We start from the raw sequence: 288,358 nt of genomic DNA, 5'->3' as shown, positions 1-288,358 counted from the left end.
TGATCAACTCTTATCAGACCCCATTATTCTGCTACAAATAACCAAATCCCTATCAGAATTTTTTACCATCAATAGCACAGAGGGGTCTTCTCCCAAATCTGTTTGGGAGGCCCACAAATGTGTTATGCGTGGCGAACCTATGGCTCTTAAAGCCTCCATTAACAAACAGAGACGCAAACGTGTAACAGATCTAATTTCTTCTATAGACTCCCTAGAAAAACAACACAAACAGAATCCAACTGACCACAACCTTTTATGAAACGTTCAATCCGAAAAGGCCAAACTGGCATCACACTTAAACAAAGAACATAAAAGACAAGCACTTAGACTTCAACAAATGACTTATGAGGGTCAAAACAAACCCGGCAGATCCTTGGCAAGATACCTAAGAATCAAGAAGTACAAAACTTTTATACTAAATATCACTGATAACCATAATAAAACACATCGTTCTACAAAATCCATCTCTAATACCTTCTTGAATTACTTCCATAATTTATACAACTTACAGTCTGCCCCCCACAAGGACCCACCCTCCTCGGAAGATAGGTCGACAGATATAGATAACTACCTAAAATCTCTTAATATGCCGCTTCTAACAATAGACCAAAGAACACAACTAGAAGTTCCCATATCAGTTACGGAAATACAATCAGTGATCAAGGACCTACCCACAGGTAAATCTCCTGGCCCAGATGGTTTTAGTAACCAATACTTTAAGACATTACAAGAAGAACTGCTCCCACACATCACTAAGTTTTTCAACCATATAGATGAGGTTCAACAATTCTCTCCTAACTCCCTAGAAGCCCATATCATCCTTATACCTAAGCCTAAAAATCCCTAAATCACCCCTCTCACTACCATCCGATTTCCTTAATAAATAATGATCTGAAAATTTACGCGAAAGTTCTAGCCAATAGATTAAACACCATCCTCCCAGACATCATTCACCAAGATCAAGTGGGTTTTGTCCCAAAACGAGAGGCAAAAGACAACACGGTCAGGGCCCTTAACCTTATTCAATACATGCAAGATGAAAATATACCTGGTTTACTTTTATCTATTGACGCTGAAAAGGCCTTTGACCGTGTTGGCTGGGACTTCCTACACGCAACCTTACTCTCTTTTGGATTCGGCCCTAAATTACTAAACAGAATATTCGCTTTATACACACACCCCAATGCTAAATTACTGATAAACGGCACATTATCAGACTCTTTTGCCATACGAAACGGCACACGACAAGGATGCCCTCTCTCCCCCCTTCTTTTCGCATGCTTCATAGAATCCCTGGCCACTAAAATTAGACAAAATCCTTCAATCAAGGGTATTCAAATTGGCTCAAATACTTACACCATCTCGCTGTTTGCAGATGATATCTTATTTACTATTACCAAACCAGATACATCTATCCCCGCCTTACTACAAGAATTTAAAATATTCCAAACATTATCAAACTTCTCCATCAACACATCGAAATCGGAAGCTCTAAATATTAACCTGAATCCCCAGACCCTAGCTAGAACCAAAACTCTAATCCCTTTCAACTGGTGTCCTCACTCTTTACACTACTTAGGCATAGATCTATCCCCTTCGATAGAAAATACCTTCAAGTTAAACTATCTTCCCATCCAAAAGACTATTATAAGAGACCTATCTTCTTGGCTCTCTAAAAAAATCTCGTGGCTCGGTAGAATTAATGTTCTGAAAATGAATATCTTCCCCAGACTTCTATATATCATGCAGGCCTTGCCAATCCCACTACCTAATAACTACATTCCCACCATCCAAAAAGCTTTCAGTGATTATGTCTGGCGCAGACGCCCTCCCAGGATTAATAAACACTTTATGCAGACCCCCAAAAAACAAGGTGGTTTGGGAATCCCCAACATAACTAAATATTGGCAAGCTATTTTCCTGCAAAGAGTGGTTGACTGGTGTGTTCATTTCAACCATAAAAGATGGGTCCAACTAGAACACTCTATATCCTGTACCCCTCACCTAGGTAGACTTTGTTGGAACCTGTCTCAACCGACGCACAATATTAGACTCAAATCTCAACTTATAGCAGAAACATACAAAATCTGGAATTTGACCTTAGCAACCCACCCGTACGTTTCCTCTAGACCATCCCCCCTAACATCTATCATCGATAACGACCAATTTACACTAGGCCCTTTTAGCCTAGAAACCATCCCACACTCCTTCTATAGAGATATTCCTATACATTTTATCTCCTCAAACGAAAAAATCCTCCCCCAATCCGCGGTAATAGACAAGGGTTACACCATTTTTCGAAACTGGTTCCTCTACACTCGCGCCCATCATTTTATAACACACCACAAACAAGTCGGGAACATGGTGAGGCCCCTGACAAATTTTGAACTTATATGCGTAAAGTACCCCACCAATAACCCATACCCTCTCAACAATTTACAAAATTCTAACACAAACCCTCCCAGGTCACTTACCCCCTTTTATTGAAAGATGGGAAGAAGAACTAGGTAGAGTAATACTACCACAAACTAGCACCATAATATTCCATAATGTAATTAAATCCTCGATCTCCCTCTCCATGCAGGAAATAAACTTAAAAATCCTCCATAGATGGTACCTTTCCCCAGTCAAATTAAACCGCCTATACAAAAGCGAATCCCAATGTTGCTGGAGATGCGGCCATAGCTTTGGTAACCTAGCGCACATGTGGTGGTGGTGCAATTCAATCCAAAATTTTTGGAGATCCATAATTGGAGAAATGGAGTCCATACTTGGGATTCAATTCTCGTTGGACCCTATAGTGTGGCTCTTGAACAAACCCCCGAAAATTAAAACCAAACACTGCCTTAAATTATTCTACATAATGTCCAATAGCGGGAGATACCTCCTTGCTAGAAATTGGAGGTCTAGAGAGGCCCCTACCTTGCTCATGTGGCAAAACAGAGTTACGGAATTACTTAATATAGAAGAATTCTATTATCTTAAAAATCTCAAAATGGAAGTATTTGCAGAAATGTCCATCTTGTGGGAACAGTACCTTAAGAAATAACGATTCATAGTTTGTTTCTTAATCACTCAACATACGAAGATATGACCCCTAATTTATTATAACCATAGCAGGTGGGATATAGCCTTTGGGCTCAACTACATAGCTTACTAAGTTTTCAATAATTCTTACAATTTTGTCGGCTCCGGTTATCCCAACTCTTCCACTTTATTTTTTTTTTTCCTCCTCATTATTAGACAGTGTAATCATCCCTTCTCCTCCCATTTCTCTCCCTCTCCTTCACTCCTTCCTTTTCTCTCTTACTTTTAACCCATTACAAGCAAATATGATGTAATTGCATTTTTGGTCACATAAATATCGCTTGTATACTAGTATTTCTCTTTATTGTTAATTACAGTTTATCTTGTAAAACTTTGTCGATTTTTGCTTTGGGAAGCTGCGTCTTCCAATTTTGTACTTCTTTTTTTTTGATAATAAAGTCGACATTTAAAAAAAAAAAAAAAAAAGAAAATTAAGAGAGAGACTGAGCCAGCACAGGTCAAATATCAGGTGTAGAAAATTTGGAGGCTCCTCTATCTGCTCCTTTTGTAGAAAAGGGACATCAGGTCAGCCAGTTAAGGTTGCATGTCATTGACCACAAAGGGCCTCAGAGCAATGGAATGGATAGGGAAAAGTTCTTAAAACATAGAGAAATGCAATGGATACACAGATTGGAGACACTTAGACTGACATGCCTTAATAAAGATTATGTTTTAACAGTATTTTGATAAAATGGTTTTGGTTATGGGCCCTAATAGTATATATATATATATATATATATATATATATATATATATATATATATATATATATATACACATGTTTATTTATTTAGAATATATCCTTGTAGCGAATTACCAATATCTGTCTGTATATGTCTATTATATGCATAGTTTTTATTCTTTTTATATGTGTCTTAGAAACAATTTGGCAGATGGCTGTAAAGTAACAAAATAGAAAGTAACAAAATATATATGTTTCAGAGCTATTGCATATAATGTATGTGTAACTGCAGTTACTTGTAGAGTCCAGTAGAGGGTAGTAGATATGTAAAAATCTGGCACCAAAATGCCTTTATAAGTTTGTTGTTTGCACATCATCTATGAGAAAGGGGGAGACCCCGAAACATCACTCATTCGTTTTTATGTCGTTATCAATCAAGTGAATACTTTTATATAAGTGCTGTGGACCATCTACGTGTTTTATAACTTTGGTGTCTAGGTAATGCGTGTAGTCCAATGTGTAATAGAGCCAATTCAGGAGTATTGGGGAGTTAAAGGCCTAGGCTAGATCGGGTCGAGAAGCACATGTTCTAAAGGGCTTTGAGTTTAGTACATTCCCACCAAATATGTTTAAATTCCCAAGTCTGCCCACATCCATGCCAGCCCATTGGGGAGATGCTCTGAGTCATTTTAGCTAGGCGGGTAGGGACATAGTACCAATGGGTGAGTATTTTATAACACGTTTCGAAGAGAGTGACGCAATGACTTGCTTTATTTGTAAGCATAATAGTGTGCTGCCATGTCTTTGGTGTGGGGCTGAAGTCTAGGGTTTTTTCCCATCTTAGTAAGTGGGGAGCTTTATTTTCAGTAGTGGCACCGTCCATCAAGGTATAGTGGAAAGACAGTAGTTTGTATAATTTTCCACCTAGGCTCCATCTGGTTTCCAATGGTGTGAGTGGGCATGAGGGGTCTTAAATCCCCAACTTCTCAGAAAAGATTTTATTTGAATATGTTCGAATGGTAAGTATAGTGGGATATGAGAAGTATTCCGGATCTGGTCGAGTGTGATGAAATGGTCTTGGTAAGAAGGTGTCAACAGGTCGTAAAACTGTGAGACTCCAAGTCGTGTCCACACATTAGGGTGAGTTTCTGGAAGGCCTACGAGGAGACCTGCCATAGAGTGAATAGGGGAGGGGTGTGGGGCTACCATGGGGTTATGTCTGATCTTGTCCCAAGCATAGAGGCATTCTAGTATTATGGGGTTCAAAATGTTGAGGGACCTGCGGCAATGAAGGAGAGTCCATGTCTGGTCTTGGAGCTGTAAATGGAAGGGTAAGGAATTCAATACCCCTCCATCTGCTAGGGTTTTGCTTGGATACCCATTGTGAAATGTGTGTTAACATGGCTGCCTTATAGTATATAATTATGAAAGGAGAGGCGATGCCGCCGTGTTGTCTGTTGTTGGGAGACTCTGGGTTTTGCTTTGCCATATATACTTATATATATATATATATATATATATATATATATATATATATATATGTTACTTTGGGAAGGAAGTTCATTTTTCATTCTATATTACTTTTATTATTGTTTACAATATATTTTATGACACTCCTATTGAAGAAGGAGTTAGAATGTTTAATTTTTACACCATTTGGTTTTCTCTTGTAAGGTGTATCCAGTCCACGGATCATCCATTACTTGTGGGATATTCTCATTCCCAACAGGAAGTTGCAAGAGGACACCCACAGCAGAGCTGTAATATAGCTCCTCCCCTAACTGTCATAGCCAGTCATTCTCTTGCAACTCTCAACAAGCTAGGACGTTGTAGGAGAGAGTGGTTCAATATAGCTAGTTTATTTTCTTCAATCAAAAGTTTGTTATTTTTAAATAGTACCGGAGTTGTGCTATTTTATCTCAGGCAGTAAATAGAAGAAGAATCTGCCTGAGGTTTCTATGATCTTAGCAGGTTGTAACTAAGATCCATTGCTGTTCTCACATATGTCTGAGGGGATTACACAGATGAGGTAAAACTTCAGCGAGAGAATGGCGTGCAGTTTATTCTGCTATCAGGTATGTGCAGTTATAATTTTTTCTAAAGATGGAAAACACTAGAAAATGCTGCTGATACCGGATTAATGTAAGTTAAGCCTGAATACAGTGATTTAATAATGACTGGTATCATGCTTACTCCCAGAGGTAATACCCTTATTATATTGCAATATAAAACGTTTGCTGGCATGTTTAATCGTTTGTATATATGCTTTGGTGATAAAACTTTATTGGGGCCTAGTTTTTTCCACATGGCTGGCTTAAATTTAAACTAGAAACAGTTTCCTGAGGCTTTCCACTGTTGTAGTATAAAAGTTACAGTTGGTGCAGTTAAAATTACAAACTGTGACATCCAGCTTCCCTCAAAGGCCCTCTGAATGCTATAGGACATCTCTAAAGGGCCCAAAGGCTTTCCAAAGTTGTTTATTGGGGAAGGTAGGGCCACAGCTTGCTGTGGCAGTTGGTTGTGACTGTTAAAAAACGTCTATTTTGTTTTTTTGATCCGTTTTTTTAACTAAGGGGTTAATCATCCATTTGCAAGTGGGTGCAATGCTCTGTTAGCCTATTATACACACTGTAAAAATTTCGTTTGATTTACTGCATTTTTTCACTGTTTTTCAAATTCTAACAAAATTTGTTTCTCTTAAAGGCACAGTACCGTTTTTTATATTTGCTTGTTAACTTGATTTAAAGTGTTTTCCAAGCTTGCTAGTCTCATTGCTAGTCTGTATAAACATGTCTGACATAGAAGAAACTCCTTGTTTATTATGTTTAAAAGCCATGGTGGAACCCCCTCTTAGAATGTGTACCAAATGTACTGATTTCATTTTATGCAATAAAGATCATTTTCTGTCTTTAAAAATTTTTATCACCAGAGGAATCTGACGAGGGGGAAGTTATGCCGACTAACTTTCCCCACGTGTCAGACCCTTTGACTCCCGCTTAAGGGACTCACGCTCAAATGGCGCCAAGTATATCTAGGGCGCCCATAGCGTTTACTTTACAAGACATGGCGGCAGTCATGGATAATACACTGTCAGCGGTATTAGCCAGACTACCTGAACTTAAAGGTAAGCGAGATAGCTCTGGGGTGAGACAAAATGCAGAGCATACTGACGCTTTAAGAACCATGTCTGATACTGCCTCACAATATGCAGAAGCTGAGGAAAGAGAGCTTCAGTCAGTGAGTGATGTTAATGACTCAGGAAAGATACCTGATTCTAATATTTCTACATTTAAATTTAAGCTTGAACACCTCCGCGTGTTGCTTAGGGAGGTTTTAGCTGCTCTGAATGACTGTGATACCATTGCAGTGCCAGAGAAATTGTGTAGACTGGATAAATACTTTGCAGTGCCGGTGTGTACTGATGTTTTTCCAAATACCTAAAAGGTTTACAGAAATTATTAATAAGGAATGGGATAGACCAGGTGTGCCGTTCTCTTCCCCTCCTATTTTTAGAAATTTTTTTCCAATAGATGCCACCACACGGGACTTATGGCAGACAGTCCCTAAGGTGGAGGGAGCAGTTTCTACTCTAGTAAAGCGTACTACTTTCCCTGTCGAGGACAGTTGTGCTTTTTTTTTTTTTTTTAGATCCAATGGATAAAAAATTAGAGGTTACCTTAAGAAAATATTTATTCAACAAGGTTTTATCCTACAGCCCCTTGCATGCATTGCCCCTGTCACTGCTGCTGCGGAATACTGGTTTGAGTCTCTGGAAGAGGCTTTACAGGTAGAGACTCCATTGGATGACATACTTGGCAAACTTAGAGCACTTAAGCTAGCCAATTCTTTTATTCTGATGCCATTGTTCATTTGACTAAACTAACGGCTAAGAATTCTGGTTTTGCTATACAGGCGCGCAGAGCGCTATGGCTTAGATCATGGTCAGCTGACGTGACTTCAAAATCTAAGCTACTTAACATTCCCTTCAAGGGGCAGACCCTATTCGGGCCTGGTTTGAAGGAGATTATTGCTGATATCACTGGAGGAAAAGGTCATGCCCTTCCTCAGGACAGGTCCAAATCTAGGGCCAAACAGTCTAATTTTCGTGCCTTTCGAAACTTCAAGGCAGGTGCGGCATCAACTTCCTCTAATGCTAAACAAGAGGGAACTTTTGCTCAATCCAAGACGGTCTGGAGACCAATCCAGACCTGGAAAAAAAGTAAGCAGGCCAAAAAGCCTGCTGCTGCCTCTAAGACAGCATGAAGGAACGGCCCCCTATCCGGTAACGGATCTAGTAGGGGGCAGACTTTCACTCTTCGCCCAGGCATGGGCAAGAGATGTTCAGGATCCCTGGGCGTTGGAAATTATATCCCAGGGATATCTCCTGGACTTCAAAGCTTCCCCCCCAAAAGGGAGATTTCACCTTTCACAATTATCTGCAAACCAGATAAAGAGAGAGGCATTCTTACACTGTGTACGAGACCTCCAAGTTATGGGAGTGATCCATCCAGTTCCAAAGGAGGAACAGGGACAGGGTTTTTACTCAAATCTGTCTGTGGTTCCCAAAAAAGAGGGAACCTTCAGACCAATTTTGGATCTAAAGATCTTAAACAAATTCCTTAAAGTTCCATCATTCAAGATGGAAACTATTCGTACCATCCTACCAATGATCCAGGAGGGTCAATATATGACTACAGTGGATCTAAAGGATGCTTATCTTCACATTCCGATACACAAAGATCATCATCGGTTTCTCAGGTTTGCCTTTCTAGACAGGCATTACCAGTTTGTAGCTCTTCCCTTTGGATTAGCTACAGCCCCAAGAATCTTTACAAAGGTTCTAGGGTCGCTTCTGGCGGTCCTAAGGCCGCTGGGCATAGCAGTAGCCTCTTATTTAGACGACATCCTGATACAGGAGTCAAACTTCCAAATTGCCAAGTCTCATACGGACGTAGTACTGGCATTTCTGAGGTCGCATGGGTGGAAAGTGAACGAGGAAAAGAGTTCTCTATGCCCACTCACAAGAGTTTCCTTTCTAGGGACTCTGATAGATTCTGTAGAAATTAAAATTTACCTGACGGAGTCCAGGTTATCAAAGCTTCTAAATTCCTGCCGGGTTCTTCATTCCATTCCGCGCCCTTCGGTGGCTCAGTGTATGGAAGTAATCGGCTTAATGGTAGCGGCAATGGACATAGTGCACGCTTACATCTCAGACCGCTGCAACTATGCATGCTCAGTCAGTGGAACGGGGATTACACAGATTTGTCCCCTCAACTGAATCTGGACCAAGAGACCAGGGATTCTCTTCTCTGGTAGCTATCTCGGGTTCATCTGTCCAAAGGTATGACCTTTCGCAGGCCAGATTGGACAATTGTAACAACAGATGCCAGCCTTCTAGGTTGGGGTGCAGTCTGGAATTCCCTGAAGGCTCAGGGATCGTGGACTCAGGAGGAGTCTCTCCTTCCAATAAATATTCTGGAACTAAGAGCGATATTCAATGCTCTTCAGGCTTGGCCTCAGTTAGCAACTCTGAGGTACATCAGATTTCAGTCGGACAACATCACGACTGTAGCTTACATCAACCATCAAGGGGGAACAAGAAGTTCCCTAGCGATGTTAGAAGTTTCAAAAATAATTTGCTGGGCAGAGATTCACTCTTGCCACCTATCAGCTATCCATATCCCAGGTGTAGAGAACTGGGAGGCGGATTTTCTAAGTCGTCAGACTTTTCATCCGGGAGAGTGGGAACTCCATCCGGAGGTTTTTGCACAACTGATTTATCGTTGGGGCAAACCAGAACTGGATCTCATGGCATCTCGCCAGAACGCCAAGCTTCCGTGTTATGGATCCAGGTCCAGGGATCCCAAGGCGACACTGATAGATGCTCTAGCAGCATCCTGGTCTTTCAACCTGGCTTATGTGTTTCCACCATTTCCTTTGCTCCCTCGACTGATTGCCAAGATCAAGCAGGAGAGAGCATCAGTGATTCTGATAGCACCTGCGTGGCCATGCAGGACCTGGTATGCAGATCTAGTGGACATGTCATCCTTTCCACCATGGTCTCTGCCTCTGAGACAGGACCTTCTACTTCAGGGTCCTTTCAACCATCCAAATCTAATTTCTCTGAGGCTGACTGCCTGGAGATTGAACGCTTGATTTTATCAAAGCGTGGCTTCTCCGAGTCAGTTATTGATACCTTAATACAGGCACGAAAGCCTGTCACCAGGAAAATTTAACATAGGATATGGCGTAAATATCTTTATTGGTGGGAATCCAAGGGTTACTCATGGAGTAAGGTCAGGATTCCCAGGATATTATCTTTTCTCCAAGAAGGTTTGGAAAAAGGATTGTCAGCTAGTTCCTTAAAGGGACAGATTTCTGCTCTGTCTATTCTTTTGCACAAGCGTCTGGCAGATGTTCCAGACATTCAGGCTTTAGTTAGAATCAAGCCTGTGTTTAAACCTGTTGCTCCACCATGGAGCTTAAATTTGGTTCTTAAGGTTCTTCAAGGAGTTACGTTTGAACCTCTTCATTCCATAGATATCAAACTTTTATCTTGGAAAGTTCTGTTTTTGGTAGATATTTCCTCAGCTTGTAGAGTCTCTGAGCTATCTGCCTTATAATGTGATTCTCCTTATCTGATTTTTCATACGGATAAGGTAGTCCTGCGTACCAAACCTGGGTTCTTACCTAAGGTGGTATCTAACAAGAGTATCAATCAAGAGATTGTTGTTCCATCCTTGTGTCCTAATCCTTCTTTGAAGAAGGAACGTCTATTACACAATCTGGACGTGGTCCGTGCTTTAAAGTTTTACTTACAAGCTACTAAAGATTTTCGTCAAACATCTGCTTTGTTTGTTGTCTATTCTGGACAGAGGAGAGGTCAAAAGGCTTCGGAAACCTCTCTTTCTTTTTGGCTAAGAAGCATAATCCGCTTAGCCTATGAGACTGCTGGACAGCAGCCTCCTGAAAGGATTACAGCTCATTCCACTAGAGCTGTGGCTTTCCACTTGGGCCTTTAAAAATGAGGCTTCTGTTGAACAGATTTGCAAGGCGGCGACTTGGTCTTCATACTTTTTCAAAATTTTACAAATTTGATACTTTTGCTTCTTCGGAGGCTATATTTGGGAGAAAGGTTTTACAGGCAGTGGTTCCTTCCATTTAAGTACCTGCCTTGTCCCTCCCTTCATCCGTGTACTTTAGCTTTGGTATTGGTATCCCACAAGTAATGGATGATCCGTGGACTGGATACACCTTACAAGAGAAAACACAATTTATGCTTACCTGATAAATTTATTTCTCTTGTGGTGTATCCAGTCCATGGCCCGCCCTGTCATTTTAAGGCAGGTAATTTTTAAATTTAAACTACAGTAACCACTGCACCCTATGGTTCCTCCTTTCTCGGCTTGTTTTCGGTCGAATGACTGGCTATGACAGTTAGGGGAGGAGCTATATTACAGCTCTGCTGTGGGTGTCCTCTTGCAACTTCCTGTTGGGAATGAGAATATCCCACAAGTAATGGATGATCCGTGGACTGGATACACCACAAGAGAAATAAATTTATCAGGTAAGCATAAATTGTGTTTTTTTGTACACCAAGAAACATGTTGCATTTCTTTTCTGTCCTCAAGTTATAGATGACAGATTGTTCTTTGTTTTAATTTTAAATACATTATTTTATTAATTTGATTGTGTTCCTGTTTGGTGCTGACCGTTACAGGGGTTTAACCTTCACACTTTGGGACCCTTTATATTGCTAGAGGGATAGAGTGTTGAACTGCTGCAAATTGTTCAGATTGCAACTACTAGCAAATAGACATGCTTTCATTATTGTGAGTATCCCATTTGCTGATGATTATTCTTTGGGCTGTTTGCTGTTTCCTTTTAGGAATTGTTCGTCTGTTGCTTGGGTATGCGTCAAACAAGCTTCCAGTAAGGTAAGAGGGGTTTTTAAGGGCTCTTGGAGTTTTGAGAATCTTTGCCTCTTACTAGTGGTCAAGAGTGGTATTTCTCCAGGAGTAATGGGTTGTGGAGTCTCACCACCAAGAAAAAAATGGATTTATCAGGTAAGCATAAATTATATTTTCAAGGCTTGGCCACAAGAAATACAAGTCGCCAGGCAGTACAACCAATCAGAAGCTGTATAGTTTGTGCTCTTTCTACTGTGCTGCTAATTTTTTTTTTCTTTTTTTTTTAAAGGGTGGGTGGTATGGCTGTTGATTGGTTGTACTGCCCCATGACATTTTTTTCTCTAAACTGATGAAAAGCCAGAGGGGTTATGTAACTGTGCAGTAATAGGGATTACTTTTTAAATAAGAACTTTTTCAATTCATGCCCTTGTTTTCTATGTAGTGAAAAAATAGACATTAACAAAGTTGTATTAAATGTTTATATGTGAATAGCACTCACAAATGAAAGCTAATCTTGCCAAAGGCCAGCTAGTGAGTCAAATGATTGATTTCCAAAAACAATGTTTTACCATCTGTAATGCAGCTCAATAGAGGCTTCATGTACAAATCTTTTCCATATAAAGTCAAAAGCAACCATAGACTGAGGCCATAATGACATTCCAAAAGGACTGTATTTGTGTGCAAGTTCTTTATAAACACTTAAGTTTATAGCTCCCAAATAAATAAGGATTTAAAGTGTCTCAGTATCTGTAAGGCTTACTTAATTTACCTCAATAACATTGTGGTAAATAAAATATATATTCTAAGTAAAAATGTAGACATGTTTATTTAACAGACCACATTCTGTCAAGCAATTAAGGATCTACACAGCTTATTGAGAGTTTGAAAAACTAAAGAAACATAGTGTGCTGCTGTTTTTTATTTTATGTATACTGTAAACTGAGATTAGCCTGCATAAACTGAGCAAAGAGTTCAACTACCTCTAGTTTAATAGGTTAATCATTCATAATTGGACAGTTTTTCTGCTGTACTTTATTGGAAGAGTAAAATAATTACCTTTATAATAGCAACAATTTAAAATAATGTTATTTAACTAAAACAATAACATTATAGATTTCATGTTCATCATTACAGCTTCCTTGTGCAGATCTATTCCACTCAAAGCAATCTTCTATTCATTGAGCTTCTTGGTCCATTAACCCCTTCATGCCGGGAGCAAGTGTTTAACATCGGAATTAAGTATAACTGTAAAAAGCTGGCAGGAAAATATCACCTGAGCATCTCTATGTACAAAAGGAAGATATTTTACCTCACAATTTCCTCAGCTCAGCAGAGTAAGTTCTGTGTAAAAAGTTATACTCAACTGCTGCTCAGCTGCAGGTAAAAAAAATAAAAAATGAAGAAATGAACAGCAGCCAATCAGCATCAACAGTGCTGAGGTCAAGAACTCTTGTACTGTGATCTCATGAGATTTGACTTAACTCTCATAAGATTTCATTGTAAACTTCCTTAAGCTGAATAGGGAAATAAGATGAGAGTGCACGAATGCTCGCTCCTTCCGCTGTCCTGGGACAGACATACTGATTTGCTGCTTAGAAGTCCTTTACAATGGGATGTGGCTACTGAGGAACTTTTGAGGTAAAATAACTTTCTTTTTTACATAGAGATCTTCAGGTGATATTTTCTAGTTAGCTTTTTACAGCTATGCTGCATCACTTTCAAGTGTTTAAACATTAGGGTATTATGGCCCATTAAGGTCTTTTTCTGACATTTTTGCTATGGAATTTTGCAGCACTATACAAATAAATGATGATAATATTGTTATAAAGAGGCATGTTATCTCTGCAGACACAAATTCACTGTTTTTAGAACTGCAAAACCAATAATCTGTGACAATATCTTCTAGATAGAAAGTTACCCAAAGTAATCTCACAGAAACCTATGGGAGAGCATGACATCATTCTAAGGGGATAAATGAATAGTTCTGTTTAGAGGACCATTAAACACAACATAATATAAAAATACAATGCAAAAGCTCTTTGAAAGTTGTAAGAAAAAATCTAATCATTTGAAATTCAAAGTTAGTTCAATTTTACTTCCCCCTGCATCATGTGACAGCCATCAGCTAATCATAAAATGCATATAAGTAAATTCTTACACATGCTCAGCAGAATCTGGTGCCTCAGAAAGTGTACATATAGAAAGATTGTGCACATTTACACAATGGAAGTGGATTAGAAAATTGTTTAAAATCGTTTGATCTGTCTGAATCATGAAAAGTTTATTTTTTCTTTACAGCATTTCATTACCTCTTCATTATGTCCCTTTAAATAGCATATATGTTTCAAAATGGCAAAAGTAATTTATCTGTTTTATCAAATTTCTGTATATTGTATTAGCTGTGTTAACCCCTGTAATGCAAATGGAAAAAAAATAAGATTACTGTAAGATCTTGTGCTCTTTTACTGAGCAAATCACGTGATGTTATCACTAAATGATTCAATATTCTTTTTTTAATATATTTTAACCCTTTTCTGCCAGGACTTATTTGTCTACATCGGAATGTAAACAAATGAGTAAAAATCGAAATCACATGATTTCAATGATGGGATCTGGTCAGGGGGGAGTGCCTATGACGCTAGGCACTCTCCCTCCAGCCCGCAATTCCACTTAGGAAGCCTCTATTGCTTCAGGACAGCCAAACGGCTAGGACATTCCATGCCGTTCTAACGGCGCTAAAGCCCAGCGCAGTTAGGACAGCATGGAACAAACTAAGGGTGGGAAGGGGTTAAATATAATAAGAGAAATTAATAATAGCATGCATTAACAAAAAGGGTAAACTTGAAAATAAGGGGGATGTACAACTAAAAACTCCTGTTTTAATAAACAAATCTTTATTTTATCCCATACAGAGTAGGGGTCCCCTCTTAGAGAAATTCCAAAGAAGAGTGGAAGGTGATCTAACCAAACTCCAATATGTGGTCCAGAGGGGCCAAAACTCCAACATTACACACAAGCAGAGAAGAGCTATGGAAGGTCTAAAGAATAACAAAGACATTGTCATTAGGTCAGCAGATAAGGGCGGAGCCGTTGTGGTCCTCAACAGGAAAGATTTTGTACAGGAAGTATTTAGACAGTTGAGGATAGATCAGGATTATGGCAGTTTGTTGCAGGATCCGACATAAGTGTTCCAGCGACAATTGGTCTCCCTTGTGGATGATGGGATAGAATTGGGTTACATTAACCAGAAAACTAAAGCTTATTTGCTGGTACAGAATCCTGTTATTCCTGTGTTCAATCACCTACCCAAAGTCCATAAGTCAACAGAAAATGTCCAGGGGAGACCAATAGTGAGCGGAATAGGTTCCCTTCTTGAGCACTTGTCAGAATGGCTTGATGGTATTCTGCAGCCCTTAGTGAGTTCTCTCTGGAGTTTTTTATCGGATACAAAACATGTCTTGAACCTTCTCTCGGATGTGGTTTGGCAGAGTGATTTTAAATGGCTCACGGTGGATGTGAGATCTTTGTACTCCACCATACCCCATGCGAAGGGTCTAGAGGCAATAGAATATTTCCTTACTAGAAAATACAACGCTGATCATGAGTTTGTAGAGTATATTCTAAGGGTAACCAATTTTCACCTGACCCATAATTATTTCGTGTTTGAGGGTGAGTTCTTTCTCCAGAGGCGTGGGACAGCAATGGGGGCCAAGTTTGCCCCCTCCTACACCAACCTATTCATGGGTTAGTGGGAGCTCTCCCACGTCTTTGGAGATGGAAACCCCTACAGACAGGAGATAGTGTGGTACAGGCGATTCAAAGTAAAAAAAAAGAGAACTGAATACTGGCAATAAGATCACATTTATAACAGAATATTCACAACAATATACACAGAAGGATGTGAGGTTTTTCACATGGACAATTATAGAGAGGGTACCCCCACAGACAAGGGGGGAAGAACCTGCAAATTAGGGGAATGTGAGGCCTTCTGGATCTTTCGGTTGAAAACCAGAGTTCCAGAGGGCCTCAATTCAGAATTTGACCTTATTAACTTTTGGTAAACCATTGTAGCTTCTGTGAGATGGTGAATACCATCACAATAAGTAGCAGGTCACTGGTTATCATATATAGGGTCCCTGGTCCATAAATGAAGTGATAACATCAGTAATTCCAAATTTTTATAGTTGTTAACATGCATATTTTTTCATATGTACACATTTTTGCCAATTCACATACTTCTACATAGAAAATTTAGCCAATCACTTCTTAAGAGCAAAGTAAGATAACATAGGTATGTAGGGGTTATTTTACTCGTGTTCTCAAATCTTAGCGAGCACTAATGAAGAGGCAGTATAAATAATATTATACCCTATAGAATTATATAGATGATATGTGCAGGGGTAGTTCTAGATTAGCTTAGTATGTTTCTGCAGGCAGATTTTAGCTACCTCATTGAATTAAAACATAGGATTTTCAATCATCGTCCTATCCTGCATTTTTCCCTTTCTGTACACATCAAGTCTATTAAGAACAGTGCAGGTTCTGTTCCTGCATACAACACTTACATACCAGGGATGCTCAGAGGGGCAGGCAGTTCTCCATATATTCTAGGAAATACAGGGTTAACACCTATGGTATAGGTTTAGCCAAGTTAAAGGTAGGGTTTAATCAATGACCATCAGGACGTAATCGTTCACTCTGTTGTCTGACAATAAACAGGAATAAGTGATCTAAACGCTAACATATGTTTGAATAATAACAATGACCGTATACATTTTAAATGTAGATATAGCTTCAAATCAGTCAGAGCACATAGCATTATTTCCCTGGGGCGGGGAGCCCTTTAGTCTATGAAGGGTCACGTAAGGTGTAGCGTCTGATTGGTTGGTATACTCGAGAAGGGACCAATCGGTGGTGCACAACAAAAAGTAAACACTGAACATTGTAACACTTGATTCAGGCTGACTTTAGGCGGTGAACTCTTTAGTTTGTCAGCTGTTTCGTTAATTATAGCATCTGATTGGTTAGTGAAATAGTGAAGGGACCAATCTTAGGTGATGAACCTTAAGTGAACATTAAATACGTAACATTGGATTCTGGTTGTTTACTGGAGGTTGGAATGGGACGTTTTTTAGTCCCAGTGCAGCACAGTATAAATATAAAAAATATTTTTTTTCCAAATCTCAGGCATAACATATTAATGTTTATTTGTAATAATTTGTACTGAACATTTAGCGATTCATTTGGTAACACTTAAGCAGTTTGTAGGATAGGACTGTGTGCAATTAAATAAGCCCGATTGGTTCAGGAGAGGGAGGGGTGTGTATCCCTACATCCAATGGGCCATCAGATGTTTTTAAAACTGGAAGCCAGCATGCAGTTTTAAGCAGGCTAGGAGTAAGGCAGTAGCCGAAACCGGTCAGCCTTTTTTCATCTGATAATTTCTCTGTATTTTACCTAGGTGTAATGATACCCTATTTAACCATAATAAAGCATTTTATTTTTACCCACTACCTTGGTGCTCCTGTAAGTTTCTCAGCAGATTAGAGCATATTTTTGGCCAACAGTGAGCACAAGTTACTGGGTATACCTGTGGAGGATGAGTTTTTACTGCAGATGACTGGTCCTTACCAATGGGATAAAGAGGATGTTGCAGAGCACCTAAAAGCGATACCAGCGAAGGAAAAAAGCAACCCAGGCATCAGTTTGAAGAGGTGAGCATACCTGCAAGGGGACTAAGCTGTACCAACTTGCAAAAAGGAAGTTCTCAACATTTCAAGCACAGAATTCAGGAGTGGTGAGTCATTTTGGACTTTGTTTCTGGCATTGCATATGTGTTAGTGGTATCCCTTGGAAAAGAACAGAGAGGGGGAGAAGGGGAACACTCCCACTGTTCATATTGGACAGTCCATTTGATGCAGTTTCCAGAAGGGATTTTTTCAATATTTGAATAATATTTAAAGTGCACACACCCTACACTTTCCCCAACCATTACTTGATGAACTTCCTTTGTAGGCACACATCTGTGCTAAGCTGGGGTAGGCATAGCAGCCATTAGTTCAGCCTTAGCATTATATATATATATATATATATATATATATATTAATTCAATTTAGAAGCTAGCCCAGTAAAGCCCCTGGGGTCCAAGCTTTGGGACAGTAACCCCTGGCCCACCCTGAGAAATCTGTAATGCAGACGCTTTCTGTTTAGGATTAGTACTATGCTCAGCACACAGTTGAGATAAAGCATACAGACAGAGGCATAACTAGAAACCACAGGGTCCAGGTGCAAGAATCTAAGAAGGGGGCCCTTGGGGGCCCACAATTGCGACCTTTGCATCCCCTGTAGTTTCGCCCCTGCATACAGAGGTGCAGCTCTGCAGAGTGAGCATAGATAAGAGGGGATTATGTGATCAATAGATCTGTCCTCAACCCCAGCTAATGGTCCAGAGACTTGAGCTCACTAGATTGCTCCATAGTAAAGCAAATATAAGGGGATGCAGCAACTATGGAATATAAAAAACCAAGTGTGACTAAACACAAAGGGTGGGAAAAAGAACACAGACATTGATCAACCGATTTTAATTAAGTCTCAAGTTACACACAGCACACCCAAACTGTAAGACATTTAATAAAGAAATGAAAGAAAAAGTTTGGAAATTATTATTATTATATTATTATTATTATTATCAGGTATTTGTAGAGCGACAACAGGTTCCGCAGCGCTATGAACATAGGTGGTATATAAAAATGATTACAGGGATTAAATGGGGAGAGAGGGTCCTGCCGAGAGTTGCACTGTTGTAGTCGGCTCTTATGAAGGTGAACTACAAACAGCTGGGCTCATAGGCTTACATGCTATGGGGTTTTAGGGGATAGCAGTGGAGATAGGAAGGTTAGTGTAGGTTGTAAGCGTCCCTGAGAGTAGAGTCTTCAGGAAGGACTTGAAGCTTTTAAAACTAGGGGAGATTCTTGTGGAGCAAGGCAGAGAGTTCCATAAGATGGGAGCCAATCTGGAGAAATCTTGAAGACGGGAATGGGAGGAGGTAAAAAGAGAGGAGGAGAGTAGGAGATCATTAGCGGAATGAAGGGGACAGGAGGGAGAGTATTTGCAGTCTGGAGACAAGGTCTGAGATGTAGGGGGGAGCAGTGCAATTGAGGGTTTTGTGCGTCAGAGTGAGAATTTTGTGTTTAATCCTGGAGGCAAGAGGAAGTCAGTTAAGGGATTGGCAGAGAGGTGCGGCAGATGAAGAGCGATGTGCAAGGAAGATGAGCCTGGCAGAGGCATTCATTATGGATTGTAAAGGAGATAGGTGGCAGCTAGGGAGACCAGAGAGCATAGAGTTGCAGTAGTCAAAGCGGGAAAGGATGAGACAGTGGATTAAAATCTTTGTTGTGTCTTGTGTAAGGAAATGTCTAATTTTAGAGATGTTTTTAAGGTAGAAGTGGTAGGCTTTAGTCAAGGACTGAATGTGAGGAGTGAAAGAAAGCTCTGAGTCCAGTGTGACCCCAAAACATCAGGCATGTGAAGTTGGGGAAATGATGGAGTTATCAACAGTAGTGCAGGAATGTTCTCCCTACCCACATAATGGCTCATAAAACACAGCTATCAAACAGGTAAGATGGTGCCCACATCAGGAGGAAGCAGTGGAGTCTCCTCCATTTCAGCACTCCCGCACGTGAACACCCAAATAAAAGGGGTAAAAAAGAAAGAAAATAATTTATTTGGATGAATAAATATAATTTCTCCTATTGGAAAAATTATATTTATTCAGCCAAAAAATTTCTAGTCTAGACTGTCAAGTTTTATTTAAAAAAAAACAACCTTTTATATACATCTATGCTCTATTATACTTAGTATAGCCTGCCATACAAATTTGCATATTTTTCCTCTATGCTTGCAGTGCAGCCCATAACTGAGCCTATACCTCTCTTAATCGCATACTATTTAGTGTGCTAATTGGGCTATTTGTATGGGCGGCCAGCAGAGGGAGCACTTTTTTTTATTAAGTTTTCTTTTTTTTTTGCTGGCTCAGTCGCGCCAAAAATTTCAGTGCCCAGGCAGCGCAGTTGGATCACATCTGGAGTCTGGTTTGGCCGGGACTCCCGGGAGAAATGGGCATCTAAATTGTAAGTGTATCTTCTACTTTTAGCCCTGCTGAGGGCTAGCACTGCACCGGACCGGCCAGGGAGGCATTGAAGTCAGAGTGTCAGACAGCAATGTATATTCTCCCCCAGTACACGCCTCTGCTTTGGAATAAGTTTGTGTGTGGTGTCGTGGGTGTCTAAGTTACAGAGTTAGCAAGATGTTGAAACGTATTTGTCTTGGGCTGCAGACACTCTCATTTTATTATTACTTAAAGTAATAAAATGAGTCTGCAGCCCAAGACAAATATGTTTCAACATCTTGCTAACTCTGTAACTTAATAATAATAATAATAATTTTTATTGTGGTTTAGACCCTGTAATTATTGTATGATGTATCTTAGGCACTTATATTTATGATTTTTTGTTGACCATGGCATTTAACACAGCATGCAGTGCACTGTATGTTCTGCACGTTTTAGGTTGCTATGGCAACCTTGGGTGATCTGTGCTGCTCATGTGTAACACTCTTACTGCTTAGAATTTTGTCTTATTTACTGCAGTGTTTTGGTTTATATTAGGTATTCATGTACACCATTTTATTATATCACCTGGTTTGTACATATTTGGGATTTCCACGCTAACTTTATTGTTATATAGGTTGCTATGGCAACCATGTTGCGGTCTGTGCAATCCCTGTGAATAATGATTGGTGCCTACATTATATGTTATAAGACTCTTTATACTGTGCTGTATAACACTGATTAAAGTGATTTTTGCTAAGTCCCTTGGAGTGCGCTTGTCCTATATTTATATTTATATATATATATATATATATATATAAGAGCAATCTGAGGGGCGGGGCTTTATTTCAAGGGGTGTGGTCAGGGGAGGGGCTAAGTGCACCTCCATCTTCATAATTCACCAGCCGCCACTGGGAGGAAGGGAATTATCCATAATGCCACACACTTTTCATACCTTCCTCAAAGAGCTTAAGCCCTTAGTGCTCTGCTGGCAAGACTCTAGGTGAAATCTGGGCATAACAATCCCAGAAAAACGCCAGTAAGTAAAGATGTGCATACTAATGTAAATACCACAATCTCTTTAAGAGACTGTTTTTCTTTAAGGATCAAGATTCGTTAGCCGGGATTCTTTTGTTCTGGTGGACAGGGAAATCAAAAGAATAAACATAAAACAATATGCTCATTTGACCAAACAAAGCTGCAGTTTTCATAGCAAAATTATTCTTATATATGAAGGTTCATAATCATGTAGTTTACAATTTGTGTTTAATGTCCCTTTAAAGTACCTGAAAAATAGCTAAAATGGTGATTGCTCCCCTTAGATCATATGAACACTATGTGTAGATGTTCAGGAAAGAGCTAGTGGGCCATGGAAGAGAAGGTAAATTTTCTTCTTAACCTTCAGCAGCTTCCCTCATGGTAGCTGCATACTGCGTGCAGTAGAAGACCCATCTGAGGAACTGCAAGCACAGATCCAAGGAACTTGAATGAGAATCACACTGTAGACCAGGGTATTGGCAGATAAATCCATATTATACTTTGGGGCCTGTGATATCCCCACACTGGGAGAATGCATCACTGCCTGGTTGACCTCCTGTTGACCCTTCTGCCCAGGAGGCACATTTCAGAGGGACAATAATGGGTTACAGAATGGCACAAAGAAAGAGCACTTCATAGTTTCACCTACTCCATGCTGGAGGCAAAACCAAACTGTGGAAGTCAAGGGAATGCTAGGAGCTGGAGAAGAGCAAAGTTCTGCACTACAGGGGTGTTTTGCCGCCTCCTTTCAACCGGAAATATTTTCTATTTTATGTGATGAATCAAGGTTTCTCACCATCATATGAGAGAAAAGATGTTTTTATATAGCAAACAGAATATATAATGTTGAATGCTGCATATTTGAGACTTACCTATGAGAGTCAGTCCCAGTATACTGGAGACCTTGTAACTGTTCATTTTACTGGGTGTGCATCAATATTGCTACAGGTTTGTGTGACCACTTTATACCAAGCAGAAGAGATTTTGGCCAACATCTACAGAATGTCTTTAGTAAAGTTTTTTTAAAGTAACCTGGATATGCTTGTGCATTAGATGCAGTGAGACATTTGAGCTAAATGGACTCATAAGCATCTTACTTGGCAAATCATTAGCATCAGAGTTTATTTCTCAATAATCATTTTAAGAATGAAATGTTATTTGTCAGAATGGCAGGTACAAAATATTTGTATATGTGGGTGGGTGTGTATCTCTATCTATCTATCTATCTATCTATCTATCTATCTATCTATCTATCTATCTATATATCATCTATCCTCTCTTTTTTTCCTCCCATCTGTTCCCAAGACTTTTCAACCCATGTTTCACTTACCAGTACTGGATTTAATTCACATGTTATAAGCAAACAGTTACCGTTGGATTTCTACTTTACATGAAAATGCACTTGGCTTATTACAAGGTATAGACACATTCACACTGCAGCTATTTTACCAAGATAAGCCTTCTCTAGCATTTGTATGTATTAGAAGGTCACAAAAGACCTTGCATGTGTCAGCAGGAGGACATAATTACAAATGGTTTGTACCTCCAATATGGACATGGAGGACATGTTAAAATGTACTATTTACTTTATTGTTAATGTTTAAGAGACTTGTACCTCCAATAAAGATGTTACAAGTAATTCCTTTTTCCCTATTTGTCCCAATGGGGACTCATTTCTACATGGAGGAAATATTTTGTTAAAATTAAGTTTTAAAATGTTAAATATTGTTTTACTCTACAGCAATGACGTGCAGTGAGGTCAGAGGCTGGTGAAGCACTAGATATGATACGACGGAGAAACACATGTACAAAGGGCCGCAAGTACCCCTAACAGGGCAGGTTTAAATGATAGCTGAACCAGTGCACAGGTGACATAGTCAGGTGATGGGTGAGAGCAAGGTAGTAACCACTGAGTTACTGATCAGCTGATTACTTCACCTGTGCACTGATTCAGCTATAATGAAAACCTGGCCTGTTGGGGGTACTTGAGGACCATTGTTGAGAAACACTGCACTAAAGCACCAGCTCATCGGAAATGTATTGATTACCTGGAGAATAAAGCACACATACTCTGCTCACTGACACCCACACACACTCTGCTCACATACACACAGTGCCAGTTGCTAAGCAATTAGAATGATACACAATCTCTTCTCTACTCACTACTGTATTGTAAAAATAGAGATAATTTACCATACAAATTTTACACAAAGGACAAGTTATCAATACTGCCAACACAGCTGCTGCTGCAATATGGTGTTCAAGAAACGCACGTGCACATCCCACTTAGGTATGCTCTTCAACAAAGGACACCAAAGGATACCAAAAGAATGAAGTACATAATAATAAAAGTAAAATAGAAAGTTTATTTATTTTATTTTTTGTGTGCAATTTCTATCTGAATGATGGAAATGTAATTATGACTTTCATGTTCCTTTCAAAAACTAATTTGATTTGCTGACATGGGGCCAGTAACAGTTGATGCTAATTCTCAAAATATAAATAACTAGAAAAGTCTATTAAAATAGCATGCTCTACCTCAATCATGAAAGTTTCATTTTAAATGTCTCCCTTTGACTATGTGTTTAACCAGTTACTTTACAGTGGCATTATTTCTAAAAACATTTAACTGCAATAATTACATATATTTTTTAAATGACTCATTATCTCCTTTGTATTAATATAAACTTGTATAAACGCAGCTCATATTAAAAACACAATGCAACAGCTTTCAATTGATTTGTGAATTACAAGTTAACAGCAGTCTTTAAATAAATGGAGACACAGAGAAAAATGAAAATAGATACTGCATCCTCTGACTGAACAGACATAACATACATGGAGTTTGTACCTAATTAAATCAAATAACCATGAAAAAGGGAGGCTTAGCAATATTCAATGTCAAAAACTTTAATTTAAATAATGTGGATACTGCACACAACTTCAAACTCTGGGTTTTTAATTAAGGATTTACATTTGAATTGACCCTTTGACTTCCTGTCAGTATTGGGTTATGCTCACTTACTGCCCCCCCCCCCCCCCCCCCCGAGCTGTATCTGAACACAATTTGTGAATCACAAGAGATGTAGAATACTACTTTACTCTTCTGCTTGGTGCTTGGGTTACCTCAGCTTCCAGTTGTGTCACATGACCCTGCTCACTGCATCCTCCTTCTGATTAATCTATATATCCTTCACTTGCTAGGAGGCATCAAGAGGGGTGCCTCCTATTAGTCCCAATTTTTGTTGCTAATATATTGACAGAACACAGGTGGCGCTGCAGCACAGCTTTTCCTTTGACCCATGTACTTCAATGGAGAGAAGCGTTCCTGTACCTGCCTCTCCATAGAATTACATGGGGGGAAAATATTTTTTTTTTTTACTTTTTTTGTTGTTTTAATTAAAATTTAATTAAGCTTTGGCCACATATGGCAGGGTAGGCACTGCCTCCCCTGCCTCTTATGAGTGCACGTCCCTGCTCTACAGAGTATTTGTTATATTTCTTTGTATCTTGAAGCTTACATTGTTCTTTGATTCTCAATGTAACTGACTATAATGTACTGTATGGATATTTACATAACAATAATAAAGATGAGTTAAATGTGAACACACTGCATCATTCTCTTCATATTGACAAGATTCACAAGATCAATGACTTATATTGATTGACAGAAAATATGTGTAGAATATATGGAATAAGATTGCTGTCAAAAAGGCAGGCGTGTGTAATTCAAATCTAAATTTTTAAACACAATTTTTTTTGGGAAATACACATATTTTTAGAATACAAATCTTTAATTACAAATACAATTCTTTTTTGTTCTTTCTTTTTTTTAAGTACAATTTTGTTTTTTTGTAGTACAATCTTTTTTTGGAATTACACTTTTGTTCTTTTGGAAATAAAATACTTTTTTTTTCTTTTAGAAGTACAATTAGTTTTTTTGGAATTACACTTCCAACGTGTCAAAACTATAAAAAAAATGCTAGTTTCCATTTTGCTAAAGACTTATATCACTGTATTCAGTTCAGTATGTGCCTAGGAACTAGCTTCCCTTTGCTTTCAATTAAATGTGGAGAAATGTCTGACAACTCCAGCAAATTAATATCTCATGTAAACTTTTTATCAAGTAAACTACAACATGGCTTAACATACCATAAGTGATTATTCTCATTTGCATCAGACAACACTACAGAGGAATATTGATAGTGATATTTTATATACAGTTTTCATGGTAGCATCAAAAACTTATTGTAGCATGTGGTCTTTTTTCAGAGTGTTTATTTTTTTATGTTTTACCATACAACATGCTTTAACAGTGCTTATTCTGCCTTGTTTTATAATAATAATGTACCAAGGAATATTGATTTTTATAGTTCCCAGGCAAACTTCTGAACTGAATGCTTGACATTTAGCAAAATATGAACTAGAATTTATTTTGACAGTACTTTGACACATGCTAGAAGTGTAATTAAAAAAAACAGAATGTATTTCTTTCTTATAGGTGGCGAATATACATTCCTACAAGAAGGAGGCAAAGTTTCACAATCCTCAAAATCCTTTAAATACTCCGCCCACCTCACACATACCTCAGTTTAAAACTTTGCCTACTTAGGAGGAGGTTGAAGCATTATGATGTGCTTGATGTCTTCAGTGAAAGGTGCTTGTAAGCATATTGGAGCCCAGTTCCCTTCAGAGTACAGTGCTTGTCAGAGGGAAGTGAAGGGAGTACTGCCTCATGTCACCATGTTTTCGCCACATGGGTAAGCCTTTCATGGGGGCTCTGTAAATTCGGTTGCAGGGATTTATCTTCTGCCTCACTTTACTGATCGACTTTATACTCCTATTCCATTACCTCTGCGGAATTGTTTCAGTACTAGTTTGGCTGTCTGCTATCAGTGAACGAGGGTAAAGGGTAAGCATATTTAAAATTACTTTTATTAAGGCACTTGCAGCTATGGATTGGGCACTTTGCAGAAAAGTTCTTCCTGTCACCTAAATTACAAGTTTTGCGCTATAGAGGGCACGAAACAAACACAACAAAAATTGAGTTATTTCACCCGCCATAGACATCAATGGGGAGAGAGTGTTAGAAAAAAAACCTAACACCTGCGATTGCGGAATGAAAAGCTCCGTAACGCAACCCCATTGATGTATATGGGGAAAAAAAGTTAAGTTTAAACCTAACACCCTAACATAAACCCCAAGTCTAAACAGCCCTAATCTGCTGCTCCCGACATCACCAACACCTACATAAACTTATTAACCCCTAATCTGCCGCACCAGACATCGCAGCCACCAAAATAAATGTATTAACCCCTAAACTGGCCCCCACATCGCAAAAAACTAAATTAAACTATTAACCCCTAAACCTAACAACCCCCTAACTTTAAATTAAAATTACAATATCCCTATCTTAAAATAAATAAAAACTTACCTGGGAAATTAAAAAAAAAAAAAACTAAGTTAATTATAAATTAAACTAACTTTACTAATATACTAAAATTAAAATAACTATCAATTAAATAAATTAAATTACTCGTTAAAAAAACCCAACACTACTAAAAAAAATTACAGTAAGTCAAATTAGCCAGTAGAATTTTAGTAGCTCTCATCCTATTGACTGATTTGAACAGCCAATAGGATTTCATTAGCTCTCATCCTATTGGCTGATTTGAATTTCAAAAATCAAATCAGCCAATAGGAATGCAAGGGACACCATTTTGAAAAGGCTCTCTTGCATTGAAGATTCAGTATACGGCTGTGAACCGTATGAAGAGGATGCTCCGCGCCAGATGTCTTCAAGATGGACCTGCTCCGTCCTGCCGGGATGAAGATAGAAGATGCTGTCTGGATGAAGATAGAAGACGCCGCCTGGATGAAGACTTCTCGCTGCCTGGATGTCCAGACTTCAGAAACTGTAAGAGGATCGTTGGAGGTTAGTGTTAGGTTTTTTAAAACTTTTTTGGGGTGTTTTTTTTTAAATTAGATTAGGGTTTGGACTTTTCTTAAAAGAGCTAAATGCCCTTTTCAGGGCAAAAAAAAGAGCTGAATGCCCTTTTAAGGGCAATGCCCATACAAATACCCTTTTCAAGGCAATGGGTATCTTAGGTTTTTGTTAGAGTTAGGTTTTTTATTTTGGGGGGCTGGTTGGTTGGTGGGTTTTACTCTTGGGGGGTCTTTGTATTTTTCTTCAGGGAAAAGAGCTGATTTCTTTAGGCCAATGCCCTACAAAAGGCCCTTTTAAGGGCTATTGGTAGTTTATTGTAGGCTAGGGTTTTTCTTTATTTTGGGGGGGCTTTTTATTTTTATAGGGCTATTAATTAGGTGTAATTGTTATATTTTGGAGTTTAATTTAAAATTAGGGGGTTGTTAGGTTTAGGGGTTAATAGTTTAATTTAGTTTTTTGTGATTTGGGGGGCTGTCGGTTTAGGGGTTAATAGGTTTATTTAGTGGCAGTGATGTGGGAGGCCAAAGGTTTAGGGGTTAATAACTTTATTTAGTGGCAGCAATGTCGGGGAGTGGTGGAATAGGGGTTAATATCTTTATTATAGTGTGGGCGATGTTGGGGTGCAGGGGAATAGGGGTTAATAACTTTATTATAGTGGTGACGATGTCGGGGAGGGGTGGAATAGGGATTAATACATTTTATTAGTGGCAGCGATGTCTGGAGTGGCAGATTAGGGGTTAATAAGTTTAATTTAGTGTTTGCGATGCGGGAGGGCCTCGGTTTAGTGGTTTAGATAGTTTATGGGTGTTAGTGTAACATTTTAGTTATGAGTTTTGTGTAACAGTTTTGTGGCGCAAAACTCATAATTACTGGTCTCAGATTGCGGTATGGATCGTGTCGGTATAGGCTGTAACGCAAGCTTTTTAGCCTCACCGCAAAACTTGTAATGGCAGAGCTATAGAAATCCCATGCAAAAACATAATTTTTTTGAGTGCGGGACTGACGCTGCGTTACAGGCTAAATTGCTTGCGGTACGGCTATACCGACAAAACTCGTAATGGCTGCATTGCTGTTTTAACACTGAAATGGTCATTTTTTCAGTGTTAAAACAGGAACGCAAAACTCGTAATCTAGGTGTATGTATTTAATCATATATAGGAGCCGTGGGACAGGTACTATTTCCCTTTTATGCACTCATTTATACACAATTAAAAATCCTGTATTGCAAAAGTCTAAGGGCAAATAATCTGTGTCAATACCTTACAGTATACATATTGTGAATTCCTCTGATACTGAGGGAGGTATAATAATAGTATAATGCAATTAATTGTTTTTTGTTTTTTTTGTACTGAGCATAGTCACACATGAACGCTTTAGCATTTTTATTGTGAGTCCTACCGTTGAGGAATACAGATGGGCAGAGCTTGGCTTCCGCCTCATAGAGGCATACTTTAGGTTTGTGTTTTTTCTTCTCTCAAGCACGATTGCAGTGACGTAATCCTTAAGACGCAGGACAGCCATCCTATTGTGCCGTTTAGTGTACTTTTTTTCTAAAAAAGATCTGTTTGCACTATACTTCCCTATAACAGGACCTGCTCCCGCTACATCCCTTGCCCTATATTGCAACAATAGGGCTATACTTATGGTACCCTTTTGTTGTACAAAAGCAAACAAAGAGGCAATCCAGAAAGAACGGCTCAATCAAAACTCTTTAATAATTAAAAGGCATACCAACGTGGGCATACAGCATACAAAAAATATTAAAACTTCAAAAAAAAGAAAAATACAGCACAGATCCCAGCATAGGATGCGTTTCGGGATAGCCCCGTATTCACATAAAGCTAGGTTAGTACTGATCCATCTATTTAAAGGCTCATGTCAATGGAGCAGCTGATCGTCATCAATAATTAAATAGTATACTAGTGTGCTTAATTAGAGTTTATATATTCAAACAAACGATCTCTGAATGAATAGTTAACATAATCCTATTATCATCTACATTAATACAGATTGAGCAATATACAATCGGTGGAGATAGTGACCTATAGCATACATAAATTAGAGCTATATAGTATATTATATGATGAAATGATTAAGATCTATCACCTTATGAATATGTGTGCAACTTGCACACATGTTAATATCAGACAAATAATGAAAATGAAAAAGATAGCAATTGGGTCTTAAAGGATCTATAATAAAATAAAAGTAGGAAATTAGATAAAAAGGATATTTTGTTACTATGATAACAAAAAGATGGCAATACATAGCAACAACTATACAATCCATAAGAAAACAGTATATAAAGTGAAATCTGTGGCTGCATATAACAAACTATGAAGAATCTTATTTTCTTCCCCTTATGTTTGTCATACATATAAAGAGTGAGTTGAATAAAAATAGATGTACTTTATATCCAATTGTTCCACATAAACTGATCAGGGTTTCTATTGAAATATTAAAGGTTATATTTATTGACAAAACAATTCCTATGATGACATCTTGCAAACAACAGTGGAAGGAGATCATTGATATCAAACACTCTAAATATTTAAGAGACAATGATGATTATGCTAACAATAAAGTGTTCATTTGGAAGAAAAAGGATAGATTTGTCCAAAACAGGTTGGGGAATAGAAGGAATAGGAGGACAAGGAGATGGAGATCCAGATCCCGCTCCAGACATTGGGAAAATAAGGAACAAGATATTTCAAATCAACCTATCAATAGTAAGAAAGTTTATTTTTCAGATACAGAGGCTGAATCATGTGAAGAAGTTGCATCTCAGAGAGAACAAGAGAGGGCACAAGCAACGTCTCAAGGAACTTTCAATACAAATCCTTCTAACCTAAATACTGGACATTACAAGTAATCTATTCTCAAATCAAGTCACCAGGAAAATTGTAGTGGTACTATCAACAATGAGAGATCCACAACCCATAAAGATGGGAAACTGAATAGCAAGGATCTAGTGCCAGATCAGAGGTCTAACTCATATAACCAGGGTGGTCAGAAAAATAAAGTTTTTATGAATCCAGCTAGAAAATATTTGGATATTGGCAATAGACAATGTAGCACTGAGGGTACCATTGCCAGAGGTAGAACTAGGGAGGAGAGTGAGAGTATTAATAGTATGGAACAGGTTTTTTACATACCCCAGGAAAAACCAGAAGGGGGGACAGGAAGAGGTCAGCAAGGCAGAAATCGCTACCAGTTACGAACAAACAAGGTATAAGCAAAGAATTATATACTGATACTAATGGAAGGATCATTGAGATAGTGGGGAATGTTATAAATGCATCAGACATTTCTCTTTCTGATATGCAATATTCCGTCCTTAATTTAGGACTAGGTTTTGCACCCTCTTGCAAGTCTAATTTGTTTAAAACATTAATTGATGTCAATGGCCTTGTGAGAAATCTCACTTTAAAAAGGCATTTCTTTGATTCTCAAGGAGTGAGTTCATGTGATTATGAAAATAAAAATGAATGTACAGTAATTAATACTTCATTAAATTTTGACTATATTTGCAGTATACAAGATCTGGATGAACTTTTAACTGATAGTGATAATGTAACTCATACTGACCCAGTTTCCAATACACAGTCTCTAACACAGACTATGGCTAATAAATCTCAGTTTTATCCGGTGCAGAGTAGAGGCAATGTATTGGAAATGTTTCATAGAAGCGTTGATTGTGAATTAACCAAATTACATAAAACAGATGTTACACACAGACACAACTTGACTAAAACTCAAAGAGAAGCTGTGGATAAGCTTAAAAATAATAACAAAAAGCAAAGTAGAGACCAGCACACAAGACCCAAAGGAGAGAACCGCCAAGAGCAACTGCCAAGCTCTCAAGTATATATATATATATATATATATATATATATATATATATATATATATATATATATATATATATATATATATATATATATATATATATGGGATAGTGGAATAGGTATTTGGGTCATTTAATTGGTTATACAAAAAACTCCTTACAAAAAAACGTATTTAGCCAAGAATATATTATTTACATCAGCAGGGATAAGGACTTCATTTAGCATTGGAATACCTACATTTAAAAAAAAAAACACAAAGAGGGAGATAACATTATCTTGGGAGATAACATTATCTTGGGAGATAACATTATCTTACAATGAAATACAGACATAAATTATGACAGAGATTCAATAATCTATCCTACAGGTAAAAAAATCCAGCCCAGTATCAGTGGGATTTTTAATAATGGGATTTTTAATAGAGGAATTTTTTAATAAAATACTGACCAATTGATTTCCCTGTTCATCCCCTTCGGTTCCAAAGTATCCAACTGAAAAATCCAAAATGTTTCACGTTGTTTAAGTAATAGGTCCCTAGACCACCCCTTCTAGGGGTCTTAACTTGTTTAATAACTTGAAACCGAAGTTGGTTAATCTGGTGGCCAGCCAATAAAAAATAATGGGCCACTGGAGCAATGATTACTTTACACCTTATATTGCTCTGATGTTCAGTGATGCGGTCCCGGATGTGCCTAGTGGACTCACCCGCATAGGCCCGCCCACATGGGCATTTAATTAGATACACCACATAGTTAGTGTTACATGTAAAATGATCCTTGTATTTAAATTTGTACCCACTATGGGGATGCAAAAAATATGAGCTCTTAATGCTAAAACTACAGTTGATACAACCCAAACAAGGGAAACAACCTACATTTTTCTTAGTTATAAATCTCTGTTGACTATCTTTGCCAGAGCCAATTCCTGCTTTAATTAGTACATCTTGTAAGTTATTACTGCGTTTGTAAGCGGGCATAGGGAACTGGCAAAACTCCTCTATGTTTGGATTGCACCTATGTAGAATGCCCCAGTGTCTGCGTATTATTTTTGATACAGCAGAACTCTGTCTAGAAAAATCAGAGACAAATGTGATTCTTTTGTTACCACATCTGGGTGGTTTAGGTTTTAACAATGTTTCTCTCTGAATGGGTAATACCTCTTGGATAATATTAGAGATCAAGTCATTTGGGTATCCTCTTTGCAGAAATTTATCACCCATCTCTAAGAGTCTAGTAGGGGTTTTGGTCTAATCAGCTACAATCTGTTTTACCCTCAGCATTTGGCTACGGGGGGAAAAATTTAACCAGAGAGAGAGGGGTGGTGGGCACTGTTGTAACTAAGAAGGCTTTTCCTATTGGTTTCTTTCCTAAATATATTGGTTTTGAAACCACAACCATCTTTAATGACAGAAACATCAAGGAAGTCGATCCTCACCTCACTACTTGTCAATTTAAATTTGATATTAATTGTAGAGTTATTCAACTCAGCAACAAAAGACTAAATTGCTCCAATGTCGCACAACCAAATCCCAAAAATATTGTCAATGTAGCGCCACCAGGTGGCTCCACACTGACTAAACAAAGGATGTTCAAAAACAAATTGTTCCTCAAACGAGTTCATGTATATATTAGCATAATTTGGGGCATAACGTCGCCTGGTGGTAACTCCAATGAAATGGGCATAAAGTTCTCTATGGAGTGGCATAGTATGTACAGATAACTATCTAGATGTAACTCTAATGACAAATAAAACCCCTAATAAAGTTGAGACCAGAACATACAGGAAGCCTATAGCCAAAAATAACTTGCTCCATTCCACGAGTAATCACCCAAAAAATATCTCAAGAGAAATTGCCAAGGGGCAATTTATCTGCATGAAATGGAACTGCTCTGGGGAAAATGATTACAAAGTGGAATGCGATAAGCTGAGCAACCAACTCTCTGAAAGAGGCTATGATTAGAGGGAAATTATGAACGCCAAGAAAGAAGTTGATTGTATCTCCAGAGAACATCTTTTAGTAAAATCTGAAAAACTTAAAACCAAAGCTGACAAGGATATTCCTAAAATTACTTTCAATACTAGTCACAGTGATCAATATCAGCAAATCTGTGGCATCATAAAGAGACATCTTCCTATTTTACTAGTAGATAACAAATTAAAAAGAATTGCTAAAAAAAGGTTGCAGGTTTTTATATAGGCGCATCTTGACCTTGGGAAATATACTATCTCCCACGGTGCTATCCAAAGCAGGTATAACAAGTAGCTGGCTGACACATAAGGGCACGTTCAGGTGCGGAAGTTCAAGATGTAAAGCCTGCAACTATATCTAAATTTCTACCTATTTTGAGTCGTATTTTACAGGAGATAGATATGAGACTTCCCAATGTATAAATTGTAGCATGGGCTACTTTGTTTATCTTATCTCATCTGTAACTTGGAAATTACAATACGTGGGCCTCACTACCAGGGAAGTGAGGTCACGGATACGGGAACACCTGAGTATCATAAACTGCAATAAAGAGTGTTCTGCATTGGCAACTCATTTTATCCATCAACACAATCAGTCAGTAGACTCTTTGAGATGACAGGCCATAGAATTGTTACAGCGCCCAAAAAGGAGTGGAGATAGAGTTAAAGAATTAAATTGCAGAGAAACTTTCTGGATTTTTAAATTAGCCACTAGATACCTGAAGGGGTTCAATTCTGATTATGCTATAATGAATTATTGGGAGTACTAAATATAAAACTATAAACAATTATAATTCCTTACTATTGTCTATTCTGGATTCTCGGATATGCCTAAATAGATCCGTATCTTTCGATTCTATATATCTGTCATCATAGGAATTGTTTTGTCAATAAATTTCACCTTTAATATTTCAATAGAAACCATGATCTGTTTATATGGAACAATTGGATATAAAGTACATCTATTTTTATTCAACACTATTTATATGTATGACAAACATAAGGGGAAGAAAATAAGATTCTTCATAGTTTGTTATATGTAGCCACAGATTTCACTTTATATACTGTTTTCTTATGGATTGTATAGTTGTTGCTATGTATTGCCATCTTTGTGTTATCATAGTAACAATATATCCTTTTCATCTAATTTCCTACTTTTTATTTTTTTATTTTTTTGCAATAACTTTTTATTAAGGAAATACAATGTCACCACCATATACATAAGAAGGTACATAATTCCTTATTGTTTTACATTACTTTTTGTTTCACTAGTCAAAAAGAACATAACAATTGAAAAGTATTGTAGCTAGCCCCCATGGGAATGGCTAAACACACGGTCGCCCCCATTGGGTAAAAGCCCAAACAATAAAACAAAGCATCGTAATCATACAGGGAAAGTAAGGGAGGAGTTTCCCAGCTAGCAAACGAGATATATCGGAACAGTCCAAAGATAGGACAAGGAGAAAAAATAGTAAGGCAGAGAAGTGAAAGAAGGAGTGAATGAAAGAGAGGAGAGAGAAAAAAAAAAAGGGGGTGGGAAGGGGGAGTGTGGAAGGATTTCCGGAGAGGGTTAAGGGAGTATGGCAGACGAGATCGGAGAGCGGCCAAGGGCTGTAGGCTATCTAGGGAGGTTTGAGGAGCCATGCATTCCAGATTACCCAATATTTGTCCATACAGTCTGTCCTGTTTGAAAAGCCCCTTTCCATGGAGGCTAGATAGTCCATGAGCTGAGTGACCTGTTCTACACTAGGGGCCTCTAATTGTTTCCAAGACCTAGCAATACACACCATGACTGCGGTTAGGACCGTAGCTCCAAGAAGCCGTTGAGGATTCTGAAGTTCATGTAGTCCAATATGTAAGAGGGCAAGAGCAGGGATCTTAGGTAGTGTTAAGCCTATGTCTGTTAGCAAGTGAAATGCCCTAGTCCAGAGGGGGCCAATTTTTGGACAGGACCACCATATGTGAATATCTGTACCCGGTTGCCCACAATCTCTCAGTACTGCAGAGAGGCCGAAGGGTATATTTTGGCTAGTTTGTGAGGGGTCATGTACCATTTTAGGAGGACCTTAAAGTACGTTTCAAGGTATGTAGTGCAATGTATAGCATGTTTAGTTATAGTGATTGCATGTTCTATGTCCTCAGACGTGATCTGAATATTCATTTCTCAGCCCCATGCCTTGATCTGCCAGGGTATGCTCTCACTATAGTCATTGAGCAGGATTAAGTGATGATTTGTGAGTGGTCTTATTAGTTTGTTCCCTGTTTTCCAGTGTTTTTCCCAGTTAGTGCATTCTCTCAGATTTGTTTTAGGGAATCCCCATGCCTGACAAAAACCCAGGGTTCTAAAGCTTTCGAACCTAAGCCATTTGGGAGCCGAAACTACTGACTCTACAATTTGCTTGGAGGTAAGTAATCTTTTTTGTTTATATAAATCTCCTATATCCTTAAAATTCCATGAGAACCAGTCTGATTTATAAACGTCTGGAAGGCCCGTCAGTAACGCCTGAAGGCCATGAATAGATGAGGGATGTGGAGCTATTCCCTTATGGTGTCTGAGTCTATGCCAAGCGCAGCAGCCATCCAGAATGATACTATTTGAAAGCGGCAATTCTGGCAGTCTATGCTTAGGAATCCATATCGTCATTTAATTTCAGATCCCTAGGCAGAATAGCTGCCTCTAGAAGATACCATGCAGGCTTTTCACCTTTATTGCTCCATCCGGCAATGTGAGTTAAGCGGGTGGCATCATGATATAGATAGATATTGGGGAAGGTGATGCCTCCCCTATTAAGTGGTAGCTGTAGGACACGATTCGCCACTCACAGCAATTTCCCTTTCTAGACATAATTAATGAATAAGGAATGTATTTGGGAAAGATACATTTTCGGGGTCGAGAAGGGTATGCATCTAAACAGATACAAAATTTTAGGCAGGATGGCCATTTTCAAAGCGGCAATACGCCCCATCCAGGATATTTCTCTAAAATCCCACCTATGCAGAAGCCTTTTGATTTCCAAGATTAACGGTTCAAAATTGTATTTAAGAACTTTATTGATGTCAGGGCCAAGCAGTATTCCTAAATGCTTAATGAGATCAGTATGCCAAGTAAAGGCAAAGCGGGACTTGAGGTCCGATAGTATTTCTAAATCTAAATTGATCACCAGAGCTTCAGTTTTAAGGATATTTACTTTATAAAAACTTAAAGTACCAAAAAATGTAAGGGCCTTAAAGACTTCCTCTATTGAAGATCTTGGGTTGGTTAAGAGAATGGTTAGGTCGTCTGCAAAAAGAGCAACTTTTTCTGTATGACCGCCTATTGTGACCCCCTGAATTTTCTGGGAGAGTCTAATCTCTTGGGCTAAGGGTTCCATGGCTAGGGCAAAAATCAGGGGGGAGAGTGGACAGCCCTGGCGTGTACCATTTGTTATGGGGAAGGCTTTAGAACGGAAACCGACCCCCCTAATTGTTGCAAAAGGGGTAGAATACAGAGCTTGGACCATTGTAATGAACTGAGGATGGAAGCCAAATGATTTCAGCACCTGCCAAAGATAGTCCCATCGCACCCTCTCAAATGCTTTTTCAGCATCCAATGACAGGGCTACGATGGGAAGTCCCGTTCTAGATGACTCAGAGAAGACCTGGAGTAGTTTGCGACTATTGTCAGGACCTTGTCTGCCATAGGTAAATCCTACTTGGTCTATCTGTATTATGGAAGGCAGTAGGTGGACTATCCTGTTGGCGAGTAATTTGGAGTAAAGCTTAACGTCAAGATTTATTAATGAAATAGGCCTATAACTGGCGCAGTGTAGCGGGTCCTTGTGTGGCTTAGGGATCGTGATTATTGATGCCTCGAGGAACTCCTTTGAAAATCTACCTAATTCCGCCACCTCCATGAAAATGGAGCAAAGAAGGGGTGCTAGATGCAGTCTAAATGATTTATAAAAAGAGCCGGTAAAGCCATCTGAGCCAGGGGATTTATTTGGTTTAAGTTGCTTAATGACATTATGGATTTCCTTAATAGTGAACGGTTGTAAGAGTGATTTTCTGGAATCCTAAGAAAGCGTAGGAAGCTGAAGAGTACCCAAGAACCCCTGTATCATGTCTGGAGAGGGAGTCTCTAGATTCTCTGAATCAGCGAGATTATACAGAGATGAGATTATAGAGATGAGATCATATAGGAGAAGTGAAAGGGTGAGAAATAAATAAATGTGGTGTGACTATCTCAGATGCTTAAGGGCTAGTGAGTTAAATATGATGGGGATTCTTAATGATCCATAAGTTTACGTCCGTATACTTGAATGTAGTTGGGGGGGGGGGACACTCAGGACCTCCTCAGGACCTCACAGGAAGGGCAGTGGAGTCAAGTGTATATGGGAGGAATGACACGAAAAATATGGGCAGAATAAAAATTCAAATGCGAAGTCACAGAATCTACTGAGATGTATGCGGTTTGGTCTAGATATACAAGTGTGGGTAGGTGAATGAGGGCGGTAACATGTAGGAAAAAAGAAGGCGCCACAATAGTGCAGCATCAATGATATCATTCACTTCCCCAAATATCCCTCAAATCTACTTACAAGAAAGAAAGCACTTGATAAGTGCCACAAGCGCGGACTGTACTTAATAGTCGTACAGCTGACTATCCTCCGTCTCTCTCCGAGGTCCACGCAGCAAGATGTTGTCTATTGGTCTCCAGCGTATCCAGGAGTGGCAGTTGGTGCCATTTCAGTGACCACAAAACATGAGGAAATACAAGAGAGAGATAGCACAACAATAGTGCCGCATCAATGGTATCACCCACTCGACCCCTCTTGTACTAATATCTACTTACGAGATGGAGAGCACTTGATAAGTGCCACAAGTGCAGGCTGAGCACTTATAGTCGCACAGCTGACTATCCCTTGGCTTCTCTGGAGCTCTCTGTACTCCGCTTTAGTCACTACTCCGGCTGTTCAGGTGTCCACCCACAGGAACGTTAGGTAGTCTGTAGCTGTCTATGCCGTGTCCCCACGATAATGTAAATGTGGTTATAGTTGTATTAATGGTAAATAAATCCGTGAAAGTCTCTATAGCTTGAAAGACTTTAATAAAACCAAGTAAAAACACTAAAATTACAACGTTTCACGGTCTTACACCGACCGTTTCATCAGGTATCATATCAGGTATGAGGGCCGTACCCTCCTCTAAGTAATGTGTGGATGAGAACCAGGATAGGAAGGGGGAGGTGTGGGGTAGGATTTGATAGCTACAGGTGGAGCAATAAAGTGTCAGCAGTTGAACTAGGTATTCTCCTCAGCAGCCAAGAGAAAAACAAAACAAAACAATTTAGGCGTCTGAGACCATGCATTTACAGGGAGGGAAATGACAACAAGAGCGCTTAATATATAAACAGGACATTGTCTAGTAATTGTTACCTCAGAAATATGGCTAGTGTAAAGTTAACAATTAACTGAAATCATGGGAAGGTATCCCATTAATAAGTGGTCCAGACGGACCTAGGTAAATTTGAAACTTCGTCCTGTAACAAGGATTATCCCCTGAAGTGTGTTTAGGACATTTATATATAAAAGTAATGTGGACTTATAAAGGCACGTATGTAAGGTTTAAGGTAAATTATAGGTTGACATGTAGAACATACAATACAGTTAACAATCCTACATATACCATTTCTAACTGTGTGTGTGCTGTGTATAGATAACAGTGAGTTCAGGTGCCTAGTAACTAGTATTTAAACTTGTCTTTCAGGTGTTAGTGGAAAAAAGTCCATCCAAAATTCCATATGGCATAGTCTATAGGGAGGTTATAGTGGAATAAGGTCTCCCAAAAAAAAGTGTCCCAGAGAACACCTGAGGGGTGTAATATACAATAAAGCAAAAATAACTGCAACAAAATTAGCATATTGTTTTAATACTTATCAAATTAACCAGGAGTAGAGTCTCTGGAGGCCGAATTTCTTTTGCCTGGCTGTTGGCGTTGTGGAAGCGGGTTCCATTGCTCTGCTGTGGGTCTCAACTGTAGAAGCCCAGAAGGGCTGTGATCTTTGTGTCCTTCTGCCTGATCCCATTTCTTGACAAGGTCCACACCCTTAGCTGTAGAATTCACTGTATATAGGGTTCCCTCTCTATGGATAATTAACTTGGTGGGGTACCCCCACCTGTATTTCAGTGCTCTTGTGTGAAGAGATTGGGTGAGTTGATGAAAGTTGTTCCTCTTCTGTAGGGTCAACTGTGATAAGTCGGGAAATATCTGGATATGCTGCAGGGACTCAGGGAGTTGAGGTTTAGCAAAAGCTGCTCTCATAAGCTGTTCTTTGTATGTAAAAAAGTGGAACCTAGCTATGATGTCCCTGGGTTTGTCCTTGGGAGCGTTCCTACCTCTGGGGATCCTATGGACCGAGTCTACCAGCATGTCCATAGGAGCTGCTGGAGGGGCCCAGGAGGTGCAACATTTTATCAGATATGTCTCTAACTCCATCTGTAGAATCTCTTCAGAGATGCCTCGAAATCTGACATTGTTTCGGCGTGACCTGTCCTCTAGGTCCGCCACTTTCTGTTCTATTTCTGAGACATAGTCTGCAAGGTTGTGGGAATGTGCAATTATGTTTTGTTGTTCAATAGCGAGGTCCTCTTGCTTCAAGCGCTTCTGTTCTCTCTCCCATTTCCACCATGTCCTTTTTGAGATCTGCCACTGAACATTTGATAATAGAGGTCAAGTTTTCCTGCAGGTCATTAAGCCTCTTGGTCAGGGTGTCTACAATATCTGACCCTGTGGGAAGCTCCATCTCCTCTTCCGGCAGTTGCGATAAAGATGACTCTAGTCTATCAGGCCTCTCTTGGTATGAGTGTGGCGATATAGAGCCCTTATTTGCAGACAGGTCTCTGGGCTTAAAGTGGTCAGCAACAGAGTTCTTAGACCTGGATGTTGATTTATTTTTGTTTCTTGCAGGCTGTGACATTGTAGAACTGCAGAGGGAATGATAGGGCAGGATATCTATTTATTCCCCCTAAGGAGACACAAATCTTTTCTCCAGCCAATGAGCTAGGGCATATGAAGTAGGAAGGGTAAAGGTGGGTATCTGGTTTTCGTCCGAATTCACAAAAAAGGGCATATGGTTGAGGTAGGGCACCTACTCCTGGGCTTCTCCTCCTACCCCAGCATGATGGTTGCGACTGTCTTATAAAATTGAAAGTTCAGTGGAGGATTAGGGTATGTGATGTGTAGTACTATGAACTGCAAGGGTCGTATGTTGAAGGCTTCAGTATGTGCTTAACATCTAGGCCAGTGTTGATATGGAAAGAGGGGCCACAGACTGTCTTGTATAAGCAGTGGTGGAGAAGAAAAAAAAAATGTCTACCGTTCGCGACAATTTATGTTCTATGTATAGAGTAAAGGCTGATAATTCAAAAGTATTTGTGACTGATAGCAAGTGGGGTGGGATGCAGATCTTGGGGAATAACCCACATGTAGGGTCCTCCAATCTGTGTCTAGGCTGCGCTTAGTGCGAAGTTAACTTTTAGTATACTCACAGCCTCTTCACAGGCCCTTCCCATATTAGGCCCAGTCTCGTGAATTGCTGCCTCCTAAACTGTACCTTAACCTCTGATGTCCAGCTTCAGAGATCGCTGGTCTGTCTTTTCGATAGGTCGCCACCTCTGGGGAAGTTATTTGTTATGGCCCGCTACCTCCGCCGTAGGCCACAACCACAGACTTTCCTAGGATCCCTTCCAGTTCTCCATTGGTTCCGTTATTGTCCCCAGAAAACTAGCGATCTTCGATCTGGAGCAATTACCCCAGGAATTATGTAGAAATTAATAGCTTTTTAGATGTTACTAAGTACTTTTATCTAGGTAAAACAGAGAGAGCTCCTTCTATGTACGTCTACTCCGTTAGGCCTCAGGCTCCGCCCCCTTCCTACTTTTATTTTATTATAGATCCTTTTAGACCCAATTGCTATCTTTTTCATTTTCATTATTTGTTTGATATTAACATGTGTGCAAGTTGCACACATATTCATAAGGTGATAGATCTTAATCCTTTCATCAGATAATATACTATATAGCTCTAATTTATGTATGCTATAGGTCACTATCTCCACCGATTGTATATTGCTTAATCTGTATTAATGTAGATGAGAATAGGATTATGTTAACTAGTCATTCAGAGATTTGTTTGTATATAAAAAATCTAATTAAGCACATTAGTATACTATTTAAATTTTGATGATGATCAGCTGCTCCATTGACATGAGCCTTTAAATAGATGGATCAGTACTAACCTAGCTTTATGTGAATACGGGGCTATCCCGAAACATGTCCTATGATGGGATGTGTGCTGTATTTTTCTTTTTTTTAAGTTTTAATCTTTTTTGTATGCTGTATGCTCACGTTGGTATGCCTTTTAATTATTAAAGAGTTTTGATTGAGCCATTCTGCATTGCCTCTTTGCTTTTGAATATACGGATTGTTCCATTGGGCTCTCATCTCTCATACCGGGACCTTCTCATCCCTCACCTTCAACCGGAAGTGCCTGCAATTATATATAGCATATAGGTGGCAGCGCATGTATTTGAAGGCATCTGCTATCTTCTCCGATAGCCACGAGGACTACTGAGAGATCTAATAAAAATATATATGACACTCCGGAGGGTCGGGGCTCCACTCTGGAGGTCAAGCAAACAGCTGCAGTCCTTTTTTCTTCTCCTCCCCTGTTGTGGAGGCCTCTTAGTGCCAGAGTCGACAGCTCACATATCACCGCGGCCTACTCTGAGGCCTAGTAGCCTACATTCACTTGTTCGCAAGCTTCTGAACTGGGTAACTGGCCAGGAGGTACATGTTACTTACTGGAGTCCGGATTGATAGCCGCCTTGAAGAATAGAGGAGAGTGGGCCGAAGTGGCGGGATGGACGCAATTTTCTTTCTGTGTCTGCGGAGGTCTTTCGATCAAAGCATATTTTTTCTCTTTTAAATGAAGTTTTAGTCACTTTGAAGAAGCTAAACCTTCTGATGATGAACCCTGTAATTGTTTAAATTCAGTGCATAAAACTGTTGTCAGTCTCGCTGAGATGTTTCCTATTCCTTCCATAGACATTAAGATAACAACTTAATGTCTATGGAATGCAATGGCTCAAACGGAGCCAGCTGTAAAAGTTTAAGAACAAGGTTAAGGCTCCAAGGAGGAGAAACAGACTTAAAGACAGGCCTGATTTTGATAAAGCAGAAATATGACCGTTCAGGGTACTGACTAACAATCCCTTCTCCAGGCCTTCCTGAAGAAAATATAAAATTCTAGGAATTCTAATTCTACTCCAAGAGCAGCCCTTGGATTTACACCAATAAGGATATTTACGCCATATCTTATGGTAAATCTTTCTAGTAACAGGCTTGCAAGCCTGAATCATGGTCTCAATGACCGACTCAGAAAAACCACGCTTAGACAGAATTAAGCATTCAATCTCCAAGCAGTCACCTTCAGAGAAACGAGATTTGGATGAAGGAAAGGGCCCAGAATCAGGATGTCCTTCCTCAGAGGTAGTCTCCAAGGTGGGAGAGATGACATCTCCACTAGGTCTGCAAACCAGATCCTGCGAGGCCACACAGGGGCTATTAGAATCACTGACGCCCTCTCCTGTTTGATACGAACAATGACTCATGGAAGGAGAGCAAACGGAGGAAACAGGTATGCCAACCTGAAAATCCAAGGAACCGTCAGAGCATCTATCAGAATAGCCTACAGATCTCTTGACCTTTAACCGTACCTTGGAAGATTGGCGTTCTGATGGGACGCCATCAGATCTAACTCCGGCACCCTCCCTGGTGATTGATGTAAGCCACAGTGGTTATGTTGTCTGACTGGAATCTGATAAACTGGGCTGAGGACAACTGAGGCCAAGCCAATAGAGCATTGTTAATCACCCTCAACTCCAAGATGTTGATGGAAAGAGCAAACTCCTACCGAGTCCAAAGGCCTTGAACTTTTAATGAGTTACAGGCTGCTCCCCAGCCCAGCAGGCTGGCGTACATGGTCATGATCACCCAGAAAGGTCTCCTAAAGCATGTGCCCTGAGACAGATGTTCCTGAGAAATCCACCATGGGAGAGAATCCCTTGATGACTGATCTAACTCTATTCTCTGAGATAGATCCGCATGGTCGCCATTCCATTGTCTGATCATGCACAACTGAAGAGATATCAAATGGAATCGAGCAAAAGGAATGATGTCCATGGAAGTCACCATCAGACCGATTCCCTCCATACATTGAGCCACTGAAGGATGAGCAGAAGCCTGAAGAGAGAGACAAGAGGAAATTATCTTGCTTTTCCTGACCACTGTCAGAAAAATCTTCATCAATAGAGAGTCTATTATGGTCCCTAAGAACACTACTCTTGTAGCACGGGAAAGGGAGCTTTTTTCCAGATTCACATTCCATCCGTGGGAACAAAAAAAAGACAACAATATCTATGTGTGAGATTTTTCTAGTTGAAAAGATGGCGCCTGAACCAATATGTTGTTCAGGTAGGGTGCCACAGCAATTCCAGGAGAACAGATCACTGCCAAAAGAGCCCCCAGAACCTATGAAAAAATTCTGGGAGCCATGGCTAGAACAAATGGAAGGGCCACAAACTGGAAATGTTTGTCCAGAAAGGCAAATATCAGGAATCTGTGATGGTCCCTGTGAATAGGAACATAAAGATACGCATCCTTTAGGTCTATGGTTGTCATGAACTGACCCTCTTGTACTAAAGGTAGAATGGAGCGTATAGTCTCCATCTTGAAGGATGGAACTTTGAGAAACCTGTTTAGACACTTCAAGTCTAGAATGGAATGGAAAGTTCCCTCTTTTTTGGAAACCACAAATAGGTTGGAGTAGAACCCGAGACCATGTTCCAGCACTAGAACTATCACTCCCAGGGAGGAAAGATGTATACATTTCAAGAACGCCTCTCTCTTTATCTGGTCTGCAGATAATCTTGAGAGAAGGAATCTGCCTCTGGGAGGAAAAGTCTTGAATTCCAATTTGTAATCCTGGGATACTATGTCCACAGTCCAGGGATCTGGGACATCTCGTATCCAGGCTTGAGAGAACTGAGAAAGTCTGCCCCCTTCCTGATCCGATCCCGGATCAGGACAAACCCTTCATGGTGATTTGGAATCAGCTGCAGGTTTCTTTAATTGTTTCCCCTTGTTCCACGACTGATTGGGTTTCCAAGAAAACTTGGATTGTTCCTGCTTGGAAGAAGAAGAGGATGGCTTTCCTCTGAAGTTTCAAAAGGAACAAAAATTACTCTGATGTCCTTTTAGGCCTATTCTTCTTATCTTGAGGTAGAAAAGACCCTTTTCCACCTGTAATATCAGATATAATTTCTGCCAAACCGGGTACAAACAAGGTTTTGCCCTTGTAAGGAATCGTCAGAAGCTTGACTTTAGAGGATAACGCCCTGTGGGCTAGGACAACAAAACTAGAACTTTTAGCTCTTAGTCTAACAGCCTGTAAAATGGCATCTGCAATAAAGGAATTGGCCAACTTAAGAGCTTTAATCCTATATTGAATTTCATCCAAGGAAGTCTCTACTTGAAGAGAATCAGACAAGGTGTCAAACCAATAAGATGCCGCACTAGTCACGGTGGTAATACACACCGCAGGTTGCCATTGGAGACCTTAATGAACATAAATCTTTTTCAAATAAGCCTCCAGCTTCTTGTCCATCAGATCCTTAAAAGAGCAGCTATCCTCAATAGGAATAGTGGTTCTCTTAGCCAGAGTGCAAATGGCACCTTTAACTTTGTGTACAGTATACCAAGGGTCCTTAATGGAGTCCTCAAAAGGAAACATTTTCTTAAAAATGGGAGACGGGGAAAAAGACACCCCTGGTTTCTCCCATTCCTGTGTGGTAATCTCCCTAGCACGGTCTGGCACATTAAAAACCTCCAAAGTGGAAGGTTCATCAAACTATTAAGTTTACTAGATTTCTTAGGAGTGATAATGACAGGGGTATCGGAGTCATCTAAAGTAGCTGAAACCTCCTTTAACAATACACAAAGGTGTTCAAGCTTAAATCTGAAGGATACCACCTCAGTCTCAGAAGAAGGAATAATACCCTCAGAAAGTCCTGATGTATCTTCCTCATCAGACTTATGAGAAAGGGCAACTTGGGAAGCAGAACTGAGGACAGGCACCTTACTTTCTGAATTTCTAGATTTCCTCTTGCAATTTCCCTATAATCTTGGAATGGCAGCTAATGCCGCAGATACCCCTGAAGATACCTGGGCAGCATTTTCTGCTTTTAAATAAACTCCACTAGGAGTTAGAGGAACTGCAGGGCACTGCATGTGACACCATTGAGGTTTGGGACGTAGCAGGAGAAAGCTTAGGTATTATTTTAACAGCAAACAAGAGGAAAATATTGGCACTGTGATCAAGTAACTATAGGAATTCAGAGGTAATATAAACCTCGGTGCTGCCCCTTTAAATACAATTGATACAGAATAGGGATAGGGAAAGATTGGACAAGAAAGGGTTAAAGAGCACTCATTCCTAATGTAGAGAGTAATGATGCTGAATAATGTCAGCTAAGATATAGTGAATAGTTAATGTATTAAACCAGATTTATTTTTTTATTTATATTTTTTTATATATTTTTATTTAAGGTTTAGTGCTGGGACAGTACAAAAGCAATAAAACTTTCAGCATACAAGTACAAAAGTAAAAGTAAAGTCATAACAGATGTATTTAACAGAAGAAGCTCAGACATATCTGTTGCATCAAAAAAAATAAAAACTTCATATGACTGAAATGCCCCTATGTTACACAATGTACTACATTACTCTTGATGGGGAAAGAACACCAAACCTATTCCTTTTTTCCCGTAATTTTAACTATAAACAGCAAGAGAAATTACCTAATTTAACTGGAATAACAAGTTTAACTATGCTTTGTTAGGTTTATGAATCATCAAAATTAAGTGACCATGAACAGGATGAAGCCCCAAAAATGTGAGGCAGTACGCTAAACAGTGTTCAATAGAAGAGGGGGAGGGGAGGGACGAGAGGAAGAGGGGAAAAAAAAGGGGGGGATTAAGGGGAGGTCAGAGCAAAAAGCATGTTGCATCACCAAGCCCCTAATAGAACTAATTCTGAGTTCCGAAATGGAAATATCAAATGATCAATTTCTCCAGACGGTAAACTCTTTATCTATGGGGACCACTTTTGGAAGAAGAGACATACATGTCGATCATTGTTCATGTCCGTGTCATGTTGTTCTATGATACATTGTTTTTTCAAATAACTTTTAATTTCTACAAAACTGGGGATATTGCCTTTTTTCCAGTAACGAAAGATTAGATTTCTGGCTGAGAGGATAATCATATTGACTAATTTCTTATGATTTTGATTTTGCTCTCCTTCCCAGAGAAAGATAATATGAAATAGGGAGAAACCAGTGTAAGGCAACTTCAAAACACTGATAATCCAGTACTCTAGTTTCTGCCACAATTGTCTAATTCTAGGATACCCCCATATCATATGAATCAGATCTGCTGCATAAAAGGAACATTTTGCACATGCGCAGAAGGTCAGAATCCCCCATCTAGCTCCTTTTGCTGGGGTGTAATAAGCCCGATACAATAGATTCACATGGGACTCTCTCCATGTTGAGGACAGTGTGGTCTTGGCGGCTACTTCAATAGATTTTTGGATTATCTCCCAATCAATATTGAATTGAAAATGATGGGCATTCCATTGTTGAGATAATTCAAGGAGATTTTGATCACCTCTTTTTGAGAGTAGTAGTTGGTACCATAACGAGAATTAGTGTATTCCACTTCTAATTAATGGAAATCACTTTTCAAAAAGTCTCCAGGACCAGATCCATCCGTGTTCAGCAGCAAGACTAAAGACATAATGCCTTGTTTGCAGGTATTGGGAAGGTTGTATTCTATTTTAATTGTATCAAAAGATTTGATAATAAGTTTGAGTCAACCAACGCAGAGACTTTGTTTAGACCCAGATTGTCCCATCTCGTGAATAAGGGAGATTGAGACCCTAACTGAAATTCTGGGTTGCCTGTAAAAGTTTGAAACCTTGGAATATGTGGATTAACTCCTATTATAGAGAGGAGCTTCCAAAATGCTTGAATTGGCATTTAGATAGTTTTAAACTGTTTAATGGCTTTAGGTATAGATTTAGCTCTGCAGTGAATAAGAGAGGTAGAAAGATAGGGGTACACTATATTACGTTCCAGGGCATTATTGGTAAAGTAATCGGATTCTAATATCCAATCAGGTATTAACCTACACTGAAACACCAGATTGTAGAGTCTCAGAAATGGAACAGCCAGCCCTCCTGATTCCTTTGCCAGAAAGAGTTTGTTCAGAGAGATTATTGGTCTTCTGTTTTGCCAAATTAAGCGATGTAGAGCAGCATTAATCTCACTCAAATCTTTTGTCTTAAGTAGGACCGGAGTATTCTGAAGGACATATAGCATTTTTGGCAGAAGGATCATTTTGAACAAGGCAATCCTTCCGGATAGAGAGAGTGGAAAGTTCTGCCATTTTTTCATACATCCTTTAATTTTTTCTAATACCGGGATGATATTAAGGTTGTACCATAATGCTGGCTGAAGTGAAATATAGATACCTAAATATTTAAAAGATTTGGTTACTGGTTGGAAAGGGATATCAGAAAGAGAGTCCGAATTTTTCTTTAGCCACAGGATCTCTGATTTAGAAAGGTTAACTCTGTAACCAGAAAAAGAGCTGAATTGGTCAATAATGGAGAAAAGTTTAGGAAAATTAATATTAGAATTAGATATGAATAACAGGATATCATACGCGTATAGAGCTACTTTCAGCTCAAATTGTCTAATCCTAATCCCCTCTAATTGGTGTCTAATCATAATGGCCAAAGGCTCGATCACTATGTCAAATAAGAGTGGGGAAAGAGGGCACCCCTGGCGTGTTACCCGATCCAACGGTATCTCCGTAGATTCCAAGTTGTTAACAATCAGTTTTGTGCGAGGGTTATGATGTATTCTTCTGATGAATTCGACAAAATTACCTTTAAAGCCAAAATTAATTAAGGATGTTAGCATGTGGTCGTGATGGACTGAGTCAAAGGCTTTTTCTGCGTCGATTGAAATAATCAACGCATCAGTTCCGCCAATTTCCCTTACTAGAACTTGATCTTCTAATGAGTTGAAATAATCAATCATTAGGAAAACCTCCCTGATTTTGGCTACCTAGTTTCTATTTTGGAGGAATCCTGCCTGATCTTTATGAATAATGATAGATAGTACTGGTTGCAATCTGGAAGCTAAGATAGAGGTTAACAACTTGTAATCAGTGTTAAGAAGAGCTATGGGTCTGTACAATTCTATCTTTAATGGGTTTTTCCCTGATTTTAATATTAAAGTTGTAAGGGATGCCAAGAAGTTAGATGAAATTAGTTTGTTGTCAAAATAGAAATAATTAAAGAGATTCTTCAGATGGGGAACTATTTACTGTGTTAAGATTTTATAAAATTAGTTTGGCAATGCATCAGGTCCAGGAGCTTTGTTTAAAGATAACTTTTGATTGGCTCTGATTATCTCATTCTCAGTGATGGAGGAGTTTATGGCATTTGCTAAATCCAATGGTAGAGATGGATAAGTTATCATCTCCCAGTAGTTTTCCCTGTGGGATTGATTGGATTCTTTATATGCGTAAATGTCTCTATAATAATCGGGAAAAGTCTCCAGAATCTCTTCAGGGGTTTCAACACTAACGCTTGCCTTTTGTATTCTCTTGATTACAGAGGATTTGTCACTATTCTTTACTAGGGAGGCCAGTAGTTTGCCAGATTTCTTGCCATGCCTGTAATACTTAGCTTCAACCATAAGATCTTTCTGAGTAGCCTCTTAACAAAAACGAGTCTCTTGGGGGGGCGTGTCCGGGCTATGGCCCAAGATGGCAGCTATTCTGGGAGCTCAGTTTTAAGGATATACATTCCGCCGTGTATCTCAATTTATGGAAGCCATCCAGCTTGGTTTTATGTTGGTGGTGACAGCTGAAAGTTTGCTGGGTATGAAAATATAAAGATTTATAAGTTACTGTCCCCCCCAGACCGGACCGTTGCAGGCCTGGGCGGCCCAGAGTGGGAAGGCCTCCAACACCCCTCCCCGTGACCCGGGGCTTGAGTGAATAATAGTAAGTTTCACTCCCTTGAATCTGTTTAATTTTGGGAACCAAAGTTTGCGCTCTAAGCGCAGAATCTCCCCTGATCATGGCAGAGGCATTTTGCATGCAAATACAGGCTCTATTTGCCGAGTCGGATCGGCAGATAAGTGACAGATTTGATCGCCTTATGGCGCTAGTGGAAGCCCCATACACTATAGTGAGGCATCTTGGCTCTGGGAAGGCTGAAGATGTGAGCAGGGAGGCCCCAGTGGAAGATGGGAGCACTGCCATTGATAATGACGCATCAACATTGAGGCGGCTAGAAGTCAGTGCCGCACATAACAGTTTGGTCGGTGTGTGCCTAACGATGGCCCCGCAGGACAGGGAACTGCGGATTCTCGAGATGAGAGGAGACAACAGGCTTTTCATTAGCGGCTGGAGCCTGGTGAAAAAAGCCGGCATCTATTTTGACAGGTACTACTGGGCTGGTAACTCCGGTGGGGTCACATTTGGGAGAGCGGCCGGCTCCTGGAGTGCTTGATCTACAGGCGGCTAACTATTACAGGAGCTCACTTGCCGACCTAGAGGTGCAGAGCATCGCTGAACCAGCAAAAGGCTCTAAGTATTCCAGGATTCAAGCAAGAACTGGTGTGGGGTGATGCCCCTAATATTCTGGTAACTCTGTGACCCACGGGTCCGGTTTTGTATTCTGTTCTTGCGACATATGCCTTTTTGGAGCTCAGGACTTGGACACTCTAATGACAATAGCAGTATTTGAGGTTGAGGTCCATGAGAATGCGGCTCACATCGCTGGACCCCCCTTTTTTTTTTTCTCAAAGTAATGACTGGTTTTAGGGCTCCATGTGTGGGGGGCATATTATTCAGCTCCTATGTTGTTCTTTAATCATATTACTAAATGTATGAGCTTTATTTAGCTAAGCAGGGGTCTCCTTTATATTTATGTATATGATTGATTGGTGGTCTATATTAACATGGTTGGGCTGCGAGAGCTTTAATACTCAGTCTGAGTTTAGTAAAAGAGTGTATCCCATGCCCTAGATTAGAATGGAGGGAGTCCCCTACCCCTCATTCCTAAGTGAATTGGCCTAGATGAAAAACAGGACATATGATAATTTAACTGTTAGGCCCCTCTGTTCCTAACTTAAGTGCTGGAGTTAGTGAAGTTAGGGAGATAACTGAGATTCCCAAAATGGTCATTACACAGCATATAGGCTAATTATTTAAATAAATGTTCACCCTTGTAATGGCCTCTCATCATAGTGCAGTTATGAAAGGTGTGCTATAGCTTAAAATGTGTTTATGTCTGCAAGCCGCACTGTTATACCTATGTTACATATACCGACTGCATATTTTTGTGTCCTAAACTCATCACTGTGTCCTACTTATTTAGAATTCATGTTTTGATACCCCCATGTTGGTATATTAGCTGCTGATACTATCAAATTCAATATAAGAGCTGTGAATGGCCCATCAAGGCCCCTTTGTATGCACACACAGCATATAGGCTAATTGTTTAAACAAATGTTCATCATTGTATGGGCCTCTCATCACAGCACAGTTACGTAAGGTGTGTTATAGCTTAAAATATGTTTGCGTCTGCATGCTGCACTGTGTTATAACTATGTTACATATACCGACTGCATATTTCTGTGTCCTAAACTCACCATTGTGTCCTACTTATTTAGAATTTCATGTTTTGATATCCTCATGTCGGTATATTAGTCGCAGATGCTATCAAATTCAATATAAGAGATGTGAATGATCCATCAAGGCCTATGTGTATGAGTCAAAATTCTTTCCCCCCCCCCTACCCCCCCCCCCCTAAAATCTATCATTATTATAGATCTACCTGGAGTTGGCTCGTACATATATGTATATCATAAGCTCGTGCACTAATTATAGTTTGAGGTGCGAGCTCATTCTGGGGGATACCTAATTCGATTTCCACCTGATCATTTTCAAGTGTCATGTTATTTAGTTATAAGTTTTGTTGCATATATCAAGGGCAAGTACAAGCCTGCATATGTCATGATTTGGTCATTGAAAGTAGGCTTATACTAAGCTGGTTGTCTTAATTTGTGTTATTTGCCCTTTAGAAAATACACTTTTGTTAAATGAGGTAATATCCATGGCTAGAAAATGTACCTTAGGGTTAGGATTTGCTTAGTTTCTGCAGATGTGAAGACATGCCTGTTTAATTCACCATGTAAACCCTAACGTATGTCAAATGGGCATGTTGCCATGATGTTTCTTTTTGAAAATGTATTTTTGTTTGCCATACTACCTCAATAAAAAATTATTTAAAAAAAAAAAAAAAAAAAAAAAAAACGAGTCTCTTTCTTTTTTGGCTCTATTATAATTGGTCCAGTTTTCTAATGTTTTTGACTGTAGATAGCTGTTATAGGAGTTGACTTGTTTCTCTCTCTCTGTATGTTTTCTTTTCAACATTACATTGTATGCCAGGATTTCACCTCTAAGAACCGGTTTACCTGTTTCCCAGAATATGTCGGGCATGTCGAGATATTCTCTATTATAGTGTAGAAACTCCTTGTATTTAGCCTTGAGCCAATTTTTAAACTTGATGTTAGTAAATCGATATTTAGGGAAATAAAAACGTGGGGAGTAAAACTTATGATTTCTGTACTGAATTTGTAAAAGGATCGGGGCATGGTCAGACAGGCATATAGGATAAATATTATTTTTAACTTGTAACCTGGCAATATTATATTATCAACTAGGAATATATCTATTCTAGAGAGTGATTTGTGGGCTTTTGATAAGCAATAATAGTTCCTAGTTTCGGGATTTTGTGTCCTCCATATGTCTCTCAGGGCAAGGTTTTGAAAAATGGTTTCAAATAACTTGGTTTCTAAGTGATCTCTCTTAGTTTTAGTTAGATTCTTCACAAAAATAATTAGAAGCATACACATTACAAATTGTGAAAACAAGACTATCTAATTATACTCTAATAAAAAGGTATCTGCCCTCTGGGTCTGTGTCCACCTGTTAGACTTCATGGTGATTTTTTTCCAATCAAAATGGCCACTCCCCTCTTTCTATTCAACCTAGGTGTGGCAATTATGTTTTCTACCCAGGAAAATGTTAACTTTTTTATTTCTTCAATGTTTAATTGTGTTTCTTGGAGAAGTGCAATGTCAGTATTCAACTTTCTCAGGTGTGTTATTATGGCTTTGCACTTAATAGGGGATGTAATACCTCCTAGGTTCCAGGAAATAATGTTCAGTGAAGTGGTTCTATTCATAGTTCTTCAAGAAGAAATAGGTATAAACAAACCACCCAAGGAAGGAAGGGAAGAAAAAAAAAAAAGAAAAAAAAACCCTTTCCCCCCTTTCTCATGATCTCTGTTCATAACCCTTAACCCAAATAATAAAAAAACAAAAAAGACCAACCACATGAGGATTGTTATACCAGGGAACAGCACAACATGCTCCCTTTAACTAATTCCTGAGAAGATATTTTGATCTACCTGGGACTCTTCTGCTTACTTTATTTTATTGAAAAAGTGAACTTGGTCTTGGACTAATATTCTCAACCTGGCTGGATACATTATGGTGGCTTGTATCCCTTGATTGATGAGCTTAGTACAGAGTTGGGTCAGCTCTTTTCTCTTAAGGGATGTTTCTGTTTTTTGCAATAGTGTTGCATAAAATTAACCTTATCCTGAAAGTTCAAAAACTTGACTATGATAGGTCTTGGCTTAGAATTAGTTTTTCCAGCCATGATTGGGCTTCCCACTCTGTGTTCTCTTTCTAAAGGTGACTGAGGAGTAGGGATACCCAGCGACTGTACCAATGTAACGGAAATAAACTTAATCAGGTCTTCATGAATTCTATTCTCAGGGAGACCTATGATACGGATATTATTTCTCCTGGAGCGATTTTCCAGGTCTTCCAGTTTGTACTGTAACTAGAGTCCTCAAGATCCGAAATTCTCTTCTCCACTTCCTGGAGTCTTTTTGAAAACTGTCTGACTTCAGTAGTAAGCAGTGATATGTCTTGTTTGATTTTAACTTTGAGAGATTCAAATTTTGGAGTCAAAATTGCAGCAATGCTCTCAACTAACCCTTGCATATGCAGGTTTTCATTACCTTTAGTGATGTTAGTGGAAGTGGGGTGAATTTCAATAGATGTTTCTATCAAATTTTTATTTTTCCTCTCCCTTGACTTAGCAGCCATTACTGAAGAGGAATGTGGAGAGTGACTAGGTGATTTGAAAAATGTATTCATTAAAGGTGTGCTGGTGTGTTACAAAAATAAGTTAGTCCATGTGCGTGAAGGACACAACAGAAAAGAAAAAAGAGGGGGGGGGCCCGTGAGGAGGGGGGGGGGGGAATGAGGTGATGAAGTGAGTGTGGGAAAAAAAAGGGTGAGTTATATCAAGAATTGATTCAAGATGAGTGTAATTTAGGATATGCAGGTAGCTGAATCAAAAGCTAGAGAGAACTCCTTATGAAATTTTTTTTTTTTATTATTCAATTAAAACTTGGTGTTTGTGTATTATTTGTGCTTTATAGTTTTCATCATTTAGAGGGCAAAGGGAGAAACAATCAGAGATTAGTACAGGCACCAGCAGAAGGGGGGACAGCGTTCAACCAAGTTAAGGCTCAAAAAAGCCTAGCTAAGTTCAGCAGGACAGCTGCAAGAAAAGTGTTAGTAGCATAATTAACATGTAAAGAAGTACAATAGTTTAACCCGACAACCACATATTCCCTTTCATTTCTTCCCTTGCCCTCTCTCTTTTATCCCCTTTCCTTTAACACTTCAAAAATTGTATCAAGAACAAGAGAATAAAAATAGAAATATTCTTAAAGTAATATGAACAGGCACACTAGTTATCCTGTTGCTCTGGATATATCACGGGTTAACATGACCAGAAAAACAATTATATATTGCAAAAAAACACCGTTGCTATTATAAGCTCAGGTAGAAACATTTTTTAAACTTAGTCTTTCAAGTAAGACTCTAATCATATTATCCTGTTGCTCTGAATGTATAACAAGTTAACATAGCCAAAAACAAACAAACAGTTATGTGTTACTAAAAAACACTTTTGTTACTCTAAGCTCAGATAAAAAAAATAAGCTTAGCCTTTCAATTATGACTCTAGTCAAGGGGGGAACAAAAGGAGTCCCTTCAGCCTCTCCTTAAATAATTAAAGTTCCAGTAAAGAGCTGAGGACTGATTTTTGTTCTAAAGTTAGTTTCTTCCCAGATTTCCTTTATAAGAAAAGGAGGGGTTCTCTTTGATTTTCTCTCCCTCTTACTTCTCTCTCCTTTACACGAAAGAGGGGGTGTATAAGTGAGATAACTTATTCTGAGCTTTTAGGAGTATTTCAGCTACAGCTTAGGGGGTAGCTGAAGGAAGCATTATGACTGCAGTTAGTAAAAAGAAATTCCAGCCAAACCTGATACAGCTTTGTGTTTCCCCTCCTTCTCCCCCCTGTTCCTTTGCTCCTTGTCAGAAAAAGTCCCAGCCAGGTACGATGTTATGTTAAGCCGACAAGATTAGTATAGCAAGCTTTATTAATAGTGGCTTAAAAGTTCTTAGTGGTTTAGATAGACAAGCAGCAATATGGAGTCAGTAAGGAGCGGCAGGGAGTAAGCAGTTTCAACTTTTAAGTATAGAAAAAGTCTCACCTTTAAGGTCTCCTGTATGGTGGGGGGAGAAAGAGTTACCTTGCAAATAACAGAGTATGAGTCAGTTACCAAGGTGTTCTCCGCTGGGTGACCCTCCGGTTTAGGATAGGGCAAGAACGGGCGGCTCCAGCTGTAGTCATTTCTCAATGTGAGCTAAAAAACTTGGTTTGTCATTTTTTAGCTCACATTGAGAAAGGCCAGGTTGTAACGGCCGAAACGCATTTGTGTTAATTTCAGAGTTTATTCCCTAACATAGCATTACAGAGTAATCTGGAACAATGTTTAAACTACCCCTAGCACCTGAAGCTGACGTCTCCAGCTATTGGCCAGGAACACAGGGGGGTAGTCGGCAGTGTGTCCAGTTATTTATGTTTCTAGCCTGTGTTGGGGATTAGGTAGTAAGTGGTGACTAGGTTTCGCCTTCATCCACATATGTAATGTAGATTACATTCCTTTATTTTAATTGATGTTTAAAATAAATTGGTTTTAATACATTAACTATTCACTATACCTTAGCTGACATTATTCAGCATCATTAGTTTAACAGCATCATCCTGAGAAACATTAAGCTAAAAAAATGTACCTTTATTTTGCAAGGTTTTCTTGACACATGAAGAACAAAATTGGATAGGATCTGCAATTTGTGCATCTAAAAATTATAAGCATGAATTCATGAGAGCAGGCTTTTGCTCTATATCAGACATGTTGTGAAACAGTAAATAAACTTGTACAGATAAGTTTCAAAGATTTTAATATTCAATTAAAATAAGCCACGGAAAAAATTCAGTTTAAATGTTATCCAAAATTTGGATCGATTCTCAGCTAAAATCATATGAGAAAAGTTAAGAAAAAACATTTATTAAACATCAAATAAACTTCTAAAATACCCCTCAGGCAACCCCACACCTCAATTACTGAGGTGCCTTACCGCTACCAATTAAGACCGGATCACCCAGAAATGGAGAACAACTTTTTCCTTATGAAGTAAAGCTGGTCATGTGACTGCAACTGCCGAGCTCAAATTACTGCTGCGACACAGAGAGACACTAAAAATAGCTTCCTGGTACACTGAGTACCAGAAATAACCAGTTTTTCAAACCGGACAGTTTAAAATGTTGCATCGGTTTATTTTAAGGCAAAGGGGAAATGAATAAGCTGCTGAAATAGAAAAAAATTCAGCCTTACTTTCAGTTTAAACTTGTATTGTTTTATCAAGTAAATATGTGTCAGAAAAAAAAAACCTAATAAAAATATTTTACCCTTTCTTTTTAAAAAAGGTTTAAATGCTAGTCTCACACATGCTACAGTGCCTGCTTTATGCCCCAGTGTAACCCATACAACAGGATTATCTATGTCCTAATAAAAAAACAGTGTCTTTTAATGTGTTAAATGCATAGTCTCCGCAACTGGAAGAAACAGCACTTAACTGCTCTGCTGTCCGGCATGTAGACAGTTACAAGGTATGAGAAGACACAGTTCTTCACAGAGACCTTTGAAAAAGAAAGAACAGAGTAGCCAACTCTGGCTTTCTAAACTAGGGCAGCAATTGTTAGGAAAACTCAGTATCTCTTTACAAGTTCCTAACTGCTTTAAAGCCACCACTACCCGACTGAAAGGAATGACGTGGAATATGACTATACCTCAAAACTTGTTTGTAGATTAAATCAAAATTTTTCTTCAGACACCTAAACTTCACCTCCTCCATGCACCGAAGGCAAAGAGAATGACTGGGGGTTATGGGTAAGGGATTGATACTTAACAGTTTAACTGTGGTACTCTTTACCTCCTCCTGCTGGCCAGGAGTGATATTCCCAACAGTAATTACTCAAGCCATGGACTCACCATATCTTAGGAAAGAAATAACCTTTGTATTTGTGGGATTCCAGAGACAGTGAAAGGAGAAGATATCCCTGAACATCTACAAAATATGTTCCAATCCCTAACTATAACCAATTAGAGGGTGATAGAGGAGATACCTCTTGAAAGAGCCCATTGATCTTTACGGCCAAAGCCTAACGGCAATCAACCTCCCAGAGACATCATAGTATCAATGTTTTCAAAGCTACAGAGACAGATAAAAGATATTCCAACTAGCAAAAGCACAGATGACTTTCTCTTTTATGGGCACAAAAATTCAAATCTACCAAGACCTATCTGCCAGGACACTACAGCTTAGAAAAGAGTTTGCTTGTTTCACTTCACATCTGCGCTCCCTTAAGATCCCTTAGATGGGGTTTTCCTGTTTCCCTGCTAATCTTCAAAAATAGGATGTGAATGGAGTGTAAAGATCCAGCCAAAGTAACTGACTTCTGCAGCTGAATATCCCCATCTCAGATGACCTCCCATCACCTGCACCAGCATCATCCCCACAGCCTAAGCCACAAAGAAAAATGTGGTCTAAAGTTGCCAGCAAACAGGCCAAGAAGGGGCAATATACTAAACCAGCTGATTTCTGGACTCTACCATATTCTCAATAGTCTGAACTGTGATCAGCGCACTCAGTAAGTATTAGAATATAAGGGAAAGGAACTGACTATATCTGCTCAAAACACACCTTATGCAAGGGATACCTAACACTAGTCCTATTTGGTCAAAGGACTTGACTACACCCAGCCTTACACTATGTTTACTGAAAATGTTGACCTCAAGACCTATTTGGTCAATTTATATGTTTTTTTGTTATCTTTTCATGTGTTACTATGTTACATGTTGAATTACTTAACACCTCGTTGAGAGGCGCATACCCATTCATGTTTGAAAATAATCTTGCCTGAGGGAGAGGGTTCTGTCGAGCCATACTTCCCTCAACTGTATTCCTCTTTTCTTATCTCTCGTTTAACTTCTCGCCTTACTTAGGTCAGAGGGACACCTTCTCTCCCTTACCCCCTCTTTTTTCTCTTCCATTTTCCCACCCCTCCCCTCTGTTCCTCCTTGTTAACAGTTTAAGTTTCCATATCCCTCTATTTACAAGTATACCCCAAAAAACTTTAAAAAAACTAACACTAGCCCCCGAAGATCCACTCACAGTTTCTGAAGTCCGGACATCCATCCTCATCCAGGGGGCGAGAAGTCTTCATCCAGGCTGATTTGAATAGCCAATAGAATTTCAGTAGCTCTCCTCCTATTGGCTGATTTGAATTTCAAGAATCAAGAATCAAATCAGCCAATAGGAATGCAAGGGACGCCATTTTGAAAAGGCTCCCTTGCATTGAAGATCCAGTGTACGGCGGTGACCGTATGAAGAGGACGCTCTGCGCCGGATGTCTTCAAGGATGGATCTGCTCTGTGCCGCCGGGATGAAGATAGAAGACGCCGCCTGGATGAAGACTTCTCGCCGCCTAGATGAGGATGGATGTCCAGACTTCAGAAAACTGTGAGTGGATCTTTGGGGGTTAGTGTTAGGTTTTTTTTTAAATCTTTTTGGGTGGGTTTTTTTAAAATTAGGGTTTTGGGCTTTAGGTAAAAGAGCTGAATGCCCTTTTCAGGGCAATGTAAAAGAGCTGAATGCCCTTTTAGGGGAAATGCCCATACAAATGCCCTTTTCAGGGCAATGGGTAGCTTAGGTTTTTGTTAGAGTTAGTTATTTTATTTTAGGGGGTTGGTTGGGTGGTGGGTTTTACTGTTGGGGGGTCTTTGTTTGTTTTTCCAGGAAAAAGAGCTGATTTCTTTAGGTTTTTATTTTTATTTTTATAGGGCTATTAGATTAGGTGTAATTGTTTTTATTTTTGATAATTTTGTTTATTTTTCGTAATTTAGTGTTTGTTATTTTTCGTAATTTAGTATTTTTTATTTTTTGTAATTTTAGACTTAATTTTTTTTAGTAGTGTTAGGTTTTTTTAATGTGTAATTTAGTTTTTTTAATTGGTAGTTATTTTAAGTTTAGTATAATATTTATGTTAGGTTAATTGTTAGTTTAATTTCACAGGTAAGTTTATATTTATTTTAAGATAGGGATATTGTCATTTTAATTTAAAGTTAGGGGGTGATAGGTTTAGGGGTTAATAGTTTCATTTATTAGTGACGATGTGGGGGGCTGGTGGTTTAGGGGTTAATAGGTTTATTTAGTAGTGGCAATGTGGGGGGCTGGTGGTTTAGGGGTTAATAGGTTAAGATAGTGCCGCCGGTATCAGGGAGCGGCGGAATAGGGTTTATAACTTTATTATAGTGGTAGGGATGTGGGAGGGCGGCAGATTAGGGGTTAATAAGTTTTAAATAGTGTTTTTGTTGCGGGAGGGCCTCGGTTTAGGGGTTAATAGGTAGTTTATGAGGGTTAGTGAACTTTGTAATAGTTTAGTTATGAGTTTTGTGAAACAATTTTGTTACACAAAATCCATAACTACTGCTCTCATATGGCGGTATGGATCGTGTCGGTATAGGCTGCAACGCAAGCATTTTAGCTGGACCGCAAAACCTGTAATACCGGCGCTATGGAAATCCCACAATCACAAACGTTATTTTTTTGAGTGCGGGATTGAAGTTGCGTTACAAGCTAAAATGCTTGCGGTATAGCTATACCGACAGTACTCGTAATGGCTGCGTTACTGTTTTTACGCTGAAATGGACATTTTTTAGGGTTAAAACCATAATCTAGCCGTTAATGATCTAACGCCTAGATTTAGAGTTCTGCGGCCAAAGGGGTGCGTTAGCTACGCATGCTTTTTTTCCCCCGCACCTTTTAAATACTTTGGGCAATTATGTTTCACCGTCTGATCTACCTAGATCAAAACAGAACTGCTGGCTTAAACAAAAAAAGGGTTTTTTTTAAATGTAGACACAGAGTATGTAAAACATGTGAATCTGTGAATGAAGGTGAATTTTTTACCTCTTCTAAAACTGGAAAAGTACATCAGATCAAGTTTTACATAACATGTGTTACTACACATATTATATACCTTTTGACATGCGGAGGGTGTTCGAAACAGTATGTGGGGAGGTCTAAAAGACCCCTAAAAGAACGATTCCTTGAACATGTGCGTTCCATAGAGGATCCAGACTCTGACACCCCTATTGCAAGACATTTTAAAACATTCCATAATTCTGATGCGTCACTCTTGTCCTTGCAAGGTATTGACCATGTTCCACGATGGAGAAGAGGGGGCAATAGACAAAATAAACTTAACCTAAGAGAGGTGTATTGGATATTTACTTTAAATACGTCTATGCCGCATGGTCTAAATCTAAGGAGAGATATAGATCTTTGTGTATAGGGATTTGTATATATATGATTTAATCTATTTATACAGCTTTGATAGGCTTTCTGCAGTATTACTTGTTTGGATTAAATTAGGATATTAGTTAAGATGAATAAATTCTGTTATTTCATGAATCATATCCTTTTTCTAACATTAGAGTATTTTATAAATTACAGTATAACTGCCATTTAAAGTAACAGAAATGTCTATCAATTCTACTGTAATCCTATACTATTTAGTGAGAAGTTTATATATATCTACATAAGTTATACACATTGTATGAGGCAGATAACTATTTTTAAATTTCTAAATGTGAGTATGTGTTATGTGTCTTTAAATTTAGTCACAGCTGTAGCCTATTTAAGCGGAAGGCAGCTGCTGCTCCTTTAAGCAGTGAACAAGTGCTTGGTAAGCACGAAACATGTCTGCTGCATGAGGAGCGCAGCTTCTCTCCCTTTTGATGTGTTTTATCTTGGTCAGTTTGTGCTGTTGCTATTGATGGACTGAACCGCTTGCTGTTTTTATATACCTGCAAATAAAGATTGGATATGTTTATACTTGCGGGTTTCTGGGACATCATTCTGTATTTTGGATCACCTTTTAAATATCGCTGGTATTTAGAGTTCACAGAATGGCTGGGTTTTCAGTGCGTTAGGCTCCAAAAAGGGAGCGTAGAGCATAATTTAACGCCACTGCAACTCTAGATACCAGCGGTGCTTACGGACGCGGCCAGCTTCAAAAACGTGCTCGTGCACGATATCCCCATAGAAAACAATGGGGCATTTTGAGCTGAAAAAAAAAACTAAAACCTGCAAAAAAAGCAGCGTTCAGCTCTTAACGCAGCCCCATTGTTGTCTATGGGGAAACACTTCCTACGTCTGCACCTAACACTCTAACATGTACCCCAAGTCTAAACACCCCTAACCTTACACTTATTAACCCCTAATCTGCCGCCCCCGCTATCGCTGACCCCTGCATATTTTTTTAACCCCTAATCTGCCGCTCCGTAAACCGCCGCTACCTACATTATCTCTGTGTACACCGCCGACCTCTATATTATATTTATTAACCCCTAATCTGCCCCCCACAACGTCGCCTCCACCTGCCTACACTTATTAACCCCTAATCTGCCGAGCGGACAGCACCGCTACTATAATAAAGTTATTAACCCCTAATCCGCCTCACTCCCGCCTCAATAACCCTATAATAAATAGTATTAACCCCTAATCTGCCCTCCCTAACATCGCCGACACCTAACTTCAATTATTAACCCCTAATCTGCCGACCGAATCTCGCCGCTACTGTAATAAATGGATTAACCCCTAAAGCTAAGTCTAACCCTAACACTAACACCCCCCTAAGTTAAATATAATTTTATTCTAACAAAATAAATTAACTCTTATTAAATAAATTATTCCTATTTAAAGCTAAATACTTACCTGTAAAATAAACCCTAATATAGCTACAATATAAATAATAATTATATTATAGCTATTTTAGGATTAATATTTATTTTACAGTCAACTTTGTATTTATTTTAACCAGGTACAATAGCTATTAAATAGTTAATAACTATTTAATAGCTAAAATAGTTAAAATAATTACAAAATTACCTGTAAAATAAATCCTAACCTAAGTTACAATTAAACCTAACACTACACTATCAATAAATTAATTAAATAAACTACCTACAATTATCTACACTTAAACCTAACACTACACTATCAATAAATTAATTAAATACAATACCTACAAATAAATACAATTATATAAACTAACTAAAGTACAAAAAATAAAAAAGAACTAAGTTACAAAAAATAAAAAAATATTTACAAACATTAGAAAAATATTACAACAATTTTAAACTAATTACACCTACTCTAAGCCCCCTAATAAAATAACAAAGCCCACCAAAATAAAAAAATGCCCTACCCTATTCTAAATGTAAAAAGCTCAAAGCTCTTTTACCTTACCAGCCCTGAAAAGGGCCCTTTGCGGGGCATGCCCCAAAGAATTCAGCTCTTTTGCCTGTAAAATAAACACATACAATACCCCCCCCCCCAACATTACAACCCACCACCCACATACCCCTAATCTAACCCAAACCCCACTTAAATAAACCTAACACTAAGCCCCTGAAGATCTCCCTACCTTGTCTTCACCTCACCGGGTTCACCGATCGGTCCAGAAGAGGGTCCGAAGTCTTGATCCAAGCGGCGGCTGAAGAACTCCATCATCGGGCTGAAGTCGGAAGTCCATCATCGGGATGAAGTCTTCTATAAAGCCGCATCTTCAATCTTCTTTCTTCCGGAGCGGAGCAGAGCCATCTTCTTCCAAGCCGACGCGGAACATCCTCTTCAAGCGACGCCTACTCGCCGAATGACGGTTCCTTTAAATGACGTCATCCAAGATGGCGTCCCTCGAATTCCGATTGGCTGATAGGATTCTATCAGCCAATCGGAATTAAGGTAGGAATATTCTGATTGGCTGATGGAATCAGCTAATCAGATTCAAGTTCAATCCGATTGGCTGATCCAATCAGCCAATCAGATTGAGCTCGCATTCTATTGGCTGATCGGAACAGCCAATAGAATGCAAGCTCAATCTGATTGGCTGATCGGATCAGCCAATCGGATTGAACTTGATTCTGATTGGCTGATTCCATCAGCCAATCAGAATTTTCCTACCTTAATTCCAATTGGCTGATAGAATCCTATCAGCCAATCAGAATTCGAGGGACGCCATCTTGGATGATGTCCCTTAAAGGAACCATCATTCGTCGGGAAGTCATCGGAAGAAGAAGATGGGTCCGCGGTGGAGGTCTTCAAGATGGAGCCGGTCGTCATCGGATGAAGATAGAAGATGCCGCTTGGATCAAGATGGTTGCCGGTCCGGATCGCCTCTTCTTCCCGGATAGGATGAAGACTTTGGAGCCTCTTCTGGACCTCTTCAGCCGCCGGATGATGGATGTCTAGCCCCCGCTTGGGCTTGGATGAAGATTTCGGAGCCTGGAACGATCAGTGATACCTGGCATGGTGAAGACAAGGTAGGAAGATCTTCAGGGGCTTAGTGTTAGGTTTATTTAAGGGGGGTTTGGGTTAGATTAGGGGTATGTGGGTGGTGGGTTGTAATGTTGGGGGGGGTATTGTATGTTTTTTTTTACAGGCAAAAGAGCTGAATTCTTTGGGGCATGCCCCACAAAAGGTCCTTTTAAGGGCTGGTAAGGTAAAAGAACTTTGAACTTTTGTAATTTAGAATAGGGTAGGGCATTTCTTTATTTTGGGGGTCTTTGTTATTTTATTAGGGGGCTTAGAGTAGGTGTAATTAGTTTAAAATTGTGGTAATTTTTTTCTAATGTTTGTAAATATTTTTTTATTTTTTGTAACTTAGTTCTTTTTTATTTTTTGTACTTTAGTTAGTTTATTTAATTGTATTTGTAGGAATTGTATTTCATTTATTTATTGATAGTGTAGTGTTAGGTTTAATTGTAGATAATTGTAGGTAGTTTATTTAATTTATTTATTGATAGTGTAGTGTTAGGTTTAATTGTAATTTAGGTTAGGATTTATTTTACAGGTAATATTGTAATTATTTTAGCTATTTTAGCTATTAAATAGTTCTTAACTATTTAATAGCTATTTTACCTGGTTAAAATAAATACAAAGTTACCTGTAAAATAAATATAAATCCTAAAATAGCTATAATATAATTATAATTTATTTTGTAGCTATATTAGGGTTTATTTTACAGGTAAGTATTTAGCTTTAAATAGGAATAATTTATTTAATAAGAGTTAATTTATTTCGTTAGATTTAAATTATATTTAACTTAGGGGGGTGTTAGGGTTAGGGTTAGACTTAGCTTAAGGGGTTAATCCATTTATTACAGTAGCTGCGAGATTCGGTCGGTAGATTAGGGGTTAATAATTGAAGTTAGGTGTCGGCGATGTTAGGGAGGGCAGATTAGGGGTTAATACTATTTATTATAGGGTTATTGAGGCGGGAGTGAGGCGGATTAGGGGTTAATAACTTTATTATAGTAGCGGTGTGGTCCGCTCAGCAGATTAGGGGTTAATAAGTGTAGGCAGGTGGAGGCGACGTTGAGGGGGGCAGATTAGGGGTTAATAAATATAATATAGGGGTTGGCGGTGTTAGGGGCAGCAGATTAGGTGTACATAAGGATAACGTAGGTGGCGGCACTTTGCGGTCGGCAGATTAGGGGTTAATAAGTGTAGGTAGGTGGCGGCGACGGTGTGGAGGGCAGGTTAGGGGTTAATAAATATAATATAGGGGTCGGCGGTGTTAGGGGCAGCAGATTAGGGGTACATAAGTATAACGTAGGTGGCGGTCAGCAGATTAGGGGTTAAAAAAATGTAATCGAGTGGCGGCGATGTGGGGGGACCTTGGTTTAGGGGTACATAGGTAGTTTATGGGTGTTAGTGTACTTTAGAGCACAGTAGTTAAGAGCTTTATAAACCGGTGTTAGCCCAGAAAGCTCTTAACTACTAACTTTTTTCTGCGGCTGGAGTTTTGTCGTTAGATTTCTAACGCTCACTTCAGCCACGACTCTAAATACCGGCGTTAGAAAGATCCCATTGAAAAGATAGGATACGCAATTGACGTAAGGGGATCTGCGGTATGGAAAAGTCGCGGCTGGAAAGTGAGCGTTAGACCCTTTCCTGACTGACTCTAAATACCGGCGGTAGCCCAAAACCAGCGTTAGGAGCCTCTAACGCTGGTTTTCACGGCTACCGCCCAACTCTAAATCTAGGCCTTAGTTTCTCTGACCCACCAGTAATAGCAGACATAGAAAAAAAACCGACTGAATAGTTCACTTTTAACTACCCCATAACTACTTCAGAAGTCAATGATTGGGAAGCATGCAAATGCTACATTAGGGGAGAAATAATGAGACACACATATAAAAAATGCAAAATGAAATCGGTGCAATTTACATTGCTCACTTCAAATTTCCTTACCTGTGAAACAAAATTTATGCTTACCTGATAAATTTCTTTCTTTCCGGGCATGAGGAGAGTCCATGAATTAATTCCAATTACTAGTGGGATATTCAACTCCTGGCCAGCAGGAGGAGGCAAAGAGCACCCCAGCAGAGCTGTTAAGTGTCACTTCCCTTACCCATAATCCCCAGTCCTTCGGCCAAAGGAAAATGGAAAAAGAAGATAACACAAAGGTATAGAGCTGCCTGAGGTATATACCAAAAATGTAGCCGTCTTAAATGTATATAAGGGTGGGTCGTGAACTCTCCATGCCTAGAAAGAAGTAAATTTATCAGGTAAGCATAAATGTTTTCTTTCCTATGGCATGGAGAGTCCACAAATTCATTTTAATTACTAGTGGGAACCAATACCCAAGCTAGAGGACACAAAATGAAAAGGAGGGAGAACAAGACAGGTAGACCTAAACAGAAGACACCACCGCTTGAAGAACGTTTCTCCCAAAGCAAGCCTCAGACGAGTCAAAAGTATCAAATTTGTAGAATTAGCAAAAAGTATGCAATGAGGACCAAGTGGCCGTCTTGCAGATTTGCTCCACAGATGCTTCATTTTTTAAAGCCCAAGAAGAAAAGACAGCCCTAATGGAATGAGCCGTATTCTCTCAGGAGGCTGATGTCCAGCTGTCTTATATGCAAATTTGGATAATACTTCTCAACCAGAGAGAAAGAGCAGTAGCTTCTGACCCTTACGCTTACCAGTGAAAACAACGAACAGGGCAGAAGACTGCCAAAAATCTTTAGTTGCTTGTAGATAAAATTTCAGAGCATGCACAACATCCAGGTTGTATAACAAATGTTCCATATGAGAAGAAGGATTTGGACAAAAGGAAAGAACAACAATTTCTTGACTGATGTTGCGATTTGATACCACCTTGGGAAGAAATCCCAATTTAATACGAAGGACCGCCTTATTCGCATGAAAAATAAGGTAAGGGGAATCACACTGCAGGGCCGAAAGCTGGGAAACTCTGTGAGCAGATGAAATAGCAAGTAGAAACAAAACTTTCCACGACAACAACTTAATATCAACCGAATGCATAGGCTCAAACGGAGCCTGCTGCAAAACTTTAAGAAAAAAGTTAAGGCTCCAGGGAGGAGCAACAGGTTTAAACACAGGCCTGATTCTGACCAAGGCCTGAACAAAAGATTGAACATCTGGCAAATCTGCCAGACATTTGTGCAGAAGAACAGACAGTGCAGAAATCTGACCCTTTAGAGTACTGACTGACAAACCTTTCCCCAGGCCTTCCTGAAGAAAAGACAGAATGCGAGGAACCCTCACCCGACTCCAATAGAAATTTTTTAATTCACACCAATACATGTTTTTACGTCATACCTTATGGTAAATCTTACGAGTAACAGGCTTACGAGCCTGAAGCATAGTATCAATGACTTTCTCAGAAAAAACAATCTCCAAGCAGTCAGCTTCAGAGAATATAGATTTGGGTGGAGGAAGGGACCCTGAAGTAGATGGTCCTTCCTCAGAGGCAACCTCCCAGGGGGAAGAGATGACATCTTCACCAGATCTAAGAACTAGGAGCTATTAGAATCACAGACGCCCTCTCCTGCTTGATATGAGCTATGACTCGAGGAAGGAGAGCAAACGGGGGAAACAGGTATGCCAGACTGAAGTTCCAAGGCACCGCCAGAGTGACTTGTGGATCTCTCGATTTTGAAATGTACTTTGGAAGCTTGGTGTTTAGACGTGACGCCATCAGATCCAACTCTGGAACCCCCCCACCTGAGAGTTATCATTGTGAAAATATTTGTGTGGAGAGCCCACTCCCGGGATGAAAGGTCTACCTGCTCAGAAAATCCGCTTCCCAGTTGTCCACCCCTGGGATGTGGATGTAGAGAGGAGGCAATAGTGAGACTCTGCCCACTGGAGAATGCGAGTCACCTCCTTCATTGATAAGGTTCCTCCCTGGTGACTGATGCATGCCACCGAGGTGATATTGTCCGATTGAAATCTGATAAACCAGACTAAAGCTAGTTGAGGCCAGGCTATTAAGGCATTGTATATTGCTCTCAACTCTAGAATATTTATGGGAAGAGCAGACTCGTCTCGAGTCCAAAGACCCAGAGCCTTTAGAGAACCCCAAACAGCTCCCCAGCTTGAAAGGCTGGCGTCTGTGGTCACAATCACCAAGGATGGTCTCAGGAAACATATACCCTGAGACAGATGATCCTGCAAAATCCACCAAGACAGAGAGTCTCTTGATAGGGGATCCAGAGCTACCCTGGTGTCTGGCACAAGGGATCTCTTCTCCAGATTCACTTTCCACCTGTGGGAATGAAGAATAGACAACAACATCTCTGTATGAAATTTTGCTAACAGAAAAGATGGCGTCTGAACCAAGATGTCGTCCAAATAAGTTGCCAACGCTATTCCTTGAGATCTGACCACCGTCAAAAAGGCCCTTAGGACCTTTGTAAAGATTCGGGGAGCTGTGGCAAGGCCAAAGGGAAGAGCAGCAAACTGGAAATGTTTGTCCAGAAAGGCACACCAAAAGAATTAGTGATGCTAACTGTGAATGGGAACATGTAGATACTCATCCTTCAGATCTATGGTAGTCATGAACTGACCAAATAAACTCTTGCCCTTATAAGGTAAAGACAGAGGTTTGGACTTGGAAGATACATCAGCAAACCAAGATTTAAACCACAGAGCTCTTATGCCAGCCTTTCAAATTGTAATTGATTGCTAGATATCCCCATATAGCAGAAGCAGTACCCTATATGTCTAATTTTGTAAAAATATCTCTTCCTATAGAGATAAATTGTGCCCCAAGAAATATCCACAAAGTAATTAACCCCTAGAGTGCCGTTCCTGCCAACCTTGAAGGGAAGCACTTACCCGTGGATCCAGCTGCAGAGCCGGTAACATCCTCCCGATGATAGGGGAAAAGAATGACTGGGGATTATGGGTAAGGGAAGTGACACTTAACAGCTTTGCTGGGGAGCTCTTTGCCTCCTCCTGCTGGCCAGGAGTTGAATATCCCACTAGTAATTAGAATGAATTTGTGGACTCTCCATGGCATGGGAAAGAAAAGGGCATTAAAACAGCTTCTTTTGGAGTCACAACAAGTGAGAGAAGCCCTTATTCAATACATTATAAAAATGCACATATGTGTTCCCTTAAGACAAAAACAAGATTTTTTACTGAGAGCAATAAAGCTGGATGCCTTATGGCTAGATCACATAAAAACAGAGGTATAAAACTTTTATTAACAAAATAACAGACTTCTCTGGGTCCTCTTACACTACGAATACCGACATAGTTGACCAATTAGCAAAATACTATACCACATTATATACCTTACCAACACAATATACGTAAACTAAAGTTAAGGCAATCAAGAATACTTTTCGCAAGTCCAACTCTGGACCATATCCAAAGAGGATTGTAAGACCCTGGACTCACAGTTTTCGCTCCAAGAAATCCATGCAGCAATAAAAGCTTTCCCACAGGGAAAATCCCTGGGTCCGGATGGATTTACTCCTAAATTTTTTCACCTATTTAAATCCCTATTAAGCCCTCATCTCCTGGAAATGTACCACACCCTAAACAACAACTGCCACTTATCACAGTCCCTCTTAGAAGCCACAATATCGGTAATCCCGAAACCTGGTAAACCTACCGATCAAGTCGCAAACTACAGCCCTATATCCTTGATAAATATCAATATTAAATTGTACGCTAAACTCCTAGCAACCCAAATAAATAAACTTCTCCCATCTCTCATACACACCGATCAGGTAGGCTTTATTCCAGGCAGAGAAGCCAAATATAATACCATTCGGGTATTGCAAACCCTGTTTACTGCCACCTCAAAGAAGGCACCCCAAATCCTATTATCCACAGGTGTAGAGAAAGCCTTTGAAAGGGTGGACTGGGACTTATTCTGGTTCACTCTGTCAAAATTTGGCTTCACACAAGTGTCCATTAATCGCATACAAACACTATACAACAATCCAGCCACCAGAATTAACGACAATAACACCCTCTCTCAAAAAGTCCCCATGAGAAATAGTACACGGCAGGGTTGCCCCCTATCTCCACTCTTATTTGAATTGGTAGTAGAAGTGTTAGCTACGCAGGTCAGATTCAATAACCAAATTAAGGGAATCAACTATGAGCCCTCTTACCAAAAATGCCTACTTTATGCAGACAATATCTTATTCACACTCGGTATCCCGTCTACCTCAGTACCTAACCTTCTCAAAGAACTTCTAGACTACCAACTAGTTTTACATTTTTCCATAAATATGGATACATCCATTTTAATGCCGGTGAATAATACAGAGGACGAATATAACTATCTCACTTCAAACATGGCCTTCCAGATCAAAAATAAAAAACATTACCTAGGAATCGACCTATCCCCTAATCATACAGACTTATTTAATCTTAATTATGTCCCCCTTCAGAAAGAAACACAAACATCATTAGAGGCATGGCACAAACATGAGTTGTATTAATGCAATAAAAATGACCCTTATCCCTAAGTACCTCTATCTCTTTCAGGTCCTTCCCATAGACTTGCCCCTCCATTATTTACAGAAACAGCAAAAAACTTACAAATAGTTTTCTGGTCCAAAAAATGACCTAGAGTGGCTAAGAATACTTTATACTTAAAGGGACATTATACACTAATTTTTTCTTTGCTTAAATGTTTTGTAGATGATCTATTTATGTAGCCCATAAAGTTTTTTTTTTTAAAATAAATGTATAGTTTTGCTTATTTTTAAATAACATTGCTCTGATTTTCAGACTCCTAACCAAGCCCCAAAGTTTTATGTGAATACTGTCAGCTACCTTCTCCAGCTTGCTGCTGTTTGTGTAAAGGGTCTTTTCATATGCAAAAGAAGGGGGAGGGGGGGAGTGTCTTATTTGCCACTTGCAGTGGGCTTTCCAGCTACCTTTTCAACAGAGCCAAACTGACAGCTTCTAAGTAAGTTTTTAAACAGTTTTATACTGGATTTTTATATTAGTATATGTGCATCTTATTCTTTATAGTAGTGTCTATTACATGCAGTTATATGAAAATGATTGTATACTGTCCCTTTAAGTAGAGACCACGGACGCCTAGGAGCCCCAAACCTTCTGGATCACTATAAAGCAGCCCACCTAGCGCGGATAATTGCCTGGAAATATTCCCAAACTAACAAACCTTGGGTAAAATTGGAATCCCATTTAGTAGGGGGGAGGAACCTTGGAGACATAAGCTGGATCCCAGCCAAATTTAGACCTACCGATGTTAGCTCAAATTATTATGCAGCAACTACACTGCGAGTGTGGGACAGGGTGTTTTCCTCCTCCAACGCGATTTCGAGCCAGCCCTCTCCCCTCACCCCTCTATTAAACAACCCTTTCCTTCTACAACCAGACACCTTACAAAATCCTATTATAGCAGGTATGCATTCTAATGTTCTAGTGCACTTGATATTAGAGAAAGGATTACCTCGCTCTCAAATAGAAGTATCCCAAATACTAGGACCTCCCTTTCATCGCTGGTTTCTTTATCTGCAGGCACGACACGCCATACTGAATAGTCCTTACAAGACTTATCTGCTCAGACCCCTTACCCCTTATGAAGTCCTATGCACTACCCCTAATATAAAAAATCTCATATTTCCTTAAAGGATTACTTTCTGTTATAATTTTTAAGCTAAACAACTAACATATTAAAGTTAATAAACATTAATTAAAACCTACTGACCTATATTTTCTCCAAAACGAAGTTTCATAACGTTCTAAAAGTTATATATTTTATTCGCCGATGATGTCACGTTATCCTGCCCACTATTTTCAGCACTGTGTGTTCAAAATACTGAAACCAATAACTTTGTGTTTAAAGCGCCATTTTGAAACCTAGGTATTGTAAACGGATTGGTACAGAGCAAAGGATACCCACGGAGTGGGTTTGGAAAACAATTAAATTTGCAGACAAGATTTCTGATATACGGTAGAGATATGTTAATGAAATGCTATTGATAAAAAGCGTATTTGGGATAGTTAGTTAGTAACAGGCATAGAAAATATTTACTTACAGTGGCCCTTTAATATATAAATTACTTAGAGGCTCCTTCCCTACCAAAAAAACTGCTTATATCATAAAATGGGAGAAATAATGAAATATTACCCTGACCGATACTCAATGGAGCCACATTTTTACTAAGACTAAAAAAATCTTCTATTTCACTAGTCATAGAAGAAATGAATTATAAGTTGATCTCCAGATGGTATTTGACCCCAATCCGCCTTCATAGCATTTTTCTGAATACCTTCTCGCAATGTTGGAGACATTGTGGGGGAACATGCTCCTTATCCCATATTTGATGGTCTTGCCCTTTACTCAAAAACTACTGGGATGACATTGCTACATGTATTAATAGAACTCTGGGTTCCTCTATAGCACTCACACCCACCATTGTCTTCCTGAACGATATACCCCCTATCTCTGGTCTATACCACAAAAAAACTGTTTCAATGTATTCTTAATTGTGCTAAAAGACATACCCAGATTCTGGACGAAAACCCAGATCCCCACATATGCTATGTGGCTGAGTGAGGTTGACCACGTTTTGTCATTAGAGAAAATACATTACACATCTATTGGTAAACAAGACTTTATTTTAGATATTTTATACATATGGGAACAAAAAACTGGATATGAAGGATGATGTGTTAAATTTCTGTAGTTTAATGAACTATATACAAAGATAACTAGAATTGTGTGGTATGAATCTCTTTTACTCTGGAATGCATAGTTAAAACTGGTAGTTGATCTGTTGGATGAGTAGACACTTTTCTCATAATGTATACTTTGTTTGAGTCATGTACTTGCAATATCTATGTAATTATGGACATTTACAGATGTGGCAGTAACTTGTGAATTTGTTTTGTGATGATTCCTCACTTGTGTTCTACTCATTTCACTCATGTATCAAATACAGCTGTATTATCCTAATTTTTGTACACTTATTGTTAAAAAAATTAATAAAACATTTAATGGAAAAAAAGACTCAACTTTTACTACTATAAGAGCTTACCTGTTTCCTAGTTATGTCCATCATAGGATGGGCAGACCTGAGGGTCTTCTTTTTAGTTTGTTGTGGTGGAGGCCTTAGGCTGTTTCCTACCTGCGCTGCTTGTGGTCCACCTTGGATTCTGACTCTCTCAGAGTTCAAGAGGCCCGGTTATCCTCTTTAGGGTTAAGGCAAGGCTGGCGATGCTCTTGGTGTATTCCGAGAGTTCTACTTATGGGCGCTGCCATTTTCCCCAGATGTGAGGCCATTTACCCACTGCTAGGGTAGCGTACAGGAGCACACACCTGTTTGAGTTACTCTGCTCCGTGAGGGCTCAGAGTCAGCAACAGGGAGCGTTCTCTGTCCAGAAAGTTTGGCAGTGACTGCAGCCTTTACACAGTAAGTCCTCTAATGAGTTTTTCAAGTTATTCAAAGCCCACTGGAGTTTATACTCTTTTGAAGGCTGCCCTCCTTTTTGAAGAATGGAGATACATCTGTGCCTGTGGGTGTGCAGGATACCCAGCCTACAATATTCCTGCAGCAAAAGGTATGTGCCAGGTCTGTTTCCTTTTACAATATTTTATTTCTACTTTCACTAGTACTTTTTTTCTTTTTCTTTCTGTTTTCTGGCTAGTAGCCCTGAGTTTAAGAATCTGGCTAAGAAGTGTGCTAACTTTGTTATGAAGCTAAGTGTGTTAGACATTGAGAGGCCCATTTATCAAGCTCGCCAGAAACAGCTGCTCCATAACCCTGTCCGTCTGCTCTGAGCAGGCGGACAGGAATCACCACAATTCAACCCTATCGAGTACGATTTGGTTGATTGACACTTCTCTGCTGGCGGCCGATTGGCCGCGAGTCTGCAGGGGGCGGCGTTGCACCAGCATCTCTTGTGAGCTGCTGGTGCAATGCTGAATACGAAGAGCGTATTGCTCTACGCATTCAGCGAGGTCTTGCGGACCTGATCCGCACTGTTGATACATAGGCCTCATAGTCTGCATTTGTTTTGTAAGAGAAGAGAAGAAAACAGAGGCGCCACCATGGCCCAGTACCACCAAAACAGATAGATGTATGGACAAATGGCAATATATATACTCACAAACATGCAGCACCCAAATGGTGCTATTGAGGCAGGCTGGAGCTTCACAGTAGTCCAGCTCACTGGTTATCCTCAACAGAGATCCGGTAAAAATTCCTTGGGAGGCCTAAGGTGAGATGCCTAAAGGAAAAAAAAGCAAACCAACATGGCCCAGTAACGTTTGAGCAAAGGGAAGATGTGACCAAATGAGTATACTCACAGTCGCGTCGCTGTGTTATTTAAGATTTTTTAACTTTTATATACACTTGCTTGTGTGGTATTTTACCTAGTTGTGGTGCATTATTGCACTATACTCTTTTTGTACGATCTATCTGCTGGAAGCTGGGGATTACCTGTTGTGGACTGGGCGACTTTGTGATTCCAGCTTGCTGGTATTGCACCTGGTGGTGCTTTGCATCCTGTGAGTATACTCATTTGGTCACATCTTCCCTTGGCTCAAACGTTACTGGGCCATGTTGGTTTGCTTTTTTTTCCTTTAGGCATCTCACCTTAGGCCTCCCAAGGAATTTTTACCGGATCTCTGTTGAGGATCACCAGTGAGCTGGACTACTGTGAAGCTCCAGCCTGCCTCAATAGCACCATTTGGGTCCTGCATGTTTGTGAGTATATATATTGCCATTTGTCCATACATCTATCTGTTTTGGTGGTACTGGGCCATGGTGGTGCCTCTGTTTTCTTTTCTTCTCAGATTCTGACCATCAGGATGACCATCCTTTGACAGAGTGCTGCCGCCTTCTGTTTGGGACTTTTCTGTTTGATGGACATTCACGTATTATTATAAACTGTAAAGTATATTGTGATTGTTGTTTCATCTTTTGTTACTGTTGGATTATACTGCAATCATCTAATAGTTCAATCACAGTTGGATTTGATTTGATATTATATTTATTACATATGCTATACCTGTAATTGGGAGGCGCAGCCTAAAGGGTGTGGTGTGCTTTTGTGTACACCATTCCCTATATTGTAATTTGTTTTGTAAGATTCTGATATAGAATTGAAAGATAAGTATCTGACAAATGATTTACTTCTGTTTCTACAGAAATTATTTCCAATGTGAGAGAAACTTTAGGTTTGGAAAATGTACCTTAAAACCTCCTCTGGTTGGTATGATAATCACCTACTTACTGTTGAATAGCCAGTGTTTTATGCTATTAGGAATATTTTTCAGAATTTGCAAAATCAGGGAGACAAGTGTTGGTGCTTTTTTTTTTTTTTCCTACGACAGTATCAGAGTTATTTGCAGTACCTTCTAAGGTGGATGCACTAATTTCACATTTATGTAAAAAGATGTTATTTCCTACAGAGTACTCAGGCGCTTTTAGAGATATAATGGATACAAAAACTGAATCCAATCTAATGCAATGCTTTTCATTACAGGGTGCTATATTCCATCCTATTTTGTCAATGTTTTCTGTTACTACAGCTGAAGAAAGTTGGATTTAATCTTTTCCGGATGGTATTTCTAAGAATACTAATGAGCAAATTGCTGTTTCCTTTTTTGAAGATATGAGGCAACGTTTATTTTTTTATTCTGATGCAATAATTGAACTATTATGCTTAAATGCTAGAAACAGGGTGGAAGAAAATAATGTTCATAGAGCCATTTGTTTGAGGCATTGGTAATCTTCAGTTTGATCTTAATATGCTATTTAAAAAAACCTGGAGGATTTGATAGCCAAGAGATTAGGAGGAAGAAGACCCCCTGCTTATTTTTTCATTAGTGGTTCCAAGCATGAGCATTAAGAACTGCCTCTTCTTGATTCAGTTTGTTCACAGACATGGAAGCCTTTTGTTACCTTAAAGGGACAGTCTACAACAGAAATTTTATTGTTTAAAAAGATAGATAATCCCTTTATTACCCATTCCCTAGTTTTGCACAACCAACACAGTTGTATAAATATACTTTTTACCTCTGTGATTAACTTATATCTAAGCCTCTGCAAACTGCCCCCTTATTTCAGTTCTTTTGACAGACATCCATTTTAGCCAATCATAGCTGGCTCACCTGAACTCCACGTGCGTGAGCAAAGTGTTATCTATATGACACACATGAACTAACACCCTCTAGTGGTGAAAAACTGTCAAAATGCCCCGAGAGAAGAGGTGACCTTTAAGGGCTTAGAAATTCACATATGAACCTCCTAGGTTTAGCTTTCAACTAAGAATACCAAGAGAACAAAGCAAAATTGGTGATAACAGTAAATTGGAAAATTGTTTAAAATTATATTCTCTATCTGAATCATGAAAGTTTATTTTGGACTAGACTGTTCCTTTAAGTGCTAAGTGTCTTCTCCAGTCAATTCCCGTGGGATCCACTTTGCTCAACTCAGAGAGGTCTGGATTCAATGTATTCATGATTTATGGGTTCATATGATTGTGTCAACAGGATATATGCTGGAATTTCAAAACACTACTTTATGCATTCTTCTATAGCCCACAATGAAGTCAAGAAGACCATTATCCTTCAGTTTCTTCATTCTCATGTAATTCAAGACGCTTGTGTGACTCAGTCTCAAGGGTTTCACACTCCGCTATTTCTATAAAAATAAATTAAAAAAACAGAGGCCGGTTGATCCTTTTTTAAGTCTCAGAAAATTCATCATGGAGTCTCTTCTCACAGTAATATCCCTGGTACCACTGGGAGCTTTTCTAATATCAATAGATTTTTAAAAATGCCTATTTTTACATCCATATAAATGTGGTTCATATGTCCTTTCTAAGATTGACATTAGAAGGGGGCCACTTTCAGTTTATAGCTCTGCCTTTCAGGGCCATTCCCAGAGTTTTTAACAAAAGTCCTGGTATCTCTGGTTGCAGAAATAAGGAAAACTTAAATTATGCTTATCTGATCATTTTCTTTTTTTCAGATGGAAAGAGTCCACAGTTGCATCCATTACTTTTGGGAATTCAGAACCTGGCCACCAGGAGGAGGCAAATACTCCTTCCACTTCACCACCCCCCAGTCATTCTGCCAAGGAACAGTAGGAAAAGCATCAGGGTGAAAAGGTGTCAGAAGAATAAAATAAAGACGCCCCACATAAAAAACACGGGTGGGGAGCTGTGGACTTTTTCCATCAGAAGAAAAGAAAATTATCAGGTAAGCATAATTTAAGTTTTCATTAATAAATGGAAAGAGTCCACAGCTGCATTCATTACTTTTGGGAAAACAATACCAAAGCTATAGAGGACACTGAATACTAAAACGGGAGGGTACAATAGGCGGCCCATTCTGAAGGCACCAAGCCTGAAACTACTACCCAAAAAACCCCAGCATCGCCCAAAGCCAAGAAAACATAGAAAAAAAAACAAGGACACTGGCCCGCAGATAGTCCAGAAACCTAGCTAGAGACCGCAAATCAGACTCAACTGAGCCAACAAGCCTCCAGGAGACACCATCGCCCAGCAGTCGGTCCCCGACCACACATCCCCTAGTAAAGAAGGGAACACCAGTTGACACTCCCAACAGGAATGGGGCAAGAATAACCAAAGGAAACCAAAAGATTACCACAATTCACTAAGAGGAATAATCCCCGAGATCGAGCCTGGCTCACAAAAACCCAAATGGGTCCTAGGTCCAGACAAACCAGGGGGCAATGCCCAGACCAAACAGAAACCAAAAGGTTAAGGACCAGGCATCAGAAGAGAAAAAATCTTCACCACATCGTGCAAATGCACCCAGAAAACAACGGAAGACCAAGTCCTCAAATTAACAGAACTCCGAATACATAAGTATTCAGAGACAAATATGGGTAGCAGACCCAGACGAAGCATCAATGGGTCAAAAACCCCCAGGCATCCTTAGGATGACACAGAAGAAAATACTTGCTGAGAAGTAAAAAGCGGCCAAACAAGGTAACAGATTGTAAAATCTCCCAGACAGAGGATCCACTCTAGTAAACCCAGCCGCCAGACCTACACATAGGTCTCGAAAAAAATGAGAAGCACAAAACCTCAACGAGGCCCTCTGCATCAAAAACCCCAACACCAGCTCAAACTGGCGGAAGAATGGCCTCGGCCATCCCAACAGAGTTCGGGTGCCAACCCTAAAACTCCTCCCTGGAGACAGTCGATAAGGCCGTAGACCTAGAGAAATCCAGCAGCAGGCCCAACACAGGCTCAATGCAGAGTCAGAAATCTCCAGGTGGAACAGAACAACCCAGAGAGCATATTTCTCTCCGAAACAGTCAAAACCTCTGTTCCGACCTCCTAAACCCAGGAGGAGCCCCCAGACAGGGACCACCCCCCCGAAAGGAGGAGATAAATCTCCCCCCAAAAAGGGGGCAGATGTAAAGCAAGGCTCAAAGTCACAACCAAACCCAGAGATCACATCTCCAAAGAAGATGAGCTTCAAGGATCCCCTGGAAAAAATAGCCTGCCATGCTAAAGCAGATACCCCACAACACTTCGCTTGACAACAAGCTGACCAAGGAAAATCGTACCTTAGAATGGAAGGCAAGCCCAAGGAGGCTCAGCCCTCAGAAAACCTGGCCAATTGACCAGATCAACTAACCAGACCATTGGTCATAGTCCAAGTTCCCCGGAACTGGAGTACCCGAATCAGACCTGGCAACAATCCGCCACGAGGTCCACAAGGACATAGTGGAAGCTTCCGCAACTGGAAACAACCGGGGCGATGATATGTCCAAGCCCCCAATTTGTTTAAAACAAACAAACTCCTGGAAAACTCAACACCCCGCCTGATATAAAAAACAGACCTAGGAACCAAAGAAAAACAAACTGGCACTACACTGTAAAAATAGGTGAGATAGGAATTATAAAATTCCGGTGCTGCCCCTCAAAAATATAATTCGAACAAAAGGACAGGAAGGTAAGGGGTTACTATAGCACTCACTCTCACTCTAATAGGAGATATAAAGTAAAATCATTCATACTTTATTAATCATAAGTTAAAACCAGGATAAACATCCCTAGTGGATAAATTATACTACCCACAACCACCTATTTAACAATAATAAAAGCAAAGAGGGCCCTCCTAACACTCCTCTGTTTCCTGGCCGATAACTGGAAGCGTCGGCATCAGGTGGCTGGAGTGATAGGATGAGCCGGTAGAGAACGTGCTGTACAAACGCGTTTCGGCTATTAGAAAGCCTTTATCAATGTTTCACATTCACTGCCTAAAATAGTAAGCAGAGGCTCCGATGTTCGGAGCTTAATATCTCTCCAGAACACCGGTTAGTAGCCAATCCGGGACCTTTCCCAGACTCCACCTTCGTATCCTCCAATCGGTTACGGGCTTGGTTCACGCCCATAGGAAAATATCCTTCCGATTGGAGTAGTGCCGCACGCCTTGACATTGGGGGATTATCATGCGTAATTCGCGTCCATAGGAAAGTCTCCATCTGATTGGAGCAATACCGCACGCTTTGTCATTGGTGCGATATCGGACTCTGTGAATTATGCATAATATAGCTACTTAAGCCTCAAAAACAAAGAACCCATATGCACCCATAGATAAATCCATCAAAATCAGTCATTTGTCAAACTGATGATTTCTTATTATATACAGATTTATGGAGACATAAGAAGCGCTAATAATATTATATAACCGAGGTAGTTTGTTATGTAGTTTGCAGGCTTAAAATACTCTGTGTTTAGAGATGTAATATCCATACAAAGGTATGTATTCGTATATGATAAATACCAGCAATCCATAACTATACACTCAAAACTATATCATCCTATGCCCACCTATGTGTGCCGCAAAATTCATATATTGGACTATAACCATATAAATTAAGTATTGTTAATTCTCTTACAAGCAAAGGGAAGATGTTAATACATTACCCCTAGGATTGAAGACAAAGTCCTATATGAACAGTGGATATATCATAGGATCTCTATTAGCTGTTACAAAGTTAACTCCATATAAAGCACATCAGTAAAACACCATCAGTGTATCATAAATGATGGAAATTATTTAGGTCAAAATTAATTTTAGACGTGGGAAAAAAAACAAACAATAACAGGATGTAAAATAGAAGTTATTATAAAACTACCAGACACCCCAACCACGACCAGGTGGAAGCTGCTTGTTTGCTTCCAAACTAGGACAGTTGATAGGGTTCCATATATCTAGTATGTTGTATATCTATATAACATCATGAAGATATGTTCCACCCCTAATCTATGATACTATTCATAGCAGCTGTATGTGAATTAGCCATGGATTCTAAGAGACTGTATACAACCAGCAGAATCCTCAAGGGTAATAACTATTAGTAGTTTAACCTTTCGTATTACTACATATATCATGCCATATAAGATGTGGCTAATTTTCTAGAATAGTATCAGGAAATCATCAGTTGTGAATTACAAAAAACTGAACCAATAGTCATGTGTAATATCACATGCTTATCCTAGAACAGAGATTATCAATCTGATGATTATAAATATTAAAAATGACCTATAGATGCTATTGGTTATTTCAGATATACACCCAGTAATTGTTGAATTCATTCATACCATTTGGTATGACCGTGTTCAGATTAAAGACCCATTTGGTTTCCATTTTAAGGAGTCTTTGTTCAGTCTCACCCCCTCTTATACCTGGTTTCAGTTTTTCAAGACCCCAACATCGCATTACATTGGTATTCCCATTATGAGATTGCAGGAAGTGTTTAGCCACACTAGTGATTTGTTTTTTCTTTTCTACATCTCTCTGGGCTGTCCTTATATTACTTAGATGTTCGGTCATACGTGTGCCAAGGCAGCATGTAGTCATACCAACGTAGAATAAGTTGCAACTGCAAGATAAACAGTAAATCACGTTGGTACTCTGACAATTGATGTGTTCTTTAATAGGCCACGTTTTACCAAATCTATCCACTATAGATTGTTTTTTTTACCATATGTTGGCACACTTTGCAGTGCCCGCACGCATAAGACCCTTTGTAAATAGGATTTCTTTTAGCATTTCTATCATAGTGACTGTTCACCAACTTGTCACGAAGATTATTAGCTCTCCTATATGTTATTAAGGGCCTATTGGGTAACAATGGTTTTAATAGGGTGTCTTGAGTAAGGACATGCAAACTACATAACAAACTACCTCGGTTATATAATATTATTAGCGCTTCTTATGTCTCCATAAATCTGTATATAATAAGAAATCATCAGTTTGACAAATGACTGATTTTGATGGATTTATCTATGGGTGCATATGGGTTCTTTGTTTTTGAGGCTTAAGTAGCTATATTATGCATAATTCACAGAGTCCGATATCGCACCAATGACAAAGCGTGCGGTATTGCTCCAATCAGATGGAGACTTTCCTATGGACGCGAATTACGCATGATAATCCACCAATGTCAAGGCGTGCGGCACTACTCCAATCGGAAGGATATTTTCCTATGGGCGTGAACCAAGCCCGTAACCGATTGGAGGATACGAAGGTGGAGTCTGGGAAAGGTCCCGGATTGGCTACTAACCGGTGTTCTGGAGAGATATTAAGCTCCGAACATCGGAGCCTCGGCTTACTATTTTAGGCAGTGAATGTGAAACATTGATAAAGGCTTTCTAATAGCCAAAACGCGTTTGTACAGCACGTTCTCTACCGGCTCATCCTATCACTCCAGCCACCTGATGCCGACGCTTCCAGTTATCGGCCAGGAAACAGAGGAGTGTTAGGAGGGCCCTCTTTGCTTTTATTATTGTTAAATAGGTGGTTGTGGGTAGTATAATTTATCCACTAGGGATGTTTATCCTGGTTTTTACTTATGATTAATAAAGTATGAATGATTTTACTTTATATCTCCTATTAGAGTGAGAGTGAGTGCTATAGTAACCCCTTACCTTCCTGTCCTTTTGTTCAAATAAAAAAACAGACCCACAGGGGAATATTACTCAAAAATTAGAGGCCTGAGCAAGGAACAACCAGCCTATCCCCGAGAACAAGACTTACTCATAATCTCAACCAAAGGTAAAAGAAGAGCCCTTGTAGGATTCCCACACTCCCAGAGAGAGCTAAAGTACGACAGAGTCACACAAGACCCCAGAGCCCAAAAGGCATACCAAACACCCCAGAGAAACATCGAGTACAAAGCCCCAAAGAGGGAGAGACAAGGCTAGTCTCCATGATCTCCCCCGGAACCCTGGGAGAGCACATCCAAGGTACATGATGCAGGGCATCCCTTTTTAGAAAAACCCCTAAGCAAAGCTTGGAAAAGGAGACAACGCAGCCCATCATCCCAGAAATGGAACGACTAACTGCCTTAGGACAAGCAGCAAGAAAAATGGACAAAAAAAATGGCAGCAAAAAGGAACCAAGTCCTACAATCCTCTAACTCATACGGGAGAGAAACACTCCAGTCCTGACAGGAAGTTGTCTACAACAGAGAGAGTCACAGCGGAACTTTAAAATAGGAGTGTACCAGTAAAGCGCGACAAAGCCCCTTTAAGGGACTCAAGGCGCTGCTCATTTTATCAACCTCGAAAAGGAGGAAAAGCTGAGTAGACCTTGCTGGGGATCGAAACGGTGACCCTCGGCTTGCTACAGTACAGAGTAGGCACAGTGCATTAGTACGCTGAACTAGCTGTCCCGCAAGCCCGAGACGCTGAAACTTGTAAGAAGAACAAGTGAACAATGCAGAGAACTTTGCTCCAAAACCAGACCAACCAAGCAGAACAGGCGCCTCGTGACTGAACTAGGCCTCACGACAGAAGTTAACAGAACCCAATCAGGACCAGCCTGAAACCAGGGCCATCACTGTCAAGGCCGCATATAAATCTCCCAGAACGGAGGAGAGCAACAGTCAACATAGGACTAAACACGTCCTAGAACCAACTTCCTCAGAAGTAACATAGCGATCAAAATAATGCGAGTATTGATTCCAGAAATTTTTTTCCAAGGAAAATATAACTAACATGAGCTTTAACAAAATAAAATATCATCCTAAGCGGATAAAATAAAAGAAGGCACCCCTTAGGGTATCGCCTAAGAAAAAAACAGCCAGCCCAACTGGGACCCTGTTCTTCCAAGCTCAAAAACTGGATGATACACAACTAACAAGACTATAAAAAGATTACGATCCTAAAACCACATAAGGACCCAACCCTTTGCGCCAGCTATAGGCCCATTTCTTTAATTAATACGGATATAAAATTATATTCCAAGATACTGGCCAATAGGCTTGCTAAGTTTCTCCCCTCACTCTTTGACCCTGACCAGGTGGGTTTTGTGCCCCAAAGGGAGGGCCCTGACAACACATGAAGGCTCCTCAACATTCTGTCTCTCTCTGCCCGGCTCAATAGGCCGCTTTCGGTCATCGAGAAGGCCTTTGACCGAGTTAGATAGCAATACCTATGGGCGGTCCTTGAACGCTTTCGTCTCCCTAGTGATTTTATAGGTGCTGTCAAAGCCCTATATTCGACTCCCACAGCTTCGGTTGGTGGTCTGGGTTTCCGTTCTCCCCCTTTTCCCATTACAAATGGTACTAGACAGGGTTGCCCCCTGTCTCCGCTGCTATTTGCCCTATCTATCGAGCCCTTGGCGGAACAAATAAGAGCTGATCCTATGTTTCAGGGCGTCACTCTATTTGGCACCTCGCACAAAATCGCACTCTTTGCGGATGATGTCACTTTATTTTCGGCTCAACCCATGCAGAATATTCCTAGACTATTAGACACGCTTACCTCTTTCGGTGCTCATTCTTATTATAAGTTGAACCTGTCAAAAATGGAACTGTATACATAAGGTTTTACAAGTGCACAATTGGCCTCCCAGAGAAAAAGGTTTAACTTCACTTGGACAGATCATTCTGTTTTACATTTAGGAATTAAACTATCTAGTAGTTTCTCCCAAATTATCAAAGATAATTACCTTCCCCTTCTTGCATCACTTCGCTCTCTGAGGAGAGACTGGAACATGCAGCAGGTATCCTGGCTAGGTAGGGTTATGGCCTTGAAAATGTCGTTCCTCCCTAGACTCATCTACCTGTTTCGCTGCCTTCCCATTAAGATTCCCAAATATCTTCTGCTCCAATTCCAGAGTGGCTTCACAAAATTTATCTGGCAGGACAAACCTCCCAGAGTTGCACATAAACTTCTCCAACTTTCTAGAACTGCTGGAAGTATAGCCTCTCCGTCGGTTTTCCGATACTATGAGGGAGCCATGCTCACCCATGTGTCTCAATGGGGAGTCAAATCATCTTACTCCAAATGGAGAACAATCGAGCAAGCCTCCTTACCTCACCACCTCAACTTTCGAGACCTAATATGGACCCCTCAGCACTGTCGCAGAGAGTTAGAGTTAATCAACCCAGTTATTATAGGTTGCCTAGATTTCTGGGACAAAATTAGACACCATCCTAATATCGCCCCACACACTTCCTGTATAACTTCTCTTTCGGGTCTCCTCTCGGGCCTACGGGACTCTCACCCCAATAAATGGGGACAATTGGGGGTCAACCTAGTGTCAGACTTGTGGTCCACGACCTCCCGAGATTCTTATAAGCAGCTTTCCAAAATTGGAGAAGGAGCAGAAATATCTCTCTATTTGTCCTTCGAGTTCCATAGAATTAAGAGCTTTCTAAATAGTTGAGGTTTCAAACCGAATCTTTCCCACCCGTTAACTGTGTGGGAGTCCACCTGGGACAGGGGAGCCAAGCTCTGTAGGCCCCTCACCCTGCATTACACGCTACTAAGGGGCTCGCAAAGCCCTGAAACACCAGCCCATCTGGCCAGGTGGGAGACAGTACTAAATATGCGGGTCCCGCCTGAAAGGTGGGAGCGCGCCTTTTCCTTGACTCGGAAGGCCATTCACTGTACGACACTGTACGAAGTATTCTTCAAACTCCTATCCGACTGGTACTATGTTCCCGAGTGCGTCTCCCGAGTGTTGGAGGAAATGCGGACATAGAGGTAATGCGCTTCATATCTGGTGGGAGTGCCCTGCGATTCAGCCTTTATGGTGGCAATGCTTTACAGCCCTCTCTCGTGTTGGAATTTCCCTTTCTAGGTTGCCTGCCTCAGCCCTTCTTCACTTACACCTCCACGAATTACCCAAACACCATGCATACATCTCCATATACCTATTCATTACCATTAAACATGCTATAGCTTGTTCATGGAAAAAGGATTCGCCCTCTAGCTGGGCTACAGTTTGCAACACCATGGCATATATATATATATATATATATATATATATATACCATGGAGAAGGATATTTTTTATAAATTAAACAACTCCGACCTATTTGAACTGGTTTGGTCAGATTGGAAGGAACAAAATGATACTGACTGGAAGCCCAACTCAACCTCTAGCGATGCCTAATTTGGGACCTCGCCCCTGCAGACGATAATGACCTGTACAAACTGACCTAGTGTTAACACTATGCACCCTCCCTTTCCCCCCTCTCCCCTTCTCTACTTCCCCCAACTTCCATGTTCTACCCTAAATATATATTTATGTAAACCTATGAGAGCAAGTAAACCCTCTACTAGAACCCAAGTCACTTTCAAACCCATCTATCGGAAACCCTGGGGGCTATCCTTGAGCCCCCCAAGCGAGGCTTTATAGTTGGTCCTAATAACCTGTCCAAAAAAAAATTACGACATCCCCTTATATCTAATGCTGAAGGCTATTCAGAAGACTGAGGATTCTCCGACCCATCCATGAGGGGCTCTGCTACCGACGCCAAAGCGTGCCTTAATAAGATACGAAGGCGCCCCAGTCTATATCGAAAAGCACAGCATACCCCTGCCGGAGCAAAAGATGCCTCCGGCCCCAAAGGTTGGCCCCTGTAGACTCAGGGATAGTCGTTCCCCCAGTGAGCTGAACAGGCCTGAAAACCGGAACACGAACAGTATCTTAAGCCACCCTCTGGAAGCTGTAGATTCGCCAGCGCCAAGATTATGGACATTCAACATCGTGCCGAAACCCCCGGGGGAAACAAGCCACCTTACGAAAAAGGATAAGCAAAGTCTGGGTCACCTGCATGCGTAGTAAGAGAATGTTTAAGGGAACTCACCACTAGGGGGACCGAGCCCATGGCTCAGCGGCCCCTTGATTCCCAGATCCGGAGGAATTAAGCACTCTAATACGGCATTCAGAACATAACTGGTAGGCTAGTATCATCCGGGGCAAAATGCATTCTGCACAAAGAGTAGAAAATAAAACAGAGATGTCTGTCTCCACAATATCAGATTCCTCCATAACTAGGATATTGATACAAGAATGGACCAGATAAAAAATCTAAACAGCACCTGACACCCCCTGTGGCTGGGGCATTCACCACCTCCTATGTACCAGGCACCAGCGGACCAGAATTTCTATGTCGCCACACAGTCAGGAACATGGAAATGAAAAGCAAAACATGTGACCACACCCGGTCACAAGGTGAACCGTATAGTCCAAAAAAGCGCGCCCAACCAAAAGTCTGCGTCGCTTGAAGAAAAAAAATTATGTTCCACAAGCCATGAGCCTAAAAACACTACACATAAGCAGGTTGAATCACATAACAAACATGATTAAGAACCCCCCTGTTCAATAACTCCCCTCAGGAGATATTACCTTTGATTCCAAGAGTCTAAAGGAGTCTCACTGAGATCCTGAGACATAATTGAGACCCACAAGGTGGTAGCCCCTCAGGAAACATAATACAGTACATTTCTGAAGAAAATAAAATGAAACGATCTAAACCGGAATCTACGCCATGGAACAGGAACACGGCCCTTCAAGTGTGATAGATAGTAGCATCGCCTCCGCCATGGACTTGAGAGAAGAAAGCAGGCAGCAAAACTCGTCAACGCTGATTGCTTGTGGAGCTGTTAATATGAGTCGGGATGGTTTCGCAGACTCTCCCTGCATCTCCGGACTCTAACTTTCATCCATGCCCTCACTGAGGGGCTGATAGGATTACTTAAAACACCCGTCCCATGTCGAAGAGTACTACCCTCCATAAGAGAAGATTGAAAATCTGACACTTCTCTGCCAACCTCCTGGGACGAAAGGCAAAGAATGACTGGGGGATGAGGGAAGTGGGAGGAGTATTTAAGCCTTTGGCTGGGGTGTCTTTGCCTCCTCCTGGTGGTCAGGTTCTGAATTCCCAAAAGTAATGAATGCAGCTGTGGACTCTTTCCATTTATGAAGAAAATGGTGTCTCAGGGTCTAAGACTCTCAGAACCACAATTGATAAAAGTTACAACAGACTCCAGCAGTCACGGTTGGGAAACCAATTGCCAGGATTGACAAGTCAAAGGAAAATAGAGCAAGCTGTAATCTGTTCTCCCATAAAAAATCTTCTAAGCATTAAAATCATTCTGCCACATCCTTTGGGGTCTAGCAGTAAAGTTTTTGTCAGACAATAGAACAGTGGTTGTATATAACAGGATTCAAGTAGGGACAAGAAGTGTGACAGTCCTCCATGCAATAGCTGTAATTTTCGGTGGGTTTAAAAGAATTTAACACATATTAAAGCAGTTAATTTTCCAGGTAAACACGATGTAGAAGCAGAAAATGTCTTCAAAAGAATGGCAACTTCACAAATCAGTCTTCCAGAAGTGGATATGATGGCTAACAGTCAAGTCAGCAAAATTTTACATGAGATTTCCATCTCCAGGGTCAATGAAAATAAACATTTACATAGACCTAGGACTTTCAGTTGAGCTATATGTTCCCTCTGATTCCTTGCTCACTGAAAAGAATAAAGAAAGAGTTGGGGAAAATATTTTGATAATTCCTTATTGGCCAAGTAGGCCATGGTTTCCATTATAATAATTAATTCCTCCCTGTGATCTCCCACTGGTTCTAGATACTCTCATGGAATCATCTTTTGAGCCACTTAAATCTTCTTTAAGTTTCCTAATTTCAAGTCTTACCATCTGAAGAACCATTTTTGGTTTTCTGAAAGGATAAAGTTGTCATAAGGACAGTTCCATAATATTTGTCGAAAGTGGTTTCTGACTTTTATTTCTCTAGAAATATTTTCCTACCTTCCTTTGATTCACAAAAGAAGTTGATAGAGGACATATACTTTGCATGTTAGGAGTTTGTATAACTATTTGGACCAAATTAAAGAATTCTGACGATTCAACAATCCAAGAAAAAAAAAATTCTTATTGTATTGAATGTTGTATTTCAAAAGAATAGCAGTTATAGAAGCTGCAAGTTCCATATATACTTTCATTTCACGCTACACATTGGATGTGGTTTAGTTATCCTCTGCTAAATCTGGCAGAAAAGTTCTTCACTCTCTTTTTTTCCACAATAAATTATTTGTACTTTGCTGTATTCTTTGAGTTATTTAGTGCTTTTTTACATAGTTTTCTTTTTATCATCTCACCTGGTAAGTGGTGACTAGGGGCCAAGATAACTAGAAATTATATAATAAAAACAGAAATATCTATATCTTGTCCTATTTCCTAGCCAACACTTATCAGGGATTCTAAAGCCTATTGTCTGTCTATCCTATGATAGACATAGTAGGAATAACAGGGGAAGAAACAGGTAAGCTCTTACAGTGGTAAAAGGGACTATCCATGCCCCACTGAGAAGGGGAGCTCTCACCTGGGGTAAGTGTTGGCTACAATATAAACCAATATATAGACATTTCTGTTTTACGATATATTTTCTAGTTATTTTCTTGCATTATTTTTTAGTGGTTGTTTTGTATGTTTGTTCCACAAATATCATGTGGTGGGGAGAAATTAGTTACTAGGTCATTATTGACAAATTCTCAAGATAAAAAAACCATCTTAAGTGTTTTTTATGTATGAAATGTCAGTTTATTTTTACATAGGTACTGGCTCATGAGAAAAATTTATATTACAAAATTCCTAAGCAAAATAATGAATACATTTCTTATGCAATGCTGTTTTCTGGATGCCCCCGTGTCACAGTATAGTCCCATAACACCCTGGGGTATGAGATAAAGTTTAATTGAGCACCAATGGATTCTTCATCGTGCAGAGGAGAACCTGAGACACAAGAGAAGAAAAGCAATAATTAGATGTATAGTACTTCATTTAATTTCAATTATTCAGAGATGGCACCTGGAAAAAAAATGCTATATGGCTTCAATAATCAAACTTACAGTGAAAAAAACAACATGCTCATTTATGCATCAGAAATTAGTCCCTGTGAGCAAACTACATATTTAAAAAAGCATTTTAAACTGTAATTTTATTAAAAATAAAAAAATATTGTTTTGCAGGCCCACGACACACCCCTTCAATATCCTATTTTGCTGTTTATTTTATTTCCTGTACGGCCAATTAGAGATAGATACAAACAAGCTCCTGTACATATCAGCAAATCACTGTGCAGCATGTAGGAGCATCTGGGTTCAGCATTCCACAAAGTGCACTGAAACACTACAGTTTTCAGAGCTAAATTATACTGAGGATAAGAAAAGTGAAATACAGATATTTTTTTTTTATGCATAATTAAATAATTTTGGGCTAAATTACAATTGGAGCGCTAATTTATTGCGCACCTGTAAACAAGCAAATTTGCACGTTTACAGGCACGCGATAAATAACCAACCATTACAAGTGGATGGTTACATAAAAACCATCAAGTCTACCCATATTATGTTACTTTTTTCTTGGGATAGCCTTATGCATGTCCCAGGGCAGGCATTTCTGAATTCATTTACAGTCTTTGTGTTTACCACCTCAAATGGAAGTTTATTCCATGAACCTACCACCCTTTCTGTAAAAAAATGCTTCCTCACATCTCTCTTGAATCTGCTACCCTCTAACTTTAGATTGTTACCCCTTGTTTTGGCATTTATTTTTTTGTGGAAAATACTTTTTATGAAGTCCCTTCATGTATTTGAAGGTTTCTATCATGTCACCTCATTCCCTTCTATCCTCTAAACTATACATATTTAGATCATAGAGTCTTTCTTTGTACTTCTTTTATATTTTAGACCATGTACCATTTTAGTAGCCCTCTTTAGGACAGCTTCTAGTTTTTTTTATATCTTTCTGAAGATATGGTCTCCAGAACTTTACACAGTGTTCAAGATTTTTCCTAACTAATGATCTATAAAGTGGCATAAGAACCTTGCTATTTCTGCTACTAATACCTCTTTCAATGCAACCAAGTATTAGACTGGCCTTACTGGCTGCCCTGCTGCATTGTGTACCAAAATTTAAATAATCTGAAACAATAATTCCAAAGTCCCTTTCTTCTTGCGGTAGCAATTAGTGCTTCAAAAATTAACTTGAGGTCAGACCTATCGTTAATTTTTAAAATAGTCCTCAATTGGCTCCTAAATAAAGAATATGGAAGCGTGCTCTTGTGAGCGTAATGCGAATGTGAGGTCGCTTTCGCATTGCGCTCAACTTGTAATACCAGCACACATTTGCGTGCCCTGGTATTACTAAGTGAAGCACAAATATCGCTTTCACAAAAGCGAAATTTTGCACTCCACTTATAATCTAGCCCTTTATGGGGTATAAAACTCCAAGTTTCAAATCTCTTTAAAGGGATAGACCAAAAAAATAAAAACCCTTCTGAAATCCTTCTCTTATCAAATTTACTTTGTTTCCTTGGTATTCTCAGGTGCGTTTATGTGTCTGGAGCACTATATAGCAGCAGTTTTGCAATAATGTTTTTTTTTTTTTTTGTTTCATCTGTTTATTGACAATCATAAAAGAATACAAACACTAGTAAACATTTCTTACATCAATCATTCAGGTTACTTATCAGCCTGCTTCCGCTAAGGTTAACAGATGGTTGATTTTAAAATAAATTAACAAAACAGTGCTAACACTAAGTAATTCGTACTCGCTTGGTTACATTACATGTGTCCCTGATGCTACTACTCGTATTACATAGCATCTCTGTGTGTTTAGAGCCTTTCATGCTCTTTTCAAATGAAAAAAATCTACTCCATGTGTCAGACTAAAGTGCATTATGGCACAAATGGTTGTAAATGCTTCTCTGGGATCCCCTTTGTTCAGAAATAGCAGAGCAGACATATATGGCTTTGGCATTGATTTTTGGTAATTAGAAGGCCGCTAATTGCCACTGCGCACCACACTTGTATTATGCCCAGCAGTGAAGGGGTTAATTAGTTAGCTTGTAAGGTTAATTTTAGCTTTAGTGTAGAGATCAGCCTCCCACCTGACACATCCCACCCCCTGATCCCTCCCTGACTCCTCTCAAATAGCTCTCTTCCCTCCCCCACCTCACAATTGTCACCGCCATCTTAAGTACTGGCAGAAAGTCTGCCAGTATAAAAATAAATGTGTTTTTTTGTTGTTTTTTTAAAAAAAATTTTTTTATATATCTTATTAGAAGTATAGGATCCCCGATTACCCCCTAACCTTCCTGACCCCTCCCAAACAGCTCTCTAAGCCTCCCCCTCGACCTATTGGCCACCATCTAAAACAAATTTGCCCTTTATAACATAATTTATGTAAGAACTTACCTGATAAATTCATTTCTTTCATATTAGCAAGAGTCCATGAGCTAGTGACGTATGGGATATACATTCCTACCAGGAGGGGCAAAGTTTCCCAAACCTCAAAATGCCTACAAATACACCCCTCACCACACCCACAATTCAGTTTAACGAATAGCCAAGAAGTGGGGTGATAAAAAAGTGCGAAAGCATATAAAATAAGGAATTGGAATAATTGTGCTTTATACAAAATCATAACCACCACAAAAAAAGGGCGGGCCTCATGGACTCTTGCTAATATGAAAGAAATGAATTTATCAGGTAAGTTCTTACATAAATTATGTTTTCTTTCATGTAATTAGCAAGAGTCCATGAGCTAGTGACGTATGGGATAATGACTACCCAAGAAGTGGATCTTTCCACACAAGAGTCACTAGAGAGGGAGGGATAAAATAAAGACAGCCAATTCCTGCTGAAAATAATCCACACCCAAAATAAAGTTTAACGAAAAACATAAGCAGAAGATTCAAACTGAAACCGCTGCCTGAAGTACTTTTCTACCAAAAACTGCTTCAGAAGAAGAAAATACATCAAAATGGTAGAATTTAGTAAAAGTATGCAAAGAGGACCAAGTCGCTGCTTTGCAGATCTGGTCAACCGAAGCTTCATTCCTAAACGCCCAGGAAGTAGAAACTGACCTAGTAGAATGAGCTGTAATTCTCTGAGGCGTAGTTTTACCCGACTCAACATAGGCAAGATGAATTAAAGATTTCAACCAAGATGCCAAAGAAATGGCAGAAGCTTTCTGGCCTTTTCTAGAACCGGAAAAGATAACAAATAGACTAGAAGTCTTACGAAAAGATTTCGTAGCTTCAACATAATATTTCAAAGCTCTAACAACATCCAAAGAATGCAACGATTTCTCCTTAGAATTCTTAGGATTAGGACATAATGAAGGAACCACAATTTCTCTACTAATGTTGTTGGAATTCACAACTTTAGGTAAAAATTCAAAAGAAGTTCGCAACACCGCCTTATCCTGATGAAAAATCAGAAAAGGAGACTCACAAGAAAGAGCAGATAATTCAGAAACTCTTCTGGCAGAAGAGATGGCCAAAAGGAACAAAACTTTCCAAGAAAGAAATTTAATGTCCAATGAATGCATAGGTTCAAACGGAGGAGCTTGAAGAGCTCCCAGAACCAAATTCAAACTCCAAGGAGGAGAAATTGACTTAATGACAGGTTTTATACGAACCAAAGCTTGTACAAAACAATGAATATCAGGAAGAATAGCAATCTTTCTGTGAAAAAGAACAGAAAGAGCAGAGATTTGTCCTTTCAAAGAACTTGCGGACAAACCTTTATCTAAACCATCCTGAAGGAACTGTAAAATTCTCGGTATTCTAAAAGAATGCCAGGAAAAATGATGAGAAAGACACCAAGAAATATAAGTCTTCCAGACTCTATAATATATCTCTCGAGATACAGATTTACGAGCCTGTAACATAGTATTAATCACAGAGTCAGAGAAACCTCTTTGACCAAGAATCAAGCGTTCAATCTCCATACCTTTAAATTTAAGGATTTCAGATCCTGATGGAAAAAAGGACCTTGTGACAGAAGGTCTGGTCTTAACGGAAGAGTCCACGGTTGGCAAGAGGCCATCCGGACAAGATCCGCATACCAAAACCTGTGAGGCCATGCCGGAGCTACCAGCAGAACAAACGAGCATTCCTTCAGAATCTTGGAGATTACTCTTGGAAGAAGAACTAGAGGCGGAAAGATATAGGCAGGATGATACTTCCAAGGAAGTGATAATGCATCCACTGCCTCCGCCTGAGGATCCCGGGATCTGGACAGATACCTGGGAAGTTTCTTGTTTAGATGGGACGCCATCAGATCTATTTCTGGAAGTTCCCACATTTGGACAATCTGAAGAAATACCTCTGGGTGAAGAGACCATTCGCCCGGATGCAACGTTTGGCGACTGAGATAATCCGCTTCCCAATTGTCTACACCTGGGATATGAACCGCAGAGATTAGACAGGAGCTGGATTCCGCCCAAACCAAAATTCGAGATACTTCTTTCATAGCCAGAGGACTGTGAGTCCCTCCTTGATGATTGATGTATGCCACAGTTGTGACATTGTCTGTCTGAAAACAAATGAACGATTCTCTCTTCAGAAGAGGCCAAAACTGAAGAGCTCTGAAAATTGCACGGAGTTCCAAAATATTGATCGGTAATCTCACCTCCTGAGATTCCCAAACTCCTTGTGCCGTCAGAGATCCCCACACAGCTCCCCAACCTGAGAGACTTGCATCTGTTGAAATTACAGTCCAGGTCGGAAGCACAAAAGAAGCCCCCTGAATTAAACGATGGTGATCTGTCCACCATGTTAGAGAGTGTCGAACAATCGGTTTTAAAGATATTAATTGAGATATCTTCGTGTAATCCTTGCACCATTGCTTCAGCATACAGAGCTGAAGAGGTCGCATGTGAAAACGAGCAAAGGGGATCGCGTCCGATGCAGCAGTCATAAGACCTAGAATTTCCATGCATAAGGCTACCGAAGGGAATGATTGTGACTGAAGGTTTCGACAAGCTGTAATCAACTTTAGACGTCTCTTGTCTGTTAAAGACAGAGTCATGGACACTGAATCCATCTGGAAACCCAGAAAGGTTACCCTTGTCTGAGGAATCAAAGAACTTTTTGGTAAATTGATCCTCCAACCATGATCTTGAAGAAACAACACAAGTCGATTCGTATGAGATTCTGCTAAATGTAAAGACTGAGCAAGTACCAAGATATCGTCCAAATAAGGAAATACCACAATACCCTGTTCTCTGATTACAGACAGCAGGGCACCGAGAACCTTTGTAAAAATTCTTGGAGCTGTAGCTAGGCCAAACGGCAGAGCCACAAACTGGTAATGCTTGTCCAGAAACGAGAATCTCAGAAACTGATAATGATCTGGATGAATCGGAATATGCAGATATGCATCCTGTAAATCTATTGTGGACATATAATTCCCTTGCTGAACAAAAGGTAAGATAGTCCTTACAGTTACCATCTTGAACGTTGGTATCCTTACATAACGATTCAATATTTTTAGATCCAGAACTGGTCTGAAAGAATTCTCCTTCTTTGGTACAATGAAGAGATTTGAATAAAACCCCATCCCCTGTTCCGGAACTGGAACTGGCATAATTACTCCAGTCAACTCTAGATCTGAAACACATTTCAGAAATGCTTGAGCTTTTACTGGATTTACTGGGACACGGGAAAGAAAAAATCTCTTTGCAGGAGGTCTCAACTTGAAACCAATTCTGTACCCTTCTGAAACAATGCTCTGAATCCAAAGATTGTGAACAGAATTGATCCAAATTTCCTTGAAAAAACGTAACCTGCCCCCTACCAGCTGAGCTGGAATAAGGGCCGCACCTTCATGTGGACTTAGAAGCAGGCTTTGCCTTTCTAGCTGGCTTGGATTTATTCCAAACTGGAGATGGTCTCCAAACTGAAACTGCTCCTGAGGATGAAGGATCAGGCTTTTGTTCTTTGTTGAAACGAAAGGAACGAAAACGATTATTAGCCCTGTTTTTACCTTTAGATTTTTTATCCTGTGGTAAAAAAGTTCCTTTCCCACCAGTAACAGTTGAAATAATGGAATCCAACTGAGAACCAAATAATTTGTTACCCTGGAAAGAAATGGAAAGTAAAGTTGATTTAGAAGCCATATCAGCATTCCAAGTTTTAAGCCATAAAGCTCTTCTAGCTAAAATAGCTAGAGACATAAACCTGACATCAACTCTGATAATATCAAAAATGGCATCACAGATAAAATTATTAGCATGTTGAAGAAGAATAATAATATCATGAGAATCACGATGTGTTACTTGTTGCGCTAAAGTTTCCAACCAAAAAGTTGAAGCTGCAGCAACATCAGCCAAAGATATAGCAGGTCTAAGAAGATTACCTGAACACAGATAAGCTTTTCTTAGAAAGGACTCAATTTTCCTATCTAGAGGATCCTTAAACGAAGTACCATCTGACGTAGGAATAGTAGTACGTTTAGCAAGGGTAGAAATAGCCCCATCAACTTTAGGGATCTTGTCCCAAAATTCTAGTCTGTCAGACGGCACAGGATATAATTGCTTAAAACGTTTAGAAGGAGTAAATGAATTACCCAAATTATCCCATTCTTTGGAAATTACTGCAGAAATAGCATCAGGGACAGGAAAAACTTCTGGAATAACTACAGGAGATTTAAAAACCTTATTTAAACGTTTAGATTTAGTATCAAGAGGACCAGAATCCTCTATTTCTAAAGCAATTAGGACTTCTTTAAGTAAAGAACGAATAAATTCCATTTTAAATAAATATGAAGATTTATCAGCATCAACCTCTGAGACAGAATCCTCTGAACCAGAGGAATCATCAGAATCAGAATGATGATGTTCAGTTAAAAATTCATCTGTAGGGAGAGAAGTTTTAAAAGATTTTTTACGTTTACTAGAAGGAGAAATAACAGACATAGCCTTCTTTATGGATTCAGAAACAAAATCTCTTATATTATCAGGAACATTCTGCACCTTAGATGTTGAAGGAACTGCAACAGGCAATGGTACTTTACTAAAGGAAATATTATCTGCTTTAACAAGTTTGTCATGACAATCAATACAAACAACAGCTGGAGAAATAGCTACCAAAAGTTTACAGCAGATACACTTAGCTTTGGTAGATTCAGCACTTGACAGCGATTTTCCTGTAGTATCTTCTGACTCAGATGCAACGTGAGACATCTTGCAATATGTAAGAGAAAAAACAACATATATATAAAGCAAAATTGATCAAATTCCTTAAATGACAGTTTCAGGAATGGGAAAAAATGCCAAAGAACAAGCTTCTAGCAACCAGAAGCAATAAAAAATGAGACTTAAATAATGTGGAGACAAAAGTGACGCCCATATTTTTTCGCGCCAAATAAGACGCCCACATTATTTGGCGCCTAAATGCTTTTTGGCGCCAAAAATGACGCCACATCCGGAACGCCGACATTTTTGGCGCAAAATAACGTCAAAAAATGACGCAACTTCCGGCGACACGTATGATGCCGGAAACGGAAATAGAATTTTTGCGCCAAAAAAGTCTGCGCCAAGAATGACGCAATAAAATGAAGCATTTTCAGCCCCCGCGAGCCTAACAGCCCACAGGGAAAAAGTCAAATTTTAAGGTAAGAAAAATGTTAAAATGCATTATCCCAAATATGAAACTGACTGTCTGAAAATAAGGAAAGTTGAACATTCTGAGTCAAGGCAAATAAATGTTTGAATACATATATTTAGAACTTTATAAACAAAGTGCCCAACCATAGCTAGGAGTGTCACAGAAAATAAGACTTACTTACCCCAGGACACTCATCTACATATAGTAGATAGCCAAACCAGTACTGAAACGAGAATCAGCAGAGGTAATGGTATATATAAGAGTATATCGTCGATCTGAAAAGGGAGGTAAGAGATGAATCTCTACGACCGATAACAGAGAACCTATGAAATAGACCCCTTAGAAGGAGATCACTGCATTCAAATAGGCAATACTCCTCACATCCCTCTGACATTCACTGCACGCTGAGAGGAAAACCGGGCTCCAACTTGCTGCGGAGCGCATATCAACGTAGAATCTAGCACAAACTTACTTCACCAACTCCATCGGAGGCAAAGTTTGTAAAACTGAATTGTGGGTGTGGTGAGGGGTGTATTTGTAGGCATTTTGAGGTTTGGGAAACTTTGCCCCTCCTGGTAGGAATGTATATCCCATACGTCACTAGCTCATGGACTCTTGCTAATTACATGAAAGAAATATATATTATATATATATATATACACACACACACATACCCCTTATTTTCTGTAGCTTCACCCCCTCAATACCCTCCCCCTCCCAAAAAAAATTCCCTTTCCCCTCTCCCTCCTTCGGCTGTTTACAATTGATAAACGCACACATGCTCCCAGGCCCCGCCCCCTGCACGCTCAAGTCTGACACTTGCAGGATCCGGAACGCACACCGGCAATGAGCCGCCCATCCGTCTCCTTGCTCCCACCCACCAACGATCTGCACCACTGCTGTCCGATGCAGAAAGGGCCACAGACTGGCCCTCTCTTCATCTGTAACTCTGCAAATCCATTTCTGCAGTGCCCCACTCATGGGGCATGCAGAAATAGTGCGATCTCGCTATTTTTACGTCGCTGGTCCTTAAGGGCATAACGACCAGTCGTTAAGGGGTTTAGTATTTTATTCCTCAGCGCAACAGTGAGAGTAAAGTTCATATGTTAATATTCTCTATGTCAGAAATACATTGCTTTGGGGTTTCCACCATAGAGAGAAGAATATGTTTTGGAACACAACTATGAAGATAATGTAATCAAGAAGAGTTTCAGAAATGCAAGCATTATGTTATAAAATATCATATTTGTTGTTCCTTCAGTGCTATTGAAACAAATACCTAGACACCTTACAGATGTTCTCTTTCCCTTTTGGCCAGATGTTAAACTGAACAAAGACCACTACATACAAACATTTAACATAATCAGAATTTTGGTCTGACAAGTAAGTCTTCTAAGACTGCCAATTTTCTTCAATAATATGGGTAAGAAAGCCCTTCAAGTTAGAATCACCAAAGCCAGATTGGTTGTACAAAGTATAAGATAAAAAAGCAGAAAAAATTTAAAGGGATAGTAAAGTCAAAATTAAATTTTCATGATTCAGATATGGCATGTAATTTTAAACAACTTTTTAATTTACTTTTATCATCAAATTTGCTTTGTTTTCTTGGTATTCTTAATTAAAAGCTAAACCTCTAGGTAGGATCATATGCTAATTTCTACGCCCTTGAATGTTGCCTCTTATCTGAATACCTTTGACAGATTTTCACAGCTAGGGGGAGTTAATTTATGTGTTTCATATAAATAACATTGTGCTCACGCACATGCAATTATTTAAGAGTCAGCACTAATTGCCTGAAATGTAAGTCTGTCAAAGATCTGAGATAAGGAGGAAGTCTGCAGCAGCTTAGATACAAGGTAATGATAAAAAGTATATTTCTACAACAGTGTTGGTTATGCAAAACTGAAAAATGGTAAAAATAAAACCATTATCTATCTATTTAAACATTTTTGGTGTTTACTATCCCTTTAAGGGCAAAATGTTTTTTCAACAAAATCAGTCTCCCTATAGTAGGATCAAATCCAGACAGCTTTGTATGCTTCCAGGGGTTGATAAATTAAGTACTGTTAAGTTACTTGACAGAGTATTTGACTACGACACACAGCATGAGAACCTAGCGCATCGAAGGGTCTAAGTAGTGCAGCAACGTGTAAATATATATCATTATGTATATATATATATATATATATATATATATATATATATATGTGTGTGTGTGTGTTAATACATGTGTGACAAATTTTGGTTATACAAATGTTCATCAAAAAAACAATATCTCAGCTCAGGATGGTCACATTACAAGGTACATGTACAAACATTTTGTTTATTCTTGATCCTTAGACTTAGAACTTTAGTCCTAATGCGATGATGAAAATCACTGAAAGTTCCACATTTAGGGTCAGTTTATAATGGGAAGGGTTCCAGTCTCTCTCCTAAATTTGTTTTAGGGGGTACCTAGGTAAGTACAGAGTGCATGCAGAATATTTCAGGTTTGAGGCTTCTCTTATAAAAAAAAATTATTTATGGGGGGGGCGAGAAAGTGCAGCTGTTTAACATTTGCCCCTCACTTTTAGGTTGATTATCTCTGGTGGGGGACCAGATGGGAACCTGAAATTTTTAGATACTCTAGGGGAGCCTTCTGCTATAAAATATTTAAGATTCATCTGGTTATAGAGCTAGGGCTAGAATAAATCTGGAGAAAAGACTACTTTATTTTACGTTAATTATGTTTATGATTGACATACAATAGCTTACTCTTGTCAGTGAGATCTAAATTGTTACTACATTTGATATTGGCAACAGTGAAGAACAATCTATCATGTTGGTGCAGGTACAAACATAGTATTAGCACAGGAGGACTTGTCTCTGCATTTCTGGACATGCCCAAACATGCAAATGTATGGTCACAGTTAGTCAGTCTGTTGGCTGCATTCTTGTGAGTTATATGCTAGGAGCTGAAATGTGTTTGTTTCAAGTGATGTAGGAATATATTTAACAAAATTATGGAAATAGTGTTTACTTGGGTGTTTTAAAAATAAACAGTGTCATAAACAGAGCAATGGTGTGTTTTCTGCTGTGATAAAAGTGACTACAACTCAGAACAAAAAGGAGTTACTGGGGGGTAGTTATCAAGCCGTCAACCTCAAATACGCTGGAATTCCACAGCGTATTTGTGGCGAGGCTGATTCGCCTTAGTTATCAAAGGCTAGAGACTGGCAAAAGTAGAATTTTGTGACGTAAGCTTCGATCCACCGGACTCAGTAGAACACAGATCGATTCTTACGTCACTCCAGATGTTCCGCACACAAGTGCGGCACAATCTGACTACTTTTGCTAGTTATCAAAAAACTAGCAGGTACGCTCGGCACTTTTCCGGCCCAGCGTACCTGGTTTTCAATCCGCCACCCTGGAGGCGGCGGATCCCATAGGAATCAATGGGAGTCTGACCATAGCGAAAGTTCATGTTCGCTGCTGCCCGACATCCCATTGATTCCTATGGGAAACGTCTGCACCTAACACCCTAACATGTACCCCGAGTCTAAACACCCCTAATCTGTCCCCCCCTACACCGCCGCAACTAAATAAAGTTATTACCCCCTAAACCGCCGCTCCCGGAGCCAACCGCAAGCTATAATAAACTGATTAACCCCTAAACCGCTGCTCCCGGAGCCCACCGCAAGCTACTCTATACATATTAACCTCTAAACCGCCGCTTCCTGACCCTGCCGCAACTATAATAAATGTATTAACCCCTAAACCGCCGCTCCCGGACACCGCCGAAACCTACATTATACCTATTAACCCCTATCCTGCACCCCCTATACCGCCGCCCTCTATAATAAAGTTATTAACCCCTATCCTGCCGATCCCGGACCTCGCCGCAACTAAATAGTTTAACCCCTAAACCGCCGCTCCCGGACCCTGCCGCAACCTATATTAAATTTATTAACCCCTAATCTGCCCCCCCCCACACCTATAATACATTTATTAACCCCTATCCTGCCCCCCTACACTGTAATAAAATTATTAACCCCTAAACCTAAGTCTAACCCTAACCCCCCCCTAACTTAAATATTAATTAAATAAATGTAAATAATATTTCTATTATTAACTAAATTAATCCTATTTAAAACTAAATACTTACCTTTAAAATAAACCCTAATATAGCTACAATATAAATAATAATTATATTGTAGCTATCTTAGGATTTATTTTTATTTTACAGGCAACTTTGTATTTATTTTAACTAGGTACTATAGCTATTAAATAGTTATTAACTATTTAATAGCTTACCTAGCTAAAATAAACTGAAATTTACCTGTAAAATAAATCCTAACCTAAGTTACAATTACACCTAACACTACACTATACTTTAATAAATTATTTCTATTTAAAACTAAATACTTACCTGTAAAATAAACCCTAAATTAGCTACAATGTAATTAATAATTATATTGTAGCTATCTTAGGATTTATTTTTATTTTACAGGCAACTTTGTATTTATTTTAACTAGGTACTATAGCTATTAAATAGTTATTAACTATTTAATAGCTTACCTAGCTAAAATAAACTGAAATTTACCTGTAAAATAAATCCTAACCTAAGTTACAATTACACCTAACACTACACTATACTTTAATAAATTATTTCTATTTAAAACTAAATACTTACCTGTAAAATAAACCCTAAGATAGCTACAATGTAATTAATAATTACATTGTAGCTATTTTAGGATTTATATTTATTTTACAGGTAACTTTGTATTTATTTTAGCTAGTTAGAATAGTTATTAACTATTTAATAACTACCTAGCTAAAAGAAATACAAAATTACCTGTAAAATAAATCCTAACCTAAGTTACAATTAAACCTAACACTAAACTATCATTACATTAATTAAATAAATTAACTACAAATAACGACAATTAAATACAATTACATAAACTAACTAAAGTACAAAAAATAAAAAAAAGCAACAATTTTAAGCTAATTACACCTAATCTAAGCCCCCTAATAAAATAACAAAGCCCCCCAAAATAAAAAAAATTCCCTACCCTACTCTACATTAAAAAAGTTCAAAGCTCTTTTACCTTACCAGCCCTTAAAAGGGCCTTTTGTGGGGCATGCCCCAAAGAAAACGGCTCTTTTGCCTGTAAAAGAAAAATACAACCCCCCCAACATTAAAACCCACCATCCAATCAGATTGAGCTCGCATTCTATTGGCTGTTCCGATCAGCCAATCAGATTTTTCCTACCTTAATTCCGATTGGCTGATAGAATCCTATCAGCCAATCGGAATTGAAGGGACGCCATCTTGGATGACGTCCCTTAAAGGAGCCTTCATTCGTCGGTAGTCCGTCGGGAAAGAAGGATGTTCCGCGTCGGCGGGATGAAGATGGATCCTGAAGAAAAAAGATTGAAGACCCCGCTTGGAAGATGACATCGCCCGGATGGAAGACTTCTTCAGCACCGCTTGCAAGATGGCATCGCCCGGATGGAAGACTTCTTCAGTGCCGCCTGGAGGATCACTTCATCGGATGGAAGACTTCTTCAGCGCTACTTGGAGGATCACTTCTGCCACTCCGGATCTCCTCTTCGGTTCCATTGGTGGCTCGGCTGAGTGAAGACGACTCAAGGTAGGATGATCTTCAGGGGGGTAGTGTTAGGTTTTTTTAAGGGGGGTTTGGGTTAGATTAGGGGTATGTGGGTGGTGGGTTTTAATGTTGGGGGGGTGTATTTTTCTTTTACAGGCAAAAGAGCAGTTTTCTTTGGGGCATGCCCCACAAAAGGCCCTTTTAAGGGCTGGTAAGGTAAAAGAGCTTTGAACTTTTTTAATGTAGAATAGGGTAGGGAATTTTTTTATTTTGGGGGGCTTTGTTATTTTATTAGGGGGCTTAGATTAGGTGTAAGTAGATTAAAATTGTTGTAATATTTTTTTAAATGTTTGTAACTTATTTTTTTTATTTTTTGTAACAGCTTTTTTTATTTTTTGTACCTTAGTTAGTTTATGTAATTTTATTTAATTGTAGTTATTTGTAGTTAATTTATTTAATTAATGTAATGATAGTGTAGTGTTAGGTTTAATTGTAAACTTAGGTTAGAATTTATTTTACAGGTAATTTTGTATTTCTTTTAGCTAGGTAGTTATTAAATAGTTAATAACTATTTAATAACTATTCTAACTAGCTAAAATAAATACAAAAAGTTACCTGTAAAATAAATATAAATCCTAAAATAGCTACAATGTAATTATTAATTACATTGTAGCTATCTTAGGGTTTATTTTACAGGTAAGTATTTAGTTTTAAATAGGAATAATTTATTAAAGTATAGTGTAGTGTTAGGTGTAATTGTAACTTAGGTTAGTTTTTATTTTACAGGTAAATTTCTCTTTATTTTAGCTAGGTAGCTATTAAATAGTTAATAACTATTTAATAGCTATTGTACCTAGTTAAAATAAATTGAAAGTTACCTGTAAAATAAAAATAAATCCTAAGATAGCTACAATATGATTATTATTTATATTGTAGCTATATTAGGGTTTATTTTAAAGGTAAGTATTTAGTTTTAAATAGGATTAATTTAGTTAATAAGAGAAATATTATTTAGATTTATTTAATTAATATTTAAGTTAGGGGGGTTTAAGGGTTAGTGTTAGATTTAGGTTTAGGGGTTAATAAATTTATTACAGTGGCGGCGGTGTAGGGGGGGCAGGATATGGGTTAATAAATGTATTATAGGTGGAGACGGTGTAGGGGGGGGGGCAGATTAGGGGTTAATAAGTTTAATATAGGTTGCGGCGGGGTCCGGGAGTGGCGGTTTAGGGGTTAAACTATTTATTTAGTTGCGGCGAGGTGCGGGATCAGCAGGATAGGGGTTAATAACTTTATTATAGAGGGTGGCGGTATGGGGGGGCAGGATAGGGGTTACTAGGTATAACATAGGTTGCGACGTTGTCCGGGAGCGGCGGTTTAGGGGTTAATACATTTATAAGAGTTGCGGCGAGGTCTAGGAGCGGCGGTTTAGGGGTTACTAACTTTATTGAGTTGCGGGAGGCTCCGGGGGCGCCGGTATAGGGGGTAGAACAGTGTAGTTAGTGTGGGTGCTTAGTGACAGGCTAGCAATAAAGCTGTCAAAAATCCGAAGAGCAGCGAGATCAGATGAGTGATAACTCTCACAGTCCGCTGCTCATCGCCCCGTACTTGGTGCACGGCTTTTTGACAGATTTATTGATAACTTAGGCGAATTTTTTCAGGTCCGCGGCGGCGAAGGTAGGCGAGCTTAGGCGGGCGTATTGGGCCGGCGAAGGCAGGTAAAGTAGACCGCTTGATAACTAGGCCTCTCTGTGTTCAAGAGTAAGAATGTGATGTTACATCAGTTTGCAAGTACCATGAAAACCTATTTCTATTGAAATATCATCACCTATTTGGTAACAGTTGTAATCCCTTGGAAAATCACAACAAACCTATTACAAAAGGACTATGAGAAATTCAATAAGAGTTCATCTCAATGAAAAAAAAAACTATTCTCTAAAACTTGTACCTGGTAGGTCACTGTGTCCCACCTGCTACAAAAAATTGTTTGTGATTAAAAAAGAAACATGTATGGCGCAGAGAGAAAAGTATGTATTACCCGAAGATTCTCTTCAGAAGATTAACTCAACTTATGCTGCTCTTGGAGTATCTCTTGCATCCAATATTAGGAAGATAAGTGCAGATAAAAGACAAAGTGGTTTGAGAGCTAAAGTAGGAAGGATGCCTGAAACTTTGAAAATAAATCTGTAAGAATCGTTTGACAAGACGATTCCAGCAGAGTATGACAGTGCCAAAACTCTGTCAACAGAAGAATATGACAGATAAATTCAGGATCTTAAAGCAAAGTGTGTTGTAGCAAACAAAGAAGACAAAGCTAAAATTCTCAGTCTATTACCAAGCTCATTTTCTGGAACAAAATCAACAAGGAATGTCTCAAAATGATTGGTGAAACTAAGCAGTACACTATTGAAGGTAGAGGGGATCCTTCCCTAGATGGAAACGATTATCTATTTTTCTGCTGGATCTGCAAGCCAATATAAAAAAAAAAACCAAGAAGAATTTCACCAATCTGTTTAACCATGAGAAGGAATTTGTTATAAAAGCAACGTCCCATGACAAAAATGCATGTGACAGGGCTGGAGGAACAACTAAGCAAGAAACAACAAGAGCCAGTTTGCAGAGGACAACAGAGGGTCAGATCCTCACTCCTGAAGATATCTTCCTTTTTTGCAACGAGAAGATTAAGGAGGTTACATATATCTATGTAACTATGAGGCAGTATTAGAGAGTACTTTCAGATGCGTGTTTACATCTGCATTGCAAAAGTTTGAACAACATGCAGTGATGAAATTTACCCGCCTAATCCTATGGAACAATGACTGTATGGCTTGTCTCTATGATGACCAGTTGTGGGTTAGGCTTGATTGAGGACATCAGTTAGGAAAACTATGATGTTTTTGTAAAACCTGGACCAAGAACATCATTCAAGATATCACTTTCTTGCTCCATTAAAAAAGAGAAGCCTCAAACCTTAAGTTCCCCCTAAAAAAAAAAAATTAGGACTGAGACTCAAACCATTCTCATTATAAATTGACCCTAAAAGTGGAACTTTTTTTCGTTACATTACTTCTAAGTCTAAGGATCAAGGTGCAAAATGTTTATATATGTACATGTATCTTGTACTGAAATCTAGAGTTCAGTTTTTGTTCCAAGAAGCTAGGACCATCCTTAGATGAGATATTGAGGTTTCCTTTGTGAGACCAATGGCACAACTTCTATTGTAAAGTCTTCCTTAGTTCAAATAATAATCAAATAAGTTTGTGTTATCTATTTAAGGATGCGGTGCAGTGTTGAAAACTGACAAAAGAATACAAATAATTGCACTTACAACGTTAAATTATATAGATCATTGTAAAAATGTATGTGGTTAAAACTTAACTTTTATTAAAATGTATTATAAAAAACAGAATTTATGTTTACCTGATAAATTACTTTCTCCAACGGTGTGTCCGGTCCACGGCGTCATCCTTACTTGTGGGATATTCTCTTCCCCAACAGGAAATGGCAAAGAGCCCAGCAAAGCTGGTCACATGATCCCTCCTAGGCTCCGCCTTCCCCAGTCATTCGACCGACGTAAAGGAGGAATATTTGCATAGGAGAAATCATATGATACAGTGGTGACTGTAGTTAGAGAAAATAAATCATCAGACCTGATTAAAAAACCAGGGCGGGCCGTGGACCGGACACACCGTTGGAGAAAGTAATTTATCAGGTAAACATAAATTCTGTTTTCTCCAACATAGGTGTGTCCGGTCCACGGCGTCATCCTTACTTGTGGGAACCAATACCAAAGCTTTAGGACACGGATGATGGGAGGGAGCAAATCAGGTCACCTAGATGGAAGGCACCACGGTTTGCAAAACCTTTCTCCCAAAAATAGCCTCAGAAGAAGCAAAAGTATCAAATTTGTAAAATTTGGTAAAAGTGTGCAGTGAAGACCAAGTCGCTGCCTTACATATCTGATCAACAGAAGCCTCGTTCTTGAAGGCCCATGTGGAAGCCACAGCCCTAGTGGAATGAGCTGTGATTCTTTCAGGAGGCTGCCGTCCGGCAGTCTCATAAGCCAATCTGATGATGCTTTTAAGCCAAAAAGAGAGAGAGGTAGCAGTTGCTTTTTGACCTCTCCTTTTACCAGAATAAACAACAAACAAGGAAGATGTTTGTCTGAAATCCTTTGTAGCCTCTAAATAGAATTTTAGAGCACGAACTACATCCAAATTGTGCAACAAACGTTCCTTCTTTGAAACTGGATTCGGACACAAAGAAGGCACAACTATCTCCTGGTTAATATTTTTGTTAGAAACAACTTTCGGAAGAAAACCAGGTTTAGTACGCAAAACCACTTTATCTGCATAGAACACCAGATAAGGAGGAGAACACTGCAGAGCAGATAACTCTGAAACTCTTCTAGCAGAAGAAATTGCAACCAAAAACAAAACTTTCCAAGATAATAACTTAATATCTACGGAATGTAAGGGTTCAAACGGAACCCCTTGAAGAACTGAAAGAACTAAATTGAGACTCCAAGGAGGAGTCAAAGGTTTGTAAACAGGCTTGATTCTAACCAGAGCCTGAACAAAAGCCTGAACATCTGGCACAGCCGCCAGCTTCTTGTGAAGTAAAACAGATAAAGCAGAAATCTGTCCCTTCAAAGAACTTGCAGATAATCCTTTCTCCAAACCCTCTTGTAGAAAGGATAGAATCTTAGGAATTTTTACCCTGTTCCATGGGAATCCTTTCGATTCGCACCAACAGATATATGTCTTCCATACTTTATGGTAAATTTTTCTAGTTACAGGCTTTCTAGCCTGAATAAGAGTATCAATGACAGAATCTGAGAACCCACGCTTTGATAAAATCAAGCGTTCAATCTCCAAGCAGTCAGTTGTAGTGATGCCAGATTCGGATGTTCGAACGGACCTTGAACAAGAAGGTCCCGTCTCAAAGGTAGCTTCCATGGTGGAGCCGATGACATATTCACCAGGTCTGCATACCAAGTTCTGCGTGGCCACGCAGGAGCTATCAAGATCACCGAAGCCCTCTCCTGATTGATCCTGGCTACCAGCCTGGGAATGAGAGGAAACGGTGGGAACACATAAGCTAGGTTGAAGGTCCAGGGCGCTACTAGTGCATCTACTAGAGTCGCCTTGGGATCCCTGGATCTGGACCCGTAGCAAGGAACCTTGAAGTTCTGACGAGACGCCATCAGATCCATGTCTGGAATGCCCCATAATTGAGTTATTTGGGCAAAAATTTCCGGATGGAGTTCCCACTCCCCCGGATGAAATGTCTGACGACTCAGAAAATCCGCTTCCCAATTTTCCACTCCTGGGATGTGGATTGCAGACAAGTGGCAGGAGTGAATCTCCGCCCATTGAATTACTTTGGTCACTTCTTCCATCGCCAGGGAACTCCTTGTTCCCCCCTGATGGTTGATATATGCCACAGTCGTCATGTTGTCTGATTGAAACCTTATGAATTTGGTCTTTGCTAGTTGAGGCCAAGCCTTGAGAGCATTGAATATCGCTCTCAGTTCCAGAATGTTTATCGGGAGAAGAGATTCTTCCCGAGACCATAGACCCTGAGCTTTCAGGTGTTTCCAGACCGCGCCCCAGCCCACCAGGCTGGCGTCGGTCGTTACAATGACCCACTCTGGTCTTCTGAAGCTCATCCCTTGGGACAGGTTGTCCAGGGTCAGCCACCAACGGAGTGAATCTCTGGTCCTCTGATCTACTTGGATCGTCGGGGACAAATCTGTATAATCCCCATTCCACTGTCTGAGCATGCACAGTTGTAATGGTCTTAGATGAATTCGCGCAAAAGGAACTATGTCCATTGCCGCAACCATCAAACCTATTACTTCCATGCACTGCGCTATGGAAGGAAGAAGAACAGAATGAAGTACTTGACAAGAGCTTAGAAGTTTTGATTTTCTGGCTTCTGTCAGAAAAATCTTCATTTCTAAGGAGTCTATTATTGTTCCCAAGAAGGGAACTCTTGTTGACGGGAATAGAGAACTTTTTTCTACGTTCACTTTCCACCCGTGAGATCTGAGAAAGGCTAGGACAATGTCCGTATGAGCCTTTGCTTGTGGCAGAGACGACGCTTGAATCAGTATGTCGTCCAAGTAGGGTACTACTGCAATGCCCCTTGGCCTTAGCACCGCTAGAAGGGACCCTAGTACCTTTGTGAAAATTCTTGGAGCAGTGGCTAGTCCGAATGGAAGTGCCACAAACTGGTAATGCTTGTCCAGAAAGGCGAATCTTAGGAACCGATGATGTTCCTTGTGGATAGGAATATGTAGATACGCATCCTTTAAATCCACCGTGGTCATGAATTGACCTTCCTGGATGGTAGGAAGAATTGTCCGAATGGTTTCCATCTTGAACGATGGAACCTTGAGAAATTTGTTTAGGATCTTGAGATCCAAAATTGGCCTGAATGTTCCCTCTTTTTTGGGAACTATGAACAGATTGGAGTAAAACCCCATCCCTTGTTCTCCTAATGGAACAGGATGAATCACTCCCATTTTTAACAGGTCTTCTACACAATGTAAGAATGCCTGTCTTTTTATTTGGTCTGAAGACAATTGAGACCTGTGGAACCTTCCCCTTGGGGGTAGTTCCTTGAATTCCAGGAGATAACCTTGAGAAACTATTTCTAGCGCCCAAGGATCCTGAACATCTCTTGCCCAAGCCTGAGCGAAGAGAGAGAGTCTGCCCCCCACCAGATCCGGTCCCGGATCGGGGGCCAGTATCTCATGCTGTCTTGGTAGCGGTAGCGGGCTTCTTGGCCTGCTTACCTTTGTTCCAGCCTTGCATCGGTCTCCAGGCTGGCTTGGTTTGAGAAGAATTACCCTCTTGCTTAGAGGATGTAGAATTTGAGGCTGGTCCGTTTCTGCGAAAGGGACGAAAATTCGTTTTATTTTTAGCCTTAAAAGACCTATCCTGAGGAAGGGCGTGGCCCTTTCCCCCAGTGATGTCTGAAATAATCTCTTTCAAGTCAGGGCCAAACAGCGTTTTCCCCTTGAAAGGGATGTTAAGCAATCTGTTCTTGGAGGACACATCCGCTGACCAAGACTTCAGCCAAAGCGCTCTGCGCGCCACAATAGCAAAACCTGAATTTTTCGCCGCTAATCTAGCTAATTGCAAAGTGGCGTCTAAGGTAAAAGAGTTAGCCAACTTAAGTGCTTGAACTCTGTCCATAACCTCCTCATAAGAAGATGCTTTATTGAGCGACTTTTCTAGTTCCTCGAACCAGAAACACGCTGCTGTAGTGACAGGAACAATGCATGAAATTGGTTGTAGAAGGTAACCTTGCTGAACAAACATCTTTTTAAGCAAACCCTCTAATTTTTTATCCATAGGATCTTTGAAAGCACAACTATCTTCTATAGGGATAGAGGTGCGTTTGTTTAGAGTAGAAACCGCCCCCTCGACCTTGGGGACTGTCTGCCATAAGTCCTTCCTGGGGTCGACCATAGGAAATAATTTCTTAAATATAGGGGGAGGGACAAAAGGTATGCCGGGCCTTTCCCATTCTTTATTTACAATGTCCGCCACCCGCTTGGGTATAGGAAAAGCTTCGGGAGGCACCGGGACCTCTAGGAACCTGTCCATCTTACATAATTTCTCTGGAATGACCAAATTGTCACAATCATCCAGAGTAGATAACACCTCCTTAAGCAGAGCGCGGAGATGTTCCAATTTAAATTTGAATGTAATAACGTCAGGTTCAGCTTGTTGAGAAATTTTTCCTGAATCTGAAATTTCTCCCTCAGACAAAACCTCCCTAGCCCCTTCAGACTGGTGTAAGGGTATGTCAGAACCATTATCATCAGCGTCCTCATGCTCTTCAGTATCTAAAACAGAGCAGTCGCGCTTTCGCTGATAAGTGGGCATTTTGGCTAAAATGTTTTTAATAGAATTATCCATTACAGCCGTTAATTGTTGCATAGTAAGGAGGATTGGCGCACTAGATGCACTAGGGGCCTCCTGAGTGGGCAAGACTGGTGTAGACATAGAAGGAGATGATGCAGTACCATGCTTACTCCCCTCACTTAAGGAATCATTTTGGGCAACATTATTATCAGTGGCATCATTGTCCCTACTTTGTTTGTCACATTCATCACATATATTTAAATGGAGAGGAACCTTGGCTTCCGAACATACAGAACATCGTCTATCTGATAGTTCAGACATGTTAATAGGCATAAACTTGATAGCAAAGCACAAAAAACGTTTTTAAAATAAAACCGTTACTGTCTCTTTAAATTTTAAACTGAACACACTTTTTTACTGAATATACGCAAAAGTATGAAGGAATTGTTCAAAATTCACCAAAATTTCACCACAGTGTCATAAAGCCTTAAAAGTATTGCACACCAAATTTGAAAGCTTTAACTCTTAAAATAACGGAACCGGAGCCGTTTTTACATTTAACCCCTATACAGTCCCTGGTATCTGCTTTGCTGAGACCCAACCAAGCCCAGAGGGGAATACGATACCAAATGACGCCTTCAATAAGCTTTTTCAGTGGATCTGAGCTCCTCACACATGCATCTGCATGTCTTGCTTCTCAAAAACAACTGCGCATTAGTGGCGCGAAAATGAGGCTCTGCCTATGACTAGAGAAGGCCCCCAGTGAAAAAGGTGTCCAATACAGTGCCTGCCGTTTTTTTAACAGAATTCCCAAGATTAAAATAACTCTCCAAAGTTGAAAACCATTAAATATGTTTATAAAGTAATCGTTTTGGCCCAGAAAAATGTCTACCAGTCTTTAAAGCCCTTGTGAAGCCCTTATTCTTATATTGAAAATTCAGAAAATGGCTTACCGGATCCCATAGGGAAAAATGACAGCTTCCAGCATTACCAAGTCTTGTTAGAAATGTGTCATACCTCAAGCAGCCAAAGTCTGCTCACTGTTTCCCCCAACTGAAGTTAATTCCTCTCAACAGTCCTGTGTGGAAACAGCCATCGATTTTAGTAACGGTTGCTAAAATCATTTTCCTCTTACAAACAGAAATCTTCATCTCTTTTCTGTTTCAGAGTAAATAGTACATACCAGCACTATTTTAAATTAACAAACTCTTGATTGAAGAATAAAAACTACATTTAAACACCAAAAAAACGCTGAGCCATCTCCGTGGAGATGTTGCCTGTGCAACGGCAAAGAGAATGACTGGGGAAGGCGGAGCCTAGGAGGGATCATGTGACCAGCTTTGCTGGGCTCTTTGCCATTTCCTGTTGGGGAAGAGAATATCCCACAAGTAAGGATGACGCCGTGGACCGGACACACCTATGTTGGAGAAAAGAAGATTGAAAAACACAAAAACTGACTCTATATTCACTGTATGGCGGTACATGTAATAGTATAAATGTGGGTTCAGTGCTTAATATACTTGTTGTATTAAATAAAGTGCTGCCAAAATAATTGTTTGACAAAGATACTATAAGTATAATATTTCTCCATATGATAGTACTTTCTAATTATTAAGATCCTATTATGCTATTAACAAATATTTAAAGAAAGCAAGCAGCAATGCCACTGATATGTTTTGCCAAAGTTCTCACAATAATTTATAGGGTCTCACAAAAGTGGATTGGCTGATGGACCTGCAATCATCTGGACAGCAATGTTATTGTTCAAATGTCAGTGATATTCATTTTATGAAAATGTATAATTGTGCCAGTAACTTGAAATAATATTGATATAGATCTCTCTATATTAGGGATGAACCAAATGAAAATTCTGGACCGAAACCGAAAATTCAGGATGCCCTTGGCCGAAAAACGAAAATGACCTTTTTCCCATATGATTTTAAAATAGTTTTTTTCTACAAATTGTATTAATATTAGACTTTAATTAATTACTCTAAAATGAAAAACTACAAGCCATTAAAATAAATAACCATACTTTTATTGAAAGTAACTCACCAAAATTAGACAGAAAATAACTTAATAAACCAATATAAATAAAAAACTGTTAAATCTGTTACCGTTAAATAGGACTGAATGAAGAATAATATAAATGTTTATATTAAATAGTGCTCCAGAAATGGGCTGGCTCCTATGCTAACGTCTCTGCTTTTCAACAAAATATACCAAGAGAACGAAGAAAGAATTAATAGAAGTAAAATAGAAAGTTGTTTAAAATCACTGCTCTATCTGAATTATGAAACATTTTGGGTTACAAATCCCTTTAAACAAATCTCTGTATAAGACTCTTCTGAGTTTGCTATTCATATTTGTTTGTTGAAAGCTCATCTTTTACTGACAGTTCTCTGTATAAGGCTCTCTTGTTACTAGCACCTCTCTGTATAAAGCTCTCCTGTTACTAACATCTCTCTATATAAGGCTCTTCTGTTACTGACAGTTCTCTGTATAAGGCTCTCTTATTACTAGCACCTCTCTGTATAAACCTCTTTTGTTACTAGCACCTCTCTGTATAAGGCTCTTCTGTTACTGACATCTCTCTGTATAAGGCTCTTCTGTTACTGACATCTCTCTGTATAAGGCTCTCTTGTTACTAGCACCTCTCTGTATAAACCTCTGCTGTTACTGACATCTCTCTGTATAAGGCTCTTCTGTTACTGACATCCCTCTGTATAAGGCTCTCTTGTTACTAGCACCTCTCTGTATAAACCTCTGCTGTTACTGACATCTCTCTGTATAAGGCTCTTCTGTTACTGACATCCCTCTGTATAAGGCTCTCTTGTTACTAACAGCTCTCTATATAAAGCTGTCCTGTTAGTAACAAGAGCCTTATACAGAGAGATGTCAGTAACAAAAGAGGTTTATACAGAGAGCTGTTAGTAACAAGAGCCTTATACAGAAAGATGTTAGTAACAGCTCTCTGTATAAACCTCGGCTGTTACTGACATCTCTCTGTATAAGGCTCTTCTGTTACTGACATCTCTCTGTATAGGGCTCTTCTGTTACTGACATCTCTCTGTATAAGGCACATCTGTTACTGACATCACTTTGTATAAGGCTCTTCTGATATTGGCTGCTCTCTATTTAAAGCATTTATGTTACTGTCTTCTCTCTGTATAAAACACTTGTGTAAATTACAACTCTCTGTATAAGCCTCTTCTGTGAATGACAGCCCTCTGTATAATGCACTGCTGCTTATTACAGCTCTCTCTATTAATAGGGCACCTTAGTGCCTTATACAGAGAGCTTTCATTCACAGTACACATAGCTATAATTCACAGAAGTGCCTTATACAGAGAGCAGCCAGTAACAGAAATTCCTTATACAGGGAGCAGACAGTAACAGAAGACCCTTATACAACAAAGTGGTGTCAGTAACAGATGTGCCTTATACAGAGAGCTTTTAGTAACGTAAGTTCATTATACAGAGAGATGTTATTAGTAATAGAAGTGCATTATTCAGAGAGCTGTCAGTCACATGAGTGCCCTATATAAAAGAGAGAGCTGTCATTAGCAGCAGTGCATTATACAGAGAGCTGTCATTCACAGGAGAGCCTTATACAGAGCTGCAATTTACATTAGTGTTGTATAGAGAGAAGACAGTAACATAAGTGCTTTATACAGAGAGCTGTCATTCACAAACTCTCTGTTTAAGGCACTTATGTGAATGACAGCTCTCTGTTTAAGGCACTTATGTGAATGACAGCTCTCTGTTTAAGGCACTTATGTGAATGACAGCTCTCTGTTTAAGGCACTTATGTGAATGACAGTTCTAATACTTTAACATTTGCTAAATACTTGTGCTCTCTAACAAAACAAAAAAATAGTGGATCCTTAAAAGCAGCATTAGTAATATCTTGCAATTTCAGTTCCCATGTCAGCTGACTAAAATTAAGTCAGGAAGGTTTCCACGTATGTTATTATCCTGCCAATGGGACTTTATTTGAGGACTACAGAGTATTGCTGTTTTTGTTGCCACAGGGTTAACTGCTGCTGCTTAGTGTGGAGGAAGAGGGTTAACCAGTTGTTAGTGTGGAGGAAGAGGGTTAACCTGTTGTTAGTGTGGAGGAAGAGTTGCTCCGGTTCAGCTGTTCAGCTCTGTTAGAGACAAGGGAGGTTTGATTAACAGCTTTGTAGTGCGGGGAGGTAGAGGGGGGTTGCTCCGTTTTAGGCTGCTGTAAATCAAACCTCTGTTGTCTCTAACAGAGCTGAACCTGAACCGGAACAACTCTTCCTCCACACTAAGGTCAGCACTAAATCAACAGAATGCCGGTGTTCTGGTAAAAGGGCGAACTCTTGAAAAGAGCGAACCATGTCACTTCCTGTGACGTTTAATCAGCTGTTGCACACATTTTGGACCTAATGCGCATGCGTGCCAGCGTCATCACATACCTGGCCGCATACGTCACTGCTAAAATATTTATTGCTGTGAAATTTAGGAACCCTTTATTGAGCGCATGCGTGTGATTTTGTATCTTTATCTTATGAACGGAACCTGTGAAACGCTGCATTGGATCATCAGAAGCAGTGGCTATGGCCGAGTGGCAGGGGGATGTTTCTCATGCACGGAGACTCAGCTTCGTCTTACCAGAACACCGGAGCCTTTCAGGAAGTGCAAGCACTGCAGATTCTTCAGAAAGAACCGCTCGAGGGAGGGAGGGAGGAGGCTGTGCTGTTCGTGCGTGGCATTGTGGGAAAAGGAAATTTATGCTTACCTGATAAATTGATTTCTTCTACGATACAACGAGTCCACGGATTCATCCTTTACTTGTGGGATATTATCCTCCTGCCAACAGGAAGTGGCAAAGAGCACCACAGCAGAGCTGTCTATATAGCTCCTCCCTTGACTCCACCCACCAGTAATTCGACCGAAGGTATAGGAAGAAAAAGGAGAAACTAAAAGGTGACTGAAGTTTTAAACAAAAAATAATATAATCTGTCTTAAATTGACAGGGAGGGCCGTGGACTCGTATCGTAGAAGAAATCAATTTATCAGGTAAGCATAAATTTCCTGTTCTTCTACAAGATACGACGAGTCCACGGATTCATCCTTTACTTGTGGGATACAATACCAAAGCTACAGGACACGGATGAACGGGAGGGACAAGACAGATACCTAAACAGAAGGCACCACTGCTTGAAGAATTTTTCTCCCAAAAGTAGCCTCAGAAGAAGCAAAAATATCAAATTTGGAAAATTTGGAAAAGGTATGAAGGGAAGACCAAGTCGCAGCCTTACAAATCTGTTCAACAGAAGCATCGTTTTTAAAAGCCCATGTGGAAGCCACCGCTCTAGTAGAATGAGCTGTAATTCTTTCAGGAGGCTGCTGTCCAGCAGTCTTGTATGCCAAACGGATGATGCTTTTCAGCCAAAAAGAAAGAGAGGTAGACGTAGCTTTTTGACCCCTACGCTTTCCAGAATAGACAACAAATAGAGAAGATGTTTGACGGAAATACTTGGTCGCTTGCAAGTAAAACTTCAAGGCACAAACCAAGTCCAAGTTATGTAACAGACGCTCCTTCTTAGAAGGAGGATTAGGACACAGAGAAGGAACAACAATTTCCTGATTAATATTCTAAACGGAACCCCTTTAAGAACATTAAGAACTAAATTTAAACTCCATGGCGGAGCAACAGGTTTAAACACAGGCTTAATTCTAACCAAAGCCTGACAAAACGACTGAACGTCTGGGACATCTGCCAGACGCTTGTGTAGTAAGATTGACAAAGCAGAAATCTGTCCCTTTAAGGAACTAGCTGATACCCCCTTCTCCAATCCTTCTTGGAGAAAGGACAAAATCCTAGGAATCATGATCTTACTCCATGAGTAGCCTTTGGATTCGCACCAATAACGCTATTTACGCAATATCTTAAGGTAAATTTTCCTAGTAACAGGCTTTCGAGCCTGAATCAAGTTATCAATGACCGACTCAGAGAATCCCTGCTTAGATAAAATCAAGTGTTCAATCTCCAGGCAGTCAGTTGCAAAGAAATTAGATTTGGATGTTGGAACGGACCCTGACTGAGAAGGTCCTGTCTCAGTGGCAATATCCACGGTCGCCGAGATGACATTTCCACCAGATCTGTGTACCAAGTCCTGTGTGGCCACGCAGGAGCTATCAAGATTACCGAAGCCCTCTCCTGTTTGATTCTGGCAATCAGACAAGGTAGGAGAGGAAAGGAGGAAACACATAAGCCAGGTTGAACGACCAAGGTACTGCTAGAGCATCTATCAGTACTGCTTGAGGATCCCTTGATCTGGACCCGTAACAAGGAAGTTTGGCATTCTGACGAGATGCAATCAGATCCAATTCCAGTGTGCCCCATTGATGAATCAATTTTGCAAACACCTCCGGATGGAGCTCCCACTCCCCCGGATGAAAAGTCTGGCGACTTAGAAAATCCGCTTCCCAGTTCTCCACTCCTGGGATATATATTGCTGATAGATGGCAAGAGTGAGTCTCTGCCCATCAAATTATTTTGGAAACCTCTATCATCGCTAGAGAACTCTTTGTTCCCCCTTGATGATTGATATATGCTACAGTCCTGATATTGTCCGACTGGAATATTATGAATTTGGCCGAAGCCAGCTGAGGCCACGCTTGAAGTGCGTTGAATATTGCTCTCAGTTCCCGAATATTTATTGGTAGTAGGGACTCCTCCTGAGTCCACACACCCTGAGCCTTCAGAGAATTCCAGACTGCACCCCAGCCGAAGAGGCTGGCGTCCGTCGTCACTATGACCCATGCTGGCCTGCGGAAGCACATTCCCTGGGACAGATGATCCTGTGACAACCACCAATGAAGAGAGTCTCTGGTCTCTAGATCCAGATTTATCCGCGGAGATAAATCCGCATAATCCCCATTCCACTGTCTGAGCATGCACAGCTGCAGTGGTCTGAGATGTAAGCGAGCAAACGGAACTATGTCCATTGCCACTACAATTAACCCAATGACCTCCATACACTGCAACACTGATGGCCGAGGAATGGAATGAAGTGCTCGGCAAGTAGTTAAGATCTTTCATATCTACCGAGTCTATCAGAGTTCCTAGGAATGGAACTCTTGTCAGAGGAACTAGTGAACTCTTTTTTATGTTCACCTTCCACCCGTGAGTTCTTAGAAAAGCCAACACGATGTCTTTGTGAGATTTGGCTAGATGGTAAGTGGCATCCAGATAGGGCGCCACTGCTATGCCCCACGGCCTTAGAACCACCAGAAGGGACCCTAGCACCTTTGGGAAAATTCTGGGAGTTGTGGCTAACCCGAAAGGAAGGGCCACAAACTGGTAATGTTTGTCCAGGAAAGCGACCCTGAGCAACTGGTGATGATCTTTGTGGATAGGAATGTGAAGATACGCATCCTTCGAATCCACGGTGGTCATATATTGACCCTCCTGGATCATTGGTAAAATTGTTCGTATGTTCTCCATCTTGAACGATGGGACTCTGAGAAATTTGTTTAGACTTTTGAGATCTAAAATCGGTATGAAGGTTCCCTCTTTTTTGGGAACCACGAACAGATTGGAGTAAAACCCCTGCCCTTGTTCTAATTTTGGAACAGGGCAGATTACACCCATGGTATATAGGTCTCTTTTTGTCTGGTCTACAGACAAACGTGAAAAATGAAATCTCCCTCTTGGGAGACAATCCTTGAATTCTAGACGATACCCCTGGGTCACAATTTTTAATGCCCAGGAATCCTGAACGTCTCTTGCCCAAGCCTGAGCGAAGAGAGAAAGTCTGCCCCCTACTAGATCCGGTCTCGGATTGGGGACTGCCCCTTCATGCTGTCTTGGTAGCAGCAGCGGGCTTCTTGGCTTGTTTACGTTTATTCCAGGTCTGGTTAGGTCTCCAGACTGACTTAGATTGAGCAAAGTTCCCCTCCTGCTTGGAGGCGGATGAGGAAGTAATGGGACCGCCTTTAAAGTTTCGAAAGGAACGAAAATTATTCTGTTTGGTCCTCATCTTAACAGTCTTGTCCTGAGGAAGGGCATGACCTTTACCTCCAGTAATGTCAGAAATTATCTCCTTTAGTTCAGGCCCGAATAGGGTCTTACCCTTAAAGGGAATAGCTAAAAGCTTGGATTTAGATGACACATCAGCAGACCAAGACTTAAGCCATAACGCTCTACGCGCTAAAATGGCAAAGCCTGCATTCTTTGCTGCTAATTTAGCCATTTGGAAAGCGGCATCTGTAATAAAAGAATTAGCTAGCTTGAGAGCCTTAATTCTATCCAAAATATCATCTAATGGAGTCTCAACCTTAAGAGACTCCGCTAGAGCCTCAAACCAAAAATCTGCTGCAGTAGTTACTGGAACAATGCACGCTATAGGTTGTAGAAGAAAACCCTGATGAATAAACAATTTGTCAGTTCACAACTGAAATTAATTTCTATATTGCACTTTCCATAAACATCTGTATAAACAAAATTTGTTGTGCACCATGACACAAAGATACCTGTCGTGGTTAAACCAAGTAAAATAAAATAAAAAACTGGTGGTTTTGCAATACCAATACATAGTATTTTAATACATAATCTATGTATTAAGAAAATTAAAAAAATGTTGGGAAAATTAAAAATGGTCAAGCAACCAACTTTACAATTTTTGGACCACTTGAGATAGACTGACCCCTTTCCAAATTTTGGCCAAGTGAATAAAATGTATGTGCACATTTAAAGAGGAACACAACTAGTGCCTACCTTACAATAGGCAAATTACGGAAAAAGTTACTCATGCACAAACACACTCATACAAACATTCACACGACATACATATACATACACTCTCACTCATACTCACTTATAGATACACACATAGAACCAGAACAACACAGAGTAATACAAGACTTTGGACACCCAAAACAAGGATGACCAGAAGTTCAGTAACATATTTAAGAAATTCTGATGTCCTTATGTAAATTGTATACAAGTTTTACAATTTGAAAGTGTGACCTGAGCAGTATTTTTACATTTATATTAAACAAAAAAAAAATATTTACATGTCAGTGACATTGACTTAGCAGTCACAAAATCTTTAACACTGCAAAATATGCATAGAGCCAAGTTATGCTACTCTGAAACACACCCATGTGGGTTTCAAGACTCCCGAGTCTAAAAATCTGCTTGAAACAAAGGGTTTCTAATGGACTGGAATAGTACTGTTAGGTTGTCCCCATACAGGGTACAAAGGGTGTTATCACAAGATTAACAGATGCATTGATGGTGTGATAGTGGGGTTTCTGTAAAATAGACAATATTGCTTCACTTTAAAGGGACAGTATACACCAATTTTCATATAACTGCATGTAATAGACACTACTATAAAGAATAATATGCACAGATACGGATATAAAAATCTAGTATATAACGGTTTAAAAACTTACTTAGAAGCTTCCAGTTTAGCTCTGTTTAAAAGGTTATTGGAAATAGCAGACAATCCCCCTCCCTGCATATGAAAAGACCCTTTACACAAACAGAAGCAAGCTGGAGTAGGTATATGTCGATATTCTCCTAAAACTTTGAGGCTTGGTTAGGAGTCTGAAAATCAGAGCAATGTTATTTAAAAATAAGCAAAACTATCCAATTAACCCCCCCCCCCCAAAAAAAAAACTGTATGGGCTATATAAATGGATCATCTACAAAACATTTATGCAAAGAAAAATCTAGTGTATAATGTCCCTTTAAAGGAGCAGTGTAGTCAGGTAAGCAGCAAGTAAGACTTTATTGTATACAAAAATGATTTAGGACTGGGCTGTCTTTCTCTCCAGCCCTACCACTATGTAGTGCTCAAAAGTGTACAAAATTGTTAAAAGCATTGTTGCAAAACCGCTGCCTCTGAATCATTAAAATAAATAACGAAATTTATGCTTACCTGATAAATGTATTTCTTTCTTGACACAGTGAGTCAACAGATCATCATCAATTACTGTTGGGAATATCACTCCTGGTCAGCAGGAGGAGGCAAAGAGCACCACAGCAAAGCTGTTAAGTATCACTTCCCTTCCCACAAACCCCAGTCATTCGACCAAGGGAAAGGAGAGAAAGGGAGTAACACAAGGTGCAGAGGTGCCTGAGGTTTATATACCAAAAAACTGTCTGAAAAACAGGGTGGGCTGTGGACTCACTGTGTCAAGAAAGAAAGAAATTTATCAGGTAAGCATAAATTTAGTTTTCTTTCTAATGACACAGTGATTCCACGGATCATCATCAATTACTGTTGGGAATCAATACCCAAGCTAGAGGACACAGATGATACGGGAGGGACAAGATAGGCAACCTAAACAGAAGGCACCACTGCTTGAAGAACCTTTCTCCCAAAAGAAGCCTCAGCCGAAGCAAAAGTATCAAATTTATAAAATGTAGAGAGGACCAAGTTGAAGCCTTGCAAATTAGTTCCACAGAAGCTTCATTTTTGAAAGCCCAGGAAGAAGAAACAGCCCTCGTGGAATGAGACGTTATTCTCTGAGGAGGCTGCTGTCCAGTAGTTTCATAGGCCAAACGAATTATACTCTTCAGCCAGAGCGAAATGGAAGTAGCCGTAGCTTTCTGACCCTTGCGTTTCCCAGAGAAACAGACAAACAAAGCAGAAGACTGACGAAAGTCCTTAGTCGCCTGCAAGTAGAATTTCAGCGCAGGCACCACATCTAGGTTGTGCAGCAAATGCTCCTTATGAGAAGAAGGGTTAGGACACAAGGAAGGAACAACGATTTCCTGATTAATATTCCTGTCCGACACCACTTTAGGAAGGAAACCTAACTTAGTACGCAAAACCAACTTATCAGAATGAAATATAAGGTAAGGGGAATCACACTGCAACGCCGAGAGTTCAGAGACTCTCCGAGCAGAAGAAATGGCAACAAGAAACAGAACCTTCCAAGATAACATCTTAATAACTAAGGAATGCATAGACTCAAAAGGAGACTGCTGTAAAACTTTAAGAATAAGGTTAAGACTCCAGGGAGGAGTAACAGGTTTAAACAGAGGCCTGACAAAATGATTGCACATCTGGAACATCCGCCAGACGCTTATGCAACAAAATAGACAAGGCAGAAATCTGACCTTTCAGAGTACTTGCTGACAAACCCTTATCCAGACCCTCCTGGAGTAAAGAAAAAATCCTAGGAATCCTGACTCTATTCCAAGAGTAGCCCTGGATTCACACCAATACAGATATTTACACCATATCTTATGGTAAATCCGTCTTGTCACAGGCTTACAAGCCTGGATCAAGGTCTCAATGAGCGGTTCTGAGAACCCGCGCTTAGATAAAATTAAGCGTTCAATCTCCAAGCAGATTTGGATGAAGAAAGGGACCCTGAAGTAGAATGTCTTTCCTCACAGGTAGTCTCTAAGGTGGAAAAGATTACATTTCCACTAGGTCTGCATACAAGATCCTGCAAGGCCACGCCGGTGCTATGAGAATCACCAACGCCCTCTCCTGCTTGATCCGAGCAATGACTCGTGGAAGAAAAGCGAATGGGGGAAACAGGTAGGCTAGACTGAAATTCCAAAGGACCGCCAGGGAATCTATCAGGGGGGCCTGAGGATCCATTGACTTCGAACCCTACTTCGGAAGCTTGGCATTCTGCCGAGATGCCATGAGATCCAGTTCAGGCCGCCCCCACTTGAGGGTCAAGCTGGAGAACACCTCCGGATGGAGCTCCCACTCCCCGGGATGAAAAGTCTGTGTGGATTGCCGATAGACAGCAGTTGTGGGTCTCTGCCCACTGAATAATTCGGGCCACCTCTGTCATGGCCAAGGAACTCCGTGTTCCTCCCTGGTGGTTGATGTACGCCACCGATGTTATGTTTTTTTACTAGAACCTGATAAACCGAGCTAAAGCTAACTGAGGCCAGGCCAGTAGAGCATTGAAGATCGCCCTCACCTCCAGGATGTTTATGGGTAGAATGGACTCCTCCCGAGTCCATAGACCCTGAGCCTTCAATGAGCGCCAGACTGCTCCCCAACCCAGCAGGCTGGCATCTGTGGTCACAATCACCCAAGAAGGTCTGCGGAAGCAAGTTCCCTGGGAGAGGTGTTCCTGAGACAACCACCATGGAAGAGAGTCTCTTGTCGCCTGATCAAGATCTATTCGCGGAGACAGATTTGCATAGTCCCCATTCCATTGTCTTAGCATGCATAAGTGCAAAACTCTGAGATGGAACACAGAGAACGGAATGATGTCCATGGAAGCTACCATCAAACCAATTACCACGATACATTGAGCCACTGACGACCAAGGAGAGGACTGAAGGGCAAGGCAAGAGTCGAAAATCTTGGATTTTCTGACCTCTGTCAGAAATATTTTCATCAATAGGGAATCTATTAGTGTTCCCAAGAACACTACCCTTGTAGCTAGAACCAGATAACTTTTTCCCAGATTCACCTTCCATCCGTGGGAGCGAAGAAAAGACAACAAAGGCTCCATATGAGAGTTTGCTTGTTGAAAGGACGGCGACTGAACCAGAATGTCGTCCAGATACGGCGCCACTGCAATGCCCTGAGACTGGATAACTGCCAATAGAGCCCCCAGAACCTTTGAGAAAATTCTGGGAGCTGTTGCAAGGCCGAAAGGAAGAGCAACAAACTTAAAATGATTGTCCAAGAAGGTGAATCTCAGAAACTTGTGATGATCCTTGTGAATGGGAACATAAAGGTACGCATCCTTTAGGTTTATGGTTGTCATGAACTGACCCTCTTGGACCAAGGGAAGAATGGAACGTATAGTTTCCATCTTGAAGGATGGTACTCTGAGGAATTTGTTTAGACATTTCAGGTCTAAAATTGGTCTGAAAGACCCTGTTCCTGCGGAGGAACTGGAACTATTACTTCAAGGGCAGAAAGGTCCTTGACACAATTTAAGAACGCCTCTTTCTTTACCTGGTCTACAGATAATCTTGAGAGAAGAAATCTGCCCCTGGGAGGGAAAGTCTTGAATTCTATTTGTATATGATGTCCACCGCCCAGGAATCCGGAACATCTCGTATCCAGGCTTGAGTGAATTGAGAAAGTCTGCCCCCTACTGCATCCGCTCATGGATCGGGGGCTGCCCCTTAATGCAGACTTGGAATCAGTTGCTGGTTTCTTAGACTGCTTCCCCTTGTTCCAAGACTGACCAGGCTTCCAGGAACACTTGGATTGATACTGCTTGGAGGAGGGAGGGGAGGGTTTACATCTGAAGTTACAAAAGGAACTAAAATTACTCTGACGTCCTCTCTGCTTGCTCTTCTTATCCTGAGGAAGAAAAAAAAAAAAAAAAAAAAAAAAAAGATTCCTTTCCTCCTGTAATATCAGAAATAATCTAAGCCAAGCCAGATCCAAACAAGGTCTTACCCTTGTAGGGAATCACCAAGAGCTTGGACTTAAATGAGACATCCGCAGACCAGGACTTCAACCATAAGGCTCTGCGGGCTAGAACTGCAAAACCAGACATTTTTGCTCTCAACTTAACAACTTGTAAGGAAGCATTCGTGATAAAGGAATTGGCTAATTTAAGAGCCTTAATCCTGTCCTGGATCTCCTCATGAGGAGTATCTGTCTGAATAGAATCAGACAAGGCATCAAACCAGTAGGCTGCCGCACTGGTGACAGTGGTAATACACACCACAGGTTGCCACTGGAAACCTTGGTGGACAAACATCTTCTTTAGTAATGCCTCCAACTTCTTATCCATCGCATCCTTAAAAGAACAACTATCCTCTATGGGAATAGTGGTCCTCTTAGCCAAAGTGGAGATTGCCCCTTCCACCTTTGGAACCGTCTGCCACGACTCCTTAATGGAGTCAGCTATAGGAAACATCTTCTTGAAAATGGGAGATGGAGAAAAAGGAATTCCAGGCCTCTCCCATTACCGTGCAATGATTTCTGTAGCACAGTCTGGGACCAGAAATACCTCCACCACAGAGGGAACATCAAAGTACTTGTTCAGTTTACTAGCCTTCTTTGGATTAACTACGACAGTCATGTCGGAGTCGTCCAAGGTAGCAAAAACCTCCTTAAGTAACATACGGAGGTGTTCCAGCTTAAATCTGAAGGATACAACTTCAGCGTCAGAAGAAGGAATTACACTGTCTAAATCTGAGATTTCCCCCGATGCTACCGAAGTATCTTCCTCTTCAGACTTCTGAGAGGAAGTACCCTGAGTAGCCACAACTGGATCAGAAACCTTACTAACCGATTCTTTAAATTTCCTTTTGCGCTTTCCCTGCAGCATGGGAAAAGCACACAGTGCCTCAGATACTGCAGAGGATACTTGGGCGGCAATATCTTGCAAAGAAACTCCAACCAGAGCATGAGAGGAAACGCAGGGCACTGCATGTGTGGACGACAAAGATTGGGACGCTTGAGGAGAAAGCTGTGGCATATCTGATGCAGGAGACACCTGAACAGCATCCACCTTAGCTAATGATGGCTCAGTATCAAAAAGTCTATCCCTGTAACACAAAGTTCTTTCAATACATGAAGAACAAAAAGGTACTGGCGGTTCCACTTGGGAATCAAAACAGAGCCTACCTGTAACACTCTGCAAAGCCTCTTGATCCATCATAATGCAGATAAGAACACCAAAAAATAAAAATAACAAAACAGCCCTTTTTTTAAAAAAATAGTTAGGGTTTTACTAAAAAACGTTACTGCCCCTTTAAAAGATATTTGTACAAAAAGCAAATAAGTTACTCTACACCCAGGCACACTCTACACCTCAGGCTGAGGTGCCAACCTGATCCTGCCGACAGAGCTGGAGGTGAAAAAGAATATGCTCGGGTTTACACACCGGAACTCCGCAATCAAAAGGCTGCAAGTAACTCCACTGAAGCAGAGTCGACTGAGCTGGGTAGCTACTCCACAACTCACAGGAAAGCGCACCTAAACAGGCTTCCGTTTCTGAAGAAAAAGACCGCCACTCAGTAATCAGGGGCGGTCCCAGCGGCCATTCAGACCACAAAGAAAATTTTGCACATAAAAGTGTAACCGCAAATCAGTTTAAATAAACAACATAATCCTTAAATATTCCTTAACTGGAATCAACCAAAGTTAAAGGGACAGTCTACACCAGAATTTTTATTGTTTAAAAAGATAGATAATCCCTTTATTACCCATTCCCTAGTTTTGCACAACCAACACAGTTATATAAATACACTTTTTAACTCTGTGATTACCTTGTATCTAAACCTCTGCAGACTGCCCCTTATTTCAGTTCTTTTGACAGACATCCATTTTAGCCAATCAGAGCTGGATCACCTGAACTCCACGTGCATGAGCACAGGGTTATCTATATGAAACACATGAACTAACTCTCTCTAGTGGTGGCAAACTGTCAAAATGCCCTGAGAGAAGAGGCAACCTTCAAGGGCTTAGAAATTTGCATATGAACCTCCTAGGTTTAGCTTTGAACCAAGAGTTCAAAGCAAAATTGGTGATAAAAGTAAATTGGAAAATTGTTTAAAATTACATTCTCTATCTGAATCATAAACATTTATTTTGGACTAGACTGTCCCTTTAAGGACACCCAATGAGCCAAAGAAATAAAGTTAGCAAACAGTCTCCCAACGTCCACAGTGCCTGCTATCAGCCCTGCAATTAACTCTATAGGGCCAACTAGACTAGGTAAACTTACTCAGGCTTTCTGAATAGGGCAGCAAAACTGTTTGAGAAAACGCAGTGAGGATTTTACCCCGCAAGTTCTCAAATGCTTAAAAGCCACCACTGCTCTACTGAAAAGACTGACGTGGAGTATGGCTAGACCCAAGGAAAGATCAGAGCAAACCTGCTCTGTTTTAAAATATTAAAATCTTTATTGAAGAAAATTCTTATCAGACACCGAACACTTCACCTCCGCCTTGCACCGCAGGCAAAGAGAATGACTGGGGTTTGTGGGAAGGGAAGTGATACTTACAAGGGATAGGAAAGTCAAAATTAAACTTCCATGATTCAGATAGAGCGTGTCATTTTAAGACACTTTTAAATTCACTTCTATTTTCAAATGTGCTTCGTTCTCTTAGTATCACTTGTAAAAAATGAATACCCACATATCATAGTGGGAGCTGCTGCTAATTGGTGCCTGCACACATTTGTCTCTTGTGATTGGCTAAATAGATATTTTCAGCTTCCTGTCAGTAGTGTAATGCTGTCCCTTCAGCAATGGATAACAAGAGAATGAAGAAAATTTGATAATAGAATTAAATTGGAAAGTTGTTTCAAATTGTATGTTCTATCTGAATCATAAAAGAAAATTTGGGGGTTTACTATCCCTTTAACAGCTTTTTTGTGGTGCTCTTTGCCTCCTTCTGCTGGCCAGGAGTGATATTCCCAACAGTAATTGATGATGATCCATGGACTCACCGTATCATTAGAAAGACATTTTGATTTACACTTCCCTATTGTGTTTCCAGTTAGCTATTTCAGCTTTGACCATAAGTAATAGAGAAGAAAATAATCTTTTATGATTTCTCATTTGCTTGGTCAGTTTCTGCACATCCATTTTAAGAAACAATCTATGGGTTAGCAAACAGTAACAGGGTGGCTATATGCTTCCTGTTTTACCTCTGCACACGTTGAACTAGATGAGCTATGAGCTGGTCTGTGATTCCTGGACTTGATTCCTCAGCCAAACTGAAGGCATTTTCAAGCTCCTGCATAGATCCGAAAGCACCAGCAGAGCGCTGCTCCCTCAGCTACAAAGGGGAGAATATAAAGAGCCGTTTTTGTCACAGAGTTAAACATGTTGCAGACATTTATTTACTTTCATCTTCTGTCATTCACACAGTGTACTGTCTCATCAAAGTATTATAAATGGTTATTTACAGTTACATACACAACACTAAAACACATAAACCAAGGTGCCACTGAGATGCAAATCTTTAAAAATTATTTAGCTGATGTTACTGGGTTCTATTTTTCGCCCACTTTACATGCTTCCTCATTCAGCTTTACAACTGCCATAAAAATTTCATAAGGTGTTAAAAGTAACCGTCTCTCTATTTTAAGTTGTAAGTAAGTTGTAAGTTGGTGTTAGAGAAAATTTAGTATCTTAGAGCAGCAACTTTAACACATTTAAAGGACTCTGCTGCAAAAGATACACAAATATGTAATGAACGAATTTATTTGCATCTATGTCAGACTCCTATGTTTATTTAATATATTTTTCATCATGATTTGGGTTGGGCTCGTATTACAAGTTTAAAGTAAACGTTTTTCGCTCACACGCTACCCCAATGCACATAAAAAGCCAAACTTAGAATATTGCACGGGCAATAACCTATTCACCCATAGAAGTCAATGGAGCAAAAAAAAGTGGGGGGGAAAAACTTAACACCCTACTAGCGCCCATCTTCCAACTCTTATGCTTATTAGTGCCCCCAGGGGAGCAGCACTGCCCACCACTAGATTAGAGAATGTAGTTTTAACACTATAATTGTCTGAAAACGGTGAACAACATCAATGGAAACTCTGCCATAATATTTTAGGGGCAACCGATTTCTTTGCCATATGGATACCTACACAAAAAAATATGTAATTTATCTACAGGTATATATGCATTATAAATTAGCTGCTGCATTGAAAAATATCTGCAATATTTAAAAGTAAATTACAGGAAAACTAGGAAAAATAAATACATTGCATTTATTTCACTATGTATGTTTAAACATTTCATCTGTAATCACATTCTGAGTCTAAAGTACAGTAAAGGTTATTTATATACAAGCTCATGCCAACAGATTCCTTTCAGCATGAAAATATATAATACCCCTTCAAATATAATTCAAAATTGTGTTACCTCTGAATTTTCTGTATTGCAGCTTCCACCATCCGCCCCCATGACACCAGCTTTTGTTATTGTAATCAGCAGTAAGAAGTTCAGCCAACCCGAAGGGGACCACTTGCCTTCATCGATCTCCTCCCATGCTTAAGTGGCAGCGTTACTCAAACCATCTGAGCCTTAACAAGGGAGAGTGGCTGCCTTCAGTGTGACTGAACCTCCCACTTGCTGCGTTACTTATTCAAATGTAAACCATTTTTACAGCTGCTGTCAAATCAATAAAAAAATAAAAGGAAGCAAACGTTTATTAGAATTGCAGAATCTGTTGGCACTCTACAAATAACAGATAATAATAATAATAATAATAATAATTATTATTATTCCATGCAACAGAAACAAATCCCATTTGTATAACAGGTTGCTACACACCACACAAAAGTCCACTTTTATGCAGCATCTTACAAATAAATATGCAGTGCATGAAGACAGAGCACACCATAATACAGTCACACTTTGGAGACAGAGATGAAAAAAAGAAGCGAACAATACACTATACAGTTGTATTTACCATAAACAGAATTATTTTATATAATATTCTACGTTACCGCCTATTAAAATGATTATTCCTGGCAGCTACAGTATATGGTCACCTTAAAGGGACATAAAGACCTACAATTTCATGATTCAGATACAATACAATTTGCTGCTCCTGAGCCTAACTAGCTATGCTTTTTTTTTAGCAAAGGATACCAAGAGAACAAAGCAAATTAGATAATAGATGTAAATTGGAAAGTTGTTTAAAACTGTGTGCTCTGCCTGAATCATGAAAGAAAACTTCTGGGTTTTATGTCCCTTTAATTTATAACATTATTTTTCCATGCATTTCCGTAATTTATGGTATTGTTGTAGTGCCTCCTGCATACATACATATGCTGCAGTGGGATATTTTAGGTCCGTGCAGGATCTTATTTAGATCTGCTCACTGACTGAATACAGCAAATAAAGCAAGGAAAGCATACTCCAGTTTACCTCTGGAATTGCAGATCTTCTGCAATACAAATCTTAACTGAGGATATACAGTAAGCTATGTATATAAAAAAATAGTTTAATGACCCTTTAAAACTATTAAGCCACACGCAGATCTCACCTCCTGAAAGACAGGTGCAACTAATGCGGATAAGCAGCGTGATCTTGGCAGACGCTGAATCGCTTCCTGTGGCTGCAAGACAATGTACAAAAACAATATGATCATGAATGTAGCAGAAATATAATCTAAGCTGTTAAAGTCAGCATCGTTGGTATCCTTACATTTTAATAACTTGATTTTTGTTGATCTGTAACAGGTGTGGGGGATTAAAAAACTTCCACTTCTAATATAGCGTCACTACTTATAAAAGCTTTTATCTAAATGACAAATATATGAAAGAATATTTGGCTCAGTGGCCTTGCTAAGTGTTCAAGCAGAGTTGGGGACAAAACACTTTTCTGCAGAACTGAACCGCACAGTTTCAAGTCTCCTAGACTAAGACAAGAGTTACATACACAACCTAAATACAGCAAAAACAAGGCAAAATTAAGTTTGAATAGGTGCTCTTAGGACTGCTTAATAAAGTTTTACTGCTGCAGTTCAAAAAGGCAAATAAAGTGACACCTTTACTTTATAAGCATTTATTGGAAAATTACGTTTTTATGAAGTTTTTTTATATTTAAAAATGATTGCAAAATGTACAATTATCTGGAGGAGCAGCTACTTATTGAACTATAATCTGTGTATGGGTCATAATGAGAAATAGTGTCCTGCTGGGTACTGAAATGATTTACACCAAATGCATATGATTATATTTTCATAAATGCATGAAACAGCCCAGGATCATTGTAAAGGATGCACCACCCGGCTAAACATTTTAGCCAGAACAAAGCTAAAATGTGCTATTATTAAAAAATGTCAATGTCTATTGCTCAAATTACCATTAAATAAGTTTATATTAAATTATGAAATTAATTTGTGCTTTGGATAGCAGAATGTTATAATATTAGAAAGTATTACACTACCCCCACTCATCTACTTTATAATGCCACGAACTGCCAACGCTTTCTGTGGAGAACACACAGCCATTTTTGCAAAGGAGTGGGAATGGAGCTCAGAGATGCAACCTATTTATTTCTACAAATATTAAAGGAACAGTCTATACCAAAATTGTTATTGTTTAACCCCTTAACAACCAAGAACGTACAGGGTACGTCCTACAAAAAGGTCAGTTAACGACCAAGGACGTACCCTGTATGTCCTCAGGGGTTTCAAGTGGTGGAAGCGACCCTGATCGCTTCCAGCTGCTTTCAAGGTATTGCAGTGATGCCTCGATATTGAGGCATCACTGCAATACCTTTTTTGGCACACCAATGCAGAGAGAGCTACTCTGTGGTCCTCTCTGCATAGGCCAGCAATGGTGCCAATCGTTGGTGAGTGGGAGCAGCTGCAGGGAGGCGGGTGGGCGGCCCATCACTGGCGAGCTTCCAGCCATCAGTGGGAAATGCCTGTTGGGTGGCATGTGCGTGTGTGCGTGCGTGCGCCTGCGATCTGGCCGCATATAAAAAAAAATAATGGTGGGAGAGGGTGGGGGGCTGCCAGAGAAGGGAGGAATAATTTTTGAAAAGGGATCTGGAAGGGGGGTAGGGTATGGAGGAGGGCAGCTACACTACAGTAAAAGTGATGTTTTTTTTTTTTTAAAAAAGGCCACATTTGATTGCAAAGTGGGTACTGGCAGACAGCTGCAAGTACCCAAAATTGTGGTGAATAGTAAGTGGGGGGAGAGTTAGAGAGCAATTTGGGGGGGGGGGATCAGGGAGGTTGGGGGCTAAGGGGAGATCCTACACAGCAAAATATATATATTTTTTTAAATAAAAAAGCCTTTCATTTTAGTACTGGCAGACTTTCTGCCAGTACTTAAGATGGCGGGGTCAATTGTTAGGCAGGGGAGAGAAGAGAACTGTTTGGGAGGGTTCAGGGGGTGGGAAGTGTCAGGTGGGAGGCTGATCTTTATACTAAAGCTAAAATTAACCCTTCGAGCTCCCTACAAGCTACCTAATTAACGCTGTCACTGCTGGGCATAATACAAGTGTGGTGTGCAGCAGCATTTAGCAGTCTTCTAATTACCAAAAAGCAATGCCAAAGCCATATATGTCTGCTATTTCTGAACAAAGGGGATCCCAGAGAAGCATTTACAACCATTTGTGTCATAATTGCACAAGCTGTTTGTAAATAATTTCAGTGAGAAACCCAAAGTAAGTGAAAAAACATAATTTATGCTTACCTGATAAATTCCTTTCTTCTGTAGTGTGATCAGTCCACGGGTCATCATTACTTCTGGGATATTACTCCTCCCCAACAGGAAGTGCAAGAGGATTCACCCAGCAGAGCTGCATATAGCTCCTCCCCTCTACGTCACTCCCAGTCATTCGACCAAGGACCAACGAGAAAGGAAAAGCCAAGGGTGAAGTGGTGACTGGAGTATAAATTAAAAAATATTTACCTGCCTTAAAAACAGGGCGGGCCGTGGACTGATCACACTACAGAAGAAAGGAATTTATCAGGTAAGCATAAATTATGTTTTCTTCTGTTAAGTGTGATCAGTCCACGGGTCATCATTACTTCTGGGATACCAATACCAAAGCAAAAGTACACGGATGACGGGAGGGATAGGCAGGCTCTTTATACAGAAGGAACCACTGCCTGAAGAACCTTTCTCCCAAAAATAGCCTCCGATGAAGCAAAAGTGTCAAATTTGTAAAATTTGGAAAAAGTATGAAGCGAAGACCAAGTTGCAGCCTTGCAAATCTGTTCAACAGAGGCCTCATTCTTGAAGGCCCAAGTGGAAGCCACAGCTCTAGTAGAATGAGCTGTAATTCTTTCAGGAGGCTGCTGTCCAGCAGTCTCATAAGCTAAACGAATTATGCTACGAAGCCAAAAAGAAAGAGAGGTAGCGGAAGCTTTTTGACCTCTCCTCTGCCCAGAGTAAATGACAAACAGAGAAGACGTTTGTCGAAATTCCTTAGTTGCCTGTAAGTAAAATTTTAGAGCACGGACTACATCCAGGTTGTGCAGTAGACGTTCCTTCTTTGAAGAAGGATTTGGGCATAAAGAAGGAACAACAATCTCTTGATTGATATTCCTGTTAGTAACTACCTTAGGTAAGAACCCAGGTTTAGTACGCAGGACTACCTTATCCGAATGAAAAATCAAATAAGGAGAATCACAATGTAAGGCTGATAATTCAGAGACTCTTCGAGCCGAGGAAATAGCCATTAAAAATAGAACTTTCCAAGATAACAACTTTATATCAATGGAATGAAGGGGTTCAAACGGAACGCCCTGTAAAACATTAAGAACAAGGTTTAAACTCCATGGTGGAGCAACAGTTTTAAACACAGGCTTAATTCTGGCCAAAGCCTGACAAAAAGCCTGGACGTCAGGAACTTCTGACAGACGTTTGTGTAACAGAATGGACAGAGCTGAGATCTGTCCCTTTAATGAACTAGCAGATAAACCCTTTTCTAAACCTTCTTGTAGAAAAGACAATATCCTAGGAATCCTAACCTTACTCCAAGAGTAACCTTTGGATTCACACCAATATAGGTATTTACGCCATATCTTATGGTAAATCTTTCTGGTAACAGGTTTCCTAGCCTGTATTAAGGTATCAATAACTGACTCAGAAAATCCACGTCTTGATAAAATCAAGCGTTCAATTTCCAAGCAGTCAGCTTCAGAGAAGTTAGATTTTGATGTTTGAAGGGACCCTGTATCAGAAGGTCCTGTTTCAGAGGTAGAGACCAAGGTGGACAGGATGACATGTCCACCAGGTCTGCATACCAAGTCCTGCGTGGCCACGCAGGTGCTATTAGAATCACTGATGCTCTCTCTTGTTTGATTCTGGCAATCAATCGAGGAAGCAACGGGAAGGGTGGAAACACGTAAGCCATCCTGAAGTCCCAAGGTGCTGTCAGAGCATCTATCAGGACTGCTCCTGGATCCCTGGATCTGGACCCGTAACGAGGAAGCTTGGCGTTCTGTCGAGACGCCATGAGATCTATCTCTGGTTTGCCCCAACGTCGAAGTATTTGGGCAAAGACCTCCGGATGAAGTTCCCACTCCCCCGGATGAAAAGTCTGACGACTTAAGAAATCCGCCTCCCAGTTCTCCACTCCCGGGATGTGGATTGCTGACAGGTGGCAAGAGTGAGACTCTGCCCAGCAAATTATCTTTGATACTTCCATCATAGCTAGGGAGCTTCTTGTCCCTCCCTGATGGTTGATGTAAGCTACAGTCGTGATGTTGTCCGACTGAAACCTGATGAACCCCCGAGTTGTCAACTGGGGCCAAGCCAGGAGGGCATTGAGAACTGCTCTCAATTCCAGAATGTTTATTGGCAGGAGACTCTCCTCCTGACTCCATTGTCCCTGAGCCTTCAGAGAATTCCAGACGGCACCCCAACCTAGAAGGCTGGCGTCTGTTGTTACAATTGTCCAGTCTGGTCTGCTGAATGGCATCCCCCTGGACAGATGTGGCCGAGAAAGCAACCATAGAAGAGAATTTCTGGTCTCTTGATCCAGATTCAGAGAAGGGGATAAGTCTGAGTAATCCCCATTCCACTGACTTAGCATGCACAGTTGCAGTGGTCTGAGGTGTAAGCGTGCAAAGGGTACTATGTCCATTGCCGCTACCATTAAGCCGATTACCTCCATGCATTGAGCCACTGACGGGTGTTGAATGGAATGAAGGGTGCGGCAAGCACTTTGAAGTCTTGTTAGCCTGTCCTCTGTCAGGTAAATCTTCATTTCTACAGAATCTATAAGAGTCCCCAGGAAGGGAACTCTTGTGAGTGGAACGAGTGAACTTTTCTTTTCGTTCACCTTCCATCCATGTGACCTTAGAAATGCCAGCACTAACTCTGTATGAGACTTGGCAGTTTGAAAGCTTGAAGCTTGTATCAGAATGTCGTCTAGGTATGGAGCTACCGAGATTCCCCGCGGTCTTAGTACCGCCAGAAGAGCACCCAGAACCTTTGTGAAGATTCTTGGAGCTGTAGCCACTCCGAATGGAAGAGCCACAACCTGGTAATGCCTGTCTAGGAAGGCAAACCTTAGGTACCGATAATGATCTTTGTGAATCGGTATGTGAAGGTAAGCATCTTTTAAATCTACAGTGGTCATGTATTGACCCTCTTGGATCATAGGTAAAATTGTCCGAATAGTCTCCATCTTGAACGATGGAACTCTTAGGAATTTGTTTAGGATCTTTAAGTCCAGGATTGGTCTGAAAGTTCCCTCTTTTTTGGGAACCACAAACAGATTTGAGTAAAACCCCTGTCCCTGTTCCGATCGTGGAACTGGATGGATTACTCCCATTAACAAGAGCTCTTGTACGCAGCGTAGAAACGCCTCTTTCTTTGTCTGGATTGTTGACAATCTTGACAGATGAAATCTCTCTCTTGGAGGAGAGTATTTGAAGTCCAGAAGGTATCCCTGAGATATTATCTCTAGCGCCCAGGGATCCTGAACATCTCTTGCCCAAGCCTGGGCGAAGAGAGAAAGTCTGCCCCCCACTAGATCCGATCCCGGATCGGGGGCCCTCAATTCATGCTGTTTTAGGGGCAGCAGCAGGTTTCCTAGTCTGCTTGCCCTTGTTCCAGGACTGGTTAGGTTTCCAGCCTTGTCTGTAGCGAGCAACAGCTCCTTCCTGTTTTGGTGCAGAGGAAGTTGATGCTGCTCCTGCTTTGAAATTACGAAAGGAACGAAAATTAGACTGTCTAGTCTTGGCTTTGGCTTTGTCCTGAGGCAGGGCATGGCCTTTACCTCCTGTAATGTCAGCGATAATCTCTTTCAACCCGGGCCCGAATAAGGTCTGCCCTTTGAAAGGTATATTAAGCAATTTAGACTTAGAAGTAACATCAGCTGACCAGGATTTTAGCCACAGCGCCCTGCGTGCCTGAATGGCGAATCCTGAATTCTTCACCGTAAGTTTAGTAAGATGTACTACGGCCTCCGAAATGAATGAATTAGATAGTTTAAGGACTCTAAGCCTGTCCGTAATGTCGTCCAGAGTAGCTGAACCAATGTTCTCTTCCAGAGACTCAATCCAGAATGCCGCTGCAGCCGTGATCGGTGCAATGCATGCAAGGGGTTGCAATATAAAACCTTGTTGAACAAACATTTTCTTAAGGTAACCCTCTAACTTTTTATCCATTGGATCTGAAAAAGCACAGCTATCCTCCACCGGGATAGTGGTACGCTTAGCTAAGGTAGAAACTGCTCCCTCCACCTTAGGGACCGTTTGCCATAAGTCCCTTGTGGTGGCGTCTATTGGAAACATTTTTCTAAATATCGGAGGGGGTGAGAACGGCACACCGGGTCTATCCCACTCCTTAGTAACAATTTCAGTAAGTCTCTTAGGTATAGGAAAAACCTCAGTACTCGTCGGTACCGCAAAATATTTATCCAACCTACACATTTTCTCTGGTATTGCAACTGTGTTACAATCATTCAGAGCCGCTAACACCTCCCCTAGTAATACACGGAGGTTTTCCAGTTTAAATTTAAAATTTGAAATATCTGAATCCAGTCTGTTTGGATCAGAACCGTCACCCACAGAATGAAGTTCTCCGTCCTCATGTTCTGCCACCTGTGACGCAGTGTCTGACATGGCCCTAATATTATCAGCGCACTCTGTTCTCACCCCAGAGTGATCACGCTTACCTCTTAGTTCTGGTAATTTAGCCAAAACCTCAGTCATAACAGTAGCCATATCCTGTAATGTGATTTGTAATGGCCGCCCAGATGTACTCGGCGCTACAATATCACGCACCTCCCTCTGAGCGGGAGATGTAGGTACTGACACGTGAGGCGAGTTAGTCGGCATAACTCTCCCCTCATTGTTTGGTGAAATTTGTTTAATTTGTACAGATTGACTTTTATTTAAAGTAGCATCAATACAGTTAGTACATAAATTTCTATTGGGCTCCACTTTGGCATTGCAACAAATGACACAGGTATCATCCTCTGAATCAGACATGTTTAACACACTAGCAAATAAACTTGCAACTTGGAAATACAATTCAATTAGAATAATATTAAAACGTACTGTGCCTTTAAGAAGCACAGAAGATCTATGACAGTTGAAAATTAATAAATTGAAACAGTTATAGCCTCAATCCTTGTAAACAACACAACTTTAGCAAAGGTTTAATCCCATTAGCAAAGATAACAAATTCTGAAAGCAGGAAACAAATTACAGAATAAACGTTTTTTATCTCAGTCAAACTATAATTCTCACAGCTCTGCTGAGAGAAATTACCTCCCTCAAAATAAGTTTTGAAGACCCCTGAGTTCTGTAGAGATGAACCGGATCATACAGGGAATACAATGAGTTGCTGACTGAAATATTTGATGCATAGTAAAAGCGCCAAAAAACGGCCCCTCCCCCTCACACACAGCAGTGAGGGAGAACAGAAACTGTCAGAAAAACAGATTAAGCAACTGCCAAGTGGAAAAATAGTGCCCAAACATTTATTCACACAGTACCTCAGCAAATGAAAACGATTTTACATTCCAGCAAAAACGTTAAACATAATCTCTAGTTATTAAACAGCTTTATGTATTTCTTACAGTGTAATTCTAGTGAAGTACCATTCCCCAGAATACTGAAGTGTAAAGTATACATACATGACATTATATCGGTATGGCAGGATTTTCTCATCAATTCCATTGTCAGAAAATAAAAACTGCTACATACCTCTATGCAGATTCATCTGCCCGCTGTCCCCTGATCTGAAGTTTACCTCACTCCTCAGATGGCCGAGAACAGCAATATGATCTTAACTACTCCGGCTAAAATCATAGCAAAACTCTGGTAGATTCTTCTTCAAACTCTGCCAGAGAGGTAATAACACACTCCGGTGCTATTTTAAAATAACAAACTTTTGATTGAAGATATAAAACTAAATATAATCACCATAGTCCTCTCACACATCCTATCTAGTCGTTGGGTGCAAGAGAATGACTGGGAGTGACGTAGAGGGGAGGAGCTATATGCAGCTCTGCTGGGTGAATCCTCTTGCACTTCCTGTTGGGGAGGAGTAATATCCCAGAAGTAATGATGACCCGTGGACTGATCACACTTAACAGAAGAAATTGAACGATTTTTTTTATTTGATCGAATTTGGCGGTAAAATGGTGGCTTGAAATATATCAAAATGGGCCTAGATCAATACTTTGGGTTGTCTACTACACTAAAATTAACCATACAAGCTACCTTATTAACCCCTTCACTGCTGGGCCTAATACAAGTGTGGTGCGCAGCGGCATTTAGCAGTCTTCTAATTAGCAAAAAGTAATGCCACAGCCATAAATGTCTGCTATTTCTGAACAAAGGGGATCCCAGAGAAGCATTTACAACCATTTGTGTCATAATTGCACAAGTTGTAAAAAATTTCAGTGAGAAACCTAAAGTTTGTGAAAAAGTTTGTGAAAAAGTGAACAATTTTTTTTAATTTGATCGCATTTGGCGGTAAAATGGTGGCATGAAATATACAAAAATGGGCCTAGATCAATACTTTGGGTTGTCTACTAAAATAAAAATATAAACATGTCAAGGGATATTCAGGGATTCCTGACAGATATCAGTGTTTCAATATAACAATCGTTAATTTTGATAAACAAAATGGTTTGGAAATAGCAAAGTGCTACTTGTATTTATTGCCCTATAACTTGTAAAAAAAAGCAAAGAACGTAAACATTAGAAACTAAACTGTAGATGTGTAACAGATTTTGGGGGTCAAAGTTAGAAAAAGTGTGTCTTTTTTTCTCATTTTTTTCTCATATATTATAACATTTTTTATAGTAAATTGTAAGATTTGATGAATATAATGGTATCTTTAGAAAGTCCATTTAATGGCAAGAAAAACGGTATATAATATGTGTGGGTACAGTAAATGGCTCGCCAGAAACAGCAGTTATGAAGCAGCTGCTCCATAACCCTGTCCACCTGCTCTGAGCAGGCGGACACACATCGCCGCAATTCAACCCGATCGAGTACGATCAGGTTGATTGACACCCCCCTGCTTGGCCGCAAATCTGCAGGGGGCGGCGTTGCACCAGCAGCTCACAAGAGCTGCTGGTGCAATACTGAATATGGAGAGCGTATTGCTCTCCGCATTCAGCGAGGTCTGTCGGACCTGATCCGCAGTGTCGGATCAGGTCCGACAGACCTTTAATAAATAGGCCTCCTTGTCTGATTAAATAATGCTAAAATGCTAGAAAAAAACATTACAATTAAATAATGATCTGTATGGGTTTCTAGCCATCACTCACATGTACTCTTATGTCAGAAATAACTAATATATTTTTAAAACAGATTTGGCTGGATTACAAATGTGGCCCAAAAATATCAGCACTATTGTGAATTAACATCACTCTTGTGCAATCAAAAGCGCTTCTATTTTTGTTCTCATATTACAAGTTTAAAGTTAATCTTTAATTGCTTGAGCAATAGTATAGGGCGAGCTAACATTTGCATGTCGGATAGCACAGTTGTGTTACGTCCCTCACATAATAGACTTCTATGAGAGTGAGCAGTAAAATTGGGTAATCGCTCAAGTGCTAAAAAGATGCTCACGTAATGAAGTTCTTCATATAGTTCTGGGCTATACTATTTTAGTGAAAGTATAAAAGACTTCACATGTACACACACACACACACACACACACACAGACTTCACATAAACATACACGTATATATACACACACACACACACACACACACACACAGAGACTTCACATACACACACAGACTTCACATACACACATATATACACACACACAGACTTCACATAAACATACACGTATATACACACACACACAGATACTTCACATACACACACAGACTTCACATACACACACACAGACTTCACATACACACATATATACACACACACAGACTTCACATAAACATACACGTATATACACACACAGACTTCACATACACACACAGACTTCACATAAACATTCACGTATATACACACACAGACTTCACATACACACATATATACATACACACATATATACACACACACACACACACACAGACTTCACATACACACATATATACACACACACACACACTTCACATACACACATATATACACACACACAGTTCACATACACACATATATACACACACACACAGACTTCACATACACACAAATATACACACACACACAGACTTCATATAAACATACACGTATATACACACACAGACTTCATATACACACATATATACACACACATAGACTTCACATAAACATACACGTATATACACACACACACACACATATATACACACACACACACAGACTTCACATACACACAAATATACACAAACACAGACTTCACATAAACATACACGTATATACACATACAGACTTCACATAAACACATACACACACAGACTTCACATAAACATATATACACACACATATACCTTTGACCCCTTCCCATTCTCGCCCTTTGTCATAACTACATTCCTTTACTTCTGCCACATAGCCTTTTCAAAACTTTGTAAACCTTTAATTCCAAAGCATTTTCATGTGTTGTATTACGCAAACTAATGATTTACTTCCGGTCTCTAAAACTGCTAAATTTTACAGTGCTATTCTGGGTTGCTCTCGAGCGCAACACTTAATACACCACTTGTAATATGAGCCCAATGAGCACGTTAATAGAACTCCCTGCACTATCCTTTAAAAGAATAGGGTGTTCTAAAAAAGTGTCAGCTGCATTAAGATGTACTGGTTAAAATATTTAACCCTCCACTTGTAATAATAGATTCTGCATTATTCTTTGTGCGAGGTCTAGTAAAAGAAAAGGCACTATGCGCTATTGATAAGCTTCTACTCTAGACCTTTGTAAATAATATATTAACAAGTCACCTTCTGATATCCCCATTGCATTTTGCTCAAAGATGAAAGGCGAATGGTTTCTGGGAAGGACCACGTGGGCATCTGGTTCTGGTTTCGGTCGTCTTCATTGTCCCTATAATTCAAAAAAAGATCAAATGAAATGGCTAAGATATAAATATTTTATTTTCAGAATGTAACATAATTAAAGGGACAGTCTACACCAAAATTTTTCTTATTTAAAAAGATAGATAATCCCTTTATTACCCATTCCCTGTTTATGCATAACCAACACAGTTATATTAATATACTTTTTACCTCTGTGATTACCTTGTATCTAAGCCTTTGCAGACAGCCTCCTTATCTAAGTGCCTTTGACAGACATGCAGTGTAGTCAATCAGTGAAGACTCCTAAATAACTTCACGGGAGTGAGCACAATGTTATCTATATGACACATGTGAACTAGCACAGTCTAACTGTGAAAAACTTTCAAAATGCTCTGAGCTAGGAGGCAGTTTTCAACTGTTTAGAAATCAGTTTGAGCCTAGCTAGGTTTAGCTTTTCAAAAATACCACCAAGGGAACAAAGCAAATTTGATGATAAAAGTAAATAGGAAAGTTGTTTAAAATTGTATGCCCTATCTGAATCATGAAAGTTTACTTTTGACTAGACTGTCCCTTTAAAAGAACACGCAACATTCCCAAGAGCTTTACTATAAGAGATATCTGTATTAAAGCAGTGAAAACCGTCTGTAACTCACAAATCAGATTCATCCGAGCTAGAATCCTCACGGTGACCCTGTGATTTCCATCGTCTATATCGTTCCACCAGCTCCATAAGAAAGGACGTTTTTTTATTGTATCTCAAAATGAACCGATGCTTCAACAACTCCCGTGCAGTGGGCCTCTGTTGGATCCAGTCAGGAAAAATGTATCAGAAAATGAGGGACGAACTAACCCTACATATAAATCAGAAAAGTCTAGAAATTAAAGGGACAGTGAATGTAGTTTTTGTTTACTTCATATAAAGATAGTTTTTCTTTTAAACATATAACCTATCTTTATACGACAGTCAGAATCACTTGTATGAATACTAATTTTACTTATAACTAAATCAAGGACCATCCACCCTAATTCACTTGTTAAACCGGGAGCACTTTATATAAATAGTAAATAAGACAGGCGGAAACACAAACAAAATAAAACCTTTGGGAGAGCCCTCCCAGACTCATTGTAAAAGTACAATTAAGATTCAAACAAGTGATTGACTGTCATATAAAGAGAGAGACATGTTTAAAAGTAAACCCTACCTATCTATGATATAAACATGTTTACATTTACTGTCCCTTATAGGGAGACTTTACTCAATACCTTTCTGTCATATTTGTGAAAAAGCTGCTTGGCTAGACTGCACTTACTAATGTGCATTTGCTGATGTGTGTTACTGCACATTAGTGTTAATGCTCATTCAGGATTTGTAGGAAAAACCAATGAGCTGGTATAGTAGTTTAAATTGACTTCATATTTTTTCAATCAAAGAAAAAAAACAAAAAAAACAACACATTTTAATGTAGTTCTTTTTAATATGGATTACAGAATGTATTTTAAAGTGTACCCTTAACAGGCCTGAGCTTGATGACTCGTATATAAAACTACATTGTTCAAAGCAATCATAGTCCTCATAAATATCACAAAAATGGATTGGAACAGACTCCTGTGTTCCTACAGTATAAGCCAACGTAATATATGGGACACTAGAACAGCACTTCACTTCAACAATACAGACAATGTAGTCATTTATTACTAACAAAGATTACCCAGACTCCCACTAATATAAGCAAAAAAGAGGACATGTTCATGGAATGTAACTATTGCTTGACAAACAGGCAGGTTTAGTCAAGGAACAGTTTACCTTTTATAAGCTTTGATTGTAAAATAAAATCCTGTCTTTGAACACTTTTTTATGGGTGTGCATTATTTTTTTTCATTACAGTACAAATAAAGCTATTTCAAAAAGGCTAGGCCTTCTATTTTTATTATTGAGATTGTGGTTTATTCATATTGTCAGAATCCTGGGAAATAAAAACCAATTCTTGTATACTTAAAGGGACATGAACCCCAATTTTTTTTCTTTCATGATTTAGAAAGATTATGCAATTTTAAACAACTCTCTAATTTACTTCTATTATCTAATTTCAAATGGGATAGGGCACGGTGCCTCTAAAAGAGGTGCGCAAACAAATCACGGACAAACCATAGACGAAGGCAGCACTCTTGTAATGGAGGAACGATAAACAAGACCTGTAGAGACAGATAAAGAGGCGCCTCATAAAGCAATATCGTCTGGATAAAGAGATGCACAGATATCGGTCACAGGCTCAGACCAGGAGGGTGCTCACATAGAGAGCGGCACTTGAGTAGAGCCTAACAGCGCAGGCCGGGACCTCAAGTCACCTGACAGACTAAAACACTGATCAGACCACGTGAATACCAGATGCCAATCAGCGGTTGTAAGGAGTCAAACGTAGCACAGTTGCAGTGTAATGGCCAATCCCAGTGCAGCAGGCTCGATAACAGAACTCCCAATGGAAAGTTTATAGTCCATGGTGGATGAATAAAGAACGTAGAGCAAGTACTTGTAAAATGTCAAAATTTTATTGTGACACAAATAAAAACAGCAACGCGTTTCTCGACCATATAGGTCGTTTCATCAGGCTGTAACTAATACATGTGAACCTGCTCTACTTAAAACACCCCTTTACCAATCGCAGAAGAAAGTTTGGAACACACACCCTCTCGAAGGGCACAACATACACACCCACCTGGCCAACCAATAGGGCATCTCAATAACAAAGGGGGCATGTGTCCAAAACTCCACTGCACTAGTGCAAGCTAGATAATAGTAACAACCATATCGGCACAATGTTACGACTAGACCTTGTGATACATATCAATAGCATAGGATGTTATAACACATCCTTGCCATTTGGATATATAATAAATCAAATCTCCAAGGTGCTGGAGAGGATTACATCAGTACAAATTGCTTTCATTGACATAGGTGACAAAACAGTGGAGACAGAGTGAGAAATAGTATTAGCTACCTGGAGAAACTAAACTTCACAAAGCAGGTATCAGATATTCATAACTGTCACTATGGTTAAAATGGAGCTAATCAATAATTGGCAGTCAGCAGGGGTATCCTAAAAAAGGAAATGTATGCTTACCTGATACATTTATTTATTCTACGATATGACGAGTCCACGGATTTCATCCTTACTTGTGGGATATCAACCTCCTGCCAACAGGAAGTGGCAAAGAGCACCACAGCAGAGCTGTATATATAGCTCCTCCCTTCCCTCCACCTCCAGTCATTCGACCGAAGTTAGGAAGAGAAAGTAAAAGCCAAAGGTGCAGAGGTGACTGAAGTTTAAACAAAAATATAATATATACCTGTCTTAAAAATGACAGGGTGGGGCGTGGACTCGTCATATCGTAGAAGAAATAAATTTATCAGGTAAGCATAAATTTCCTTTTCTTCTACAATATATGACGAGTCCATGGATTTCATCCTTACTTGTGGGATACAATACCAAAGCTACAGGACACGGATGAAAGGGAGGGACAAGACAGGGACCTAAATGGAAGGCACCACTGCTTGAAGAACCTTTCTCCCAAAACCAGCCTCAGAAGAAGCAAAATTATCAAATTTGTAAAATTTTGAAAAAGTGTGAAGAGACGACCAAGTTGCAGCCTTGCAAATCTGTTCAACAGAAGCATTGTTTTTAAATGCCCATGAGGAAGCCACAGCCCTAGTAGAATGAGCCGTAATTCTTTCAGGAGGCTGCTGTCCAGCAGTCTCATATGCCAGATGGATGATACTCTTCAGCCAAAAAGAAAGAGGTAGCCGTAGCTTTCTGACCCCTACGCTTTCCAGAAAAAACAATGAATAATGAAGATGATTGACGGAAATCCTTAGTCGCCTGCAAGTAAAACTTCAGGGCACGGACCACGTCCAAGTTATGCAACATACGCTCCTTCTTGGAAGAAGGGTTAGGACATAATGAAGGAACCACAATTTCCTGATTAATATTCTTATTAGAAACAACCTTAGGAAGGAAACCAGGGCCTAGATTTGGAGTTTGGCGGTAGATGGGTTGTTAACGCTACGCAGGCTTTTTTCTGGCCGCACCATAAAATTAACTCTGGTATCGAGAGTCCAAAAAAATGCTGCGTTAGGCTCCAAAAAAGGAGCGTAGAGCATTTTTACCGCAAATGCAACTCTCGATACCAGAGTTGCTTACGGACGCGGCCAGCCTCAAAAACGTGCTCGTGCACGATTCTCCCATAGGAAACAATGGGGCTGTTTGAGCTGAAAAAAAACCTAACACCTGCAAAAAAGCAGCGTTCAGCTCCTAACGCAGCCCCATTGTTTCCTATGGGGAAACACTTCCTACGTCTGCACCTAACACTCTAACATGTACCCCGAGTCTAAACACCCCTACCCTTACACTTATTAACCCCTAATCTGCCGCCCCCGCTATCGCTGACCCCTGCATTATATTATTAACCCCTAATCTTCCGCTCCGTAAACCGCTGCAACTTACATTATCCCTATGTACCCCTAATCTGCTGCCCCTAACACCGCCGACCCCTATATTATATTTATTAACGCCTAATCTGCCCCCCACAACGTCGCCGCCAGCTACTTACAATAATTAACCCCTAATCTGCCAACCGCAAAGCGCCGCCACCTACGTTATCCTTATGTACCCCTAATCTGCTGCCCCTAACACCGCCGACCCCTATATTATATTTATTAACCCCTAATCTGCCCCCCTCAACGTCGCCGACACCTGCCTACACTGATTAACCCCTAATCTGCCGAGCGGACCTGAGCGCTACTATAATAAAGTTATTAACCCCTAATCCGCCTCACTAACCCTATCATAAATAGTATTAACCCCTAATCTGCCCTCCCTAACATCGCCGACACCTAACTTCAATTATTAACCCCTAATCTGACGACCGGAGCTCACCGCTACTATAATAAATGGATTAACCCCTAAAGCTAAGTCTAACCCTAACACTAACACCCCCCTAACTTAAATATAATTTACATCTAACGAAATTAATTAACTCTTATTAAATAAATTATTCCTATTTAAAGATAAATACTTACCTGTAAAATAAATCCTAATATAGCTACAATATAAATTATAATTACATTGCAGCTATTTTAGGATTAATATTTATTTTACAGGCAACTTTGTAATTATTTTAACCAGGTACAATAGCTATTAAATAGTTAAGAACTATTTAATAGTTACCTAGTTAAAATAATAACAAAATTACCTGTAAAATAAATCCTAACCTAAGTTATAATTAAACCTAACACTACCCTATCAATAAATTAATTAAATAAAATACCTACAATTACCTACAATAAAACCTAACACTACACTATCAATAAATAAATTAAATACAATTCCTACAAATAACTACAATTACATAAACTAACTAAAGTACAAAAAATAAAAAAGAACTAAGTTACAAAAAATAAAAAAATATTTACAAACATAAGAAAAATATTACAACAATTTTAAACTAATTACACCTACTCTAAGACCCCTAATAAAATAACAAAGACCCCCAAAATAAAAAAATGCCCTACCCTATTCTAAATTAATAGAGTTAAAAGCTCTTTTTACCTTACCATGCCCCAAGAAAATCAGATCTTTTGCCTGTAAAAAAAAACATACAATACCCCCCCCCCCAACATTACAACCCACCACCCACATACCCCTAATCTAACCCAAACCCCCCTTAAATAAACCTAACACTAAGCCCCTGAAGATCTTCCTACCTTGTCTTCACCTCAACAGGTATCACCGATCCGTCCTGGCATCCGGTGCTGAAGAGGTCCAGAAGAGGCTCCAAAGTCTTCCTCCTATCCGGCAAGAAGAGGACATCCGGACCGGCAAACATCTTCATCCAAGCGGCATCTTCGATCTTCTTCCATCCGGTGCGGAGCGGGTCCATGTTGAAGCAGCCGACGCGGATCCATCCTCTTCTTTCTGCGTCTCCCAACGAATGACGGTTCCTTTAAGGGACGTCATCCAATATGGCGTCCCTCGAATTCCGATTGGCTGATAGGATTCTATCAGCCAATCGGAATTAAGGTAGGAATATTCTGATTGGCTGATGGAATCAGCCAATCAGAATCAAGTTCAATCCGATTGGCTGATCCAATCAGCCAATCAGATTGAGCTCGCATTCTATTGCCTCTTCTGGACCTCTTCAGCACCGGATGCCAGGACGGATCGGTGATACCTGTTGAGGTGAAGACAAGGTAGGAAGATCTTCAGGGGCTTAGTGTTAGGTTTATTTAAGGGGGGTTTGGGTTAGATTAGGGGTATGTGGGTGGTGGGTTGTAATGTTGGGGGGGGGTATTGTATGTTTTTTTTTACAGGCAAAAGAGCTGATTTTCTTGGGGCATGCCCCGCAAAGGGCCCTGTTCAGGGCTGGTAAGGTAAAAGAGCTTTTAACTCTATTAATTTAGAATAGGGTAGGGCATTTTTTTATTTTGGGGGTCTTTGTTATTTTATTAGGGGGCTTAGAGTAGGTGTAATTAGTTTAAAATTGTTGTAATATTTTTCTTATGTTTGTAAATATTTTTTTATTTTTTGTACTTTAGTTAGTTTATGTAATTGTAGTTATTTGTAGGAATTGTATTTAATTTATTTATTGATAGAGTAGTGTTAGGTTTTATTGTAGGTAATTGTAGGTATTTTATTTAATTAATTTATTGATAGGGTAGTGATAGGTTTAATTATAACTTAGGTTAGGATTTATTTTACAGGTAATTTTGTTATTATTTTAACTAGGTAACTATTAAATAGTTCTTAACTATTTAATAGCTATTGTACCTGGTTAAAATAATTACAAAGTTGCCTGTAAAATAAATATTAATCCTAAAATAGCTACAATGTAATTATAATTTATATTGTAGCTATATTAGGATTTATTTTACAGGTATTTATCTTTAAATAGGAATAATTTATTTAATAAGAGTTAATTAATTTCGTTAGATGTAAATTATATTTAAGTTAGGGGGGTGTTAGTGTTAGGGTTAGACTTAGCTTTAGGGGTTAATCCATTTATTATAGTAGCGGTGAGCTCCGGTCGTCAGATTAGGGGTTAATAATTGAAGTTAGGTGTCGGCGATGTTAGGGAGGGCAGATTAGGGGTTAATACTATTTATGATAGGGTTAGTGAGGCGGATTAGGGGTTAATAACTTTATTATAGTAGCGCTCAGGTCCGCTCAGCAGATTAGGGGTTAATAAGTGTAGGCAGGTGTCGGCGACGTTGAGGGGGGCAGATTAGGGGTTAATAAATATAATACAGGGGTCGGCGGTGTTAGGGGCAGCAGATTAGGGGTACATAAGTATAACGTAGGTGGCGGTCGGCAGATTAGGGGTTAAAAAAATTTAATCGAGTTGCGGCGATGTGGGGGGACCTCAGTTTAGGGGTACATAGGTAGTTTATGGGTGTTAGTGTACTTTAGGGTACAGTAGTTAAGAGCTTTATGAACCGGCGTTAGCCCAGAAAGCTCTTAACTCCTGCTTTTATTCTGCGGCTGGAGTTTTGTCGTTAGAGCTCTAACGCTCACTTCAGAAACGACTCTAAATACCGGAGTTAGGAAGATCCCATTGAAAAGATAGGATACGCAATTGACGTAAGGGGATCTGCGGTATGGAAAAGTCGCGGCTGAAAAGTGAGCGTTAGACCCTATTTTGAGTGACTCCAAATACCGGTGGTAGCCTAAAACCAGCGTTAGGAGCCTCTAACGCTGGTTTTCACGGCTACCGCCAAACTCTAAATCTAGGCCCAGGTTTGGTACGTAAAACCACCTTATCAGAATGGAAGATAAGATAATTCGAATCACATTGTAGTGCTGAAAGCTCCGAAACTCTACGAGCAGAAGAAATAGCAACCAAAAATAAAACTTTCCAAGATAACAACTTAATATCTATGGAATGCATGGGTTCAAACGGAACCCCTTGAAGAACACTAAGAACTAAATTCAAACTCCAGGGTGGAGCAATTGCTCTAAACACAGGCTTAATTCTAGTTAGAGCCTGACAAAAAGACTGAACGTCTGGAACATCTGCCAAACGTTTGTGTAGAAAAATTGACAAAGCAGAGATTTGTCCTTTTAAGGAACTCCCTGATAACCCTTTCTCCAATCCTTCCTGGAGAAAAGACAAAATCTTGGGAATCCTAACTCTACTCCATGAGTAGCCTTTGGATTCACAACAAAAAAGATATTTACGCCATATATCATGATAGATCTTTCTAGTGACAGGCTTACGTGCCTGAATCAAAGTATCAATGACCGAATCAGAGAACCCCCGCTTAGATAAAATCAAGCGTTCAATCTCCAGGCAGTCAGTTGCAGAGAAACTAGATTTGGGTGTTGGAAAGGTCCCTGAATGAGAAGGTCCTGCCTCAATGGAAGCTTCAACGGTGGCAGAGAGGACATGTCCACTAGATCGGCATACCAAGTCCTGCAAGGCCACTCAGGCGCGATTAGAATTACTGAAGCCATCCCCTGTTTGATCTGAGCAATCACCCGTGGCAGGAGAGCAAATGGAGGAAACACATAAGTTAGGTTGAATGACCAAGGCATCTATCAGTTCGGCCTTAGGATCCCTTGACCTGGATCCGTATTTTGGAAGTTTGGCATTCTGACCAGATGCCATCAGATCCAACTCCAGTCTGCCCCGTCTGAGGATCAGAGTGGCAAAGACCTCCGGATGGAGTTCCCACTCCCCCGGATGAAACAGCTGTCTGCTTAAAAAGTCCGCTTTCCAGTTGTCCACTCCTGGGATTTAGATTGCTGACAGATAACAGGAGTGGGCCTCCGCCCACCAAATTATCTTGGATACTTCTGTCATCGCTAAGGAACTCCTTGTTCCTCCTTGATGATTGATGTTGTCCGACTGAAAGCGAATTAATTTGGCCGAAGCCAATTGAGGCCACGTCTGAAGCGCATTGAATATTGCCCTCAATTCCAGAATATTGATTGGAAGAATTGACTCCGACTGAGTCCACACACCCTGAGCCTTCAGGGAATTCCAGACTGCACCCCAACCTAGAAGGCTGGCGTCCGTCGTCACTATCACCCATGAGGATCTGCGGAAGCACGTCCCTTGGGACAGATGATCCTGAGACAACCCCAAAGAAGAGAGTCTCTTGTCTCCTGATCTATCTGAGGAGACAAATTTGCATAATCTCCATTCCACTGTCTGAGCATGCTCAGCTGTAGTGGTCTGAGATGAAAACGAGCAAACGGAATGATGTCCATTGCCGCCACCATCAATCCAATTACCTCCATGCACTGGGTCACTGATGGCCGAGGATTGGACTGAAGGACTCGGCATGTATTCAGAATCTTTAACTTTCTGACCTCTGTCAAGAAAATTTTCATGGATATGGAATCTATTAGAGTTCCCAGGAAGGGAACCTTGGTTTGTGGAATTAATTAACTCTTTCCTAGATTCACCTTCCACCCGTGAGTCCACAGAAAGGACAGAACCATGTCTGTATGAGACTTTGTCAGATGGTAAGACGACGCCTGGATCAGAATATCGTCCAGAGAGCTGCTAGAAGGGACCCTAGAACCTTCGTGAAGATCCTGGGTGCTGTGGCCAACCCGAAGGGAAGAGCCACAAACTGAAAATGTTTGTCCAGAAAGGCAAACCTTAGGAACTGATGATGATCCTTGTGGATAGGAATATGAAGGTATGCATCCTTCATATGCATCCTTCAAGTCCACGGTAGTCATATATTGACCCTCCTGGATCAATGGCAGAATTGTTTGACTAGTCTCCATCTTGAAGGATGGGACTCTGAGAAACCTGTTTAGACTTTTTAGATCTAAATAGGTCGAAACGTACCCTCTTTTTGGGGACCATGAAAAGATTTGAGTAAAACCACTGCCCCTGTTCCAGTCTTGGAACGGGACGAATTACTCCCATAGTAGAGAGGTCTTTTACACAACGTAAGAACGCCTCTCTTTTTATCTTGTCTACAGACAATCGTGAAAGAAGAAACCTCCCCCTTGGGAGAGAATTTTTGAATTCCAGTTGATACCCTTGGGACACGATTTCCAGTGTCCAGGGGTCCTGAACATCTTTTACCCAAGCCTGGGAAAAGAGAGAAAGTCTGCCCCTACTAGAGATCCAGTCCCGGATTGGGGGCCGCCCCTTCATGCTGTTTTGGTAGCAGCAGCGGGCTTCTTGGGTTGCTTACCCTTGTTCCAAGTCTGGTTGGGTCTCCAGACGGATTTGGCCTGAGTAAAATTCCCTTCCTGCTTGGCGGAGGAAGAGGAAGAAGAGGGGACTCCTTTAAAGTTCCAAAAGGAAAAAAAATTATTCTGTTTACCCCTCAGTTTAGCAGTTCTATCCTGAGGTAGGAGATGACCCTTACCTCCCGTAATGTCAGAAATTATCTCCTTCAAGTCAGGCCCGAATAGGGTTTTCCCCTTGAAAGGAATAGCCAAAAGCTTTGATTTAGATGACACATCAGCAGACCAAGATTTTAACCATAACACTATACGCGCTAAAATAGCAAATCCTGCATTCTTAGCCGCCAACTTGGCAATCTGAAAGGCGGCATCTGTAATAAAAGAATTAGCCAGCTTAAGAGCCTTAATTCTATCTAAAATACCCTCTAAAGGAGTCTTAGTCTTAAGGGACTCTTCTAAGGCCTCAAACCAGAAGGCCGCTGCAGTGGTAACTGGTACAATGCAGGCCGTTGGTTGTAAGAAGAGGAAACCCTGATGAATAAACTATTTCTTTAGAAAACCCTCCAATTTCTTATCCATAGGGTCTTTGAAAGCACAGCTGTCCTCAATAGGAATAGTTGTACGCTTAGCCAGGGTAGATATAGCTCCTTCCACCTTAGGGACTGTTTGCCAAGAGTCCCAAACAGTGTCAGATATGGGATACATCTTTTTGAAATTCGGAGAAGGTGAAAACGGGATACCCGGTCTGTCATTCCCTCTTAATAATCTCAGAGATTCTCTTAGGAACCGGAAAAATGTCAGTGTAAGCAGGTACCTCTAAGTATTTGTCCATCTTACACAATTTCTCTGGTGGTACCACAATAGGGTCACAGTCATCAAGAGTCGCTAAAACCTCCCTAAGTAACAGACGGAGGTGTTCAAGCTTAAATTTAAAGGACATGACGTCCGAGTCCGTCTGAGGTAACGCACTTCCCGAATCGGAAAGTTCCCCCTCAGACAGAAGTTCCCTGACCCACAATTCAGATCCCTGTGAGGGTACATCGGAAATAGCTAACAAAGCATCAGAGGACTCTGCATTCACATTGACCTCTGTCCTACTGAGTTTACCCTGTAACACTGGCAACTTAGATAATACCTCTGTAAGGGTAGTTGACATAACTGCAGCCATATCCTGCAGAGTAAATGAATTAGACGCGGTTGAAGAACCAGGCGTCGCTTGGGTGGGCGTTAAAGGTTGTGACGCTTGGGGAGAAGTAGCGGTATACCCTGATTCTCCTCAGACTGAGAATCATCTTTAGACAGATTTTCTTTACATAAAATTTGTGCTTTACATTGTAAGGCCCTCTCAGTACACGAGGGACAAAAAACCAGAGGGGGTTCCACAGTGGCATCTAAACACATAGAGCAAGGAGTTTCCTCCTCAGTGTCAGACATGTTAAACAGACTAGCAATATTAATAATAGTCGTACTTTGCTTAAAAAATTGAGCTCCGACTTCAAATTGTATGCGAAAAAGTTAATGCCAAACAAACTGTACTGCGCCTTTAAATTTTAAAAGCGCAACTATTTTTCTGATATCTGCAAAAACGTGTTTGGAACAGAAAAAAACAATTTTAACGTGCCCAAAATACTCTCTTAGTATTGCATCCACTTGCTTAGATATGTAAGAAGACAATATATATTGATTATAACAGGAATTTATTTATTATCTAAATTTGGCCCCTGCACCACGCCACAACTCTGCTGTGGCGCCTACCTGTCCCCGGAATGCACTTGCTGTAGCCTGATAAGCTTGAAAAGACCTTTCGATAGGTTGTAGACAACTTAGGCCACGTCTGAGCGCGCGAAAATAGGCCCCGCCCACTGTGGGCGTTACTCTAATCCTGACTAAGACCCGCATGGGTCGCAAGTAAAAACAACATGATGAATGTAATAAAAAAACATAAGCCATGTGCCCTCTTGTATATGCAGACATCGTAACACTGCACTCCTTTATGCCAGCAATAAAATTAACAGCCCTTAAGCAAACCGCAACTTCCAGTGTCCAGCCCAAAATAAACCTCAAAGGTTTATTTACATAGTTTGGCAAATAAAATAAAGGGATATCAGGTACACCATTTCTTTTCATATAGTGTCTACTGCTTACCCTTCCCCATATAGGGAACAATGTCAGCCTGTTCTGATGCATCAAGTCTCCCAGAAACAAAAGACTGAACATACCTCAATGCTGCTTGTAGCAAGACACCGTTCTCCACACTGAAGATTTTCTCACACTACCTTCAGCTGTGCTGTGGGAACCATCATGGATCTTAGATAATGTTCGCTAAGATCATCAACATCAGGGCAGAAAATAAGATATCTCCACTCCTCTTGGGAAGCAATATACTGACGATTTCCCCCTGAGAAAAATAGTACTCACTGGCACCATTTTAAAATAAAAAACTTCTTGATTGAAGAATCTAAATGAACACCTCACTTTACCTCTTCCTATTACTAACACAGGCAAAGAGAATGACTGGAGGTGGAGGGAAGGGAGGAGCTATATATACAGCTCTGCTGTGGTGCTCTTTGCCACTTCCTGTTGGCAGGAGGTTAATATCCCACAAGTAAGGATGAAATCCGTGGACTCGTCATATCTTGTAGAAGAAAACAGGAGATATTATGTGAAATGACCAGACGATGATGAATCAAGACTCACCAATAAGACTAATAAATCACATATGGCTAGATTTAGAGTTTTGCGGCCAAAGGGGTGCGTTAGCGTTTTTTCCCCCGCACCTTTTAAATAACGCTGGTATTGAGAGTTCTCTGAAGGGCTGCGTTAGGCTCCAAAAAGGGAGCGTACAGGCATATTTACCGCCACTTCAACTCTCAATACCAGCGTTGCTTACGGTAGCGGCTAGCTGGAAAAACGTGCTCGTGCACGATATCCCCATAGGAATAAATGGGGCAGTTTGGGCTGAAAAAAAACCTAACACCTGCAAAAAAGCAGCGTTCAGCTCCAAACGCAGCCCCATTGTTGCCTATGGGGAAACACTTTCTAAGTATGCACCTAACACCCTAACATGTACCCCGAGTCTAAACACCCCTAACCTTACACTTATTAACCCCTAATCTGCCGCCCCCGCTATCGCTGACCCCTGCATTTTATTATTAACCCCTAATCTCCGCCGCAACCTACAGTATACCTATGTACCCCTAATCTGCTGCCCCTAACATCGCCGACCCCTATATTATATTTATTAACCCCTAATCTGCCCCCCCCCCAACGTCGCCGCTACTTTACCTACACTTATTAACCCCTAATCTCCCGACTGGACCTCGCCGCTACTATAATAAATGTATTAACCCCTAAACCGCCGCACTCACGCCTCGCAAACACTATAATAAATTGTATTAACCCCTAATCTGCCGACCGGACCTCGCCGCTACTATAATAAAGTTATTAACCCCTAAAGCTAAGTCTAACCCTAACACCCCCTAAGTTAAATATATTTTTTATCTAACGAAATAAATTAACTCTTATTAAATAAAGTATTCCTATTTAAAACTAAATGCTTACCTGTAAAATAAACCCTAATATAGCTACAATATAACGAATAATTATATTGTAGCTATTTTAGGATTTATATTTACTTAACAGGCAACTTTGTATTTATTTTAACTAGGTACAATAGCTTTTAAATAGTTATTGACTATTTAATAGCTACCTAGTTAAAATAATTACAAAATTACATGTAAAATAAATCCTAACCTAAGTTACAATTAAACCTAACACTACACTATCATTAAATTAATTAAATAAATTACCTACAATTAAATAAACTAAATTACAAAAAAAACAAAAACACTGAATTACAAAAAATAAAAAAAGATTACAAGAATTTTAATCTAATTACACCTACTCTAAGCCCCCTAATAAAATAACAAAGCCCCCCAAAATAATAAAATTCCCTACCCTAATCTAAATTAAAATAGTTAACAGCTCTATTACCTTACCAGCCCTTAAAAGGGCTTTTTGCGGGGCATGCCCCAAAGAAATCAGCTCTTTTGTCTGTAAAAAAAACACAATACCACCCCCCAACATTACAACCCACCACCCACATACCCCTACTCTAACCCAAACCCCCCTTAAATAAACCTAACACTACCCCCCTGAAGATCTCCCTACCTTGAGTCGTCTTCACTCAGCCGAGCAGCGATGGACCAAAAGAAGACATCCGGAGCGGCAGAAGTCTTCATCCTATCCGGGCAGAAGAGGACATCCGGACCGGCAAACATCTTCATCCAAGCGGCATCTTCGATCTTCATCCATCTGACGAGGAACGGCTCCATCTTCAAGACCTCCGGCGCGGAACATCCTCTTCTCCCGACGACTAGACGACGAATGAAGGTTCCTTTAAGTGACGTCATCCAAGATGGCGTCCCTCGAATTCCGATTGGCTGATAGGATTCTATCAGCTAATTGGAATTAATGTAGGAAAAATCTGATTGGCTGATCCAATCAGCCAATCAGATTGAGCTCGCATTCTATTGGCTGATCGGAGCAGCCAATAGAATGCAAGCTCAATCTGATTGGCTGATTGGATCAGCCAATCCGATTGAACTTGAATCTGATTGGCTGATTCAATCGGATTGGCTGATCCAATCAGATTGAGCTTGCATTCTATTGGCTGTTCCGATTGGCTGATAGAATCCTATCAGCCAATCGGAATTCGAGGGACGCCATCTTGGATGACGTCACTTAAAGGAACCTTCATTCGTCGTCTAGTCGTCGGGAGAAGAGGATGTTCCGCACCGGAGGTCTTGAAGATGGAGCCGCTCCTCGTTGGATGGATGAAGATAGAAGATGCCGCTTGGATGAAGATGTTTGCCGGTCCGGATGTCCTCTTCTGCCCGGATAGGATGAAGACTTCTGCCGCTCTGGATGTCTTCTTTTGGTCCATCGCTGCTCGGCTAAGTGAAGAAGACTCAAGGTAGGGAGATCTTCAGGGGGTAGTGTTAGGTTTATTTAAGGGGGGTTTGGGTTAGAGTAGGGGTATGTGGGTGGTGGGTTGTAATGTTGGGGGGTGGTATTGTGTTTTTTTTACAGGCAAAAGAGCTGATTTATTTGGGGCATGCCCCGCAAAAAGCCCTTTTAAGGGTTGGAAAGGTAATAGAGCTGTTAACTATTTTAATTTAGATTAGGGTAGGGAATTTTATTATTTTATTAGGGGGCTTAGAGTAGGTGTAATTAGCTTAAAATTCTTGTAATCTTTTTTTATTTTTTGTAATTTAGTTTAGTTTATTTAATTGTAGGTAATTTATTTAATTAATTTATTGATAGTGTAGTGTTAGGTTTAATTGTAACTTAGGTTAGGATTTATTTTACAGGTAATTTTGTAATTATTTTAACTAGGTAGCTATTAAATAGTCAATAACTATTTAATAGCTATTGTACCTAATTAAAATAAATACAAAGTTTCCTGTAAAATAAATATAAATCCAAAAATAGCTACAATATAATTATTCGTTATATTGTAGCTATATTAGGGTTTATTTTACAGGTAAGTATTTAGTTTTAAATAGGAAGACTTTAGTTAATAATATTTAATTTATTTTGTTAGATAAAAATGATATTTAACTTAGGGGGGTGTTAGGGTTAGACTTAGCTTTAGGGGTTAATACATTTATTAGAGTAGCGGCGAGGTCCGGTCGGCAGATTAGGGGTTAACACTTGAAGTTAGGTGTTGCCGATGTTAGGGAGGGCAGATTAAGGGTTAATACTATTTATTATAGGGTTTTTGAGGCGGGAGTGCGGGGGTTTAGGGTTAATACATTTATTATAATAGCGGCGAGGTCCGGTCAGAAGATTAGGGGTTAATACGTGTAGGTAAGGTAGTGGCGACGTTGGGGGGGGGCAGATTAGGGGTTAATAAATATTATGTAGGTGTCGGCGATGTTAGGGGCAGCCGATTAGGGGTAAATAGGGATAATGTAGGTGGCGGCGGTGTGCGTTCGGCAGATTAGGGGTTAAAAAAAATTATTAGAGTGGCGGTGATGTGGGGGGACCTCGGTTTAGGGGTACATAGGTAGTTTATGGGTGTCAGTGTACTTTAGAGCACAGTAGTTAAGAGCTTTATGAACCGGCGTTAGCCCAGAAAGGTCTTAACTCCTCACTTTTTCTGCGGCTGGAGTCTTGTCAGTAGAGGTTCTAATGCTCACTTCAGCCAAGACTCTAAATACCGGCATTAAGAAGATCCCATTGAAAAGATAGGATACGCAATTGGCGTAAGGGGATCTGCGGTATGGAAAAGTCGCGGCTGGAAAGTGAGCGTTAGACCCTTTCCTGACTGACTCTAAATACCAGCGGGCGGTAAAAAGCAGCGTTAGGACCCCTTAACGCTGCTTTTGACGGCTAACGCAGAACTCTAAATCTAGGCGATAGTCTAAAAAAAACAGTTATAAAGATTGGATTTAGGTATATGTTCAATGGGAGTCACTGAAAAACAATTAGTATTACCATTATGTATATTATTACAGTGTCTTGAAACACTGTAAATCTGTAGTATAATGGTAATACTAATTGTTTTTCAGAGACTCCCATTGAACATATACCTAAATCCCATGCTTATAATCATTTTTTTAGACTCAGGCAATGGGAGACCTACTGGATTCATGTTCTCAAAAGTCAGCAGGGGTATCCTAAAAAACAGGGGATATTATGTGAAATGACCAGACGATGATAAATCGAGCCTCACCAATAAGACTAAATATAATCAATAAATCAAAAGAGTAAACTACAAGTGGTTATAAATTCTTATTTTATATGTTTTGTTATTTTATTACATACCTTTAAATATAAATGTTTTAGAATATATTTAAATATGATTTTATCTAGTAAATTTATTTTATAGAGTCGGGCACAGGGAGTCCCACTGTATAAGAGCTAGTGGAAAGCGGCTAGGTCCAGACACAGGTTTAAACCAGCCAGATGTAAACTCTTGAGAAGATGAATCTAGTAGGTCTCCCTCTGCCTGAGTCTAAAAAATGGTTATAAAGATGGGATTTAGGTATATGTTCAATGGGAGTCACTGAAAAACAATTAGTATTACCATTATACTACAGATTTCACAGTGTTTCAAGACACTGTAATAATATCCATAATGGTAATACTAATTGTTTTTCAGTGACTCCCATTGAACATATACCTAAATCCCATGCTTATAATCATTTTTTTAGACTCAGGCAATGGGAGACCTACTGGATTCATGTTCTCAAAAGTCAGCAGGGGTATCCTAAAAAACAGGGGATATTATGTGAAATGACCAGACGATGATAAATCGAGCCTCACCAATAAGACTAAATATAATCAATAAATCAAAAGAGTAAACTACAAGTGGTTATAAATTCTTATTTTATATGTTTTGTTATTTTATTACATACCTTTAAATATAAATGTTTTAGAATATATTTAAATATGATTTTATCTAGTAAATTTATTTTATAGAGTCGGGCACAGGGAGTCCCACTGTATAAGAGCTAGTGGAAAGCGGCTAGGTCCAGACACAGGTTTAAACCAGCCAGATGTAAACTCTTGAGAAGATGAATCTAGTAGGTCTCCCTCTGCCTGAGTCTAAAAAATGGTTATAAAGATGGGATTTAGGTATATGTTCAATGGGAGTCACTGAAAAACAATTAGTATTACCATTATACTACAGATTTCAGTGTTTCAAGACACTGTAATAATATCCATAATGGTAATACTAATTGTTTTTCAGTGACTCCCATTGAACATATACCTAAATCCCATCTTTATAACCGTTTTTTTAGACTATGTGATTTATTAGTCTTATTGGTGAGGCTCAATTTATCATTGTCTGGTCATTTTACATAATATCCCCCGTTTTTTAGGATACCCCTGCTGACTGCCAATTATTGACTAGCTCAATTTTAACCATAGTGACAGTTATGAATATCTGATACCTGCTTTGTGAAGTTTAGTTTCTCCAGGTAGCTAATTCTATTTCTCACTCCACTATTTTGTCACCTATGTCAATGAAAGCAATTTGTACTAATGTAATCCTCTCCAGCACCTTGGAGTTTTGATTTATTATATATCCAAATGGCAAGGATGTGTTTCAACATCCTATGCTATTGATATGTATCACAAGGTCTAGTTGTAACATTGTGCCGATATGGTCGTTACTATTATCTAGCTTGTATTCCTACTTTAAATAGACTGTTGTCCAAGTGGAGAATATATTTTATATTAGATTATGCTACTTTGATTGTTTTATTTTTATATTTCATATATATCTTTTTATTTTCTTCTATATGTGCATTGATGGGCACACTGTTTGTGTGTGTGTATGGGTGCCAAATAATGTTTGAAATTACTAACCATCTTATCTTTGCATATACTGGTGCAGTATACAGTACTTGTTAATTGCTTTTAATGCTTGCAGGTTGCATGATTTTACCAAGGTGTATCAAATTACATTTTTGCAATGATTGTACTATTTATTTGCCAATGTTTTGCTATTTTATGTATTACGTGTATCATGTACCTATCACTAGTGCATTGGAGTTTTGGACCAACGACCCCTTTGTTATTGAGATGCCCTATTGGTTGGCCAGGTGGGTGTGTATGTTGTGTCCTTCGAGAGGGTGTGTTCCAAACTTTCTTTTGCGATTGGTGAAGGGGTGTTTTAAGTAGAGCAGGTTCACATGTATTAGTTACAGCCTGATAAAACGACCTATACGGTCGAGAAACGCGTTGCTGTTTTTATTTGTCACAATAAAATTTTGACATTTTACTTAAGTACTTGCTCTACGTACTTTATTCATCCACCACGTACTATAAACTTTCCATTGGGAGTTCTGCCATCGAGCCTGCTGCACTGGGATTGGCCATTACGCTGCTACTGTGCTTCGTTTGACTCCTTACAACCGCTGATTGGCATCTGGTATTCACGTGGTCTTATCAGTGTTTTAGTCTGTCGGGTGACTTGAGGTCCCGGCCTGCACTGTTAGGCACCATTCAAATGCCGCGCTCTATGCGAGTACCCTCCTGGTCAGAGCCTGTGACCGATATCTGTTCATCTCTTTATCCAGACAATATTGCTTTATGAGGCGCCTCTTTGTCTCTACAGGTCTTGTTTATTATCTAATTTGCTTCATTCTCTTGATATCCTTTGCTGAAAAACATATCTAGATAGGCTCAGTAGTTGCTGATTGGTGGCTCCACATAGATGCCACATGTGATTGGCTCAGCCATGTGCATTGATATTTCTTCAACAAAAGAATGAAGCAAATTAGATAATAGAAGTAAAAAGTACAAAAAACGGTCCTTAATGACCAAGGAGGTGCTTGGCACGTCCTCAGGAGTTTTAAAGCGCTTCCAGGGTATTGAAGTGATGCCTCGATATGGAGGCATCCTGCAATACCCTTTTTTTAGCCACTGATGCAGAGAGCGTCACTCTGTGGCCCTCTCTACATCGGCCAGCGATGGTGCTGATCGTTGGTGGGTGACAGCCATAGCAGGGAGGTGTGTGGGCGGCCCATCACTGGAGGCAGTTCCAGATCCTGAAGTGCGTGCGAGTGGCCAGGAGTGTGCTAGGGGGTGTTAGCATGAGAGTGCATTACATTAAGTCCATTAGACTGAAGAATGTATGGGAAGGAGGGAAGGAGGAAAAATAAATCTTGGGAAAGGGATCTGGGAGGGGGAAGGGTATTGAGGGGGGGCAGCTACACTACAGAAAAGTTGGCAGTTTGTAATAAAAAAACATTTATTTTTATTGCAAACTGGGTACTGGCAGACAGCTGCCAGTACCCAAGATGGCGGCAAATAGGTAGAGGAGGGAGGGTTAGACAGCTGTTTGGGGGGGCAGGGAGGGATCAGGGGGTGGGATGCTTTAGGCTGATCTCTACATTAAAGCTAAAATTAACCCTACAAGCTCCCTAATTAACCATTTAACTGCTGGGCATAATACAAGTGTACCAATAGACACGTTCGCTTGCGCCAGAGGGAGACCTATTGGATTTTTAGGTTTCAGTCTTTGTTCCCCTCTGGCCTGAACAAAGTTATTGATTTAGCTGCCTTTTAGGGCATTATTGGTCCTCTCTGATTTTGTGTTTATTACCAGTTCAATATATAATATCTGATGGGAAGAACCTAATGAGTAGACAGATAATGGGCACTTCTGATAGCAGTGGAGGTTTTTATAACTTGTATCTGCAGTTTAGTAGCTATAGTGTAACACTTATATATCTAAACACACTTAGTATTAACACATACCAATATATTCTTAATATAGTATTAGTGGCTAATATATTGCCACAGACACCTTATTTACTATACATAGGTATATTAAATAGATACATAAATATAGGGAGTATATTTATGATTATTATTATATTATTTATTTATATGAAGCACTTGATCACATTCCATATATAGCACATAAGACACTATTATTAGGTAGTAATTATAGTTGGCAAATTTAATTTCACATATTATCACAGCACCCAATTCATAGGTTGTTCACCGATTATTATATACACATTACATATTCTTTATTTTCATAAATCACATATCTATACCATTATATATTCATTATATTTTTTTTTACTCATAGCACCTCATTTCATATTCACACACGTATCACAGGTGATATATTTTGATTATTAATATCCACATATATATAGGTTAGTCACTAAGTAATATATTCTATTCATACTAATATTGATTGTATATTACATGTTATAACTGCCATCACATTGAAATCGGTTCTTCTGTGTGATTGGGGCATATAGGTTTGCTAGTGAGTTTGTCCTAAGATATGGTGCATTGTGGTATCTAGGTTACATATCGATATGGAAACAGCATATCGGCACTGGTGGGGAGCTGTATATTTATGCTTATGCCTTCGAGTTCATATCGCCTACTTTTTTGTCTCCTTAGGGCTTTGTAAAATTGTTATTGCTGTGGAGACGTGATAAGATTGGGTTGCAGTGTGCTGTGTGGCTTAGTGTGGTGACCATGTACCTTTGTTGGTAGTGAAGGGCTAAGCATAAGCACTTTTTTGATGGGTATCATCGGTTGTTCGTGGAGATCAATCATGCGACAATATGAAGGGGCGATGTGCATAGTGGCCAATCATATAGTTGCTGAGATAGAGTGGGTGGTAGTGAGGACGGACACACCCTCAGTCTGATAGGCCTCACAGACTAACACATACCTCCAGTACCGGATAGAATACACGCTCATATATACAAAATGGATTGGGCAGATAAAGTGCAATTTAGCATTTAGATGTTGGCAAATACAGCACAAATAAAACATGGAAGTGTACAATGCTCAGTGTAGAAACAATCCGGAGTGTGTGCAGACAACCGGACCCATATCTATAATATTCGGCCCTTATAAAAAAGGAGAATCGATGGGTGTTAAATGACAACTCAACAAAGAAATAAAGGTAGGATTTGTGTAGACAAACATAAGCCAGTTAAGAGAACTTAAAAAGTACTGAAAATAACAATAAATAACAATAAACAATATATATAAAAAATAGATGGAATGTTTTGTTTGTACACACACACAGAGGGATGCTAAACGTTTTGAGCTTATAAAGAGGGAGGGCCCCATTATTTATTGAAAGATAGGATGGAAATATTTGCGAGACAGAAATGGGTGTTAATTTAATCGCTTAAATTGTTAATGAAGAAGCTGATGAGATGTAAAATGAAATGAAATGTTTGTTTATTTTTTATGTTATGGGGTATACATTGTTCTCTATGATTGCTGCCTAATATATGTATATATAGTTTCATGCAGTATGGACAACTTTGGATGTTTATACAGGTAGATTTTGGGTGTGCAGGTGTATCAAATTAATTAGAGAACAGGCCCTCTAAAAGGGAGGATTTGGTTCATTTGTGTTAGGTAGGAGCTATAAAAAGCAGGTTTATTGGTAAGGTGAATATTATGCCTGAGGAAACGGCCGTATAGAGCAGAGAAATGCGTTGCATTGATAGGGGGATATTTGGATACCCCATTCCACTTTTTTTTGTACATGTTTTTAAACTTTTTAACCCCTTAATGACCACAGCACTTTTCCATTTTCTGTCCGTTTGGGACCAAGGCTATTTTTACATTTTTGCGGTGTTTGTGTTTAGCTGTAATTTTCCTCTTGCTCATTTACTGTACCCACACATATTATATACCGTTTTTCTCGCCATTAAATGGACTTTCTAAAGATACCATTATTTTCATCATATCTTATAATTTACTATAAAATTTTGTATAAAATATGAGGAAAAATGGGAAAAAAACAGAATTTATGCTTACCTGATAAATTACTTTCTCTTGCGGTGTATCCAGTCCACGGCTTCATCCTTTACTTGTGGGATATTCTCATTCCCTACAGGAAGTGCCAAAGAGAGCACACAGCAGAGCTGTCCATATAGCTCCCCCCTAGCTCCACCCACCCAGTCATTCGACCGAAGGTTAGGAAGAGAAAGGAGAAACCATAGGGTGCAGTGGTGACCAGGGCCGCCATCAGGGGGTGACAGGGGTGACTCCTGTCAGGGGCCCAATGGGCTAGGGGGGCCCCATGAGGCAAGAAGTAAAAAAAAAAAAAAAAAAAATTTTTTTTTTTTACATTTTGGCAGCCACCAGTGGGTACTACAGCAGAGTGCTAATTGAGCATGGGAAATGTTATTACAAGGAGTAAAGTATTACCATTTGAGAGGATTTCTGAGTGTGCACTAAACCACTATGCACAGTGTGAGACAGACTTGGCACTTTGTTTGTCGAGTGTGTGCCTGAGTCAGACGGCAGATAACTTTCATTTGCAGAGGAGGTAGGAATTACTTAGCAAATGTTTTTTATTTCTTTGTGCAATTTAAGAGTGTGGTAGTAGTTGTATGGTGGGGCCAGGGGTCCATAAAAACACATTTTTTAGCAGCAGTATATTTATGATTATTTGACAATGCTGTAGAAATTCTATATTTAAAACCATGCAGAAATGTTTCTTCCTCAATACACAAATTATATATATTATATTCCAGTTTACTGCCCCTTTATGCAAGGACTTTTCAGATACAAGGAGGCATTTTATCTAAGATTTTTACATCTGCATAACATGTTATACTCAGACTAAGATTGCTCAGTGTTGGAAATGAGACAGGTCAACTTAAAACTGTTCAGTTTACTCTACAGCTGACTTAATTTTGAAATGCATACCAACAAGCTTAAATCCCGCATTTAACCAGATCTAATGGTATGAGTACCACGGCTTATGGTTCTACCAAGACCATATAGAGTACAGCATTTTCAAAATCCACAAGTACAGCTGACAGATGGGAACATTTGTACACTATATTTGAAGTGGTGCTCTTGGTTGGGGAAAATGGGGAAAATATCAAACAAACATATGTCAACCTTTTAAAAGTACTTTACTTCATTTAGCCATCTACCCAGATCATTAAGGTACAATTTTGAATTCACAGAATTATTTTTGTTTGCACATTTACAAATATGATTCTTTAAAAAGTGATCTCTTAATTTCTGCATTTTTTTATCATGCATGTCACACACTGTTGAATTAGGGGATGCAAGGTGCATAAATGTTTCCTCCTGTGAGTGTTTCTGTGGGTGTATGTGTTTATGTCTTTGTGCTTTGGTTTGTGTCTCTATAAGTGTGTATGTATTTTTTTTTCTGTTGGTATCTCTGTGAGGGTGGGTGTGTATGTCTTTGTGCATTTTCTGTGGATGTCTGTGAGGGTGTGTGCATATGTTTTTGAACTTTTTCTATGGGTGTCTCTGTGAGGGTGGGCGTGTGTTTGTCTTTGTGTATTTTCTCTGGATGCCTCTGTGAGGGTGGGTGTGTATGTGTGTGTGTGTATGTATGTCTGTGTTTTTGTCTGTGGATGTCTCTGTGAGGGTGTGTATTTTCTGTGGGTGTCTCTGTGAGTGTGTGTATGTCTTTGTGTGTTTTCTGTGGATGTCTCAGTGAGGGTGTGTATGTATGTCTTTATGTGTTTTCTGTGGGTGTCTCTGTGTGTGTGTGTGTATGTCTTTGTGTGTTTTCTGAGGCTGTCTCTGTTGGGGTTTCCTTGGGTGTATGTGCAAGTTTGACTTTGTGTGTGTGTGTGTGTGTCCATTGTATGTCCATTTTTAAGACATTTTGACCTTACTACTGATTATTCACATATTTCTACAGACTTTGAGACTTATGAGACCTTTCCGGAAGTCACCAATCCACCATTTAACCTTTAAATTATTGTTTAGGCAGTTCAGGGCCCTTCCTTTCAGCCACTGTAAAGCTGTTGTCATCATTTAGTTGGCATCTTCCTTTGCAAAAAGATAATCAGAACTCCATATTTTGTTTTCTAAATCTCCTTTTTTTACAAAACTGTAGTTTACCTCATTACTTGTCAGGGCAATGTAAACAAGTGCTAAGTGTCTGTTTGGGTGTCTGTGTCTGAGTTTCTTTGCGTGTTTGCTAGAGTGTCTGTATGTGAATCCTTATGTGTGAGTGTGTGTGTGTGTTTCAGTGTATGTTTCTACCTTTACAACATTTCCAAGTTTAAATAGACAATTAAGAATAAAGTGCATATACGTTTTAGTCACTTGGTCAAAAATTGCATATGTCAAAGGAGGGGGGGCCCTGATCAATGGTTAAGTCAGGGGCCCCAAAATTTCTAGTGGCGGCCCTGGTGGTGACTGTAGTTTAAACAAAAAATTTTTACCTGACTTAAATGCCAGGGCGGGCCGTGGACTGGATAAACCGCAAGAGAAAGTAATTTATCAGGTAAGCATAAATTCTGTTTTCTCTTGCAAGGTGTGTCCACGGATGAAGGGAGGGAACAAGACAGGTACCTTAAACGGAAGGCACCACTGCTTTCTCCCAAAAATAGCCTCCGAAGAAGCAAAAGTATCGAATTTGTAAAATTTGGAAAAAGTATGCAGTGAAGACCAAGTCGCTGCCTTACAAATCTGTTCAACAGAAGCCTCATTTTTGAAAGCCCATGTGGAAGCCACTGCTCTGGTAGAATGAGCAGTAATTCTTCCACATTCACTTTACCCTCCTGAGAGAGACCCTAGTGCTTAGAGCCGGCAAAGAGAATGACTGGGTGGGTGGAGCTAGGGGGGGAGCTATATGGACAGCTCTGCTGTCTGCTCTCTTTGCCACTTCCTGTAGGGAATGAGAATATCCCACAAGTAAAGGATGAATCCGTGGACTGGATACACCTTGCAAGAGAAACACACTTTTTCTAACTTTGACCCCCAAAATCTGTTACATATCTACAACCACTAAAAAACACCCATGCTAAATAGTTTCTAAATTTTGTCCTGAGTTTAGAAATACCCAATGTTCTTTGCTTTTTTTGCAAGTTATAGGGCCATAAATACAAGTAGCACTTTGCTATTTCCAAACCATTTTTTTTCAAAATTAGCGCTAGTTACATTAGAACACTAATATCTTTCAGGAATCCCTGAATATCCCTTGACATGTATATATTTTTTTTTTAGTAGACATTCCAAAGTATTGATCTAGGCCAATTTTGGTATATTTCATACCACCATTTCACCGCCAAATGCGATCAAATACAAAAAATTGTTCACTTTTTCACAAACTTTCGGTTTCTCACTGAAATTATTTACAAACAGCTTGTGCAATTATGGCATAAATGGTTGTAAAGGCTTCTCTGGGATCCCCTTTGTTCAGAAATAGCAGACATATATGGCTTTGGCGTTGCTTTTTGGTAATTAGAAGGCCGCTAAATGCCACTGCGCACCACACGTGTATTATGCCCAGCAGTGCAGGGGTTAATTAGGGAGCTTGTATGCTTAATTTTAGCTTTAGTGTAGTGTAGTAGACAACCCAAAGTATTGATCTAGGCCCATTTTGGTATATTTCATGCCACCATTTTACCGCCAAATGCGATCAAATTAAAAAAAAAAAGTTAAATTTTTCACAATTTTAGGTTTCTCACTGAAATCATTTACAAACAGCTTGTGCAATTATGGCACAAATGGTTGTAAATGCTTCTCTGGGATCCCCTTTGTTCAGAAATAGACATATATGGCTTTGGCGTTGCTTTCTGGTAATTAGAAGGCCGCTAAATGCTGCTGCGCCTTACACGTGTATTATGGCTAGCAGTGAAGGGGTTAATTAGGGAGTTTGTAGGGAGCTTGCAGGGTTAATTTTAGCTTTAGTGTAGAGATCAGCCTCCCACCTGACACATCCCACCCCCTGATCCCTCCCAAACAGCTCCCTTCTCTCCCCCACCCCACAATTGTCCCTGCCATCTTAAGTACTGGCAGAAAGTCTGCCAGTAGTAAAATAAAAGGGTTTTTAAAAATAATTAAAACATTTTTAGCATATTTACATATGCTACTGTGTAGGATCCCCCCCTTAGCCCCCAACCTCCCTGATCCCCCCCAAAACCGCTCTCTAACCCTCCCCTCTGCCTTATTGGGGGCCATCTTGGGTACTGGCAGCTGTCTGCCAGTACCCAGTTTGCAAAAAAATATGTTTTTTTTTTTTTTTTTTTTGCCCGGTTTTTCTGTAGTGTAGCTTCCCCCTCCCCACAGACCAACACCCACCACCTAACTGATATGTTTTTTTATCTGATTTGTTTATTTTTTTTTTACAATTTTTTGTCATTTTCCTACACTTTTTTTTCTGTGTGTAGCGGTTCCCACCCGCTCCCTCCCCGTGCACGCGCCCGCCCTCCCGTGCACGTGCGTGCGCCAGTGCACTCCCCCTGGCATCCCCGCCCACCTCCACATCACGAGGGCCATCGATGGCCGCCACCCGCCTCCCGGTCCGGCTCCCACCCACCAACGCAGTAAGCCTCTCTCTGCACCGGATGGCTTTAAAAGGTTATTGCAGGATGCCTCCATATCGAGGCATCACTGCAATAACCGTAAAGCAGCTGGAAGCGTGCAGGGTACGTCCTCAGGCGTTAACTGCCTTTTTTTTGAGGACGTACCCTGCACGTCCTCGGTCGTTAAGGAGTTAAATACCATTTTTTTTAAATTCAAGTTGAGTGGAAACACCTTACCTGCTTGTGTTTACTGACTACCTACTGGAGTACAATCACTAGCATTTTCCTGCACCTGAATCTGGACCATTGGGAGAACCTTAGAGGGGTGAGCTGACACACTTTATATAAATCTGTCAGCCTGCCTCTACCAGCACATTGGTGTGCTTGATCAGCATTGCTTGTTGTCTATGCTTCATATATTTACTGCAGCACACAATAACTTCCAGCTGTGGGTGAGCTGTTACACCCTATAATTCTACAGCCTGCATCTACCAGTACATTAGGGTGCTTTATTAACATGTGAGTATCCATTTGGCTTATATTGTGTTGAGTTTATACATATGTTGGATGATCCTACACATGAGGCACCCCTCTGTTCTTTTTTTCACACTCTGCAGTTTATCCGGATCAGTCGGTGAGGAGGAGGAAGCCAACATTTGATAATCAAATTTGAGTAGGATTTTGTGATACCTATGTACTTTGGGACTTTTTTTGATTTCTTGAAATTTGTATATATGCCAAACATAGTTATTTGTATATTGTATATGGTACACTATTAACCACTAATATCTCTATCTTCTCATAAGCGCTCCCTTAAATTTCATTATATCATAGCGGCCTTCTAATTACCAAAAAGCAATGCCAAAGCCATATATGTCTGCTATTTCTGAACAAAGGGGATCCCAGAGAAGCATTTACAACCATTTGTGCCATAATTGCACAAGCTGTTTGTAAATAATTTCAGTGAGAAACCTAAAGTTTGTTAAAAAGTTACCAATTTTTTTTTTATTTGATTGCATTTTACGGTGAAATGGTGGCATGAAATATACCAAAATGGGCCTAGATCAATACTTTGCATGGGCGTATTTAGGTTCTGTGCTGCCCTAGGCACTCAAAATTCTGCTGCCCCCCACCCCAGGTTTAAGGCCTTTTTTTAGACATAATATTTTTGGGGCAGGGTGTAAAAAATTAAAACAATTATGTATTTTTAAGTAGATGTTCACCAGGGCTTGCATTCACTCTGGTCACACACACACACATATATATATATATATATATATATATATATATATATATATATATATATATATATATATATATATATATATATATATATATATATATATATATTAAGACATTATTTTGCAAGTCAGATGATTAAAGTGTTTATATCAGAAAAAAATATCCTTCACTGTATGATAGTTTGTCAGTAGGTAGTTGTTTAACCTTAAACATCTTCTTTGGTGATTGACAGTTATTTAAGCAAAATATCTGCTTGGTTAAATATGTAATGAATATACAAACTGGCCTTTAAAAGTACTTAAAAAACACAACAGTAGTTATGATAGGTTTAGGAATTGTATCCTAGGGGATAAAGTCACATTATACAATCATAATAAAGTATATACTTGTATTGTTTCTGAATGTATTAAATGCATACAACATATTTTCAGTTGTGTTTTAAGTCACATAGTTGTATAGATTCATCAATAAATACGTATTCTTTGCATGTATGACAGATAGACAAACAGTAAATGTACAAGTATTTAGTGACTAATCCATTTAAGTATTTTAATGCCTAATGAAGATGTATTGAAGGGAGAAAGGCATATGCTGTTTCACAGTGGTAACGTTGTAGTGCACACTGCACTGTGTAGTCTGTGTGAGTCTCAATCACGCAGTGGAGCCAGGAAGAATACCGCACTCCCTTTCAGTCCAGGCCAGGCTGCGCAAGTGAGCTCCGCCTCCACTGTCACCACGTCATGCGCACCCACATACAATCCCAAAAGATAGCATTAGCCGGGTCAGCCATTTAAGTCATTAGTAATTGGATGATTTAGCCACCCGGCCCTGAGTTCAGTAGAGTGGCCCTAGGGACTCAAAATTCTGCTGCCCCTTAAAAATCTGCTGCCCTAGGCACAGGCCTTGTTGGCCTATGCCTTAATACGCCCCTGATACTTTGGGTTGTCTACTAAAACAAATATATACATGTGAAGGGTTATTCAGGGATTCCTGACAGATATCAGTGTTACAAATGTAACTATCACTTATTTTGAAAAAAGAAATGGTTGGGAAATAGCAAAGTGCTATTTGTACTTATTGCCCTATAACTTACAAAAAAAGCAAAGAACATGTAAACATTGGGTATTTCTAAACCCAGGACAAAATGTAGAAACTATTTAGCATGGGTGTTTTTTGGTGGTTGTAGATGTGTAACAGATTTTGGGGGTCAAAGTTAGAAAAAGTGTTTTTTTTCCATTTTTTTAATAATTTTTTATAAAAAAATTTTTATAGTAAATTATAAGATATGAAAATAATGGTATCTTTAGAAAGTCCATTTAATGGCGAGAAAAGGTATATAATATGTGTCGGTACAGTAAATGAGTAAGAGGAAAATTACAGCTAAACACAAACACAGCAGAAATGTAAAAATAGCCCTGGTCCTTAACGGCAAGAAAATTGAAAAATGGTCTGGTCACTAAGGGGTTAAGGTTGTCAGAGCTCTCACATACATTTTTTCTCTATTTTGGAACAAACAAAAAAAAAAGAACCAAAAAGCTTCCAAAGTGTCTTCAGCTATCTGAAATTGTCATTCAACTCTAATGGTTTATGTTCTCAGGAAAAAACATAATTTATGTAAGAACTTACCTGATAAATTCATTTCTTTCATATTAGCAAGAGTCCATGAGCTAGTGACGTATGGGATATACATTCCTACCAGGAGGGGCAAAGTTTCCCAAACCTTAAAATGCCTATAAATACACCCCTCACCACACCCACAATTCAGTTTAACGAATAGCCAAGAAGTGGGGTGATAAGAAAAAAAGTGCGAAAGCATATAAAATAAGGAATTGGAATAATTGTGCTTTATACAAAAAAAATCATAACCACCACAAAAAAGGGCGGGCCTCATGGACTCTTGCTAATATGAAAGAAATGAATTTATCAGGTAAGTTCTTACATAAATTATGTTTTCTTTCATGTAATTAGCAAGAGTCCATGAGCTAGTGACGTATGGGATAATGACTACCCAAGATGTGGATCTTTCCACACAAGAGTCACTAGAGAGGGAGGGATAAAATAAAGACAGCCAATTCCTGCTGAAAATAATCCACACCCAAAATAAAGTTTAATGAAAAACATAAGCAGAAGATTCAAACTGAAACCGCTGCCTGAAGAACTTTTCTACCAAAAACTGCTTCAGAAGAAGAAAATACAACAAAATGGTAGAATTTGGTAAAAGTATGCAAAGAGAACCAAGTTGCCACTTTGCAAATCTGATCAACCGAAGCTTCATTCCTAAACGCCCAGGAAGTAGAAACTGACCTAGTAGAATGAGCTGTAATCCTATGAGGCGGAGTCTTACCCAACTCAATATAGGCAAGTTGAAATAAAGATTTCAACCAAGATGCCAAAGAAATGGCAGAAGTTTTCTGGCCTTTCTAAAACCGGAAAAGATAACAAATAAACCAGAAGTCTTTCGGAAAGACTTAGTAGCTTCAACATAATATTTCAAAGCTCTAATAACATCCAAAGAATGCAACGATTTCTCCTTAGAATTCTTAGGATTAGGACATAATGAAAGAACCACAATGTCTCTACTAATGTTGTTGGAATTCACAACTTAGGTAAAAATTCAAAAGAAGTTCGCAACACCGCCTTATCCTGATGAAAAATCAGAAAAGGAGACTCACAAGAAAGAGCAGATAATTCAGAAACTCTTCTGGCAGAAGAGATGGCCAAAAGGAACAAAACTTTCCAAGAAAGTAATTTAATATCCAATGAATGCATAGGTTCAAATGGAGGAGCTTGAAGAGCTCCCAGAACCAAATTCAAACTCCAAGGAGGAGAAATTGACTTAATGACAGGCTTTATACGAACCAAAGCTTGTACAAAACAATGAATATCAGGAAGAATAGCAATCTTTCTGTGAAAAAGAACAGAAAGAGCAGAGATTTGACCTTTCAAGGAACTTGCGGACAAACCCTTATCTAAACCATCCTGAAGAAATTGTAATATTCTCGGTATTCTAAAAGAATGCCAAGAAAAATGATGAGAAAGACACCAAGAAATATAAGTCTTCCAGACTCTATAATATATCTCTCTGGATACAGATTTACGAGCCTGTAACATAGTAATAATCACAGAGTCAGAGAAACCTCTTTGACCAAGAATCAAGCGTTCAATCTCCATACCTTTAAATTTAAGGATTTCAGATCCTGATGGAAAAAAGGACCTTGAGACAAAAGGTCTGGTCTTAACGGAAGAGTCCACGGTTGGCAAGAGGCCATCCGGACAAGATCCGCATACCAAAACCTGTGAGGCCATGCCGGAGCTACCAGCAGAACAAACGAGCATTCCTTCAGAATCTTGGAGATTACTCTTGGAAGAAGAACTAGAGGCGGAAAGATATAGGCAGGATGATACTTCCAAGGAAGTGAAAATGCATCCACTGCCTCCGCCTGAGGATCCCGGGATCTGGACAGATACCTGGGAAGTTTCTTGTTTAGATGAGAAGCCATCAGATCTATTTCTGGAAGTTCCCCCATTTGAACAATCTGAAGAAATACCTCTGGGTGAAGAGACCATTCGCCCGGATGCAACGTTTGGCGACTGAGATAATCCGCTTTCCAATTGTCCATACCTGAGATATAAACCGCAGAGATTAGACAGGAGCTGGATTCCGCCCAAACCAAAATTCGAGATACTTCTTTCATAGCCAGAGGACTGTGAGTCCCTTGATGATTGATGTATGCCACAGTTGTGACATTGTCTTAACTGAAAACAAATGAACAACTCTCTCTTCGGAAGAGGCCAAGACTGAAGAGCTCTGAAAATTGCACGGAGTTCCAAAATATTGATCGGAAATCTCACCTCCTGAGATTCCCAAACCCCTTGTGCCGTCAGAGACCCCCACACAGCTCCCCAACCTGTAAAACTAGCATCTGTTGAGATTATAGTCCAGGTCGGAAGAACAAAGAAGCCCCCTGAACTAAACGATGGTGATCTGTCCACCATGTCAGAGAGTGTCGTAAAATCGGTTTAAAGATATTAAATGAGATATCTTTGAGTAATCCCTGCACCATTGGTTCAGCATACAGAGCTGAAGAGGTCGCATGTGAAAACGAGCAAAGGAGATCGCATCTGATGCGGCAGTCCTAAGACCCAACATTTCCATGCATAAGGCTACCAAAGGGAATGATTGTGACTGAAGGTTTTGACAAGCTGATATCAATGTTAAACTTCTCTTGTCTGACAAGGACAGAGTCATAGACACTGAATTTATCTAGAAACCTAAAAAGGTTACCCTTGTCTGAGGAATCAATGAACTGATTGGTAAATTGATCCTCCAACCATGAACTTGAAGAAACAACACAAGTCGATTCGTATGAGATTCTACGAAAATGAGAAGACTGAGCAAGTACCAAGATATTGTCCAAATAAGGAAATATCAAAACCCTATTCTCTGATTACAGAAAGAAGGGCACCGAGAACCTTTGAAAAAAATTCTTGGAACTGAGGCTAGGCCAAACGGTAGAGCCACAAAACTGGTAATGCTTGTCTAAAAAGAGAATCTCAGACACTAAAAGTGATCTGGATGAATCGGAATATGCAGATACACATCCTGTAAATCTATTGTAGACATATAATGCCCTTGCTAAACAAAAGGCAGGATAGTCCTACAGAAACCATCTTGAATGTTGGTATCCTAACATAACGATTCAATAATGATAGATCCAGAACTGGTCTGAAGGAATTGACCTTCTTTGGTACAATGAAGAGATAAAATAAAACCCCAGCCCCTGTTCCAGAACTGGAACTGGCATAAATACTCCAGCCAACTCTAGATCTGAAACACATTTCAGAAATGCTGAGCCTTGCTGTGTTAACTGGGACACGGGAAAGAAAAGAATCTCTTAGCAGGAGGCCTTAACTTGAAGCCAATTCTGTACCTTTCTGAAACAATGTTTCTGAAACCAGAGATTAAGAACGGAATTGATCCAAATTTCTTTGAAGAAAACGTAATCTGCCCCATACCAGCTGAGCTGGAATAAGGGCCGCACCTTCATAGGTACTTAGGAGCTGGCTATAGGTTTCTATAAGGCTCGGATATATTCCAAACTGGAAATAGTTTCCAAACTAATACCGCTCCTGAGGATGAAGGATCAGGCTTTTGTTCCTTGTTGTGAGGAAAGGAACGAAATGAATATTTACCCTGGAAAGAAAGGGAAAGCAAAGTTGACTTAGAAGACATGTCAGCATTCCAAGTTTAATCCATAAAGCTTTTCTAGCTAAAATAGCTAGAGACATATACCTGACATCAACTCTAATGATATCAAAAGATGGTATCACCAATAAAATTATTAGCATGTTATAGAATAATAATAATGCTATAAAATTATGATCTGTTACTTGTTGCGCTAAAGCTTCTAACCAAAAAGTTGAAGCTGCAGCAACATCCGCTAAAAATATAGCAGGTCTAAGAAGATTACCTGAACATAAGTAAGCTTTTCTTAGAAAGGATTCAATTTTCCTATCTAAAGGATCCTTAAATGAAGTACTATCTGCCATAGGAATAGTAGTACATTAGCAGGAGTAGAGACAGCCCCATAACCTTAGGGATTTTTGTCCCAAAAAACTCTAATCTGTCAGATGGCACAGGATATAATTTGCTTAAACGTCTAGAAGGAGTAAATAAATTACCCAAATTATTCCATTCCCTGGAAATTACTTCAGAAATAGCATCAGGGAGATAAAACACTTCTGGAATAACTACAGGAGATTTAAAAACCTTATTTAAACGTTTACATTTAGTATCAAGAGGACCAGAATCCTCTATTTCTAATGCAAATAACACTTCTTTAAGTAAAGAACGAATAAATTCCATCTTGAACAAATACAAAGATTTATCAGCATCAACCTCTGAGACAGAAACCTCTGAACCAGAAGAACCATTATCAGTATCAGAATGATGATGTTCATTTAAAAATTCATCTGAAAAAAAGAGAAGTTTTAAAAGACTTTTAAGTATACTAGAAGGAGAAAACAGAATTTATGTTTACCTGATAAATTTCTTTCTCCAACGGTGTGTCCGGTCCACGGCGTCATCCTTACTTGTGGGATATTCTCTTCCCCAACAGGAAATGGCAAAGAGCCCAGCAAAGCTGGTCACATGATCCCTCCTAGGCTCCGCCTACCCCAGTCATTCGACCGACGTTAAGGAGGAATAATAGCATAGGAGAAACCATATGGTACCGTGGTGACTGTAGTTAAAGAAAATAAATTATCAGACCTGATTAAAAAACCAGGGCGGGCCGTGGACCGGACACACCGTTGGAGAAAGAAATTTATCAGGTAAACATAAATTCTGTTTTCTCCAACATAGGTGTGTCCGGTCCACGGCGTCATCCTTACTTGTGGGAACCAATACCAAAGCTTTAGGACACGGATGAAGGGAGGGAGCAAATCAGGTCACCTAAATGGAAGGCACCACGGCTTGCAAAACCTTTCTCCCAAAAATAGCCTCAGAAGAAGCAAAAGTATCAAACTTGTAAAATTTGGTAAAAGTGTGCAGTGAAGACCAAGTCGCTGCCCTACATATCTGATCAACAGAAGCCTCGTTCTTGAAGGCCCATGTGGAAGCCACAGCCCTAGTGGAATGAGCCGTGATTCTTTCGGGAGGCTGCCGTCCGGCAGTCTCGTAAGCCAATCTGATGATGCTTTTAATCCAAAAAGAGAGAGAGGTAGAAGTTGCTTTTTGACCTCTCCTTTTACCTGAATAAACAACAAACAGGGAAGATGTTTGTCTAAAATCCTTTGTAGCATCTAAATAGAATTTTAGAGCGCGAACAACATCCAAATTGTGCAACAAGCGTTCCTTCTTTGAAACTGGTTTCGGACACAGAGAAGGTACGATAATCTCCTGGTTAATGTTTTTGTTAGAAACAACTTTTGGAAGAAAACCAGGTTTAGTACGTAAAACCACCTTATCTGCATGGAACACCAGATAAGGAGGAGAACACTGCAGAGCAGATAATTCTGAAACTCTTCTAGCAGAAGAAATTGCAACTAAAAACAAAACTTTCCAAGATAATAACTTAATATCAACGGAATGTAAGGGTTCAAACGGAACCCCCTGAAGAACTGAAAGAACTAAATTGAGACTCCAAGGAGGAGTCAAAGGTTTGTAAACAGGCTTGATTCTAACCAGAGCCTGAACAAAGGCTTGAACATCTGGCACAGCTGCCAGTTTTTTGTGAAGTAACACCGACAAGGCAGAAATCTGTCCCTTCAGGGAACTTGCCGATAATCCTTTTTCCAATCCTTCTTGAAGGAAGGATAGAATCCTAGGAATCTTAACCTTGTCCCAAGGGAATCCTTTAGATTCACACCAACAGATATATTTTTTCCAAATTTTGTGGTAAATCTTTCTAGTTACAGGCTTTCTGGCCTGAACAAGAGTATCGATAACAGAATCTGAGAAACCTCGCTTCGATAAAATCAAGCGTTCAATCTCCAAGCAGTCAGCTGGAGTGAAACCAGATTCGGATGTTCGAACGGACCCTGAACAAGAAGGTCTCGTCTCAAAGGTAGCTTCCAAGGTGGAGCCGATGACATATTCACCAGATCTGCATACCAACTCCTGCGTGGCCACGCAGGAGCTATCAAGATCACCGACGCCCTCTCCTGATTGATCCTGGCTACCAGCCTGGGGATGAGAGGAAACGGCGGGAACACATAAGCTAGTTTGAAGGTCCAAGGTGCTACTAGTGCATCCACTAGAGCCGCCTTGGGATCCCTGGATCTGGACCCGTAGCAAGGAACTTTGAAGTTCTGACGAGAGGCCATCAGATCCATGTCTGGAATGCCCCAAAGTTGAGTGACTTGGGCAAAGATTTCCGGATGGAGTTCCCACTCCCCCGGATGCAATGTCTGACGACTCAGAAAATCCGCTTCCCAATTTTCCACTCCCGGGATGTGGATAGCAGACAGGTGGCAGGAGTGAGACTCCGCCCATAGAATAATCTTGGTCACTTCTTCCATCGCTAGGGAACTCCTTGTTCCCCCCTGATGGTTGATGTACGCAACAGTCGTCATGTTGTCTGATTGAAACCGTATGAACTTGGTCCTCGCTAGCTGAGGCCAAGCCGTGAGAGCATTGAATATCGCTCTCAGTTCCAGAATATTTATCGGTAGAAGAGATTCTTCCCGAGACCAAAGACCCTGAGCTTTCAGGGATCCCCAGACCGCGCCCCAGCCCATCAGACTGGCGTCGGTCGTGACAATGACCCACTCTGGTCTGTGGAATGTCATCCCTCGTGACAGGTTGTCCAGGGACAGCCACCAACGGAGTGAGTCTCTGGTCCTCTGATTTACTTGTATCTTTGGAGACAAGTCTGTATAGTCCCCATTCCACTGACTGAGCATGCACAGTTGTAATGGTCTTAGATGAATGCGCGCAAAAGGAACTATGTCCATTGCCGCTACCATCAACCCGATCACTTCCATGCACTGAGCTACGGAAGGAAGAGGAACGGAATGAAGTATTCGACAAGAGTCCAGAAGCTTTGTCTTTCTGGCCTCTGTTAGAAAAATCCTCATTTCTGAGGAGTCTATAATTGTTCCCAAGAAGGGAACCCTTGTTGACGGGGATAGAGAACTCTTTTCCACGTTCACTTTCCAGCCGTGCGATCTGAGAAAGGCCAGGACGATGTCCGTGTGAGCCTTTGCTCGAGGGAGGGACGACGCTTGAATCAGAATGTCGTCCAGGTAAGGTACTACTGCAATGCCCCTTGGTCTTAGCACAGCTAGAAGGGACCCTAGTACCTTTGTGAAAATCCTTGGTGCAGTGGCTAATCCGAAAGGAAGCGCCACGAACTGGTAATGTTTGTCCAGGAATGCAAACCTTAGGAACCGATGATGTTCCTTGTGGATAGGAATATGTAGATACGCATCCTTTAAATCCACCGTGGTCATGAATTGACCTTCCTGGATGGAAGGAAGGATAGTTCGAATGGTTTCCATCTTGAAAGATGGGACCTTGAGAAATTTGTTTAAGATCTTGAGATCTAGGATTGGTCTGAATGTTCCCTCTTTTTTGGGAACTATGAACAGATTGGAGTAGAACCCCATCCCTTGTTCTCTCAATGGAACAGGATGAATCACTCCCATTTTTAACAGGTCTTCTACACAATGTAAGAACGCCTGTCTTTTTATGTGGTCTGAAGACAACTGAGACCTGTGGAACCTTCCCCTTGGGGGAAGTCCCTTGAATTCCAGAAGATAACCCTGGGATACTATTTCTAGCGCCCAAGGATCCAGAACATCTCTTGCCCAAGCCTGAGCGAAGAGAGAGAGTCTGCCCCCCACCAGATCCGGTCCCGGATCGGGGGCCGATATTTCATGCTGTCTTGGTAGCAGTGGCAGGTTTCTTTGCCTGCTTTCCCTTGTTCCAGCCTTGCATTGGTCTCCAAGCTGGCTTGGCCTGAGAAGTATTACCCTCTTGCTTAGAGGACGTAGCACCTTGGGCTGGTCCGTTTTTTCGAAAGGGACGAAAATTAGGTCTATTTTTTGCCTTGAAAGGCCGATCCTGAGGAAGGGCATGGCCCTTACCCCCAGTGATATCAGAGATAATCTCTTTCAAGTCAGGACCAAACAGCGTTTTCCCCTTGAAAGGAATGTTTAGTAGCTTGTTCTTGGAAGACGCATCAGCCGACCAAGATTTCAACCAAAGCGCTCTGCGCGCCACAATAGCAAACCCAGAATTCTTAGCCGCTAACTTAGCCAATTGCAAAGAGGCGTCTAGAGTGAAAGAATTAGCCAATTTGAGAGCATTGACTCTGTCCATAATCTCCTCATAAGGAGGAGAGTCACTATCGAGCACCTTAATCAGTTCATCAAACCAGAAATATGCGGCTGTAGTGACAGGGACAATGCATGAAATGGGTTGTAGAAGGTAACCCTGCTGAACAAACATCTTTTTAAGCAAACCTTCTAATTTTTTATCCATAGGATCTTTGAAAGCACAACTATCCTCTATGGGAATAGTGGTGCGTTTGTTTAAAGTAGAAACCGCTCCCTCGACCTTGGGGACTGACTGCCATAAGTCCTTTCTGGGGTCGACCATAGGAAACAATTTTTTAAATATGGGGGGAGGGACGAAAGGAATACCGGGCCTTTCCCATTCTTTATTAACAATGTCCGCCACCCGCTTGGGTATAGGAAAAGCTTCTGGGAGCCCCGGCACCTCTAGGAACTTGTCCATTTTACATAGTTTCTCTGGGATGACCAAATTTTCACAATCATCCAGAGTGGATAATACCTCCTTAAGCAAAATGCGGAGATGTTCCAATTTAAATTTAAAAGTAATCACATCAGATTCAGCCTGCTGAGAAATGTTCCCTAAATCAGTAATTTCTCCCTCAGACAAAACCTCCCTGGCTCCCTCAGATTGGGTTAGGGGCCCTTCAGAGATATTAATATCAGCGTCGTCATGCTCTTCAGTAACTAAAACAGAGCATCCACGCTTACGCTGACAAGGGTTCATTTTGGCTAAAATGTTTTTGACAGAATTATCCATTACAGCCGTTAATTGTTGCATAGTAAGGAGTATTGGCGCGCTAGATGTACTAGGGGCCTCCTGAGTGGGCAAGACTCGTGTAGACGAAGGAGGGAATGATGCAGTACCATGCTTACTCCCCTCACTTGAGGAATCATCTTGGGCATCATTGTCATTATCACATAAATCACATTTATTTAAATGAATAGGAATTCTGGCTTCCCCACATTCAGAACACAGTCTATCTGGTAGTTCAGACATGTTAAACAGGCATAAACTTGATAAGAAAGTACAAAAAACGTTTTGAAATAAAACCGTTACTGTCACTTTAAATTTTAAACTGAACACACTTTATTACTGCAATTGCGAAAAAACATGAAGGAATTGTTCAAAATTCACCAAACTTTCACCACAGTGTCTTAAAGCCTTGAAAATATTGCACACCAATTTTGGAAGCTTTAACCCTTAAAATAACGGAACCGGAGCCGTTTTAAGCTTTAACCCCTTTACAGTCCCTGGTATCTGCTTTGCTGAGACCCAACCAAACCCAAGGGGAATACGATACCAAATGATGCCTTCAGAAGTCTTTTATAAGTATCAGAGCTCCTCTCACATGCGACTGCATGCCATGCCTCTCAAAAACAAGTGCGCAACACCGGCGCGAAAATGAGACTCTGCCTATGCTTTGGGAAAGCCCCTAAAGAATAAGGTGTCTAAAACAGTGCCTGCCGATATTATTATATCAAAATACCCAGAATAAATGATTCCTCAAGGCTAAATAAGTGTTAATATCAATCGATTTAGCCCAAAAAATGTCTACAGTCTAAATAAGCCCTTGTGAAGCCCTTATTTACAATCGTAATAAACATGGCTTACCGGATCCCATAGGGAAAATGACAGCTTCCAGCATTACATCGTCTTGTTAGAATGTGTCATACCTCAAGCAGCAAAGGACTGCAAACTGTTCCCCCAACTGAAGTTAATGCTCTCAACAGTCCTGTGTGGAACAGCCATGGATTTTAGTTACGGTTGCTAAAATCATTTTCCTCATACAAACAGAATTCTTCATCTCTTTTCTGTTTCTGAGTAAATAGTACGTACCAGCACTATTTGAAAATAACAAACTCTTGATTGAATAATGAAAAACTACAGTTAAACACTAAAAAACTCTAAGCCATCTCCGTGGAGATGTTGCCTGTACAACGGCAAAGAGAATGACTGGGGTAGGCGGAGCCTAGGAGGGATCATGTGACCAGCTTTGCTGGGCTCTTTGCCATTTCCTGTTGGGGAAGAGAATATCCCACAAGTAAGGATGACGCCGTGGACCGGACACACCTATGTTGGAGAAATAACAGACATAGCCTTCTTAATGGATTTAAAATAAATAAAATCTCTTATGTTATCAGGAACACTCTGAAAATTAGATGTTGACGGAACAGCAACAGGTAATGTAACAGTACTAAAGGAAATTTTATCTGCATTAATAAGTTTGAAATGACATGCAATACAAATAACAGCTGGAGAAACAGATACCAAAAGTTTATAGCAGACTTAGCTTGGTAGCTCCAGCACTGTGCAGTGATTTTCCTGTAGTAACTTCTGACTCAGTTGCAACGTGGAACATCTTGCAATATGTAAAAGAAAAAAACAACATATAAAGCAAAATTGATCAAATTCCTTAAATGACAGTTTCAGGAATGGGAAAAAAATGCCAGTGAACAAGCTTCTAGCAACCAGAAGCAATAAATAATGAGACTTAAATAATGTGGAGACAAAAATGACGCCCATATTTTTTAGCGCCAAAAAAGACGCCCACATTATTTGGCGCCTAAATGCTTTTGGCGCCAAAAATGACGCCACATCCGGAACGCCGACACTTTTGGCGCAAAATAACGTCAAAGAATGACGCAACTTCCGGCGACACGTATGACGCCGGAAACGGAAATAGAATTTTTGCGCCAAAAAAGTCCGCGCCAAGAATGACGCAATAAAATGAAGCATTTTCAGCCCCCGCGAGCCTAACAGCCCACAGGGAAAAAGTCAAATTTTAAGGTAAAATATGTTAAATTAAAATGCATTATCCCAAATATGAAACTGACTGTCTGAAAATAAGGAAAGTTGAACATTCTGAGTCAAGGCAAATAAATGTTTGAATACATATATTTAGAACTTTATAAACAAAAGTGCCCAACCATAGCTAGGAGTGTCACAGAAAATAAGACTTACTTACCCCAGGACACTCATCTACATATAGCAGATAGCCAAACCAGTACTGAAACGAGAATCAGCAGAGGTAATGGTATATATAAGAGTATATCGTCGATCTGAAAAGGGAGGTAAGAGATGAATCTCTACGACCGAAAACAGAGAACCTATGAAATAGACCCCTTAGAAGGAGATCACTGCATTCAAATAGGCAATACTCTCCTCACATCCCTCTGACATTCACTGCACGCTGAGAGGAAAACCGGGCTCCAACTTGCTGCGGAGCGCATATCAACGTAGAATCTAGCACAAACTTACTTCACCACCTCCATCGGAGGCAAAGTTTGTAAAACTGAATTGTGGGTGTGGTGAGGGGTGTATTTATAGGCATTTTAAGGTTTGGGAAACTTTGCCCCTCCTGGTAGGAATGTATATCCCATACGTCACTAGCTCATGGACTCTTGCTAATTACATGAAAGAAAGACAGTTCCTTTTTAGGTCCCTGCTTATTTTCTGGGTGGTTGCAGATTCCACAGCCTGTCAACATGAAGCCTTATTGGGGCATACTTTGCTTTCATACTTTCATTAAATTCAACCAATTCCATAGGTTTGCATCAGTGCAAACATCATCAGGTGAAAAAGGTCTTACAGGTTGTACTTGCTTAGAACTACACAGAGGGTTATCTGACCCTTACCTTCATACGGTTCAACTTTGGTAATGATATGGTTTCATGAGAGTGTGAGAAAAAGAAAGATATTAACTTAACCAGTAAATGAATTTCTTTACCCATGAAGTACAGCCATACATAGGCCCATGTGCATGGCACATATGTTTGGTGTATGCCTATGTCTCTCATTGTCATTTTGGATCAAACAGCATTCACCTCCCTTTCTTCAAATAAGGTCGGTCTTGGATAGGCTTGAACTAAATCTAGCAGGAAGGGGACGGGTATATAAATGAGTCTTCTTAAAAATCTCCAAGTAATTTACACCTATTTCATTACACAGAGATCAGATATTATAGGATGATCCAAAATATCAGTATGGATACTGTTCTTCGTCAAGCATGATGGTAAAGATGCATTTGTACAAATAAATCTAGTTTTCACTATTCTTACAGGGAGTGCAGAATTATTAGGCAAATGAGTATTTTGACCACATCATCCTCTTTATGCAAGTTGTCTTACTCCAAGCTATATAGGCTCGAAAGCCTACTACCAATTAAGCATATTAGGTGATGTGCATCTCTGTAATGAGAAGGGGTGTGGTCTAATGACATCAACACCCTATATCAGGTGTGCATAATTATTAGGCAACTTCCTTTCCTTTGGCAAAATGGGTCAAAAGAAGGACTTGACAGGCTCAGAAAAGTCAAAAATAGTGAGATATCTTGCAGAGGGATGCAGCACTCTTAAAATTGCAAAGCTTCTGAAGCGTGATCATCGAACAATCAAGCGTTTCATTCAAAATAGTCAACAGGGTCGCAAGAAGCGTGTGGAAAAACCAAGGCGCAAAATAACTGCCCATGAACTGAGAAAAGTCAAGCGTGCAGCTGCCAAGATGCCACTTGCCACCAGTTTGGCCATATTTCAGAGCTGCAACATCACTGGAGTACCCAAAAGCACAAGGTGTGCAATACTCAGAGACATGGCCAAGGTAAGAAAGGCTGAAAGACGACCACCACTGAACAAGACACACAAGCTGAAACGTCAAGACTGGGCCAAGAAATATCTCAAGACTGATTTTTCTAAGGTTTTATGGACTGATGAAATGAGAGTGAGTCTTGATGGGCCAGATGGATGGGCCCGTGGCTGGATTGGTAAAGGGCAGAGAGCTCCAGTCCGACTCAGACGCAAGCAAGGTGGAGGTGGAGTACTGGTTTGGTCTGGTATCAACAAAGATGAGCTTGTGGGGCCTTTTCGGGTTGACGATGGAGTCAAGCTCAACTCCCAGTCCTACTGCCAGTTTCTGGAAGACACCTTCTTCAAGCAGTGGTACAGGAAGAAGTCTGCATCCTTCAAGAAAAACATGATTTTCATGCAGGACAATGCTCCATCACACGCGTCCAAATACTCCACAGCGTGGCTGGCAAAAAAGGGTATAAAAGAAGAAAATCTAATGACATGGCCTCCTTGTTCACCTGATCTGAACCCCATTGAGAACCTGTGGTCCATCATCAAATGTGAGATTTACAAGGAGGGAAAACAGTACACCTCTCTGAACAGTGTCTGGGAGGCTGTGGTTGCTGATGCACGCAATGTTGATGGTGAACAGATCAAAACACTGACAAAATCCATGGATGGCAGGCTTTTGAGTGTCCTTGCAAAGAAAGGTGGCTATATTGGTCACTGATTTGTTTTTGTTTTGTTTTTTAATTGTCAGAAATGTATATTTGTGAATGTTGAGATGTTATATTGGTTTCACTGGTAAAAATAAATAATTGAAATGGGTATATATTTGTTTTTTGTTAAGTTGCCTAATAATTATGCACAGTAATAGTCAACTGCACACACAGATATCCCCCTAAAATAGCTAAAACTAAAAACAAACTAAAAACTACTTCCAAAAATATTCAGCTTTGATATTAATGAGTTTTTTGGGTTCATTGAGAACATGGTTGTTGTTCAATAATAAAATTAATCCTCAAAAATACAACTTGCCTAATAATTCTGCACTCCCTGTATATTAAGGTAACTTTACCAGTTAAGCTCGTTTTGCATTACATTGCTGTAACTATAGTTTGCTTGGATTCTTCCAAATATTTTAACTGAACAGTAAGTCTGTGACAATAAGGGCAGAAACAAACACTACTGAGCTGTTTCTCAACCTTGTGCAGAAATCTTTTTGGTTTTCTTTCTTTGCACTCCTTACATATATATTTTACACATTTTTCTGTAAATTACGTTTCTGTTTTTTAGATGTTATTTTCAGCATAAAAATTTAAGAAGATGTAACAAGCTTACAGAAATGGCAAAAAAACGCAACAAGTGTTTATAGGGCCATTTATATAATATAAAAGGGAATGAGTTATTTTATTATACATTTTGCAAATAAACTTATTATGATCTCATATTTAAGACAGGGTTTGACGTGTTTATATGAAGACAGGTAGAATATGTAAGATCCAAACGCACATTTTTTTGAAGTCAGGGAAGGAATTTATATACATACATACATATATATATACATATATATATACATATATATATATATATATATATATATATATATATATATATATATATATAAATAAATGTAGATTTTGAAAATTATGGAACCAAAAGAAACTTTAGAGGACTTGTAAAGACATTATTTAGACACAATTCACCTTATTATAACACCAAAATTTAGGGTTCTACCATTTTTCCAGTACAAAAAAAAAAAAAGATTAAGGAACTCGATAAAATGGCAACATTCAGTCACTGAAACAAAAAATAATTGCAAATAAAAAATAATAATATAACAATAATAAAAAAGACAATACACTAAATATAGAAAAGAGCAGGATAAATTGCATAATTGCTTACAGATCTGGGGTCCTTGTTTAGACATGCCTCAACAAAATCTTTGAAGGGTTTGCTGTACTGGCCTTGAAGAGTTGGAGGGTTGTTTTTGGGAATCAGAAACAAGACCCTCATGGGGTGAAGGTCAGAATATGGGGGCTCTCCTTTTGCCAGTTCAATGGCTGTGATTCCAAGTGACCAGATGTCAGCCTGGAATTAAAGACATGTTATGATTAAGTGAGAGAGAGGGTTGTTAGGTGCAGAGCACAGAGGCAGTATCAAAGGAGCTAATGTGCAAAAGTTTTAGGCAGGTGTGGAAAAAATGCTGTGCAAAAGAATGCTTTTAAAAAATAGAAGGTTAATAGTTTATTTTATCAATTAACAAAATGCAGTGAGTGAACAGAAGAAAAAACAGAATTTATGTTTACCTGATAAATTACTTTCTCCAACGGTGTGTCCGGTCCACGGCGTCATCCTTACTTGTGGGATATTCTCTTCCCCAACAGGAAATGGCAAAGAGCCCAGCAAAGCTGGTCACATGATCCCTCCTAGGCTCCGCCTACCCCAGTCATTCGACCGACGTTAAGGAGGAATATTTGCATAGGAGAAACCATATGGTACCGTGGTGACTGTAGTTAAAGAAAATAAATTATCAGACCTGATTAAAAAAACCAGGGCGGGCCGTGGACCGGACACACCGTTGGAGAAAGTAATTTATCAGGTAAACATAAATTCTGTTTTCTCCAACATAGGTGTGTCCGGTCCACGGCGTCATCCTTACTTGTGGGAACCAATACCAAAGCTTTAGGACACGGATGAAGGGAAGGAGCAAATCAGGTCACCTAAATGGAAGGCACCACGGCTTGCAAAACCTTTCTCCCAAAAATAGCCTCAGAAGAAGCAAAAGTATCAAACTTGTAAAATTTGGTAAAAGTGTGCAGTGAAGACCAAGTCGCTGCCCTACATATCTGATCAACAGAAGCCTCGTTCTTGAAGGCCCATGTGGAAGCCACAGCCCTAGTGGAATGAGCTGTGATTCTTTCGGGAGGCTGCCGTCCGGCAGTCTCGTAAGCCAATCTGATGATGCTTTTAATCCAAAAAGAGAGAGAGGTAGAAGTTGCTTTTTGACCTCTCCTTTTACCGGAATAAACAACAAACAAGGAAGATGTTTGTCTAAAATCCTTTGTAGCATCTAAATAGAATTTTAGAGCGCGAACAACATCCAAATTGTGTAACAAACGTTCCTTCTTTGAAACTGGTTTCGGACACAGAGAAGGTACGATAATCTCCTGGTTAATGTTTTTGTTAGAAACAACTTTTGGAAGAAAACCAGGTTTAGTACGTAAAACCACCTTATCTGCATGGAACACCAGATAAGGAGGAGAACACTGCAGAGCAGATAATTCTGAAACTCTTCTGGCAGAAGAAATTGCAACTAAAAACAAAACTTTCCAAGATAATAACTTAATATCAACGGAATGCAAGGGTTCAAACGGAACCCCCTGAAGAACTGAAAGAACTAAATTGAGACTCCAAGGAGGAGTCAAAGGTTTGTAAACAGGCTTAATTCTAACCAGAGCCTGAACAAAGGCTTGAACATCTGGCACAGCAGCCAGTTTTTTGTGAAGTAACACCGACAAGGCAGAAATCTGTCCCTTCAGGGAACTTGCAGATAATCCTTTTTCCAATCCTTCTTGAAGGAAGGATAGAATCCTAGGAATCTTAACCTTGTCCCAAGGGAATCCTTTAGATTCACACCAACAGATATATTTTTTCCAAATTTTGTGGTAAATCTTTCTAGTTACAGGCTTTCTGGCCTGAACAAGAGTATCGATAACAGAATCTGAGAACCCTCGCTTCGATAAAATCAAGCGTTCAATCTCCAAGCAGTCAGCTGGAGTGAAACCAGATTCGGATGTTCGAACGGACCCTGAACAAGAAGGTCTCGTCTCAAAGGTAGCCTCCAAGGTGGAGCCGATGACATATTCACCAGATCTGCATACCAAGTCCTGCGTGGCCACGCAGGAGCTATCAAGATCACCGACGCCCTCTCCTGATTGATCCTGGCTACCAGCCTGGGGATGAGAGGAAACGGCGGGAACACATAAGCTAGTTTGAAGGTCCAAGGTGCTACTAGTGCATCCACTAGAGCCGCCTTGGGATCCCTGGATCTGGACCCGTAGCAAGGAACTTTGAAGTTCTGACGAGAGGCCATCAGATCCATGTCTGGAATGCCCCACAGCTGAGTGACTTGGGCAAAGATTTCCGGATGGAGTTCCCACTCCCCCGGATGCAATGTCTGACGACTCAGAAAATCCGCTTCCCAATTTTCCACTCCTGGGATGTGGATAGCAGACAGGTGGCAGGAGTGAGACTCCGCCCATAGAATGATTTTGGTCACTTCTTCCATCGCTAGGGAACTCCTTGTTCCCCCCTGATGGTTGATGTACGCAACAGTTGTCATGTTGTCTGATTGAAACCGTATGAACTTGGCCCTCGCTAGCTGAGGCCAAGCCTTGAGAGCATTGAATATCGCTCTCAGTTCCAGAATATTTATCGGTAGAAGAGATTCTTCCCGAGACCAAAGACCCTGAGCTTTCAGGGATCCCCAGACCGCGCCCCAGCCCATCAGACTGGCGTCGGTCGTGACAATGACCCACTCTGGTCTGCGGAAGGTCATCCCTTGTGACAGGTTGTCCAGGGACAGCCACCAACGGAGAGAGTCTCTGGTCCTCTGATTTACTTGTATCTTCGGAGACAAGTCTGTATAGTCCCCATTCCACTGACTGAGCATGCACAGTTGTAATGGTCTTAGATGAATGCGCGCAAAAGGAACTATGTCCATTGCCGCTACCATCAACCCGATCACTTCCATGCACTGAGCTATGGAAGGAAGAGGAACGGAATGAAGTATCCGACAAGAGTCTAGAAGTTTTGTTTTTCTGGCCTCTGTCAGAAAAATCCTCATTTCTAAGGAGTCTATTATTGTTCCCAAGAAGGGAACCCTTGTTGACGGGGATAGAGAACTCTTTTCCACGTTCACTTTCCATCCGTGAGATCTGAGAAAGGCCAGGACAATGTCCGTGTGAGCCTTTGCTTGAGGAAGGGACGACGCTTGAATCAGAATGTCGTCCAAGTAAGGTACTACAGCAATGCCCCTTGGTCTTAGCACAGCTAGAAGGGACCCTAGTACCTTTGTGAAAATCCTTGGAGCAGTGGCTAATCCGAAGGGAAGCGCCACGAACTGGTAATGTTTGTCCAGGAATGCGAACCTTAGGAACCGATGATGTTCCTTGTGGATAGGAATATGTAGATACGCATCCTTTAAATCCACCGTGGTCATGAATTGACCTTCCTGGATGGAAGGAAGAATAGTTCGAATGGTTTCCATCTTGAACGATGGAACCTTGAGAAACTTGTTTAAGATCTTGAGATCTAAGATTGGTCTGAACGTTCCCTCTTTTTTGGGAACTATGAACAGATTGGAGTAGAACCCCATCCCTTGTTCTCTTAATGGAACAGGATGAATCACTCCCATTTTTAACAGGTCTTCTACACAATGTAAGAATGCCTGTCTTTTTATGTGGTCTGAAGACAACTGAGACCTGTGGAACCTCCCCCTTGGGGGAAGTCCCTTGAATTCCAGAAGATAACCTTGGGAGACTATTTCTAGCGCCCAAGGATCCAGAACATCTCTTGCCCAAGCCTGAGCGAAGAGAGAGAGTCTGCCCCCCACCAGATCCGGTCCCGGATCGGGGGCCAACATTTCATGCAGTCTTGGTAGCAGTGGCAGGTTTCTTGGCCTGCTTTCCCTTGTTCCAGCCTTGCATTGGTCTCCAAGCTGGCTTGGCTTGAGAAGTATTACCCTCTTGCTTAGAGGACGTAGCACCTTGGGCTGGTCCGTTTCTACGAAAGGGACGAAAATTAGGTTTATTTTTTGCCTTGAAAGGCCGATCCTGAGGAAGGGCGTGGCCCTTACCCCCAGTGATATCAGAGATAATCTCTTTCAAGTCAGGGCCAAACAGCGTTTTCCCCTTGAAAGGAATGTTAAGTAGCTTGTTCTTGGAAGACGCATCAGCCGACCAAGATTTCAACCAAAGCGCTCTGCGCGCCACAATAGCAAACCCAGAATTCTTAGCCGCTAACCTAGCCAATTGCAAAGTGGCGTCTAGGGTGAAAGAATTAGCCAATTTGAGAGCATTGATTCTGTCCATAATCTCCTCAAAAGGAGGAGAATCACTATCGACCGCCTTTATCAGATCATCGAACCAGAAACATGCGGCTGTAGCGACAGGGACAATGCATGAAATTGGTTGTAGAAGGTAACCTTGCTGAACAAACATCTTTTTAAGCAAACCTTCTAATTTTTTATCCATAGGATCTTTGAAAGCACAACTATCCTCTATGGGTATAGTGGTGCGTTTGTTTAAAGTGGAAACCGCTCCCTCGACCTTGGGGACTGTCTGCCATAAGTCCTTTCTGGGGTCGACCATAGGAAACAATTTTTTAAATATGGGGGGAGGGACGAAAGGAATACCGGGCCTTTCCCATTCTTTATTAACAATGTCCGCCACCCGCTTGGGTATAGGAAAAGCTTCTGGGAGCCCCGGCACCTCTAGGAACTTGTCCATTTTACATAGTTTCTCTGGGATGACCAACTTGTCACAATCATCCAGAGTGGATAATACCTCCTTAAGCAGAATGCGGAGATGTTCCAACTTAAATTTAAATGCAATCACATCAGGTTCAGCCTGTTGAGAAATGTTCCCTGAATCAGTAATTTCTCCCTCAGACAAAACCTCCCTGGCCCCATCAGACTGGGTTAGGGGCCCTTCAGAAATATTAATATCAGCGTCGTCATGCTCTTCAGTATCTAAAACAGAGCAGCCGCGCTTACGCTGACAAGTGTTCATTTTGGCTAAAATGTTTTTGACAGAATTATCCATTACAGCCGTTAATTGTTGCATAGTAAGGAGTATTGGCGCGCTAGATGTACTAGGGGCCTCCTGAGTGGGCAAGACTCGTGTAGACGAAGGAGGGAATGATGCAGTACCATGCTTACTCCCCTCACTTGAGGAATCATCTTGGGCATCATTGTCATTATCACATAAATCACATTTATTTAAATGAATAGGAATTCTGGCTTCCCCACATTCAGAACACAGTCTATCTGGTAGTTCAGACATGTTAAACAGGCATAAACTTGATAACAAAGTACAAAAACGTTTTAAAATAAAACCGTTACTGTCACTTTAAATTTTAAACTGAACACACTTTATTACTGCAATTGCGAAAAAACATGAAGGAATTGTTCAAAATTCACCAAATTTTCACCACAGTGTCTTAAAGCCTTAAAAGTATTGCACACCAGATTTGGAAGCTTTAACCCTTAAAATAACGGAACCGGAGCCGTTTTAAACTCTAACCCCTTTACAGTCCCTGGTATCTGCTTTGCTGAGACCCAACCAAGCCCAAAGGGGAATACGATACCAAATGACGCCTTCAGAAAGTCTTTTCTAAGTATCAGAGCTCCTCTCACATGCGACTGCATGCCATGCCTCTCAAAAACAAGTGCGCCACACCGGCGCGAAAATGAGGCTCTGCTTATGCTTTGGGAAAGCCCCTAAAGAATAAGGTGTCTAATACAGTTAAACACTAAAAAACTCTAAGCCATCTCCGTGGAGATGTTGCCTGTACAACGGCAAAGAGAATGACTGGGGTAGGCGGAGCCTAGGAGGGATCATGTGACCAGCTTTGCTGGGCTCTTTGCCATTTCCTGTTGGGGAAGAGAATATCCCACAAGTAAGGATGACGCCGTGGACCGGACACACCTATGTTGGAGAAATGTAAGTTAAATCCATATTTGGTGTGACCACCCTTTTCCTTCAAATCAACATCAATAATTCTTAGGCAGCTTCAGTTGCTTCTGTCTCTTTATATAATCCCAGACAGACTCAATGATGTTGAGACCAGGGCTCTGTGGGGGCCATATAATCACTTCTAGGACTCATTCTTCTTTACACTGAAGATACTTCATAATGATTTTGGCTGTATGTTCGGGTTGTTCTCATGCTGTAGAATAAATTTGGATCCCATCAGATGCTTCCCTGATATTGCATGATGGATAAGTAACTGCCTGTACTTCTCAGCATTGAGAAGACCATTAATTTTGACCAAACATTCAACTCCATTTGCAAAAATGTAGCCCCACAGTTGCAAGGAACCACCACAATGCTTCACTATTGCCTGTAGACACTCAATCTTGTACCACTCTCCAGCCCTTCAACAAACAAACTGCCTTCTGCCACAGACAAATATTTAAAATGTTGACTCCTGAGTCCAAAACACCTGCTGCCATTTTTCTGTATTCAAGTTCCTGTGTTTTCATGCACAGCTGAGTCGCTTGGAATTGTTTCCACGTTGGAGCTATGGCTTTTTGGCTGCAAGTCTTCCATGAAGACAATTTCTGGACAGATTTCTCTGGACAGAAGATGGGCTTAATTAACAGGATCCCGCTGATTTTTGAAATTCTGAGCTGATGGCACTGTTGGACATCTTTGGAATGCAAATGTAAGTAAGCATGATGTGTTTTTCCCCTGCTGCACTAAGTTTCTGGAAACTTCTGTCTGCTTTAAAATGTGTAAAGACCTGGCTGATGCCGAAGAACTACCTTGCGTCTTGCTGCTGTGCTCACTTATGCCATGGTGTATGACATAAGACTGTCTTTAGCCACCTCATCTTGTTAGCAGAGTGTACCTAGAAGAATGTATGCTGTTTTGAAGGTAAAAGGTGCTCACACCAAATATTGATTTGTTTCCCTTTCTTTTCTGTTTACTCACTTTGTATTTTGTAAATTGATAAAAATAAACAATTAACATTTCTATTTTTGAAAGCAGTCTTACTTTACAGCATTTTTTCATACCTGAGGAAACCCCGAGTACCACCTGTGTACAGCTAACCTGAGGCCACCCAGTGTGCTAACCACTGAGAGTGTTAGTCTGCCTGTCAGCACCGGTTACAATACGGTGCATACATCTTCGGTAAGCCTACAATATTAGTCATCTATACTGCTTTGAGTCAACAGTATCACGCTATGTGGCGCCCTATTTTCTACTTTTAATTTTTTCATACCTACCTAAAACTTTTGCACGATAGTGTAGCTTATGTGTTTCTCACCTTGAAGTCGTAGGCTGACTGTTTAATGACTTCCGGTGCCATCCAGAAGGGAGTCCCCACAAATGTATTTCTTTTAATCTGTGTGTCTGTCAGTTGACCGGCTACCCCAAAATCTGCCAGCTTTACATCCCCCAGCTCTGACAGCAGGACATTTGCAGCTGGAAAGACAGATAGAGCTACAGTGATGTGCATTAGCTTTAACTCATCTGTAATTCAGCAAACAAACTTCAGTGTCAATGGTTAATATACAGTTGTCTAAATCCAGGTACTATAGGGAAAAACATAATGTATGTAAGAACATACCTGATAATTTATTTTATGGTAATGAGAGTCCACAAGCTGTTACATATGGGGTATACATTCCTACCAGGAGGAGGCATAGTTTCCCAAACCTCAAAAGCCTAGAAATACCACACCCATCTCACAGATACCATAGTTTAACGTATAGCTGTGGTGAAGTGTTTAAGAAGTAAAGTAAAAAAAAAAAACTAGCAGGAAAAAAGATGTGCATATAAACAAAAAGATATAACCCAAAAATGGGTGAGGCTCGTAGACTCTTGCCACCATGAAAGAAACAAATTTATCAGGTAAGTTATTACATAAATGTTGTTTTCTTTCATATAGGTGGCAAGAGTCCACGAGCTGTTACATATGGGATATAATACCCAAGATGTGGAAGTCCACGAGTAACAATAAAGGGAGGGATAAAATAAAAACAGCTTTTTTTCGCTGATAAATTAAATCCAAAATAAATAAATAAAGTCTTTCAAAACAAAAAACTAAAAAGTATAGGCACCATTATCAAAAAGACAAAATTTTGTAAAGGTATGCAGAAAAGAAAAAGTGGCCGCTTTGCATATTTAATCAATTGAAGCCTCATTCTTGAAAGCCCAAGATGTGGCAACTGATCTAGTAGAATGGGCTGTAATTCTAAGGGGGAGGCTGACCACCTCCAAATAAACTTTGTGAATCAAAAGTTTCAACCAAGAGGCTCTAGAAATAGCTGAGGCATTCTGTCCTTTCCTAGAACCAGAAAAAAAGAACAAACTGACTAGAAATCTATCTGAAATCTTTAGTAGCATCAACATAATATTTCAATGCTCTGATAACATCCAAAGAATGCAAGGTTCTTTCAGTAGCATTTTTTTGGATAAGGACACAAGGAAGGAACAATAATTTCCATATTAATGGTGCTTGAATTAACAACCTAAGGTAAAAAAATTAATGAAGTCAGCAAAATAGTTTTATCCTGATGGAAAATCAGATAAGGAGACTTACAAGAGAAAGCAGACAATTCAGAAACTCTTCTAGGAGAAGAGATAGACAAAAGAAACAACACTTTCCAAGAAAGTAGCTTAATGTCCAAAGAATGCATAGGCTCGAAAGGAGGAGTCTGCAAAATCTTTAACACCAGATTTAGATTCAAGGGAGGAGAAATTTGTTTAGTAACAGGTTTATTTTGAAATAAAGCTTTAACAAAACAATGAATATCTGGAAGATGAGCAATCTTTCTGTGGAACATAACAGAAAGAGCAGAGATTTGTCATTTCAAAGTACTGACAGACAAACCTTCATCTAAACCATCCTGAAGAAACTGAATCTTAGGAATTCTAAAAAAAAATGCCAAGAGTAATCATGAAAAGAACACCATGAAATATAAGTTTTCCAAACTTTGTGATAGATCTTTCTTGAAACAGGCTTGCAGGCCTGAATCATAGTGTTAATCACAGAGTCAGAGAAACCTCTATGACTGAAAACAAAACATTCAATTTCCATGCCATTAATTTTAGAGACTTGAGATCTGGATGGAAGAAGGGACCTTGAGACAGAAGGCAGGGGCTATCAGAAACACAGAGGGTTGTTCCATTTTTATCTTTGAAATCACTCTGGGAATTAGGACTAGAGGGGGAAATATGTAAGCAGGCTGGTAAAACCAAGGCACTGCTAGAGCATACATCACCTCCGCCTGAGGATCCCTGGACCTTGAGAGATACCTGGGAAGTTTCTTGTTCAAACGTGAGGCCATCAGATCTATTTCCTGAAGGCCCCAAATTTATACAATTTTATAGAATATATCTGGCTGGAGAGACCACATCCCCAGATGTAGGGATTGACGACTGAGATAATCCGCCTCTCAATTGTCTACACCTGGGATGTGAATCGTGGTGATTAGACAGGAATTGGATTCTGCCCAAAAAAGCATTTGAGATACTTCTTTCATAGCTTAGGAACTTCGAGTTCCCCCTTGATGATAGACATATGCCACTGTAGTGATATTGTCTGTCTTAAAACAAATGTAAAGTTCTTTCTTCAATAGAGGCCAAACTGGAAGAGCTCTGAAAAGAGCACAGAGTTCTAAGATATTGTTTGGTAACCTCACCTCTCAAGGATTCCAAACTCCCTGTGCTGTCAAAGATCCCCAGACAGCTCCCCAACCTGTAAGACTTGCATCTGTAGAGATCACAGACCAGGTAGGAGGAGCAAAGAAAGCCCCCTGAAGCATAAAGTGGTGGTTTAACCACCAAGTAAGAGAAAATTGTGTGTTGGGAATTAAGAATATCAGTTGTGATATCCGAGTGTAATCCATGCACCACTGGCGCAACATGCAAAGCTGGAGAGGTTTCATATGAAAACGAACAAAGGGGGTCGTATTCGATGCAGCAATCATGAGGCCTAGAACTTCCATAAACATAGCCGCTGAAGAGAATGATAGACTGAAGGTTTAAACAAGCTGAAACCAATTTTATTTGTCTCTTGTCTGTCAAGGAATCAAGAAACATAGCTTCGAAAAAACAACAACAATTGTAGATTCTGCTAAATGAAAGATTGAGCTAGTACAAAAGGTATTGTCCAAATAAGGAAACACCTCAATACCCTGCACTCTGATTACAGACAGAAGGGCACCAAGAACCTTTGAAAAAATTCTTGGAGCTGTTACTAGGCCAAAAAGGAAGAGCAACAAATTGGTAATACTTTTATAGATAAGAGAATCTCAGAAACCGATAATGATTTGGTTGGATTGGGATGTGAAGGTAAGCATCCTGTAAGTATATTGTGGACATAAAATGACCTTGCTGAACAAAAATGTAGAAAAGTGCTTATAGTTTCCATCTTGAAAGTTGGAATTCTCACAAATTGATTCAAAGTTTTCGATCCAAAATTGGTCTGAAATAATGTTCCATTTTCAGTACAATGAAGAGATTTGAATAAAAATCCTATTGTTTTAGCATTCCACGATTAAAGCCATTCTAGTAAGAATAGCTAAATACATAGTTTTAATGTTGATTTTCATGATATCAAACACTGCATCACAAATAAAATTATTTGCATGTTGAAGTAAAAGAAGAAGGTTGGAAAATTCAAACTCTGAAGATAACTGCTGAGCAAGGCTAGATAACCAATAGGTAGAAGCAGCAGCAACATCAGCAATAGATATGGCTGGTCTAAGAATATAGCCAGTATTCAAGTTTTCTATCTAAAGGGTCTTTAAAAGAGGTACTGTTTTCCAATGGAATAGTGGTACGTTTGGCAAGAGTGGAAATGGCCCCATCATTTTTCCCAAAGCTCTAAATTGGCAATTGGTAAAGGATAGAATATTTTAAACCTTGAAGAAGGGTTAAAAGAAGTACCATTCTGTAGCAATCAAATCAGAGACATCGTCAGAAACAGGAAAAACCTCAGGGAGATTGACAGCAGTTTCATACAATGAATTTAAACGATTACATGGTTAATCATAAGAAGGATTAGATTCTTCAATCCCTAAAGTGTATAAAAACATATGCTGACCTTTTACGTTTATTTGAATGCGGTATAGTAGTCAGGGCCTTGAAAAAGTCGTACGTATACGGCGAAACTTACAACGGAACATCACAGCCATACCCCCAAATCTCAACCACCAGGAAAGGTATCGCAGGAATTCCTGACACAAGGAGGAATATTTTGTAGCATTAACTACAATCTGTCCGGACTCAATATCGGTATATACCGCCCACTAAATACATATTGTCGACAGATACCCGAGTTCCGTTAAAAAAAGGGGAAAGTGAACCAAGCGCAAGACACAGTGCCTTAAGCTAACTCTCAAAAAGTCCCCTAGTGGACTTCGAACAGGCAAATAGTACAAAACTGAAAGAGTGAGCGATAAAAAGCTAAAAAGGCAGAATAAAAAGTATGTAATTTAATAAACAATATAACATTAAAAATAGTATAAAACATAAAAACTTAAAAGAAGCAAGGATTCATGTTGAGTCTAAACAGCTGAGAACTTACAATAGAACTTACAATAGAAACGGTGTATATACTTATAACAAAAATCAATAAAACCTAAGTTTGGTGTGACATTAAAAATACAGTAAGCCTTGTGTGAGGCGTTACACTGGAAAAAAATAAAATACAGTGGCAGTGTAAACAAATTGTTCAAAATAGTCCAAAATAACAATCCAAATTGTAAAACTAGTGGGGATGGTGTGTGGTCTGTCTTCCTTCAAAGTGCCGTGATGGTGTGTTGAGTAGTAGTGAACAATGCTCCAACAGTGTGATAAAAAATACACAATAGAAAAATAGAAAATACAAAAATATGAAAGTAACTCGTGGCCAAGTGTGTTTCCAAAAATCAAAACATGTTAAAAAAATAAAAATAACAATACAAAAATATCCAAAAAACTTGTAATAAAACACAAACAAACAATAGTGCAAAACCATTTGAACACAGTTAAGACTGATTGAAAATAAGCTCACCAGTATGTCAACGCGTTTCGGCCTTTAGCAGGCCTTTTTCAAGACTATACTGTAGTGTACTGACTGGGAGCTTTTATAGGGTAGCTTGTAAACCTATTTTGGCGCCAAAATATTTGTCCCACCCCTTCCTGTTCATCCTGGTGATAGATGGGAATTTTTACATTGTCATGTGATAGTTTTGTTTATTGACATATAGATTTGTATCTTATAGGTATTGTGCTGGAACCTTTAGGCATTGAAACACAGTTAAAAAAAATAAGCCCCTTGGTTTGTGATTGATTTGGTAATTAGATAGGCTGATGATGCTTTCTAGCTACTATGAATGTGTGTACCGGGATTGCCGATAATAATAGCCCATACGTAATGTCACTTCCGGTTTCGTTATGACCGGATATAACGTCACTTCCGGTTTCAGTATGACCAGATATTTACAAAAGTCGGAGCTGATGCTGGAGCACTCTAAAGGTCCAATTAGTATTGGCATATTGGTTATGCATATGAATTTATTATAACAATGTAAAAATGGCCCTAAGGTGGTGATAGCGTAATGTACTGAACATGATTTAAAAGGTTACAAAAGAGGTTAAAATAGTTGAAAAGATTTGTCCTACCTTAATTCCGATTGGCTGATTGAATCCTATCAGCCAATCGGAATTCGAGGGACGCCATCTTGGATGACGTCATTTAAAGGAACCGTCATTCGTTGGGAAGTCGTCGGCCAGGATGGATGTTCCACGTCGGAGATCTTCAGGATGCTGCCGCTCCGCTCGGGATGGATGAAGATAGAAGATTCCGCTTGGATGAAGACTTCAATCGGATGGAAGACCTCTTCTGCCCCGCTTGGATGAAGAATTCGGCTCGGCTGAGTGAAGACGTCTCAAGGTAGGGAGATCTTCAGGAGGTTAGTGTTAGGTTTTTTTAAGGGGGGTTTGGGTGGGTTTTAGAGTAGGGGTATGTGGGTGGTGGGTTGTAATGTTGGGGGGGTATTGTATTTTTATTTATAGGTAAAAGAGCTGATTACTTTGGGGCAATGCCCCGCAAAAAGCCCTTTTAAGGGCTGGTAAAAGAGCTGATTACTTTGTAATTTAGGATAGGGTAGGGCATTTTATTATTTTGGGGGGCTTTTTTATTTTATTAGGGGACTTAGATTAGGTGTAATTAGTTTAAAATTCTTGTAATTTTTTTATTTTCTGTAATTTAGCGTTTGGTTTTTTTTGTATTATAGTTTAGTTTATTTAATTGTATTTTATTTTAGATAATTGTAGTTAATTTATTTAATTAATTTATTGATAGTGTAGTGTTAGGTGTATTTGTAACTTAGGTTAGGATTTATTTTACAGGTAATTTTGTAATTATTTTAACTAGGTAGCTATTGAATAGTTAATAACTATTTAATAGCAATTGTACCTAGTTAAAATAAATACAAAGTTGCCTGTAAAATAAATATAAATCCTAAGATAGCTACAATGTAACTATTAGTTATATTGTAGCTATATTAGGGTTTATTTTATAGGTAAGTATTTAGTTTTAAATAGGAATAATTTATTTAATGTTAGTAAATTTAGTTAGTTTAATTTAAATTATATTTAAGTTAGGTGGGTGTTAGGGTTAGACTTAAGTTTAGGGGTTAATAACTTTATTATAGTAGTGGCGACGTTGGGGGCTGGAGATTAGAGGTTAATAATTGTAGGTAGGTGGCGGCGATGTTAAAGAGGGCAGATTAGGGGTTAATAAAATTTATTATAGTGTTTGCGAGGCGGGAGTGCGGCGGTTTAGGGGTTAATACATTTATTATAGTGGCGGCGATGTCCGGTCGGCAGATTAGGGGTTAATAAGTGTAGGTAGGTGGCGGCGACGTTGGGGGGGGCAGATTAGGGGTTAATAAATATAATATAGGTGTTGGCAATGTTAGGGACAGCAGATTAGGGGTTCATAGCTATAATGTAGGTTGCGGCGGTGTCCGGAGCAGCAGATTAGGGGTTAATAATATAATGTAGGTGTCAGCGATAGAGAGGGCGGCAGATTAGGGGTTAATAAGTGTAAGATTAGGGGAGTTTAGACTCGGGGTTCATGTTAGGGTGTTAAGTGTAGACTTAGAGAGTGTTTCCCCCGTACTAAACAATGGGGCTGCTTTAGGAGCTGAACGCTGCTTTTTTGCAGGTGTTCGTTTTTTTTTAGCCAGCTCAGCCCCATTGTTTCCTATGGGGATATCGTGCATGAGCACGTTTTTCCATCTTACCGCTACCGTAAGCAACGCTGGTATTGAGAGTAGAAGTGGAGCTAAATTATGCTCAACGCTCACTTTTCTGAGGCTAACGCAGCCATTCAGACAACTCGTAATACCAGCGTTGTCTTAAAGGGACAGTCTACTCAAAACTAAACTTTCATGATTCAGATAGGGCATGCAATTTTAAACAACTTTCCAATTTACTTTTATCATCAAATTTGCTTTGTTCCCTTGGTGGTATTTTTGAAAAGCTAAACCTAGCTAGGCTCAAACTGATTTCTAAACAGTTGAAAACCGCCTCCTAGCTCAGAGCATTTTGAAAGTTTTTCACAGTTAGACTGTGCTAGTTCACATGTGTCATATAGATAACATTGTGCTCACTCCCGTGAAGTTATTTAGGAGTCTTCCCTGATTGACTACACTACATGTCTGTCAAAGGCACTTAGATAAGGAGGCTGTCTGCAAAGGCTTAGATACAAGGTAATCACAGAGGTAAAAAGTATATTAATATAACTGTGTTGGTTATGCAAAAACGGGGAATGGGTAATAAAGGGATTATCTATCTTTTTAAATAAGAAAAATGTTGGTGTAGACTGTCACTTTAAGGGTGCGCTGGAAAAAAAAGGCTCGTTAGCACCGCAGGTCTTTACCGACAAAACTTTAAATCTAGGCGTTTGTTTTTGAGGCAAGGAATCACCTGAAATATTAAAGTTTCACATTCTTTAGGACAATGAAGACTCAAGATATACACATATCCTTATTAAATTATATTGTTTATTGCCGTTTTTCACTTTTTAAAGTAACTATTATACCTTTAAAAGAGCGCCATAGCGTGCGCAATTGCTCATAAAATGTAAACATATATAGAAAATAATGCCTCGTGTAGCATAAGCTATCTAAGTTATCTATAAAATTGCCCACAATTTACACAAGTATAAGTATCTTTAACATAATAGCATTTATTCACTAATAGGGGGAAAAAATTCCCAGGGCTTTAATATATACAAATATAAATTTAAATAAACTTAATTAAAAGTGCCCAATCCATAGCTGATAGTGTCCTTTAGAAAATAAATATACTAACCTCACGGCACTCATCCACTCATAGCAGACAGCCAAACCAGTACTGAAACATCAGCAGAGGTAATGGAATAGGTCTATAACGTTGATTTGTAAAGGGAGGCAGAAGATGAATCCCTGCAACCAAATTTACAGAGAGTCCATGAAGAGATTTCCCAAAAGGAGAAAACATGGTGACTTGAGGCAGTACTGCTTTCACTTCCCTCTGACAAGCACTGTACTCGGGCTTCAATATGCTCAGAAGCACCTTTCACAGAAGAAATCAAGCACATCATGCTTCAACCACCTCCTAAGGAGGCAAAGTTTTAAACTGAGGTATGTGTGAGGTGGGTGGGGTATTTATAGACTTTTGAGGTTTGGGAAACTTTGCCCCCTCCTGGTAGGAATGTATATCCCATACGTAACAGCTCATGGACTCTAGTCACCTATATGAAAGAAAGGGTGATATTCATCCATATGTAGGTTCATCTCATATGAAACAATATGACAAATTATACTTCATAAACAAGGATGACAAAATTCCAGAAAAACAAACGGAAATCGTAAAGTTACAGGTATTAAAATAATTAAACACCAATATTGTCAGTGTGTCCTCTTTCTATTAATAACAATGTTTTAAAACTATTTTGGCATATGACACTAACATTAAGTGCAAATAAAGAAGATTAATAAAATATCCCCTACCATTTTCTTACCTATTATGTGCTGTCATTTTACTTAAAAAAAAAGGATGATAGTTTAAAAAGAAAAAGCTTTAATGTGTTAAGAGCATTTTATTTTTGCACTATCCCAGGCCTATAATTAGGTGTCTAACAAAGTACTGGGACCTAGTTAAACTCATGTGCATAGCCACTGATCACAAGATAGCTCCCAACAATGCAGCTCCTGAGCCTACCTAACGGCTAGATTTAGAGTTTTGTCGGTAAGGACCCGCATAGCTAACGCCGGCTTTTTTCTGGCCGCACCATAAAAATAACTCTAGTATTGAGAGTCCACATAAAGGCAGCGTTAGGCTCCAAAAAAGGAGCGTAGAGCATTTTTAACGCAGCTTCAACTCTCGATACCAGAGTTGCTTACGCAAGCGGCCAGCCTCAAAAACGTGCTCGTGCACGATTCCCCCATAGAAAACAATGGGGCTGTTTGAGCTGAAAAAAAACCTAACACCTGCAAAAAAGCTGCGTTCAGCTCCTAACGCAGCCCCATTGTTTGCTATGCGGAAACACTTCCTACGTCTGCACCTAACACTCTAACATGTACCCCGAGTCTAAACACCCCTAACCTTACACTTATTAACCCCTAATCTGTCGCCCCCGCTATCGCTGACCCCTGCATATTATTATTAACCCCTAATCTGCCGCTCCGTAAACCGCCGCTACTTACATTATCCCTATGTACCCCTAATCTGCTGCCCTAACATCGCCGACCCCTATATTATATTTATTAACCCCTAATCTGCCCCCCACAACGTCGCCTCCACCTGCCTACACTTATTAACCCCTAATCTGCCGAGCGGACCTGAGCGCTACTATAATAAAGTTATTAACCCCTAATCCGCCTCACTAACCCTATAATAAATAGAATTAACCCCTAATCTGCCCTCCCTAACATCGCCGACACCTAACTTCAATTATTAACCCCTAATCTGCCGACTGGAGCTCACCGCTATTCTAATAAATGTATTAACCCCTAAAGCTAAGTCTAACCCTAACACTAACACCCCCCTAAATTAAATATAATTTTAATCTAACGAAATTAATTAACTCTTATTAAATAAATTATTCCTATTTAAATCTAAATACTTACCTGTAAAATAAATCCTAATATAGCTACAATATAAATTATAATTACATTGTAGCCATTTTAGGATTAATATTTATTTTACAGGCAACTTTGTAATTATTTTAACCATGTACAATAGCTATTAAATAGTTAAGAAATATTTAATAGTTACCTAGTTAAAATAATTACAACATTACCTGTAAAATAAATCCTAACCTAAGTTACAATTAAACCTAACACTATACTATCATTAAATTAATTAAATAAAATACCTACAATTACCTACAATTAAACCTAACACTACACTATCAATACATTAATTAAATACAATATCTACAAATAACTACAATGAAATAAACTAACTAAAGAACAAAAAATAAAAAAGAACTAAGTTACAAAAAATAAAAAAATATTTACAAACATAAGAAAAATATTACAACAATTTTAAACTAATTACACCTACTCTAAGCCCCCTAATAAAATAACAAAGCCCCCCAATAACAATGCCCTACCCTATTCTAAATTACCAAAGTTAAAAGCTCTTTTACCTTACCAGCCCTGAACAGGGCCCTTTGCGGGGCATGCCCCAAGAAGTTCAGCTCTTTTGCCTGTAAAAAAAACATACAATACCCCCCCCTCCAACATTACAACCCACCACCCACATACCCCTAATCTAACCCAAACCCCCCTTAAATAAACCTAACACTAAGCCCCTGAAGATCATCCTACCTTGTCTTCACCATACCAGGTTCACCGATCCGTCCTGAAGAGCTCCTCCGATGTCCTGATCCAAGCCCAAGCGGGGGGGCTGAAGATGTCCATGATCCGGTAGAAGTCTTCATCCAAGCGGGGCAGAAGAGGTCTTCCATCCGATTGAAGTCTTCATCCAAGCGGGGCAGAAGAGGTCTTCCATCCGATTGAAGTCTTCATCCAGGCGGCATCTTCTATCGACATCCATCTGGAGCGGAGCGGCAGCATCCTGAAGACCTCCGACGCGGAACATCCATCCTGGCCGACGACTGAACGACGAATGACGGTTCCTTTAAATGACGTCATCCAAGATGGCGTCCCTCGAATTCCGATTGGCTGATAGGATTCTATCAGCCAATCGGAATTAAGGTAGGAATATTCTGATTGGCTGATGGAATCAGCCAATCAGAATCAAGTTCAATCCGATTGGCTGATTGGATCAGCCAATCGTATTGCACTTGATTCTGATTGGCTGATTCCATCAGCCAATCAGAATATTCCTACCTTAATTCCGATTGGCTGATAGAATCCTATCAGCCAATCGGAATTCGAGGGACGCCATCTTGGATGACGTCATTTAAAGGAACCGTCATTCGTCGTTCAGTCGTCGGCCAGGATGGATGTTCCGCGTCGGAGGTCTTCAGGATGCTGCCGCTCCGCTCCAGATGGATGTCGATAGAAGATGCCGCCTGGATGAAGACTTCAATCGGATGGAAGACCTCTTCTGCCCCGCTTGGATGAAGACTTCTACCGGATCATGGACATCTTCAGCCCCCCGCTTGGGCTTGGATCAGGACATCGGAGGAGCTCTTCAGGACAGATCGGTGAACCTGGTATGGTGAAGACAAGGTAGGATGATCTTCAGGGGCTTAGTGTTAGGTTTATTTAAGGGGGGTTTGGGTTAGATTAGGGGTATGTGGGTGGTGGGTTGTAATGTTGGGGGGGAGGTATTGTATGTTTTTTTTTACAGGCAAAAGAGCTGAACTTCTTGGGGCATGCCCCGCAAAGGGCCCTGTTCAGGGCTGGTAAGGTAAAAGAGCTTTTAACTTTAGTAATTTAGAATAGGGTAGGGCATTTTTTATTTTGGGGGGCTTTGTTATTTTATTAGGGGGCTTAGAGTAGGTGTAATTAGTTTAAAATTGTTGTAATATTTTTCTTATGTTTGTAAATATTTTTTTATTTTTTGTAACTTAGTTCTTTTTTATTTTTTGTACTTTAGTTAGTTTATTTCATTGTAGTTATTTGTAGATATTGCATTTAATTAATGTATTGATAGTGTAGTGTTAGGTTTAATTGTAGGTAATTGTAGGTATTTTATTTACATAATTTAATGATAGTATAGTGTTAGGTTTAATTGTAACTTAGGTTAGGATTTATTTTACAGGTAATTTTGTAATTATTTTAACTAGGTAACTATTAAATATTTCTTAACTATTTAATAGCTATTGTACCTGGTTAAAATAATTACAAAGTTGCCTGTAAAATAAATATTAATCCTAAAATAGCTACAATGTAATTATAATTTATATTGTAGCTATATTAGGATTTATTTTACAGGTAAGTATTTAGCTTTAAATAGGAATAATTTATTTAATAAGAGTTAATTAATTTCGTTAGATTAAAATTATATTTAATTTAGGGGGGTGTTAGTGTTAGACTTAGCTTTAGGGGTTAATACATTTATTAGAATAGCGGTGAGCTCCGGTCGGCAGATTAGGGGTTAATAATTGAAGTTAGGTGTCGGTGATGTTAGGGAGGGCAGATTAGGGGTTAATACTATTTATTATAGGGTTAGTGAGGCGGATTAGGGGTTAATAACTTTATTATAGTAGCGGTGCGGTCCGCTCGGCAGATTAGGGGTTAATAAGTGTAGGCAGGTGGAGGCGACGTTGAGGGGGGCAGATTAGGGGTTAATAAATATAATATAGGGGTCGGCGGTGTTAGGGGCAGCAGATTAGGGGTACATAAGGATAACTTAGTTGGCGGTCGGCAGATTAGGGGTTAAAAAAATGTAATCGAGTTGCGGTGATGTGGGGGGACCTCGGTTTAGGGGTACATAGGTAGTTTATGGGTGTTAGTGTACTTAAGAGTACAGTAGTTAAGAGCTTTATAAACCGGCGTTAGCCCAGAAAGCTCTTAACTACTGACTTTTTTCCTGCGGCTGGAGTTTTGTCGTTAGATTTCTAACGCTCACTTCAGACACGACTCTAAATACCGGAGTTAGAAAAATCCCATTGAAAAGATAGGATACACAATTGACGCAAGGGGATCTGCGGTATGGAAAAGTCGCGGCTGAAAAGTGAGCGTTAGACCCTTTTTGAGTGACTCCAAATACCGGAGGTAGCCTAAAACCAGCGTTAGGAGCCTCTAACACTGGTTTTCACGGCTAACGCCAAACTCCAAATCTAGGCCTAAGTAAATTTAAAAAAGAAATAAAATGAAAAGTTTTGTAAAATTGCACGCACTATCCAAACCAATTAAAGTTTATTTTTACTTTCATGTCCCTTTAAGTGTCTCCTAAGCTCATGTCATAGGGCCTAATAAAACCTGAGAGTTAACTAAAATATTCCTAAGGCTCCGAAGTGAATTAGAAAAGGCGCCTTAACACACAGATAAAAAATGGACATTAAAACTTTAAAGGGACAGTCTTGTTGATATGTCTCAGGAGTGTCCTCCAGTAATGTTGGTGTATTTATCGATTGCCACCAACGTGTTACGTATTGTAATTATGAATATTAATAATTAATAGCAGTATAAAATTATTGTCAACGATATCTCCAATTAATATAGCAGAATCTTGTCAATACACATGCTAAATCTTTGTAGTGTATCCCAAAATAAACACTATTGAGATATCTATAAATCTGACAACATAATTATTATTAAAAAAATAATATTTAATCTCAATATAAAATATTCCTAAATTCTGACCAGTTAATCTTTATTTATACATAGATCACCTATGACCAGTTATATCTATTAATTTATCAATACAATACTAAAATATAAAAAAGGCTATAGAGATATTTATATTAATTACTATTCAAAGGATATTGTCTATTATCTTGTGAATGGACACAATACTTCTATGAATTAACCTTAACTTAAAATGAATTCAATATCCCATATCATCAAATTTTACAAGAGCAATTTGTAATTGGCCAACAACACTAGTCCAACACCAAAATAAGGACTAATAACTTAACAATGCATAGTTAACAATATAACCAAATAATTCAACACAAATCTTACCAAATCTCAAATCTAAAAGAACTTCCAGAAAAATATAATTAAGCTATTTGGCGCAAAATAGTTTTGTAATACTTCAAATAATCAACCAGAGATTGTACACAATTATATTATCAATAAAACATCTATCAAATAATACTGTATTAATCAATCTAATCTAGCCACAATAGTACATGCAACTTCTAACTATTTTACAGCAACTCAAAATCAATTTCCTAAGCGTAAAATACAAAATCTCTCTTTTACTTTATGTGATTATTCTTACCTAAGCTACCCTAGTCTATGCAATGTTAATTTATAAATACAAAATACCCTTTTAAATCACAGCTACAAATTTCACTATAGCTATAGAATACCTTTGATTTAAAATATAATTAACAATCGCTTATACTTTACCAGCTCCAAAGAGAGTTTAATCTCCCAGATAACTCTATTGTCATACGTGGGGAAATATTGCACCAATTTTGGAAGAGAATTAAGCATAATCAGAAAGAGGATTCCAACAGGTTTTTCTTACAAAGACTGTACGACAAGGGTCAGTTAGTAAGTCACGAAACGAAGCAGGAAGAGCCCTTCTCTCCCTGTGCAAGGAGTTTTTGTCCAAGACCAAACTCCTCCCCATTTCTTGAATCATTCAATAGAATCTGGATATGCCCTTTGAGTGGGAGCTCACTTCATAGGTTACTGGGAATTGCCACTTTGTAATTCAATCTCCCTTTGATTGAATTTCTCTGGCTGTAATTCTCACATTGAACACCAGGGGCACAATATTACACACTTATGTTTTAGCTCAATAAACTATTTGGTCAATATATATGTGACTATTTGGCTTAACTGAGCACGTATATTTTAAAGGGACACTAAACCCAAAACATTTCTTTCATGATTCAGATAGAGAATATAATTTTAAACAACATTCCAATGTACTTCTATTATATATTTTGCATCATTTTTTAGATATCATTTGTTGAAGGAATAGCAATGCACATGGGTGAGCCAATCACACGAGGCATCTATGTGCAGCAACCAATCAGCAGCTACTGAGCCTATCTAGAAATGCTTTTCAGCAAAGCATATCAAGAAAATAAAACAAATTAGATAATAGAAGTAAATTAGAAAGTTGTTTAAAATTGCATGCTCTTTCTAAACCATGAAAGAAAAAATGTGGGTTTTGTGTCCCTTTAAGACTAAGCATGAATATATTGATATCTCTCAAATATATAGATGTATAACACACATAATATGAATTTACCTATCTGATGTATACTTCCATACAATTCTACTTATAATATCTTAAAAGATGTACTTAAAATGTCATATTTCTATTTTCCATACGTAGATGCACTTAGAATTCTGAAGGAAACAATATAATTATAGATATATAAGCATATATACACACACACATATATATATATACATATACACACACATACATATATATATATATATATATATATATATATATATATATATATATATATACACACACACATATATACACACACACACACACACACACACACAGGATTTCTCCAAACAATGTCACAATTTATTAACGTTTCAGGGATACTGCTCCCCTTCTTCACAACTTCAGAAATCCTGAGACTTCACTGTTTTTGCTCAGTGTGTATCCAGAATGTAAGCTCAGGTGGTTGACCCTGGAGGGCGGATTCATTGATGGAGTTTGAGATACATACATGAGTGTTATTATTGCTTACTTAATACAAAGATCTTATTTCATTATTGCCTATTTCTTAATGTTTAAGAGTATGGACTCCCATCTATGATTATAGTCATAGGACAATGTATTTAATATGTATTCATTTCCTGTCAGTGGTTCAGATTTTGAAATAAAGCAAAGGCTGTTTATTTTGAAATACAGTCAAACATTTTAAATTCAATACAGATACATATTCGCTTCACTTCATATTTAATATATTATGTAAGCATTAGACATGTCTTACATGTGTATAGCATGACCCATATATATGTATTTATCAGTAATTACTATATTAACTCATATGAAAATTATATACAATTGGTTTAACTTTAAATCTTCAAACTCTTATGCTTTCAAAATACACAGATTTTAGAAGACTTTCTTTGCTATATTCAATGTAGACGCAATGTCTGAATAACTGTGTATTTAGAAGGCTTAGGGAGTAATTAACACTTAACTGTAAATGTTTACCTTTCCTGGGAGCTTGTTTCTAGGTCCAGACTCTAGTCTCCCTCCCCCCCAGGGGTTCAGGTGATCTAATAGGAAATTGTATTACACATTTCTAGACAGTGATCAAAAGGTAATGGAAGTGATCTCATTTCATTTGAGACAACTGTCTTCTCTTTGATTGTGTTTTCAGATAACCTCATGTATATTCAAATGGCAACTGGTTTGGGTTAAATTTTTATTTCAGAATTGAATGCTACTTACATTAGCCAGATTTTCACATACAAATTAATTATTTCTCTACATCATATATGTATGTATGTAATTATATATATTTCATAATGTCACTCACCTATTTCCTGACAGTCTACACCTTAGTCATCTTAAAGTCTTAGCTTAGATTAATCTGCAAGTATCCTCCTGCACCCTTTCTATATCATGCAGCAGAAACAGTAAAAACATTATTTTAGAATGAATATGGTTTCTAGCCAGTTTGAAATGGCTGCCAAGCTCCACCCACTGATGACATCACAATCTGGGCTACATCTTTGCACTCTGCTGATCCAACTAGTGAGTCTTTTGTGATTGGATGCCATATGCAGACCAGATCATGATGTCATCAGTGGGCTGAGTTTGGCAGCCATTTCAAAATGGCCAGAAACAATATTCATTTTAAAATAACTTTTTTTTACCATTCCTGCTGCATGATATAGAAAAGGTGCAGGAGACTTTTTGCAGCATAATCTAAGGTAAGACTTTAAGATGACCAAGATGTAGACTGTCCCTTTCTTTTCAAATACATCTTTATTTAATATGTGTGTTGTTTACATTTATTTTAGTATGAGTGAAAAAATGTGTATTAGTAGATGTTTATGCAGAAACATCAATCTATTAGCTTATTTTGTACCATAACACTGTGATATTTCTGTCATCTAATCTTTTCTACAGTTTGTATCATCCTTGATCATCTGTATCAAAACAGAGATATATATTTTGTCTGATGTAACTTGGTTATTTTATTTCTCACTAACAAAATGAATATGAATTTGCCTATATCCTATTAGATGTGTAAATAACTTCTCAGTTTTCTGGCTAACTGCTAAGTTTGATATACATATGTCAACCACTTGGCTATCATTGTTTGTGTGGACTTAACATAGAAAGCTTTCTTTGCTACTGTAAGCATAGGTATCTAGTGTATATATGCCAGTGGACCTGTTGTCTATTTGTTTTTTTTTAATCAGGACTGAAAGCTACAAAGATGACTCAGTGGAATAATGATCGTAGCTACAGTGGGGCAAAAAAGTATTTAGTCAGCCACCAATTGTGCAAGTTCTCCCACTTAAGAAGATGAGAGAGGCCTGTAATTTTCATCATAGGTATACCTCAACTATGAGAGACAAAATGTGGAAACAAATCCAGACAGACAATCACATTGTCTGATTTGGAAAGAATTTATTTGCATATTATGGTGGAAAATAAGTATTTGGTCACCTACAAACAAGCAAGATTTCTGGCTCTCACAGACCTGTATCTTGTTCTTTAAAAGGCTCCTCTGTCCTCCACTCATTACCTGTATTAATGGCACCTGTTTGAACTTGTTATCAGTATAAAAGACACCTGTCCACAACCTCAAAAAGTCACACTCCAAACTCCACTATGGTGAAGACCAAAGAGCTGCCGAAGGACACCAGAAACAAAATTGTAGACCTGCACCAGGCTGGGAAGACTGAATCTGCTTTTCCACCATAATTTGCAAATAAACGCCTAGATTTAGAGTTTGGCGTTAACCGTCAAAACCAGCGTTAGAGGCTCCTAACGCTGGTTTTGGGCTACCGCTGGTATTTAGAGTTTTGTAGGTAAGGGTCTAACGCTCACTTTCCAGCCGCGACTTTTCCATACCGCAGATCCCCCTACGCCAATTGCGTAGCCTATCTTTTCAATGGGATCTTTCTAACGCCGGTATTTAGAGTCTTGGCTGAAGCGAGCGTTAGAAATCTAACGACAAAACTCCAGCCGCAGAAAAAAGTCAGGAGTTAAGAGCTTTATGGGCTAACGCCGGTTTATAAAGCTCTTAACTACTGTGCTCTAAAGTACACTAACACCCATAAACTACCTATGTACCACTAAACCGAGGTCCCCCCACATCGCTGCCACTCTATTATAATTTTTTAACCCCTAATCTGCCGACCGCACACCGCCGCAACCTACGTTATCCCTATGAACCCCTAATCTGCTGCCCCTAACACCGCCGACCCCTATATTATATTTATTAACCCCTAATCTGCTGCCCCCAACGTCGCCGCCAGCTACCTACAATTATTAACCCCTAATCTGCCGACCAGACCTCACCGCTACTATATTAAATGTATTAACCCCTAATCCGCCTCACTTCCGACTCAATAACCCTATAATAAATAGTATTAACCCCTAATCTGCCCTCCCTAACATCGCCGACACCTAACTTCAAGTATTAACCCCTAATATGCCGACCGGACCTCACCGCTACTCTAATAAATTTATTAACCCCTAAAGCTAAGTCTAACCCTAACACTAACACCCCCCTAAGTTAAATATAATTTAAATCTAACGAAATAAATTAACTCTTATTAACTAAAGTATTCCTATTTAAAGCTAAATACTTACCTGTAAAATAAACCCTAATATAGCTACAATATAAATTATAATTATATTGTAGCTATTTTAGGATTAATATTTATTTTACAGGCAACTTTGTATTTATTTTAACCAGGTACAATAGCTATTAAATAGTTATTTACTATTTAATAGCTACCTAGTTAAAATAATTACAACATTACCTGTAAAATAAATCCTAACCTAAGTTACAATTAAACCTAACAGTACACTATCAATAAATGAATTAAATAAAATACCTACAATTATCTACAATTAAACCTAACACTACACTATCAATAAATTAATTAAATACAATACCTACAAATAAATACAATTAAATAAACTAACTAAAGTACAAAAAATAAAAAAGAACTAAGTTACAAAAAATAAAAAAATATTTACAAACATTAGAAAAAGATTACAACAATTTTAAACTAATTACACCTACTCTAAGCCCCCTAATAAAATAGCAAAGCCTCCCAAAATAAAAAAATGCCCTACCCTAAATTAAAAAAGTTCAAAGCTCTTTTACCTTACCAGCCCTTAAAAGGGCCTTTTGTGGGGCATGCCCCAAAGAAAACTGCTCTTTTGCCTGTAAAAGAAAAATACAACCCCCCCCCCCCCCAACATTAAAACCCACCACTCACATACCCCTAATCTAACCCAAACCCCCCTTAAAAAAACCTAACACTACCCCCCTGAAGATCTTCCTACCTTGAGTCGTCTTCACTCAGCCGAGCCACCGATGGAACTGAAGAGGAGATCCGGAGCGGCAGAAGTGATCCTCCAAGGGGCGCTGAAGAAGTCTTCCATCCGATGAAGTGATCCTCCAAGCGGCGCTGAAGAAGCCTTCCATCCGATTGAGCTCGCATTCTATTGGCTGTTCCGATCAGCCAATAGAATGCGAGCTCAATCTGATTGGCTGATTGGATCAGCCAATCGGATTGAACTTGAATCTGATTGGCTGATTCCATCAGCCAATCAGAATTTTCCTACTTTAATTCCGATTGGCTGATAGAATCCTATCAGCCAATCAGAATTCAAGGGACGCCATCTTGGATGATGTCCCTTAAAGGAGCCTTCATTCGTCGGTAGTCTGTCTGGGAAGAAGGATGTTCCGCGTCGGCGGAATGAAGATGGATCCTGAAGAAAGAAGATTAAAGACCCCGCTTGGAAGATGACATCGCCCGGATGGAAGACTTCTTCAGCGCCGCTTGGAGGATCACTTCATCGGATGGAAGACTTCTTCAGCGCCGCTTGGAGGATCACTTCATCGGATGGAAGACTTCTTCAGCGCCCCTTGGAGGATCACTTCTGCCGCTCCGGATCTCCTCTTCAGTTCCATCGGTGGCTCGGCTGAGTGAAGACGACTCAAGGTAGGATGATCTTCAGGGGGGTAGTGTTAGGTTTTTTTAAGGGGGGTTTGGGTTAGATTAGTGGTATGTGGGTGGTGGGTTTTAATGTTGGGGGGGGTATTGTATGTGTTTTTTTTACAGGCAAAAGAGCTGAATTCTTTGGGGCATGCCCCGCAAAAGGCCCTTTTAAGGGCTGGTAAGGTAAAAGAGCTTTGAACTTTTTTAATTTAGAATAGGGTAGGGCATTTTTTTATTTTGGGGGGCTTTGTTATTTTATCAGGGGGCTTAGAGTAGGTGTAATTAGTTTAAAATTGTTGTAATATTTTTCAAATGTTTGTAAATATTTTTTTATTTTTTGTACTTTAGTTAGTTTATTTAATTGTATTTATTTGTAGGTATTGTATTTAATTAATTTATTGATAGTGTAGTGTTAGGTTTAATTTTAGATAATTGTAGGTATTGTATTTAATTAATTTAATGATAGTGTAGTGTTAGGTTTAATTGTAACTTAGGTTAGGATTTATTTTACAGGTAATTTTGTATTTCTTTTAGCTATGTAGTTATTAAATAGTTAATAACTATTTAATAACTATTCTAACTAGCTAAAATAAATACAAAGTTACCTGTAAAATAAATATAAATCCTAAAATAGCTACAATGTAATTATTAATTACATTGTAGCTATCTTAGGGTTTATTTTACAGGTAAGTATTTAGTTTTAAATAGGAATAATTTATTAAAGTATAGTGTAGTGTTAGGTGTAATTGTAACTTAGGTTAGTTTTTATTTTACAGGTAAATTTCTCTTTATTTTAGATAGGTAACTATTAAATAGTTAATAACTATTTAATAGCTATTGTACCTGGTTAAAATAAATACAAAGTTGCCTGTAAAATAAAAATAAATCCTAAAATAGCTACAATATAATTATAATTTATATTGTAGCTATATTAGGGTTTATTTTACAGGTAAGTATTTAGCTTTAAATAGGAATAATTTATTTAATAAGAGTTAATTTATTTCGTTAGATTTAAATTATATTTAACTTAGGGGGGTGTTAGTGTTAAGGTTAGACTTAGCTTTAGGGGTTAATAAATTTATTAGAGTAGCGGTGAGGTCCGGTCGGCAGATTAGGGGTTAATACTTGAAGTTAGGTGTCGGCGATGTTAGGGAGGGCAGATTAGGGGTTAATACTATTTATTATAGGGTTATTGAGGCGGGAGTGAGGCGGATTAGGGGTTAATACATTTATTATAGTAGCGGTGAGGTCCGGTCGGCAGATTAGGGGTTAATAATTGTAGGTAGGTGGAGGCGACGTTGGGGGCGGCAGATTAGGGGTTAATAAATATAATATAGAGGTCGGCGGTGTTAGGGGCAGCAGATTAGGGGTACATAGGGATAACGTAGGTTGCGGCGGTTTACGGAGCGGCAGATTAGGGGTTAAAAAAATATGCAGGTGTCAGCGATAGCGGGGGCGGCAGATTAGGGGTTAATAAGTATAAGGTTAGGGGTGTTTAGACTCGGGTTCATGTTAGGGTGTTAGGTGCAGATTTAGGAAGTGTTTCCCCATAGGAAACAATGGGGCTGCGTTAGGAGCTGAACGCTGCTTTTTTGCAGGTATTATGGTTTTTTTTCAGCTCAAAATGCCCCATTGTTTTCTATGGGGGAATCGTGCACGGGCACGTTTTTGAAGCTGGCCGCGTCCGTAAGCACCGCTGGTATTGAGAGTTGCAGTGGCGGTAAATATGCCTGTACGCTCCCTTTTTGGAGCCTAACGCAGCCCTTCAGAGAACTCTCAATACCAGCGGTATTTAAAAGGTGCGGGAGAAAAAAAGCATGCGTAGCTAACGCACCCCTTTGGCCGCAGAACTCTAAATCTAGCCGAAATTCTTTCCAAATCAGACAATGTGATTGTCTGGATTTGTTTCCACATTTTGTCTCTCATAGATGAGGTATACCTATGATGAAAATGACAGGCCTCTCTCATCTTCTTAAGTGGGAGAACTTGCACAATTGGTGGCTGACTAAATACTTTTTTGCCTCACTGTACATATGCAAAGACAGCTGTCTCCTAAGTTTTGCTCAGTTAGAAACTGTATAAGTGCCAGAAAATGTTAGATTAAAAAAATAATAATAATAATAAATCCAAGATTAATTATGGTTTAGGGGTTGTCCCTCTCCACCAGTAAAGCAAAGACGGCTGTTCTTATCAGCAAGTGAGCATTAGTAGGAAGTACAAAATCAATAATGTAGCATTTGCTTCAATTTAAATGAAACAACATTCAATTAACATTTTTTTTATTCAGGTAAAAATAATATTTTCAACATGTGCAAATGCTGTTCTTTTATATGCATGATAGAAATTGTTTTAGTGCAATGTCCCTTTAATTAATAAAAAGCCAGATTTAGTCCCTCTTCAATAATTTCACAGAGCAGCATTGGGATTCTTTCATAGTACATTTAAAGAACTATTAAATAGAGTAGACTTTCATAATCCACAAATGTATAAAAAAGACAATGTAACAAGACTTACTCTAAAGGGACACTGAACCCAAATTTTTTCTTTCATGATTCAGATAGAGCATGCGATTTTAAGCAACTTTATAATTACTCCTATTATCAAATTTTCTTCATTCTCTTGCAATCTTTATTTGAAAAAGAAGGAATCTAAGCTAAGGAGCCAGTAATTTTTTGGTTCATGACCATGGACAGCACTTGTTTACTGGTGTTGTCCAATCAGCAAAGACAACCAAGGTTGTTCACCAAAAATGGGCCGGCATCTAAACTTACATTCTTGTTTTTTAAATAAACATACCAAGAGAATGAAGAAAAAGTGATAATAGGAGTAAATTAGAAAGTTGCTTAAAATTGCATGCTCTATCTGAATCACGAAATAAAACATTTGGGTTCAGTGTCCCTTTAATTTTAAAATTAGCAGAAAGTCTTTTTTTCTGACAAATTTAAAATGTAATTTTCCTGCCCCCTGTGTATCATGTGACAGTGTCTGCGCTTGTCTGATGCCTATGTATACGCGATCAACTTTTGCACATGCTCAGTAGGAGCTGGTGCCTCAGAAAATGTGCGTATAAAAAGAATGTGCGCAATTTGATATAACAGAAGTTAATAGGCATTTTATTTTAAATAATGTGCCTTGAATCATGAAAGAAAAAATATGAATTTGTGTGATGTACATCTTAGCTGAATCATTGTGTTTATTGATGCAAACACCACCTTACACAGACTATTGAAATTGCCATGAATTTGCAATCTGAGGCTTCCAGTTGGTTGTGTGCCCTATGCCTGCAAATTTACTTCAACTAGCACATCCACTAGCACACGCGTGAAATGTTTCAACGTCAGCTGCACATGTGAGCAATTTGATAACAGAAGTACAATTAATTTTTTTCCTTTTTTTTTTTCTACAGTTATCACGGAAGACAAATTTTGACTTATGTGTCCCTTTAATATTATCTATACAATTTAAAATAGGCAGTCATGAACTAGGCCATTATCAACCCATGGTAATATACACAAACAAGTTTGCACTGATAAAAATAAACATTTACAATTTTACCTGAGAAAACCAATATTTACTTATCACATCCTATATAATAAAAGGCCAAGTGTGTTTGGACACACACACCTGGCCTTCCAACTGACCTGGCATCTGGCATGTGATGGAGTGGGCGTGACCGGACGGGTGTGACGTGGGCGGGGTCGGGCATGACCGGGCGGGGACAGATGCTGTGGCCGACTGCCGTGAGAGACAGAGAGCTCTAAAGAGGGGGGATAGAGAGAGCAGAAGAGGGGGGATAAAGAGAGGGAGAGAGACAGCAAAAGAGAGGGGGAGACAGAGGGGGATATAGAGAGCGCAAAAGAGAGGGGGAGAGAGCGCAAAAGAGAAGGGGAGAGAGCGCAAAAGAGAAGGGGAGAGAGCGCAAAAGAGAAGGGGAGAGAGCGCAAAAGAGAAGGGGAGAGAGCGCAAAAGAGAAGGGGAGAGAGCACAAAAGAGAGGGAGAGAGACAGCAAAAGAGAGGGAGAGAGAGCAAAATAGATGGAGAGAGACAGCAAAAGAGAGGGAGAAATACAGCATAAGAGAGAGGGGAGAGAGAGCATAAAAGAGAGAGGGGAGAGAGAGAGCAAAAGAGAGAGCAAAAGAGAGGGGAGAGAGAGAGCAAAAGAGAGGGGAGAGAGCAAAAAAGAGGAGAGAGAGCAAAAGAGAGGAGAGAAAGAGAGAGCAAAAGAGAGGAGGGATAGAGAGAGAGCAAGGGGTGGGACCGCTGTACTGCAAAAAATGGCCTGTGTACACAGGCTTTAGGACTAGTAACATTATAATTTGCTAAAATTAAAAAAAATAAGAGTAACAAAGAAAACATTTGTTTTGCAACCACATACCTTTGATATCTCGGTGGATCTTTCTCTCAGAGTGAAGGTAATCCAGGCCTTTTAGTATTTCACGCAAGATAGTAGCAATAAAGGACTCTTCAAGGGGTCCTGGTTTCAGCTGTTTAAATAGTAAATATGTCTTTATTTCCTGTAAAGAACGTAACTACAAAAATGACACTTATTTGAGATTTGTAAATATGAATTCCTCATATATAACAAAAAGTGGAAGTTAGTTCAAAATATTGACCCTAACCTAAAAAACTATCAAAAACCTCATACCCAACAATTTCCAAATATCTCCAAACACTCCCTGAACCAGCTTACTACTTCCCTCTCCTGTCTCCAAGACTTCTTATGTGCTGGTCCTACTCTCTGGAACTATCTACTCTGCTCCATCAGAATGTCTTCAACCTTGAATTGTTTCAAGCACTCGTTGAAAACACATTTTTTTCAGAGAGTTCCTCTTCATCCTAGCCAACAAAATCAGAACAACTTTATCTCACTACTGCAACTACAATCCATGTGACACGCTACACCAAACCTTATATATTCAACCCTTCAACCTGTATATTGTGAGTTCTTTGGCATAGGACCCTCCTCCTCTTGTTTTAGTTTGTCTTGCTTAGTCTGTTTTATGTATATGTAATTTTGTTACCAAGAAATATTGGCATTGTATATTCCTTCTTATATACGCTTTACAAATAAATAATAACTGCTGGGATCTAAAAAGTGAATTAGTTTGGGCTTCAAACTAATGCAATAATAGATGGAGAAAGCAAAATCTAGATTTAAATAAAGGTAAAAATACTCACAGGTAATGATGAAAATGTATACAGGGACTTAGGGAAAATGTCCAAACAATGTCAATAACAAGTGCAGAAGAATATGCTTAAGATAAACATGATTATTTTAGTAGAAAAGAACCGCTTACCAGATCTAGTGCAGAACCTCCACCCAAATACTCCATTATAATCCATAGCTTCGATCCCTGTGATAAGATAAGATAAGGATAAGAACATGTTAATAATGACCAAGAAATGTGCATATATTTCAAAACAAATGTCAAAAAAGAAAGAGGGCGCCTCATAGTGTAGTATGTTCCCAACTGGGAGAAATGCTTTAAAGACTACAAGGCTTACCAGATGGTGTTGCACCGTACTCTGACCGGTGCCAGCATGCAGACTAACACTTAACAGTGGCTAGAACACTGATCCAGGACTTCCCCTATCCGATAGTCAGCTGTTTCAGGGAGTTCCCTGTAGTGGTATCTGTCGTAATCCAATGTGAACAGCTCTTGGGAAACCAGCTATGAACTGCGGTATGACTTTGTGCACACCAAGCGAACTTGAAAGTGAGTTAAAACCAAAGGACAACTTAATCTGTTATTGCAACGCATTTCTTGTATTGCCTGAAGAAACGACCTGTATGCATGGTCGAGAAACGCGTTGCAATAACAGATTAAAGTGTTATTTTTAAACCTCACAATCTCGGAAGTTGTCCTTTGGTTTTATCTCACTTTCATGTTCGCTTGGTGTGCACAAAGTCATACCGCAGCTCAGAGCTGGTTTCCCAAAAGCTGTTCAAGTTGGATTACGACAGATACCACTACAGGGAACTCCCTGAAACAGCTGACTATCGGATCGGGGAAGTCCTGGATCAGTGTACTAGCCACTGTTGAGTGTTAGTCTGCATGCTGGCACCAGTAAGAGTACGGTGCAACACCCTCTGGTAAGCCTTGTACTCTTTAAAGCATTTTTCCCAGTTGGGAACATACCACACTATGAGGCGCCCTCTTTCTTTTTTGCGATTTGTTTAGATCGCCCCATACACCGGGTACAAGTGGAGTGGCCTCTGTTTAAACAGTCATCATATTGATTACACCACAATTTCACTAGCTGGAGATTCACTTGGTTTCCATGGGGAACGGACTCTGGTAAATTTACACTGAATACTGTTTTCCACCATCAGTGGCAGCGCGCCCCTTTAGTTCCCCCTTTGGGAGCTTTACATATATTTCAAAACACCTCTGTAATCTAGAAATTATCTTGAAAATGTTATAGACCAACTAGAGCAGGGTTCTTCAAACTACGGGTCGGGACCCATTACTGGGTCGCAATACAATGTTTACTGGGTCACGACTTGTGTGTGTGTATGTTGTAGGAGAGTGTGTGTGTATTATATGATAGAATGTGTGTTGTATGAGAGTGTTGTTGGTGTGTGTGTGTGTCTTACTACCTTTTACAACACTGTAAGTTTGACTACAATCAGGAATAAAGTACACATACTTATTCACTTTATCAAAAATTGCAGCTATCTTGTATATTACTTCAACAATTTTCAAGCAAAAAAATAGGGTCGCAAAGGTATGTGGTATCATGGCACTGGGTCTTGGTGGGAAAAGTTTGAAGAACCCTGAACTAGAGTAGTTATTTTTACATAAAACATTGTTGCTAGGCCTTAAAAGTCTTGAAGACATCTGATAGATACCTTCAGATAGGAGCCATAATATCTGGTAATGTATGGACTATCACACTGGCTGAGCACAGTGATCTCTTGTTGTATGTCCTCTATCTCATCTTCTGCCTCCTCCAGGTCTATGATCTTAATAGCCACCACCTCTTTGCTGCGGTTCTCAATGCCCTTGTACACTTCTCCAAATGAGCCCTTCCCAATTCTCTCCAGTTTAGTGAAAAGACGCTCTGGATCCATCCTTGAGCTCTACAAATGGAAACAATGGATACAAATAATTATGGAAACATGAAAAAATACTATTGGTTTTAAAGCAGTGAAAAATAATTAGCCAATCTTGGTGTTTGAAGGCACAAGAGAGAGTTGGCTTTACTGGAAACACAAACAGTTATAGAAACTGTCCTTAAACGTTATCAAATCTACTCACCAAAACATATTGAAATAACATCCAGATAGAATATTTCAGGATCCACTCTGTCACTAATAAAAACAAAATGTCCTGTTTTGTGTCTCGTTTTATTGGTAGCAGTGAGTGTGATTTGGAGTAGTGGTCTAACTTTTTGATTGTCCCGTATGTTCTCGACAAGCAAATATTAAAAAGATGCAATGTCAGCTCAAAATCCTTGCCGTCAGTGCCAAACACACCGTTTTTTGTTTTTTTTAATTTTTATTATTGAAATGGAGGCAGCCAATACAACCAAGGGCCATACCTCCTGTTCCATAGACTCCTAGCAGAGTGTGATCCTATGGATCTGCTGTTGAATCTATAAATCATGCAAGATGGCTTGATGCACGTACAGTAAATGCACTGCATTTTTATTTATTTATGTGTGTCACTGCAGGTTTGGCACCGGGATTAAAATTACTTTAGGGATGTCCACATACTTTTGGTCATAAAGTGTGTCTAGGTTACGTGTCTGCTTTCTCTCTTTTTACTTACCTATTAAAAATAAAAACACTAATTCTTAGGTCATGGTCCACGAGGTAGAAACAAGAATGTGTGCTATAATTTATGTTCCCAGGGGAAAAAACATAAGTAAAAATGCTTTGGGGGCTTCTGGTAGATGGGCAAGCAAAATAGCCATCTGGAGGAGAGAACAGAATATAGAGTATACCCTGCAACCGTAGCTAACTCAGACCCTTTTTAGAAAATATGATTGTTTGCGTTTTTAATAGCATTATAGGGATAGAAAGGTCAAAATTGAAATGTGCATGGGTGCATTTCAATTTTCTATAGAAACATTATTGCAATATACTTCCATATGTAAAAATTATTCTAGTAAAAGTTACCACTGTTTTTTCATATGTACATATGCAGCATGGGTCCATGCACGAGTAGTCAAGCTCAGAAAGCTGGCAGTAGTGTGTATTGGGCCTGTGAGGATTTAATGTGTGTCATACAAGCCACTGCTGACTCTCTGAGAAGGTGTACTGTTTGAGAACTGGTGCACAGGTCCTAACAGCATATGTGTGTATGCCCCTGAAAAAAACAGTAATAACTTTTACTAGAACCACTTTTTCTAATGGAAGTATATATATATTATTATTATTTATTTTTTTAGAAATATAAATACAAATATAGTAGCCAATTAAAACCAAGACACACAGTACACAAAACAGAATAAGAATCCATAATTAATCCGATGTAAGCTCTCACATCAGTTGAAGGGGGTCTGGTCTCATGAGACCTCTCTCCCCTCTTAAACTTCTTTAACAAAACAAAAAAAATATTACCTCAATTAATTTGCTCCGAGGGAAAGGGGGTGGGACCCTTGAAATATTCTCCCAGATATCCTTTGCTTCAAGATAGATTTCTAACTTATTACATTTCATATAATGAAATTCTTCATATATTCATTAACCTTATTGATCCACTCACTCTTAAAGAGTATATCAATTTTAGATATAGATAGATTCTCCAATTTTGTTAATGGTCTTAATATCTTATCTTTATATTTATAAGTAGAAATGTAGTGGTATAATTGAGAGTAGGAGAACCAATCTGTTACTCCTTCAAGGCCACTAGCCTGTAGTTCTTCCAGAGTATACAGTTTGCCCCCTTCCGTCACATCTATAATCCTGTATTTATTGAGCGTATTCTCTCCCTTAAATTTGCCTTTTAAAAAATGATAAGTTTCTACTAGAGAAAGTAACGGTGATGGAATAGTTAATATTCTATTATTAATAAAAAAATGTAATTAATTTGGTGCCAGGTCTTAAAAGTTTTTTATAATGCTAAAACAATCTATTTTCATGGATCTATATTTTTTATCTAACCAACACTGACTACTTATCAAGTTCCTGGTGATCAAGTTACTTTCTAGATTTACCCAACTTTTAGAGTCCTCCTTTAGATGCCAATCTAATACTCTTTGGATCATTGAAGCTTGTCTATATTTGAATAGATTAGGTAGTCCTAGACCCCCCATATTTGTTTTTCTGTACATAGTATCTTTATTAATTCTTGGGTGGATCTTACCCCATATATAGTTGTTAATGACTCTCTGTAGTTATTTTATATAGTTATTTGGCAGAGGTATGGGGAGTGTTTGCAATAAATATAAAAATCTAGGGAGAACATTCATCTGGATCACATTTATTCTCCCTAGTCATGAGATTTTTTTATGAGACCAAGATAGTAGATCATTTGAGATCACATTCTTAAAACACACATAATTAAGCTGGATCGTTTTGGACGTTGTTCTTGCTAAATGTACTCTAAGTGTACATAAGCATGGCTCTAAGCATGTTAGGAGTCCTGAGATGAGCATGATTATCTTCTAAAATATAAGCAAATATATTTATTTGTAGTAATACAATTTCCAGCCACACATGTTAAATGTAATTGTAGCACTTCTTATATAAGATGGCTTTTTCATCCATCTTCACCCTTCTACTTAGAGCTGAACATATCCCAAGTTGATTACAACGCAGCTCATTGCTGTAACTGAAGTTAAATTCAAGTTCTGTCATGTAGCAGTATATACAGTTGCATTATATTTCTTGTAATTGCATATAAATACTACAGAAAATATGCAGAGGGGGAATGCAAGCCTCAGGCAGTAATATAAAACAGCATTTGCCTTTAGATAAGGAAACCTATATAACTTTAAATCGTTCTCACACAGTTATTGATAACTACTTGAAGATATTACTTTTAAGTGTGAACAGTGAATTGTGTGCAAAATATATTCCACAGCAAATGTTCCATTAATTTCAAAGCTTCTTCTAGATACAAAGGTCTATAAAGGCATATTTCCAAAGCTCTTTAAAAAATTCTAGCTTGTCAGTATAATCTATGTCTATTAATTTTCAAATAAATCTGTCAACCTCTGGCCCAGTAAATGGTGGTTTTATTATACTTCAATGATTTGCTGGAGCAAAGCCACGATCAACCACTGAAAAAAAACAACGTCAATCCTAAAAACAACTCATAACTTTATTAGTGTGAAATACAAAAAGAACAATTGTCTGTCACTGCTTCTTTATGCAGCAAAATGTTTAGTTAAAGGGACAGTAAGGTAAAAAATTAAACGTTCATGATTCAGATAGAGCATGCCATTTCAAACAAGTTTCCAATTTACTTCTATTATCTAATTTGCTTTGTTCTCTTGGTTCCTTTATTGAAAAGCATATCTAGGTAGGTTCAAGAGTGCCTCTTTTCATTGGCTCACCTGATATGTTCAGAGAAAAAAGCAAATTTGATAATAGAAGTAAATTGGAAATTTGATTAAATGGACAGTTTAGTCAAAAATAAACTTTCACGATTCAGATAGAGCATGCAATTTTAAGCAACTTTCTAATTTACTCCTATTATCAATTTTTCTTCGTTCTCTTGGTATCTTTATTTTAAAAAGCTAGAACGTAAGCTTAGTAGCCGGCCCATTTTTGGTTCAGCACCTGGGAAGCTTGCTAATTGGATGGATAAATTTAGACACCAATCAGCAAGCGCTACCCAGGTGCTGAACCAAAAATGGGCCAGCTCCTAAGCTTTACATTCAAATAAAGATACCAAGAGAACAAAGAAAATTTGATAATAGGAGTAAATTAGAAAGTTTCTTAGAATTGCATGTTCTATCTGAATTATGAAAATTTAATTTTGACTATACTATCCCTTTAACATTGTATGGCCTATCTGAATCATGAAAGAATAATTTGGGGTTTCATATCCCAAAGGTGGTTTAATTTAAATGTTAGGAGTCATCCAAAATACACAAAAGGCAGCAACACAACGCTTAGGAGTTTGATAATAATTGTATATAGAGATGTATAGTTATGAGTCAAAACACAATTTCTAGAAGTAATGTCTTCCTGTGTCCTGGGATTTGACAAGCTGTGAAAAAAGTACACATGCAGTTGTGATTTATAGTGCTTTAATCAATAGCATTCATTTCTCATGTACTTGTATGCATCTTTTATGTAATTTGATTTCTAGTTTACACACAAATGACATGCATTTTATAATCCAGTAAAGTTACATCCTGAAGCAATACATTATTGAAACAAATTGCAATTATCTTGTAGTAGGTATCAGATAACAGGATACCAGCTTAGACAAATGCTTCTGTTTACAGCCAAGACAGCTCGCAGCAGTGTCTGCAGTACATATCTATAACAGGAGTGTGCTCAAAATGCCAGTGAATGCTGCAGAGCTCTTCATAAACACGACAACCTGATATTCCTTTCATCCTGCTGGCTGCTACCTACTGCAATGAGACCTCTTCAAATCCTTCTTTGATATTTGATTTGTATTCTATTCCAATACATTTATCTTCTATTTATGACACCTTCAATGATAGTTAAATTATTTTTTTCATCTTACTTTACCACACATATACATGGTTATAATAATGGAAAGGAATAATTCTTTTTTTTTTTCTATCTGCCAAAAAGTCATTCTTAAGCACAAACCTATATCAGAGTTATGGGCTCAAGAGCTGACAACTGTGCCATTATTTGTGTAAAGTAAACATGCACTAAGCACATTTATACATTTCTGTAAACCTGAGTCTATGGGCGCGATCAAATATACGGCGCAGGTTTCGGTGCAAGCGTGGGAACCTGCGCCGTCCGTAATTTCACCTCGCACATCTGGGTATTACATAAACCGCCCCGGCAGTTCATAAAGTGCCGTAAGTCTGATAAACTAGCGATGTCCAGAAATGAGCGTAAATACATATTTCTGGGAGTCGCTAGTGACTTACGGCACTTTAGAAACTGCCGGCGCCTAAGAAAAGTAAAGAAAATAATAAATCTCCCGTAAAAGTCTAACACGCCTCCCAAAAATAAGCCCGACACGTAAAACCCCTATATCCGCAATCCCCCCCTCTCATTACTAATATTAAATGTATTGACCCCTAGACCGACAAGCCCCCACAATGCAATATGCCTATTTAAACTATTAACCCCTATATCCACCATCAAACCCACAACGCAAGTAATAACTAAATTATTAACCCCTAAATCCGCCAACCCCAACATCGCAAACTACCTATTAAAACTATTAACCCCTAAACCGCCATTAACCCACAACGCAATAAACCTAATCAAGTATTAACCCCTAAACCGCCATAGCAATAAACCTAACCCCTAATCCCCCCTAAATAAACTAAAATTAGCTAAATTTACAAAATACTAAAGTTACCATTAAATATAAAAAAAATTTACACTACTTCTAAAATACAAATAAACTAAGTATAAATTAAAGGGGCAGACTAATCCAAATTCAGGAGTAGACTGTCCCTTTAAGCAAGAATTTCAGAAAATAAAAAATAAAATTACAAAAGTTTAAATAAATTACACCTAATCCCTATGAAAATAAAAAAAGCCCCCCAAAATAAAAACACCCCCTAATCTAATCAACTACCAGTAGCCCTTAAAAGGACTTTTAGCAGGGCATTGCCCCAAGATAATCAGCTCTTTTGCACAAAAAATACACACAGCCCCCCCTACCAGTAAACTCCCCCCACCCACCAAACCCCCCCAAAAAAATACTAACACTAACAACGCTAAACTACCCATTGCCCTGAAAAGGGCATTCAGCTCTTTTGCTGCCCACCCTATCTAAATAAAATAAATCCCCCCAAAAACCCCTTAAAAAACCCTAAGTCTGACCCCCAGGTGGTCCACACCTGTCCTGAAGTTCAGCGGAGAAGGTCCTGTTCCAGGCGGTGAAGTCGTCTTCCAAGCGGCGACCTCTTCTTTCTTCCAGGAACAAGCCGGCGCGGAGCAGAGGGCGGAGTTGAAGACCGGCGACGCTGGAAATGAAGACCAGAGACCGCGGAGCCATGGAGCGTGGAGGATCCTCTTCATACAATCTCCGCCATACACTGAATTGGAATTCAAGGTACGCGATTAAAAATGGCATCCCTTGAATTCCTATTGGCTGATTTGAGCCTTCAAATTCAAATCAGCCAATCGGATGAGAGCTACTGAAATATTATTGGCTGTTCAAATCAGCCAATAGAATTTCAGAAGCTCTTATCCTAGTTCCAGAGTCGCCAGTCTTCAGTTCCAGCGTCGCCGGTCTTCAACTCCGCCCTCCGCTCCGCGCCGGCTGGTTCCTGGAAGAAAGAAGAGGTCGCCGCTTGGAAGAAGACTTCACCGCCTGGAACAGGACCTTCTCCGCTGAATTTCAGGACAGGTGAGGACCACCTGGGGGTCAGACTTAGGGTTTTTTAAGGGATTTTTGGGGGGATTTATTTTATTTAGATAGGGTGGGCAGCAAAAGAGCTGAATACCCTTTTAAGGGCAATGCCCAACAAATGCCCTTTTCAGGGCAATGGGTAGTTTAGCGTTTTTAGTGTTAGTATTTTTTTGGGGGGGTTTACTGGTTGGGCTGGGCTGTGTGTATTTTTTGTGCAAAAGAGCGGATTATCTTGGGGCAATGCCCTGCAAAATGTCCTTTTAAGGGCTACTGGTAGTTGATTAGATTAGGGGGTGTTTTTATTTTGGGGGGCTTTTTCATTTTCATAGGGATTAGGTTAATTTATTTAAACTTTTGTAATTTTATTTTTTATTTTCTGTAATCTTAGATTTTTTTATTTTCTGTAATTCTTGCTTAAAGGGACAGTCTACTCCTGAATTTGGATTAGACTGCCCCTTTAATTTATACTTAGTTTATTTGTATTTTAGAAGTAGTGTAATTTTTTTTTATATTTAATGGTAACTTTAGTATTTTGTAAATTAGCTAATTTTAGTTTATTTAGGGGGGTTAGGTTAGGGGTTAGGTTTATTGCGTTGTGGGCTATGGCGGTTTAGGGGTTAATAGAGTGAATTAGTTATTGCGGTGGGGGATTGCGGTTGACAGGTAGATAGACATTGCGCATGCGTTAGGTGTTAGTTTATTTTTGCAGGCATTTTCGGGAGTTACGGTGCTCCCATACTCAGCGCAAGGCCTGCTATGGCTGCCTTTTATGGCGAGATAAAAATGGAGTAAGATTTCTCCATTTTCGCCATGTAAGGCCTTGCGCTGGATATTGGATACCAATTTACGACGCGGTCCCATGTTAGCCTATAGGAGTAATAATTGCGAGCGACGGGTGAAATATACGGGCGTAACTTGTATGCTACGCCGTATATGGAATACCAAAATCGCATAAAATCTGGCGCCAGAGGATTTTGCGGGCGACGCTGTATATGTAATTGAGGCCTATATCTCCTGCATGTAAGAAAAATGAGACTTCACACATCAAAAAAAATACCTTTTTGGGCATAGCTTGTTAGTTTGTCTGTCTTTCTTACTGGATATACTTTATCAGATTATTCTCTTTAGGGATGTTAATCCTTTTCTCTTTAATAAAATATTGCCTTATCTCATTTTAGTAATTATAGTTAAAAACAACACAAACAAAATAAAACAAACTGTGTTCTATTTATCTTGTTTTCTGATTCTCTTCTGCATCCAGTCTTAGAAGAAAAAAAACACCAATAGATAAGAATTATTCTCCATTTGAAAGTGTAATTCAGCAAAGGCTAAGAATATAGATCTGATATACTTTTAAACTAAACAGTTCATCATAAACATTCCTATTGGTTATGATTCTGAGTAAATAAATCAACTTTAAAACGGCAGAACGCTATTTTGCTTTGAGGTGAAGTTTCCACCTTTTAGCAAATAGCCTTGTGGGCCAGCTGGTGCCAAGCCGGATAGCTCACACAGCTATTTGCTAAGAGGTGGAAACGTCACCTCAAAGCAAAATAGTGTTCTGCCGTGGGCTGCCTGAGCAGCTCACGCTTCCAACAAATAAAGGAGCTTTCAGCATGAACTATTTTATACTTTATGACTGAAAGTTCCTTTTATTTGTTCCAATTGTAAATCCTATTGTTTCACAAATGCTATGATTTACCATCACTTTAACATCAACACTTCAAACCATAAGCAATCTGTTTATTGATAATGCCCTCTTGGAACCAAGTTAAATTGCCAATAACTTGCAGATATTACACTTGAGTGTATACTTCTTTATTGATGGTTTGTAATGTTTTCACCTTTTATGTTTTTTTCCTGCACAATTGTAAACATCCCAAGTACATCGTTTGCAATGCTAAACACAGTTGTCATCATTATATCTGTACATTAAAGGGACAGCGTAGTCAAAATTAAACTTTCAGAATTCAGATAGGGCATGCAGTTTTAAACAACTTTCCCATTTACTTGTATCATCAAATTTGCTATGTTCTCTTGGTTTTCTTTGTTGAAAGCTATACCAAGGTAATCTTATATGCTAATTTCTAAGACCTTGAAGGCCACCTCTTATCTGGGTGCATTTTAGCAGGTTTATACAGCGTGCCATATAGATAACATTGTACTCACTCCCGTGGAGTTATTTATGAGTCAGCACTGATTGGCTAACATGCAAGTCTTACAAAAGAACTGAAATAAGGAGAAATCTGCAGAGGCTTAGATACAAGGTAATCACAGAGGTAAAAAGTATATTCATATAACCGTGTTGGTTATGCAAAATTGGAGAATGGTTAATAAAGGGATTATCATTTTTTTTTTAAACAAAAAGAATTCTAGGGCAGACTGTCCCTTTAAATGTCTCTAAAAATATATGATTGAAAGCCAATTTTCTGACAATTTTAAAAGTTATGTCTATTTCCACTCCCCCCTGTACCATGTGACAGCCATCAGCCAATCACAAATGCATACACGCTTATTCTGTGAATTCTTGCACATTCTCAGTAGGAGCTGGTGACTCAAAAAGTTTAAATATAAAAAGACTGTTCACATTTTGTTAATGGAAGTAAATTGGAAAGTTGTTCAAAATTGCATGCTCTATCTGAATAATTAAAGTTTAATTTTGACTTGAGTGTCCCTTTAAGCTTGGTGGCAATCATGGTCTAGAAATCAAACCCACTGTTTAATGAGGTTTCATGTGAGCATGTATGTTGTGTCTCAATGCAACTTAGTGGAAATTTGAGAAATAGTTTTACTGAACAAGCTAAAGCATTTTTAAACAATATATATAGGTAAACCTATGGTTCAAAACACTTTAGTATAATGTTAGCTATCCTTGTGTGCCAAAATCTTACCTGGGGTGCTGAATCTCGCAGATGTGCCATTCTGGAGGATTTGCCTATATCTCCCATTCAGTGGTATATCAAAGTGAAGGGACCAATAATCTTCCACCCAAAGTCCACCGTAAAGCACTTACCCTCCATTACCCACTTTACATATCCTTATGCTATACTGATGACTTGACCCAGATACAATTTATATGCAAATTATCTGTCACAAAATGTAGCAAATTGTATTAATTACCTCCATAAACATTACACTCATTTAAACATAGGAAGAACCCAATCTTAGTCAAAACAATCTTAAATGTATACATGAAAATGCCCCACTCACTTTTACAAGAAAATACCAATTAGTGTCTAATACTTCAGTTCTGTTACCTTGTGGACATAAATAAACGAAATATTCGCACTTGTCTGCACTACCCTAATAAAAACTAACTTAAGATAAAGTGAAATATATCGTTGCTATATATTTTCTGTATAGATTAGGCTCCCTATGCAATAGTAATATCCCTAGACCGTATGCTAAATCAGAAGCCCACCCTGCAGCTTTTCACATGGGAGCTGATCCACATCCTGCTGCTGGCAAGTTCCTCCCTTTTCCTTTCTGAAATGACAGCATGAGATTCCACAGCTATCCCAGGAAAATCCGATACGCTCCCAGGCCTCTGTACACAGACCCCCAACAGATGAGACCCCCACCCAATGACATTACAGTGTGTTATTATCGCTAAGCATGATGGTATATGTAGTTCTTTGAGATTAAATTCTGTAAGAAAAGAAGAAATGAGAACTACAAGTCCCAGGTGGTTTTGCGAGAGAACAGGTTGCCGCTTGCAAAGAATCACGGTAGTTGTGGTATCTTTCATTGAATTCGCCCTTTCGGACAGCTGCAGAAATTACATTTTACTGACTACATGCGCAGAGCGACTGGTAGCAAATTCTGAAGGGAGAGAAATGTACCTCCAGGCAACTCAACCCCACGCATGCTCAGTAAAAGCAGATTGGGATTTTGTCTGATAATAATACCCCTCAAACTGCACATACCCCTCAACCTGGGCGTGACAGCCATATGTTTCATATCCAATAAAGTGTTTTATTCTTAAAGGGACAGGTGGGGATGATTTTATCAGATATTCATACAATTATATGCCCTCAAACTGTCTTAAAGGGTTAGGTGTTTTTGTTTTACTCATATCCCTCTGTCTTAAAGGGGCGGGTGGGGTGGATGTTATTGCTCACAATGTTTCGTTATGAGACACACTATATGGGCTCAGTGCTCTGCATGTTTCACTATGTGACACACTCTTTGGAGTCTCTGCTCTGGATGTTTTAGTATGTGACACACTGTTAGGGGTCTGTGCTTTGGATGTCTCATTATGTGACACACTCTTTGGAGTCTGTGCTCTGGATCTTTCAGTATGTGACACACTATTTGGGGTCTGTGCTCTGGATGTTCCAGTATGCGACACACTACTTGGGGTCTGTGTGCTTGATGTTTCAGTGTGTGACACACCATTTGACGTCTGTGCTCTGAATGTTTCAGTATGTGACACACAGTTTGGGGTCTGTGCGCTGGATTTTTCAGTATGTGACACACTCTTTGGAGTCTCTGATCTGCATGTTTCAGTATGTGACACACTCTTTGGAGTCTATGATCTGCATGTTTCAGTATGTAACACACTATTTTTTTATGATTATCCTGTGCCTTAAAGGGGCAGTTGGGGTAATTTAACTGATTACCCAGTGTCTTAAAGGGACATTATGGTGAAGTTTGACTGTTTACCTTTTGTCTTAAAGGGAAAGTTGAGGTAATTTAACTGATAACCCTGTGTCTTAAAGGGACAGTTGGCAGAATTTAACTGATTACCCTGTGTCTTAAAGGGACAGTTGGGGGGATGTAAATTATTATCCTGTGTCTTAAAGGGGCAGTTGGGTGAGTTTACATTTTACCCTGTGTCTTAAAGGGACAGTTGGGGGAATTTAACTGATTACCCTGTGTCTTAAAGGGGCAGTTGGGGGCATTTTACTTATTACCCTGTGTTTTAAAGGGACAGTTGAGGTAATTTAACTGATAACCCTGTGTCTTAAAGGGTCAGTTGGGTGATTTTACTTATTACCCTGTGTCTTAAAGGGACAGTTGGCAGAATTTAACTGATTACCCTGTGTCTTAAAGGGGCAGTTGGGTGATTTTACTTTTTACCCTGTGTCTTAAAGGAACAGTTGGGGGAATTTAACTGATTACCCTGTGTTTTAAAGGGGAGTTGGGTAATTTTACTGCTTACCCTGTATCTTAAAGGTGTAGTTGAAGGTGATTTTACTGATTACCCTGTATCTTAAAGGGGTAGTTGAGGGTGATTTTACTGATTACCCTGTGTCTTAAAGGGGTAGTTTTTTTTTACTGATATCCCTTTGTCTTAAATGGGCAGTTGGAGGAATTTAACTTATTAACCTTTGTTTTAAAGGGGCAGTTACAGTGATTTTACTCATTATCCTGTGTCTTAATGGGGCACCTAGGTGATTTTACTGATTACACTGTATCTTAAAGGGGTAATTGAGGGTGATTGTACTGATTACCCTGTGTCTTAAAGGGTCAGTTGGTGGGGTTTTAATGATTACCCTATGTCTTAAAGGGGCATGGGGGATTTTATTTATTACCCTGTGTCTTAAAGGGACAGTTGAGGTTGATTTTACTGATTACCCTCGGTCTTAAAGGAACAGTTGGGGGAATGTAACTGATTATCCTGTGTCTTAAAGGGGCAGTTGGGTTATTTTACTTAATACCCTGTGTCTTAAAGGGACAGTTGAGGTAATTTAACTGATTACCCTGTGTCTTAAAGGGGCAGCTGGGGGGGATTTTATTGATTGCCCTTTCTTTTAAAGGGGTAGTTAAGGGTGATTTTACTGATTATCCTGTTTTTCAAAAGGGCAGTTGGGGGCATTTTTACTGATTACTTTGTATCTTAAAGGAGTACTTGAGCGTGATTTTAATAATTACCCTGTATCTTAAGGGGACACTGAACCCAAATGGTTTCTTTTGTGATTCAGATAGAGCATGCAATTTTAAACAACTTTCTAATTTAATACTATTATCACATTTTCTTCATTCTCTTGGTATCTTTATTTGAAAAGCAAGAATGTAAGTTTAGATGCCAGCCCATTTTTTGGTGAACAACCTGGGTTGTTCTTGCTAATTGGTGGATACATTCACCCACCAATAAACAAGTGCTGTACATGGTGCTGAACCAAAAATGGGCTGGCTCCTTAGCTTAGATGCCTTTTTTTTCTTCAAAAAAAGATAGCAAGGGAACAAAGAAAATGTATAATAGGAGTCAATTAGAAAGTTGCTTAAAATTGCATGCTCTATCTGAATCACAAAAGAAACCATTTGGGTTCAGTGTCCCTTTAAATGGGCAGATTGGAGGATTCTACTGATTACCCTATGTCTTAAAGGGGTAGCTGGGGTATTTTACTGATTACCCTATGTCTTAAAGGGCATGTGGTAGAATTGTATTGCTCACAATGTTTCAGTATGAGACACATTATATGGGGTCTGTGCTCTGGATGTTTCAATATGTGACAGACTATTTAGCGTCTGTGCTCTTGATGTTTCAGTATGTGACACACTGTTTTGAGTCTGTGCTCTGGATGTTTCAGTATGTGACACACTGTTAGGGGTCTGTGCTTTGGATGTTTCAGTATGCGACAAACTATTTGGAGTCTGTGCTCTGGATCTTTCAGTATGTGACACACTATTTGGGGTCTGTGCTCTGGATGTTCCAGTATGTGACACACTACTTGAGATCTGTGTGCTTGATGTTTCAGTATGTGACACACAGTTTGGGGTCTGTGCGCTGGATTTTTCAGTTCGTGACACACTCTTTGGAGTCTCTGATCTGCATGTTTCAGTATGTGACACACTCTTTGGAGTCTCTGCACTGGATCTTTTAGTATGTGACACACTCTTTGGAGTCTCTGTCCTGGATTTTTTATTATGTGACAGACTCTTTGGAGTCTCTGCTCTGGGTGTTTCACTATGTGACACACTATTTTTTATAATTATCCTGTGCCTTAAAGGGGCAGTTGGGGTAATTTAACTGATTAACCAGTGTCTTAAAGGGACAGTTGGCATAATTTAACTGATTACCCTGTGTCTTAAAGGGACAGTTGGGGGAATGTAAATGATTATCCTGTGTCTTAAAGGGGCAGTTGGGGGCATTTAACTGATTACCCTGTGTCTTAAAAGGGGCAGTTGGGGGCATTTTACTTATTACCCTGTGTCTTAAAGGGACAATTGAGGCAATTTAACTGATAACCCTGTGTCTTAAAGGGTCAGTTGGGTGATTTTACTTTTTACCCTGTGTCTTAAAGGGACAGTTGGAGGAATGTAACTGATTACCCTGTGTCTTAAAGGGGCAGTTGCGGGCATTTGACTTATTACCCTGTGTCTTAAAGGGACATTTGAGGTAATTTAACTGATAACCCTGTGTCTTAAAAGGTCAGTTGGGTGATTTTACTTATTACCCTGTGTCTTAAAGGGACAGTTGGCAGAATTTAACTGAATACCCTGTGTCTTAAAGGGTCAGTTGGGTGATTTTACTTATTACCCTGTGTCTTAAAGGGACAGTTGGAGGAATGTAACTGATTATCCTGTGTCTTAAAGGGGCAGTTGTGGGCATTTTACTTATCACCCTGTGTCTTAAAGGGACAGTTGAGGTAATTTAACTGATAACTCTGTGTCTTAAAGGGTCAGTTGGGTGATTTTACTTATTACCCTGTGTCTTAAAGGGACAGTTGGCAGAATTAAACTGATTACCCTGTGTCTTAAAGGGGCAGTTGGGTGATTTTACTTTTTACCCTGTGTTTTAAAGGAACAGTTGGGGGAATTTAACTGATTACCCTGTGTCTTAAAGGGGCAGTTGGATGATTTTTCTGATTACCCTGTATCTTAAAGGTGTAGTTGAGGGTGATTTTACTGATTACCCTGTGTCTTAAAGAGGTAGTTGAGGGTGATTTTACTGATTACCCTGTGTCTTAAAGGGATAGTTGGAGGAATGTAACTGATTACCTTGTGTCTTAAAGGGGCAGTTGCGGGCATTTTACTTATTACCCTGTGTCTTAAAGGGAGAGTTGAGGTAATGTAACTGATAACTCTGTGTCTTAAAGGGTCAGTTGGGTGATTTTACTTATTACCCTGTGTCTTAAAGGGACAGTTGGCAGAATTAAACTGATTATCCTGTGTCTTAAAGGGGCAGTTGGGTGATTTTACTTTTTACCCTGTCTTAAAGGAACAGTTGGGGGAATTTAACTGATTACCCTGTGTTTTAAAGGGGAGTTGGGTCATTTTACTGATTACCCTGTATCTTAAAGGTGTAGTTGAAGGTGATTTTACTGATTACCCTGTGTCTTAAAGGGGTAGTTTTTTTTTTACTGATATCCCTTTGTCTTAAATGGGCAGTTGGGGGAATTTAACTTATTAACCTTTGTTTTAAAGGGACAGTTACAGTGATTTTACTCATTATCTTGTGTCTTAATGGGGCACCGAGGGTGATTTTACTAATTACACTGTATCTTAAAGGGGCAGTTGAGGGTTATTATACTGATTTTCCTGTGTCTTAAAGGGGTAATTGAGGGTGATTGTACTGATTACCCTGTGTCTTAAAGGGTCAGTTGGTGGGATTTTAATGATTACCCTATGTCTTAAAGGGGAATGGGGAATTTTACTTATTACCCTGTGTCTTAAAGGGACAGTTGAGGTTGGTTTTACTGATTACCCTCGGTCTTAAAGGAACAGTTGGGGGAATTTAACTGATTATCATGTGCCTTAAAGGGGCAGTTGGGTTATTTTACTTATTACCCTGTGTCTTATAGGGACAGTTGAGATAATTTAACTGATTACCCTGTGTCTTAAAGGGGCAGTTGGGGGAATTTTATTGATTGCCCTTTCTTTTAAAGGGGTAGTTAAGGGTGATGTTACTGATTATCCTGTTTTTCAAAAGGGCAGTTGGGGGCATTTTTACTGATTACTTTGTATCTTAAAGGGGTACTTGAGCGTGATTTTAATAATAACCCTGTGTCTTAAAGGGACACTGAACCCAAATGGTTTCTTTTGTGATTCAGATAGAGCATGCAATTTTAAGCAACTTTCTAATTTAATACTATTATCACATTTTCTTCATTATCTTGGTATCTTTATTTGAAAAGCAAGAATGTAAGTTTAAATGCCAGCCCATGTTTTGGTGAACAACCTGGGTTGTTCTTGCTAATTGGTGGATACATTCACCCACCAATAAACAAGTGCTGTACATGGTGCTGAACCAAAAATTGTCTGGCTCCTTAGATTAGATGCCTTTTTTTTTTTTCAAAAAAAGATAGCAAGGGAACGAAGAAAATGTATAATAGGAGTCAATTAGAAAGTTGCTTAAAATTGCATGCTCTATCTGAATCACAAAAGGAACCATTTGGGTTCAGTGTCCCTTTAAATGGGCAGATTGGAGGATTCTACTGATTACCCTATGTCTTAAAGGGGTAGCTGGGGTATTTTACTGATTACCCTATGTCTTAAAGGGAATGTGGTAGAATTGTATTGCTCACAATGTTTCAGTATGAGACACATTATATGGGGTCTGTGCTCTGGATGTTTCAATATGTGACTCACTATTTAGGGTCTGTGCTCTTGATGTTTCAGTATGTGACACACTGTTTTGAGTCTGTGCTCTGGATGTTTCAGTATGTGACACACTATTTGGGGTCTGTGCTCTGGATGTTGCAAAGTAAAGCAAGGGAAACTGTTATTTAGTCTAATAATACATTTTAAAAATGCACCATTCACATTACGCTGCTTTAAATGCACTATAACTTAAATATTATAAAATTTTGTATGCATAGTTTTTTTATTCAGATAATTTGTATTTTGAGTTTTTTATTGCAAACTCGACACCTACATGCAGCCGTGACTACTCTTCTAGGCCTCTAAAGTGTCGATACTCACCGCTTACCTTCAGGGAACTGTACAACAGCCGAAGGGTATTCCCTACTATAGCAGACCTTAGCAGAAGCGGTTGGGACAGCAGGCGTGTGGATCTGAAAGTGTAGGTTGCACATCACATGGTGGGACTAACTCACAATGGACATCCCAAGTAAATTCGACCATTCAAGACATCCTTGCCCCTCCTCAAAAACATACTTGACTTTCTAAAGTCTGCAGAGACAGAGTTCTCATTCCCAGCAAGAAGGACTGCATCACACATCCAAAGACGCTATATGAGATGAGGAAATAGGGACGCTGGAACTCAAAGTAAATCAGAGTAGGTTTATTCAGGAGCAGGCTTTACAACACACCAGGTAAGCTCCTAACTAACGCGTTTCACGCATGCGTACATGCGCTTCTTAAGAGATATATATTCTTCAGACGCTATATATTAGGTCTATCCTGTCTACGGACATTAGAGACTATAACCATTGCAACACAGTAAGCCCTGGAACTCTAGAGTGAGAGCGTCAATAATATAATGCCTATGGCAACAGGCTCTTCAACAGTCTTCTTGGGGCGAGACACATGACTGGGATCTATCCCCCATAGCCTCAGCCTATACCTAGGTCCAGGTGTCTCCCATTATTTACCAGTTTATGGCACAAGAAAATCTTGACACCACATAAAATTTTATTTTTTGGCTAAAGTGTTTTGCAGACATTACTTATCTGCCACTTGCTATTTCAAGGAATCATAATACAAAACTTTACATAGTATGGCACAACTCAGTCTATACTAGTGCTTATATTCTACTAAGCTAAGGTTGGCCTAAACTTATGGACATTTCCTGAATGACTTAAGATTTTCAATATGGCCACTTAAATCAAAATGGGCTTCTATCCCACAGGTGGGAGCACTATTTCTGTAAGGCCTATATACTAAGTTCAGAAAAAATCATATACTCTATCTTCACCAGTCTAATTTGCTGTGTTGGAGCATATTGGCTACTGATTCAGCTACAATCTACATCTGCTATTAACTATTGTTTTTACCCTGTGCAGGACCCACAGCTGATACACCATGTCAGCACATTCTAAAAATACATTCAAATCTTCTTCTCTACCAAAGAGAACTGTGATAGAACACTTCCAATATCAGATGGACCCTGGCCCTATAGCATCGGATGAAGAAGGACCTAGTTCCCCCATTCTAGGATTGGAAGATTCACACTGCCGCTTATGGTCTTCAGATCACCGTAAAGGGTATTCTCCTGAACGCTCTAATAATACGGTAGACTCCCTAAAACAGCTTCTAGATAAACACCACAATTCTATCAACAAGAGATTTGAAAAGCTGGAGAGATCACTAGATGATCTGAAAAAGATGGAGTTAATGACACCTTAGAAAAATTATCAAGAAGATTTGGCCATTGACAATTTTCCAGTGGGTCAATTTTACAAAAAATGTAGCTGACCAAGTCACTGCTTTAGAAGCTAAGCTAGCTGGCGTTGAAGGCCGCTCCAGACGCAATAATGTGCGTATCAGGGGGATCCCAGAGTCGCTCTCCCCACAAGATCTTGAAACATTTGCTATATCACTACCGTATGCCATTCTTGGAGTCCAAAATAACGATGAAAATCGCATAGACTGAATACATAGAATTGCCAGACCTTGAACCTTGCTGACAGATAAACCTTGAGACACTATAGCCTGACTACATTATTACCAGTACAAAGAAAAGCTAGTGAGAGAAGCCCTGAGATCTCAAGCATTTGAGGGAGAATTTTCAGGCGTACAGCTCTTCCCAGACATATTTACTTATATTCTACTACACAGAAGATCTTTCTTGGGAGTCACCTTTAAACAGCAGAAAACTAGGCATTAGATACCGCTGGGGTATCCAACAAGACTACTCATCAATAAGTATGGATCCCAACACACTGTTACTTATCTGCAACAAGGCATATTTTTGCTTCACCTCTGGCGTCGACCTACTGCTATACCGGACCCCCAGAAACCTGCAGTTTTCTCAGCTATTTCCCTTTCATTGATCTACCACGGAATTTAAATATTTAGGCGTTTTCCTATCTCGCGACTGGTTTAACCTGTGAAAAAATATTTAACCCCTTGTTCAGGGAATGTAGGAGTTTAATCTCCTAGTGTAATTTTTCCAGAAGTCTCATGGTATATCAGAACTATGGCTCTTAAAATGATGCTACTCCCTAAGTTGACCTATTTGTTCCGATGCCTACTGATCACCATTCGCGATGGGATATCTCGATCAATTCCAGACAATTTTCACCTCATATCTTTGAAGCTTCTCAAATTGCCTATTACAATGGGAGGATTATCAGTCCCCGACATCCATCTCTACTATAAAGCTGCAATGCTCTCATATAGGGCTGTGATCAGATGAAGAAGACCATTCCAGATGGAGACAAATTGAATAGACCTCTTTATCGTCAGAATTTAAATTAATAGACTTAATATGGTTATCAGCTCATGCCCCGATCTATTCAGACATTACAAATAGTACTAGCCTGCTTGAGAACCTGAAAGAGGCTAAGACATGAGCTGTATGTTGCTCCCCATCCCTCTGTGGCTTGGAACCATACACTGGTGGGAACAGTCTAGGCTTGGAACCATACAGAATCTATATGCTGGGGAGGCCACTGATGACTCACTATCTCCCTCAAAAAAATGAGATTTGAATATATTAGTTAATCAGTTAAATTCCTCCAACTGCCCATTTAAGATAAAGGGATATCAGTAAAAAAACTACCCCTTTAAGACACAGGGTAATCAGTAAAATCACCCTCAACTACCCCTTTAAGATACAGGGTAATCAGTAAAATCCCCTCAACTGCCCCTTTAAGACACAGGGTAATCAGTAGATTCACCCTTAACTACCCCTTTAAAACACAGGGCAATCAGTTAAACCACCCCCAACTTCCCCTTTAAGACACAGGGTAATAAGAAAAATCACCCAACTGACCCTTGAAGACACAGGTTAATCAGTTAAATTCCCCCAACTGTCCCTTTAAGACACAGGGTAATCAGTTATATTCCCCCAACTGTCCCTTTTAGACACTGGGTAATCAGTTAAATTCACCCAACTGTCCCTTTAAGACACAGGGTAATCAGTTAAATTACCCCAACTGTCTCTTTTAGACACAGGGTAATCAGTTAAATTCCCCCAACTGTCCATTTAAGACACAGGGTAATCAGTTAAATTACCTCAACTGTCCCTTTAAGACACAGGGTAATAAGTAAAATCACCCAACTGACCCTTTAAGACACAGGGTAATCAGTTAAATTCCCCCAACTGTCCCTTTAAGACACAGGGTAATCAGTTATATTCCCCCAACTGTCCCTTTTAAGACACAGGGTAATTAGTTAAACCACCCCCAACTGACCCTTTAAGACACAGGGAATTCAGTTAAATTCACCTAACTGTCCCTTTCAGACACAGGGTAATCAGTTAAATTACCCCAACTGTCCCTTTTAGACACAGGGTAATCAGTAAATTCCCCAAACTGTCCCTTTAAGACACAGGGTAATCAGTTAAATTACCTCAACTGTCCCTTTAAGACACAGGGTAATAAGTAAAATCACCCATCTGACCCTTTAAGACACAGGGTAATCAGTTAAATTCCCCCAACTGTCCCTTTAAGACACAGGGTAATCAGTTAAATTCCTCCAACTGTCCCTTTAAGACACAGTGTAATCAGTTAAATTACCCCCAACTGTCCCTTTAAGACACAGGGTAAACAGTTAAATTACCCCCCAACTGTCCCTTTAAGACACAGGGTAATCAGTTAAATTACCCCCAACTGTCCCTTTAAGACACAGATTAATCAGTTACATTACCCCAACTGCTCCTTTAAGCAACAGGATAATCATAATCATTTTACAAAGTAATAGGTTTCTCTGGTAGCACAACTAGAGCATTGATTTGACCTCTGTCTTGAACAAACAAAACTCACACAGAGTCATAATTTGACCAAAATCTGACACACAGAACAGTTATTCTACTTCCATTGACAGTAATATTTTCATAAACAAATTATCAATATTTTTTTTATTGGGAACAGGATATTTTATAGAAACTTCCATTCAAAAGCCAACCTTTTAAATGCAGTTATCAGTGTGTTTTGTAGAAGCGTTTTTTTAATGAACATATCTAGTTCTTGATCAACATGATTATGTTGGCAAATCCTATTGATTCCTGTGCTGTTTAGTATATGCAGACAGAGAATTAGGACCATAACACACTCCTGACAAAAAGCCAGAGTTGGACTATTGCATGGTAAAATATTGATACAGGGCGGTCTGGGAGGAAAAAAATGCTGAAACACCTGCTACTTTTTTTGTGGCAGCAACAAAAGAATAAATACTATCCCTTGCTCTAAAAGGTGATAGAAAACATTATTTTCACAATAAATTCTAAATAAAATAAAAAAAAGAGGGTTGTGAGATGTTCCTATAGGGAGCTTAACATACCATAGGAAAATGTGTTTAAACAGCTTAAGTAAATACTTAAATAGCTAATGCAAAATCTTTTTCATTTTAACATTAATTTGAATACAAATACTTGAAATGAAAACCATTGTAATAGAGTTTTAAGTATTTCTATTAAATGCACCACCAGCAGTTGCACTAACAGAACCGCTACTGGTTTGGCTGTGCGCCCACTATGCCAACGCAAGTCAATTGCAATAGCTTGAGATGGGCTGGGATTGCGTTACCTATTATGTGCCAGTCTGTCAGTGTTTTTGACTGTGTATGGAGCATACTTTAACTGAAGTAATGCTTGTATCAGATCTAATGTTTCAGTCTACTACCATGGATTACACTTTAGATTAGTTTGCCTTTATTAAACTTGCTATCAATTACAGTAAACTCCCAGTTAACCGGCACCCATGGGGATTGGTAGATTCCGGATAAGTGTAGTTTCTGGATACTTGAGAGTTACTATTAAAAATAGGCCTGCCTATGTTCTATAACCCAGATTTTACTATAAACGCTGTATTTACTTGATATTAGTATTTAAATACAGTAAATAAAAGCAAATTATTAATTAATATTAATGCCACCTCCGTTCAGTCCCGGGCACCCAGTGGCACCATGATGTCTAATTCTCAGACTGCCTTGTGCTCACAACTTTCAAGAGCAGTTATGTAGGGTCTGGTGGCATTAAAAGGGCTTGCTTTCACCTGAGAGCCCACTATAGAGAAAGGAAGCTGCGGTGCAAAGTTAGTGTTAATTTAAATGTACAGTATCTGCAATTTGTTTCTTTTCTTTCTGGTTGCTTGAGAGTTCTGGTTGCTTGAGAGTTCTGGTTGCTTGAGAGTTCTGGTTGCTTGAGAGTTCTGGTTGCTTGAGTTCAGGTTAACTGAGAGTTTACTGTCCTTTTGTTAAGCTTTTTTAGATTTTTTTTTTTATGCTAGACCCTCAGAGACCGTGTACTGTAATATTTTCTCCCCTTTTATGTGTTCCTAGTTCTTTATTTTACATACTGGAGTGTATTAAATAGTTTACAAATAGTACATTTACCTTTATTTTGTCATTTGAAAGAGCAACATTTCATTCCAAAGTAAATTTCTTATTTGTTTTGTAAAGATTATAATTATCCTTTATGATAAAAAAACAAGCCTATATTGGATTCCTTTCAGAGCAGTCGTTCTTTCATTAGAAATTCTTGAGTATTGGTAGGTCCTCAAGTCTCTCAAGAAGGCATTTCAGGTCAAACTTAAAGGGACATGAAACCTAAAATGTTTGTTTCATGATTTAGATATATCATATAATTTTAAACAACTTTCTAATTTACTTATTTTAACAATTTTGATTCATTCTCTTTGTATCCTTTATTGAACGATCAGCAATGCACTACTGGGAGCTAGCTGAACACATTGGTAAGCCAATAATACATAGTAACATAGTAGATAAGGTTGAAAAAAGACTGAAGTCCATCGAGTTCAACCTATACAGGTATAATTGTAATAACAGGTATAATTGTGCAGCCACCAATCAGCAGCTGGTTCCCAGCTCCTGAGCTTACTTATGTATGCTTTTCCACAAAGGATACCAAAAGAACAAAGCAAAATAGATATTAGAGCATACAATTTTAAACAACTTTCCAATTTACTTCTATCTGAATCATGAAATGGTTTATTGGCTGTTTCATGTCTTTAATGTAGCTTCATTTTAATGTATTCCTTTAAAGTTTCCCCCTCTAGAAGGTAAGTTGGGAAGTAACAGAAACATGGCTTTCAAAAGAGTGTCCTTTGTATGGGACCATCAACAGACTCATATGTGTCAGGAAAGTTTACCACTGTTAAAGGCACAATGTGGATAAAATAATTTAAACTATTTAACAATATATTGGATAAATAACAAAACAATTTTTACCAACAACAAAAAAAAAACACATTTCAGCCATGTTATAAAATATTTAGTTTAATTTTCTGAAAAATATGTGAAAAACTTTATTTTTAAAAACAGTCAATAAATACTTTGTCATTAACTATTGCCTAGATTTAGAGTTTTGGGTGCGTTAGCTACGCGTGTTTTTTTTCTAGTGCTGCTTCTAAACAACGCTGGTATTTAGAGTTCTCTGAAGGGCTGCGTTAGGCTCCAAAAAGGGAGCGTACAGGCATATTTACCGCCACTTCAACCCTCAATACCAGCGTTGCTTACGGTAGCGGTTAGCTGGAAAAACGTGCTCGTGCAAAAAAGCAGCGTTAAGCTCCTAACGCAGCCCCATTGTTTCCTATGGGGAAACACTTTCTAAGTCTGCACCTAACACCCTAACATGAACCCCGAGTCTAAGCACCCCTAACCTTACACTTATTAACCCCTAATCTGCCGCCCCCACTATCGCTGACCCCTGCATTATATTATTAACCTCTAATCTGCCGCTCCGTACACCGCCGCAATCTACATTATACCTATGTACCCCTAATCTGCTGCCCCTAACATCGCTGACCCCAATATTATATTTATTAACCCCTAATCTGCCCCCCCCCCAACGTCGCCGCTACCTTACCTACACTTATTAACCCCTAATCTGCCGACCGGACCTCGCCGCTACTCTAATAAATGTATTAACCCCTAAACCGCCTCACTCCCGCCTCAAAAACCCTATAATAAATAGTATTAACCCCTAATCTGCCCTCCCTAACATCGCCGACACCTAACTTCAAGTATTAACCCCTAATCTGCCGACCGGACCTCGCCGCTACTCTAATAAATGTATTAACCCATAAAGCTAAGTCTAACCCTAACCCTAACACCCCCCTAAATTAAATATAATTTTAATCTAACGAAATAAATTAAATATTATTAACTAAAGTCTTCCTATTTAAAGCTAAATACTTACCTGTAAAATAAACCCTAATATAGCTACAATATAACGAATAATTATATTGTAGCTATTTTAGGATTTATATTTATTTTACAGGCAACTTTGTATTTATTTTAACTAGGTACAATAGCTATTAAATAGTTATTTACTATTTAATAGCTACCTACTTAAAATAATTACAAAATTACCTGTAAAATAAATCCTAACCTAAGTTACAATTAAACCTAACACTACATTATCAATAAATACATTAAATCAATTAACTACAAGTACCTACAATTAAATAAACTAAACTAAATTACAAAAAAAACAAACGCTAAATTACAAAAAATAAAAAAAGATTACAAGAATTTTAAGCTAATTACACCTACTCTAAGCCCCCTAATAAAATAACAAAGCCCCCCAAAATAAAAAAATTCCCTACCCTATTCTAAATTAAAATAGTTAACAGCTCTATTACCTTACCAGCCCTTAAAAAGGTCTTTTTGCGGGGCATGCCCCAAAGAAATCAGCTCTTTTGCCTGTAAAAAAAACACAATACCACCCCCCAACATTACAACCCACCACCCACATACCCCTACTCTAACCCAAACCCCCCTAAAATAAACCTAACACTACCCCCCTGAAGATCTCCCTACCTTGAGTCGTCTTTACTCAGCCGAGCACCGATGGACCAAAAGAAGACATCCGGAGCGGCAGAAGTCTTCATCCTATCCGGGCAGAAGAGGACACCCGGACCGGCAGACATCTTCATCCAAGCAGCATCTTCTATCTTCATCCATCCAACGAGGAGCGGCTCCATCTTCAAGACCTCCGGCGTGGAACATCCTCTTCCTACCGACGACTACCGACGAATGAAGGTTCCTTTAAGTGACGTCATCCAAGATGGCGTCCCTCGAATTCCGATTGGCTGATAGGATTCTTTCAGCCAATCGGAATTAAGGTAGGAAAAATCTGATTGGCTGATTGAATCAGCCAATCAGATTCAAGTTCAATCCGATTGGCTGATCCAATCAGATTGAGCTTGCATTCTATTGGCTGTTCCGATCGGAATTCGAGGGACGCCATCTTGGATGACGTCACTTAAAGGAACCTTCATTCGTCGGTAGTCGTCGGTAGGAAGAGGATGTTCCGCGCCGGAGGTCTTGAAGATGGAGCTGCTCCTCGTCGGATGGATTAAGATAGAAGATGCCGCTTGGATGAAGATGTCTGCCGGTCCGGATGTCCTCTTCTGCCCGGATAGGATGAAGACTTCTGCCGCTCTGGATGTCTTCTTTTGTTCCATCGGTGCTCGGCTGAGTGAAGACGACTCAAGGTAGGGAGATCTTCAGGGGGGTAGTGTTAGGTTTATTTAAGGGGGGTTTGGGTTAGAGTAGGGGTATGTGGGTGGTGGGTTGTAATGTTGGGGGGTGGTATTGTGTTTTTTTTTACAGGCAAAAGAGCTGATTTCTTTGGGGCATGCCCCGCAAAAAGACCTTTTAAGGGCTGGTAACGTAATAGAGCTGTTAACTATTTTAATTTAGAATAGGGTAGGGAATTTTTTTATTTTGGGGGGATTTGTTATTTTATTAGGGGGCTTAGAGTAGGTGTAATTAGCTTAAAATTCTTGTAATCTTTTTTTATTTTTTGTAATTTAGCGTTTGCTTTTTTTGTTATTTAGTTTAGTTTATTTAATTGTAGGTACTTGTAGTTAATTGATTTAATTTATTTATTGATAGTGTAGTGTTAGGTTTAATTGTAACTTAGGTTAGGATTTATTTTACAGGTAATTTTGTAATTATTTTAAGTAGGTAGCTATTAAATAGTAAATAACTATTTAATAGCTATTGTACCTAGTTAAAATAAATACAAAGTTGCCTGTAAAATAAATATAAATCCTAAAATAGCTACAATATAATTATTCGTTATATTGTAGCTATATTTGGGTTTATTTTACAGGTAAGTATTTAGCTTTAAATAGGAAGACTTTAGTTAATAATATTTAATTTATTTCGTTAGATTAAAATTATATTTAATTTAGGGGGGTGTTAGGGTTAGGGTTAGACTTAGCTTTAGGGGTTAATAAATTTATTAGAGTAGCAGCGAGGTCCAGTCGGCAGATTAGGGGTTAATACTTGAAGTTAGGTGTCGGCGATGTTAGGGAGGGCAGATTAGGGGTTAATACTATTTATTATAGGGTTTTTGAGGCGGGAGTGAGGCGGTTTATGGGTTAATACATTTATTAGAGTAGCGGCGAGGTCCGGTTGGCAGATTAGGGGTTAATAAGTGTAGGTAGGGGGCGGCGACGTTGGGGGGGCAGATTAGGGGTTAATAAATATTATGTAGGTGTCGGCGATGTTAGGGGCAGCAGATTAGGGGTACATAGGGATAATGTAGGTGGCAGCAATGTGCGTTCGGCAGATTAGGGGTTAAAAAAAATTATTATAGTGGTGATGTGGGGGGACCTCGGTTTAGTTGTACATAGGTAGTTTATGGGTGTTAGTGTACTTTAGAGCACAGTAGTTAAGAGCTTTATAAACCGGCGTTAGCCCAGAAAGCTCTTAACTACTGACTTTTTTCTGTGGCTGGAGTCTTGTCGGTAGAGGGTCTACCGCTCACTTTAGCCAAGACTCTAAATACCGGCGTTAGGAAGATCCCATTGAAAAGATAGGATACGCAGTTGGCGTAAGGGGATCTGCGGTATGGAAAAGTCGCGGCTTGGAAGTGAGCGTTAGACCCTTTCATGGCTGACTCTAAATACCAGCGGGCGGTAAAAGCAGCATTAGGAGCCCTTAACGCTGCTTTTTAGGGTTATATTTTCTCAAAGTTTTCTATGAGAAATCTTTAAAAGAAAATTTAAATCTGACACCAACTATCTCTGGATTTACTTATCCGTTTTACATACTTTTTTCAATAGTATCCAAAGTAAGAATGTGATGTATATATGGTTTTACCAACCTTGCAACAGTCACTAGTGTGTGACATAAAGGGTTAACAGACTCTTTCCACTTTAACCAGTTTGTCACAGTCTAGCCACTACAGGCAAGCCTGTAATTAGTTTAGTGAGAGCAAGAGTTTACAAACACTTTCTAGTCTGTGCAAACACTTTTGTAGTCTGTGCTAGATCCAGAAAAATGCCCAAACTCCCCTTTAGTGCCATCCACACTAAACTATCCCTGCTGTCCCCACTTTAAGATTATTATATGAGAAATCCTAAGGAAAAACCCAGACTACAGATTAAAAATCCCAAAACACAATTTGGCAAAATTCAATCTAAAAAACACAGTACTGTTATTACCAGTCTCTTCAGTAACATTGTTGAAATATTAGAAAAAAGGCAAAAACTTAATAAAGGTACATTTATAATGAACAAAAAAGAGTCACAGTGAATTTATATAAAAAAGGAGTTAAACACAATTACACACAAAGCAAAATATTACACAACCTAATACTGTACTAGTTTAGATATATCGGTTCCAAAGGAGCTTGGCATAGAAAAGATGGTCACTTATTAAACATTATGCACAGCCTCCCATGTAGAATGACAATGTTATTTTGCTGAAATCAGAGAAATATTTTTTTTAGAGACATCAGGTTTCTGAGTGGTCAAGGAAGGTAGCAACCCTTTTTGTTTCAGGGGAAAGCGCACAGTCCCCCACTACCATGAATTGTGCAGTCGAGTTTCAGCCACTCCTTTTTATGGCACACCATAAACCACATTACAAACCTTGGCTGAAGTTATAGTATAACTTATACTTTTAGTTATTTATATCCGGTACATACACCCCTATAAGCAATCCCATTGGGACATCATGAGTATTATTTTTATACCAAACATGACATCTGTCATATTTGGTCATCCTATAACAAAAAGTGATTAAAATGGGCTTAAAAGAACATGAAACCCACATTTTTTCTTTCATGATTCAGATAGAGGATGCAATTTTAAACAGCCTTCCAATTTACTTCTTTTATCTAATTTGCTTTGTTTTCTTGGTATCCTGTGTTGAAAAACATACCTAGGTAGGCTCAGGAACTGGGAACTAGCTTGTGATTGGTGGCTGCACATATATGCCTCTTGTCATTGGTTCACCATTTTGTTCAGATAGCACCCAGTAGTGCAATGCTGCTCCTTCGATAAAGGATAATAAGAGAATCATGCAAAAATGATAATAGAAGTAAATTGGAAAGTAGTTTACAAAATTATTCTCTATCTGAATCATGAAAGAAAAATGTTGGGTTTCATGTCCCTTTAAGATATCCTAATGTTTATACTCTAATTGACCCCAGTTCTCTGTCTTGATAGGGAAACTGTTTTTCTGTCACTCTAGGTGGATATCTTTGACTGAATTGCCACCCCTGTATCTTGTTGAACCAGATGTAGGTAGTAAAAACCAGTTGTCCCATAAGTTTGACTTTTTTTTAAGATAGATCTGATATAGATTTGTTAAAAGCAAGAAAGAAAAAGCAAAGAAAGAAAATAATAACCCCTGACATAATACAATCATAAAGTCTTCATGACACTTATGAATATACGGATGAATATACGGATATACGGATTACCAACTGTCTCTCTGCAATTTTAACACTACCTCCAACTCAATCTGCCTAAAACTGAGCTGCTTCTTATTCCCCCCTCTCTGAAACATCCAATACCTGACATTTCTCTTACAGTTGCAGACTCTATTTTCAACACCTCACCACATGTCCTCTGTCTTGGGGTCACACTTGATTCTGAATGTCACGCAAGTGCCCAGAATTGATACTGGGTCTTCAAGTTCTGCTGTCTTGTAGCTTTCTCCTCTGAGCCACTAGAGGGCTCTGGTTCAGGACTTTCCCTGTGAAGCTGTAGTGAGTGCTGGCTTGTTCTCTCGCTCTACCTGTCTGCCAGCTGCAGGCAGTTTCCTAATCAGCCTAGGACTATTTAAGGATTCTTCACAGTCTCCTCCCTGCCCTGACATTGTGGTTCATTCATTTGTTTGTGCCTCTGTTCAGCTATCTCCTCTCTGTCGTTATTGGTCTTCCTGGCTCCTGAACCTGGCATTACCTCTGACTATCTTTCTCTCTTGCCCCTGTATATTATAAAAGATTGGTTTGATACCTGGTTTCCTGACCTCTGGCTTGAATCTGGACTTTGCTTTGGGATTCTGTTTAATTACTTTTACTTGTGTGGTTCCTGACCTTGGCATATCTTACCTCTATTCTGCTTGTGGCTTCCACTAACCATTTCTATCAATGAATGCTTACTTGTCAAAGCACATACCCAGTTTCAGTGTACACTCTCCTGCCAAGGCACAGATCATGTTCAAGTGGGCATTCTTCCTGGTCAAGGTCCCGGTGAGGGCATTCCTCCATAGCCTCTTCAGCCTCGTTGCGGGCACTTCTCAAGTCCTGTGTACAGCTCCACAGCATCCAAGTCTTGTGTCTCCTGCTGCACAGCATCCAAGTCCTGTGTTTCCTAATGTACAACATTGAAGTCCTGTGTACAGCTGCACAGATTCGTGAATCTAGTATTCGGCTCTTGTTCCTGTCCTGTACGATAAACTTGTTTTCCTTAGTATTGCCATTATGTCTTAAAGGGGAATTAGCTCTATGAAACACATCCGATTGGCCCCTTTTAACTCACAAGGGAAACTTAAGCCAGATACCTTTTACCTGAGACCTCCAAACTCCTAACCCCGCTCCTATGAACGTGACACTGAACTCCCACTCACTCCACATATTCAAGCTGAATCATGAATAAATATTTTAGGTTTCCTGTCCCTTTAACTACAGAATTTATTCTATACTGTTCAATTCACTGCTTAATAAATACCGTGTACATTTAGAGAAAGCTACATCAAAACATGCCTCTGTCTTACAGTACTATTTTCTTTAGCGAATGACACACTGAATTATGGGCACATATTCTAAATACGTTTTCAGTGGCTTTCACTTGCAAAATATTGCTCTAAGTGGTATAAATTCATAGACAATCTTTATTCTTCTAAGGGGTCTCATTGTTGAGGCGAGATCCTGGTTAAAATGTATTGAGGCTTATTTCACCTGTCTTTTCTAGTAAGTCGCCAGTGGGCGTTCCTGCTATTAAGTGGCCTAATATATAATATTTAGTATAGCAAGAAAATGCAGAAACACATAAAAGCAATGTGTGTAAATATTAAATAATTTGCTTACCTGTTTTGTTACGCTATGTATTCTCGCTAGATAAAACGGTATATATATCAGCAATCGCGCTCCATTGTTTCTCAGGCATTCTTGAGGCATGTTTGGGATTTTTCACTTAAACTGTTACTTAGCATGCAAGATTTAAAGACACAACTGACCTAATGATGTATTTTGTCTTGTGATCATGTCTGACTATGTCAAAGCTGCCAAATTGTTTTATTTTTTGTCATTTTAATTTTCTTGAAGTTTTTTCATGGTTTCTTTTTTTTTGTTTGTTTGTTTTTTTCATATTCATTTGTTTAGTTTTAAAACATAATTTATGTAAGGACTTACCTGATAAATTAATTTCTTTCATATTGGCAAGAGTCCATGAGCTAGTGACGTATGGGATAAACAATCCTACCAGGAGGGGCAAAGTTTCCCAAACCTCAAAATGCCTATAAATACACCCTTCACCACACCCACAATTCAGTTTAACGAATAGCCAAGTAGTGGGGTGATAAAGAAAGGAGTAAAAAGCATAAAAAAAAGGAACTTGGAAATATAATTGTGCTTTATACAAAAAATCATAACCACCATAAAAACGGTGGGTCTCATGGCAAGAGTCCATGAGCTAGTGACGTATGGGATAATAATACTCAAGATATGGAACCCCGCAGAAGAGTCACTAGAGAGGGAGGGATAAAAATAATAACAGCCATTTTCTGCTGAAAAATGTATCCACAACCAAAAATATAATTTTTTTTCTCATAGTTGAAAAGAAAAAAACTTAAACATAAGCAGAGGAATCAAACTGAAACAGCTGCCTGAAGAACTTTTCTACCAAAAACTGCTTCCGAAGAAGCAAATACATCAAAATGGTAGAATTTAGTAAATGTATGCAAAGAAGACCAAGCTGCTGCTTTGCAAGTCTGATCAACTGAAGCTTCATTCCTAAAAGCCCATGAAGTGGAGTATGATCTAGTAGAATGAGCTGTAATTCTCTGAGGCGGGGCCTGACCCGAATCCAAATAAGCCTGATAAATCAAAAGCTTTAACCAAGATGCCAAGGAAATGGCAGAAGCTTTCTGACCTTTCCTATAACCTGAAAAGACAACAAAAAGACTAGAAGTCTTCCTGAAATCTTTAGTAGCTTCAACAAAGTATTTCAAAGCTCTTACAACATCCAAAGAATGTAAGGATCTCTCCAAAGAATTCTTAGGATTAGGACACAAAGAAGGAACAACAATTTCTCTATTAATATTGTTAGAATTCACAACCTTAGGAAGAAATTTAAATGAAGTCCGCAAAACTGCCTTATCCTGATGGAAAATCAGAAAAGGAGATTCACAAGAAAGAGCAGATCATTAAGAAACTCTTCTAGCAGAAGAGATGGCCAAAAGGAACAACAGTTTTTAAGAAAGTAGTTTAATGTCCACAGAATGCATAGGCTCAAAAGGAGGAGCCTGTAAAGCCTTCAAAACCAAATTAACACTCCAAGGAGGAGAGATTGATTTAATGACAGGCTTGATACGGACTAAATCCTGTACAAAACAGTGAATATCAGGAAGCTTAGCAATCTTTCTGTGAAATAAAACAGAAAGAGCAGAGATTTGTCCCTTCAAGGAACTTGCAAACAAACCTTTATCCAAACCATCCTGAAGGAACTGTAAAATTCTAGGAATTCTAAAAGAATGCCTGGAGTATTTATGAGAAGAACACCATGAAATATAAATCTTCCAAACACGATAATAAATCTTCCTAGAAACAGATTTACGAGCCTGTAACATAGTATTAATCACTGAGTCAGAGAAACCTCTATGACTAAGCACTAGGCATTCAATTTCCATACCTTCAAATTTAATGATTTGAGATCCTGATGGAAAACGGACTTTGAGAGAGAAGGTCTGGTCTTAAAGGAAGTGGCCAAGTTTGGCAACTGGACATCCGGACCAGATCCCCATACCAAAACCTGTGAGGCCATGCTGGAGCTACCAGAAACACACACCATGATGATCTTAGAGATCACTCTTGGAAGAAGAACTAGAGGCGGGAAGATATAAGCAGGTTGGTAACACCAAGGAACTGCTAACACATCTACCACCTCCACCTGAGGATCCCTGGACCTGGACAGGTACCTGGGAAGTTTCTTTTTTATATGGGAAGCCATCAGATCTATTTCTGGAAGACCCCACATCTGAACAATCTGAGAAAACACATCTGGATGGAGTGACCACTCCCCCGGATGTAAAATCTGATGGCTGAGATAATCTGCTTCCCAATTGTCTGCACCTGGGATATGAACCACAGAAATTAGACAGGAGCTGGATTCCGCCTAAGAAAGTATCCAAAATACTTCTTTCGTAGCTTGGGGATCCACCCTGATGATTGACATATGCCACAGTTGTGATATTGTCTGTCTGAAAACAAATGAATGGTTCTCCCTTCAACAGAGGCCAAACCTGAAGAGCCCTGAAAATAGCACGGAGTTCTAAAATATTGATTGGTAACCTCGCCTCTTGAGATTTCCAAACCCCTTGTGCTGTCAGAGATCCCCAGACAGCTCCCCAACCTGAAAGACTTGCATCTGTTGTGATCACAGCCCAGGTTGGACGAACAAAAGAAGCCCCTTGAACTATACGATGGTGATCTAACCACCAAGTCAGAGAGAGTCGAACATTGGGATTTAAGGATATTAATTGTGATATCTTTGTATAATCCCTGCACCATTGATTCAGCATACAAAGCTGAAAAAGTCTCATATGAAAACGAGCAAAGGGGATCGCATCCGATTCTGCAGTCATGAGACCTAAAACTTCAATGCACATAGCTACTGAAGGGAATGATTGAGACTGAAAGTTCCGACAAGCTGAAACCAATTTTAATCGTCTCTTGTCTGTTAGAGACAGAGTCATGGACATTGAATCTATCTGGAAGCCTAAAAAGGTGACCCTTTTCTGAGGAATCAAGAAACTTTTTGGTAAATTGATCCTTTAACCATGTCTTTGAAGAAACAACACTAGTTGATTCATCTGAGATTCGGCAGAATGTAAAGACTGAACTAGTACCAAGATATCGTCCAAATAAGGAAATACTGCAATACCCTGTTCTCTGATTACAGAAAGTAGGGCACCAAGAACCTTTGAAAAGTTTCTTGGAGCTGTCGCTAGGCCAAATGGAAGAGTGACAAATTGGTAATGCTTGTATAGAAAAGAGAATCTCAGAAACCGATAGTGGTCTGGATGAATCGGAATATGAAGATATGCATCCTGTAAGTCTATCGTGGACATATAATGACCTTGCTGAAAAAAAAGGCAGAATAGTCCTTATAGTCACCATCTTGAATGTTGGCACTCTTACAAAGCTATTCAAAATTTTCAGATCCAGAACTGGCCTGAATTAATTTTCTTTCTTTGGGACAATGAATAGATTTGAATAAAACCCCAGACCCTGTTCCTGAAACGGGACTGGTATGATTACCCCTGAAAGCTCCAGATCTGAAACACACTTCAGAAAAGCCTGAACCTTTACTGGATTTGCTGGGATGCTTGAGAGAAAAAATCTTCTCACAGGAGGTCTTACTCTGAATCCTATTCGATACCCTTGAGAGACACTACTCTGAATCCATTGATTTTGGACAGAATCTGCCCAAATGCTTTGGAAAAATCTTAATCTGCCCCCACCAGCTGATCTGGAATGAGGGCCGCACCTTCATGCAGACTTGGGGGCTGGCTTTGGTTTCTTAAATGGCTTGGATTTATTCCAACTCGAAGAAGGTTTCCAATTGGGGGAAGGATTGGGTTTCTGTTTCTTATTTTGTCGAAAGGAACGAAAACGGTTTGAAGCTTAGATTTACCCTTAGGTCTTTTATCCTGAGGCAAAAAACTCCCTTCCCCCCAGTGACAGTTGAAATAATCGAATCTAACTGAGAACCAAATAAATTATTACCTTGGAAAGAAAGAGATAGTAATCTAGACTTAGATACCATGTCAGCATTCCAATATTTGAGCCACAAAGCTCTTCTAGCTAAAATAGCTAAAGACATAGATCTAACATCAATTTTGAGGATATCAAAAATGGCATCACAGATAAAATGATTAGCATGTTGAAGCAAGCGAACAATGCTAGACAAATCAGGATCCATTTCCTGTTGCGCTAAACTTTCAAACCAAAAAGTTGATGCAGCTGCAACATCAGCCATAGAAATGGCAGGCCTGAGAAGATAGCCCGAATATAAATAAGCTTTCCTTAGATACGATTCAAGTTTCCTATCTAAAGGGTCCTTAAAAGAAGTACTATCTTCCATAGAAATAGTAGTACGTTTGGCAAGAGTAGAAATAGCCCCATCAACTTTGGGGATCTTTTCCCAAAACTCCAATCTAACTGCTGGCAAAGGATACAATTGTTTAAACCGTGAAGAAGGGATAAAAGAAGTACCAGGCCTATTCCATTCCTTAGAAATCATATCAGAAATAGCATCAGGAAGTGGAAAAACCTTTTGGAGTAACCACAGGAGGGTTATAAACAGAATTTAAACGTTTACTAGTTCTTGTATCAAGAGTACTAGTTTCCTCAATATCCAAAGTAATCAACACCTCTTTTAACAAGGAACGAATATACTCCATTTTAAATAGATAAGTAGATTTGTCAGTGTCAATATCTGAGGTAGGATCTTCTGAATCAGATAGATCCTCATCAGAGGAGGATAATTCAGTATGTTGTCGCTCATTTGAAATTTCATCAAACTAGTGAGAATGAAGTTTTAAAAGACCTTTTACATTTATTAGAAGGCAGAATACCAGGCAAAGCCTTCTGAATAGAATCAGCAATAAAATCTTTTATATTCACAGGGATATCATGTACATTAGATGTTGAAGGAACAGCAGGCATAGTACTAGAACTGATGGATACATTCTCTGCATGTAAAAGCTTATCATGACAACTATTTACATACCACAGCTGGAGATATAATCTCCACAAATTTACAACAGATACACTTAGCTTTGGTAGAACTGTTATCAGCTGCAGGGTTCCAACAGTGGTTTCTGAGACAGGATCAGATTGAGACATCTTGCAAATGTAAGAGAAAAAACAACATATAAAGCAAAATTATCAATTTCCTTATATGGCAGTTTAAGGAATGGGAAAAAAATGCTAACAGCATAGCCCTCTGACATAGAAAAAGGCAAGAGGCATATAGGAAATGGGGTTTTAAATAATGGCGCCAACAATATCCGGAAATGACACACTCGCGTCATTGCAGACGCAACTTTGTGCAAGGAAACTTGGCATCAACTAAGACGTCGGAAATAACGAATTTGCATCACCGGACGTACCTGCGTGCCAAAAAAATTCTCGAGCCAAAAATGACGCAATAAACCTCAGCATTTTGCGTCCTCGCGAGCCTAATTTTGCCCGCAAAAATTTAATGAGAAAGCAGTCAATTTGAATAAAGACTAAACCCCAGGTAAGAAAAATATTTTCCTGAATATGTTTTTTCCCAAATATGAAACTGATAGTCTGCAAAAGGAAATACACATAAACCTGACTCATGGCAAATATAAGTACAATACATATATTTAGAACTTTATATTAATACATAAAGTGCCAAACCATAGCTGAGAGTGTCTTAAGTAATTAAAACATACTTACTGAAAGACACCCATCCACATATAGCAGATAGCCAAACCAGTACTGAAACGAGAATCAGTAGAGGTAATGGTATATAAGAGTATATCGTCGATCTGAAAAAGGGAGGTAGGAGATGACTCTCTATGACCGATAACAGAAAACCTATGAAAAGATTTCCAGCGAGGAAAACCATAGAATTCAATAGGTGATACTCCCTTCACATCCCTCTGACATTCACTGTACTCTGAGAGGAATCAGGCTTCAAAATGCTGAGAAGCGCATATCAACGTAGAAATCTAGCACAAACTTACTTCACCACCTCCATAGGAGGCAAAGTTTGTAAAAACTGAATTGTGGGTGTGGTGAGGGGTGTATTTATAGGCATTTTGAGGTTTGGGAAACTTTGCCCCTCCTGGTAGGATTGTATATCCAATACGTCACTAGCTCATGGACTCTTGCTAATTACATGAAAGAAAAAAAAATTAGGATAATGTATGCTTTTAATTATTCAGTTTATAGTATTGGCATAATAATAAAAAAATATTATTGCACCAATTACTGTACTTGGTATACATAACTACAAATACTTTTTCCTCACAAATATTAAATAGTTTTTTCTGAATTATGCGATCTTTATACGCTTGAAAAATCATGACGCTCATTAGCATTTTAAAGTACATTATAAACAAGTACAATGATTTATTTTCTTCTTTGAATAATGACTAACTACAAAGAAACTGTATGTGCTGGGAATTAGTGGGCACCATTAAATAATACAAAAAAACAACTTAATAAATGACTTGTCAAATAGCCATAAAGGTATATTACTATATTTTTCTTATACATTTCCATTGTAATTAGGTGCAGCTGTCACTAATGATCCAGGATAGAGACACTACTTCATTTTCACAGCCTCTGTACTGACACTTAACCACATTTTATTTTGCCCACTCACCACACACTTTTTTCTTATTGTTTCCCTATGTCATCACTCACTCTCAGTTTACACTGCCTTATATCAGACATATTTCCCTTCTCCCTTACCGTCTGTGTCCATTCCCTCTCCTTTAGATTGTAAGTTTGAGAGCCTCTCTACCTGTAGACCACTTTGTATTTAAAGTGAACTACTACTGATTGATTGTGCTCAAGGGCAGAACATTCCTCTCCTTCTGTATAACTCAATTATTGCACCTACAACTGCAATGTACCCCAATACTGTACTTGTTTGTTTGTGTATGTAATGCATCCCTGTAATGTTTTATTATTACTTGTATAGCGCTGCGTAATCTGCTGGCACTTTATAAATACCTAATAATAATAATATTAAAAGTAAATGCCGCAATTTTTATTTAGTGAGTGAAATAGATCTGTAAACTAAAAACAAACTTGGTACCTACTAATCAAACAGGATGATAAAGTGGGTTCTTCTAGTTAACAAATGCTACAAGAAATTTGCCAATTTAGGTGTTTTATAGTTCTTGTAGGTAACAGGCTATGGAGTGTTTAAATACAGAGAGATATCAAGATCACTTTTTAATACTAAAACATTTTCAGGTGACAAACTAAACTTACTAGAGATAGAACAGTTAAACAGGGAACCATTAAAAGAACATTAATCCCTTGGCGACCGAGGACATGTCAGGCACGTCCTCCCAAGGGTGTCAGTTAAGGACCAAAGACGTGCCTGACACGTCCTTGGGTAATCTGAGCACTGGAAGCATTCAAAGATCGCTTCCAATCACTCAAACAGTATTGCAGCGATTCTTCGATGTTGAGGCATCCTGCAATACTGCTCCTGACTGCCGGACTCTGTTTTGATTGCTCCCACAGAGCGATTACTTCTGGTTTCACTCCATGGGGAGTCCAGCAGTCAGGCAGAGCACCAGAAGCCATCGGACAGGCTGCTGATGCTCTGCAAGTGTGCTAAGTGCCTCGATGGGTCGAGGCACTTAGTAAAAAACATACAAATAAAAAATATATATATATATTTATTTTGTAATAGAATAGCCCCCATATAGCCCCCCTCCCTCATGTGGCTTCAAAGATGGCGATGCCTAATGCCTCATGGGGCTTCTGGGGGTGTCCCTAGCCTGCCTCATCAAAGTGGCAGGCTAGGGTCATCCAATCTGAGCTTGCCACAATAAAAGAAATTTTGATATAAAATATTCCATTTGTCTGATCATGTAAATATTTGTAAATATTGACTCTGACTAGTGTGGATCTCCCTCCCTCTCCTCACTTGGGTTTTTGTGGGAGAGAGAGAGAGATCTGTGTTTAGGAGAGAGAGCTTTAGCTTATATGCTTGTTAAAAATTGTGAGACCCAAAGGTTCTTTTCAGAGCCATTAACCCCTAGCTTGCCATTGATCACTATAAATCACCGGCAGTAGCACAGCAGCACATTTTTGCTCTCTGTACATTTTTTTAGGGTTTATTTTTTTTAATGAATTTGTTTGAGACCCAAATGCTCTTTTCAGATCTATTTAGTTAATTTAAATTTTGTGTTGATTTTTTTTTAGTATTTTTTTTTTCTCTGTGACAGATAAAAATAAATCATGTCACAGAGAAGACGTATGCCTTCCTTGAGTCAGAGTCAGATGCCTCTATGTCTGACTCAGACCCCAATTTTGACCCTGCTATATGCTCAGATACATAATTAGATACAGTCTCAACTGATAGTGATGTATCTGTGGCTGCTAACCCCCCTGCCAGAAGGAGACGTGTTGCTCCAGCTGCCATTGCTGCTGAAGAATGGGTAACACCTCATCACCAGAGGCCAGATATCCCACCCTTCACTGCAAATCCTGGCATCAATGTGGATGTGGCAAGATTTAGCCCCCAACACTTTATGAAGGTGTTTCTGGGCGATAATGTAATGGGGAACATTGTCGCCAAAACTAATTTATATGCCCATCAGTTCCGAGCTGCAAAGCCTGAATTTTTTTTGGCAAAGCAGCAATGGGCCCCCATCGATGTGCCAGAATTAAACACTGCACTGACTATGCTGATGGGCATCATAAAGAAACCCTCCATCCGCTCCTACTGGAGCAGTAGCCCCATTTGCTCTACCCCCATTTTCTCCCAGAGTATGTCGAGGTAGAGGTATGACCTGATTCTACATTTCATGCATTTCAGCGACAACAGCCTGTGCCCCCCTAGGGAGCATCCCCAGTTTGACAGGCTGTATAAAATCCGCCCCCTGATTACCCATTTTACTGGACAACAAAAAAAGGTGCTCAGTCCTGACCTGTATTGGTATTCGGACACAGCAGTGTTAATAGTTGATATAGTATGCGTAATGCAATACACACAAATAATACTGTGTGGTTATTACATCAGTGTCAGTCTCAATTACGAGGTGTATGATGAGACGGTTTTACCCCCTTCAGTGTGACAGTTCGTAAATACAAAACAGGCACATACCTCTCATTTACCCAAGTCAATCGGCTGGTGCTGCAGGAGGTGAGAGCAGGCAGAAAACATGAAAGTTTGGTAATCTGCAAATTCCACTCGTAGTGAAAAGGATAAAGCAAGTGACTGCTAGCCGTCAGGGAGACTCCTGAATGGTGTGTGCGCGGGTGATGCCGCATCTAGCTCCTCCTAGTGGTGACGTGAAGAGAGGCGGCCAAGTTATGGATAATACTCACAGCAATGAAGGGAGTTACCTATGTGTAGAAACTCTGCTGGCAACAAAGTGAGTGGCAAAAGCAGTGTGTTGAATATGTTCCAATCCTCAGGGCAAGCTCTGCCATAAATCCGAAGTACAACAAGAAAAGCGAGGATATGCAGGAACCATTAACCAAGTGGTTTTATTCAAGCTAAACAAGTGGAACACTAAACAGTGTACAAGGCTCGGTAGTTACAGATCTGACATGTTTCGCGCATGCTCAATGCGCTTCATCAGAGATCTACAGGTGTGCTCTAAAGGTGTGTTGTTATACTATGTAACATCCAATCAGAAAGCATTCTGAACAAAATAAGTGAAAAATAAGTGAAAAAATAATCAATAGGTGGCTTGGCAGTATAGTGTACCTATAAACAAGTAACAAATAAATGAACATAGCAGGCAAATACAATGATCAATTTCATACATACTAATGTATAAGTATAATACACCTCATATAACTGAGTCGAATAGAAAATAAAAAGAAAATAACATGAACTAAAACTGAAACTGAAACAAGACATAAAATGTGAATATATATAAGTGCATATACCTGACATTACCTTAAGAAAATATATAAAATAAAGTATAACGGATATGAAAGGTAAATGCAAACATAAGTAAAAATAAGTTCAGAAACATATATATGTTGAAAGAAAAAAGAAAAAAGACTCCAGCTAAAACTAAAATAAAAAAGCACAGAAAATAACGTCAGGTATATGCACTTATATATATTCACATTTTATGTCTTGTTTCAGTTTCAGTTTTAGTTTGCTATTTTCTTTTTATTTTCTATTCGACTCAGCTATAGGAGGTGTATTATACTTATACATTAGTATGTATGAAATTGATCATTGTATTGCCTGCTATGTTCATCCATTCGTTACTTGTTTATAGGTACACTATACTGCGAAGCCACCTATTGATTATTTTTTCACTTATTTTGTTAAGAATGCTTTCTGATTGGATGTTACATAGTATAACAATACACCTTTAGAGCACACCTGTTGATCTATAATGAAGCGCATTGAGCATGCGCAAAACGCGTCAGATCTGTAACTACCAAGCCTTGCACACTGTTTAGTGTTCCACTTGTTTAGCTTGAATAAAATCACTTGGTTAATGGTTCCTGCATGTCCTCACTTTTCTTGTTGTACCCACTTTACTGCTAGGTTTGCAGAGGCTTATACACCTGGAAGTAATATATGCATGGATGAATCCCTGATGAAGTATAAGGGAAGGATGGGATTCAAGCAGTATATTCCTTCCAAGCGCTCCAGGTATGGAGTAAAGGTGTATAAGCTCTGTGAGTGAGACTGGGTATACTCAGGCCTTCCTGGTGTACGAGGGAAAGGATATCTACCTTGACCCTCCATGCTGCCCAGAACATATGGACCTGATTTTACCCCTGATGAACAAAGTGTACCACTTGTATGAAGACAATTTTTATACAAGTGTCCTTTTGTTCAAGCTACTGTATTGTTTTGATATAGTACTTGTGGTACAATTCGAGGACAACTTGCACGCACCTGGCTACGAAGGGGGGAGACCTCATCTCTGTGCCAAAAGGAGCTGTTGGCAGTTAAGTACAGAGACAAGAAGGATGTATACCTTCTTACCACCATCCACACAGAGAGGACTGTGGAGGTCTCTGTACGTGGCAGAGCTGAGAGCACAATGAAGCCAGTGTGCATCAAGGTTTATAACTGGCATATGGGTGGCGTTGATCTAGCAGATCAGCTGCTGCAGCCCTAGCTAATTATGCGGAAGACAACAGCCTGGTACAAAAAGGTTGCAATTTACTTCATGCAGATTGTTCAAAAAAGCAATGCCCAAAATGAAACAGACTTTTTTACAGTTTCAGCTCTAGATCATTTTGGGGATTTTGTACCAAGATGCACCTACTCCCCGGGTGGTGATGGGAGAGAACAGAGTTGGGGCTACCCATTTTATTTTCAAAGTTCTCCCTACTGCGGCGAAGCAGAATCCTCAGAAAAAATGCAAAGTCTGTACGAAGAGGGGGTAGAGAAAGGACACCACCTTTTACTGTCCTGATTGCCCTGGACAGCCTGGACTCTGCATTGGGGACTGCTTCAAGCGGTATCACACACTGTTAAAAAAATGTTTTTTACATTTGCCATTGTGTGTTTTTTTTGAGGGGGGGGGGTTTGGTTACATTTACTGTTACTGAGGTTTTTTTTTTTTACTTTTACTGTGCCAGATTTTTAAATTTCACTGTTCTATTTTTTTATAAGTTCTAAAATTGGTGCTGTATTTTACCAAAACCCCTGTCAAACCTATGCATGGGGGGTATGGGTGTACTCAGGGGGTCTTGCAGAAAACAACCTTGCAGTAACTTACAACAGGCTCTCCTAAATCATAGTCAAAAAGCAATGTGTGTGTAAAAATGAAGATTGAAAAATTACCATCATACACTTTCTTCAATTTTTTTGGCTAAAACGGTTGCATCAAAGGCATGAAAGCACTCCATATACAATACCTTTGGGTGTCAACGTTTCAAATATATACACTTTCATAGCAATAAATAAAACTGGGGTATGCAATAGGCCCCAAACTAAAGATAGGCCTATCAGAAGAAATACTCTCACTTTCAACTCAAATTACAAGTCATACAATTGTAACTGAACCTTCCCAAAATCCTGGCAAACCTATGCATGGGGAACATGGGTGTAATCAGGGGGTCTTGCAGAAAACAACCTAGAGTATTTTCTTGCAATAACATACAACAGACTCTCCTAAATCATAGTAAAAAATGCAATGTGTGTGTAAAAATGAAAACGGACAAATTACCACCATACACTTTCTCCAATTTTTTTTGGCTAAAACAGTTGCATCAAAGGCATCAAAGCACTCCATATACAATACCTTGGGGTGTCAATGTTTCAAATATATACACTCTTATGGCAGTAAATAAACCTGGGGTATGCAATAGGCCCCAAACTAAAGATAGGCCTATCAGAAGAAATACTCTTCCTTTCAAATCAAATTACAAGTCATACAATTGTAACTGAACTTTCCCAAAATCCTGGCAAACTAATGCATGGGGGTCATGGGTGTAATCAGCGGGTCTTGCAGAAAACAACCTGGAGTGTTTTCTTGCAATAACTTACAACAATCTCTCCTAAATCATAGTAAAAAAGCAATGTGTGTGTAAAAATGAAAATTGAAAAATTACCACCATACACTTTCTCCAATTTTTTTGGGGTAAAACAGTTGCATCAAAGGCATCAAAACACTCCATATACAATACATTGGAGTGTCAACTTTTCAAATATATGCATATTCATGGCAAGCTAATAAATTGGGGTATGTAAAAAGGCCCCCAAAAACAAGATAGGCAAAGAATATATGTTAAATGTGAAAAGAAAATCACAAACACATGTCAGAAGTTTGGTGTTGCTCCCCCCAAACAATCCAACAAACCTATGCATTGGTGGTATCACTGTACTCAGGAGATGTTGAACACATATTGGGGTCTTCTTTGGCAGTAACACATAACAGGAGAATCCATGCCTAAAGTACAATGTGTGTGAAAAATAACACAAAAAAATGACTGTCCAATAGTCAAAAGTTGGAAAACTGGAATGCGCCCCCTAAAATAAGGCCTTTTATTCACCTGAGAACCCGACAAACCTATTCATGGGTGGTATCACTGTACTGAAGAGATGATGTTGAACACATATTGAGGTGTTTTTTTTTTGTCAGTAAAACATAACAGGAACTAAGAATCCATGCCTAAAGTACAATGTGTGTGAAAAATAACACACAAAAATGACTACCCAAAAGTTTGACAATGACTGGTGGTTAAACTAGTGCATGGAAAGTGTTAAAATAGCATTTCAAATACCCTAGGGTGTCTACTTTTCAAAAATATATGGTTTGATGGGGGTAAATTACATTGGCCGGCTTCAGAAATGTCCCAAATAGGACATGGATGCATGATGACAGATGTGAAAATTCCAAGTTGGAAAACTGGAATACACCCCCTAAAAATAAGGCCTTTTAGCCCTTAGAGAACCCAACACACCTATACATGGGCGGTATCACTGTACTTAGAAGATGTTGCTGAACACATATTAGGGTGTTATTTGGCAGGAACCCTTAATGTTCTCATAAATGTATTCTTAAATTGCTAAAAAAAAAAATCAAACTTTGGCATAGATTGGTGGTAAAATGGTTGGGAGTCAAAATACCCCAAGTTTAATACCTTAGGTTGTCTTCTTTTAAAAATATGTACATGTAAAGGGCTATTCAGGGATTTCGGACAGATATCAATGTTACAATGTAACTATCGCTTATTTTGAAAAAAATAGTTTGGAAATAGCAAAGTGCTACTTGTACTTATTGCCCTATAACTTGCAAAAAAAAGCAAAGAACATGTAAACATTGGGTATTTCTAAACTCAGGACAAAATTTAGAAACTATTTAGCATGGGTGTTTTTTAGTGGTTGTAGATGTGTAACAGATTTTGGGGGTCAAAGTTAGAAAAAGTGTTTTTTTCTTCTTCATTTTTTCATCATATTTTATAATTGGTTTTTATAGTAAATTATAAGATATGTAAAAATGGCCCTGATCCAAAATGGTAAGAAAATTGAAAAGTGCTGTGGTCACTAAGGGGTTAAATACAGTAGAATTGCATAATTAACATGCATAATAAAAACAATGTGGTAGCACTTACTCTGAATTTAAATGGGTAGTAGATTTTTTAAAAAAAAAATTTTTACTATTACATTAAAATAGCTTTGCAAAAAACATTGTCAATGTTGTATTTTGTTACTGTCAATTGAATTAGCAAATCCTAAATTATGAGGTCCAATATAGTCTTTTTCAACACCATTTACTATGTTAATGATACAAAGCATTGATAACAAAAATAAACAAACTCTAAGGGGTATATTTATCAATGTGCGAGCTGACATGATACGAAGTAGCGTATCATGTCCGCTGCACATCAATAAAGGCCGGCAGCCTACGCTGTCGGCATTTACCATTGCAGCAACAGTTCTTGTGAACTGCTGGTTCAATGCAGCCCCCTGCAGATTCGCAGCCAATCGGACGCTAGCAGGGGGTGTCAATCAACCCGATCGGGTTGATTTCTGTCCGCCGCCTCAGAGCAGGTGGACAAGTTATGAATCAGCGGTCTTTAGACCGCTGCTTCAGGCTCACCGGAAACAAGGGGCCTCAAGCTCCATACAGAGCTTGATAAATATGCCCCTAAGAATCTTTTCAAAATAGATGCAGTGACTTATATACAAAAAAAAAGTACTGGTTGCTCTATTCAGAAAATACTCAAAAAATACATTAACACCTTTACTAAGAACAAGTATAAAGTATAAAGAAAAAACAAATAGGGGACAGAAAATAAACATATAACTATTATAAAAAAAAGCATAAAACATTGTTGTTATGCCAACTGAAGAATATGAAATTAATGGAAAATTGTTCCTTTAGGTTTATTTTTATTTTTAATATGAACTAGCTGGTGTTGGTCTTTGAAACCAGAACCTATTAAAATGGATTGAGCATGCATGGATATAAATACTCCTTTCATTATAATTCTTTATTCACATACAGACCCACACAAAGCCGGACAGAAAAATATGTTCTGGTGAAGTTTAGATCATCGGCCCTTAGGGAGAACAACTGAAATTGAACATTTAAGGACTTATCTCCACAACCCATCCCACTGGGAGTGTAATTTATTCTCCCAGTTATGTCTAAAAAGCTTTTCCATTGTGAGTAGTATTGAATTATTCAGTATAGGTGGGGATACAATGGGCAAAAGCAGCTGATTTCAAATTAATAAAATAAAGGTAAAGGAGTCAATTGTAATAAATTTACTATACTCCAGCAGGTAAAATAGATCATTTTGAAAACATTAAAGAGGAGAAACTTTTACAGCACACTGTCTCTTTAAAGAGGTATCCAGCCACCTTTTGAAGTTCATACATTTCTGATGACAGCTCTGAGGATGCAATGTTGCATGCAGAGGTCCCTCCCAGGGGAGGAACTACCATAGGTGCAACAGTTACCACTGGGGGGTCCGAAAAACATTTTGCACCAGGGCCCTCTGAGTAGAACCGGTATTGTTCTCTCCGGTCATGACATTCCATTATACGAGTGTAACAGGTGACAATCTTGACAGAAGTTGAAAAAATTTAAACACAAACTAATAAACACGTAGATTACTAAATACCCCATATTCTGTAGTCCAGTTACCTGAGTTTAACCTAGACAACTTGACAGAATTTGTAACGTAGACATAACATGTCTTAAGATAACAAATTCCCAATGTGGGCTAACCCAACACTGCGTTAGACCTAAAGCACAAAATCCGAAGAGCGTTATGTAAATTCTACATTCCAACGTTCTTCACATAGAAAAAAAAATTATTGTTATTATTAAATGTATATATACACACAAGAAACAGAAAACATAGAGCGCAAACTTGAATCAAGTGGAGTTTAATGGTAAATAAACAATACGCAATTTAAAAATACACTTACAAGATGTGTAATTCAAACAAGCCTGTAATATTTCCAAAAACCTGGCGTGTGTGTCATGATCTCCACAGAGAGAAGACTTCCAGTCACCGGACGCCAATCACCCACGTCTCCAGAACGGTAACTTCATGTTCGTGATCTCTGGACACGCCACGCCAACAATGATAAAATTATGTGTGTATCATGCAAAGTTCAAAGTTGCCTCTACACGTTTCTCCCGGTGTACGGCCGGGCTTTTTCAAGAGGATAGTGAGACGTATAATATATATATACGTAAACTCGAGAGAAAGTGGCGCAGAACACATGATCCAGAGGATAAAGCTGCTCTTACCAAACATCTAAATAAATATTAATCCAAGATAACTCAGAAAAAAATCTTAATTTTTATCACGCAAAATTGCACTCTCCCACAATACACCCAGGCAACTGTTTCGCACAGTAGAAAGGCTCTGCAAATCATCATGCATGCTTAGCCCCACCAACTTTTCTCAGGATAAATGTGAAGCATTTGCGAACTTCTTCAGAGACAAGATTTACTCAATCCGAACCCCTATCACAGCAGGCCCAACAGTTACACACCAGAACCACTACAATGGTTGCACCCTACTATGTGTGACTTAGACCCTGCTCCAACTCAGCTAATATCTGGATGCATTGAAACACTCGCCCCAGCCCTCACAAAAATAGTGCAGTGTTCACTAAAAACAGGAGACTTCCTAGATCCTCTAAAAGAAACTGTGGTAAAACCACTCCTAAAGAAACCTTTATTATACCCAGACTGCATGACTAATTACAGACCAGTATCCAACCTCCCATTTCTGGGGAAAATAATTGAAAAAGTAGTGGCAACTCAACTGGAAGCCCATTTATCACGCTTGAACATATTCAATCCTTTCCAGTCAGGCTTCAGATGCCGCCACAGCACTGAAACAGCGCTAGTCAGACTGCTAAATGATCTCCTCATGGTAAGAGACAAAGGTGATTACTCCATTTTAATCCTCCTGGATCTCTCAGCTGCATTTGACATCATTGACCATAGGATTCTAATAGAGCGCTTGCAGCACATCTATGGTCTAGGAGGCACAGTCCTTAACTGGTTTAAATATTTCCTCGCTGGTAGATCACAGAGAGTAGTATCAGGATCAAGCTCATCAGCACCGACAGAACTGGCCTGCGGAGTTCTATTCATCCTGTCTCCCATGCTATTCGCAATTTACTTATTACCACTGAGGGACATCATTAACCGACATGGCCTAAGGTATCATTGTTACGCTGATGACACACAACTCTGCTTCTCCTTTGCTCCAGATACTACAGACCCAGCATGCTGCATAAACAGTTAACAGTGAACTCGGACAAAACAGAGTTACTCTTGGTGAGAGGACCCCGGGCATCAAAAATATCCCACAATCACCCAACTGGCCTGGAGCTTGGAGGCTCTGAACTTGTTAGTTCAGCAAAGGTACGAAACCTCGGAGTGCTGATTGACGCTGGACTATCTTTTAAACACCAGATTTCCTCTGTAATAAAATCTGCCTACTTTCATCTGGAAAACATAGCCAGGATACAACACTTAATTCCACCGGATGATATGTCAACATTAATCCATGCATTTGTATCCTCTAGGTTAGATTACTGCAATGCACTTTACTTGGGCCTCCCAAAAAAAGAACTCCATCACCTTCAGACAAAATGCAGCAGCCAGACTACTGACCAATCAAACTCGCACCTGGCACATATCACCTGTTCTCCACTCCCTGCATTGGCTTTCAATTAAATGGCAAACATATTTTAAAATTGGCCTGCTGACCTTCAAAGCCTTAAACAACCAAGGCCAACAGTACCTAAAAGAGCTCCTGACACCCTACATCCTATCCAGCTCACTTAGGTCAGCCAACACATCCCTCCTCTCAGTGCCAAGAATAAGGACAAACTCAGGCTCCAGAGTATTCGGCCATGCTGCCCTTACTTTCTGGAACTCTTTACCGTGCGCAATCAAAGAGGCACCGTCCTTACAGACTTTAAAAAAAAAAGATAAAGACCCACCTCTTCCATTAGGCATTCAGTCTGCTTATCTCACCTTCAGAAACTCCTAACTTTTATGGCTTTATGTTGGTATATTTGTAAAGTGCTTTGAGTCTCACAGGGAGAAATGCGCTATATAAATCGCAAATTATTATTATTATTATTATTATACCTATATATCTATATGAATATATAGTATAGTAAATATAGTTATATATATAAATATTTATGTAACAACAGTTACATTACAGTACATTACAACAGTTACATTACAGTAAATACACAGTGAAACACATTAAATATTATTATAAAATTATTATTCATATATATATATATATATATATATATATATATATATATAAGCCATTTGCAGTCAATAACATGGTCATATATCATATACCTTTGAATGCTAATATTTTTTATTAATATTTATATAACTTATTTTTATCATATAGTGTTTTTATGAAAGTGCCTGTTTATTTGAATGTATTTATTTTCGCCCTAATCCTTTATGCAAGGTTAATTTCAATTGCACTCAAGTGAACGCGTTTACTTTCAACTTAATGTTTGCGAGCAAATGTTAGCGCACCACTTGTAATCTAGCACTTTGTAATTACAACATTTTCTGCAACCTTCCATTAGGATAACATATTAACAGAGTCTAAACATTATTAGAACAGACTGACACCTTGTTTGCAACAATTGTTTTACAATAGTCAAACTCCACCAATCACTTTGCTTATTTGGTGCAGGTGTTTGGACAAAAATAGCGAACCTGTCAAATCGACTAACCACGTCACTTCCTGTGACGTGGCATCAGCTGTTTGACAAGTTCTTACCTTAATGCGCATGCTTCAGTTTCGTGCACAGAGGTGTAGTTTGCATATTTAATGGATGATGGGTAATGTAGTTTAATTTCCAAGAACTCCGTTACCTTTATTTATATCGCTGTAATATACAATTATAACAAGTGGCATTAAAATTATTTTGGATAAATTCATAAACTGAATTCAAAAAGAAAAATACAAAACAGTACTTTTTAAATATATATATATATATATATATATATATATATATATAGATATATATATCTAATATATAAATATATATATCTAATACAAATCAGTTAGCAGTATAATAAGAAATGCTGTTTTTGCCACCAGTTAAACAAAAACATCAAAAAGGGGAATAACACAGAATGTACTCTAATTCTTTAAGGTTCAGTTTATTAATTTATCAAAATCATTTTAATGTGACTTGTTATAACTGTATATTACAGCGATATAAATAAAGGTACCGTAGTTATTTGAAATTAAACTACATTACCCATCATGCCTTAAATATACAAACTACATCTCTGTGTGCGCAAAACTGAAGCACTGATGTGTGCGAGCAGGAATGCCATGACGCGGCACGAATGCGCATAAAGGTGAGTGTAATGATATTTACAAGGTATTGTCAAACAGCAAGGAGCTAGGACAAGAATACAGACTTTATTCAGCAGCATCCATCTTAACAACAACTGCCCGCCCCTCCGATCACATGACTAAAATGTTAACTTTTTATAATACACAGAGTGAACTAAGCATAACTATTGAACTTAAAATATAACATAAAGCATACACATCATTACATCTTCCCCTTCAAATATGAAACACTCAATATGAGACAAAGTCCTCCCATATTTTTGGTTTAATAGCTCGACCATAACGAGAGACAGTAACTGCTGGCTCACTAGCAGTGCAATCGGTGTCAAGTTGAGAGTCTTTCCCAGCATTATCGCAAGCTAATACACTTATGTTGTCCACAAAGTCCTCATTAGACTTTAGACTGGACAGCTTGCCCAGCCCTGAGTGGACGAAGTAACTTGGTAGATTTGTCAAAATACAGTTTTTGCTTTTTCATGTTTATGTTCCTCTGACCTGTTACCTGATCCTGTGGGATAGTCTGAGGCTGCAATTTCTTTGGTGCAATAGACACTGTGGTCCTCAGTGCTCTACCCATGAGCAGCTGTGCAGGTGAACATAAACCCTCCATGGGTGTTGCACCATAGTTTAACAGGCCTAGGTACACATCCTGCCCTGATGATTGTGCTTTTCAGATAATGGATTTGGCTATGCCAACATACTTCTCAGCTAAACAATTGGCCTGTGAGTGATACGGGATTATTGGTTTGTGCCTGACTCCCCATTCACACACAAAGCACTGGAATTCAGCACTCGAGAATTGCAGGCCATTATCAGACACAAGTTCTTCACACACTCCATGTCTCGAGAGTATTGTTTTGAAAGCCCATATGATTCCTGATGCTTTTAGATTTCTCAGCTGTACTAGTTCAAATAATTTGCTGTAGTAATCTACTACTTTCAGGTAGTTGTTGTCCTCAAAATGAAAAATATCTGTGGCCAGTCTCTGCCATGCCCGTGAAGGAGTGTTCCATGGTGTAAGAGGTTCTTTTGCATTGTTTTTTTTAACTGTCTGGCAGGTTTCACATGTCTTCACAGGTGTCTCAATATCAAGGTCTAAATTAGGCCAGTAAACCACATCCCATGCTCTGCGCTTACACAGAGTAATGCCCAAATGTCCCTGGTGAATTTGTTCCAGTACTTCTGCCTGCTGTGATTTAGGAATAAGAATACCATGAATACCCATGAATATGATATTTGTATGAGAAGGATAGTTCATTTCTCACAGACCAGAATCCCTGCAACTCAAGAGAAAGCTTCTTTCGTTTTTCTGGCCAGCCATTGCACATGACACAAATTAGTTTTTCTAGTACTTTAACTTGTTTGGTATCTTGTCTAATTGTTTCCAGCCTTACATCAGCTATTGGAATATTTACTAGTACTGTATGTACCTGTTCTTCCAATTCAGGTTCATCCCGTGCTTCATGTCCTTCTGGAATTATATTTCACTGTGAGATCATACTGTTGTAGTTTCATTACCATCCTCTGCAGGTGTGGAGGTATAGCAGATAGTGGTTTTTGCATGATGTACTCCAATGGTTTGTGATCAGTTTCCACAACCACTGGGCGACCATAGATGTACTGGTGAAATTTCTCACATCCATTTACAATGGCCAACATCTCCTCAATTTGAGCATAATTGGCTTGTGTTGTTGTCAGAGCTTGTGAAGCATATGCAACAGGATGTCCTTGTTGAATCAGCACAGCACCTAACCCAAACTGGGATGCATCCACTTGAAGCACAGTGTCACAGTTTACATCAAAATATTTCAATATTGGCCCCGGATGTTTAGTGATCAGTTTTTTTACTTTCTCAAATGTCTTTTCCATATTTGCATCCCAAGACCAAATAGCATCCCTTTGTAGCAATGCACATAGTGGGGCTGTCAGCTGAGCGAGGCCCTGAAAAAACTTGGATAGATAATTGAAAATGCCTAATGATGTCTCTAGTTCCTTCCTGGAGGATGGGGCCTTCATGCTAATAACTGCTGTTATCTTCTTTGGATCAGGCTTTAAGCCCTCTTTGGTTAGAAGGTGTCCAAAATATGTAACTTCTTCTACCCCAATTTGCATTTTGTTTGGATTGAGTTTAAGATTTTTCTTTCTACACCGCTTGAGTAAGGCAATAAGGTTTTTGTCATGTTCTGTACGATCCTTTTCATAAACCAGCAAATCATCAATTATTACTTCAACACCATGTAGACCAGCAATCAATTCATGTGATTTCTTTTTAAATATCTCCTGAGCAGAAGCAATGTCAAAAGGTATCCTTGTGAAGTGCCATCGTCCAAAGGGGGAGTTGAAAGTGGTCAGGTGACTGCTGGGTTCATCAAGACCCAATTGCAAGTAACCAGATTGTGCATCTAGTACACTAAACACTGTTGCTCCTACTAGCTTGTGAGCTATATCATCTATGGTGGGGAGTTTGTAGTGTTCTCTCATTATTACTTTGTCCAAATCACGTGGGTCAATGCAAATAAGAATTGCGCCTGTGTTTTTCTTCTCTACCACAACCATAGAACTGACCCATTGTCATGAACTCCTCAGTTCCACCTTAACTTATGTTACTACATCTCACATACCACCTTAAGAATCAATTATCTGTCTCTCTTTTCTTTTAAAAGCTTTCCATTTCCCATACACCTTTGCTGGTTTATTGAAGGTTGATACCCACTCACTCTCCAGCCTTTCTTGTTACTTGTCTAAAACAGAGTATCACTTGTTCTGTGATTAGCTCTGTCTCCTTCAACTGAAGCTACTTCTCATCTAAAGCAGAAGTCACCTGTTGCAACTGCAGCACGCACGCCGCTCTAACAACTTCCAGCTTAACAGACACAGGCCGCAATCTGCAGAGAGGATCAGAGAAGCTGCACGCACACAGCTGCTAGAGCCAGGTTCCGTATACAAGTGTTAGCATTGCCGTTAAGACTGTGAACTTATCTTTACCGTATGGTGTAATGTTTAACAGCACAGCAAGCTGATACAGTATTCTTAACACTGTTTACAAATCTTTACTGCAAGGTGTATTATTTAAAGGCCCAGCAAGCTGAAACAGTAAGCTTAACACTGTGAACTTATCTTTACCACAAGGTGTATTATTTAAAGGGCCAGCAAGCTGAAACAGTAAACTTAACACTGTGAACTTATCTTTACCACAAGGTGTATTATTTAAAGGGCCAGCAAGCTGAAACATTATACTCCACACTGTGAACTTATCTTTACCGGAAGGTGTATTATTTAAAGGCACAGTATTACCTTAAAGGGGACCTCACTTATCTGTCACAAACCTATATAAACTGCTACTTATTATCTAAAAGTTTACATAGTACAAACTTATCTCTGGACCCAGATATAATTCACCTGATCTTACTACTTATAATTTTGAGGTGAATATTCCGGGCTACATTAATCCAGGTGATTAAGACTCTGTCTCCTCACTAGCAGACAGACTTAATCACATGATACATACAAACTATTTACCAGAGAATACTCATAATCAGACTAAAGAAACAGCAATCGAATTGCTGATCATTACATAATAAACCAGCCATAAAATCTATATTTGATAATGGAGCCCAGTGACCTGACATCACAAATCCATACCCTAAATCAGCGTTTGGATAGTCTGACACAGGCTTTTAGAGAGCTGCAGGTAGAAAACCAGAGTCTCAAAGCCTGTTTAAGGGAAGCATTGTCAAATAGGAACTCTGGAACTGATCATCAAGCAGAACCCCAAGTCTCCTACCCGGAGAAATTTTCTGGAGATCGTTCCACATTTAGGCAGTTTAGGAATGCATGCCTCTTGCTTTTTGACCTTCGTCCTAGGACATATGCAACTGATAGGTCCAAGGTTCTAACCATACTCTCCTATCTCAGGGGAGAACCCAGGGCCTGGGCCGACTCCTTTTATGAGACCCAGGACCCCATTCTAAATTCCCTGGATGCTTTCCTAAAGGCATTATCAGGCCTCTACGATGACCCCTACCGTCAAATAACTGCAGAAAGTAAACTCAGGAACTTAAAGCAGTCTAAAGCACCGGTAGAAGAGTACATTACCAGATTTAGAATCTGGGCTAGAGATTCTCTCTGGAATGAGGTATCTCTAAAAAACCAATACCGTCTCGGACTTGCAGAGGAGATCAAGGATGAGCTCGCCAGGATTGGTATACCGGATCGTCTTGACGACCTTTATGCCCTCACGATTACAATTGACAGACGCCTTAGAAAGAGGAAGCAGGAAAGAAGCCCATCTACAGCACCTGTTCACAGGGTACTGCCAACTCCTCCAACCGTTGGTCCACCGTCCGACCAACCCATGGACATCAGTTTTATTAGGGGTCCACTTACCCCGCAGGAAAAGGCTAGACGCCGAACTGCGAATTTATGTATGTACTGCGCAGGTACTGGTCATGCAGTTAAGGAGTGCCCTCTATTACTAAAGCAGAAGATAGGTAAGATCCATAACATAAAACATTGTTTCCACACAAAAACCACTGCTACAGCTTACCTTACCATTCCCTTGCTTTTGCAGTGGGACCGACACAGGATAGAGTGTAACGCAATCATCGATACAGGCGCTTGCGCCAACTTTATTGATTTACGTTTGGTTGAATTAAATAAAATACCCTTTCAGTTTAAAAGCACACCTTTGCCTATAAAAGTCATTGATGGTTCGCATTTAGCATCTGGTCCAGTGTCTCAACAGACTATTCCTTTACTCGTTTCCTCTCCACCTGGTCACACTGAAACTATCTCCTTTGATATTATTTCTTCTCCCATTTACCCTATTGTTCTGGGAATCACTTGGCTTCAACTACACCAACCTGTGGTACATTGGGATACCCTCACCATTTCATTCTCCTCTCCCTACTGTGTCTCAACTTGTTTTCCAAACACTCACTTGTTCACTACTTCCTCATCTCCTATTCCTACACAATATCTTGACTTCTCTGCTGTCTTCAATAAAACAGAAGCCGAGTCGTTGCCCCCACATAGGCCTTACAATTGCCCCATAGACTTACTTCCCGGGGCAACCATTCCCTATGGCCACATCTATCCTCTTTCTAGACCTGAATTGGCTCATTTAAAAACCTATATAACTGATAATCTAAAAAAAGGTTTTATTCGCCCTTCCACCTCCCCTGCCGGTGCCGGCATTTTTTTCGTGAAAAACAAGGATGGGTCTTTAAGTCCGATAATAGATTATCGGGAATTAAACAAGCGTACTAAAAAGAACAGGTACCCTTTGCCTCTCATTCCCGAGTTAATTGAGAGCTTAAGAGGCGCCACTATTTTTACTAAACTTGATCTTAGGGGCGCCTACAACCTTGTAAGAATAAGGTCCGGAGACGAGTGGCTGACTGCATTTAGGACCAGGTATGGTCTTTTCGAATATACAGTTATGCCATTCGGGTTGTGTAATGCTCCGGCAACATTCCAGAATTTCATTAATGATATCTTTAGGGACATCCTCGACACTTTCCTGGTGGTCTATCTAGACGATATTCTTATCTATTCTTCCTCTTTCTCTGAACATGTCAAACACGTCAGGTTAGTGTTATCCAGATTACAGACACATAAGCTGTATGTCAAGTTAGAGAAGTGTCTCTTCCATGTAAATGAAGTATCATTTCTTGGCTATCGCATTAGCAATAGCAGGATATCTATGGAGGATAGTAAAATCTCTGCCATCACCACTTGGCCTATACCTTCCAACATAAAAGAAGTCCAGCGGTTCTTAGGCTTCGCCAATTTTTACAGGCGCTTTATCTGCAATTTTGCAGCCATTGCTAGGCCACTCACTAACCTGACTAGGACCTCTAAGCCATTCATCTGGACTCCAGAAACTCAAAAGGCATTTGAACTCCTTAAATCTCTATTTGTTACTTCCCCAGTACTGCACATTCCCAACAGCAAAGCACAATTCGTATTGGAAGTGGATGCGTCCGAATACGCCATCGGATCTATTCTATCCCAGAGACTCTTACCAAAAGATCCTTTGCACCCAGTGTGTTACTTCTCCAAACTCCTTACACCTGCTGAACTCAACTATCCAGTGGGGGAAAAGGAGCTTCTTGCAATTAAGACTTCCTTTGACCAGTGGAGACATTTGCTGGAGGGCGCAGAACATCCAATAGTAATTTATACGGACCATAAAAACCTACAATATCTTCAAACAAGTCGTACTTTGTCAGCTCAGGTGGAGCTTGTACTTTTCACGATTCAATTTCACCATCACATATCGACCTGGTTCAAGAAACGGTAAGGCGGACGCTCTGTCTCGAAAAGATATTAAGCCTTCCACTGCTCATCCCAACTCAACAATAGTTCCCGTTACATCCATAATTGGTGTACTCTCACCTGATAGCACTGAATTAAAGAACCAACAACAACTGGATACAACAAAGGCTACTTACCCTCTCACCCCTGATCAAAACGGTATCCTCTGTAATAAGTCAAGATATTACATACCACCATCTCTTCGGACAAAAGTGTTATCTATAACTCATGATTCCTCCTTAGCTGGTCATTTGGGAATACATAAGACCTATGACCTTCTACAAAGGCACTTCTGGTGGCCTTCTATGAGACACTCAGTAAAACAATATATAAGTTCCTGTTCCACCTGTCAAACCTGTAAACCATCTCATCAACTCCCTCTGGGCCTATTGCAAAACATACCCTTACCAGACTATCCGTGGGCATACGTCTCTATGGATTTTATCGTTGATCTTCCAAGCTCCTGTGGCATGACTGTCATCTTTGTCGTAGTTGACCTGTTCTCTAGAATGGCCCACTTCATTCCTACAGCTTCACTTCCTACAGCACAGCAGACTGCAGATCTATTTATCAAAGAGATTGTTCGACTGCATGGCCTTCCAGTATCTGTACTCAGTGACAGAGGGTCGCAATTTACATCCAAGTTTTGGAGATCCCTATGTCAATCTCTTGGCATTCAGCAACACCTGACTACATCGTACCACCCGCAAACAAATGGGCTATGTGAACGTACCAACCAATGGTTGGAGCAATACCTGAGATGTTTTTGCTCCCATAAACACGACTCTTGGGCTTCGCTCCTTCCCCAGGCTGAATTTTCTTTCAATAACACTACTAATTCATCCACAGGATTTTCACCCTTTTATGTCAATTCAGGAAGGCACCCTCGTTTTCACCCGCTACCTCCTGCAAACAGTCCCTGTCCACAAGTAAATGACTTGGTCAACTCCATTAAACAGACCTATACTGTCATACAAGAGAACATCAAGCAAGCACAAGCCACCCAGAAACGATACTACGACCTACGCCATCGTCCCCAACCCGCCTACAAAGTGGGTGACTTAGTTTGGCTCGCCACCAAAAATCTTAAATTACCTACACCCTGTAGGAAATTCAATAAACTGTTTGTGGGACCCTTCCCGATAGTGGCTATAAGCAACCCTGTCACTGTTACCCTACAACTCCCAGCAACTTACCGTATACATCCCACATTTCATGTGTCACTTGTCAAACCCTGTGATCCCTCTACCCATGTCTCTCCATCTCCTCCGGAATCTCCTACACCTAACCCCGAATACGAAGTTCATTCTATAGTCGACTCCCGAAGGTATCACGGTGAACTCCAATACCTTGTCCGCTGGTCGGGGTATGACTCATCTGAGGATTCCTGGGAGCCGGCCTCCAATCTATCGGCTCCCCGTCTGGTGTCTGTGTTCCACCATAGGCATCCTGATCGTCCAGCGCCTTGAAACCTCCTTGAGGTTCTTTTGAGGGGGGGATGTGTCATGAACTCCTCAGTTCCACCTTAACTTATGTTACTACATCTCACATACCACCTTAAGAATCAATTATCTGTCTCTCTTTTCCTTTAAAAGCTTTCCATTTCCCATACACCTTTGCTGGTTTATTGAAGGTTGATACCCACTCACTCTCCAGCCTTTCTTGTTACTTGTCTAAAACAGAGTATCACTTGTTCTGTGATTAGCTCTGTCTCCTTCAACTGAAGCTACTTCTCATCTAAAGCAGAAGTCACCTGTTGCAACTGCAGCACGCACGCCGCTCTAACAACTTCCAGCTTAACAGACACAGGCCGCAATCTGCAGAGAGGATCAGAGAAGCTGCACGCACACAGCTGCTAGAGCCAGGTTCCGTATACAAGTGTTAGCATTGCCGTTAAGACTGTGAACTTATCTTTACCGTATGGTGTAATGTTTAACAGCACAGCAAGCTGATACAGTATTCTTAACACTGTTTACAAATCTTTACTGCAAGGTGTATTATTTAAAGGCCCAGCAAGCTGAAACAGTAAGCTTAACACTGTGAACTTATCTTTACCACAAGGTGTATTATTTAAAGGGCCAGCAAGCTGAAACAGTAAACTTAACACTGTGAACTTATCTTTACCACAAGGTGTATTATTTAAAGGGCCAGCAAGCTGAAACATTATACTCCACACTGTGAACTTATCTTTACCGGAAGGTGTATTATTTAAAGGCACAGTATTACCTTAAAGGGGACCTCACTTATCTGTCACAAACCTATATAAACTGCTACTTATTATCTAAAAGTTTACATAGTACAAACTTATCTCTGGACCCAGATATAATTCACCTGATCTTACTACTTATAATTTTGAGGTGAATATTCTGGGCTACATTAATCCAGGTGATTAAGACTCTGTCTCCTCACTAGCAGACAGACTTAATCACATGATACATACAAACTATTTACCAGAGAATACTCATAATCAGACTAAAGAAACAGCAATCGAATTGCTGATCATTACACTCATTCTGATGGTTCTGTAAAACATTTTACTACCCCCAACTTCTCCATCCTTGTTAGTTCTTGTTTGACTTTAACCTCAAGAGATATAGGTATTTTCCTTGGGCCATGAATGACAGGCTGTGCACCCTCTTTTATACGTATGCGGCTAATCCCCAGGAGGCACCCTAGGCCCTTGAATAGATCACTGTACTCACGCTAAATGTTGTCCTTTGACAGTTCGCTGCACCCACCATCCACAGCCATAATGATCTTTACAAGTCCAATTTCTTTACTTGTTTTGAGAGCTAATACTGCTAATACTACTTGTTTCTATCACAAACAATTGTAAGATCTTTTCAGATCCTTTGTAAAAACATTATGCATGACAGCGACCCATCACTTTCAGCTTTTCACCACCATATCCCAACAGTTGTGGAAGGTCTTGAGTCTCTAAGGGGGATTCATTTCTGAGGAGTTCCAGGTATGTTTGGCTTTGCACACAGTTTACTTGTGCCCCTGTATCTATTTTGAATGTGACTGGAGTTTTGTGAGCCCCTATCTGTAGGGTTACATTTGCTTCATCTGCAGACTTATGTGATTTCTGTACTGCTGCAAGATATATTGGGGTGCAATCTGAGGTCTGACCCTGTTATCATTGTCCTCTATGGCGTGTACAGCCTGTGTTTGAGTCCTTGCAATATGGGAAAACAGTTTACACACCCTGGCAAAATGTCCTCTTTTCTTGCATTTATTACATATCTGCCACCTTGCAGGACAGGCAGCATTTTTGTTGTGCATGTTTCCACAGTAGCCACAGGTTGCTTGTGTGTTACTTGTCCCAGTGTCCCACTTGCCTTTTATCCCCTTGTGTCCTCTTTCTTGCCAGTATCTGCTGCTTTGATTTTCTATAGCACTGATCTGGTGCTATGTTCCTTCCAGTACCTGCATGTCCTTTCTTGACATTTCATATGCTCCAGCAATCCCGATGGCTTTCTCAAGATTTAAATCTTCTTCCTGCAGCAGCTTTTCCTGAACTTCTTTAAACTTACTGCCCATCAGAATACGGTCTTTTATCATATCACCTGCATCAAAAAAAGCACAGTCTTTGGCAAGCAAGCGCAGCTGTGTCACCCATTCATCCACAGATTCACCTCCACACTGATTCCTCTCATAAAACAGTTTCCTTTGCTCTGTGGAGTTTTTTCTTGGCTTGCAGTATGCTTCAAATTTTGCAAACAATACCTCTGTTTTTTTTTATCATCTGCAGTGATATCCCCTCTTGCCTGCCAGGCTCTGCATACATCACGTCCCTTTTGTCCCACACATATCATAAAGTGTGCTGCCTTCTGTTGATCAGTCCATCTGTCTGAATCTGGGCCTGCAAACACACGTTCAATAAGCTCCCTCCATTTTGACCAATTGTCAGAAATGTTCCCTGACTCTAAATCCAGAGAAGGAAGGTTCTTTGTGCTGCTGTTTGCTGCCATGTCACTTTTCACCCCACTTCTAGTACCATGTAATGGTAAACAGGTTTTGTCAAACAGCAAGGAGCTAGAACAAGAATACAGGCTTTATTCAGCAGCATCCATCTTAACAACAACTGCCCGCCCCTCCGATCACATGACTAAAATGTTAACTGTTTATAATACACAGAGTGAACTAAGCATAACTATTGAACTTAAAATATAACATAAAGCATACACATCATTACAGTGAGAACTTGTCAAACAGTTGATGCCACGTCAAAGGAAGTGGCGTGGTTCGCTGATTTATTAGATTTGCTATTTTGTTCGAACACAGGCAATCCTCAGTCTGAAGACAACAGAGATTTCTAGTGTGATTGAGTAAACAACATTTTATTGTTTGCCTTCAGTAGAAAAGATAAGATTACAAACTGTCAATTAGGGAAAGATATGTGGCAAGTTTAGTATTGTGAAGCCTGCCATGTGCTCTTTCAGTTTACTGGGCTGGGAAAATAGATATAAATTACAAGAAAAGTTGGCAAATAAAAAAATGAAAGTATATTGCAGTTTTACAATTATCAGTTAAGCATTTTATATTACAAGTGTTGTTATTTCCGTGCGTGCTACTGAGCGTGAGATTATGATTGGGAAGTGCAGATCGCTCCTTTGAGATTGCATCCTTGTGCTGAAAAGCATGTTCGATCATGGTGTAAAGTGATTGTAAATCCTAGCGTTTGTGAAACGCTAGGATTTACCATTGGAGCAAATAAAGGGAACTTTCATTCATGAAGTATAAAATAATTCATGCCGAAAGCTCCTTAATTTGTTAAAAGCGATCGCCACACTGAGCTCTATGGCAGTCCACTGGCAGAAGGGCTATTTTGGCTGAAAGGTGACGTTTCCACCTCTTAACCAATAGCCATGCGGGAAATCCAGCTTGGGGCATATATATGAATATTAATTTATACATATGTATTTATGTTTGAATATTTTTTTTTTATTAAATTGAAATAATGAACAGTTACAAAAAATACCTTTCTCTCCGTCGACTTCCATCATCATATGCTTCAAAGAGTAGATTTACAATATTACATCTCTATAGGACAAAATTTGGATATCCAATACAAATCGACAATTGAAAAATAATAGCAAAGTCCTGAGATCACCTAGTACCGATGATGCTTAGTCCATACATACTCATTAATATCAGGCAACCTCTCCCAAAGATTGCACAGTCGTAATGTCTAGCTCTATAATTATCTTATATTAATATATAGCAAAACATACACCAAATCTAGGATTAACTACTCTGTCTATAGGTAACCTAAATTGGAGAGTACAACATTGATAAGAGGTATGATTGAGTATATTGGGTTAAAGAAAGGTAACAATGGTGGGGAGGGGAAGTGACGACACATCTTATTTTAGTTTGTGCTATATGTACATCAATAGGTGAGGGTTTTTATAGCTGTATTGACCACCCGATAGTCCTATGTATCTGAAACTCATTTACTTATCCAGTAATACCACACCGCTTGGGCTACTTCCTTATTATCTAGAGTATTCAATGCCAACTCATACATAGTGTATGTATATTGGATTTTATTGCATATCTCTGTCCAGGTTGGACTACCAGTTTTCCAATGTCTAGCTATGCATATCTTTGTGACTGTGCAGAGTATCTTAATAAATGTGTTAATATGTTTATTATATATACTAATATGTTCATGTAAGAGAGCCTGTTGAATTGTGAGCTCAATAGTTTCATCTAGGATTTGACTGAGAAAAGAAGATAGTTGTCTCCATATCCCTGTGATTTCCTTACAATCCCACCACATATGTCTGTATGTTCCTATTTCTCCACATCCCCTGTAGCAAAATACACTTCCCTGCGCATGCATATGAGCCGTTCTCATGGGTGTTAGATACCAGCGGTAGATAGTCTTAGTAACATTTTCTTTGAGGTCTACACTTATTAGTCCTTTTTCTGCGTTTTGATATATAGTTTCCCACTCTTTGATGTCTTTACAAATAAGTAGTTCTTTTTCCCATGCCAGCATAGTTGAGTTTTTTGTAGTAGTCTGTGAAGCCTGTATGGCTACATATAGGATAGAAATGGTATGTTTGTTATGATCTTCTGATTTACAGAAGATTTCTATTGGAGTAATGTTGCTTTCTCTCAGGTTTCTCAGGTATGCTTGGATAGCCGAGTGTATCTGTAAGTATATGTACCATTGTAATTTCAAGGGGTTCAATTTTGTCTGAATTTGGTTGAATGCAAGTGTAGTTCCACCCTCCATGTAGTCTACCACTCTATATAAGCTTTTATTTTCCTATTTCTTGAGCTGAGCCCAGAGTTCACTAGGTAATATATATCTGATCGGGATGTATAAGGAATACTTTGGCATAAGGCTGTATTTAGTTCTTGCTCTCTTCCAAGTGGTTACTGTAAGGTTTGTGGTATAGGGTCTAGATGCTTCTTTATGGGTTTGTATTCTCTCAGGATCCCAGATGATTGAGTCAGTCTCGCCCCACCCACCTAAGTTTGCTTCTAGGGTAGGCCATATAATCTCTTTGTTTCTCTTCAGTAGTAAAGTGTCTTGTGCCAATCTGGCAGAATTATAATAGTCTATTAAGCTTGGAGCCCCAATACCTCCAAGTTTCTTATGTCTAAGATTGATTTCACTATTCTATTCGTTTTATTACCTCTAATGAATATTAGTATCTCTTTTTGTAGTGCATCTAAATCTGTCTTTACAATTTTAATAGGCAGGGTTCTAAATAGATATAATATCCTTGGCAAGGCAGTCATCTTCACTGCAGCCACTCTACCTAGCCATGAGAAATGAAAGCTTTTCCCCTTCGATAAGTCCCTTTTTATTTGTTTAAACAGTGGGATATAGTTTACTTTATATAATTGCATGGGGCAAGTTGGGAGATGAATTCCCAGATATTTTAGGGAATGTTTCATCCATTTAAAGTTAAAGTTTGATTCTAATAACATCTGAGTCTGTCGGGGAATCGCAATGGGGAGAGCTTCGCATTTTTCCGCATTTATTTTAAATCCCAAAATGAGAGAAAAGGTCCGTAGTGTTTGGTAAAGATTGGGCAGTGATATCAGTGGGTTCGTCAAAGTCAGTAGTATATCGTCCGCAAAAAGGGCTAATTTATATTCCGTCGTAACTGTCTTGACTCCTGTTATATCTACAGGAGCGAATTTTGGCAGCAAGTGGCTCTATGCATAGAGCGAAGAGTAACAGAGACAGAGGGCACCCCTGTCTGGTCCCGTTGCGGATTGGGAAGGATTGAGATTTATATCCCGCTGATGAGACCTGTGCTCCCGACACAGAATAAATAGCTTTTAATGCTTTCATAACTGCCCCCTCAAATCCCATCTAATGTAATACTAAGAACATATAATCCCAATCAATTCTATCAAACGCCTTCTCCGCATCCAAAGATAGGAGCAGAGAAGGCGTTCGTGTCTCTTTCAGGGTCTGAATCAAATTGGTGACTTTACGTATATTATCTGAGACTTCTCTACCTTTAATAAAACCCACCTGATCTGGATGGACCAGGTGGGGTATAATGTGCTTGAGTCGTTTCGTTATTATCTTTGTGAAGATCTTAAGATCTTAACAATTAGTACAACTGGAGACACAAATGTCACCAGAGTACTACTAAGAGGCGCCTAGGGCAGATGTGGCACAATATAAGATCTTGAAAATAGTACAATTTAGAAAGATATTACCATAAATGTGATGGAAAAATTAGATACTGTTTAGGGATATATATGACAACAATATTTTGTGAACAATAGAGATCCTGACTCCTAGTAAATGGATGCAAAAATCAAGTTAAAATAGGACAATTCAAAAGAGAAAATAGACAATGTGATAATGATATATAAGAACTGTATTAGTCCAATCAATATGGTTAACTTATCAAGTCCAGCAGAGTCCAAAGACTAGTACCCAGAAGGTATGTGTGGTGGGCAATATTCCAGGAAGAAGGTAGGCTGCTCCTCCAGAGTGTTATGCCAGGAACACAGATGGAAAATCTAGAAGAAATTAGATAGAGGGCGCCACATGGTGCAGATCATATGGGATAGAAACAAAACAACAGTATGATCATAGGAATCCTACTCACAAGTTGTAGCGCACATAAAAGTGCAGTAATCGCAGTCCGGAACTACACGTCGTTCGGTCGACCACAATGGATAGATTTCACTGATGGAAGTCCTCGTCTCACCAGGGAGAGTCCAGGGATATCCAAGAAGATAGAGTGGATGTGGAACAATGCACCAAAGATCCAACCGGAAGTCCAAAAAGGTGCTTGGAAAGGAGCCAGAATAAATTTGTCAGGCCCAAGCCCAAGGGAAAAGAAGTATACACGGCAGCAAGTTATGGGTGAAAAAAGTTGAAGTAAGTGTCTCCGTTTCCGTATTATGTAAAACCTTCCTCCCATCATATAGGTCACTGTAATATGCTGCGAAAGTGTCTACTATTTCCTGTGGGTGTGAGGTCACAGTATTGTTTGGTGTCTCAATCGAGGAGATCACTGAGGCTTTACACCGTTCCTGAATTTTATGTGCCATGTATCTGTCCGGCTTGTTTGCGAATATGAAGTATTGTGCCTGCATTTTCTGAATGGCTCTAGTAGCTTGCGAATGAAGGAGTGTAGCTAATGCAGTTTTATTAGAGTGGAGAGTCTTTTGGATGGCTTTTGTCCTAGTGTGTTTGTGCCGTCTTTCTAATTCTTCAATTTCTATGTGAAGTTGTTTTAATTGTTGCCTATATTTCCTGATCTGCAATGTTTTTTCTTTGATAAGTATCCCCCTTAAGACCGCCTTATGAGCCGCCCATGTAATCCCTGGGTTAGTTACAGTGTCCGTGTTTATATGCCAATATTCGGTTAATAGTTTAAGTACATTATCGTGTGTTTGAGGGTTTCTAATATATAATTTTTCGAAGGTCCACGTTCTACTTCTATTTGGATCACACAATCCCTCCACCTGTAAGGTGATGATCGAGGGATCAGACCATACACAGGAATGAATCTGAGAGTTGTTTAATAGAGGTTGTAATATCTGACTGACAAATATGTAGTCTAATCTAATGTAGGATTTATGCGCTGCCGAATAGAATGTAGTAACGTTGGTCAAGCCATATAATGTCGTCCATGTTTTCTATCAGGGAATGAGGCAACAGACTTTCCTTTATTGATTTTACAATGCGGTGTTGTCTAGTTTGCTTATTAGTTAGGGGTCTAGTATCAGTTGAGCTAATAGGCCTCATGGTAATATTGAAATCCCCTGCTAAAAATATTTTGGTATGGGACCATTGTGTGAGTAAGTTTGAGATATGTTGGAAAAAGCTTTGTTGATTCTCATTTGGTGCATAGATATTACACAGGGTAATTTCCGAGTCTAAGATTCGCCCTTTTACTATTATGTATCTCCCTTCAGTGTCTGTAATTATATCTTCCTGTGTAAAATTAAGTGAAGAGTGTATGAGAATGGAAGTGCCCCATTTTTTGAATGTTGCTGTCGAGTGGTAATGGGTGTTGAAGTATTTTGCCCAATATTTTGGGATACTGTCTTTAAGTAAGTTGGTCTCCTGAAGAAATAAAATGTTAGCATGTAAGGAGGCATATTGTGTCATCACCATTGGCCTTTTTACGTCAGTATTTAATCCCCTTACATTGTGGGATAATATCTTTATTTTAGGGAACATATCAGTATGTGTACATTAGCATAGTGCAAAAGGAGTTTTGTTACCTGTGGTTCAATGAACTCGAAACCTAGTAGTATAGATTGTAGACAATCAGGCCTATAGTTGGTGGACTGTGTTGTGTCGTCACTGGGAAAGGGAAGGGAACTAGAAAGAGAATACATCGTTAATAACATAGAAAACAGCAATCTAAGGTCCTCAACAATAGGACCTCTAGTAGGTGAACTATAATATATCATAAGAATAAACAAAAACATGTTACACTGGGGGAAACTATATTCCCACAACATCATATAACTTTTGGATTTATAACTTAATACGAGTCTCTGAGGATAGGCAACATTCAGGAGATTCATACAATAGGTTGGGAAATAAAAAAAAACCTTATCGTCAGATGTTTTGAAGGCAATCTGGGGTTATCTCCGTCTATTGTTCCTACAACCGCTCCCGAATGCTGCTCAGGCTCCAAGAGAAGTGTAATACACACATTTGTATTTTCGCGATAATTGTAGAATCTTCTAGGAAATTTTCCCTCTTGTTTCTTTTATTTTCTGTTTCTTGTGATTGATTGTCTGCCATTTAGAAGGATCTGGATGTCTGTCTGGGTCTTTGCTCTTCACTGGGTTTGGTGTCGATATTGGAATACTGGGTGTTTCTAGAGCTAAAATCTTACAGATCTCTGGTATATCTTCTGGATCTTTGATTATAATTGTTTTAGAGTCTTTTGTGATATGTAAGGCAAATGGGAACCCCCATCTGTACGGTATCTGATGTTTTCTAAGTAGAGTGGTGAGAGGGCGCAGAGCTCCCCTCCTCTCCAGTGTCCTGACGCTGAGATCTTGGAAAACCTGGATCACGTTGCCTTGGTTTTTAAACGTTGGATGCTTTCTTGCCGTCTGTAGAATTTTTTCTTTGTCAGGGAAGAAAGTTAGCTTGATTATAATGTCTCTTGGGGGTAGGCCTGGTTTAGGTTTGGCCTTTAATGATCTGTGTGCTCTCTCTGTATGGAAAATGTAATCAGCTGGAGAGCTTGTAATTTGAGTTAAAAGTTGGGTGAGATAGGCTGGAATATCTGCAGGACCTACTTCCTCTGGAACTCCTCTGAGACGGATATTGTTCCTCCTGCTCCTATTCTCCAAATCTTCCATTTTATCTTGAAATTCTTCAAGTATTTGTTGTTGTGTACACATGGTTTGGGACATTTCATCCATTTGATCCACCATGGAGTCTTTTTGGTCTTCTAGTGTCTCAATCCTATTACCCATCTCCAACAAATCTGATTTGATTTCAGAGAGACTACTGGTCACTGATGAGTGTATGGAATTGATTTTCTCCCATAGTTTTTCGAAATTGTCTGCTATGTCTTTTTTGGATACTAAATTTCTAAGGTCGGCTTTTGTCAGCAAACTTTTGTCTTGTAGTGGTTGTTGAGAGTCTGTGTCACATTCTTCATCCGCTTCTGCGTCCATCAGTTGTTTACTTGTTTGAGAAGACTTAAAGAATGCTGATACATTTGCAGATTTTATTGCTTTATCCCCTTTAGTGGATCTTTTAGAGGTCATCTTGGTAATGGATAGGTATAATTAAGAGAACTGTAGAGATCAAAGAAAAAAAAAGTTTCCACCCCCCTATTAGCTAAGGAGGCTGACACTTACTGGATATTGAACTGTAGATAGTGTGATCCAGAATAAAATTTGCTGCGACCCAGACTTTTCCTTAGATGTTATATTTAGGCAGGCAGTCTATCTAGAATAACAAGAGGTTTAGTTTTTATTTTCATATCATGTAGAGATTCATACTGATGTTGGTCTCATTCTGGTAGCCAAAATTTAGTTCCCCCAGTACAGATCAGGGTGCTGTTCACATTTTAGTCAATAGATATCCCCATACTTTGTTGCTGTATATGTATTTCAGGGGGTGTGAGCAGTTTAATTAGTTACTGGTGTAAGCTGCGGTAAATATTAACCAGCCAGTTGTATGTTGCCTGTATATTAGTTGTATGATCTCCAGTATAGTTTGTAAATTGGTATTAAAATGCTGCAAGTTAGTGGCTCCCCTCTCCCCAGGGCAGTTATCCTCACAGGATGATCACGGAAAAGGGTGTAAGGGATATGACCGGTCACCACTCCGGGCTGACAGGAAAGAGGGGGGGAGAGGGTGTTGAGAAAAAACTCCTCTGTAATGCTACTATTTCGGTGCAACCTTCCGCTGAGAAAGCACTTAAGTCAGTTTTTGATAAAATGTACAGGAGTTAATATGTGAGCTTAGAGGAGTGAGGGAGTTTCTAGAATGTTTATGAACTGTTATATTAAAGGAGTTGTGTAGGATGTTGGGTGGCTATTTGCCTCTCTTATTTTATTTGCAGGTCAGAGTGCTTGGTGTTACTTCAGGGATTTATGTATAAGCAGTTGTTTGCACACCTTCCACTATTTTTATTATTATTAGGTGGTGTGATGCTCCTTGGCATTCAGCCAAGCTCCGGAGCAGCTGTGATGTCTAGATGTCGCTCCGTGAGCCTCCAGACCAGATAAAACTGTATCCACAGTGTGTCAGGAGCTCCTGATCCCTTGCTCTACTCAGTAGGTTTGTGAGCACCGGGATTCTGCTCCTTCCTGACTACGCAGCTAACCCTCTGCCTTCTATACTGCGTCCTATTCCGGAACTAGCCCCCACTGTCTCTTCCGGTATCGCTTCTGTGTCGTCACAGCGCAATGGCGCTTTTCGCGCCTTTTTTTTTTTTTTTTTTATAATCTTTTTTTTTTTTTTTATTGATCCAAATAAGACATTATATACTTTCTGATGAACAAAAACCAAGAAATAAAGCAAATGCACAGTCAATCTGCAGAGACAATCTCAAAACAATCATTTGCATAATAAATCCTCACTATGTCTTATTGAGATTTCCAAAAATAACATAAAACACAATAATAAGGAAAAGAAGAAAGAGAAAAAAAAAACAAAAAAAAAAACAGGAAACCCCTAAATCCACCTCTCGCGCAACCCCCCGACCACCAACTCGCGACCGACTCCCCACCCGGGGCTCTGATCCAGATATCCAACAAATCACGGCCCCGCATTTATCCAGGACGCCGGAAATTTCCCCAGCAAGACGAGTTCAGCAAAGCTAGAGGAGAGAATCTGCCTTTGAAGCTGAGCGGAGTAGGTCATAATAATTGGTAACCATCCCTGAAAGAACTCATCGATTCTCTTCTCAGTGGCATCCTGAAGATGATATGACTCAAATATAATTTGACCTTGGATTTCTTTAAAAGTCCTCACAAGGCTCGGTGCTACCTTTGCTTTCCAATTTAAAAGGACAAGGTGACGCACTGCCAGTATAATCGTATTCAAAATACGAACCACTGGCACAAAGTTCCTATCAACTGCTGTAATTAATAAAATCACCTCCTGTAGTGTTAAAACAAGATTTACATCATATAGAGTATTAAACCAAAAACAAATTTTACGCCATAACTGATTTTGGGACAGAACCAGAACATGTGGAATAAATCAGCCCTTAGATTAGAACATCTCGGGCAATTACTTAGTCCAGAAACAGAATTTTTTTGTAATTTAAGCGGGTGCATATAAAAATTGTTCAAGAGCTTCACGTGCGATTCCTTCCAGGTCATCGATACCCTGCACTTATACACCATGTTGAAACTCAGGATTATCCTCTCATCAGTAATATCAGGAATAACTGGATACAACCAATTACTGATACTCTGCAGATACTTATCACTTTGTTTAGAGAGCATGATGTCATACATTAGAGAGATAGAAGAAATTCCAGTACTAAATTTTTTGATTAGAGTTCTGATATCAGACCATTCTACCGACATACTACTTACCCAATTCTGCTCACGCACAAAGTGGCGGATCTGGAAATAAGCAAACAGATCAGACCTAGGAAGATCATAAGATTGAAACAGAAATTCTGCTGTATGTATCAGATTGTCCGCCCCCAACAACTGCTTAACTAGAGTCAGCCCCTTATTCCCCCATGATTTAAATACCTTATGATATATACCAGGTATGAAATTAGGATTTCCCTGGATAGGAAGATATTCCGAAACAGAGGGATCTAATCCTAGGCAGATGCAGAACCTCTGCCAAGCAATAACAACATTTTTGAATGATAACATTCTGCAGATATTGGATGGAAGCTGTCTAGAATTACAGTGTAAAAGGGCTCTAAGCGAGAAAGGACGTGTATAAAAAGCTTCTTCTTGACTAACCGCTAACCAATTGTTTCCGCCACCCAATCCAGAGCAAATTTCACCAGGGCCGCAGTATTGTATAATCTAACATTAGGCAATGCTAAACCAGCGCGGTTTGGTTTCTGCATGAGCTTAGCTACTGCGATCCTAGGTTTTTTATCTTTCCAGATGAATTTAGAAAAATAACCATGTAAATTTTTAATGTCTGAACTAGTTATAAAAATGGGTAGATTCTGTAGCACATACAAAAGACGAGGAAAGATAATCGTTTTTATTAGATTCACCTTCGCGGAAATTGACAACGGGTAAGTTTTAATTTTTTTAAACAGTGGGGCATAATTTGCGGCATACCATAACTTACTTTTCGCGCCTTTTTGCCCCTGTACCGCTAGAGTGTTCAGTCAATAGGGAGTGTGCCCCTCAATGTCCCTTCAACTCACAGGTTCTTTCTTGAACAGCCGCTTCCTCTATAGTTAGTAAGGGCAAATAGAAATGTGGGATCCCTGGGCTCCGCTCCAGTAGATGGATGTCTATAGAGTCAGTTTAGAAATTTCCGTCAGTAGGTAGAATGGAATGTAGACCTCCTAATCCTCTGCTGCCACAGATTATCCACAGACCAGATATATAAAAATATCCCCAGAAATTATATAATAGACCACTTTTAAATAGCAAAAATAATAAAATTATGCAGGAGCTCAATCACACCACGTCTGCTTTTCTCTGAGGCTAGCTCCGCCCCCCATACATATGTATTTAGACGTATACATATATACACACATATAAATACTTATGTATACATTTATATACATATACATTTAAAAAGATTTATATGTTAATAAATGTGTTACATAGAATTCCTATATAAAAGCACTTTCAGGCTGTTTTTTTTTCTACCTCACATCTCCTCACTTTGAGCCCTTATAATTTATCCATGCAATATGTTTATGATTTTTTTTTATCAGACAGTGTTAATATGAATGTTACTGTACATTATAATGTATTTTTGAGGTGTTTTGTTCAACTTTTTTCACTTTACCAGAGGTCTGAGCTTGCGGTGTTTACCAATAAACAAAACACGATCTCGAACTTGCAGCCGCATTTACTACCCATTTGTAATATGAGTAGTTTTCGAGTTTGCTCATTTTTGCCCCAACACAAGCGTACAGGAGCGTTGCGCTCCCCTAACTAATTTAGCCCTTAGTGTTTACTGTCCCTGAAAGGGACATTAAACACTAACGGCTAGATTACGAGTCTTGCGTTATGAGTAAAAAAGCAGCGTTAAGCCTTATAACGCTGCTTTTTTACTACCGCTGCTATTACAAGTCTCGCACACTTTTTTGGCCTTACCGCAAATCCACTTACGCAATTTGCGTATAGTCTTTTTTCTATGGGACTTCCATAGCGCCTGTCATGAGATGCAGGACACAGCAATGATGGTACAACTATATTTTATTACAGAGCATAGAAACATACATCTAGTCAGGTTGATTGTACTATCTAACTGCAACACAGACTACCGGAGCTAATCCCCGCCCCCAAAACTAGTGACATCACTTTCTGCTCTCATCACATCTTCCCCCTTTTCAAAGGGCGAAGCATACATTTAAATATAACAAATAACAGGGTATACAAAGAGCATACAACAACATTTTTGAACAGTATATGGTAAA

The 288,358-nt window shown here is 39.5% G+C and overlaps 1 protein-coding gene across 2 annotated transcripts; it reads right to left on the bottom strand.

Annotated features, from left to right (window-relative positions):
• Positions 1-87,468: 87,468 nt before the first annotated feature.
• STK25 (serine/threonine kinase 25) lies at positions 87,469-227,448 on the bottom strand. Of its 2 annotated transcripts, none has more exons than XM_053709894.1 (11): positions 227,280-227,448; positions 217,231-217,461; positions 215,675-215,731; positions 214,753-214,861; positions 190,378-190,535; positions 183,226-183,411; positions 139,343-139,488; positions 138,615-138,717; positions 127,782-127,853; positions 125,419-125,549; positions 87,469-87,683 (listed from the first exon to the last, which is right to left on the bottom strand). In XM_053709894.1, exons 1-11 carry the CDS (start codon positions 227,310-227,312, stop codon positions 87,665-87,667), a joined length of 1,245 nt encoding a protein of 414 aa, XP_053565869.1. In that variant the 5' UTR covers positions 227,313-227,448; the 3' UTR covers positions 87,469-87,664. The 2 variants fall into 2 exon arrangements, with proteins under 2 accessions (XP_053565869.1, XP_053565870.1); XM_053709895.1 differs by having other exon boundaries at positions 226,750-227,420.
• Between the last annotated feature and the right edge of the window lie 60,910 nt (positions 227,449-288,358).

This window comes from Bombina bombina, chromosome 4 (genome assembly GCF_027579735.1).
Source record: "Bombina bombina isolate aBomBom1 chromosome 4, aBomBom1.pri, whole genome shotgun sequence".
Lineage (NCBI taxonomy): Eukaryota > Metazoa > Chordata > Amphibia > Anura > Bombinatoridae > Bombina > Bombina bombina.
Note: the sequence above shows the minus strand (reverse complement) of the source record. Positions and strands in the feature narration are given on the sequence as shown.

What these genes read in the sequence shown, in the direction of transcription:
- STK25 (XM_053709895.1), bottom strand. Translation starts at nt 226,806, where the DNA reads ATGGGAGATATAGGCAAATCCTCCAGAATGGCACATCTGCGAGATTCA. An exon ending in TGCAATGGGGATATCAGAAG is followed by an intron (nt 127,854 to 138,614) that starts GTGACTTGTTAA and finishes ATTGTCTTGCAG; the next exon opens with CCACAGGAAGCGATTCAGCG. An exon ending in TTGCACCTGTCTTTCAGGAG is followed by an intron (nt 125,550 to 127,781) that starts GTGAGATCTGCG and finishes TCCCCTTTGTAG; the next exon opens with CTGAGGGAGCAGCGCTCTGC.